The sequence below is a fragment of the Crinia signifera genome, chromosome 8, assembly GCF_055691185.1.
Source record: "Crinia signifera chromosome 8, ASM5569118v1, whole genome shotgun sequence".
NCBI lineage: Eukaryota > Metazoa > Chordata > Amphibia > Anura > Myobatrachidae > Crinia > Crinia signifera.
In genome coordinates, this window is record NC_139224.1 from 154,109,029 (window position 1) to 154,397,386 (window position 288,358).

General features: G+C 47.7%; 2 protein-coding genes across 5 annotated transcripts; one reads left to right on the forward strand and one right to left on the reverse strand.

Moving 5' to 3' along the window:
• The first annotated feature begins 61,996 nt into the window (after positions 1-61,996).
• Positions 61,997-88,778, forward strand: CCDC24 (coiled-coil domain containing 24). 3 transcript variants are annotated; one of them, XM_083157452.1, is made up of 9 exons: positions 61,997-62,178; positions 64,015-64,211; positions 71,093-71,274; positions 77,429-77,560; positions 78,169-78,273; positions 81,427-81,481; positions 84,408-84,477; positions 86,044-86,155; positions 86,298-88,778. In XM_083157452.1, exons 2-9 carry the CDS (start codon positions 64,044-64,046, stop codon positions 86,731-86,733), a joined length of 1,260 nt encoding a protein of 419 aa, XP_083013578.1. In that variant the 5' UTR covers positions 61,997-62,178; positions 64,015-64,043; the 3' UTR covers positions 86,734-88,778. The 3 variants fall into 3 exon arrangements, with proteins under 3 accessions (XP_083013578.1, XP_083013577.1, XP_083013576.1); XM_083157451.1 differs by having other exon boundaries at positions 62,134-62,287; XM_083157450.1 differs by lacking the exon at positions 61,997-62,178 and adding an exon at positions 62,684-63,273.
• A 3,765-nt stretch (positions 88,779-92,543) lies between these two features.
• Positions 92,544-218,523, reverse strand: SLC6A9 (solute carrier family 6 member 9). Of its 2 annotated transcripts, XM_083157453.1 has the most exons (14): positions 218,289-218,523; positions 180,522-180,665; positions 119,999-120,155; positions 117,852-117,983; positions 115,702-115,972; positions 112,481-112,613; positions 110,740-110,874; positions 106,021-106,124; positions 102,105-102,342; positions 101,862-101,996; positions 99,422-99,521; positions 98,874-98,974; positions 97,529-97,699; positions 92,544-96,973 (listed from the first exon to the last, which is right to left on the reverse strand). In XM_083157453.1, the coding sequence occupies exons 2-14, from the start codon at positions 180,549-180,551 to the stop codon at positions 96,782-96,784; spliced, it is 1,899 nt and encodes a 632-aa protein (XP_083013579.1). In that variant the 5' UTR covers positions 180,552-180,665; positions 218,289-218,523; the 3' UTR covers positions 92,544-96,781. The 2 variants fall into 2 exon arrangements, with proteins under 2 accessions (XP_083013579.1, XP_083013580.1); XM_083157454.1 differs by lacking the exons at positions 180,522-180,665; positions 218,289-218,523 and adding an exon at positions 146,850-147,125.
• Positions 218,524-288,358: the final 69,835 nt, after the last annotated feature.

A 288,358-nucleotide genomic window follows, 5' to 3' on the forward strand; every position in this document is an offset into this window, starting at 1 on the left:
TGGGACATCACAACACGGATTGGGTCTGGTGTGTGATGTCATCACGCCGCAGCTATTATGACATCAGCCCACCCTCAGGGCTCATTTTCTCCCTCCCTGCCTGCAGCTGCCGCCAGGTCAGTTAATAGCTGATGACTGCCCAGCGGCAAAAACTAAAGCTTCTTCCAGCCGATGGGTCAATCATCTTCTACTGACTGCCGGCGGCATGAAAGGTTTGCATCAGACCCCTTCCACCTAAAAAAGGCAGGCGCGGTAAAAAATCATTGGGTCAGTCCGATCCTGTTAATTGATCCTTTTTGTTATATATCACTAGAGACAGGATTATATGCCACATAAAAAGCTTGAAATATGCATGCAAATATGCATGAAAAATACTTAAAAAATGCATGAAAAGTGGTAAAATGTGCTACATTAAATAATAAAAAGTAATTTTTAACTTATTTATTTTAAAATCGGCATACAGTTAGTTGCAAATAAACCTCAAAAATAGGCCCACAGCACCTGCAGGTGTCTAGTGCTATACACAGGACTTTTTTTCTCCCTGGCTGCTACAGCAGACTGCAGGGTCCAAAGCTCTTTTTGCATCAACACGAGGGAGTGCACGAACTGTGGTAGGCGTGCATTCCGACAGCACACCGACTGCAAACGAACCAACACGCATGAAATATGCGGTCTTCATAAGCAAGTTTCACTTTGCGGAGACCACTTGTTCATGCGCTAGGCATTCGGTTCGCCCAATTAGTACGCCCGCACCTGAATCACTATCAGCTGAACACAATACAATCCACTCCTCAACTCATTAGTGATTAATTACACTCTTTTCATAGCTTCAATTGGAAGCATTGCTACCTAAATGGACCATTACTAAATCTCTTATATATTTGGCTACATCTGTCACTCAAAGTGTGTCTGGAGCTGTAACGCTGGGTTGTGGACTTCCATCTTAATTTATGATTGTCATCACCTGTTTTAAACAGGGTAATTGATAAGAAAGGTGTTTAAGCACAGGTGATAGTAATCCATAAATTAAGAAGAAAGTTCAGAAACAGAGCAATGTGTCCCTCCTGGAGAGGGTCATGTTGGGAGGTATGCACCTCCCTTCCTCCCCCCCCCCCCCCCCCATTCACGGCATCCCCACGATTAAATGGCACATGCAAAACACTCGACAATGAAAAAGGTTGACAAGATTTATTTTTCACTTTTTCAATGTTTTCATATTCATTCTCATGTGTCGAAATGGACACCAATGAAGTGCCACACTTATGTCAACATTTACATGTGTTGACCTTTCTGTGTTGATTTTTTCTTGTGGCGATTCGCGGCACCCCCCGCGACCCCCCTCCCGCGATTTGCAGCACACTCCCCGCAATTCGCGGCACCCCCGGTGACTCCCGCGATTCGCGGCCCCACCCCGTGACACACCCCCCCTCCTGCGATTCGCGGCACCCCGCGACCCCCCCTCCCACAATTCGCGCCAACCCCCCGGGCCCCCCTCCCGCGGTTCACGGTGCCCCCCACGACCCCCCCTACCGCGATTCCCCACCCCTGACCCCCCCCTCCTGTCATTGCGGCAACTCCCCGCCCCCGCGACCCACCCTCCTGCGATTCACTGCAACCCCCCGCGCCCCCCCCCCTCCCACAATTCGCGGCACCCACACCCCCACCCCGCGACCCCCCCTCCCGCAATTCACGGCATCCACCCATGACCCTTCCTCCCGTGATTCGCGGACACCCCTCACCTCCTCCCTCCCGCCCCCACCCCCGCGCACGATTCACGGCAACCCCAGGATTAAATGGCACATGCAAAACACTGGCACAGCTATGGTCGACAATGAAAAAGGTTGACATGAGTTTTTGAAGATTTATTTTTCTTTTTTTGAATGTTTTCATATTCATTCTCATGTGTCAACATTTACATGTGTTGAACTTTCTGTGTTGATTTTTTCTTGTGGCGATTCGCGGCACCCCCCGCGACCCCCCTCCCACGATTTGCAGCACACCCCCCGCAATTCGCGGCACCCCCGGTGACTCCCGCGATTCGAGGCCCCACCCCGTGACACCCCCACTCCTGCGATTCGCGGCACCCCGCGACCCCCCTCCCACGATTCGTGCCGCCCCCCCCTCCCGCGGTTCACGGTGCCCCCCACGACCCCCCCTACGGCGATTCCTCACCCCTGACCCCCCCTCCTGTCATTGCGGCAACCACCCGCCCCCGCGACCCACCCTCCCGCGATTCACTGCAACCCCCCGCGCCCCCCCTCCCACAATTCGCGGCACCCACACCCCCCCCCCGTGACCCCCCCTCCCGCAATTCACGGCATCCACCCACGACCCCTCCTCCTGTGATTAGCGGACACCCCTGTAGCAATTTTTTTCCAGTGACAACTATGAACTATGTGCACCTCAACCTACACATCATCAACCAATTCTTTGTATAATATATAACACCTGTTTTGTTTTACTGTAGGTGTCAGACCTTTTACTGCTACTATTACTGTTTATGTAAATGCATTCTGAATGACAGCAACATCCTACCATCCTTCTACAAGAATATATAACCAACTAGGTGATTCATCGCGCCCCGTGCCCCCCCCTCCCTCAATTCACGGCCCCCCCGCACACCCCCCTCCCGCGCACCCCCCCCCTTCACGCCCCCTCCCACGCTTTGCGGACCCTCTCCCGCGATTCGCCAACACCTGCGCCCCCCCTCCCTTGATTCACGGCACCCCTCCCGCAATTCACGGCACCCCTAAGCCCCTCTCTAGTCCCTCATATACTCACACACCCCTATCACTACCCAGCTTCCTGCTCTCCTGAACCGTAACTTCCACCACTGGGGAGTCGCTGACGCTGTTTTGCCCACATGCCCCTATCATGCCTCATAGCCCAGCCTCCTGCTCTCATGCACCCGAACTCCCACCCAGTAGGAGGAGACACTGACTAAGGGCCACCATCCTGTACTGCCACGCTGGACCCTCACCCACTGGCAGAAGCTGCACAGTATCTCCCACCCTCCTCTTTAGTCCCCCTTATGCCCACACACCCCTATCACTACCCAGCCTCCTGTTTTCCTGTGTCGTGACCTCCACCAGTGGGGAGCCGCTGACTCAGAAACACCCTACTATACTATTGCACACACACACCTAAACAACATGCACACACAGCTCCCCCCCCCACACCCACAAATGTCACTGTACCATCCACACTATCAATGTACATCTTACTCTGTAACCGCTTTTTAATTAAACAAAACAATACACACCCCCTTCCACATCATATGCTCTCTATTTAACACATTTCACCTATAACTCAAGTTGCAATACAGGCCATCTTTCATACAACCATCTTTCTCATATGCAAATGTTCACAAATTAAGGGGGCGCAGCCCCTTACGACGGTGTGAAGAGCGCCCGTAGGGCGCGATGAATCACCTAGTACTCAAATATATGCTGAAAGCACAACTGCATTCTTGCTATTTTACACACATTTACACTGCAAGCAATGGGCAGAAATTGGTATCACTAATATAAATATACATGTCACTTTTACGGAAATACCCCGCATCGGTGAGTACGGGCAGCTTCCCATCCGTTCTGATGCTGTAAGACCGTGCAGAATCGTTGTGTTGCCACCGCACACGCACGGTTTGGATGTTGTCCGAAAACACCCTCTTCTTAGAGAGTGAGTCCGTCCGAATGCGGAGGACCTGTGGGCGTTTGTTCTTACAATCTCCGCACAGCGTGGCGTTCGGTCAGCTCCAAAAGAATTCGGAAAGGACCGCACCAACCAGAATAACCTCCTTGGTGTAAAGTCCCAGGCCAGGGGCAGCAAAGGTTCAGGAGCTTCGTAATGGCATCCCCCCCTACTGACTTTTATCCACATGGATTGGCAGCCTAGAGCAGTGTCAGACATATTGTACGTCCAAGGTTCCCCACACTGTGCACATATTGCCCCAGCCTGCACACTCTACCACTACCTGGCCAGCAGCAGCAGGGCAAAGCACAGATTTGCTATTTCAAGATGGCGTAATCTGTACTACAGTGTTATTTCCCTATCTGTCAGCCTGCCATCTGCCACAGTAGCGGAACGTACAGTAAAGCTGATATTTCCATTCTTTTATCATTCACTTTCACTATATGTCGATGCAGCCACGGAGCAGTTGCGTAATGAACTTCTCCTGCTCTATGATGGAAACACTTCCTAAAACAAATTGTAGAATATCTCAAAACCACCAACTTACAGGATACAAAACAGCATGGGTTTACGGGGGGAAGATCATGTAAAATCTTATTGACTTTTTTGACTGGGTTCTGGGTACACACCAAAACTATTTGGATTGGACGCAAATCGTATGTAAATCGTGCTATCCAATTTGCATACGATTTGCATACGATTTGCATATGATCCAATCCCAATCCGATCCCATCTGTATTCAGATGAATGGATTTTATACAGATCCTACCTGCAGCAGGTAGGATCGGAATCGGATCCAATTCGGATCCAACCAAACGATTTTGACCCAATCTGCATCCAATCTGCATCCAATCGGTCTGAATTGGATCCAGATTGATGGGATTGTGCCCAAATCTTTTTGGTGTGTACCCAGCATTAGATGTATTAGGTGGGGCTCTAGATGTAGCTTATCTAGACTTTAGTAAGGCTTTTGACACCATCCCACATCACAGACTGTTAAATAAACTTAAAAGCTTGGGATTGAGATAAAGTCTTGGTTGCAGGACAGAAAACAGAGAGTTGTAATAAATGGAGTACAGACAAAGGAGGGAAAGGTTACAAGTGGAGTACCCCAGGGATCTGTACTTGGACCGGTGCTTTTTAATATCTTTATTGGTGATATTGCAAATGGAATTGAGGTTAAAATGGGCTTTTTTGCAGATGACACAAAGGTATGCAACAGGGTAGACACACCAGGAGGGGTAAAACAAATGATTGATGGTCTAGGTAGATTAGAGGAATGGTCAACTCGTTTAATGCTAAAAAAATGCAAAATCGTGCACTTAGGTCTCAAAAATCCAAAGACTAAATCATACCTCCCAACTTTTGATCTGAAGAAATAGGGACACTCGCGCGCCCGAAAAGGGGGCGGGGCGTATGCAAATGAGGGTGCGGCTTATGCTAATTAGCCGCGACCTCATTTTCATATGAGAATAGACGCTGTGCGCATGCGCACAGCATCTATTCTACTAGATTGGGGGGTCTCCCAACTGCCACCCCCCGCAGCGGGACAATGCCTGCCGCGGGTGGGACAGCGGGACAGGACCCGAAAATCGGGACTGTCCCTCTAAAATCGTGACAGTTGGGAGGTATGCTAAATACAGTATAAAAGTCACTATAATGGAAAAAACTACTGAGGAGGAGGTGCATGGCCTACATCGCAAAACTTCCCAAGAAAGACTAAAAGATCTTAATATGTATACTTTAGAGCAGAGAAGGGAAAGGGGGGACATGATAGAAACTTTGAAATCTATCAAGGCTGTTAACAAGGTACAGGTGGGAGACATTCTTCACAGGAAGAGGAGCAGCAGAACAAGAGGACATGCACTGAAACTAGAGGGAGGAAGATTCAGGGGAAATGTGAGGAAGAATTACTTCACAGAAAGGGTAGTAGATAAGTGGAATAGCCTCTCATCAGAGGTGGTAGACGCAAATACAGTAGTACAATTTAAACATGCTTGGGATAGGCATATTTATATCCTTACAAAGAAATAAGGATCAAACATGGTTTGAGGTAACATGTTTAAAAAAGGGGCAGACTAGATGGACCAAGTGGTTCTTATCTGCCGTCACATTCTATGTTTTTATGAATAAAATTTGCAGAGAAAAGCCCTGTTTTCCACTTCAACGCTCCCATGACAGTCTCGCAAGACGAGGCCATATCCATGCGATTGCATTGTCGTTGCCCAGTCCTGTCCCTAAACCGCCCCCCCCCCCCTCTCCCATTCACTGAAAGACAGATCAAAGATCCATTCAACTCAGAATATGACTGATACAGACTGAGAGGGTGAAACTGGTGGGTACCTTTATCTAAAATGGGAGTTCTATTGAAGATTGGATGATGCCCACATTAACCAATCAGATTCTACTTCTTATTTAGCACCTTCTAGAAGATGATACATAAAATCATAGAATCTCATCTTCAATAGAACCCCCATCTTAGTCAATTTACCTCTAAGTGTCCGCACGTAGTGTGGCCGTGTGGATGGAATTACAGGCTACGCAGAGAGAGAAGCACATGTAGAGGTCTATGGATTGGGCTGGTGCAAGTCAACACACTGATATTAATGATGGCAAACTCTACAAGCAAGATGGCGGTGGAGAGGAACCAGTGAGATGGGTAAGAGAGATGAGTTTGGAGATGCTGACGACAAGACACAGGGGACAATAGAGGGACCTGAGAGGTCCACAGCAGGTTGCACTAGGAGAGGACCCCGGTGATGCAGATGAATACCATGTAATATGTTCAAGTCGTTGAGTATTAACAGCGTCTTTGATACAGGAGGTCATTTTGCTTTATGATAACTCTCCCAATAATAATAATCTGTGAGAGTTTGGTTGTGATGAGGACCGGGATGGAGAGAGATAAGGTATCGAGATACATTGGATCAACCAATCACCTTCTGTTATTTTACAGGCTGCACTGTACAATGACAGTTAGAAACTTTTGGTTAGTACTTTCTCTACCCCCACTTTTGCTCTCCACTTTATCTCTCACCAAACTTTGATAAATCTCCCTATGTTCCGAATGAACAGATTCAAACTAAATATAAATGAGTGCCTGCGACATGTACAAAGGTTTGTGCCCCCCCCCCCATCAGTCAACGCCCAGACCGGGGATCGCCAGCTTCCGCCAGTCTCTTGTATCCATGTCTTTGAGTCTCTCTATAGAATCATTTCCATTCTTTACTGCAGAACTCTCCCAGCTCAGATATATTGTCCTTGCATCTGCTGAACGTTACGTCTGAGATCTGTCCACAGAGCGCCACTAGTATTCCAGTCTGGCGACGGCGACGCACATTCCTAAACCTTAATCTTTCCTTCCTGAGTGTACTTAATGGCTGATTCTGAGGTATGTTTTGGATCATTGTCATGATGAAATTCCCGACCTGTTTTCAGCCTCAGTCACTGGCTCTGGAGCATTTGTTTCTAGGATTTGCTAATAGTTTGTTGAATCCACTATTCCTCCAACCGGAACATTTCTTGTGCTGCGGTCGCCACACCCTAAAGCATAACAGACCCATAACCAAGGCCGTAACTAGTTCTGTGCGAGCAGTGCTGCCACTGTGCAGTGGTTGTCATCAATGGCAATAGTGCAACTGGCCATCGATAGTGATAAACTATGCAATGGATGACCATCGACATTTTTCCATATCGATAGTCATCCATTGTGTTTGACTGATTGGCCTGTGGGGCGGGGCTGTGCGGGTGTTGGGGGCGGAACTATGCTCCATGTCCCAGCACTTTGAAAAAAAGAAAAACATTGTTTTGCTGTGCCATCGATGGAGGGAAACCTTCTAGTTCTCCCCATTGATGGCAAAAGTATTCAACATCGGCCATAAACCATCGATGATTTCAAATCATTGATGGTCGATGGCCATCCCTAATAGCAAGCAGGGGCCTGTGACAGGCACTGCTGCTGCTGCCCCACGACCATGCATCTGGCCAATGGTGGAACTCGCTGGTGGTAAGCTCAGATCCAAAAATATAACTTGGGCCCCCCTTCTCTACCCCAACCCAAGTTCACAAAATGCTTCATGGCAGTGGGTGACAGGGAAAAACAGTGGGTGATAGGGGCAGCAGTGGGACCCTTAGTACTCAGCTGCACCAGTAACCTGCACCAGTGCTATTTCTACCTCTGCATCTGGGTGTCTAGAACCACAGCTGTATATATTGCAGGTCTGCATACAGCTGCAAATCGATACGCAAATCAGTCACCATCTTATGATTTTCACAGTGTGTGCAGAGCCCAGGACCCACTCATTGGGTGCGATACAAGCGCTGCCTTCCTGTCAATCAACTTGTGAATGGCTTGCGATCAGAAAAGACACTGGATTTTATCGATGAACGGCCTCACGAGTGCGCACTATGATCCACCATTAATCACATTAATAACCTTGTGATTAATAATTCTTTAGAACCAGTGCCACCATGTCACCTATATAAGGGAATGGGGTCTGAATTCCAGCCTTCTTCTAATGAATCGGGCATCTAGATTCAGGGAGTAGGATCGGGTATGCGGGGTCAGTTGAGGCAATGGGTTTTGTACTGAGGACAGGGAATGCAGTGTAGGCGTACCCCCCCCTAGATCCCTCCGCGCATATCACAGGTGGAACTACATTCAGATCTACAGTATATTAATAGATATACTTCAGATACTGACTTGTGATAGATCTTCCATGGTGTATTCTGTCCACTAGTAACACTATACTGAGTTAATATTAATTAATATTTTATTAATCTAGTTAATATTAATTAATATTATATTAATCTAGTGTCAGCTAGTGTTGGTCTACTTGTGCTGGTCCAGCGCTTTATTATGTAGTTCCCACTTTGTATATGATTCATCAAATATTTTATCAGTTAGATGGATCACATATTGAGAAACCAATAAATCAGACGGCAGAGCATATATAAGATTGTAGAACATAAATCAGATTGCAGAGCATATATAAGATTGCAGAACATAAATCAGATTGCAGAGCATATATCATTCAGAGCTAAAGCTGATGTACTGTACAGACAGTTATTCCGTAAGGGCCCTAGAACAGAGACTTGTGGGGCCCCACAGGTAACATCATTCTAGATGCTTCATGTTGAGGCAAGAGATTTACACAATCGGGGGTTTTACTGGTGAATAAGAGGGAACATCTTTAGTGTTCTAATACCTTGGCACCTAAGTTTATTTACCAATTTAGCCTGATCCCCAGTGCCGAGAGGTTTTGGGAAATCTCCCAACAATGCACAAGACATCTGTTCATGTTTCAGCCAACTTTGACGGTCATTGCGGATTTGTACTGTAAAACCTTTTGGTCAGAAATCAAATTAAATGGAAGAACGTTGTCTTGGGAAAGTTGCCAATCACCGTTGGGGAGGCATGGGCCGTCTGAGTAACCATAATGGGCGCCAGAACGCCACTCCAGTAATTCTCCATCGGTTGAAACTGGACTCTGCTCTCCTGCAAAGCGGGGCCGACATGTGCTCGCCCCTGTCCTTACCCTCCTGAGCCATGTACATTCTGTTAAAAAAAAGTGTTACTGTCAGAGGGTTTGGGCAATGTGGCGTTCACAAATCATACCCCAATAACCTGATTACCACGATCCTGACAATTTTAGGTGAAGTATACTAACCTTCTCCCTTCTATCCCCGTGACCCTCCTTTCCTGCAGCCTAACTCCACCCCCTGCAGCTTATCCCCCCACTGCAGCCTAACCCCTCCCCCTGCAGCTTTACCCTAACTCCACCCCCTGCAGCTTATCCCCCCACTGCAGCCTAACCCCTCCCCCTGCAGCTTTACCCTCCCACCTGCAACCTAACCTTAACCTACCCCAGATACCTATGCCCAGCATGTCACCTGTCAGGATCCCTGCGTCAGTATTCCGACAACTGTCGGGCTTCCACCGGTGGCCTCCGGAGCGACTGGAGGCTGACTACACCCCCTTTTATAGAACTCTCACTTATAAACAAATAACACAGACAAAGAAATGTTTTCCTAACACTGTTCCTTTAGAATCACACAATATCCTCAGTACATCATTTTCATCTGGTCTCAACTTGTTTCTGCAAAGAATGTGAAAAATTGCTTTTTACTGAGTGACATGAACCATCGCCATACACATGCCCAGGTATTTCACAATAATCTGCTGCAATATTATTTATGGCGGAGATAAAAGCCAGGAAGACGTATCTCTCTCATTTCAGGTGCGCTGGCGGACGCTGAGATATGGGGCTGCGACACTTTCTCCAGCGGAGAATGATTTGTATTGTGCTTCGCTGCAGTGTCCAGGAAACTGGAAATACGTTCCCCCTCTGATTTACTTCCCATGCAATATCCAATCCACCTTCACCACTGAAGATAGGGCTGATGCGTCTTATATCATCTGTAACGTGAGCGCTAGTGTAGCAGAAAATACTTCGCACCATCATCTCAAAAGTGGCGGAAATGCCTGAAATAATTTTAGGACTTTGCAAAAATGAAACGCTACGTCGGAAAGTAGATTTTGTATTTCTGTGAAAGTGGCTGCGGAAAATGACTTAATAAATAGGATAATACACACAAGTGCCAGGAGGACTGGCAGCAGGGATTACTTATCCCTATGAGAACAGGATGAATGAATGACAGACCAATCAGGGATCCAGCCTGTGCTACTCAGATCTGTAAAGGAGTGACATGCATCCATGTAGCAGCAGCAGCGATGATGTCATCTTGGTGGGTGTGGCCACATGCTGTACAATTAATCTGCATATGCATATAAATCTAATTGGTCGGCATTAATGTGAGCATATACTTATAGTACACATTTTGATGCGCTTCTGCAGTATAAAGTGTCTATTTTACAGTGAACAGACAGATGAGTGTCAAGTCCAAATCAGTCCCATTGAGACTACAGTATATTGTATATGTGCACTGCCTATTCTGCTAATAGGTAGATAGATGTCTCCAAATGGCTTTGTGCAAGTGGTAGGAAGGACTGGGGTGGGCGTTGGTATAAATAGTTGGTCCCCATAAAAACGCTGGGCGTCCCATGCAAATCAGGGGCGTAACTAAGTTTTTAGCGCCCCCCCGCCGGATGGTTTTTCGGCGCCCCCCTCGAACACCCCCCCCCCCGCCGCCGCCCGCCACCCCCCCACCTAACCTGACCCCCCCTTCTTACACTTACCTGTCCCCGCAGTCTGCATCTCGCCCGGCTCTCTGCCGGGACCTGCCTGACGTCACGGTCCCAGCCGGCTCCTGCTGCAATGAAAACTGACTCTTAGAAAATGGCTGCCCCCATACTGCAGACAGAAAACTGTCTGCAGTATGGGGGCAGCCATTTTATAATAGTCAGTTTTCATTGCAGCAGGAGCCGGCCGGGACCGTGACGTCAGGCAGGTCCCGGCAGAGAGCCGGGCGAGACGAAGACCACAGGTCTTACCTCCGCAGCCCCCCGGCGGCGCCCCCAATTTCTCTGCGCCCCCCGCCACCGCGGGGGCTGCGGAGGTATAGTTACGCCACTGATGCAAATACAACTGGGCACAGTGTGCTGGGGGCAGGTGGCTGATGTCACATGATGTCAGCTGCCCGACCTGTCTTTGTCTCCACTGACTTATATTTGCGAGCCAGGAGAAATCAATTCAATGGCCGGCGACCATCGAATTTTTTCTCGTGCTGCGGGCACATGCGAGGGGATGTGTTTTCATAACACATCCCCTCGCATGGTTTTAAGGGAAAACGGCAGAGGCGAGGGTGGGGGTGTATTTGGTGGAAGCCACCAGGGCCGCCAATAGGGGGTACTGTGTGTATAGCTGTCCTGGGCCCCGGCTCTGGAAGGACCTGTTCAGCTAATTTTGTCCACCGCAACCTCCGACTGCCTCCTCTGTGCTGCGCTCAGTGTGCTGAACCCAGGACACTGGTGGCCAATTAAAATGCTGTTATGGCTTTTGAGCCAATCAGAGCTTGGATACCGGCAGCCAATAAGAGCAGCTGCTGATACGCAAGCTCTGATTGCCTCACCAGCCGGCGCTGCATTTAAATTGGCTGCCAGCATCCTGAAGAAGCCTGCGCTCTGGGATCTCCGGGCTGCAGCTCAGCAGAAGAGGAGATGGGGGAGCAGGAGCCAGTTTACGGCAGGGTTGCCGACCCTCCCGGAATTTGCGGGAGTCTCCCGAAAATTGGGTCCTTCCTCCCGGCCCCCGGAAGGGTGGGCAACCCTCCCGGAATCAGGGGGACCCCCACTGAGCCCCCCGATCGCGGCATTTATATGCCGCAATCCGCGGGTCTCAGGGGAGGGGGCGGAGCTAAAACGGCACAATTGTGACGTTTTAGCCCCGCCCCCTCCATGGATAACAGTTATTTCGGCTATTTGTCTTAATGGGGCGGGGCTTAATGACGTCACAGTTAAGCCCCACCCCCAAAACGCGTAATGCAAGATTCCTCTCCGGGCTTCTCCCGGAGAGGATTTTTTTAAAGTCTGCAACCCTGGTTTACGGTAAGTCAAGTGAGATGGGGGGCCCAGGGCCCGGACTGGAAATGAGTCCCGGGGCCCGAATTTCCTGGCGGCAGCCCTGTGGGCCACCAAAAGGACTCAGTAAGCTGCTATGCCTGCTACTTAGTAACCACAGTGCTGGTCCTATGTGACATATCTGAGCCTTCTCTCTGCTTCTCCGTAACCTGCCCTGGGCCTGGGTGACAAATCTGGGTCTGCTCTTCTGCTACTGTGTAACAACAGTCCTGGGCCTGGATGACAAATCCAGGCCTACTCCCTTGCTACTGATGGGCAGGCGCAGGGTCTCTGGAGAGAAGCGTCTTGTACCGGACGCCAGGAATAGACCATGAAAATGAGCTGTCAGTGGAGATTTCCTGTTGTTGCTGACATAGTTTATTGGTTCTTTTTGTATATCTGAAATGTTCCCACAGAAATTGTGCCACAGAAAGCTGAATACAGTCACCATAAAATGATAGCATATCGCTTTAACGCCATAATCCTGAATACGTAGATGAGATTCCAGCAGCCGGTTTCGTCTGCACATTCCGGAAAGGAGGTGGCTGCACCGTCCGAGGCGGCTCAGACAGACATAACATAATTATCCTGGCTGTACAGATAACATGTGGCTGCTTGGTGTTATGCCCTCCGGCTGGAAAACTCAGGAAGCAGAACTGGAGCACACAGAGATATTTCCCTGCTCCAAGTGTGGTGCAGGGAGGTCCAGTAGCAGCATCAGACTCTGCTTCTCCCTACAGACAAATATTCCCATCACCCCTCCCTGGGTGGATTAGCACTTCATAAAGCTGCAGCTCTGAGAGGGATGTTCAGGGGTCGGAGAGTCTAAAATTAGAGAGATATTGTGGAAATGTCATCTCCCCTGACAACAGGCTACTTGCTGGTCTGTGTCACAGTGCAGGGCACATTGGGGAACATGCAGAGTTAGTAAATTCAGGAGTTCATGACTCAGAAGTTGCATTTTGCACATATGACCAGCTGCAGGCATCTCAGCATGTACCTGCATGGTCCCCATTTGAGCAAATACACCTTTACTGGACTTAGGTCCTCAGGGCCTTATTCTAGTTCACTCTTTCTGACAAAATCCTTCTTAGATGGACAAAACCATGTGCACTGCAGGTGGGGTAGATGTTACTTGTGCAGAGAGAGTTAGATTTGGGTGGGGTTTTTACGTCAAAGTGAGATCTATATTGCAGTTTAAAAATAAAGCAGTCAGTATTTTCCCTGCACAGAAACAAAATAACTCACCCAAATCTAATTCTCTCTGCACATTTTACATCTGCCCCCCCCCCCCCTGCAGTGCACATGGTTTTGTCCATCTAAGAAGGAATTTGTCAGAAAGAGTGAACCAAAATAACCCCCTTAGTATGGTTTGTATTTGCTGAGCATACGCGATCCTCAGCAATGCAAATGCAGGAGGTGCACCTGCAATCCGATCGCAGTTCTAGATGCTCATCTGTGACTGCAACCTGAGTAAGGGGGTTTTATATGTCATCCTTTTGCTGTCCTCTCATTGGGCCAAATGTACTAAGCTTCAAAAAGTTATAAACTACCAGCCAATAAGCCCCTAACTGCCATGTTGCAGGCTAGGATTGGAAAATGACAGGAGCCGACTGGTAGTTTATCACTCTCCATTTTATCACTTTTTGAAGCTTTGTACATCTGGCCCAGTATCTGACTCTTTAATTCCTTCTTTACTTGAATTCTCTCTTCCAGTCTGATCCGTTCTCTTTCCTACTGGAAACCTCCACCGTCTCCGGTTTCTCTTACACAGACCTGCAAAGTTCCCACAGAAGGAACAGAATGACTTTACAGACTGTGCTCTGATAAATCACAGTGTTACCCAGACAGAAACGTTCAGTACAGGGATAAGATCTGGAATATTGCTGTAAGAATTCACATCTACTGAATATTCTAGGAAATCCCTCCATATTCATCCCTAGAAGTGGCACCTGAAAGCGAACACCACCGCTGAACACTGGACTTGATTCAGATGCGGTCCTAATGCCGCTTTATACGTAGCTGAGCGACTATAGGAAGATGGTGCATGTGTCTCACTGCTCGCAATGAGGAATTAATCACAAACGTTAGATATACTAAAGGCCTCCATACATTAGGCCGACTTGTCCTAAGGACTAGTTGGACACAATTCTCCTGTGAGCCACCCGGCAGCTCCCCGGGAGGCTCACATATGATTTGGCACTTTTTTCACATGCAAATTATCACATGTAACTGGGGAGCTGCAGAGGGCGATGTGGAGCAGTGGGGTGGGCGGCAGGTGAAAGCTGCAGCTGGTGGGGAGGAGCAGTGGGGTGGGTGGTGATAAGCAGGCCAGGCACACCGGGCAGGGCATTCAAATTTTTTTTTTTTAAAACGTGTCAAATGACTGTCTGGCCTCTGACTGGCTGAGAGAGAGCACTCTCAGCCAATCAGAGGGCGGCTAGTCATTTGACAATTTTTTTTAAAATCCTAATACTCACCGCTGCCCACCCCACTGGTTCTCATCGGCCGCTGCCGCTCAGCAACCGCCGCCCGGAGGTAGGACACGCAGATAGGTGTGTGCCAGCGGTGCGGTACCGCTGGCACACAACTCCTTATCGGACTGGATACACCACGGGTGCTAAAAAGCATCCGCGATGTGCCGCTGATGGGTCCGATCTGACAGATTGAAATTACAGCAGGGTCGGATAAGGTGTCAAACACAACCGATTTGGGCCGATTTCTTGTGTATGGGGGACTTAATAAGTAAGTAAGATTTAATAAGTAAAAATGGGGAGTGATAAAGTACCAACCAAATCAGCTCATAACTGTAATTTTTTTTAAACCAGCCAGTAACATGACAGTTATGAGCTGATTGGCTAGTAATATCACTCTATCACTTTTCAAGGTTTAGTCCATCTCGCCTTAAAGTGATTGACAGCTTGGCACTGTTTGATGGAGGTAATGGGAAGTGCAGACTCAGATAGATTCCCTCTCTCACCTCCTGCCTGCAGATCGAGGTCCTCCTGGAGCTGTGGCAAGAGATCAGGTCCATGAGCCCATCCTGCTACCACAGACCCCACAGCAACGGTAGATCTGTCCTGGCTGATCCACCTGTAATGGGGACTTTTCAGCATGGATTGAAAATTAGAGAAGTCGCAAATTGAGTGATTATCGAACATCTGTGCAAACGCATCTGCATTTCAACTGTCGGTATTATGTACCTGTTGCAGGTCCGGTGCTCCACAGGGGGGTGTGGGGGCTCCAAGAGGGCGTCCAACACTGACCTGCACCAAAGTGCCACCCTCCAGTGGCCGGCGCCCCCAGGCAAATGCCTAAAGCTGCCTATTGGTGGCACTGGCCCTGACCTGTTGGGATATTGGTACAGTATATTACACCCTGTCAGTATAACAGTGTAAGCCAAGTGATTGTCCATATTTCAATCGTCAGTAAATCGAACTGAACGCGTTTCAGTCGCAGATTAGTGGAAGCCTCATGGTGTGTACACACGTTATGCTGTGTATACACGGTCCGATTTCCTTTCCGATGTTGACGATATAGTCAACATCGGATCGGCATCGGATCGACATCGGATGCAGATCGCAAGGGTTTTAACCCTTGCGATCCCGATCCGATCCCGATGCGCGTTCACGTATCGGAAGCCAGAAAGTCTTGGCTGCCTTGTCTATATAGTGCAGATCTGCACTATATAGTCAAGATAGGATGCAAATCGGATGTGCCTTAAGATCCTATCCACGATCCTATCTGATCAGATCGTGGATAGGATCTTAAGGCACATCTAGACCTACTCACATTTGTACAGACGTCAAAGGCTCTCCGATGTTCCGCAATTCTGCAAATGGATTAGCAAATTTGCACAGGGGTTTTTTTCTTTTAGTCCTGGCTGCGGCTTTCTGTTTGCATTAAACAGCAATTTTTTAGATGAACAAACCATCCTGAATTATCCCCTTGGGGAGAAAGGTGATCCAGATGAGTGTGAGAAGGAAAGCTCGGCACCAAGGACTGTGCGTGTGTCCTGTCTGCTGCCTGTAGACCTGTCAGAGGTCATACTTAGCACCCCAGTGATGTCTGTCACCTGTGTGCCGCACTCTCTGTGTGCTATGACAGTCCTGTCTGATATTGTATTTCTTTCCACAGTCTTTGGTTTCTCAGGACAGATGTATCATTGCCGTTTCATAGCAATAGTCATACAGGGTCGTAATGGGGCCTAGGCAGGGGAATGTCTCTGAGCCCCTACTTTGATCTCAAGCTGATCTCAAGTCTGTCCCTTCTTCAGCCAGAGATATGTGTAATTATTAGTGCTGAGCAAAGATGAATCGCTTACCTACAATCTCTTTGCCAGCGGGATTACATGCGTGCTGCCAGGGGGATTACATGCGTGCTGCCAGGGGGATTACATGTTTATAGCCAGGGGGGATTACATGCTCATTGCCAGGAGGGATTACAAGCTTGCTGCCAGGGGGATTACATGCTTGTAACCATAGGGGGTTAAATGCTCGTTGCTCAGGGGGGGTTAAATCTTTTAATTTGGGGGGGGGGGGGGGAATAGGTGCCACGGAGGCGCAAAGTCTCTGACAGCATAAGAGACCCTGCGCCCCTCCAGGATGGAGACTGATGCAAAGGAGACAGCCACTAGAGGTGCAGGGGTACTTCTAGCGTGTCTTTTCTGTGGCGGTGGACATACAGCGTGTCTCTGTAATGCTGTCAGAGACTCTACGCCTTCATGGTGCCACTCCCCCCATCGTTACTAGCATTAAAAAAAATTGCCGTTATAGTGCTTGTGCGTTTTACACATTAACATGCCCAGCACTAGTATTTATATACCAGTACTCCATCCAGGAGAGCGCACGTTTAGCATACCTCCCAACTTTGGACCAGTCGGAAGCGGGACGCAGCTCCTGCGTGCCGAAAATTTCGGGGGGCGTGGCCTAATTCGGGGCGTGGCCTATAGATTTTGCCGCTATAGGGGCATGACCCAGAGGCTCTGTGAGCCTCTAGCCATGCCCCCAGCCCCCTGGCTACGGGAATAGATGCTGTCCGCATGCGCACAGCGTTTATTCCCCGCTGCTTAGCAGCCTACAGGGGGGACTCCCAACAGCCCCCCTCACCGCGGGACACTGCCGGCCGTGGCAGGGACAGCGGGACAGGCCCTGATAATCGGGACTGTCCCGCTGAAATTGGGACTGTTGGGAGGTATGCATTTAGTCATAAATCAGTCCTCTGCTTCTCACCTACCCTGCTCCTAGGTCCCACCGACTTATATCTGAGCACATTGTGGAAGGCTGCAGATTATACATAAAGTTGGCATCTGTGCCGGGTCACCCCCATACCTGCCAGGACCCAGGCTCTCGCCTAGATTGAATAAAGCAGGGAACCTGCGGCACATGAGAAACATACGAAGCATCAGCTGGCAGTAGGAACGCAGAGCTGACAGCAGACAATGGCCGATATGTAATAGGGTGCGATTTTTAGACTTTTGCGATTTTTTGTCAAAATTGACCAAAATCACATTTTTTCTAAAAATCGCACATGTAATAGGATGCGAGTCGCGGTAAAAATAGCATTTTTTGCAGCGAAATCGCACATTTTAAAGATGCGATTTTCAGGCACACTGAAAATCGCATCCAGATGTTTTCCCATAGTAAACTATAGAACTCGCATATGTAATAGGATGCGAGTTCTAAAGTCGCATATGGGAGCTTAAAAAAAAATCGCAAAAAAAATAGACCAGCTTCTGACTGGCGATTTAGGCAGAAACATGCACAGATCATTGAGATCTGTGCATGCTTCTGCTGTAAAAAAATAGTTAAAAAAGAAATTTAAATAAAAAACTGGCGTGCGGTCCCCCTCCTAAGCATTACCAGCCCCGGGCTCAAAAAGCCGGTGCTGGTATCATAAAATCAGAGGGACAAACAAATAGGGGTCCCCTTGATTTAATGAAACCAGCACCAGGCTCAAGGTCCGGCGCTGGTTCCCAAAATACGGGGGACAAAATGACTAGGGGTCCCCCGTATTTAAAGAACCAGCACCGGACCCAAACAGCCAGCAGGGTAATGCCACAGCCGGGGGGAGACTTTTTATACAAGTCCCCCCGGCCAAAGCATTCAGCCCTGGGCCAAGTCCCCCCGGCCAAAGCATTCAGGGGTCCTGGGGAAGTGGGGACCCCCCCAAAGAAGGGTTCCCCCCCCTCCAGAACTTACCTGCCCATGCTGAAGCCCGGGGCTGTCCTCCATGCCCCTGGGCTGTGGGCATGGAGCTGATTTTGTGTAAAATCAAGTTAAATCTATTGTTTTTAACAGTGGTACTACAAGTGCCAGCAAGCCTCCCCTGCAAGCTGGGACTTGGAGAACCACAAGTCCCAGCCTGCAGGGCATTAAAGGGCCCGCTGTAACTTGTAGTTCTACTGTTAGTTAAAAAAATAGTACACAAAACACACACTGACACACATTTTAAATAAAAGTTTAATACACACATCACACACACACTCATACTTACCTATCTTTATCCCGTCGGTAGGTCGCTGGCTCCGGTGTCGGCGGCTCCGTGTCGGCGTCTCCGGGGTCGGCGTCCTGTCCGACGATAATCCATGTTGGACCTGTGGAAGTAAATCCTACTTACCAGGTCCACCATGGATGGTCTTCTGTCTTCTCTTCTCTCTTCTTATTTATCTTCAAGCTCTTGCGGCTCCGGCAGCTCCATTCGGCAATATGATGAAAGGCGCTGGAGATGTTTGATCTTCAGCGCCTAACATCAGAATGATTCTATTGGCTGCTCAGCAGCCAATGAGAAGCGCCGCTGGGAGCAGCCAATAGAATCATTCTAAGCACCGGCGTTGAAGAGGCAACATCTCTGCGGAGCCGCAAGAGCTTGAAGATAAAGAAGAAGAGAGAAGAGAGAAGAGAAGACAGAAGACCATCCATGGTGGACCTGGTGAGTAGGATTTACTTCCACAGGTCCAACATGGATTATCGTCGGACAGGACGCCGACCCCGGAGCCGCCGACACGGAGCCGCCGACACCGGAGCCAGCGACACCGGAGCCAGCGACCTACCGACGGGATAAAGATAGGTAAGTATGAGTGTGTGTGTGATGTGTGTATTAAACTTTTATTTAAAATGTGTGTCAGTGTGTGTTTTGTGTACTATTTTTTTAACAGTAGAACTACAAGTTACAGCGGGCCCTTTAATGCCCTGCAGGCTGGGACTTGTGGTTCTCCAAGTCCCAGCTTGCAGGGGAGGCTTGCTGGCACTTGTAGTACCACTGTTAAAAACAATAGATTTAACTTGATTTTACACAAAATCAGCTCCATGCCCACAGCCCAGGGGCATGGAGGACAGCCCCGGGCTTCAGCATGGGCAGGTAAGTTCTGGAGGGGGGAAACCCTTCTTTGGGGGGGTCCCCACTTCCCCAGGACCCCTGCCCATGCTGACCAGACACAGGGCTGAATGCTTTGGCCGGGGGGACTTGTATAAAAAGTCTCCCCCCGGCTGTGGCATTACCCTGCTGGCTGTTTGGGTCCGGTGCTGGTTCTTTAAATACGGGGGACCCCTAGTCATTTTGTCCCCCGTATTTGGGGAACCAGAACCGGCCCTTGAGCCTGGTGCTGGTTTCATAAAATCGGGGGAACCCCAACTTGTTGGTTCCCTTGATTTTATTCTTTGAGCCCGGGGCTGGTTATGATCGGGAGGGGGACCCCACGCCGTTTTTTTTTTTTTTATATCGCACATTTGAAAATGCGCACATTTTCATTACTAAAACTCGCCCGAAATCGCACCACATCGCACTTTTTTCCCGTGAATTCGCATCTCATTACATATGCGAATTTGCGGCAAAAAATGCGATTTGGAAAGGTGCGATTTTGTGCGATATGGTGCGATTTTTGGACTAGTCCAAAAATCGCACCCTATTACATATCGCCCAATATGGCCGCTGGCCACAACTTGTACAGGAAACGTCAGAATCACAAGTAATGTCTGTGGTGCTGCTGTGAGCCAGGCCTGGATTCAGGAAAGATGGCCTGCAGCTGGTTATCATACACACCGTAGTACCTTCATTATGCCCATTGTCACCAACATTACCTCATTCATTTACACTACGGACATGATACAGAATATTCCCTCCACATCCAACATTGCTGCATTGTACAGCCATGTGATTTTATGGGGCTATTTGGGAGTGGGCCCTAGTGCTCCATCAGTCTCCGTGTAATCTCATCTGCAGGACACAATGAGATGTAAGCTGCATTTTCTCCTGCGTTGTATCATCGCTGGTCGCCTAGTAATACCTAGAGTGGTGCAGGAGATGGACAATGCACTGCTGGCCTTTCTCTGGTGACCTGGGCTATTGGGATCTCCAGAACAACTTGGCCTTTCAGGAGAAAATGTTCATGTAACCTCTTCCCAACATCTGGACCCCTCTCTGCGTTATCCAGCCTGTAAATGCTGCCCTTTGCCAATACAATGGGCATCTAATTGGTGCTTTCATAGCAACTGGGTTGTGCTGCGAGGCATGTAGAAAGGGTGGGGGGACCAGAACAATGCTCCCAGCTCCTGTCTGTGCCCATGAGTTCTCAGAGACAGGGACTATTCTTCCCCTAGAGCGGCTCGGTTGCTGGAGTCTGCTATAACTTCTCCTTTGTTTCCATCACTCTCACTGGCTGATGTTATTAGTCTGATCTATGATGCATTTACCCCCCCACACACACACACACACACACACACACACACGCACACACACACACACGCATAGTGTATATTGTACAGTGGGATTCTGTTGTGTGATATATTCCTATATATTCTAATGATAGCTGCTGGGTATTAGTTGGATGGAATCGCCTTTATTGTGTTGAAAGGTCGTGACCACCCACCACCAGAATAACTAATCCAGGTCCTGTCTGTGTTCTCAGCATGGGATCCTGAACATCTAACTTTGGCACATGAGGCCATTCAGACACAACTCTATAGCGCACAATCAGGCTGGGAATTGGCTGATAAACTCTTTGGGCTTATTAGGAACAAATACTACAGTATATACTCCTGCCGGCTGCAGACACACACTGGCTGGCTGTAGTGTTAATGTGCATACACATGACATACCTCCCAACTGTCCCGATTTTTGCGGGAATGTCCCATTTTTGGGGGTTCCCGCGTCCCACCTAGGGCCAGCAGTGTCCCGCAGCAGGGGGGAGCAGTTGGCAGTCCCCCCTGGCACCTTTGAATAGATGCTGTGCGCATGGTCTATTCAGTGCCGGTGAGGAGGACACACACACGCCCTGGTGCTCACCCGCCCCCCCCACAGCATTCCGGGGGGTGGGATTAGCAGTGTGTGTAGGGTGATGCCCGCCGTGTCATTTCCTGGAGTGGGGGGGGGGGGGTGTCGGAGGCCGCCGGTGCCACTCACCTCTCTGCTCACTGCTGCACACTGGTGCAAATGCCTAGAGCTGCCTAGTGGTGGCGCCAGCCCTGGGTCTATTCCTGCAGGGAATAGGGGCTGGGGACTTAGGGGCCTATTTAGCATGAATTGCATTTACAATTCGGTCTGGCCGGAATATTACCACCCAGGAAAGCATTGTAAAATGCAATCCTAATGGCGGGATGTATCATCTCTACCGCACAGGGACATTTCGGAGCCCCTCCCTGCAATGTGCTGAGCCGGGTGCGGCAGCAGTGTGATCTGTAGCCCATAGGCTACAATGGGCTACCACCACCTCAGAATGGCAGTAGCCCAGAGATGTGATGCGCTGCTGCCTAATGTTGATAGACGGGCAGCTTTGCATCCCCCATAGAAACCTATTGGGGATGAGGCTGGCGTGGGTGCAGGAGGGATCCCCGAAAATTCCGGCTGCGCAAAGTGTCCCTCCTCCTAAAATTGGAAGAAAAGTTTTCACAAATCGCACAGTGTGTAGATTTTGGGACCGAATCCCGGGATGATTGCCCACCCTAAAGGGGTGTATACATGGCTGGATGCTGGGCAATTCTGACTAAGCGACATTGCTTAGTCAAAATCGATGTCAGTGGCGGAGATAAGCCGGTGGCCATCCCCAGCAGTAGCACGCAGTCAATATAATCTTGCCTGCAGTGTCCATCACTATCGACCGCTGTGCGCACACAGGGCGTTTCAGGCAAACCTTCTAATCGATTTTGACGATGTAGTCAATACCGCTTAGAAGAATTGCACTGTGTGTACACGGCTTTAGTGTAGTGTTCTAGTATAGTCAATATTGTACATAGCCAAAATCTCTCAGACATGAGGTTATATTTACCATAGCAACCAATCAGATTCTGGTCTGAATTGATCAAACAATATTTATGGCTAAATCCCCGAAAACAGTTTTTGGGGGGTTAGCTGCAAATATGAAGTACTAGGTGATTCATCGCGCCCTACGGGTGCTCTTCACTTCATCGTAAGGGGCTGCGCCCCCTTAACTTGGGAACGGTGTTATTGCGTGGAAGATGTTTTGTATAATATGGAAGATTCCCTGCTGTGGGTGTATGAGCAGGGGTACAGTGGGTGGGGGATGGGGGGTGTGGTGGAGTGTGTGCGGTGGAGCTGTGGGAGGGCGCAGAGAAGTGGGTACAGGACAGCTACATACATAACCGCGTGGGTCTACTACATGCAGAGAGAAGGGAATATCAGCTGACAAAAAACTGCATGAACAGCAAGAGATGTCAGCAGTGGCTATGGTAAACTTGTGACTCTGCACGTTACGCCATAACCCCTCCCACTGAGCCTGCGCTGCCGAGCCCTGGCGGCTATGTGGAAAATCTCTGTCTGGAGCCTCTGCTTTGTATTACTAATGATGATAGGTCAGCGGTCACAGAGTTTTCACATAGCTGACGGGTCTCGGGGGAAATGCTGGCCTTGGGGAGCTTGGGGAGGGTGCGTGATGCTGGCTGGAGGAGATGTGGGTGGAGATGCTGGCACACTCAGCGCTTGGCCTACCCCATGTCCCGGCCGAGAGGGGGGTTCCTAGCGTTGACTGTCCGGGCAGCAGCTGTGGTGGCAGAGGACTCCACCATCTTCCCCCTTGCACTCGGCTCAGGCAGCTGCTGCTGCAGAGACCGAAAGTGATGCCATAATTCCGTTGCCGCAGCAGCTTATCTGTCTTCCTCCGGTAGATGCTAAATTGTAGTGGGCTAAAGGATCTCCCATGCCCAGGGGGAGGAGCAAGGCCAGGGGCTTTGTTCGTCGGGAGGCTTGCCACCTAGCAACAGCTGGTGGGTTGTAGTGCAAGCCTCCCGACGATCGCTGGAGAAGGAGAAGTGAAAAGAAATTTCACTTACCTTCTCCACAGCCGGGGGAGCGGGCTGATGCCGCCGGAGCCTGAAGGCGCGCGAGCACGTAATACAGAGCTCCGGAGCTACTGCGCATGCGCGCATATTAATAGGGCGCATGCTAATGAGCTCTGTGACGCGCTCACGCTGGCCACGTGAGCGCACAGAGTATAGCAGCTCCCAGCCCGCCCCCTGCTCAGATTTTACCTCAGCGCTGAACATGGAGGACACTGTGTCTGTCTCTGCTACAGACACTCTCCCTGTGTCCCCTTCAGCCAGCGCTAGGAGCCTCAAACACAGAAAGAGGCTGCCTAGTGACACTTCCTCATCTGAGGACATTATTTTTAAGAGAAGAAAGCTGTTTAACCCTGTCAGGTCTGCAGACACCAGGGACAGCTCTGAGGCAGACAGTACACCTCAGGATAGCGACTCCCCCTCCAGTTCAGCATCGCTACAGGGGAGGAAAAGCACAAGTAAGAGGAGACATGTGAGCAAAAGCTCCAAGAGAGACGCCTGTTCAGGACTAATCGTCTCATTCCCAGGTATTGCCCGAAGTAGGAATACCTCAGCGGTACGCAATAAACCGCAGTCTCCTGCCCACGGGCACACTCCCCGAGCCTCAGAAAAGTATAAGAGGTCTCAGGGCTTACGTAAGGGGGCAAGTAAGCATCGCCCCTTAAGTCCAACTGATTTACAAGATGTACGCAGCCAGGCCTCAGTAGACTGGGAGTCTGAGGAGGTGACTAGAACCTCTGCGTCCTCTAAGAGAGGCGAATATAGTGACCTGCAGATGGCCAGGGTGGCACTAGCAGGAGTCTCACCCCCAAATAAAATGTATTCCTCCCACTGGGCCTTACAGGAAAAGTCCGAAGTCCATAACTTTGCACAGTTAGCCTTCAGGACATCCCTCGTTAAAGAGGATGAGATGGTTCTACGTAACCATACAGGGATCCCAGATATCCCCGCCCTGTTCGCCCCCGATATTGACCCAGCATTATCTTCACTTATTGGTGATAAGACCCAGAGCGACTCAATTGACAAGCTGCTTAGGAAAATTCAATTGAAGGTTTCCGACGCTGCGGGCCCCCTGCTGTTCGTACTGAACAAGGCGGAGAAAGAGGGTACCGCTAGCAGCTCCTTAGATTCGCTAGTGGCATCAAAGGCAGCACTCCTGAAGGCAATAAGCAGAGCCACCCTTATGGTTGGGCAGACCTTTGAGTTCATATCCAACACCCGCAGGTCCCGTTGGCTGTCCAGAGCAGGGCTAGCCGACTTAGCGCCCAAACCAGCGGAGGTCCCTAACCTGACTGACTCCGATTTATTCGGCCCTGACTTCATAGATGAAGTCAAGATCCGGTATAAGGCACGCAAGTCGTTTGCGGATCTAAAAAGCCACCAGTCTTCCAAACGGCCCTTTCGTCAGGAGGGTCGTTCTGCCACTGCCAGCAGTGCGACCCGAGACTACCGAGACTATAGAGGCTCCACCCGAGGCCACAGAGGAGGCTACTCCAGGTCCCGGAATTCCAGAAGTGAGGCTCCTTCATCCTCCTTCCCCAGGAGAGACAGAGGAAACGGTGAGTGTACCAGAAGCACAGCCGCACCTTGGCCTCTCACAGGCCATACACCAGTGGAAAGAAATTACAACAGACAGGTGGTTGTTAAAAATTATAAAACAAGGTTTATGCCTTCCGCTGCTGAGATTTCCTCGCCAGAGAATCCCATGCACAACAAACGCCAGTCCTCTTTTAGACAAGGTTTTAGTCACAGCCTTGTCTCAGGGAAGGATAGAATTGGCGGACACGTCCAAAACAGGTTGGACAAGTCACCTCTTTCCCGTAAGGAAACAGGACGGCTCCTACAGACCGGTTCTGAACGTCAGATCTCTGAACCAGTACATAAGACATCGTACGTTCAGAATGGAGGGTCTAACAGAGGTACCCTTCCTTTTGACACAGAACGACTATTGCATAAAAATAGACCTCAAGGAGGCCTTTCACACTGTACACGTACATCCCAATCACAGAAGGTTCCTGAGGTTCCTCTGGAACGGCTCCCTTTACCAGTGGACTGTCATGGTTTTTGGTTTGTCCAATGCCCCTTACACCTTCACGCGACTCATGAAGGCGGTGGTAACACACCTTCGCCAGAAACAAGTCTGATGCATAATTTATCTGGACGACCTCCTAGTCGTACACTCAGAGCAGGAGACACTACTCTCCCAGAGAGACACAATAATATCACTCCTGCTCGGCCTAGGCTTCTCAATAAATTATCCCAAGTCAGTTTTAACACCATGCCAATCAATTACATTCCTGGGATTCGTAATAGATTCCCGTTCTTTCTCTATCGCAGTACCGGCAGAGAAATGGACAGACATCCAAGCCTTTGTGTCCCACATTATAAAGCGTCGGCTCAGCCTGAGAGACCTCGCAAAGATCATAGGCAAAATGAGAGCTCTAGACCCCGGGTTCCTTCATGCACCCCTTATTTGCAGACACGCTCAGAACCGTCTAGGATTCCTTATCAGGATAGGCCTTACCTGGTCACACAGGATCAGGCTCACACCGGTAGTTCGCGAAGAAATACAGAGGTGGACAGCACTACCCATTCCTCCCCCCAGACCCCTGCAGGACCCTACACCGGTTATCATCATAACCTCAGACGCGTCACTCACGGGGTGGGGAGCCTTTACTCGCGACAAGGCCGTGAGGGGCAGGTGGTCCAGGCAGGACTCACAGGCCTATATCAACCTCCTGGAGCTAAGAGCAGCCAGACTAGCCTTAGCGGCCCTAGTTCCCCCGCAGGCTCATCATATTCCCATTCAAGTCCGTCTGGACAACAAGACCGCAGTATCTTATATAAACAAGATGGGCGGCACAAGGTCCTTACCTCTCTGCCAGGAGGTGATAGACATCTGGGAGTGGGCGGTTCAGAGATCCATCCAGTTATCCGCAATATACGTTCCCGGAGAGTTAAACGAGTTGGCAGACTCTCTCTCCAGAACTCGTCTCACTCTAGACAGAGCAACTCTGAGGCCAGAGATCTTTCGCAAGATCGTGACAGCCTTTGGGCAGCCAGGAATAGACCTATTCGCGACACCATACAACAATCAGGTTCCGACTTTTGTGTCCAGGATATGGTCCCAGGCGGCATTCCAGACAGATGCCATGTCTTTCCCCTGGACGGACCTAGTCCTCCCATACGCCTTCCCACCGCCAGCCTTGCTGTTGAGGGTACTACACAAGATCAGGTCGGACAGGGTACCTCAGATAATACTAGTATACCCGATCTGGCCATCCAGAATCTGGTTCCCCCTAATCAGCCAACTACGGAAGGGCCCCAAGATCCCCTTAGAGATCTCAGGAGAATGTTTTCAGGGTACCCAGGACTTACTACAGAAACTGCCACAATGCATGTGGATGGCGACATTGCTAGGTTGTTAGCACACTCAGACCTCTCAGCATCATCAACCGCACTAATTAATGCTTCACTGAGACCCAGAACCAAAGCTAGATACAGCGCCATAATTAAAGAGTTTATTTCCTGGCAAAACACCAGACCCAATGCTCGTCCCTCAGCACCAGTGAATTCAGCAATTGATTTCCTATCACATAAATATGATACAGGCTCAGCCTCGGCCACCATACGTTCGTATGGTTCCGCGCTCACCCTTCTAATCCCAGGGTTTTCAGAGAATAGATTATACTTACGCCTACTCAAGGGTATCTTCCTATCTAGACCATCACGACCACGTTACTCATCCACCTGGGACATTGAACCTTTTCTCAATCATTTAGCCACCATTCCCTCTACATCCGAAGCCCTTAGCCTATCAAGAAAACTGGCTTCCCTGATGGCTTTAGCTTTCGCGGCAAGAGGTGCCGAGTTATCGTTAATAGACATTTCCGACCCATGGATGACCGCAACCCCAGCGAGTTTTCACATTATCCTCAAAGGGCACACAAAGACAAGTTCTATCCTCAGGCCCTTAGTAGAGTTTGACCTAGTTAGAGATCAGTCTGATCCCGCTCTATGTCTGGTAGATTGTTTGTCGGCATATTTATCCCTGACAGCACCAATAAGAGGTGAACTCTCCCAACTGTTCATTACGTGTCGTAGACCCTTTCGCCCAGCCAGACCGGGAACAATCCGGGGTTGGATTGTGTCGGTCATGCGGGATGCGGGTATAGACACATCACAATTTAAAGGGCACTCCCTCCGCGGAGCAGCAGTTACCTCTGCAGCAGCCAAGGGTTTGCCATTGCAGTGTATTATGCAGGCGGCTAGATGGTCCTCTACGCGTACCTTTGTAAGGCACTATTGGAGACCATCTGATCACCAAAAGGTGGAGTTCCTTAGAGCAACCACCAGGTATGTGGTAGTCTACCCACCAGCTGTTGCTAGGTGGCAAGCCTCCCGACGAACAAACAGTAGTTTGCAGAAATCTATGACCTGCAAACTTTCTTTGTTCTAGGGAATAGGATTGCCACCTAGCAACAGCGACCCACCCTTCCCGCCCGTTGCCTTGCTAGGTCTGGTGGTTTCTCTTGCTGCGATGCTGTTTCCTTTCTCCTTTGGTTACAGGCGCTCCAAAGAATCAGAGCAAACAGCAGGCGCAGCCAGCTAAGCAACAGAAATGAACCCAAGAAATCCGTTTTGCTTCGTCGAAGCACCGCTTGAAGTTTCCGTTACTGATCGTCGTACCTTACAGTATTCCCGTTGGTTGCCCAGTTACCCTATGGGCTAAATAACTCATTGCGCTCTTGTTGTCGAGCAGCAGTTATTAAACACGTTTATTCAGCATCATTCAGTCTCTTGTCTCTGATTGGGTACAAGTACTATGGGGTGTTATATTCTATTTCATGTTCTAAGGATTGCCATCCGTAAGCTTCTGTAAAATCTGAGCAGGGGGCGGGCTGGGAGCTGCTATACTCTGTGCGCTCACGTGGCCAGCGTGAGCGCGTCACAGAGCTCATTAGCATGCGCCCTATTAATATGCGCGCATGCGCAGTAGCTCCGGAGCTCTGTATTACGTGCGCGCGCGTGTCACGTGCGCGCGCGCGCCTTCAGGCTCCGGCGGCATCAGCCCGCTCCCCCGGCTGTGGAGAAGGTAAGTGAAATTTCTTTTCACTTCTCCTTCTCCAGCAATCGTCGGGAGGCTTGCACTACAACCCACCAGCTGTTGCTAGGTGGCAATCCTATTCCCTAGAACAAAGAAAGTTTGCAGGTCATAGATTCCTGCAAACTACTGTTGCTCCTTCAATTTCCACGGCACAATTGGTTGCCTTTAGTCACCAGCTGGTAATCAAAGCCAGCCACCGTGCCCGAAGCGTGGCGAGGGTCCGTTTGGGACCCTTCTTCCGACCTTGCTCCTCCTCTCTCCACCCCTTCTCCTCCCCTGTGACATCAGGAGGTCCCTTAGCCCACTACAATTTAGACCTAACCGTCTTCCTCCTCCTGCAGTCACTGACGTACGTGTGTGTATGGGTAGGTGAGTGGGTGGCTAGGTGTGTGGGTAGGTGGGTGGGTGGGGCGGGCAGCGGACAGGGAGATATGCCATTTGTCTCCTATGTGTAAACTTGTGACTCTGCCCTCCGCACATTACGACATAACCCCTCCAACTTAGCATGCGCTGCCGAGCCAGGGGGATATGCACCTTGTCTCCTATGTATTTAGCCAGATTTGTGTGTATAACACTCGGTGGGGGGGGGGGGGGCGGGGACTTACTGTGTAACTCTGCCCAGCGTTATACACACACATGATTGCATACCTCCCAACTTCCGTCCGGAGGAAATAGGGGGCGGGGCGTATGCAAATGAGGGCGCGGCTTATGCTAATTAGCCGCGACCTCATTTTCATACGAGAATAGACGCTGTGCGCATGCGCACAGCGTCTATTCTACTAGATTGGGGGGTCTCCCAACTGTCACCCCCCCCGCAGCGGGACAATGCCTGCCGCGGGTGGGACAGCGGGACAGGACCCGAAAATCGGGACTGTCCCGACGGAATCGTGACAGTTGGGAGGTATGTGATTGACAGATGTAGCTAAATATATAAGAGATCACCGTAATGTACCGAAGGGGGACCACAGCAGGAATCTCCAATCCCTGCTGCGATCCCCCTGCATCGCTGCCGACCGCCTCCCCCCCATAGGTTTCAATGGGGGATGCAAAGCTGCCCGATGTATTAACATCAGGCAGTCCGGCTTCACATCCCTGAGCTATCGCCATTCTGAGATGTCGATAGCCCATTGTAGCCTATGGGCTACTGATCGCACTGCCGCCGGGGCAGCGGGATCAGCAGGGTGTCAGCGCTAAACTCGCATGCGCAGACCCCCCGACCTCCAGCTGAGTGCATCGTAGGGACAGGTTCACCCTGGCAGGTGATATATTTAGGTAATGTTCCGCCCAGATTGCATTGTAAATGAGATCAATTATAAATGGGCACCTATGTCTCTCATTGTCTATGATGCAATAGAGAAATGATGAACAGAACCTGAAGGGTTGCTATGGGCAACATCACTTCTTTTTATTTGTAGAAACGTAAGTAAATGGACCCCTTTGAGTTGTTGTACACTACATCCCCCTGTGCACTGTACATAACGGGTTTCGGTGTCAGACTTGTCCACCGTTAGCTGCTATAGACGTTCTCCTCACTGTCCGTCAGCCTCTGTTGTGTCTGCTCTGGGGGCCTTATTTTGGTTCATTCTTTCTGACAAAATCCTTCTTAGATGGGCAAAACCATGTGCACTGCAGGTGGGGCAGATGTAACATGTGCAGAGAGAATTAGATTTGGGTGGGGTTTTACTTCAAAGTGAGATCTATATTGCAGTGTAAAAATAAAGCAGTCAGTATTTTCCCTGCACAGAAACAAAATTACTTACCCAAATCTAATTCTCTCTGCACATGTTACATCTGCCACCCCCCCTGCAGTGCACATGGTTTTGCCCATCTAAGAAGGATTTTGTCAGAAAGAATGAACCAAAATAAGGCCCTGAGTATTGCCCATTTACCATTAGGCCTATAATAGTAGCCTGCGGTGCCTGACTGGTGCTGTAGCTAACAGTGGGGGTAATTCTCTAGCGTGTGCCCCTGCTGTATGCCTGATGTATAGCACGAGTACAGGGTGCCCATCGTTACATAGTTACTGTATACTGTAACAGATTCCTGTGGCCCTTTGCTATAGACAGGGAATGCACCACTCCCACATAATTCCTTCCTTCCTCTGTCGCTCTAACCTCTCGCTCTCCTCCTCAGTGCTGCGTTCTGCTTCCCCTGCGCACAGAGATTCCTTTCAGTCCATCTCCACATTCCATGTCATTACTGTATTACATCATGGGCCCATTCAGACCTGCTTGCAAGGCTTTATGTTTTCGGAGCCTAGCGAGCTGCTTAACACTCTGGCGATAGCACACCAAACCCGTAGCAAGGCCCCGCGCTCGAAGCAGGCCTTTGTCGACCTTCAGTGTGTCGGCACTTTGACCCATACCCGTATTATTGACTGTAGTAATCATCAATAAGCTGACAGTCCGGCAGGGCCGGTTTAGGGGCCTGGAGCTGGACATGACCAAGGGCCTGTTATGGAAAGTGGAGGAGGTGAGGCCAATGCAAGAAGGCCCCATACACTATACACCCCCGTGTGAGGGGAACCAGATGCCAGGAGTACTCGCCCTGGTAAGTGCTGGGGCAATTCCAGTACCCAGATGGGAAGAATGATGACCGCAGGGATGCGAACACGCTGCGCTGCTAGACCGGCCAGTATCGTCTAGCGGCACACCAGCGCAGCACCATGACAGGCAGATAAGAGCCAATGTCGGGTTCCTAACTAATCAGAACACAGCTAAAGTGAGTTCCTCATTCAGACCTAGGGGTGCCAAAGATTGTAATGTATAAGTCCAATAACTTTCTCTTTGCAGTAATAGGTTGTGGCGATCACCACCCCTCCGTAAGGGCGGAATATATTCAAAGGGGAAATCACTTAGACCAGTGGTCTCCAACCTTTTTTGGGGCGGGAGCTACTCGCGACAAAATAAACCGCCCGAAGAGCTACTAAAATAAAAAAAAATATATATATATATATCTGCATAATAACCAAAAAAATTGTGAATTTTTTGGGGGGTGACTAGTCGCACAGAAAATATCTGTGGTAAATTTTATGGTGGACCCCTCCTAAATAGATCTGATTCAGCTTGACATATATCTGATAAGGGGTGTGCTACCACAGGACACAGGGTTACTGGCACACAAGAAAGAAAAGAATGTCTCTGTGTGGTGCACCACACAGAGACATTCTTAACCACAAAAATGCCCTTTACACGTTATGAAACACACTTTAATGCCCCTGGCACATTATGCCACACACCATAATGCCCCAGACACAATATGTGAAACACTGCAATGTCCAATATGTCACATACATCCCTCCCAACACTGGAGGCAGAGGATAAGGGACATCTGAAACACAAAATTAGAGGGATAACCTACTAACGTGTTACTCCTGCGAGGTTGCATCATCCATTTTTTCCGCTATGGGGGCATGGTCAGTGCTCTAAGAGCTGTAGCCACATGGGGTGCGGTCAATGAAAATTGGGGTATGATACACATATGCCTCCAATAGTGCCAGATACACATATGCCCCCAATAGTGCCAGATACACATATGCCACCAATAGTGCCAGATACACATATGCCCCCATAGTGCCAGATACACATATGCCCCCATAGTGCCAGATACACATATGCTCCCAATAGTGCCAGATACACATATGCCACCAATAGTGCCAGATACACATATGCTCCCAATAGTGCCAGATACACATATGCTCCCAATAGTGCCAGATACACGTATGCCACCAATAGTGCCAGATACACATATGCCACCAATAGTGCCAGATACACATATGCCACCAATAGTGCCAGATACACATATGCCACCAATAGTGCCAGTTACACATATGCCACCAATAGTGCCAGATACACATATGCCCCCAATAGTACCAGATACACATATGCCCCCATAGTGCCAGATACACATATGCTCCCACGGGGCCAGGTATGCCGCCACAGTGCCAGGTACACACACACACACACACACACACACCCTCTGCCCTCAAATATCCAGCATATTTTACCAGGAATAAAAAAACTGTGAGCCAGCAGATTTTAATTAACAGACCTGGCAGGGTACATGCCCAGTGGGGATACTACATGCCCACACACACCCTGTGCCCTGAAATAGCCAGCATTAAAAATAAATAAAAAAACATTGGGAGCAAGTAGATTTCACCTGGCAGGGTACGTGGCCAGCGGGCATCACACACACACACACAGAGCAAATGTGGCCAGCGGGCATCACACACACAGACAGAGCAAATGTGGCCAGCGGGCATCTCACACACAGACAGAGCAAATGTGGCCAGCGAGGATCACTCACACACACAGAGGAAATGTACCAGATCCGTGGAGGCTTTCACAGCTGGGTATAGATGTCGGAGGCCCAGGGAGATGATCGCGGCATCGACGGAGTTCAGGAGTCCGGACGACTGTAGCAGAAGGCGCGAAATCTCCACATCTGCGCCGTAGCAGCAGGAGGTCACTTTCTTACGCAGTTGACTTTTCTGAGGCAATTGACCTCCTGCCGCATAATTATGGCAGCCGAGCAGCCAGTTACTACCCGGCACTAGTGAGCGACGGGTTGGCGATCCCGGTCTTAGACGATGTCCATTTTGGGCAAAGTGTCCTGCCACAGGAGATGTGTTACCATCCATTTTAATCAGGGCTTTATTGATTGTTGAGCGGTGCATATTATATATATATATATATCCGTTGGGATCATCATATATGGGTTGGGATCATTGGGTTGACCTAATGATGATTGGCAGTCATTATGTCGACACGCCAACATACTGCAAGGTCAACAGGGGTCTAGGTCGACAGGTGTCTAATGCTGGGTACACACCAGGACGACAGGGGTCCGATCTCATCAATCTAGATCCAATTCCGACCGATTGTATGTAGATTGTGTGGTGATTGGGCCCTTTTCTGTCCTGGTGTGGACCAATACCGATCCGATGCGCAGTCCCGCGGGTCGGTCGTTATTCAGATCCTACCTGCTGCAGGTAGGATCTGGAAACGACCATACTCCCGGGTGCGGGTTGCCATCGGATCGGACCCGCTCACGGTGCACATCGTATCGGTCGTGCCCCCCTGCGTCATCATGAGCAGGTCAGAAAAAACACTGATGACCCGGGTCGTCCTGGTGTATACCCCACATTAGTCAACATGGGACAAGGTCGACAGGCATCTAGGTTGACACATGCGTTAGGTCTACATGGGTTAGGTTGACAGTCAAAAGGTCGACATGGGGTTTTTCACTGTTTTAAGCATGCGGTAGCAGTGACTTGTGTCAACATTTTGTCGACCAATTTTGGGATCGAAGGTGAGACTGAAGTGACTGGACCGTAGCACACCTCCATAAGTGTTCCTACAGGTGATGTCATTGGGCACAGTGACATCTTACAGCACTGAGACTCCTGGTGTTCCTGCTCTTATTCTCCATTCAGGTATTTAAGGCTCCCCAGTTGTTCCAGTAGAGTTGTCTTCAGTCACCTAAGGAATAGCGGGAGGTAATGGAGGAGCTTTAGTATAATGCACAGACTCAGTGCATACAAGTTGCATGAAGGTCAGACGCAGGAGGTCATAGGACGCAGTAGGTTATTCTGGTTGACTCGCAAGGCTGCGAATTTCGCAGCCTTGGGAGTCCCCCAGACGCCACCTGTCTGCTGACATCCGCTGCCCGCACCCCGTCATTTGGGAATTACCATGAGAACGCCCAGCATTTTCATAGGAACGCCCATGAAATGCAGGGAGTTCCCATGGGCACAGCCCTCGGCCGTGCTGTTGTGAGTGCCCGGCCTCCAGGGCCAGCGCCACCACTAGGCAAATCTAGGCATTTGCCTAGGGCGCCGGCCACTGGAGGGCGGTATTTCGCCCCCCCTTGCCGCCCGGGTACCTGTCCTGCGGCGTATATGTGCGGCGGCAGCGGGGGGGGGGTCCCTGCAGTCAATAAGAAATAACAAGCGCTATCCGCCGGGCTATGCGGAAGCGCTTCTGTTTTGGAAACACTGGCCGCACGCTGATTGCGCCGTGCGGCCAGTGTTTCCAAAACAGAAGCGCTTCCGCATAGCCCGGCGTATAGCGCTCGTTATTTCTTATTGACTGCAGGGACCCCCCGCTGCCGCCGCCGCCAGCTTTACAGCGCCGCAGGACAGGTACCCGGGTGGCAGACACTGGGGCGCCCCCACCCTGACTTGCCTGGGGCGCCGGCCTCTCACACACAACGGCTGCACATGCGCAAACATGACTATGCGCAGTCGCTAAAAATCACTCCCCTGCGAGTAAATGTAGGGGAGCGAGTAAACTAGAATAGGGTCCTCGGAGAGCTCTTGTGCTTGTCCGGCAGCTGCTGGAACGTGGAGGTACTGCAGCTTCTAAAAACAAAACTCCAGCTCCAGACAAGCGTTTGCAGCCGCCAAGACCTGCAATTCATTACTGCGTGTGTGGATTACAGACACTCTAGTACATGCACCCCCACATGTTGCTGACTGGCTTCTGAACAGCTCAGGGCAGACTGTCTTGTTGTCTTAGCTGCTCAGCTACAGATTCCGGGACTGGAGATGTATTACATACACAGCCCCGGGTTCTACAAATGAGAGGACAACTCTTACAGGCTGGGTCGGTGTGAGGTGACTGATCAGTATAATACTCCATTTACATAATATCAGTGCTTAAAGTGGTCCTGGTGAGGTGGTGGAACTCTCTTCCCCGCCATCTCCCCCCCCCCCCCCCATATGTCACAACCAGGGCGGGTGCTAGGGTATTCGGCGCCCCCCTGCGAGCTCAAAATGTATGACCTATCTCACATAGACATGGAAACAATAATGCGGGCCACATAACGCCACCCTTTTTTTTTTTTTCTTCAAATCTTTATTACTTTTATACATATAGAAACAAATAGAAAAAGACTTACAACATACAATCTCATACGTATAGTTACAATTCAGTACCTTTTTGTTACATAAACAGGATAAAATACGTTTTTTAACTCATTGCGCCGTCTTCTTGCTACCCAGGCTCATGTTGCAACAAGCTTGACCTATATGGCAAGAGATATCAATTCTCTCCTCCCTTGGGTATAATTATTAACCTTTATACTACCCTAGTTCCTTCTTGGAAGGTTTGGGACAGTCATACGGTATATTTAATGCTACCTAGGTAGTTGTTTTAGGTATTGACCCAGTTGAGGGCTAGATGACATGGGGACCCACCTATATTGCTAGTTATTATTAGATCTTTCAAAAATTATTATTATCCCCAGGTTAAGGTCAGGATAGTGACCCCTGGATGTATGATCTGAATATACTTAAATATGGGTGTTTTAGTTCAGACAGGATAGTATTACCTTACCAACCAGTAATTTCTACAATTTAATGAGGATAAGTGCATGTGTGTAGAATGAATTTATAAAGTTTACACTAATGAAAAAAAAAAAAAAAAAGGCGTGGAAAGGAATAGTTTATAATGAGTCGCCTCTACAGTTCCTATCGTGTAGTGATGCCCTTTATGCTTCCCGCTATGAGTTTTTAATACGACAAACAAAAGAAGTTTGACCTTGTGCAATATCTTTCTAATTCTAATTATTACCACGTGGTACCCCTAACAATATCTGCTATATAATACTTATCGTGGTTGTTTCTATCCCATCCCGTCCCCCCTCCCCCTCCCCCATTACTGTCATTTATGACTATCATTGTGACATAACTATATATGTTACATTCGGTAATATGTGGAATTGATCCACTTGTGCCATATTAATTTGTGTTTTATCACTGAATTACGGTTTGTATATATAGATTGTTCCTGTCTGATAATGTAATTTACTAATACTACCCAGTTATTCAGCTCGGGTGGTGCTTTCGCCATCCAGTTTCTCCCGACTACGACTTTCGCCAACGAGACTAAGTTGTTAATATAGGTTTTCTCATTACCACTCATATTATCGCCCATAATGCCTAATAGGCAGCACTTAATGGTTAATATCTCGATATTAAACCCAGTGTCTACTATTACCTTTTTGATTTCTTCCCAGAATTTGGCGACCCCCGGGCACTCCCACAGCGAATGCAGGAAGGTGCCAGAGGTGTCTCCACACCTGGGGCATGCTACGGCGGTTCTGCCTGGGAATTTACTTAGTGTTTTAACTGAGAGGTACGATCTATGGAATATATATAATTGCGTCAACTGAACCCGGAGAGAACTAGTGGCCTTGTTTATGGATTTCATTGCCGATAGCCATTCCTCATCACTCAATTCACCGATGTCTTGTACCCATTTTTCCCGAAGGTATTTCAGTCCATCTCTAGACACTTCTTTCCCCAAGGTCTTATATACCCTGGAGACTATTTTTTTTTTATTACTAGATTTTAATATTGTTTTTGTCAGTGATTCCCCAAATATCGGGGGGTCATTGGCAAAGTATGACTGTATAACGCTTCTCAGCTGCAAATAGCGATAGAAGTACGTTTAAGGCAGCTTAAATTCTGTTTTTAATTGGGTGAATGATTTTAGGCCAGATACCGTATAGATCTGTTGGAGTTTGGTCACTTCATAGGGGTGCCAGGCTTCTATGATCTGTAGATTGGACACTTCATGGTCAGTGAGTTGATCTACAATTTGGTGATCTATATCCATGAAGTCTACACCCAGTATTTGATCTGCCTCTCGCCAAATTTTTATTGCCTGTTTCGTTAATGGAAGGTCTACACTAGTAAGTTTCCCCTGTAAAATTTTTTGTAATGGGTTGACTCTAGGAATAGAGGAGGGGATTAATTTATTGGCGTATTCCCAGCCATACTCCCCCTGCCGTATCCAAGGTCTTAGCTGTGCCAGCTGAGCTGCCAGATAATATCGCCTCATGTCCGGCAAACTCAGTCCCCCTTCTCCATTATCCCTCATCAGATTTTTTAGGCTTATTTTATGCCGGGCTCCGTTCCAGATAAATGCAGCTATCATGCTGTTCATTTTACGGAATAGGGGTTTCGGGAGATATACAGGTGAATGGGTAAATACATATAAAAATTTGGGGAGGACCACCATTTTTACGAGATTTATTCTACCCGTAACTATCAATGGGAGTTTGGTCCAGGCTTTAATTTTATCCCTTAGCCATACCAATAGAGGTTGAATATTTAATTGAACATAGTCTCCAGGATCCGAGGATATATTTATGCCGAGATACTTAAAGATTGTAACCCATTTCAGTGGCTGAGCAGATATTGGGGGCGGTTTTAGGGATGGGTTAACTGGGAAGATGATCGATTTTGTCTTATTTATTCTAAATCCCAAAAAATCACCGAAGTCGTCAATCAATCTCAGGACCACCGGAAGGGACTTATTGTAGTCCAATAGATAAATTAGAAGGTCATCGGCATAGAGAGAGACGACGTCATTACTGCCGCCCAACGGAAGGCCCACAATTGCCGGATGTTGCCTTAGCAAACAGGCCAATGGTTCTATTGCCAGGGCGAACAAGACAGGGGAGAGCGGACACCCCTGCCTCGTCCCCCGGGCAAGCGCAAAAGCCGGCGAGGTCCATCCGTTAACTGAGACCCGAGCCCTCGGACTGGTATACAAGAGCTGTACCCATTTGATAAAATTAGGACCCAGCCCGAACGCTCGGAGCACCGCCCAAAGGTACGGCCACTCAACCGCGTCGAATGCTTTTATAGCATCGAGTGAAACAACAATTGAGCTGCCGCACTCCCTGCCAGTGGTCTGCAAATGGGTATAGAGATGACGGATGTTTACAGAGGTATCCTTACCCGGCATGAATCCCGATTGGTTTTGATGAACTAACATATGAATGTGTTGATTTAATCTTTGAGCTAGTATTTTTGCCAATATCTTGGCCTCAACAGAGATCAGAGATATTGGCCTATAGGAATCGAGATCACAGGCTGGTTTACCCGTCTTTAGGATCACAACAATTTTGGCCTCGGAGAATGATGCCGGGACAGTACCCTCCACAAAACAATTATTGAATGTTTCCAAAAGTAACGGTGCCAGGGAGTTAATATATTTCTTATATATCTCAATCGGGATCCCATCTAGGCCCGAGGCCTTCCCACTCGGTGAGTCCCTAATTGCATTGACAACCTCAGTGATCTTTAAAGGGGATTCCAATTCTATTTTAGCATCTTTATGTAGTGCTGGGAGGGCGATGTTTTCCAGGAACTCCTCGATCTCAACAGAGTTGTGTTGTAGCTGGGAGGCATAGATCTTGGAGAAATATAATCTTAATGCTTCCCCGATTTGTACGGTGGAGCTTACCATTTCCCCCTTTTCATTTCTAATTGAACTGATTGTTTTAGAGGGAAGTTCTGCCCGAGCCAGGAAAGCGAGATATTTACCTGACCTATCCGAGTGGCGATACTTCGCCTGCGTTTTTTGGCACATGATTTTAGCATTTTCTGCTTTCACTACCTCGAGCCAGGTGTTCTGGGCTATTTGCCAGGACTGGTAGGCGCTATCGGTGTTACTGGTCAGGTATTCTGCTTCCCTGACTAGACAGAGTTCCTCCATCTCCTGGATTTTCTCCCTGCTTTTTCTTTTCAGTTCCGCTATACATTTCCGTAGTGTACCCCTCAGGTATGCCTTAAAGGCATCCCACTGTATTGCTGCTGATGCGGAGCCTTGGTTGAATTCCCAATATTCCCTCCATTGACCTTCCAAGTTGGTGCTATTATTCATACTGCTTAGCCAGTTCGAGTTAAAGCTCCAAAAGCCGCACCCCCGGTCAGTGTCTAGGGAAAGTTCCATATACACCGGCGAGTGATCTGAGATACCTCTCGCTCTGTATTCAATCCTATGGACTTGGGGGGTGAGACTTCTGGATACCAGTATATAATCAATTCTGGAAAAAGTGGCGTATGATGTTGAAAAACAAGAGAACTGGCGAGTGGAGGGGTTTTGTATCCGCCATGGATCTGCCCATCCAACACTTTGGATGAAATTAGCCAGTCCCCTGTTGCTCCCCACTACTCCACTGTTTCCACTTCTCCACCGATCTAATTGGGGATCCATGATATTGTTTAGATCACCCATGCATATGACTGGGGAGTTGGGGGTATGGGCTGTAAACTCGGTGGCTTTTGACAGGATTTTATAGGCGAAGGGGGGTGGGATATAAATGGCCAGAATAATAAATGGGGAGTCATGGATTAAGCAGTCCAAAAATACATAGCAACCCCCTGGGTCCGCCCATATCCTCTTACAGGTAAATGGCAACGTTTTCCTTATCAGCAACGATACACCCCTAGCAGAGGAGGTAAAAGAGGCATGGCAGGAATAACCAACCCATGGCTTTTTCAGGGCCATCAGTTTCCCTCCCACCAAGTGGGTTTCAGTTAAGGCGACTATATCTGGTCCCATGTTCCTCTATTGATTCATAACAAGGGAGCGTTTGATTTTACAGTTTAACCCTCGAACGTTCCAGGTCACTACTTTGATCTTTGTCATTTGGTTATGTACCCCTGCCATACCTCTTTCTCAACATTTTTAAGGCAGGGCAGCAAGTCGACGCGCGCAATGTACCACTGAATATACATGTTAACCATACGTACTGTACACAATCCCACAGAAAAACCCTCCCCCCGCCCTGTATACCTCCCAGTGCTAGGCATACCTAATCCCCTCTCCCCCCCCCCCCCCCCCCCCAACCAAGAGGAAAAAAAAAAAAAAAGAAGAAAAAGAGAAAAAAAAAAAAAAAAAGAAAAGAAAAAAGGAAAATAGAAAATAGCTCAACCCGGTTGCCTGGGGGCTAGTTAAAAGAAATAAGCCACCAATTTGCGGGGAGCTCCTTGATAATGTAATTACAGTCAAGCTAATGCCTAGCCGTCTGCCAGCTGCCGTGGCCCGGGGGCATGATTATCAAGCCACTCAGCGGCTTCGTGCGGGGTCTGGAAAAATATAGTCTCGCTATTATATATCACCCGAAGTTTAGACGGGAATACCATCGAGTACTTCAGATTTTTGTCCCGTAGACGTTTTTTAATTTCCATAAACTTCGCTCTTTCTTTCTGCACCTCCAGTGCAAAATCTGGGAATACGGATATATGGACCCCATTGTGTTCCAGTTGCCCATTGGCACGTATTAACCGCAAGATTGTATCTCTGTCCTGGTAGTTTAGGATTTTGACTATTAAAGTCCTTGGGGGAGCCCCTGGTGGGGGCGGCCTGGCTGGCACCCTGTGTGCTCGCTCAATTGCAAATTGCTTAGAAAAAGCGTCCTGCCCGAACGTTACATACATCCATTCCTGAATGAACTTAATAGCATCTAATCCTTCCACTTTTTCCGGTATGCCCACGAATCGCAAGTTATTTCTTCTTAAACGACCTTCCACGTCGAGCATTTTAGCCTTTATTTCAGTTACTTGCTGAGACAGTTTGATCACCTTAGTAGACCATTGATTACTCGCATCTTCAAGCGCAGAGATCCGAGTCTCAGCTTTATTGATTCTTTCTGTTGTAATTTTAAGGTCTGACTTAATAGAAGAAATTTCTGCTTGTACCCCCTTTATTTGCTCCGACAACCGATGTTCGGAGGTGTTTATTGCCTCTAGCACTTGCTGGAGTGTAAACCTCTGAGCGTCTGATGCTCCCGCCATTCCTTTAACCTTAAACAGACCAAGCACCCCCACCTATAAAGCGCCACCACCCCCTCCCCTTTCCCCTTCACCTGGAATAACCAAACTGAGTCATTTATTTATGGCGAATTAAAGGTCACATTTATTAATCAGATTACCAATATAATCCTACTCTCTTAGGTGGCAAAGATAGCACTGCGGTCCACCAGCCCTCCAACGTAACTGAATCAAGCCGCCCGGGGGTGGGGACCCCTTCTCGCACCTGAAACATGTAACCGCCCGGGGTCCCCAATTGCCCCCTCCGACGCCAGGCCTTGGATCTTGCACCCCCTCTTCTGGGGTGCCTCCGTTTCCTGGCGCCAAACTTTGGCTGGCCCGCAGTACTTCCGCCTCTGTTAGGACCATCTCTGCTGTAACCTAGATGCTGTTTATTTAGTCAGATTTACATATGTAGCACTGCGGTCCACCAGCCCTCCAACATAACTGAATCAAGCCGCCCGGGGGTGGGGCCCCTTCTCACACCTGAAACATGTAACCGCCCGGGGTCCCCAATTGCCCCCTCCGACGCCAGGCCTTAGATCTTGCACCCCCTCTTCTGGGGTGCCTCCGTTTCCTGGCGCCAAACTTTGGCTGGCCCGCAGTACTTCCGCCTCTGTTAAGACAATCTCTCCTGTAACTAGAACCGCCCAGAGTCCCCCAATTGCAACCCCCGCTTTGACGCCAGGCCTTGGATCTTGCACCCCCTCTTCTGGGGTGCCTCCGTTTCCTGGCGCCAAACTTTGGCTGGCCCGCAGTATTTCCGCCTCTGTTAAGACAATCTCTGCTGTAACCTAGATGCTGTTTGGATGTTGCTCCTTCTTCGTCCAAGGGTGGGTGGGTGGGTGGGACAATCCTTACGGTGTGCCCTCTTGCTCTCTCTGATCCTCCCCCTACCTGTCCTGTCCTTAAGTATAAGTCTACTCCCATGGGGAGGCGCCTACTACCTGCTTCTCTCTTACCTTCCCCCCTTTTATCACCCCCTATCCTTTCACTGCTATCTCCCTGCCCCTATCCTAATACCAGCAAGACAATGGTAGCATCTCATGGCATTGGTAGCGCAGACTAATAGTTTACGGTCTCTCCCGGCTAGTCGCCGCTCGCTCCTATTAAACCTCTGAGCGTCTGATGCTCCCGCCATTCCTTTAACCTTAAACAGACCAAGCACCCCCACCTATAAAGCGCCACCACCCCCTCCCCTTTCCCCTTCACCTGGAATAACCAAACTGAGTCATTTATTTATGGCGAATTAAAGGTCACATTTATTAATCAGATTACCAATATAATCCTACTCTCTTAGGTGGCAAAGATAGCACTGCGGTCCACCAGCCCTCCAACGTAACTGAATCAAGCCGCCCGGGGGTGGGGACCCCTTCTCGCACCTGAAACATGTAACCGCCCGGGGTCCCCAATTGCCCCCTCCGACGCCAGGCCTTGGATCTTGCACCCCCTCTTCTGGGGTGCCTCCGTTTCCTGGCGCCAAACTTTGGCTGGCCCGCAGTACTTCCGCCAATGCTAGGTTCCTAGAACCATAGCCCGCCACCTCACCGTGACCTTCCCTCGCCCTATTAAACTAAAACCTACATAGTAACCATCTGCACGCTCTTCTCTGCTCCTGAACTGAAATGCTTCCCCACCGTATCTCACCCTTGGACCCCGTTCCGGGAGTCCTCATTTTTCTCCTGCAAAGAAAACAGACCGCTGGAGACCCCTGTTCCTGAAGGGTGTTGCGAATGCCTCCCTGAGCATCGCTGCTTTAAAGACATCTTTGCATACGCCCTTTGCTGCTGCCATGAGCTGTAGCTTCTCCCTGCCGCAGGCACTAATGAGTCTTTCACCAGCTTGTTCACGCCATATTGACAACCTTGCATAAATGAGGAGGACAGGTTAACCTTTGCAGCTGTGTTTGCGGTGCTGCCTCCCTAAAGGCTTCCCATTTTCCCCTTGAGAGGGCATCAGTTATGTTATCTACCCCTGGGATGTGCTTGGCGCAAAAGTTAATGTAGTGCCGCAGGCAAACCAATATCAAATGCCTGATCAGATTGATCGCTGGTGGGGAGGAGGCACTTTGCTTATAGACCGCCTGGACCACCCCCAGGCTGTCATACCAGAAGGTTATTTCCTTGTTGGCTAACCTGTTACCCCACAACTCCACCGCTACTAAGATCGGGAACAGCTCTAGCAGCAGCATGTTCCTGGTCAGTCCTGCTTCGTCCCAGCTCTGCGGCCACTGCGATGCGCCCCATTCTCCCTCGAGGTACCCCAAAACCACAAGAACCATCAGCGTCCGTCCAGGTCATCAGCCTGCCCGCCCCCTCCGATCCTTAGGCATCTGCAGGTGGAAGAGGAAGTGTTGCACTGCGAGGTGACATAAAACATGTTAGTTTGTACTGTGTGTAAATACGTTGCACCATGCAGTCTCCCAAACCTGAGCAATAATCCTATAATGCCACCTTCCCTGCATTCTCCTTTTTCCATTTCTGACCTTGCCTCTATCCGTATACAAGTGACTGAATAGCTACCCCCATGGAAATTTGTAATGTCCCATTAAGCCCCGTTGGCATTGGACATTGTTGGACTAAGCTTGTTCAGTAAATAGTGCATTACCTTTGTTCTAAATGACCGTGAAAGAGAACTTGTACTAAGCTTCAAAAGAAGGGGCTGTTATCCCTTGTATTAGCATAAAGGTTATAAGATATAGCCACCACATTGCTGGCAGGTGCACTGCGCATAGGTCTTCCCTGCTAAGGCCAAGCATGTACCCCTTTCAACAAAAAACTAATAAAAAAATAAAATAAAAATTAACTTACAAACTTAGTTGCTGTGAGAACTATGGTTCCACCCCTGTGCCCTAATTATATACATTACTTCTTATACAATTGCATGAATTGACTTAACAGAATTCTAACAGCAAAGGATTTTTTATAAAGCAGCAGATTAACCCCGCGCTTTTCAGGAAGCAACAGTAAGTTTGGATCTGCCAAAGATATAACAGTCTAATATGAAGTAAAATGCTTATCATGCACAGATGTAATGAATTCACTTATTGATATCCTGTACTATTATTATTATTGTACATACATGCACGTAACAATGAACTTACTCATTTGTATGTGACACCATATTATATTACTGACTGCAGCTTAATCTAACCTGTTACCATTTATCATTCCCCCATTCAGCAACATATTTATAATACTGTCTATTATACCCCTATGATGCCTTGCACGCTGAAAATTGCACTGCATAATTAATTTTCCTGCCTTATTTTGCATTATATTTAACATTAAACAACATTATTTTTTAACATTAAAATCAAAACAATGCGTTCCCATATTTGGATTCTGCCTATCTAAGCATATGCTTTGCCGTATCCTAATAACACTCTTAAGCAATATTATATTATGTTCTGAAAACTATGTCATTCCCCTAGTACATATGAAATGACACAACTCGGCGCTCATCTGTAATCATACATTTCATGTTTGTACGGCGCTGCGAAACACTTGTGGCGCCTTATAAATAAAACTATAATAATAATAACCATATTAATGTGTTATTGCACAAATTATACATTTGTTTATCATTGCTAGGCAGCCTGCTGACTCCATTGTATGCTCTGCCTAGTGGGAGGAGTAGATGATTGGATTGTATTGAAAGGATACCTCTATCATGATCTCTACATGCTATGCCATGTAAACAAGTCCTCAGTAATTTAATTAGGGGGAGGGGGGATTGGACATTTTTTGCAACTTGCCTGAACATTGGGCCTAATTCTTTGCTGTTTTGCTAAAGGCTGCAGCAAGTATAATAATAAATCCCTAAGTACTCATTTTTTGGCCTTAAACTGCTAGAAAACTTCAGCACTGAATCCCAACTGTACTGTTAGGTAATAGGTGTAAAACTCTATTAGGTGCTGTTATTCCTTAGAGGAAAGTTACCCAGCATAATATAAAACATGTGGTAAAATTCTATCTGCATTAAAGATTGAATTCATAAGATTACAGAGAAATTGGGAGTTTGTGACATCAGATGGTAGCAGGGTGCCGAATATGGAATTAAGTAAAAGAATAAGAAGGGATACAAATGCCAATAAATAAAGATACTTATAATATTTCTGGATCATTCCTCTTTCTGGATGTTCTTGCTGGTGCCCGCTGCTGCTGGGAGTCGGGTAAGGAGGGGACGGGCTGCGCTCTGGCTGCGAGTGCGGCCCTGGGGATGCTCCTACCCGACTCTGTGTGTATGTCCCGGCTGCTGCTGCTTCTCTTCGGCGCTGCTGCCCGCTGCTAGAGTCCTGTCTTCTGCCTCTTTCTTCCTCACGGCCGGCCCGTTCCACAGCTGCCCTCCTGGTGCCGATCTCAGATCTCCTGCTGCTGGAGCCCTCCTTGCTTTCTTCTGCTGCTGCTCCGGTCCCTTAAATCTCGCTGGCACTTCTCTGGATCTCTTAGGACAGTCCATTGCTTCTTTTTAACTTTAAAGCTGCTGGTGAGTCTCCACAATCCTTACGGTGTGCCCTCTTGCTCTCTCTGATCCTCCCCCTACCTGTCCTGTCCTTAAGTATAAAGGCCCCCATACACTATACGATTTTGGGACGATTTCATCCGATTTCGGCACTTTGGGCCGATAACCAGATGAAATCGCCCCAAAATCGCAGGTGTGTGATGTATGATCCGATCCGATGCGCGGTCCCGTGCGCATCGGACCGGATCAGGGAGGTCGGACGGTCAGCACATAAGATCATCCGACCTCCCTGTATGCTATGCATATGCCTGCCCACCTGTCAGGCATATGCATGCAGACACCGGGGGGCGGGGGAGCACGGCGGGCAGACACACTGACCTGGCCGGCTGTGATCACAGATAGCAGCGGCAGTAGTGGGGGCGGGCGGCAGCTCACAAATAAGTTCCCGGCGGGTGATGCTTACCTGGCCGGCATGCTGTGGTCTCAAATACAGTAGTAGCGCTGCCGCTGCGGGACGCACAGCGGCGGCTATTAGATTTTCAAAATAGCTGTCAAATGACCGGCCGTTCTGTGATTGGCTGAGAGCTCTCTCAGCCAATCACAGAACGGCCGGTCATTTGACAGCTATTTTGAAAATCTAATAGCCGCCGCTGTGCGTCCCGCAGCGGCAGCGCTACTACTGTATTTGAGACCACAGCATGCCGGCCAGGTAAGCATCACCCGCCGGGAACTTTTGTGAGCTGCCGCCCGCCCCCACTACTGCCGCCGCCCGTCCCCACTACTGCCGACGCCCGCCCCCACTACTGCCGCTGCCCGCCCCACTGCTCCTCACCGCCCTGCAGCTCCCCATTTGTTTTACATGTGATAAATCGCATGCGATTTATCACATGTAAAATCTGGCTCATCAAGTGCCAAATTTTATGTGAGCCTCCCGGGGAGCTGCCGGGCGGCTCACAGGAGAATTGGGTCCGACTTGTCCTAAGGACAAGTCGGCCTAATGTATGGGGGCCTTAAGTCTACTCCCATGGGGAGGCGCCTACTACCTGCTTCTCTCTTACCTTCCCCCCTTTTATCACCCCCTATCCTTTCACTGCTATCTCCCTGCCCCTATCCTAATACCAGCAAGACAATGGTAGCATCTCATGGCATTGGTAGCGCAGACTAATAGTTTACGGTCTCTCCCGGCTAGTCGCCGCTCGCTCCTATTTATCTCAGGTGCAGGCGGCGGGCTTTTGCTTTTCGATGGAGTCGAATGTGGGGTTGTGGTGGGGGTTTGCAGGGTGTTCCCACCTTGTGCTCGTGCATACCTCTCTAGGCGGGCCGCAGCCGAGGTGGTGCCAGTTTTGCCCATATTTCACGAAAGGGTAAAGGTACAATAAGTAGATCCTAGATGCTATTACAGAAAGTTTTACGCGGTAGACAGTAAAAGTTCTTGCAGTTAAATTTTAACTCTATACAGTTCACAGTTAGCAATGTACTATATTCACAGGGCACACAATGGGAGGTATGAATAGTAAGTAAATTGTACTTCACCGGATTTTCTGTTTAGATTCGATATGGGCTCCCAATTTGCTGGCAATGTCCGGACCGTTCAGCGACTGCGTTGGGGCTTCCCTATCCTTGCGGTCGATCCCGCGGGGATAAATGTCCTGCCAAATCGGGTGCGCAAGAGGGGGGGGGGGCGCAGGACAAGGGGTATCCAAACTTCACTCCCTGTAAGCGCGGCGTCAGTGGGTACCCCCAGAGTATCTTGTCGCCGTGTCAATATCCAAGATGTAAAGTGGGGTTGCTGAGGCGTTTTCTGACCCTTATAATGGGGGGTCGGCAGCTGCTGGTGGCTGGGAAGTGGTTGACACAGGCAGACCCTCTCACTGTCTGCTGTGTAATTTACTATATTTATTGCCCCCACTGGATAACGGCTTGGGATGTCTCCAGACACCCCGTACTCCCCACAGAGTGCGGGATAGTTTTACAGTCGGGGGAGAGGCGAAGGGAGATGGCGTACGTTCCCACAGCTCCTTATTCAGCTCCTTATTCAGCGTTAACACACTGTACTGCTGTCCAGGTCACTCTCCGCAAGGAAGGAGTGGAGGCAGCAACAGCGGGGTTTCTATGGCTGCACAGCCACGCTGTGCGCCGGAGTATTGACCGGGTCTCCCTTAACCAGGGGGGGAGGAAGGAGGCAGCACCAGCCGGAGAGCGCTCCTGCAACCAGTGTCTCCCTTCGCAGAAAAGGAATATAGGCGGCTACAGCGGGACTTCTCGATCTGCACAGCCACGCTGTGCTCCGAAGCGGTGTCGCGTCTCCCTCGGAGGGGGGGGGGGAGGCAGCAGCAGCAGCCGGGGAGCACTCCTGCAGTCGGTATCTCATTTGGTAGGGAAGGAGTGGGGGCGGCAGCAGCAGGGCTTCTGTGTCTGCACAGCCACGCTGTGCTCCGAGGAGATGCCGCGTCTCCCTTAACCAGGGAGGGGAGGATGCGGCAATAGCCGGAGAGCGCTCCTGTATCGCTACCCAGAGCAGGTACACTGTGTTCCCGGCGGCGTCTCTCTCAGCCGAGGGGAGAGAAGAGGACAGAACACACCAGTCCACGCGGCACTTCCCCGTGGCGTCACCAACACGTAAAGCAGGTACTTCGGGCAACAGAGTGAGGGGGATTTTCCACCGCTAAGGCAGGTTAAATTGCCGGGCCAGGGCTAGCTAGGCGGGCGGCTATTATCACGGATATCCATATACCAGGGAGCTCAGTCCACCAACACCCTCACTCTCGCAACGCCGTGGCCACACCCCCACATAACGCCACCCTTAATGCAAATTATGCCCCAAAGTGCAAAAGAATCTAACAGGCCAAACAATGTGAAAGTGGCCGCCGTAGGCGTGCCACAAAATTTTAGGGCATGGCTTTGTGGGACAGGGGATTATGCACACCGTAATGCCCATTATACATTATGTCACACAACATATTCCCCCACAATATGCCACACACGGTAATGACCCTTCCATATTATGCCACATACAGTAAGTGCTGCTTACCTACATGCTCATTGCTAGGGTTTTCTTGCTCAGTGCCAGTGGTAACATGCTAGTGTACTCATAGATAGTGCACACAGCATGCCAGCAGCAGCCCCCTTTATCATGCTTGCTGCCTGTCAGAGCCTGACACACACTGTGCAGCAGACACCATGAAGGTGACAGGCTGCGGTGGCCCTACTTATGAAGTATTGTAGTGGCCTGGTGGGCAGATGGCACCCTGCCCCTGGCCCAGCCCGCCATTGCTGCTGTGTCTGTCTGTCAATGGTCCCTAAATAACGCCGCACGTCCCTGCACCTACATCACGCCGCACTCCCCTGCCCCTAAATCAAGATGCACGTCCCTGTCACCACATCACGCTGCACGTCTACAGACTCTATATCATGCCAACTACATAACGCCACACATCTCCAACCACATACATCATACCACACATACCCATCCCCTAAATCACACCGCATAACCCCACATCACACTGCAAGGTTCCGTTCCCTACATTATGCCACAAGTTATGTACCCTACATCACACCCCAATATGACATAATTTGCAGAATGAGGACACAGTACACAACATTGGCACATGTGAAAAAGTGACACAATCATAAAACCAATAATATAATGGCTGGCACAGGGCCCCTCACCTTCATCCTCTTCAGGTAGGAGGTCTGCACATAGCTTGTTTCCCTGCTGCAGCTGCAGCTGCTGGACATCCACCAGTGCAGGTTACACTGCTCATGGTCATTCTAGAACAGATGCCGCTGCTTCCCTAGCTCCCACAGAAGCTCCGCACTGCTCTCCACTCAGCTGTTGGCAAGTAAGGATCTCAGCCCGGGCAGCTACTTCTGCAGTCCCAGAAAGTGCTCTTTCTCTGCTGATGTGGTCTGCAGTGACCGGACACTGGGAGTGGAGCTTTGAGCCGGCTGTGCATTACTAGGCGTCATGGTCCAGGTGACTGCTTTGCAGAAAGGTCAGCCCATGCATACCTGCCAATCCTCGACACCCCTGCCAGCAACACAAGGTAAACAAGACAGCCGGGTAGAGTGCTGGAAAACCCGGCTGTCTCAGAGCACGTCGTCCATCCCTCCGTGTGCGTTGCAGCTATTTGAAATGACGCGCAGCCCGGCTGCCAATCAGGCAGTCGCAAGCTGGCACGTCATTTCAAATAGCCGCCCGCGGACGGATGGACGACGTGCTCTGAGACAGCCGGGTTTTCCAGCACTCTACCCGGCTGTCTTGTTTAGCAATGCAGGCAGGGAGAAGCAGAGGGGGCAAGGTGAGCGGATGGAGGCGGAACCGTTCCGCCTCCAAAATGGAACTGACGGAACGCAGTTCCGCCCCGTTCCGCCTCACTTTAACCCCTGCATAATATACAGCATTCATCGTTCCCTTCGGTCACCAGCAAATAAGCAAAACACTGAAGAGGAGAATTATTAGTACATGTTTGGTTATACTGCTGTTATACACGGCATCCAGAATATCTGCCAGCTGTATACTCACTCACTCGGGCTGCCGCAGCTATGGTCCTGTAATATACAATGCTATGTAGAAACAGTTTGGATTGTGGACCATCACTATAATGCCCTAGAGATCATTGCACCAAACCTGCAGCCTGACTATAATTTAGCCCAGTTAATGGAATGGCATGGTTACTGTATGCACACAGGCCAAGACCACTCCTGGCAAGAAAACGGGACTTCAACAACTAGCAACTGATTAAGGCAGTGGTTCCCAAACTGTGTGCCGTGGCTCCCTGGGGTGCCTCGGGACACTTGCAGGGGTGCCACGGGTTGGTGGACCAGGACCAATTCAAATTATTTATGGTCAATTATTTATGGACAAAACCAGTGCTGGTGGCTGCCAATCATAAAATATGTGTATAATCAGAAGCAAATCCTGCCCTTTACCACATAACTGAACCTAAAAAACACATATAAACACAGGCTACTTAATTTTATATCTTTTTTGGGGGGCCTAGGGGTGTCGCGGAAAAATTACTATAGGGTGCCGCGATCCAAAAAAGATTGGGAACCTCTGGATTAAGGTTTTACAATTACAGCCGCTCATCCTTCAGTTCCTCCAAATCTCAAGCTCGTATATTCTTACCGTTACCTTGTAATTCATAATTCCCCAATCCCCTCTTTCCCTCTACAAATCTGTCCACCAACACATGGGGTGAGATTTAATATGATGAGAGATTCAGAAAGTGAGAGATTTGGTAAGAAATCTCCAGTTTTTTTAAAGCGGCAATCATCTACACTGCAAACATCAAACTGGTTTTGCAGCGTAAATGATTGCTGCTTTAAAAATTTCTCCCCAAATCTCTCACTTTCTGAATCTCTCATCCTATTAAATCTCACCCATCATCTCAAAAGCCATTTTAACATATGGGCTTACTGGTCAATAACCCAATGGCCCCTCAATTCTAGGGACCCACCAAGCAGTGTCCCCCAGGCTAGTGTCTCCAGAGCTTCTTGCAGACAGGTAGAGATTGCTGTCCAGCCACTCTCATTGTATATTCCATTCAATCAGAATGGCCACCCAGTATGTAGCAGGACACTGAGGGGGAAATTTACTAAGAATACGAATCCAAAAAATGGAATCCCAAAAATCGTATTCGTATTCTTAATACGAATGAATACGACTGCATACAGCCGTAACCAGAACCAGGCTGAAAGAGCCGGGGCTGGTATTAAAAAATCAGGAAACCCGGCAAATAGGGGTTCCCTGATTTTTTTTAAAACCAGCCCCAAGTCCGGGGCTGGTTTATTATATAAGGTCCTGCGGTCAAAACATCACCCTACCGACCGGTCAGCCTGACCAGGGGACCTGGGGACTCCCCAATAAAGGGGTCCCCCCCCTCCAGGACTTACCTGACCAGACTGAAGCCTGGTGCTGTCCCCGGTGACCCTGTGCGGTGGTCACCGGGCTGATCTTGGTGTAAAAGAAAGAATAAACGGTACTTGTTTCCTAGCACGGCCACAATCTTATGGATCGTGTACCTTTAAGTTAAGGTACACGATCCATAAGATGGACCCGATTTCCTTTGAAATCAGGTCCATTTTGCCGGCTAGGACACAATATCGGGAGCATCGCGTCGGTCGGGACCATTAACATTGGTCCCGACGCGACCGACGCGATGCCCCCGATATTTCCATAGGCTTCAATGTTAAAAAATATTTTAACATTGAAATCGTGTCGGGAAAGGTAAAATATCGGGGGCATCGCGTCGGTCGGGACCATTAACAATGGTCCCGACGCGATGCCCCCGATTTTTCCATAGGCTTCAATGTTAAAATATTTTTTAACATTGAAATCTTGAAAAAATGTGAAAAATGTGAAATGGGCCAATATGACCCATTTCACATTATAGATGTCCCCGTCGTCACCCCACGATAGACGCCAACCCGAAGCGTGGCGAGCGCAGCGGTGCGCGTCCTCCGACCTTTTCATTCCCCTACTATCAACGTCGGCGTGGAGTTGAGAATAGAATAGTGTGGCGAGCGCAGCGAGCCACCGAGCCCGAAGCGTGGCGAGCGCAGCGAGCCCCGCGAGAGGACGCGTATAACTTCAAAGGTATACGCGTCCCCTCGCGGGGCTCGCTGCGCTCGCCACGCTGCGCTCGCCACACTATTCTATTCTCAACTCCACGCCGACGTGGATAGTAGGGGAATGAAAAGGTCGGAGGACGCGCACCGCCGCCCCTCACAGGCTCGCTGCGCTCGCCACGCTTCGGGTTGGCGTCTATCGTGGGGTGGGGTGTACGCCGTCAAATTTGGGGGGGTTGGGAATATTTTACATTGAATCCAATGTAAAATCGGGTCCCAGGGACCCGATTTACATTTCATTCAATGAAAAAATCGGGTCGAAAATCGGTCGGTCGCGTCGATCGCATCGCATGCGACCAAATCGCATGCGATGCGATCGACCCGATTTTTCCGACACGACCACCCCGATGTAAATCGGTGTGGCCGTGCTAGGAAACAAGTACCGAATAAACTATTGTTTAATACTGTGGAACTATGAGTCCCAGCAAGCCTCCCCCGCAAGCTGGGACTTGGAGAACCACAAGTCCCAGCATGCGGGCATTAAAGGGCCCGCTGGCACTTGTAGTTCTACAGTAGTAAAAATAGTCAAATAAACACACACTGACACACAAGAAAAATAAAGCTTTATTACATCCAAAGCCAACACATACTGATACTTACCTATCTTCAGCCCGTAGGTAGGTCCCTGGGTCCGGTGTCCTGGTCCGTGTCCGCGGCATCCATGTCGGTGTTTGGGTCCGCCTAGCGGCCAATCAGGAGCTGAATTTTGCGGCTCCTGATTGGCCGCTAGGCGGCCAATAGAATCATTTGGAGGAGAGGCGCGGAACATGAAACATCTCTGTGTCTCTCCTCAGTCCGTGACAGGTGACCGCCGGGACACTCACGTTTTTTTATTTTGCAAAGACCTGGACAACTTCAGGAGAGAAGAGGACAGATCTTCGCCATAGGATACTTGTAAGTATAATTTCCTTCCACAGGTGGATTCCCTATGGATTACTTCGGACCCCAGACCCGGACTCCGCCGACACGGACCAGGACACCAGACCAAGACCTAGGGACCTACCTACGGGCTCAAGATAGGTAAGTATCAGTATGTGTGGGCTTTGGATGTAATAAAGCTTTATTTTTCTTGTGTGTCAGTGTGTGTTTATTTGACTATTTTTACTACTGTGGAACTACAAGTGCCAGCGGGCCCTTTAATGCCCCGCATGCTGGGACTTGTGGTTCTCCAAGTCCCAGCTTGCGGGAGAGGCTTGCTGGGACTCATAGTTCCACAGTATTAAACAATAGTTTATTCTTTCTTTTACACAAAGATCAGCCCGGTGACCACCGCACAGGGCCACCGGGGACAGCACCAGGCTTCAGCCTGGTCAGGTAAGTCCTGGAGGGGGGGGACCCCTTTATTGGGGGGGGTCCCCACCCCCCCAGGGCCCCTGGCCAGGCTGACCGGTCGGTAGGGTGATGTTTTGGCCGCGGGACCTTATATAATAAGTGTCTCCCGGCTGTGACATTACCCTGCTGGCTGGTTTGGCCTGGGGCTGGTTCTTAAAATACGGGGGACCCCTAGTCATTTTGTCCCCCGTATTTTGGAGACCAGCCCCGGACCTGGAGCTGGTTTTAAAAAAATCGGGGGACCCCTATTTGCCAGGTTTCCTGATTTTTTAATACCAGCCCCGGCTCTTTCAGCCTGGTGCTGGTTACGGCTGTGCCCCCCCCACAGCCGTAACCAGCACCAGGCTGAAAGAGCCGGTGCTGGTTAAAATTGGTAAAATAAATAAATAAATGTAAAAAACGGCGTGGGGTCCCCCCACCCCACGCCGTTTTTTACATTTATTTATTTATTTTACCAATTTTTTTACACTGAAGCCTGGACGGATCTGACTGATCCGTGCAGGCTAAAGCCAAATACGACAGGAAAATAAAGTGTATTTTCCTGCCGTACTTGGCACGCCATTCGCGGGCATTTTACGCTAATTAGCGGCCGTATTTTCAATAGAAATTCAAAAGAATGGTGATTTCTGTCGTATTCTATCGATGTTGTAACCATTCGTATTTGTAAATACAAATACGATTGTCCCATCAATACGAATGCGAAAATTCGTATTTTTGGCATAGTAAATGCCAAAAATACATATACCCCCCAAAAATAGTATTTTCGTACGAAAATACGATTTTATTTCACAAATTTTTCTTAGTAAATTTCCCCCTGAATATCAGTCAGCATTCTGATTGGTGGATGACTGGAGGCTATGCACCAATCAGAGTGCTGACAGCCATTCACTGCATGGAAGAAATGGTGCAGGACTGCATGAGGGGTAAATTCAGATCCCCCCCCTCCATAAATGGTTGGGGGCTCCAGTGCATTGCTTTGCCTAGGGCCTACAATCTGATTAGGATGATCCTGCTCATCCTCACTTTCCCAGACTGGGAATTTACCTAAACTGGAGAGTTACTTACTTAGAGCAGAGACTGCAGTACATTAGCATCCCTTACCTATAAGAGAGAATCACTGGTCTAGAGCAGAGAGTCACTTATCTAGACTGGTGAGTGCCTTACCTAGACAAGAGAATGAATACCCTTAGACATATATAGGGGGGTATTCAATCCCCATCGCTAGGGGAAATATCGGCGGGCGCCTATTCAATGCAGTCGTTTCCAACAGCATTGAAGGAGGAACTTGACATAACAAAACCGACTTTAAAACAGGTTGTCGAATCCAAGGCCGTTTTTGTTGGCACGCACCCTTTTCGACACTCGGCAGGCAGAACATTGAATTCTGCCTGTCGATAAACGCTCAAGCCCGAGTTAAAACGGGGCAGGATTTCGAAGAAACATCTGACAGTCGAAATCCAGGATTGAATACCCCCCATAGTCTCCTAATCTGGAGAGTCACTGACCTACACCAGTGAGTCATTTACTTAGATTGCCAAATCACTGGCCTAGACTGCCAAGTCACCGGGCTAGATCTGAGAGTCCAGTCACATGCCTAAAGTGGACACGTACCTCGACTAATTTCCTAAAACCAGAGTCAAACATACCTCAACTGTTTAATCAGTGACACTTACCTAAATTAGGGGTCCACCTACCTAAACCTCACCGACCTAGGCTGGTGACTTGCTTACTTAGACCAGAGAATCAATGACTTATGCTGGGTACACACCAAAACGATTTGGGCACAATCCCATCAATCTGGATCCAATTCAGACCGATTGGATGCAGATTGGGTCAAAATCGTTCGGTTGGATCCGAATTGTATCCGATTCCGATCCTACCTGCTGCAGGTAGGATCTGTATAAGATCCATTCATCTGAATACAGTTGGGATCGGATCGTATGCAAATTGGATCGCACGATTTGCATCCAATCCAAATCGTTTTGGTGTGTACCCAGCATAAGACTGGAAGGTCACTTACTATACCATTGAATCAAATCAATGGCTTGGAGGGAGGGAAGGGGACAATGGACTGATGTCTGACGTTACTGTACACGGACCAGATAACCACTGATTCCGAATGGAAAGTGACTTGTACATGAATGGATGAACAATTAAGAGTTGCAGTCCTCATAGAAGGACAGCAGGAGAGTGAAAACTGCGGCCACTACAAGATGCTCTGTCTGGTGCTGTTCTCTGTGCCTGGCAGAACTCTAGCGAAAGGCACAATTATTTCCTTTATAACACTAGAACATGCTGGTTACATAGGCAGAGAATGATGTCCATTTCTAGACATCTGGATACGTTTTCATGTTCTTTTCCATAGCAAGGTCCAAACCCTGAGTCTCTGGGGCCCTATTGCTGCTATGTGTTAGAATAAATGATTGCTCAGGTTCCATGAAGGATCCGCAGGCTGCGCATTGTCTGTCATATGTTTGGGAAAAGTGCTGATGCAGGAAAACGTTCCTCAGCCCGGGCCTGCTGGGAGTTGCTCCCTGCCGCATCTGTTTCTGCTGAAGCCGCACTGCTTTGTCCAACCAGTAAATTAGCCAAGGAGCTGCGCCGTCCAGCTTTCCAAGAATATGTGGAGTGAGAAGCCCAGGAAAATCTGGCAGGTCCAACAGTGTTTAATGGTCCTTTCTTGCTGCACACTGGAGGAACTGAACTAATTTACCTGCATGTATTACTTTATTTACTACCAGTCACTAACCAGAGAAATCTATACATTTACCCTCTATACTGTACTTCCTTCTGCAGGCTGTTGTATGGCGGAGAGTGATTCATACCTACTGTGTAGCTGCCAATACCTCTCCTACCTCCTGCGTGACTGACAATGGCTCTCCTACCTCCTCGGTAACTGACAATGGATCTGCTACCTTCTGCGTGACTGACAATGGCTCTCCTACCTCCTGCGTGACTGACAATGGCTCTCCTACCCCCTGCATAACTGACAATGGCTCTCCTACCTCCTGCGTGACCAACAATGGCTCTCCTACCTCCTGCGTGACTGACAATGGTTCTCCTACCTCCTGCGTGACTGACAATGGCTCTCCTACCTCCTCGGTAACTGACAATGGCTCTGCTACCTTCTGCGTGACTGACAATGGCTCTCCTACCTCCTGCGTGACTGACAATGGCTCTCCTACCCCCTGCGTGACTGACAATGGCTCTCCTACCTCCTGCATGACTGACAATGGCTCTCCTACCCCCTGCATAACTGACAATGGCTCTCCTACCTCCTGCTTGACTGACAATGGCTCTCCTACCTCCTGCGTGACTGACAATGGCTCTCCTACCCCCTGCGTGACTGACAATGGCTCTCCTACCTCCTGCGTGACTGACAATGGCTCTCCTACCTCCTGCGTGACTCACAATGGCTCTCCTACCTCCTGCGTGACTGACAATGGCTCTCCTACCTCCTGCGTGACTGATAATGGCTCTCCTACCTCCTGCGTGACCGACAATGGCTCTCCTCCCCATGAGTGACCGACAATGGCTCTCCTACCTCCTGCGTGATTGACAATGGCTCTCCTCCCCCTTGAGTGACCGACAATGGCTCTCTTACCTCCTGCGTGACCGACAATGGCTCACCTACTGTACCTCCTGTGTGACCGACAATGGCTCTATGGCTCTCCTACCTCCTGCGTGACTGAAAATGGCTCTCCTACCTCCTGCATGACCGACAATGGCTCTCCTACCTCCTGCATGATCGACAATGGCTCTACTCCCCCCTGAGTGACTGACAATTGCTCTCCTCCCCCCTGAGTGACCGACAATGGCTCTCCTACCTCCTGCGTGACTGACGATGGCTCTCTTACCTCCTGCGTGACTGACAATTTCTCTCCTACCTCATGCGTGACTGAAAATTTCTCTCCTACCTCCTGCGTGACCGACAATGGCTCTCCTACCTCCTGCGTGACCGACAATGGCTCTCCTACCTCCTGCGTGACCGACAATGGCTCTCCTACTGTAACTCCTGCATGACCGACAATGGCTCTCCTACCACCTGCATGACTGACAATGGCTCTTCTACCCCCTGCGTGACCAACAATGGCTCTCCTACCTCCTGACTGACAATGGCTCTCCTACCTCCTGCCTGACTGGCAATGGCTCTCCTACCTCCTGCCTGACAATGGCTCTCCTACCTCCTGCCTGACAATGGCTCTCCTACCTCCTGACTGACAATGGCTCTCCTACCCCCTGCGTGACCAACAATGGCTCTCCTACCTCCTGACTGACAATGGCTCTCCTACCTCCTGCCTGACTGACAATGGCTCTCCTACCTCCTGCCTGACAATGGCTCTCCTACCTCCTGACTGACAATGGCTCTCCTACCTCCTGCATGGCCTACAATGGCTCTCCTACCTCCTGCGTGACTGACAATGGCTCTCCTACCTCCTGCGTGACTGACAATGGCTCTCCTACCTCCTGCCTGACAATGGTTCTCCTACCTCCTGACTGACAATGGCTCTCCTACCTCCTGACTGACAATGGCTCTCCTACCTCCTGACTGACAATGGCTCTCCTACCTCCTGCCTGACAATGGCTCTCCTACCTCCTGCCTGACAATGGCTCTCCTACCTCCTGCCTGACAATGGCTCTCCTACCTCCTGCCTGACAATGGCTCTCCTACCTCCTGCCTGACATTGGCTCTCCTACCTCCTGCATGGCCTATAATGGTTCTCCTACGTCCTGCGTGACTGACAATGGCTCTCCTACCTCCTGTATGACTGACAATGGCTCTCCTACCTCCTGTATGACTGAAAATGGCTCTCCTACCTCCTGCGTGACTGACAATGATTCTCCTACCTCCTGCGTGACCGACAATGGCTCTCCTACCTCCTGCCTGACTATGGCTTTCCTACCTCCTGCGTGACTGACAATGGCTCTCCTACCCCCTGCATGGCCTATAATGGTTCTCCTACCCCCTGTGTGACTGACAATGGCTCTCCTACCCCCTGCGTGACTGACAATGGCTCTCCTACCTCCTGCTTGACTGACAATGGCTCTCCTACCTCCTGCGTGACTGACAATGGTTCTCCTACCTCCTTCGTGATATGGAATGTATCCATGTAAATGTGATTTCAGTACAGTGGGGATGTACAGGCACAAGTGTAGCATGCCTGTTGGGAATACAATGTAAGGAGACTCAGGAACATACCCAAATTTTATCTCTTAGGGGGCATATATATGCAAGTACTAGAAACCTAATACAGTATGGTGATGATGTAGACACCAGTAGAACTGCCCAGTCATTTCTGATTGGCTGTTTGCCTGTTGAATGCTCCATATTTGTCCCGATTCAGACTTGCTCGCTAGGCTGCAAGTGTTTGGATCCCAGTGAGAAGTAACCGCCATCCCCTGCTTTGCAAATATTGCTTTATGAAGAGGTTTGCAAGGCTGCGACTGGATGTACAAATCTGTTTGCATGCGGTCGCTCAGTTGCCATAGAATGATTTCTCCTCTTCTCACTGGTTCCCGCAGCCATCAAGTAGCCCAGGACTAATTCATCGGCTAGGAGCAAAAAGAGTTTCCTTAGCAGGCAAAAACATGCCTACGCTTGGCCGGGCACTCCCAGCGTTTCCTTTGGCATGCCCAGTTTTTGCAGGCATGCCCAAAAAACGGTGGGGATCCACCCCAACACGACTACCCCGTCAATCAGGCTGCGGGCACCTTGCAAGTAGAACATTTTGCCGAAGGCACTTGCAACCTGTTTCTGCACAGTTTTGCCTTGCAAGTGACTGCACCTTTAAAAAAAGTTCATCCGGCATCCCGCACTTCCGCCGAATTTGGGGGCTGTTACATTTGGCCACATGGTTTGTTTTCTGCTAACATCAGCATCTGCCATCAAGTTGTGTCCATGAAAGATTGACTATCTAAACCAGGGTCTTAAACATCTGCATAGGCAGAAAGTACATCTGTTTCCAGCCTTGCTGTACAAAGGGACTGAACACGAGAGGGGGGGCTGAATTTAGAAGGGGGGGGGGGTGAATTTATTCGATGGCCCTTCACACAAAGGGCAAGCCTTCACCCAAGCAGCAATCAACTGCCCCTGTGTGAAGTCATGGGAGCAGGAGGTGCAATATGACAGGAACAGCACCAGCATGGATGCCCAGGTACACACTGATCTGACTAGCTAGATATGTGGAAAGTACAGGGGTCCAATATGCTCAAGAACAGCACCAGCAGCCAGGTTACAGAAGAACCATAAGGGATGTTTAATTTACCCCTGCTGGGAGCAATATTGAGGCAGGCTACACAAGGCATGAATGTATGGACTTAACGGGGCGGGTGTTGGGTGACAGGGGGAGCAATTCACATGAAGCAACAGAACAGTATACAACAATATGCTGCTGGTACCACCACCGCCTCCACCACTGTTCTCCGGCGTCTCCATCCTATGCGGCCAGCACAGCTGTCACTGGTCTCCACCCGCGTCAGACTCGGGAATTTGTCCTATGTAAGCGGCCAGCAGTACACCCACAGAGACCCGCGGTGGAAGGCACTAAAATAAACATGTCACGATGATGCACTTGTAGGAACGGTAGATGCTAAATAAAATGGGCTATAATCAAGTGGCCAAAAGGACCTGTTTTTTTAAGTGAGTCTTTTAGACCACTAGGAAATAGCCTAATTTTATTGAATTGGCTAAATCAAAGTGGATAGAGGGACCGGTCCTTTATCCCACTAGAAAATAGTCTAGAATGGGCTAAATCAAAGTGGATAGAGGGACCAGGTCCTTTAACCCACTAAGAAATAGCCTAGTTTTATTGAATAGGCTAAATCAGTGTGAATAGAAGGACCTGTCCTTTTAGTCCACTAGGATATAGCTTATTTGTATTGAGAGTCAGAATGCCTGGAGTGACAGGTCCTTTAGCCCACTAAAATGGGACTATGTAAAAACCGGACCGGGCTACACTCCGGACCGCCGGACAGGACATCAAAATCTGCAGTCCGGAGCTTGTAGGGTCCGGTCCGGGGGGTGTCTTGTCGGGGGTCCCAGTGATAGCTATCACCAGGGACATGGGGAGGGGAAATTACAGCCTCCCCGTGTGGTCCGGACCATCCGGCTTTTGCTACATGCCCGGACCATACAGGGAGGCTTTATTCTCCCCCTCCTCCACTACCTGGTGACAGCAGGGCCGTCTTAAGAATATAATGGGCCCCTGGGCAAAATAATTTGAGGGCCCCCCTCCCCTCCCCTCACAACCCCCCTCCTTTCACAACCCCCCTCCCCTCACAAACCCCCTCCCCTCACCTATGTGCAGCAGCGGGGATCCGGGCAGCGGTGGGTGGAAAGGTCCGCCCAGGAAGCGGCAACTCAGACCTTGATGTAGTGCTTTTTGCCGCCGTGCGGGAAGCGCTGCAGATTTTGGAAAGAATGGCTGGGCGCTGATTGGCTGAGCGTCCGGCCAATCAGCATATGGCCAGTCTTTTCAAAATCAGCACAGCAGCGCTTCCTGCCCGGCGGCAGACAGCACTACATCAAGGTCTCCGCTTCCTGGACGGACCCTGCCACACGCTGCTGCCCGAGTCCCCTGCACACGCTGCCTGGGTCCCCTGCACACGCCGCCTGCTGCCTGGGTCCTCTGCACACGCCTCCCGCTGCCCGGGTCCTCTGCACACGCCGCCCGCTGCCCAGGTCCCCTGCACACGCCGCCCGCTGCCCGGGTCCCCTCCACCCGCCGCTGCCAGGATCCCCTCTACACACCGCCTGCCGCCTTTTCCTAGGACAGTGCCATCTTCTCCATTGTGGTGGGCCCCTACTATCCTTGGGCCCCTGGGCAACTGCCCATTAAGCCCAATGGGAAAGACGGCCCTGGGTGACAGGTAGCCCCCCGGACAGGACACCCCCCGAACCGGAGGCTACAAGCTCCAAAATGCAGTTTGATGTCCGATCCGGTGGTCCGGGGTTTTGTCCTGGTCCGTTTTTCACCCATACCCCACTAAAATAGACTCGTAGGAACCGCGCCCGGCCGTCACTTCGGACTCTCGCGCATGCGCAGCTCGATCTTTCTGCCGGACCGGTGTCTGCGCTCCTCCGATCTTTCTGCCAGTGTCTGCGCTGCTCCTTTCCAGCACCCGGTACAGCTGTACATGGTGCTCTGTGCCCTCCGCCCCTCGCCCTGAGAGCAGCCGCTGTCCGTCAGTCCGGGAGCAGCAGCGACAGCAGTCGGGACTCGGGGATGAGTGTGTGATCCATCTCTCCCTCATCTCAGCTGCCGCTGCCCCGGGCAATCACTCAGACAATACAGAGTGACCAGGGCCCGTTACTACTTACAGCAGCGACGTCACTGGATAACATTTTAGGGCGGCGATGTGCAAACACTGAGGGACCTGCAGCGACCTCTGCTGCCGCTGGCCGTGAGGTGGCGTCTCTGCAGGGAGCCGGTCCGGCTCTCTCATAATCCCGGGGATGTAGTGAACGCTGGCAGGTCCCTCAGTGTTTGCACATCGCCGCCTTAAAATGTCATCCAGTGACGTCGCTGCTGTAAGTAGTAACGGGCCCTGGTCACTCTGTATCGCGATGGGAGGTGCGGCCAAAACTTCTCCCAAGCAACGCGCAGTGTTTGCCTAGATACGGGACCCGGAAGCGGGAGGTATGTGAGCAGGGCGCAGACATTGGGTCATGTCATGTGACCGTGTAACGGGGACTCTCTCACCCCCAGTAACCTCATCATATACACCTGGGTTGCCTACCGGACCCTCTCCATGAGGGAGAAGATGCTCTGCTCCTGGACTTCCCTGGTAATGTAGGATTGCCAGCACCTGTGGGGAGCTAGGTAATTGATAAGAAAGGTGTTTCACCACAGGTGATGGCAATCCTACATTACCAGGGAAGTCCAGGAACAGAGTATTGTCTTCCTCATGGAGAGGGTCAGGTAGGCAACCCTGATATATACTAGTGCAATGGTAGCCAGCCCTAGCCCTCGAGAGCTACCAACAGTGCACATTTCCCAGACAACCTAGCTGCTGCACAGCTGCACTCATTAATCACTAACACATTTTAAAAGATCCACAGATGGAGCTAATTAGCTCACTTGTGATTCTGTGAGGAGACCTGCAAAACATGCACTGTTGGTAGCTCTCGAGGACTAGGGTAGTGTATACCCACTGTATGTGGGACTGTAGTTAAATAGTGGTGTCCTGGTCAGACAGAAGTGAGGGGGCTGACAAAGGATGGAAACTCCTACTTGTGTGTGACGGGTGTAATAGGTAGTGCCAAACGTGTGTGACGAGCAGGGCAGCCGAGAGGGGGGAAGGTACAGTTTACCGGGGCCTGGGGATGTCAGTGGGGCCCGGGTCTGGACACACACAGTTTTTTCTGGTGGCTGGTGCACTGGGTGTGAGAGCGCGGGAGTCAGCTCTTTAGCGGGGCAGGGGCAGCAGCATCACAGAGGTCCTTCTGAGATCCAAATCTGGAAGTCAGCATGTAACTCCATGGAAATGAGTATTTTAACCCCTGGCAGAGCATTTAACTCCATGGTAACAAGCAATGTTAACCCCATGGCTGAGCATGTTAGCCCCTGGCATAGCATATTAACCCCTGGCATCAAGCATGAAACCTATAGCAATGAGCATGTAGGTAAGCGGAACTTATGTGGTATAATATGTGTGGTATTATATGTAATAGGCATTACACTATGTGATATAATATGAAATGAGCATTACGGTGTGTGGAATAACATGTAATGGGCATTGCGGCATGTGGTAAAATATGTAATAGATATTATGGTGTGTGGCATAACATGTAACGGGCATTATGGCATGTGTAATAGGCATAAAGGTATACATATTTGGTGCATGCCTTCGGCGCACACTGTCCCTGTATGCACCTTGGAAGCAGTGGTGGAACAACGGATCCTCAGACCTAGCAATGACTTGGGGGGGAGCTAGAGGTGGCAGAATGTGCGGGGAGCTCTGTCCATGGGGCCCTCGGGAAGTTGTTGTACAGGGGCCCAGGATTTCTCTTGTGGCCTTGGTGACGGGGTGTAATGTGGAGTGCCCAGCATGTGTGTGACGGGGTGAAATGTGGAGTGCCCAGCATTTGTGTGACGGGGTGTAATGTGGAGTGTCCAGATCTACTTGTCTGCGGTCCCGGATCTCCTCCTGGCTGGTTCCTGCTATTGGAAATAACCCTCACAAAATGGCTGCCCCTAACAGCAGACCGTTTTTGAGGATGCTAGAGGAGGCTGCCGCCACCTCCTGGTATACCTATAAGTCCTTGGTGCAAGGACTTATACGCCTCTTACTATTGCTCTACACCCAGTTGTACCAGTCTTCTTGTCGATATACCAGTAATTCAGCCTTCCTTCTTTCACTCAAGGTTTCTTTGAGGTGAAGGCCGAGACTGGGATGTTGCAGCCTCTCAGTGACCAGGACAGTGGCTATGGAGAACTTTTTGATCCTCCACCCTCACTCTGGAGAATGGTGGAGGATCTGGTGCCAAATAGTGAGAGGGCTGAGATCAAGAGGATTCTGGGAGAGGCCACTGTTGACCTGAGTCTGGACCTTTATGCAGAGGTAAGTGTGGCTGCTGTGGACATATGCGGCAAGTGCATACAGCAGACTTCTGTAATCTTTGTTATCTTCTCATGGTACAGATGCCACCTGTTAGGGCAGGGGCGGATTGGGAATTAAAACCAGCCCGGGAAATATCTTGAAGCAGCCCTAATGGGGGGGGGGGGGGGGTGTTGTTGCGCGCCTCAGGCGCGCACCATTTTTTGGGGGCGTGACCTATCAATATGGGGGTGTGGCCTATTTCAACGAGGGCACGCCCAATTTTTGCCACTGTGAGGGCATGGCTAGTGGCTCTCTGAGCTGCTGGCTATGTCCCCAGCCCCTCAGGCTGCAGAATAGGCGCATGCACACAGCGTTTATTCTGCGGCCTGTGGGGCTAGGGAGATAGAGACGGGGGGGGGGGGGGTGACAGGGGGTCTCCCAACACAGTAGAGTGGCAGGGTGGAGAGGATGCAGGGAATGATTTTCACCGTTTCCAAAAAAACTGCTGCCTCTGCGGTGGGGTGGTGGTGGGAGAGACGGTGCTGAGAGACAGTCCGACATTGGAAGCAGCAGCAGCAGCAGCAGCGCAGGGTGTGCTGATGAGAGGGACGGAGAGCAGCCAGCGGTGCAGCTGATGGAGAGCGGGCAGGGGGGCGTATGGTGAGGTGATGCCCCCCATCACCTCACCATGCGCCCCCCTGCCCGCTCTCCATCAGCTGCACCGCTGGCTGCCTGCTCTCTGTCCCCCTCATCATCAGCACACCCTGCGCTGCTGCTGCCTGTGTCTCAGCGCCGTCTCTCCGAGCATAGTAGGTAGGGGGGGGGGGCTTTACCCTTTACCGCTTTTCACTATAGCTTTCACAACGCAAACCTGCTTTAGACCAGGTATTTACATGCGGTGTGAAAGGGGTTAAACTTGTTCTGACCCGTTTTAAATACCTGGTCTGAGCAGGTTTTGCGGTGTGAAAGCAAGCAGCATTAGTTATTAATACTTCTGATCCCAGGTGTAGATGGGGACGTCGTCAGAGACACACATGGTAATGAGGGCAGAGGCACAGATGTAGGAGTGTTCAGGTAGACATGGGGAGCATGGGCAGAGGCACAGATGGAGATAAGGGAAGAGGCACACAGATGATGATGGACAGAGAGATGCATATCAGGGAGGGGACAGAGGCACATGTGACAAGTGGGTTAGAGGCATAGATTGCCAAGGGCTCAGACAGCCATCTGGTGAAGGGCTCAGGAGCTGCTGAGGAACGTCTAATGGGCCTTGATTACTCTGCACTGCAGTTGAGGTCACTGAGATACTGTGCTCCCATGTTAATCACGTTGCCTCCTTCAGGGACTAAGCAAAGCTCATTGAAGATCCAACCAAGGGAAACAGCGGAGTTAGGTGAGCTGTGGGCAGGGACATTGCAGGTAGCAGAGCTGGTCTGGAGCCCCACCTGAGAAACCCAAACCTGCTCTGCACCAATGACAGGCTCTGATGATCCTGGCCGTCAGAAACAGCTAGCGGCTGGTATTGGTGCTGGTGGGCAACCCTGTTACTCCCCATACATCAGTGCTCATTGCGCCCCCTGCTGGAGGCACAGTGAATGCAGAATCTCTAGGTATGCATTTGTCCATGTACATGGTCTGCCCAGATGACTTTGGAGATAAATCAGACCCTGATCACACGGCCACAAATTTACACGGAGGCCGATTATCGATACTCTGCGCATGCATGTGGCCAGTAGTAGGCATGTGCGAGGCCATTCTGCAATGAGAGACTGCTACTTTTGTGAGTCACAAAGTGATTGGCAGGAAATGGGCATGTGGGGGTGGGAACAGGGCATTTGCTGTGAGTGCCTAGAAAATGACGGGAGCATCAGGGAGAATGCAGGCGTGTCCAGGAAGTGCTGGGGGTGTCCGGGAAACCACTAGGCTTGGTTGTGCGGTAAAGGGGAAGGTGTGTGACGTCAGCTTCAGCCCGCATATGCCTGTATTAGGGGAGGGTGTGTGACGTCAGCTCCAGCCCGGATATGCCTGTATTAGGGGAGGGTGTGTGACGTCAGCTCCAGCCCGGATATGCCTGTATTAGGGGAGGGTGTGTGACGTCAGCTCCAGCCCAGATATGCCTGTAATAGGGGAGGGTGTGTGACGTCCGCTCCAGCCCGGATATGCCTGTATTAGGGGAGGGTGTGTGACGTCAGCTCCAGCCCGGATATGCCTGTATTAGGGGAGGGTGTGTGACGACCGCTCCAGCCGGATATGCCTGTATTAGGGGAGGGTGTGTGACGTCAGCTCCAGGCCGGATATGTCTGTATTAGGGGAGGGTGTGTGACGTCCGATCCAGGCCGGATATGCCTTTTTGTTATTGCAGTGCAGAGTAAGTCCCTGGCTATTCTTGTGTAATAATCATTAGACGTTGAGCCTGTTACTATGGGTTTTGGACATATTAGAAACATAGAATGTGACGGCAGATAAGAACCATTTGGCCCATCTAGTCTGCCCCTTTTTTACCCTTCAGGTAAACTCAACCCTTTTTAATCCTTATTTCTTTGTAAGGATATTCATATGCCTATCCCACTATATTCACTCGGTTGTGAATACATTTGTAGCCGTACACATCCATTTGCACAGCGAGCACATTCATTCACAAGGTAGGATTTCGCTCTAGCTGCGAGGCGGCTTAGCTGAACGCTGGTCGTTCCAATTCGCAGCAGTGCGATCAGGTCTGAATTAGCCCGATTGTTGTGCTGAGCCGTGACAAGACTTTTTGGTGTCAAAAGGAGACCTGGGGCGAAATGTAATAGGTTGCGATTTTTGGACGAGTTCCAAACTCGCCAGAAATCGCACCTTTAAAAATCGCGTTTTTTTGCCGCGAATTCGCTTATGTAATGAGATGCGAATTAGCATCAAAAAATGCGATTTGCCGCGATTTCGGGCGATTTTCAGTCATGAAAATGTGCGCATTTTCATATATGCGATTTTGGGTAAAAAAAATCAAATTAAAAAAAAAACGGCGTGGGGTCCCCCCTCCTGAGCATAACCAGCCCCGGGCTCAAAGAGCTGGTCCTGGTATCACAAAATCAAAGAAACAATCAAGTTGGGGTTCTCTGGATTTTATAAAACCAGCACCAGGCTCAAGGGCCGGTCCTGGTTCCCAAAATACGGGGGACAAAATGACTGGGGGTCCCCCGTATTACAAGAACCAGCACCGGACCAGCCAGCAGGGTAATGCCACAGCTGGGGGGAGACTTTTTATACCCGAGCGGGACTTAGGCCCACCCATCAGCCAATCATGACCCGGCATGCTGGTTTTCAAGGACCATGATTGGCTGATGGGCGGGCCTAAGTCCCGGTCGGGGGGCAGAGCCCCAGATGTAAACAGAAGACCGGAGGACGGCGATCGTGGGGAAAAATGCTGCAGGGCTCCCGGGGAAGCGCTGAAGACGTCTGTGGTGAGTATGATTTCTCTCCACAGCCTCCCCTCTGGATTCTACTGGACAAGGGGACCGAAGCTTTGTGTCAACATAGGTGAGTATTGGATGAATGGGCTTGGTGTGTATTAAAGTTGTACTGTCTGTGTGTGTGTGTGTTTTTATTTAACTATTTGTAGTACTGTGGGACTACTAGTCCCAGCGGGCCCTTTATTGCCCCACATGCTGGGACTTGTGGTTCTCCAAGTCCCTGCATGTGGTGCAGGCTTGCTGGGACTCATAGTTCCACAGCAATACACAATAGGATTTTATCTATTTTTTTACACCATTAATCAGCTCGATGCCCACCGCCCAGGGGCATCGAGGACAGCCCCGGGCTTCAGCATGGGCAGGTAAGTTCTGGAGGGGGGGGGGACCCCTTCTTTGGGGGGGTCCCCACTCCCCCAGGGCCCCTGCCCATGCTGACCGGTCAGAGGGCTGAATGCTTTGGCCGAGGGGACTTGTATAAAAAGTCTCCCCCTGGCTGTGGCATTACCCTGCTGGCTGGTTGGGCCCGGTGCTGGTTCTTGTAATACGGGGGACCCCCAGTCATTTTGTCCCCCGTATTTTGGGAACCAGGACCGGCCCTTGAGCCTGGTGCTGGTCTTATAAAATCCAGGGAACCCCAACTTGATTGTTCCTTTGATTTTATGATACCAGGACCAGCTCTTTGAGCCCGGGGCTGGTTATGCTCAGGAGGGGGGACCCCACGCCGTTTTTTTTTTTTTTACTTTAACTTTTAGCCTTTTTTTTGGACAGAACCATGCACAGATCACAAAGATTTGTGCATGGTTCTGTAAAAATCGCCAGCAAGAAGCTGGTCTATTTTTTTTGCGGTTTTTGGTAAGGTCCCATATGCGACTTTAGAACTTGCATCCTATTACATATGCGAGTTCTATAGTTTACAATGGGAAAACATCTGGATGCGATTTTCAGTGTGACTGAAAATCGCATCTTTAAAATGTTCGCATTCGCGGGAAAAAATTGCGATTTTTCCCGCGACTCGCACCCTATTACATGTGCGATTTTTAGAAAAAATGCGATTTTGGCCGATTTTGACCAAAAATCGCAAAAGTCTAAAAATCTCAACCTATTACATTTCGCCCCATGGTGTTTTTTCCAATAGGGAATTGTCCTTGCTGGAATGGGGATGACAAAACTGATCGCAGAGAAATCCCGTCCCACATAAAACATCCTCACACATTATAGAACACTGCAAGAAAATGGATTTGGAAACACTCCTTTATTTTTTTTCTTCTTCTTATGCAGTTACAATACCCTTTAGTAAATCACACATTCCGATACACTGCTGTACCCAGGATTCAAACCCGTTGAGCTATTTGATACTGCATAAGAATGAAGATTACCCTAAAAAATATAAACAGAATCAATTCTTGTGCCGATGGGCTTGATTCCCTATTATGTCAGCATTTTGAAATGACTGAATAACGCAGAGCTTTCTATTCATGGATGTTGTATAGATATCAGCGACAGCAAACAGCTGGTCAGGAGATGCCGGGCCTGAAAGAGGAGGGAGGCTTCAAGTGACAGTTATTAAAACCGATAATTGACAAGTGCCACCACCATACCTCCCGACACCTGACGTTTGCTCCGCAGGAATCTCATGCACAAAAAGGGGCGTGGCATTCGGGAAATGGGACATGGCTTTATGGCAATACTGTGATCTCTAGACACGCCCCTTTTGTGTCACTGGGGGGGCATGTGAGTGTGTGGGGACCTTAACAGTTTATGTCAATAGCAATTTCTCCCTATATGAGATGTATTCAGGGCCACCATTATGGGGGTACTGCAGAAACGGTACTCTTTACCTAGAAGGGCGCCAGCGATTGAAATCGCGGGCGTCGGGGGTAAAAATCGCGGGCATCGCGGGTAAATCGCGGGTACATAAAAATCTGCTACCCGCGATGACCGCGATTTTCCCATAGGGAACAATGTTAAAAAGGCTGATTGAGCGCGATTTTCATGTAAAATGCCTCAATGGCCGCGATTTGGCCATAGGAATCAATGTTAAATGGGCTACAGAGCCCAAATAGGCACAATTAACCCTTACATTTTTAACGCCACCCCACGATCCACGCCAACCCGAAGCGTGGCGAGCGCAGCGAGCCCGCGAGGGGCGGCGGTACGCGTCCTCTGACCTTTTCATGCCCTACTATCCACTAGGGCGTGGAGTGAGAATAGAATAGTGTGGCGAGCCACCGAGCCCGAAGCGTGGCGAGCGGACGCGGATACCTTCACAGGTAAACGCGTCCCCTCGCGGGCTTCACAGGTGTCCGCGTCGCCACGGACACCTGTGAAGCCCGCGAGGGGACGCGTATAACTGTGAAGGTATCCGCGTCCCCTCGCGGGGCTCGCTGCGCTCGCCACGCTTCGGGCTCGGTGGCTCGCTGCGCTCGCCACACTATTCTATTCTCACTCCACGCCCTAGTGGATAGTAGGGCATGAAAAGGTCGGAGGACGCGTACCGCCGCCCCTCGCGGGCTCGCTGCGCTCGCCACGCTTCGGGTTGGCGTGGATCGTGGGGTGGCGTTAAAAATTTGGGGGGACATTTAAGGGTTAATTGTGCTTATTTGGGCTCTGTGGCCCATTTAACTTTGTTTCCTATGGCCAAATCGGGTCCATTGAGGCATTTAACAGTAAAATCGTGTCCATCGGGCCTTTTAACATTGATTCCTATGGCAAATCGGGAGCATCGCGTCGCGGGCATCGCGGGTACATTTATGGCCGGCCGCGACGCGACCAACGCGATTTCCATGTTTAACATGGGTTTCAATGGGAAATCGCGGGCATCGCGTCGGTCGCGTCGCGGCCACACATAAATGTACCCGCGATCACCACGACGGGCGCCCTTCTAGGTAAAGAGTACCATAACTTTAGTCCTGGGCCTCACCAGACAGGTGCCGGGCCACCTCCAGCAGCTATGGATGAGTGTATCTCTATAATGTCCTCAACAAAATGGCCCCTGCCATGGAGGAGACAAAACAACTGACAAAGCTCCTGCACATTGTTAACAACAACCCCCCCTCGTCTGTGCAGCATGCCCAATGTTGGCTATATCACCAACAAGGCACGCTGTCTGCAGGGGTCGGTGATGTCACTGAAGAATATCGTTAATGAATAATTCTGTGTTTCCATTCGATATCACTTTCCTGGGAGTTCAGACGAGAACACTGCTGCTATCACTCCGTACACATCGGCTCGTGTGTGTGCGGAGCTTATATTCCACATATTCCCTTATTGCTCATTGTCAATGCTTCGATTTTACAGATACCTCCACTTGCAATGTTTTTACAATCCATGCATCCACCCCTATGGTAAAACCCCAGAAATGTAATGATGAATGTTTGTATTGTCACCGTGTCATTGCTTCTCCCTCTGTGTTACCACCCTTTCATTCCCTCTCCCACCTCCTGTCTACAGATCGAGGTCCTCCTGGAGCTGTGGCGAGAGATCAGGTCCATGAGCCCATCCTGCCACCACAGACCCCTCAGCAGCAGCAGCAGGTCCGTCCTGGCCGATCCACCTGTAATAAAGGACATGGTGAGACAGGAGATCCGGATGTTACTGCTCAGCGTGAGGAGGAAAGCTCGGCACCAAGGACTGTGAGTGTGTCCTGCCTGTTGCTTGTGGACCAATCAGAGACTCAGACTCATACTCATGCGCGCACTCTGTATGTGGATTTCCCATGTGCAGACTTGTCCCCCATTAGCTGCTATAGACGTTCTCCTCACTGTCAGCCTCTGTTGTGTCTGCTCTGAGTAATGGACAGTCACCATTAGGCCTATAATAGTAGCCTGCGGTGCCTGACTGATGCTGTAGCTAACAGTGGGGGTAATTCTCTAGCATGTGCCCCTGCTGTATGTCTCATGTATAGCGCGAGTACAGGGTGCCCATCGTTACATAGTTACTGTATACTGTAACAGATTCCTGTGGCCCTTTGCTATAGACAGGGAATGCACCACTCCCACATAATTCCTTCCTGCTTCCTCCCTCTGTCGCTCTAACCTCTCGCTCTCCTCCTCAGTGCTGCGTTCTGCTTCACAGAGATTCCTTTCAGTCCATGTCATTATAGCATTACATCATGTGTCACACAGATGTCATTACACTGGGTCGCCTTCACGGATCAGCTACACCAGTGGTTCCCTACCCTGGTCCTCAAGTACCCCCAACAGTGCATGTTTTGCAGGTCTCCACACAGAATCAGAAGTGCTATAATTAGCTCCACCTGTGGATCTTTTCAAATGTGCCTGAATAATGAGTGCACCTGCCGGGTGACCTGGAAAACGTGCACTGTTGGGGGTACTTGAGGACCAGGGTTGGGAACCACTGAGCTACACCATGAAGGCGGCCCAGCATCTGACAATCCTCCTGACTGCAGCGACTGAGATGTATGAATCTCTATGGGCTTATTACCACATAGTATACATTATACTGCACCGTGGTTATCTCTGCTGTTCCATCTTTACCTCTGTAGCCAGGACTACACACTGCCAGGACACAGTCACCTCGAGCACCAGGATGGGAGACCCAGAACAGGTTCAGGGCATCACCATGCCAAGGAACCGCGGAGATAACCGTGATGCTGTATAATATATGCCATGCGGTATTAAGCCCACAGTGTGGATCCTTCTCACTTCTAACATAGGAATCTCCTCAATACTAACTTAGGAACCACCTCACTTACTTCTAAATTAGGAACCTCCTCAATTCTAATGTACAGGAGGAATCTCCTCACATCTGACCTAGGAAACTCCTCACCTAGCTTAGGGACCTCCTCACTTCTAACATAGGAATCTCCTCACATCTAACCTACTGTAGGAACCTCCACACCTAGCTTAGGAACCTCCTAACTTCTAATGTACAGGAGGAATCTCCTCACATCTAACCTAGGAACCTCCACACCTAGCCTAGGAACCTCCTCACTTCTAACATAGGAATATCCTCACATCCAACCTAGGAACCTCCTCACTTCTAACATGGGAATCTCCTCACATCTATCCTAGGAACCTCCACACCTAGCTTGGGAACCTCCTCACTTCTAATGTACAGGAGGAATCTCCTCACTTCTAACCTAGGAACCTCCACAGCTAGCTTAGGAACCTCCTCACTTCTAACATGGGAATCTCCTCACATCTAACCTAGGAACCTCCTCACTTCTAATATACAGGAGGAATCTCCTAACATCTAACCTAGGAACCTCCACACCTAGCTTAGGAACCTCCTCACTTCTAATATACAGAAGGCATCTCCTCACATCTAACCTAGGAACCTCCACACCTAGCTTAGGAACCTCATCACTTCTAACATGGGAATCTCCTCACATCTAGCCTAGGAACCTCCACACCTAGCCTAGGAACCTCCTCACTTCTAACATAGGAACCTCCTCACTTCTAACATAGGAACCTCCTCACTTCTAACATAGGAACCTCCTCACTTCTAACATAGGAACCTCCTCACTTCTAAAATAGGAACCTCCTCACTTCTAAAATAGGAACCTCCTCACTTCTAAAATAGGAACCTCCTCACTTCTAAAATAGGAACCTCCTCACTTCTAAAATAGGAACCTCCTCACTTCTAAAATAGGAACCGCCTCACTTCTAAAATAGGAACCTCCTCACTTCTAACATAGGAACCTCCTCACTTCTAACATAGGAACCTCCTCACTTCTAACATAGGAACCTCCTCACTTCTAACATAGGAACCTCCTCACTTCTAACATAGGAACCTCCTCACTTCTAACATGGGAACCTCCTCACTTCTAACATGGGAATCTCCTCACTTCTAACATGGGATTCTCCTCACATCTAACCTAAGAACCTCCACACCTAGCTTAAGAACCTCCTCACTTCTAATGTACAGGAGGAATCTTCTCACATCTAACATAGGAACATTCACACCTAGCTTAGGAATCTCCTCACTTCTAATTCAGGAATCTCCTTAATACTAACTTAGGAACCTCCTCACTTCTTCTAACATAGGAATCTCCTTAATACTAACTTCCTCACAACCTTGAAAATTAAAATGTTGGGAGTTCTTGCAAGAAAGCCTCTAAAGGAGGAGAGGGTCATAATTCCTCTAGCTGGGCGCAACTAATCAGCAATAGCTGTAAATGTTTTGCGGAAGCCTCTCGTGCTGAAAGATACAACACCAGTTACAGATCCTGAGGTGGTCACATGGTTTGTAATGGGTGCAATATTGGAAATGGAAATGGAAACGTAATTAGTACATAAGCCTGATGGTTTTCTTACTGTTACAATGTTTGTGGGTCTACGCATGTGCAGAATGATTCCTGCTTGAACGCTTGCAGCTCCCCCCTTAGCTGCAACCAGGGGCAGATCTAAACTTTTCTTCTATGGGGGCAGTTTTACTGTTTAATCTTGACCCTGCCCCTTGTCCCGACTCCCCACGCAGTTTTAGTGTTATGCAAAGTATTGTTACTGTGCTGGCAAACTTCCTGAGTTCCTCTTATCAGCACTGTGGACTGGAGATGCTGAGAAGATGAAAGCAGTCTTAAGGCCCCCATACATTAGTCCGACTTGTCCTAAGGACAAGTCGGACCTGATTTCCCCCTGCAGCTCCCCGGGAGGGGGACACACGATTAGGCACTGATGTGCCAAGTTTTGCAAATGATACATCGCATGCGATGTATCATTTGCAACTCCCGGGGAGCTACAAGGTGGAGGGAGCAGGGGGGCAAGGGACATCCAGGTGGCGGGTGGAGGACGCTGCGAGGTGGCTGGGGGGCGCTGCTAGTAGCCCAGAGGCAGCGGACGCTGCGGGGGACACAGGCAGCAGTAACGTAGAGGCAGGCAGGGGGAGCCGGGAGCTGTCAGCGCTGGAGAAAAAAAAAAGCCCATACAATGAATGGGCGGCCTGTGATTGGCTGAGTGCTCTCTCAGCCAATTGCTGACTGGCTGAGAGAGCGCTCAGCCAATCACAGTCTGCCCATTCATTGTATGGGCTTTTTTTTTCTTCAGCGCTGACAGCTCTCGGCTCCCCCTCCCGCCTCTACGTTACTGCCGCCTGTGTCCCCTGCAGCGTCCGCTGCCTCTGCGCTACTAGAAGCGTCCCCCCCCCCTGCTCCCTCTACCGGATGGAGCATTGACAGCTCCCTGCTCCGGTTCACCTTGTCCATCTCCCTCACCAGCATCCGCCGCCTGTGTTCCCTGCCCGGCTGCACATAAGATTTAGCAAATCTTATGTGCAGCCGGTCCGACCTCCCGACTCTGACCCGATGCGCACGGGACCGCGCATTGGGTCGGACCGGGTGTCTATACCTGCGATTTGGCCCGATTTCACTGCCCGATCCATCTGAATCGGTTGAAATCGGGACCAAATCGCATAGTGTATGGGGGCCTTAACTCAACAAATGATGTTGATTAATTGCAGTAGAGGCATCTAATGTTACCTGCGTCTGGGAGCTCACTCCACTGACAAACCTAGAAGCTGGCCAGGGACAGGCAGGGAGGAGGTAGCGTAGCAGGACTTCAGAGAGTGTTTGTTTGTCCTGGCTGACAGTAGGCGTTTTATAGCCTGGGGGGGGGGGCTGGGAGCAATCGCCCCTTTCGCCCCCCTCTGTATCCGAGCCTGGCCGCAACATGGTTGATATGCTGTCGCTGTGATGATGATTCGATGCCGCACTCAGATTGCAGATGCTGGCAGGAGCCGCCAGCCGCTCAGGGAACTGAAGTCATGGGTTTAATTCCCGCCGTGGCCTTTGCTGTGTGGAGTTTGTATATTCTCTCTGTGCATGTGGGAATTTTCGGTACTTGTGAGTTATCCGGGCGTCCGATTTGTAAATCGGGTCGGATCGGGCACATCGCATCGCATCGCATGCGACCATCGGATGCGATGCGATGCGATGCGATGACCCGATTTTTCCATAGGAATCAATGTTAAAATGGACTGAGTCCATTTTAACATGGAATTCAATGGGAAAAAGGGGTTCTTTTCATACCCCTACTATCCAAGTGGGCATGGAGTTGGATATAAACCTGTGGCGAGCGTAGCGAGCCACCGAGCCCGAAGCGTGGCGAGCGGACACAGAATACCGTCCCCTCGCGGGGCTCGCTACGCTCGCCACGCTTCGGGCTCGGTGGCTCGCTACGCTCGCCACAGGTTTATATCCAACTCCATGCCCACTTGGATAGTAGGGGTATGAAAAGGACCCCTTTTTCCATAGGAATCATTTTAACATTGATTCCTATGGAAAAATCGGGTCATCGCATCCGATGGTCGCATGCGATGCGATGCGATATCGCATCGCATCGCATCTGATTGTATGCCTTAACTTAAGGCATACAATCAAAAAATCGGACGCCCGGATAACTCACAAGTACCGAATTTTCTTCTGGGTGCTCTGGTTTCCTCCCACAATTCAAAAATATACTGGTATGGTTAATTGGCTCCCACAAAATTTACCCTAGAATGTCTGTGTGTGCATGTACATGTGGTAGGGAATATAGATTGTAAGCTCCACTGGGGCAGGGACTACTGTGTATGGGCAAATATTCTCTATAAAGTGCTGCGTAATATGTGTGTGCTATATAAATAACTGGTACTAAATAAATAATTTGGGGGATGTGTGTGGCCCTATTGGACAAATCCAACTGTGCTTTGGCCAAACAACCAAGTCGCTTGGGGCCAGTTAGTGCTGTCAATAGCCAGAGATATCCACCAATCAGGAATGTTGGTTGTTTTAGAAATGCACATGGTGTTATTAGGATGGTTCCTGATGTGCGGCATGTGTATAGCGGTATATGGCATCCTTTTACCACCAGCGGGCATACAGCTACTGTACATCCCTCCTAGGATTCATTTCAGTGGTTTTTTTAAATGCTTTTTTTTTTTTTTTTTTTTTAGAAGAATTTCAGTGATTTTCTTTTCTTTTTGTTACACCAAGAAGTTTTATACCTGCCATTTGACCCGAATAGCCAATAGCTGGAGTAGGATCTAAATAATTAGTTTGTAGTTGCAGGATATCAATTAAGTAATCATGTGACGGATTTAACGACTTTACCAACGTCTAATCTCTTTATCCTCTTGCTGGTTGTAATTAAACCAGGTAGATTTAATTCACTGACTGAGACGCCCAGGATAATTTATTTATTTATTTATTTATTTATTTACAGTTGCTTATATAGCGCAGCAGTTTCTGTTGCGCTTTACGATAGTAGACAGTGATAAAACAAACTGGGTAACAACAGACAGACTTGGAGGTAGGAGGGCCCTGCTGCAAGCTTACAATCTATAGGGACATAGGAGGGAAACACAAGGACAGGCACCAGTAATGGCATAGCAGTCCCACCAAGTTACAAGTCCAGAAGGGAAGCTAAATAATACATAAGTGCCTCAGAGGGTTATGCATGTAGAACTTAAATATGATATGCTTGCCTGAAGAGGTGTGTTTTCAGGGAACGCTTGAAAGTTAAGGATAAGGATAAGATGTGTTCTGTCTTTGGTATGATTGTAATTATCTTGTAGAAGGATAAAGCAATTGTCCTGTTGCTACAAGAAACAGTAATGTGTTTCCTTTGTATCAATTCTCACACCTATCCCCATTGTTGATCTATCTGTGTGGAGTTTGTATGTTCGTTGTCCTGGGTTTTCTGCAGGTGCTCTGGTTGGGGTTTATTACCTACTCTCTGTAAAGCAGTGTGTAATGTGGTGGCATTGATCATTATTATAGTTGTATTGCCAACAAGCAGTCACATTGTGGAACAGTATATATCACCAGATCAATCATCATTGTCACAGGGATGAGGACAAGGCCCTGCTGAAATATAACCCGAAGGTGGTGAATTTTGTGATGGGGATGGAACGGCCGGAGAGCCGAGCGCGGTCCCGGGGAAGCGGATGGAGCCGACCACCGTCGGCAAGTGATGAGCGGTAAGAATGGGCGAGATTTACACAGACTACAATTCATGACTAAAAATGTTACTGACACGTGCATGTATGTTTTTCACATGTTTATTTCTTGTCATGTGCAGGAATGGTTAGCTTTACCTATATATACACACACATGATGGTTACAATTATATTCAGTGGCGTAAGTTCGCCCCAGTTGCCCGGAGGCAAGATAAATATTGGTGCCCCCCATATAGCTCAATCAGTAAGGTGTCTGTCTCCAGTAAGACAGGTCATGGGTTCTAATACAGGAATACAGGTTTTGACACTTGCAAAAATGATGTTATGAGGGGGAGTCAGCCACAGAAGCAAAATGGATGGCTTTCAATGAACTGATTCAAACTGGCAGGAGAGGAGAGGTGCCCCCTTGGGAGCAGGAGCCCGGCGGCAGATGACTCCATTGCCTCCCAGAGTTACGCCTCTGATTATATTATATTACTAAAATATACACACACGGTGGCACAGCGGCTAGCATTACACACATAGTGGAACAGTGTCAGAATTTTTGCCATGTGTTCTTGTGATGCTAAAATACTGTTGTGAGGGTGTGATGTGCTGTTTAATGCTGACTCTCAGATGTCTATCTGCAGACCGCTCTCCTCCCTCTCAATGGACTCCAGCATCGGAGAAGAGCTTGAGGAACTGAAGGACAAGCTTAAAGTTTCTGACATTGACGAGGTCGTACTACACCTCCAGTAAGTACTCCAACCCCCATTACTTCCAGTAGCTTTGCTGTTAAGTCTCAAAAAGTATTTTATATTTCATTGTTATAATAACTTGTCGTATCAGTGCATAGTTAAACCCTTGAGTGGTGGGATTTGCTGGGGAAGGACAGACCTACCAGGGCAGGTTTTTCCTTCCCCAGCAAAACCCACCACAGAGCGTAGCCGACCTCCCACCCACCTGTCCGGCCTCCGTTTGTACGCCAGAGCTCCTCTGCCGTTGCCCCAGCCGCCAGTCACAGCAGTGACCACAGGCGGCAGGCTCGGTAATGTTCGGGGCGGCTCGGGAGGACTGAGACGCCTGAACTCCTGAGAGCTCCCGATCAGCCCCGAACTTCCCAGAGCCTGCTCCCTGCAAATAATGGCGGCGGTGGCAGCGGCAGGGTTGCTCCAGTGTACCAGCGCCGGAGCAGAGAGATGAGGGGGAGTGATGAGAGGGGAGGTGGGGGGTGCCCGGGCTGGTGATGTGCCAGTGGTGCACAGCTGCAGGCACCACTGGCGCACACCTTGATATTAGTACCTAATACCTTGCGGCAGCGCAGCTGAGCTCGGGCATACCACTAAAGTGGTTAATGTTTCTATTGTTAATGTTACCCACTGTATCTTTATGTAGAGCATCCTGCATTCTAGAGTTACTGGCTCTAAGATGCTTGGTCTACTTCCGTACCTGAAGTCATTATAATACACAATGACATCAGAATGTGGAGCTAGAACTGAAATCCAACATAGGCAACATAGGTACAGGCAATATTTGAGTGACCGCATCAGTTTCAGACACGCTATTGGCTCTTATCACTACAGATAAGCTGTTTTAAAAAACCGAACCCACCTGAACTTGCCGTTTCTGAGTGTATCCAAGCTAGGACTCAGATCACCCTGCATTTTCAGATTCCAAAATGACTATCTTCCCAGCGTCAGATCTTGTGTGTTTTGGATACGATACAAGTCCCTCCTGCAGTGATTTGGGCACCATCTTATCAGCAAAAAAATTTATTATACATTTATAGTGCAGGAATGTGGTGGCGTGATAGCAACAAAATAGCATTTTGTGGTAAGGCCTAATTCAGGATGGATCGCTAATTGGAGAATTTGCAGTTGACTGTGGGGAGGTTGACAGAAAGTTAAAACTTTGAGAAAATTGCGAATGGATCCCCAGCTGCAATCCACTCGCAGATCCATGCACAGTTCCCTAGACATCTGCCTGCGCAGGTCTGAGTAGCTTTGATGCTCTCCGTAATCTGCGACTGAGTCGGGCTGAACGAGGCCGGCGCTGATGTCACAGACACTCTCCAAAATTGCTGTTCATACCTACTATTTTTGGACACACCCAGCAAACTGCAGGTCTCCACCCCCTCCCCCCCCAAACGCCGGCTTCCTGTCAGTCAAACTGCAAGGGGATTGTGTTTACAAATCATATGCATTTTCTGTTGCGATTTCCCCTGGTTCATGCTTAGATGTTCGATAATCGTTCGGTTTGTATTTTTTCAAATTGGCGATCCATGATAAATTAGATCCTTAGTATGTTACATCATAGGCACATGCACGCTGCCCCCAGAGCTACTCCTAATATCAGTTTCAGGATCGTCGCACGATCGTGGTTGTTCTGGTGTGTACCCTACATTAGAGATGTATTCAATGCCACAGCGATGGGGGAGGGTTGTGTGTTTATACAGTGAGTATGGCTTATCTTCAGCGAGGAAAAGAAATCCTCGCCGTCCAACCCCCTCGCCATATTCAATGTTTTCCTGGAATCCTCACCCTCAGTGGACAGCAAGGATCCCCTTAAACGGCGAGGTTTGCTGCATTTTGTGGCGGGCACTGCCGTTATAAAAGGGGAGGCAGTGCAGTACTCTGATGGCGAGCTATCGGCACTGCTTGCCATCAGAGCCCTAAACCTTCATTTGTGTATGTAAATGTGATAGAATGAGAGGTTCAGTTCAAATAACTTTCTTCAGGACAGGACAGAATTGAGTGTATTCTGGTTACTTCTTGTAACTGCCACCTTGTGTACAGCTCAAGTAACGTCTTCCGAGTATCACTGCAGATCCCTTATTATAGGATATAGCACTTGCATATTCATTAGTTTTATCTGGAAGAATAGGTGGTAATTGAGCAGAATAGTATAGAAGGATAGCAGTCCGATAGAATAGAGGAGATTGAACTATATAGAATATAAAAAAGGGGAGGGAGTGTGATAGAAAACAGAATAGAGTTTGGTATATGTATGCAGTACAATAGAAAGATCGAATAGAATTGAGAGTTGTTAGGATACAATAGAATAAAGAGGGGTGTAATTTTTTTTAAATAGAATAGAGGAGTGTTGTGTGGCCCTGATTTTGGTTCACTCGCAAAAGCAAATTCTCTAATGGACAAAAAAAACATGTGCACTGCAGGTGGGGCAGATGTAACATGTGCAGAGAGAGTTAGATTTGGGTGTTATTTTGTTTCTGTGCAGGGTAAATACTGTCATCTATATTGCAGTGTCAAAATAAAGCAATCAGTTTGAAGTACAAACCCCACCTCAATGTTACTCTCTCTGCACATGTTACATCTACCATGTTGCATGGTTTTGTCCATTAAAGAGAGAGAATCTTCGGTACTTCCTCAACTTTGGACCACCGCTTATGCTATGGAACTTACATACTGTATGGCTGCACCACCACCCTGGGTCCACGCCACCATCTATTACCTTTAGTAAAGTTGTGGCAAGCGAAGCGAGCCACCGAGCCCGAAGCGTGGCGAGTGAAGTAAGCCCGTGAGGGGACGATGGCGCTGCTAATATAGTAAACATCTTTTACCTCAAAAAATGCCTCTAGAACAGATTTGTAACGGTTCCCTCGCCAAAAATCCTTACTTAGCAGAGCGGTGAACGTAACTGGCGTAGCGGTGGCCACAAAGATGAGGAAGTTGCAAATGAACCAGAATCAGGGCCCATGTGTACAATAGAATAGGGAGGATTAATCGGGTAGAATAGTAAAAGTGGGATAATCACATAGAATAGAACAGAGGGAGGTAATTGGTTAGAATAGAATACAAGAGGATTGTAAACAGGTAGAATAAAATAAAGGGGTGGAAATTGGGTAGAATACATATATTTTCACTGACCCTGAAACATATATTTTGCAGATCCCTATTCCATGACGAGTGTCGGACTCTGGAGAAACACATTGCGGTTCTGCAGGTAGGTGGCCATATGTTATTATTTGGGAGGAAGTACATGTCTCTCATATCTGTCCCATCTAGAGCAGTAGTTCTTAGTTCCAACCCTCAACTAACTCTAACCAGTGGTGTCACTTGGAAGGTGCGGGATGCACCCGGGTGTCACCCTTCGACACCAAAATGCTGACTCCTTCTCAGTTCCAACCCTCAACTAACTCTAACCAGTGGTGTCACTTGGAAGGTGCGGGCTGAACCCGGGTGTCACCCTTCGACACCAAAATGCTGACTCCTTCTCAGTTCCAACCCTCAACTAACTCTAACCAGTGGTGTCACTTGGAAGGTGCGGGATGCACCCGGGTGTCACCCTTCGATGCGCGACACCAAAATGCTGACTACTCAGTGAAAGGTGCCTGGTGCTGCACTGTGACATTATGTGCAGCACTCTGCTCCTGTCACAGCATAGGGGCCGGCAGATTCTGCTGTCAGAGGACTGTGGCTGGAGACCCAGCATCAAATCACCAGCCGTGTTGGTCTCAACACTTGATCACTCTATGCGAGCTATAGCTGACTCAGAATAGTCTTTGAATCTGTTCAGCCTGGTCAAGGAAATCTGCATAACCTGAGCACGGCTCACAGGAGGAGACTGTGAGTGGTCACGCATGATCTGGTCTGCATATGTAAATATGCCACTGGCCACACAACATAACAGGAGAGATCAGGGCTGGAGAGGTAGTCTCCGGGAGACTTTCCTACCTTTTTAAGGGGGCTGAGAGCGCCACCTGATTTTTGGAGGACTTCTGTCCAATCTGGGAGATTAGGCAACTGTGGCTCATTGAGGTGCAAAGCATCAATAACATCAATTGTAATAACATATTATTTACCCCTTCTCCAGGGAGGAGTCAGGAGAATCAGGGTGTTCCCTACTGACTGAAGCTTAGACATGTGAAAATCTCTCACTGTTGCACTGGCCCATAGGGGTTCATGGGAAATCCCAGCAGAGTCGCACTACTTTCTTTAATGTCAAGTACTCTGTTATTGGGTCAATGGTCTCTAAAGGCTGGCCACACCTCCTGTGCTGGCTGGCCACACCTCTTAACCGTGCCCCAGTATAACACTGGTCACACAGAATCAGGATGCCACAGCACGTAGAAGGCGATACAGTCCCTACGAATTTGCAGCACTGGCGATTAGTTGAGGACCATGCATGCACGAGCACAGCAAGCGATGGCCTGTGATCACCGCAGACCATACGATGACTGACTGATTGACAGCCAGACACCGTCTGTGGACGGCCCCCCAGCATTTTCTGGGAGTGCGCCACAAAATTTCAACCCCTGTACAGTTTCCAAGTTACTGGGGGCCATTGTAGCTGTCAGTCACTCCCAGAGTCAGGATGTCACAGCACACAGCCCCTACTGGAGTGATTATTAGTTTCCCTGTACTGTATCCCAGCTACTGGGGATCATTGTAGCTGTCAGTCACACCCAGAGTCAGGATGTCACAGCACACAGCCCCTACTGGAGTGATTATTAGTTTCCCTGTACTGTATCCCAGTTACTGGGGATCATTGTAGCTGTCAGTCACCACACAGAGTCAGGATGTTCCAGCACACAGCCCCTACTGGAGTGATTATTAGTTTCCCTGTACTGTATCCCAGTTACTGGGGATCATTGTAGCTGTCAGTCATACCCAGAGTCAGGATGTCACAGCACACAGCCCCTACTGGAGTGATTATTAGTTTCCCTGTACTGTATCCCAGCTACTGGGGATCATTGTAGCTGTCAGTCACAGCCAGAGTCAGGATGTCACAGCACACAGCCCCTACTGGAGGGATTATTAGTTTCCCTGTACAGTATCCCAGTTACTGGGGATCATTGTAGCTGTCAGTCACACCCAGAGTCAGGAGTTACAGTACACAGCCCCTACTGGAGTGATTATTAGTTTCCCTGTACTGTATCCCAGCTACTGGGGGTCATTGTAGCTGTCAGTCACACCCAGAGTCAGGATGTCACAGCACACAGCCCCTACTGGAATGATTATTAGTTTCCCTGTACAGTATCCCAGTTACTGCGGGTAATTGTAGCTGTCAGTCACACCCAGAGTCAGGATGTCACAGCACACAGCCCCTACTGGAATAATTATTAGTTTCCCTGTACAGTATCCCAACTACTGGGGATCATTGTAGCTGTCAGTCACTCCCAGAGTCAGGATGAGACAGCACACAGCCCCTATTGGAGTGATTATTAGTTTCTTTGTACTGTATCCCAGTTACTGGGGATCATTGTAGCTGTCAGTCACACCCAGAGTCAGGATGTCACAGCACACAGCCCCTACTGGAGGGATTATTAGTTTCCCTGTACTGTATCCCAGCTACTGGGGGTCATTGTAGCTGTCAGTCACACCCAGAGTCAGGATGTCACAGCACACAGCCCCTACTGGAGTGATTATTAGTTTCCCTGCACTGTATCCCAGTTACTGGGGATCATTGTAGCTGTCAGTCACTCCCAGAGTCAGGATAACACAGCACACAGCCCCTACTGCAGGGATTATTAGTTTCCCTGTACAGTGTCCCAGTTACTGGGGAGCATTGTATCTGTCAGTCACACCCAGAGTCAGGATGTCACAGCACACAGCCCCTACTGGAGTGATTATTAGTTTCCCTGCACTGTATCCCAGTTACTGGGAATCATTGTAGCTGTCAGTCACACCCAGAGTCAGGATGTCACAGCACACAGCCCCTACTGGAGTGATTGTTAGTTTCCTGTACTGTATCCCAGTTACTGGGGATCATTGTAGCTGTCAGTCACACTCCGGATGCTATAACACACAGATTCCCCGACAGCCCGCACTTTGCACATACATGTTGCCTGACAGCTGTAGATTCTCCTCTCTATACTCAGTGTAGATAGTTGGACTTATTTAGTAGACTCCTCCTCTTCCCATTACAGCATTGCCTAGAGGAAGACTATCTGGATGCAGAGGACGCACAGACACCGCTGCCTGAGCCCTCGCTGACAGGTAATGAGAACAATCTCGGACATACTGGGTAACATTACTACTGATAAGTGATTAGCTGGTCAGTGTCCTTGTGGTAGAATGTGGGCTCCCCATGTACACAGCCCAACTCTCCTGTCCGGTTATGAGGAGCAGACAATCCCGGCTCTCCCTCCTGCTGTGGGGTCTGCACGGAGGATATCTGCGGCCCATGCAGAGCTGAACCAATGGGGCTATTGCCTGTGGGTGCCATCTGCCGCTACGTCTCCTCAGATCCCACGCTTTGTGCAGGTCTCTTATGTCACCCCCCAGTGACCGCTGCAGCCAGGTGCGACCTGTGAGTCTCTGCACACGTCAGGGATATACAGTACAGGCGAGTGCACACGTCAGGGATATACAGTACAGGCGAGTAGAATTATATAACAGTCACCATCTATAAGTGAAAGTCTCTACAAGCAGCGTGATCTGAATAACGTAGTGCAACGCTAAGCTATTGCTATTGGCCGGAGCAGTAGATCTTCAGTCAGCCAATCAGCAGTGGCAGCATAGTTCTCATCATCACTGGGTTTATATACAGCATCCACAAGGCACACGCTTCCTGACAGGCGAGTCCACCATACCGTGGCGTGATGAGTTGGCAGTTATAGATTCTCACCAATCCTGATCCCGCAATAGGCCAATCTCGTGCAGTAGCCGCACCGCCTCCTTCCCCTTCTCCACAGGAATTATGGTACTTGTATTTTGGCGGTGCCCGATTTGTGCATCGTACGATGATCATATCGCATCGCATGCCATGTACCCGATGGCATGCGACGCGATTTTGACCCCCTATACGATGAAAAATCGTATAAGCACCCTGAAGGGTGCTTTTGAGCACCCTAATGGGTGCTTACAGTGTTAAATGCACCCCCACGCCACCCCCCTACAATAAACGTGAACCCGAAGCGTGGCGAGCGCAGCGGTACGCGTCCTACGACCTTTTCATACCCCCACTATCCACGTCGGCGTGGAGTTGAGAATAGATTAGTGTGGCGAGCGCAGCGAGCCACCGAGCCCGAAGCGTGGCGAGCGGACGCGGATACCTTCACAGGTAAACGCGTCCCTTCGCGGGCTTCACAGGTATCCGCGGCCCCTCGCGGGGCTCGCCACGCTTCGGGCTCGGTGGCTCGCTGCGTTCGCCGCACTATTCTACTCTCATCTCCACACCGACGTGGATAGTGGGGGTATGAAAAGGTCGTAGGACGCGTACTGCCGCCCCTCGCGGGCTCGCTGCGCTCGCCACGCTTCGGGTTCACGTTTATAGTGGGGGGGTGGCGTGGGGGTGCATTTAACATTGTAAGCACCCATTAGGGTGCTTAACATTGTATAAGCACCCATTAGGGTGCTTATACAATGTTTAATTGCATCGTATGGCATTGTATGCCATGTACAATGGCATACAATTTGAAAATTGTATGCCATCATACACTAACCACCGAAATCGCGTTGCATCGCATACCATCGCATGCGTTATGGTATGCGATGCGATGGGCGCCGCCAAAATACACAAGTACCGGAATTATCAGCCACTTATTCTGGGTTCTTCTCCAGAGCTGAAGGAAGAGCGGAGAACCATAGAGAGGGACCTGCAACTAGACCAGCTGCCAGCCACTCCTGCACAGTCCTCCAAGATGGTGTCTACCAGGGGCACAAAGCCCACAAGGTAATAGTGAGCGTGTTCTGCCTGTGTACTGCTGTGTGTTCTGGTGATCCTGTTTATTTGTCTGACTTGTACGCCGTACGACCATCACATAGAACCATGGCCCATAGACATCAGACTGAGTGTTCTTACCTCTCTGCTCCAGGTTACCGGACAATGGAAGGAGATGCTCTACGGGGGATCAGGGCTGTAGGTTGTCCCAAAAGATACCACTCTCTTCCGGATTACCTCAATACGAAGCCTACTTGGCTCCATGTCCTCCAGATTCCAAGGGGAAAATGAACAAGATCTCTACAGTGCTGGGGCCCCCAAGTTCTACCTTGCCCCGATCTCTGATGAAGCTCCCAGGCCCTGAGGCTGCCCATGAACTTATGAACCTGTCTGGCCTAGAACGGACATCCCATAACTCTGGCCTGGGCCCAGCTGGAGCTCTGGCTGACATATATGGTAAACCATCCACCCTGAACGTTCAGTCCAGATCAGATACTGTGTACCTCCCTATACCTCCTCGCCTGCAGAGGCCGACCAGCAGGAGCTCTGGGCCTTCCTTCCGCAGAGTGAGGACACAGCTGCCTTCCTGAGCACAGAAACGGGTCACCCGCAGGGGCAGCACTCGTGTACCAGTGACATTCAGGGTACAAGTCACGCAGCCACCAGCCACAGCGGGAACATACTATGTCATATTGTTTCATGTTAAATGAGATCTTCACAGGTGAATAGAAAGTTATTTGTCCGAGTATTATTACAGACAGGGCGTTACGCCTTATGGGACATGGATAGTGTTCATTCTAGCACCCTGCATCTATCAAACCTGTTCCTCTTCCCTGCCTGAACTGCCGCTCTCTTCTGTGCTGTTTCTAGCACAGTCTGGTCTGTATCTCAATACAGACCAGACTGTACTAGAAGCACCAAAGCAGACAGTGACACTCCAGGTAGGAAAGTGGAACTGCACAGGTTTGGAAGGGGGCAGGGTGCTACAATGATCACTATACTGATAATGACAGATGTGTGGAGATATGCTGTGTACACTAAGATGGTCTCTGGTGTAGTTTCTGTGAGTATCGCTCCGTGGTTCCTGTGCCAGGTTCCAACAGGTGACACTCTGGGTGCAGTGTGTGTGAGACGTTTTTTATAGATAGAATTGGAGCAAATACTCATTTTGTCATCACAGTTGGCATTTTCTTATTGGTTGTTTTCTGGTGTGTTGTAATCTGTGAATCTCGGGATATGAAGTGCAGGACTCTGGTGTTGCGTCCCCTTCTGTCTGCGTCGCATCCTCCCAGTTACCTGTTCTGTTCGCCAGCAAGGACACAACATCAATACAGAATACATCCCTAAGCTGTACAGGCAGTGAGCAGGGGCAAAAACCAAGCCCTGTCCCCCCCACTCCTGCCACCCTGCACATTAATTTACATACATAGGCGGGAGGCCGGGAGCAGGGCAGACATCAGTGGTGCCTCCAGGAGTGGGCGGGTGACGTCCAGTGGGCGGGCAGGCGAAGCTGCAGACAGGACTCAGAGGTGAGGAGTCACTCTGGAGCATTTATGGATAATGCGGCCTGCGCATCGTGACGGTCAGAGGTCGCACTGCCCATACCCGCTCCAGACTGCAGGCCGGGAATCGGGAACTCCTGCGCAGCGTTTGAGTACGCGCTCAGACGCTGCCCGTTAACTCATTAGACATGCGCATGTGCAGCTAATCCCGGAATCGGAAAGGTCCAGTCCCAGGATTCAAATCCCGGCATTTTTTTTAGGCCAAATCCCGGGATCCCACCGATCCTGGGATTGGCCACGCTAATACCCCTTTCACACCACCTTAAATTCCCGGGTTGGGTCCGGGAACAACCCGGGACTAGTGCTGGTGTAAAAGGTTCCAGGGACACATTCCCGGGTTAATTCGCCGGCAATTCAACCCTGCCTGGTAGCAGGGTTGCTCCCGGGTCCTTCCCGGACTACTGGCTGGTGTGAAAGATGCAGGGACATGTCCCGCCTTCCTGTGTTGCCTCTGCTGATGTCAGCTAATGCTGATTTACTAACAGGGCAACTTCCTGTTGTGGTGGACGCTCACAGACACGCCCAGGGGCAGCATATTTCGTGCAGGGAGACAGTGTGCATGTCCTGTGGCACCACAGACCCCAGAAGTGCATTTTAACCCCTGAAAGCCTGCAATGTCTTGGACATTACCCCCTCCCTCTCTCCAGTGACCTCATCTTTGTGAGCCTAAAAAGTCCATTTGTAATGACATTCTGATAGAAATGCAGGGTAAACCCGGGTTCAGTGTGAAAGGTGCCGACCCGGGTTGTCCCTGCTTCAAAAGCATGTGTGAATAGGTCCAAATCCGGGAATGTCCCTGCTTTTCCCAGGAATTTAATTCCCGGGTTTGTCTCTGCATTTGTGGTGTGAATGGGGTATAATCCTGCACATATATGTTGGGGTCACTGCTACTGATTTCTAAATGCAGTCTAAAATGTCACCACTAGAGGGCACCATCTGATTGAGATACAGTATACATATAGTACATACATGAAGATGTCTCACTGAAACAAGATCATTGTATAACATGCAAAGGGCAGAGAAAAATATTTATTTTCATGTACTGTATGTTTGGAGTTTTTATTCAATTAAACTTTAATTGAAGTTGAGTGTTTGTCTTTATGTTAAATTATTCTTCACCCATAGCCCAGTGGTTCTCAAACTTTTTTGAATCACGGCACCATAGAGCATCAAGGCACCCCTAGGTCAAACATTTCTTTTTGAAAAATTCTCAAACAAATATTAAATGAAGTAACGTGTTTAAATGTCATCATTATGCTCAGTGATATGGTGGGGGACAGGATTTGCTTCTGTTTGTCCACATATATTATAATTGGCAGCCACAAGCACTGGTTTTGCCTCTTACATTGACCATAAATAATTTGAATTGTTTCTGGACCACCTACCTGAGGCACCCCTGCCAGTGTCCTGAGGCACCCCTGCCAGTGTCCTGAGGCACCCCTGCCAGTGTCCTGAGGCACCCCTGCCAGTGTCCTGAGGCACCCCGGCCAGTGTCCTGAGGCACCCCGGCAAGTGTCCTGAGGCACCCCTGCCAGTGTCCTGAGGCACCCCTGCCAGTGTCCTGAGGCACCCCTGCCAGTGTCCTGAGGCACCCCTGCCAGTGTCCTGAGGCACCCCGGCCAGTGTCCTGAGGCACCCCGGCCAGTGTCCTGAGGCACCCCGGCCAGTGTCCTGAGGCACCCCGGCCAGTGTCCTGAGGCACCCCGGCCAGTGTCCTGAGGCACCCCGGCCAGTGTCCTGAGGCACCCCTGCAAGTGTCCTGAGGCACCCCAGAGTGCCACTGCAAACAGTTTGGGAACCACTGCCATAGCCTGTCACTAGGTTGACCATAGGAATGCCGACATACATTGGGTTGACCACTGAAGGTTGACAGGCCTTAGGTTGACACAAACACTAGGTCGACATGGTTTTTCCATGTTTTTTTTTATTTTTTTGAGACGTGCCAACAGGTGGTATTTCATGCCCTACCAACCACTAGGGCGTGGTGGGAGAATAAAATAGCGTCCATGGTGACTGTCGACATTCAGGACAAATGTTGGCCTTTTGACCTAATCCTTGTGTCGACCTAATGACCCTGTCGACCATCTGAAGCACACCCCACCTCATACTACTACCTGCACATACTACCAGGTACAGCTCCATCTTAGCACCACCTCCCCAGGGGTACACGGTGACTAGGTCGACAGTCAAAAGGTCAACATGAATTAGGGGCGTGAAAAACCATGTTTACCTTTTGACTGTCGACCAATGTCGTCCTAATGCTTCTGGGCGCTGCGGTTTCTGGGCGCCTCATGAGTTACAGATGATGATGATCATTTCAGTTCACAGACTCCAGCTGCCATCGGTGTCTAGTACTAGATCTAACCAGTAACACCTCAATGTCTCACTAGAGTTCTGTTCTTCTGGACTATCTCATGTTCTAGGTCCCTGGGAGGGAAGCTATTGTTCTGGGCTATGGCACATCAGACAATTATCTATCTAGTCCTTAACGAGTCGGGTGACAAATAGGCCGGAACAGATTCTTATTATCCACAAAGAAGCAGATTTAAGGCAGGTGCGGCTAAGCGGCCTATTATCAGGGAGCGCTGCCACTGTTATATAACCGCTCTGCCTTTGGCAGCACAGTCCTAGGGGTTCGAGGTACCCCATGCTGGAGAGAAGAGATATCTAGTTCTAGGATTTAATGTCAACTATATCAGCGGTTCCCAACATTTCTCTCTACCGTACCACTTGATTAGGCTTACCATTTATGAGTACCCCCTCCTCTCAATTTAAAATATCCACAATACTACAAGTGGAGTGGAGGTGAGCGGTATGTTTATCCTTATGTGTGTCCTTATATTAAGGCGTAGCGGAGGAGTAGTGTGCGGTCAGTAATCAGGTCCTTCTGTATCTGGCCGCTGGTTGTGTATTGTCTCCCGGGTTCCCGCTAATGCCTGTAGGATTAATGCTGCTGCTTCCTCCACCTGTCCATGATTGCTGATGTCTGGGGGCAGTGCGGGTAGCGCCCAGTGGATTGCTGGTCAGGTAAAAAGCACGAGGAGACGCTGTAGACGGAACCGGAAAAGACACAACGTGGTTCATCTCCACAGCAACAGGAGACTTCTCCCTGTTCTTCCGCCATTACCAATATTAATTTGAAGTAGCCCCAACCGGACTGCTGCGTACCCCCAGGGGTACACGTACACCAAGTTGGGAAACCTTGAACTATATAATAAGAGACTAAAGATGCTCCTCACCTCTGTGGGGGGAATGCAACTGCTTTGTGCATCGGTGACCACTAGATGGTGCCCCAAGAAGTCATTCAAGTGTTGCTGTAATTGGGCGCATACAGCCATCGGTGCTAACATCACTGTTATGTTGTTCCATCATTTTGACAGGCTGGTAATTAGTTCCCATATATAAACAGTGGCGTGGAGAGGAGGGGGGGTACTTTTTGCGCGGGTCTGCTCGAGCGGCCCAGGTCCCGCTCCCCCATGGGAGCCGGGCAATGGAGAAAGGGAGGTGAGCAAAACCTCTCTACCCAGCTCAGCACTCTGCTCAGTGCCCTGTGCTGAGCTGAGGAGAGACAGCTGCTGCGGCACCCTGTCCTCTCCCTATAAACACTGGGAACATTTGACAGTGGGGAAACATGCTTTTTGTATGCCTAGCTATCTGGTGATAGAATTATGAGAGAAATTTAGAGGTATATTTACTAAGATTGGATTTCTACTGAAGATGGGATGTTGCCCGTAGCAACCAATCAGATTCTTTCATCTTCTAGAAGTTGAATCTGGTTGCTATGGGCAAAATCCTACCGTCAATAGAACTGCCATCTCAGTAAATGTACCCTTAGTTTCCTGTATATTAACTGGAAAACACCTGGGGATATTGTGGGGCAGATTTTTTTTTTCCAACCATGTATTTCTTTTTGCCCCGTCATAAAATGCATTGTCCCATGATGGACGGTAATTAGCATAAATACTATTGGAGATGTTTTTCTAAAAGTTTATTTTTTAATAGATTTTTGTCTATTTCAATGAAAATCGATCGTTCTGTTTCAGGGGATAAAACACACATTTACTTATAGATGATTTTTTAAATAATTTTTTTTAAAATGTATTTTAGCCCTGGAACCACTTCAATTTTGGAATTAAATTGTCTAGACAAGTACATAGGTGCCACGTTCTCATTTCTTTATGATGGACATGACTGTATGGGTGATATTACATCTTTGAAATCTTCTATCCGCCTGATTAGATATTTTTCCATAACCTTCTGCCTGCATTTTCCTTACAAAAATTGTGATCTTCATGATGAAGCTTTTGTTTAGAAATGCACAAAACAACTGCAAGATCTCCTAAACACATTTTTTGAAATACAGATACTTATTGCCCATTAGTGATTCCTAATCAATACATTTGTTGAAGGGTTCAGTCACAATGGTTATTTGATCAATTATCACCTATTTTGTTTTTCATTTAAAAATAAAAGATTCTATTTGTTGCTCTGTGAGGCACATTTCATAGATAGAATTTGGAAACTTTCTTCTAATTTTTTTTACATCATCATACTGTAAATGTAACAAACTTAAGTTGTGCTAACATTCCGTTATCTGGTCTTTTGCTGGCAGCCCAGTCCTATTGACCTGTGACACTTACTCAGTACGGAAGAGACCAAGCATATACTGTAGGGGTGTACACATAAAGATGGCTCCTGCAACTATAACACTGGACAGTGTAGCGGCTGTATCCACTTTAATGTGAGCCCCTTTCTTCCTGCTCGTATCATTCTCCCAATTTATAAAACAAGAGGCTAAACTGTCCCGACGCCCCCACCCCAAGAACAAACACATCACAGAGAGGTCAGAAAACAACTTTATTTCTGTCACACTGTCAGGACCAATAAAATGACATGACCTTTTCTACAGTGACTTTATTCATAATTATCACACTAAGGGAACGTTGGCTGGACACACCCTTTGTACATACACAGACCTCGACAAGCATTGTGCATCGGCCTCGAAATAGGTGTACAATTTCCTTCACCGTGGCTGCGGCTACAATTCATATGGAACCGATGAAATGCAGCACCAGACCTTAACGTATGACGCTCGGTACTAAGACACTTGACTTTGTGCCGCTTTAAAAGTCACCTTACGGTTATGGTGATGCTGTTGGTGAGCGCAGCAGCCCCACATACACCTATGCTCGCTTGTGCTTGGTAATGCTATTGTGCTGCAGTGTATACAGTGTATAGTTTGGCTGATGGTCCAGATTACGCAGGACAATGAGGTCAAACTGGGTCACTTGATGCGAATATTGTGCTTTCCTTATTTGGCTGTGTGACTTTATACACTTTGGGTTTATCGGGCATTTAAAAGGTTAAACAAAAAGTTTCAGAAAACACATTTTTTTAAAAAAATAACGATGCAATTCACTAACGACAAAATATTATTACTGATTAGTTCATAACGCTATCAGAGGAAAGTAATTAGACAATGTCTGCTACAACCTCTGTTAAATTGTAATACTTGGAGGTGCAGCGATGCAACATCAGCAAAAGTTTACAAACAAAATGTTTACTAAAAACAAGAATATTACATACGACTCTCCATCATACATTCTCCTCTAAACACCACAGACGTGCCGGTACATTCACAAATATATTAAACTATGGAGGGAAAGGGAACCAGGGGTACACTGAGAATATAATCTGGGGTGCACTCGCCATGATTTATTTACAGCATGGAGTTTTTATATATAACTAGCGCACAGAAGAGACATGGGGTGAAAGCACAGGCTAATATTATTTGCACTATTTCGTTACAGCTAAATCACATCTCGCCTAAGAGTCAGTACCTAACTACACGCTGTACATAACCTTACTCCATGACGGCGCCGCTCTCGTGTAACTAGTTAGGAGGAGGAACGTCTGCGGAATATGTGAAAACAAAAATTGTAAAAAAGAAAAAAAAGTAGTTTCCTGGTATTAAAAAAAAAAAAAAATCCAAAAAAACACCCCACAAAAAAAAATAGCAGATTTACAAAAAAAATAATTAATTGTATTTAGTGCAACTATCAACATCCTAAAAATCGCAACGTGGCTTGTCCATCCGTGGCCAGAGCAGCGGAAAATCCACTACTTTGCATTGTTAATAAATAAATCTGCACAGTGTAGCTTGGTATCCGGTCCTAAGGTCGCCAGTCAATAAGATGACCACTGTTGGTCGAGGTGTACGATAGGTTGATATGACAATGGTCGACGTGAGTTTTTCACAATTATTTTCATTTTGACAACTTTTTTCATATTTTGCCATCCACGTGGATTTTGATCGGGAATGCTAACCTTTGCCGAGCGCAGCAACAGTGGAGCGAGGCAGCCTGGCCGAAGCATGGTGAGCGAAGCGAGCTATGCAAGGGGACGCGGTGCACTAATCGGGGGTCCGTGTCCTAAAAGAGAAAACATTGACACCCCAAAACCTTAAAAAAGTCATGGCAACCTTTTTAATGGGTCGACCATTTTCATTCCGTCTTTATGCATGTTGATCTTTTAGACACCGTTGACCAAATGCACCATACCCGTGTAGCTTATATAGATTTGTAGTACACAGCTTGGACATGGGGACCCGAGCCGCTACGTAACAGCACCAGAGATAATGTATAATACAGATAATGTGTCCCCTCACATAATTCACCTGCTCTTCTGCATTTTTATAGTCGCTGCCATTTATAATCAGGTTGTGCCCACTGTAATAGTGGACTTATGATACGTGTACCAGGAAACAATGGTGTAACTGTGTCTGTACAGGACAATGAGGTATATCTAATGTATATCTCCATATGATGAGGAGGGGCGCTTTCCTCCTTAGTGTCTAAGTGTCTTGTGCTGCTGGTGTGTTATTTATTTTTATATATATATATATATATATATATATATAGATATATATATATATAACTATATCATATAGCTATTACTGAATAACCTTGTCAGTTTTTACGTTGTTACTTCCTAGGGGAAGCCGATGGTGTATTCTGGCATCAGGCAACGTCATAGGCAACCTGTCACTCAGACTTTCATGACAGGAATGTGCTCATGTGGAGGAAGCCATTTTGTCACCGGTTCCTTGCAGTGCTGGTTCAGAACACTAAATGGCGGCCTCCATTTTGTGTGGCATCAACACATTCATGAAATCCCTGCAGGCAGTTATTGCTGGTAATACGTATGGCACGTTAACTTTTTGTCTGCAAAATGTGTCTACCTGGCCTTCTTACGCTATGGTGGTGCCTTGTAGCTAACATTGATGGAGATGAGGGACATCCCTTATAGAAACGAGGGTCATATACTGAGGCAGAGAGCGAAACGCGACAACACTGTTTTCTCCATTCCTGATATAATAGAGGACAGACCTGTCTACCAAGGTCCGATCCTGGTGGAGGTTTATGCAGGATAGTAGGCGGCCATTACCATGATGGTACAGAATTATATGGCACCCAGGAGCCGTGCTGACCTATTTCGTCAGCAGGAAAAAGTTCCTGTACTGGTCTATGATATATCCCAGACCATATCCAACTTTACCATCAACAACCCTCCATAATGCAGCAGAGGGATCCTGAAGATCCCAGCTCTGGGCGCAAAGCTGGCATTTCATGTATGCCAATGAAATATCTACCCCACCCCATAACCACATTAGGTTATATAACCATACATCACACTGCGCAGCTTCAGGTCACAGTATTAGGAAGAAGCCCCAATCCCCTTGATAGGCGCCGTTTATGTTGTATTGCCACAAGAACATACAAACGCCTAGTTGGCACTGCTGACACTTCATCTCCGATTTTGGCAGTGATAAAACAACAACATATTATTGGCCGTATACAGAGTGCAGCAAGAAGGACACAATGCATTATGGTACCACCTTACGGTATCTCCACCAGGCACACACAGTACTGTTGGCATGTGGAATGTGGATACTATGGCAGTAACGAGCTGGCGTACAGCCATTCCGGTCCCTGCCAGGAATACAGAGCACCGCTTGAGGGTAGGTTCCGGTAATAGGTCACATCTTTCTACACATCCTTAATTAGTTGCAATTCTACAGCTGAGTATAATCCAAAAACACTGTCCTGTTACCAAACTTTAACGCGTGAGTGTAAACATTAGGAAGACGATCTGACTACTTCAAATACTGGATGTAGAGAACACAGACGATACATTTGCTGGGGGGACGGGACAGGAGCTGGACGTGACCTAGGGGCAGCAGAGGTAACGGTGTAATACAGAGAAGTACAGAGACCACGTGAGCCACAGGAGGTTGCTGTTGGGCCACGAAGGATACACGGAGGGGTATGAAGATTAAAAGGAATGCCGTTTCCATCCGGTGACACGCGGGTTCTCTAGAGATTCTCCAGGTAGCAGCTTCCACTTTACGTGTAATCGGTCCATCACCCAGGGGGCAGATGTGTAGATACAGCAGGTAGACAAGTGGACCCTTCCTCCAATTTCACAGAATGCCCCCCTCACCCCCACTTCCTGCTGTTTGTCTCAAGTAACAGGAAATATGAATCTTGCATTTCATGTCCTTTCCCCAGCACAGTAAAATGTTCTACAGTGTCGGGTACGAGGGCACCAGACCCACCACTGGCGGAGGGCTCCCAACCCCTGACCTCCCCGGAGTTAAAAATTAAGGTTTCTAGAACCCTAAAATATAAAATTTCAGCTACGATTAGAAACGTGAGTTACAGCTACTTGTTTGAGATGAATTCATCTCTCCTCTCTCCCCCATTTCCTCCCACCTATGGCGATATGAAATAATGATCCCACTCCATAACAGTGTCCAATTAGAGTCTTCTCTTACTAATCCAAATGTAAGGAGTGGGAACGGGGCGACCCCGGGCCCCAAGTCTCCATGTGAACAGGAGATTCTTACAGTTCGGTAGTAATTCTGTTGGATTCTCTGACGTGATGGGTCGGAAATAGGACAACGGAGGGTACAACTGGTCTGGATGTGTACAAGAGGGAGAATGGGATTGAGGGTAAGACGCTCATCCATCCTACCAGTGCCTCTGCCTTTCTCCAACCCCCCTTCAGAAGCTGGTTACACTTTAGAGTCTTGGCTGTGGGCCTGCCCATTGCTGCCCTGTATTGTCAGCCCGATCTCTTCCTTCTGCTTCTCTGGATTCAGTGGTTGGGCCTCTGGACTGCCGTCGCTCTGTGCATAGCGGCCTGTCCGGTGCTCCAGGAGAGCGGGGCCCCAGTCTTTGCTGGGTTTCACTGCGTTCTTTAACCGCTGGAAGGAGAGAGAAGGGAGAGGTTAAAGCGTGCAATCATTGCGGTTTATAGTCTTCACACCATTTGCCACGCGTTTCCCGCTCAGTGTGAGTCACTGAAGGTTAGTGCAAAGTTGTTGATCCAATGCACTGAGCACAGCATGCCAGCTCACCCCCCAAATGCCCAAGCACCACACCGAAATACATTGGCTCTCTCTATAGGGCACAGCAAGAGTGGTTAATGGGCATTGCAGTACTCCTTTTACATTGACCTTCACTCTAGCGGAACCCCATGCTCGGGGGTCTCCATTGAGATGGCTGAGGATTGGAGACTCCTTTTCCCTCTGATTATTCATGCACAGTATGTAGTCCATGTTCTGTACATACATACAGATTACGTCACATGCTGTACAGGTCACTAGTACAACCCTATCACAGTTCTAGCTCTAGGTAATTCCCAGAAGCCTATATAGAACAAAGCACCTGTCAGACATGGGGATTGCCCTGTTTACTGCAGCCGGACAAGCTCTCCAAAACACGAGTATTGTACAAAGCAACTCTCGTTAACGATTTACCTGGAGGAACGTGTCCCCCTCAGACTGAAAGATCTTGATAGCAGCATATCCCGGGATACAGATGACCGAAGAGAGAGCCATCAGGAAGCCCAACGTAATGGCCCAGTCCGGATAGACGTAGTCATTGTATGATATTGGGCGATACTGAACAACGGTGAAAATGAGGATAAACTAGAAGAAAAGAGAGAGGAATACCATAAACACACTGAGATTATTAACGCATCAGCCCCTACCAGAGATGAGACGGTAAACAGCAACGCTAAGGGAGGGGTCTGTGGCTCCGCCTCTTGTGGGATCAGCAGCGGTAACAACATGTACAGCAGGGCTGCCCAAACTGGTTCTCCACGTTTACCATTAGCTCAAGTTTTCCATATCACCTAGCACAGGTTTAGTCACATTCTACAGATCCACAGGTGGCCTGGAAAACATGGACTGTTGGTAGATGTCGAGGACCGGTTTGGCCACCCCTGCTTTACAGTATCATAGTAAGATTGTATCCATATATAACCTAATTACAATGAATATAACTGAATGGGTAAAGTACCTGGTGCAGTCTAAAAGTAATACCACCGTCACTCTTGTCAGGTGGAGAATGAATGACTATTTAGAGCAGGGATGGGGAACCTTTGGCCCTCCAGCTGTTGTTGAACTACACATCCCAGCATGCCCTGCTACAGTTTGGCTATTTGGCCAAGTGCAGTGCATGCTGGGAGGCGTAGTTCAACAACAGCTGGAGGGCCAAAGGTTCCTCATCCCTGATTTAGAGAGTATCATTTATATTCAGATATGAGAAGGTTTCACTATTCTTTTACAATCATGGGGCCAGAATTAATAGTCACGGATTTTGGCCGCCATGGGGGATGCTTGCCAAATTCTGACTTTTTTTTTTTTAAAGCGACAATCATTCACAAGGCATGATATTTCCTTATAAATGATTGCCCCTTTAAAAAAAAAGTCCACGTTCGTCTGGCAACCCATTCGACCGCCACCTTGGACCGTATAGTTTTATACCGCACCAGGTAACGGATTTATGTATGTGCTTAATACGCAGCTAGCGCAATCTTTCCATGTAGATCTGGTGGGTACATCTACTGGCGCAAAATGTTTTGGAAACACCTTACAATAATACACTATTGGGTCTTGGACCTTTTCCACTTTTTTCATTATAGATTTTGTTGTGTGGACTCGACACCTGGTGCTAAGGACAAGGTGACACTTATCAGTATAGGAAGGGTGTAAATATATATTTATGTTGTGTTCCTTTTTCATTTATGCAACATTCCATTGTGTAGAATTATCTCTACAGTTAATAGACACCACCAGAACACTGGCTAACAAGACTTACAAATATAATGGCTGGGGAGACGAAACGCCAGCAGATCTGGAAGAAGAGCGGAGGGGGGAAGCCCAACATCATCTCAATGTCCTTGAAGTAGTTCCGGTGTCCTGGATGAGGTGAGAGGGAAACAGAACATGGTGAGGCTGAGTCTACAGGACACAACCTCTGCAGAGAACATCTTTCAGCCTCTGGGGCAGTGATGCTGGAGTCTTTCTATACAATTCCATCTAGACCTCTTTGGTCGGATGTCCCTCTGTTGGGTCATGTCAGAATTATAGGGTGAACCCATAAACCACATTTCACTCCCTCTCTCACTTCAGTAAAAGTTTTAAAAAGACATTCAGTGGGATAGTGATAGATCCTGCTACAGGCCTCAGTTACATTAATATGTGTGACGTTGTATATGATACAGAAGAACCCCTGGACAGAACCACAATGTAGGGTGTGTGAGCCATCTAGGAACTGGTATACAGTAACATGTATGTAACCCACCATAGACTGCTTAGAAGGAGCATTAAATGTACATAAGGTAGGTTACAGCGAGAGCTACTTACCATAAATGTACATGATGGCCACACACATGATGCAGGAGATGATGACCAGCGAGAAGCTGGCAGCGTAGTTATCCATCAGCAGAAGCCAGTAAATCCCAGCCTGCAGGTAGGTAGAAGAAAGCACAGGTAAGTACGCCTCAATCACCTAACGCCCCGTCTCGGACATCTCTGTTGATCTGTGATTGCGCTGGTGCATTAGGATCATGTAATAATTGTTTTTTATAGAAACATAGAATATGACGGCACATAAGAACCTCGGCCCATCCGGTCTGCTCATGTACATGCGGAATACATACGGATGACCAGCGGATGCCGGCAGTCAGTATATGACGGCACATAAGAACCTCGGCCCATCCGGTCTGCTCATGTACATGCGGAATACATACGGATGACCAGCGGATGCCGGCAGTCAGTATATGACGGCACATAAGAACCTCGGCCCATCTGGTCTGCTCATGTACATGCGGATGACCAGCGGATGGGATGCCGGCAGTCAGTATATGACGGCACATAAGAACCTCGGCCCATCCGGTCTGCTCATGTACATGTGGAGTACATACGGATGACCAGAGGATGGGATGCCGGCAGTCAGTATATGACGGCACATAAGAACCTCGGCCCATCTGGTCTGCTCATGTACATGCGGAATACATACGGATGACCAGCGGATGCCGGCAGTCAGTATATGACGGCACATAAGAACCTCGGCCCATCCGGTCTGCTCATGTACATGCGGAATACATACGGATGACCAGCGGATGCCGGCAGTCAGTATATGACGGCACATAAGAACCTCGGCCCATCTGGTCTGCTCATGTACATGCGGAATACATACGGATGACCAGCGGATGCCGGCAGTCAGTATATGACGGCACATAAGAACCTCGGCCCATCCGGTCTGCTCATGTACATGCGGAATACATACGGATGACCAGCGGATGGGCTTCCGGCAGTCAGTATATGACGGCACATAAGAACCTCGGCCCATCCGGTCTGCTCATGTACATGCGGAATACATACGGATGACCAGCGGATGGGATGCCGGCAGTCAGTATATGACGGCACATAAGAACCGCGGCCCATCCGGTCTGCTCATGTACATGCGGAATACATACGGATGACCAGCGGATGCCGGCAGTCAGTATATGACGGCACATAAGAACCTCGGCCCATCCGGTCTGCTCATGTACATGCGGAATACATACGGATGACCAGCGGATTGGATGCCGGCAGTCAGTATATGACGGCACATAAGAACCTTGGCCCATCCGGTCTGCTCATGTACATGCGGCATACATACCGATGACCAGGGGATGGGATGCCGGCAGTCAGTATATGACGTCACATAAGAACCTCAGCCCATCCGGTCTGCTCATGTACATGCGGAATACCTATGGATGACCAGCGGATAGGATGCCTGCAGTCGGAATACAGATGCTCCCGATAGAGGCAATCACTACAGAGGTCCAGTAGGTATACTTACCTTCTCCAGGTCTCCACTAACCCTAACCAGCTCTCTGTAGCCTAACCCAACCCCCTAGACTTAACCCCAAGCGTGAGTGCCTAACCCTAACCTTTATACCTTGTAGCCTAAACATAATGCTCCTTCCAAGCAAACTAACACCCCCCCCTCTAAGTGCCTTCCTCCTCGCAGCCTAACCCTAACCTTTCCGTTCCCTCCCATATCCTAATCCCAAATTCCCCACTAGTGCCTAGACTTAATACACCCCCTCCCCCCCCCACCCTTCCCCAGTCTAATACTAACCTACTTACGTTCGGGATGCCAGCAGCCAGGATTCCGGACCCTGGGCTTGTGGATGCTGGCATCGGTACTCTGACTGTGAGCATCCCATTCCCCGGGATGTTACCCGCATACTTACACACTAGGGTTACTCTTTGTTGGAAGCCAATTAACCTACCAGTATATTTTTGGATTGTGGGAAGAAACTGGAAGAAACCCCACAAAATATAAATTCTGAGCGATATCGTTCACATTATCGTCTAGTGTGTACGCTCAATATTGTTAACGATGCACGCTGCTGCACGTTGTTACCGATGATTGATGTCTGTTGAACATTTGGCTATATAGTCAAACAACCTTCATGTTCAGCGGCTCCCAGTGACGTCACTGAACGATATTGTTTATCAATATCTTTCAGTGTCTATGCACAATATCGGACACGGATGATATTGTTATTTATTTTGGCCACAGCCCCTATTGTTTAGTTTATATAGGGGCTTATCACTCCCAGAAATAAAGCCAAGTTTTCTCAGTTCTTGGACATAAACCCAGAATCTTGCTTGCTCTGACCTCATGCCGCCCCCCCCCCCCCCCCCCCCCCCCCCCCACGTCCAGACCATGTGTAGCTGGCCTTAGTCATCGCGGGTCTTATAATGATATCAGCAAGAATATAACAATTCTACAGTATGTGAGAGGTACCTGTGTAGTTAGCGGGATTCCCAGCAGGAAACCAACCACCGCCACCCCGAGTGTGACAAGGGTTTTCCAGCGGATGATCCAGTTATTACCGATCTCATCCACGATGGCGGTGACCAGAGTCTCCAGAAGACAAAACTGCAAACAACCAAAGTCAGGAGGTGGTTATGGTGAACGGGAAGTTACAGCTAATGTTGGAGTCATAACTTCTACTTGTGTTGAAGTCTGAGGTTACGGTGTGATTACCTGCGTCCCAAGTCCAAGAAGAATGAGCATGAAGAAAAACAGTAAGGACCACAAGGGAGATATTGGCAGCAGAGTCAGGGCTTCCGGATATGCCACAAAGGCCAGCCCGGGGCCGTGGTCGGCCACTTTGGACACGTCTACTCCCATGTGGTTTGCCATGAAGCCCAGAATGGAGAAGATGACGAAGCCGGCATAGACGCTGGTGGCACAGTTGGTTATGCTGATGATGATACTGTCCCTGGTGGAAGAATGAGTTGACTCATTATCGGCATGACAAAAAAAATCTCATGTGGTTCCTTCATACAGAGGTCTCTATAACAGTTAACATGCTGCTAAATAGCAAGGGTGATGGGGATTGGACAGCAACTATTCTCCCATGTTTTTATGTGCTTTTAATTATCTATACTATAGAGAAGCTACAATGATGTTCTTATCTGTGAACAGGTGTTTTACTTTCTTGTGCTACTTATTTCCCATTTCCGCCTGTTTCTTTTTGTGTATCTGTTTTAGGTGCTTTGGAAAATTCTAGAAGATTATAGATAGAATCTGATTGGTTGGCCATAGCAACATCCCATCATCAGTAAATAAACCCCTGAGAGGTTATTTTGCTCAGTATAAGGACTGGGGATTGTCCCCACTTTAATGTATATTTGGCTCACTTAAGGGTGTGCCCTTTTGATTAATGTGATCGGTGTTGGTTGATTACCGCCTGTATGGGACAGACTTTTTATTCTATAAATTGCTAAAAATAATCCTTGTTCTGTCTGGGGCCACCACATATAATATACTAGGTGATTCATCGCGCCCTACGGGTGCTCTTCACACCGTCGTAAGGGGCTGCGCCCAGTGTCGGACTGGGGCATGAAGGGCCCACCGGGGAATGTTGTTATAGGGGCCCATTTTAGGGGTGTGGCAAGTCTCCAGAGGAGTGTGGCCAGTCTCCAGAAGAGTGTGGTCAGCTGTCACAGAAGTTTGACAAACCTTTAAGGTAAATAGTATAGTAAATTCTGCTTGTGCATGCATGATAATGTACCACATTAGTAACAACAGTGCTCAGTAGAAGATATACCATAGTCCTTTGCAGTATAATGTAGCATTTGTATAATGTATAATTCATGTGCACAGTCTGGACCCTGATTCCTATAATTGGAGGTGGGGCCCCCAGGCAGTGGGGCCCACCGGGGGTTTCCCCTGTACCCCTGTTGGCCAGTCCGACACTGGCTGCGCCCCCTTAATTTGTGAACATTTGTATATGAAAAAGATGGTTAGAATTGTATGAAAGATGGCCTGTATTGCAACTTGAGTTATAGGTGAAATGTGTTAAATAGAGAGCATATGATGTGGAAGGGGGTGTGTATTGTTTTGTTTAAAAAGCGGTTACAGAGTAAGATGTACATTAAAAGTGTGGATGGTACAGTGACATTTGTGGGTGTGGGGGGGGGGGCTGTGTGTGCATGTTGTTTAGGTGTGTGTGTGTGCAGTAGTATAGTAGGGTGTTTTTGAGTCAGCGGCTCCCCACTGGCGGAGGTCACGACACAGGAAAACAGGAGGCTTGGTAGTGATAGGGGTGTGTGGGAATAAGGGGGACTAAAGAGGAGGGTGGCAGATACTGTGCAGCTTCTGCCAGTGGGTGAGGGTCCAGCGTGGCAGTACAGTAGTACAGGATGGTGGCCCTTAGTCAGTGTCTCCTCCTACTGGTGGGAGTTCGGGTGCATGAGAGCAGGAGGCTGGGCTATGAGGCATGATAGGGGCATGTGGGCAAAACAGCATCAGCGACTCCCCAGTGGTGGAAGTTACGGTTCAGGAGAGCAGGAAGCTGGGTAGTGATAGGGGTGTGTGAGTATACGGGGGACTAAAGAGGGGCTTAGGGGTGCTGTGAATTGCGGGAGGGGCGCGGGGGTGCCGTGAATCAAGGGAGGGAGGGGGCGCAGGTGTCGGCGAATCGCGGGCGGGGGTCCGCAAAGCGTGGGAGGGGGTGTGAATTGCGCGAGGGGGGGTTGCAAATCGCGGGAGGGGGGGTGCGTGGGGGGTCCGTGAATTGCGGGGGGGGGGCACGGGGCGCGATGAATCACCTAGTTGGTTATATATTCTTGTAGAAGGATGGTAGGATGTTGCTGTCATTCAGAATGCATTTACATAAACAGTAATAGTAGCAGTAAAAGGTCTGACTTAAAACACCTACAGTAAAACAGAACAGGTGTTATATATTATACAAAGAATTGGTTGATGATGTGTAGGTTGACGTGCACATAGTTCATAGTTGTCACTGGAAAAAAATTGCTACAAGAAAAAACCAACACAGAAAGTTGAACACATGTAAATGTTGACATAAGTGTGGCACTTCATCGGTGTCCATGTCGACACATGAGAATGAATATGAAAACATTCAAAAAAAGAAAAATAAATCTTCAAAAACTCATGTCAACCTTTTTCATTGTCGACCATAGCCGTGCCAGTGTTTTGCATGTGCCATTTAATCCTGGGGTTGCCGTGAATCACGCGCGGGGGTGGGGGGGAGATAGGAGGTGAGGGGTGTCCGCGAATCACGGAAGGAGGGGTCGTGGGTGGATGCCGTGAATTACGGGAGGGGGGGTCGCGGGGGTGGGTGGGTGCCGCGAACCGTGGGATGGGGGGGGCGCGGGGGGTTGCAGTGAATCGCGGGAGGGTGGGTTGCGGGGGCGGGGGTTGCCGCAATGACAGGAGGGGGGGTCAGGGGTGGGGAATCACGGTAGGGGGGGTCGTGGGGGGCACCGTGAACCGCGGGAGGGGGGGCCCGGGGGGTTGGCGCGAATCGGGGGATGGGGGTCACGGGGTGCCGCGAATTGCAGGAGGGGGGGTGTCACAGGGTGGGGCCGTGAATTGCGGGGGGTGTGCTGCAAATGGCGGGAGGGGGGTCGCGGGGGGTGCCGCGAATCGCCACAAGAAAAAATCAACACAGAAAGGTCAAACACATGTAAATGTTGACATAAGTGTGGCACTTCATTGGTGTCCATGTCGACACATGAGAATGAATATGAAAACATTGAAAAAGTGAAAAATAAATCTTGTCAACCTTTTTCATTGTCGACCATAGCCATGTCAGTGTTTTGCATGTGCCATTTAATCGTGGGGATGCCGTGAATGGGGGGGGGAGGGAGGGAGGTGCATACCTCCCAACATGACCCTCTTCAGGAGGGACACATTGCTCTGTTTCTGGACTTTCTTCTTAATTTATGGATTACCATCACCTGTGCTTAAACACCTTTCTTATCAATTACCCTGTTTAAAATGACAGGTGATGACAATCATAAATTAAGATGGAAGTCCACAAACAGAGCATTCTGTCCCTCCTGGAGAGAGTCATGTTGGAAGGTATGGCGGTGTGGGGCGCTCACCTGGTGTGTCTGGTGAGTAGCTGTGTCTTTGCTGTGTAACATGGAGAGGCAGAGGGTGTCTGGCACTGTCTGTGGGCTCACTGGGCTGGTTCTCTGTCATGTGAGTCAGAGGCTCCACCCAGCGTTACAGCTCCAGACACACTTTGAGTGACAGATGTAGCCAAATATATAAGAGATAGGCGCAGATTTATTAAGCTCGGTGAAGTGATAAAGTATCTTGTTTTTATCACCGTCCAATCAACTACTAACTGTAAAGTTACAGGCTTGGTTTGAAAAATTACAGGTAGGAGCTGATTGGCCGGTGATAAAAACCAGACACTTTATCACTTCACCGAGCTTAATAAATCTACCCCATAGTAACTATACATTCATTTCAGTTCTGGTAATGAAAATGCAAAACAAAAAGACAAGACACAACACACACACACACACATATATACAATGACTAATATGACATTAGCCCGGGAGAAGGCTCATACCAAATGCCACAGTGTACCAATAGCGAGCCAACACTGGCGTATCCGGAGTTACTGGGTACGTACCTGTAACAGTTGTTGTGAAACTTGTTATATGAAGCCATTGTAATGAGTCCACCCCATGCGCAGCCCAGTGAGTAGAATATCTGGGAAGCCGCGTCCCCCCAAACCTGCAGCAGGGAACACAGATGAAAGGATCCGGTTGAGATAGGAAATTTTACAGCTTTTGGATATAGCACAAATTTTGTGTCCGGATACAGTTACAGCCTGTGTCCATTGTCGTATTGAAAATAAACTACTAGATACAGCATAAAGAAATGTATGGAAAAGTACAGAATGAAGTAAGAGAAGTCAATGTATATATTTAGTTAAAGTTGTAGGAGGAAGAGTGTCATACTGTACAATGAATTAAAGTTGGGTGGAAAAAAAAAACGGTACTTATGTAGTAACTGGGCTGCCGATTTTTTGATTGTATGCCTTAAGTTAAGGCATACAATCAGATGCGATGCGATGCGATATCGCATCGCATCGCATCCGATATCGCATCCGATATCGGATGCGATGACCCGATTTTTCCATAGGAATCAATGTTAAAATGATTCCTATGGAAAAATGGGTCCTTTTCATACCCCTACTATCCAAGTGGGCATGGAGTTGGATATAAACCTGTGGCGAGCGTAGCGAGCCACCGAGCCCGAAGCGTGGCGAGCGAAGCGAGCCCCGCGAGGGGACGGTATTCGTCCCCTCGCGGGGCTCGCTTCGCTCGCCACGCTTCGGGCTCGGTGGCTCGCTACGCTCGCCACAGGTTTATATCCAACTCCATGCCCACTTGGATAGTAGGGGTATGAAAAGGACCCATTTTTCCCATTGAATTCCATGTTAAAATGGACTCAGTCCATTTTAACATTGATTCCTATGGAAAAATCGGGTCATCGCATCGCATCGAATCGCATGGTCGCATGCGATGCGATGCGATCTCCCGATCCGACCCGATTTAGAAATCGGCAGCCCAGTTACTACATAAGTACCAAAAAAACTATACTGAAAAAACGGTGTCCTGGAATGTGAGCACGACAAGCAGTGATTCAAATCAGATCAAACTTTATGTAAAACGTACGTTATGTATTTAATTTTTGAGAAAATTGCATAGAATTACACAAAAAGATTAATTACTGTACGAAACTACTAGAACGTGATTTTGTGACATCATGAAATAATTTTTGCACATCTGTGCCTGCTTGTATGGGTAACACAGCAATACTGGGAGTGCTGTATCCTTATGATGGTCAAAGTTTTCTGTCCCTAAATTATAATTTATTTGATTGTGCTGCACAATGGGGCATTAGCAGATCTGGGAGGGGGTAGCAATCAGTGAGATGATTTCCATCTCCACACATCATCCAGTTAGGGAAATATAGGAGATTGGGGAGAGAGGCTACTTCTGGTGTGAATGGGTTATGAGTCATCTCATGCACCGGCTGTAGGCACGCCCCCGAGCTCAATGGCAGCCAATCAGCGTCTATCCCGGTCCCCGCCCCCCTGCTGCATATTAGAACTGCATCAACGGAAGACGGAGTGGTCGGGACACACACACTGCCCAGCCTCTGCCTATGCACACCGGGGACACCGCGCCGCAGAGGCATCATCAATGGGTATTCCCGCTGTCACCTGCGCCGTTCGAGCGGACATACATCTCCCGGGAGGCAGAGACCAGCGGCTTCCCCAGTGGCGGAGAGTGACAGCACTAGTCCCGGGGTGTTGCCGGGGCCAACCAAGGAATTTAGGCTGGTGTGAAAGGGGTATAAGAAGTTGGGGGGTGTGTCAGCTGAGGGCCCACCAGGCCCCTCCAAGAAGCACGGGTCCAGGAAACAGAACATCATGAACCCTCGAATGATGTGTAAATGTGAGTATGTGTGGCCCTATCAGTCATCTGCGACAGAGACAGGCTGATCGGAGCTGGTGTCACACACCCTCACTATAAATGCATGGGCGTGTCTGCATTTTTTCTGACACTCCCAGAAAATGTCTGATTTCCACCCCCAAAATGCCAGCTTCCTGTCCATCAAATTGCAAAGGGATTGCGATGACAAACCATAAGCTTTTTCTGTCGCTGTTTGAGCTCACGCAGGCATGCTAAAATCCATACGTATGCACAGTCAACCGATAATAGCTCGATCTGCGAATTTGCACATCAGTGATCAACTCTGAATCAGGCCCATTGTCAGAAATTCACTGCTGATGTTTTAACGCAATTCATCCACTAGATGGTGCTGTATTATAATAATTACACAGACTAATAAATGCACCTCTGTCAAATAGTCCACATCAACTTGGAGACAGTCTAAAGGCCCATACACACTGGGTGATATTAAGCTGAAAGCAGCTCAGTTTTGCCATTTAAGCTGCTTTCAGCTCAACAGCCACCCATTGGTCCTTATTCTGGTTCACTTGGAAAGGCACATTCCTTCTCAGATGGACAAAACCTTGTGCCTTATTCTAGTTCACTCTTAGAGGCAAATTTCTTTTCAGATGGACAAAACCATGTGCACTGCAGGTGGGGCAGATGTAACGTGCAGAGAGAATTAGATTTGGGTGAGATATTTTGTTTCTGTGCAGGGTAAATACTGACTGCTTTATTTTTACACTGCAATATAGATCTCACTTTGCAGTAAAACCCCACCCAAATCTATTTATCTCTGCACAAGTTACATCTGCCTCACCTGCAGTGCAGCATGGTTTTGTCCATTTGAGAAGGAATTTTCCTTTGCAAGTGAACCAGAATAAGGGACAATGGGGCAGATGTATCATAGCAGCGCTTATCGCGCCGCTATGATACTTCCTGCTTCGCCTCAATAGCGAGGCGAAGCAGGAAGGGACATCGACAAGATGTATTAACATCTTGTCTGCCGAAGCGGGGGAGCGTTAACTCCCCCCTTCGGCGATGTCCCTTTCTGGAGATAGCGCATCAGTTAATACTGATGCGCTATCTCCTGTCCCCCGGCCGGCCGCACTGGGCATGCGCGGGATCTCGCTGTTCACGCGAGATCCCCAGCGCAGCCCAGACCTAACAGCAGGGACAGCGCTGTCCCTGCTGTTTAGATAGGGCTTCGTCAGCCTCATGCTGGCGAAGCCAAACCCGGCTTCGTGCGGAACGGTCAGCGACGCTGACTGTTCATACATTCGGCCTGCTATCATTTTGATAGCAGCGCCGATATGGATAGGGGCGCATAGCGCCCCTGTCCATTACCGCATCCCGGCCGCTTCATACATGGGGGAGAAGTGGTATCAGTGCACATAACGTGTGCTGATACCCCTTCTCCCCCATAACGACCCTTCATACATCTGCCCCACTATGTACAGGTCGGCAATGAGCGGTGATTGGAAAACCGTCTACTGGTATTACAAGCAGATGAGTGACGGCGTGAACGGCTTTCCATATCTTCCGGCTATGGAAAGCCGCCCAGCCCTGGGATAATCGCTTAGAAGGGCGAAAATCGTTGTGTGTATGCACTGAGCGATTTTCAGCCCATCGATTTTTCCCCACCATCGCTATGTATACACACTGGGTAAAAACAAGGGCGTAACTACCATAGGTGCAAGGGGTGCAGCTGCTATGGGGCCCAGAGCTGAAGAGGGCCCATCTTTGCTGTCTAAGTATATGTTTTACGTACATTTATCACAATCAGTTGCTAAATAGGGGGCCCTTACAAACTTTTGCTATGGGGCCCACGATTATCTAGGTATGCCTCTGGGTAAAAACGCCCAATGTGTGCATTGGAAGATGTACTGAGCCGGGGGGGGGGGGGGGGGGTTACTCTGCACATGTGCGGTTAGAACTGACCTCCCACCTACGCCTTTATCAAATATGGCTTTAAATTCCACACAAATATAATTCTTTTTCATTTTTGTTTATATATATGGCGCCACGAGGGTTGTGCAGTACCTAACAATACATAATCAGCTAAAATAAACAAACAAACAAATAACTAATCGCAGTACAATGCCAATTAAGACCACGTAGATAAAGACCGTTGCATCTGGGGACAGGACACTGAAGCAATATTATAAAGCTATTTCCCATATTCCACAGCAATCTCTGTCAGCTGTTCTGTAATAGCCCGTGTCGGCACTGTGCAGTAATGTAAAATCAATACAGATAACAGGGCCCAGCGGACAATCGATCAGATACTGTTACACGATTGTTTGTGAATGAATTACCGTTTACTGATATAGCGCCAGCGCGTTCCGTCAGAATGGAACACATCAGAAATGTGAGGTTTTACTGACACAGAATAAATGTTGTAGTTGTGAATTTAAGTCTTTATGGCCTTTCTGCTACCAATCAAAGCCTACTAATTATTAATAATAATACACAGGGCTATGCAAAATGTGTCTCTTCAGCTGTTGTGGAACTACATATCCCAGCCACAGTATTAACATGCGCTAATAGCAAAACTGTAGCAGGCATGCTGGAATGTGTAGTTCCACACATGCTTTCGGCATCTCTGTGGGGGCTTTGGTCTCTGCATCACACCTGACCCAGTGCTGGACACTGCTACATCCAGTATCACCTCACACATGTTACAAGGTGGCAGACCCTGCTGTCAGTTCTCCCGCCTTACACACTGCAGAGTCAGGGACCGGCTTTCTTATCAGACCACAGGAATACCTGTTACATCGGTCTCCTTCCTGTATTATCATACTGCCGTCCCTGACCTTATGCAGGGGATGGACACCACAGCGAGGGTGATCAGCAGGGATGATGTAACGTTACAGAACGCTTACCTTGGCTTCCAGGATCTTGTCCCACTGTGGGGTCAGGTAGTACATGATACCATCCACAGCTCCCTCCAGGGTGATCCCACGAATGAAGAGGATAGTGAGGACCACATAGGGGAATGTGGCTGTGAAATAAACCACCTGAGGGGAAAGAAGGGGGAGGGGCATGGATTAAAGGGAAGCAGGAGATATTGGGGGCAGAATTGGAAAGAAATGGGAGAAGGATTGACCGGGTGGGGGAGATATTGAGGAAAAGGGGGAGTGAAAAGGGAGATATTGAGGAAAGGAGAAAGGTGGTGGTGAAGGAATACAATACAAGAGAGTGGAATGTCATCAAGTAGACATTATAGAGAAGATGTATATATATAGAACGATTTGTCAATTTTATAATAACACCTAATATAACTATATTCTCATTTAAAAAATAATTGTATTTTATAATCTAAAAAGAAAAATAAGGAAAATAAATTGACCTCTGCGGGTTCCCCCAGAACAGGGAAGGTGCGGGTGGGGTAATGTTACTGGTACAGGACACTAGTATAGAGGCATCCGCTAGGGATGGCCATCGACCATTGATCATTCAAATCATAGATGGTTTATGGCCGATGCCAAATACTTTTGCCATCGATGGGGAGAACCAGATTGATTCCCTACATCGATGCACAGTAGAAACAATATTTTTTTTTTCTCAAGGTGCCGGGATACAGAGCATAGCTCCGCCCCCCCCCCCGGTAACCCTGAATCCCCGCCCTCATGTTCTGATTGGCCTAAGGGCCAGTCAGTCAAAGAAAATGGATGACCATCGATAGCTAAAACTATGGATGGTTATCACATAGTTTGTAACTATCGATGGCTGGTTGCAGAATTACCATTGAAGGCAACCATTGATGGCGAATGCACCAATGGCCATCCCTAGCATCCGCCTGTTACACCTCATCATAGTGAGGTAGGGGAGTTCTCTTATTATTGCAGGAACCATACATATTGGCTGCCCTTGTAGGTTTCCTCCTTCCATACAATGGGGGTTTATTCTAGTCCATTCTTTCTGACAAAATCCTTCTTAGATGGACAAAACCATGTGCACTGCAGGGGGGCAGATGTAACATGTGCAGAGAGAATTAGATTTGGGTGAGTTATTTTGTTTCTGTGCAGGGAAAATACTGACTGCATGATTTTACACTTCAATATAGATCTCACTTTGAAGAAAAACCCCACCCAAATCTAATTCTCTCTGCACAAGTTACATCTGCCCCACCCGCAGTGCACATGGTTTTGTCCATCTAAGAAGGATTTTGTCAGAAAGAATGGACTAGAATAACCCCCAATGTCTTGTTATATTATTATAATAATAATAATAATTATTATTATTATTATTATTATTATTATTATCACTAATGCTCTGGGAGACTGACTGCAATTCCACACAGTATATAAATCTGACTGATAAAAGAAAACCCTATTACTCTGACGGCTTTTATTTTTAAAGGGGCAATCGGTACTTATATGTTAGTTGGGCGCCCACTGTAGTTAGTACGCTAACATATAAGTACCGGGCAATCATGTACAAGGTATGGTTTTGCATTGCAAATGACAGTCCCCTTAAAAAAACGCCCAATTTCAGCCAGCATCCTGCACGGTCGCAGAATTCGGAGTCTGTTACATCTGGCCCCCTGCGTCTCTCTAGATGTAGCGTGAGTCTTTGACGCGGTACATGAGATTGGTGTCCGTGGCTCTATGCGGATCTCACCTTTCCGGAGGATTTCACACCTCTAATGAGGCAGAGGAAGACCACAAACCAGGACAAACCCAGGCATCCTAAGATGGGTAACCGGATGTCACCAAAATCTCCGATGTCCCCCGACAGCTGGAGCACGTAACGCCTGTAATACAGTGTATGGGTCAGTCACACTGTGTGTAACCTGCTAGATCACTACGCTAGAGACGGCACTCGTTACACACATATATACAGAGATTGTTTAATTATTTACACCAGTCCCTGCCCCAGTGAGATTACAGTCTATGTCCCTCATTCTGATTACCGAAGGTCCCCCATGCGACCGATGATGAAGTTATGCACATGTGCAGGGCTTCTGTGCGAGTGCCCTCGCTGACCTGCACTGTCGGCTTAGCGCTCGCACAAGGTGGGAGGGGCTGTACAGGGGCGGTGGTGGCGATGGGCCATGGACCATGGACGCTTTTCATGGACGTTCTCATGTAAATGCCAGCGTGACGCAGGTGGCGGGTGACGTTAGTCTCCACTGACTTATATTTGCGAGCCCTGGAGAAATGATTCCATAGTCACCGACCATTAGATGATTACTCCAGCAGCGGGACATGCGAGGGGGCGTGTCTTCATAACAACAAACCAGAGCAAAGCCATGCAAGCATGGTAGGCGTGTACAAACTCTACACATAGCATGCTTTGATCAGGTATTGAACTGGCTGTGAAGAAGTAAAACTAACCACTACGCCAACCATGCTGCCTATACAAAATAGATGCTATTTGTAGATGTCTCCTAGTGCTGGGATTACAGTATATTGGTTACATTTATCTTTGTGCTCTGTTGTTACTCAGCTGATTTTGTTCCTCGGACATGTGATAAGCTGCACGTGGAGAATGTTTCATGTGATGGGTGGGGGTCTAGAGAAAATGATTTGGGCTGTTTTGTGGACAATGAAAGCCATTAGGTGTGAGGGGTGCACATTCAGACAATGCTTGGAGCTGGCCATTTAAAGAGCTATTTCCTGTGCGCCTCTATGGCTGGCAGTCTGGACCCTCTGTGGGTCTCGTCATTACCTAATATCACCCCCCCCCCCCCCCCTCCTCTCTGTCTCTAGTGTGCAGCGCCCTCCAGGAAACATTGGGCATTGTCATCTCTTCCTCTGCAAGAGAATGGCACAGGGGCTGAGCGCCATGTCACAGGCTGTCAGCAACGATGGGCACGAGTCAGTACGGGGGCATCTTCTGTACCCCTGCCACCTCTCACAGCTGCCTGACTCCGCCCAGAAGTCTCTGTGGCTGGAAATGTACTACAACTCCCATGAAGCCCTGCTTATCCTCTGCCCGCTGGAGATAAGAGTGACTGTGTATAAGGATCCTGGCTGATTCTTGGCTATTAGCAGCGGGGGAAGTTGCAGCGTTAGACGCCAGAGTGTTAGAACAATGACACAATGGCCATTTGTAGAGAGATCAGCACATAGAACTGTTCTGGGGGGGGGGGCTCAGAGTACAATACAAGGAAGCTTAATGTGGTTATAATGCACATTAATTATAATGGCCCAGGGTCACTTAATGGTGTCACACGCGTGCTTGCTGCCACATTTCAGCTAACAGTGTTCTCTGTACAGCTGCCTTACATTGTGGCCCTTATTCTGGTTCACTCACAAAGGCAAATTCCTTCTCAAATGGACAAAACCATGCTGCACTGCAGGTGGGGCAGATGTAACGTGCAGAGAGAGTTAGTTTTGGGTGAGTTATTTTGATATCTGTGCACCAAATCTAACTCTCTCTGCACATGTTACATCTGCCTCACCTGCTGTACATATGGATGTGTCCATTTGAGAAGGAATTTGCCTTTGCGAGTGAATCAGAATAACCCCCAGTATCTGATAACTGCACCGAGATTTCTAGATGCAAGATGGAGACAAAACCTTGTGGCTTCTCAATATTTCTAACCAGTTCTGCAATAGTGCTGCCCTGTGCCCGCCGCTCTCCATGTCCGATGACATCACAATGTTATGCCGCACGGAGAACACTCTGGGGGGTGACGGTAAGGACACTCTACTTGGCGCTGCCAAATAGATACTGAAAGGTGATGTTCTGCGCAGGGTACAAGGGCAAAAGAAGACGTCTCTTCTGGGGCACACTTACATTTATGTATTGCAATAATGTAATGTATATAATATTCAAAATAAACTTTTATTTAGCTTAAAATGAAGAATAGATTGTTTTGTGTTCACATCTATTGAAGATCTTTACAAAGAGCTGGAAATGCTATTGCTGATACTTATCCTCAATAAGCCAAATCTATGACATTGCCTTGTGCCGCCATATAAAGCATAATAATAAGTCATATTTATTGGAAACTTCTATATAAATAAGGCCAAGACTATTACCTGCCACAGGTATACTTCTAATGCTCCTGTCCATTCCCATAGTGATGACCCAGTGACGCGGTGCCGGGGGCGGGCATCTAACATTACCGGATGTTCCCCTCCAGAACACATGCAAAGCTCAGACACCTGAGAGCGTACCTTCCACATCATTCGATGGTCGGCGACCATCAACTGATGTGGATTTGGCCCCTTAGGCTGCGAATGGATGTTTATGTAAACATCCATTCGCAGCAGTGTGGGCAAAGGGGTGCAGCAGCCTGTGCAAGCAGTGGGCGGGCTTAAAAAAGACACGCAGTGTTGCGCTGCGCACTTCGTAGCGCTGCGCACTTCGCATCGCTGCGTGTCAACCAGAATAACCTCCCTAGTTGTCCTTTTATGTGACAGGAATAACATTTTGCAGGGACAAAGCCTGTTATGTTTGACACAAGCATTCGGCCGACATTGGGAAGGGCAACAGTCAAAAAGGGCAACAGTCAAAAGGTTGACATGAGGTTTTCAAATTTTTTGACCCAAATGTCAACATGGACACCATATCAGTGCACCGCGTCCCCTCACTATTCTCCCTCCATGCCCTAGTGAATGGTAGGGCATGAAATACCTCCAGTTGGCACACGTCAGCTCAAAAAAACATGAAAAACTCACGTTGACCTTCCCAATGAAGAACTAATGCTTGTTGCGTGTTCAGTGGGGCTACAGACTGGGTACATGGCAATATACATCATTAATACAGATCTTTCTATTACTTTTTCCAATTTTTCTATATTTTTATTTTTGACTTTTTTTCATACACTCCCATCCACATGGACCGGGACAGGAAATAGTAACCTGCCCGGAGCGTAGCGCAGCACCCACCTCCAATACTCCTCGCTTGGGCTCGTCCTCTTTACCGTCTGGTTGACAATGGCTGAAAGGTTCAATGCGGCCTGATGGGTGATGTTGAGGCTGGAGTTGGTTGTGGGGCTTAGAACGCCAATGCAGTTACCCGTGTTCCAGATATTATTGCAGTAAGTCCACGGCAGGACACGGTTCATAGACATGAAGAAGTAGTAAAAGGCGATACAGATAACCACATTGTAATAAATACCAATATAGGTGGAAACGACCATCATTCCGTAACCTATACCTGATGGGGGGAAGACCAGATGGTTCATTGCAAATAGCCGGTACAGTATATAAGGTCACTAATCACTATAATGTATTCTAATATTATCTCATATTATCAATGTTGCTAAATATTACAATATAGCCATATATCAGTGAGATAGTCTGCCATGGCGGGGTCATGTGATAATCTGCAGCACCGGGGGCAATTAGAAGGGGGAATAATCATCTGGTTGGGCCCATTTTACTGGTATATTGAAGCTTCTACCATTGTGACCATATTGTACCAACCAATCAGCTCCTGTCATCTTTTAAAACACAGCCAGTAACATGGCAGCTAGTAGCTGATTGGTTGGTACCATATCTCTCTCTGAGGTTTGAGTCTCATTCTAATGCACCTACCAGTTATAATGCCCCTACCATTTATAATGCCCCTAGCATTAACACTGCCCCTACCAGTTATAATGCCCCTATCATTAACACTGCCCCTACCAGTTATAATGCCCCTACCAGTTATAATGCCCCTATCATTAACACTGCCCCTACCAGTTATAATGCCCCTACCAGTTATAATGCCCCTATCATTAACACTGCCCCTACCAGTTATAATGCCCCTATCATTAACACTGCCCCTACCAGTTATAATGCCCCTATCATTTATAACGCTCTTATCATTTAAAATGTTTCTACAATTTATACTACACCAAGTACTAAGCGCTGCGGAATATGTGTGCGCTATATAAGAAACTGCTAATAAATAAATAAATAATACTGAAATTCATATATCCTGTAATAAAGATCCAATGCTGCTCCTCACCTCTTAGGGGAAATACTAGTAAGCACAATAATAACTTTTTAGTATATGAATGTGATGTTGCAGAACACGTCTCACTCATTGCCCCTTGACTTACAGTATACAGTACAGTATGCAGACAAGCAGCAGACCAATGGCATGACACCTCCCCCTTATATACTTGATCACAGAACATTACATTTTGTTTAGCTTTTCCCTATTTTTTTTTTTCGGTGAACATGCCTTTTTTTGGGGGGGGGGGGGGGGGGGGGCAAAACGGCAAATTTTTTCTATGAAAATTATATTCGCCATATTCAATGATTACTGTTCGCCGAAAGCGAACAACGAATGCCGGGCAATTCACCGTTTCATAGTCGCTGTTATTCACTGTTGCATTTCTATGCGTTTTTTTGGCATAGTTCACCGAAAGTGTATTCAATGCCGAAATGGAGAACTGTGTTCATTGGTTTTTTTTTTTGTTGAAGTTCTCCGTTCTGCTTTCGACATCTTTTTTAGGTGAAATTAAATTGGTACTTATAAAATAAATGTTTTTTATTCATTTTTTTGGTGTCTACAAGTCAGGTTTTTTTATTATTAGAAGGATCTTGCTAATTTTATTTCTTTACAACCACACTTAACCACATTAATATATTTAGATTTTTTAGTTTTATTTATTTTTTTCCCATTTTTTTTTTACTTTTTTACTTATGCAGGGCACGGGGGACCCGCTCATTAAATATGCACTGACCTGGGTCCCGCTCAGCGCACACTACTGCCTGGGTCATGCGGCCCTCCCTTCTGTCGATAAATGTGTGCTGCAGCCCTCCGTCCCTCTCCGCAGTGGCCGCCCTGTCACCCTCCTGCCTGTGCAGCGTCTGGAGTCCACCATCCTGCCTGCCGCCGCTGTGTCACCGTATTGGGCTATTTTCGCCATCAGGGGCAGCGAGCCGGTGTGCTGGCAGCAAGTCCAGTTGACGGGAGAAGCCCGGCGAGCGCAGGCGAAACCATGACAGCGTACGCTGCCCCTACGCTCACCTCAGCATTGAATACATGCCAATATATTTTTACACCATATTAAGATTGGGAGTCTAGCATCTGACCAACCTACCTTTAAATATGGGGCTTATTCTCCACACCCCAAGGCATCCCTGACTGGCGAACTGTCCAAATGAGAGTTCCAGAAAAAACAGTGGAATTCCACAGAAAATCAACATGATAAAATACGGGAACATAAACGCTCCTGAAAGAAAAACAAAAACAGCACAGCACGTGTCAGTAAGATAATGGAAGAGTCCTCTACAATAAGAACATTGACATGAGCAACAAAACACGTCGCTGACGGGTGTGGATCCTTTTATTGACCACAGATAGGTCTACACCGTTGGGTCGACAGGGTTCTAGGTCGACATGGGTCAAGGTTGACAGGTGTCTAGGTCGACATGGGAAAAAGTTGACACGAGGTTAGGTCGACAGATGCATTAGGTCGACATGGGTTAGGTCGACAGGTCGTTAGGTCGACATGGTTTTTTTTCACAATATGACCGTATCCCTCGCTGACACAGAAATATCTTATAGGAATGGCAGACGGCTTCTGGCCCAAGGTACATCAAGGTTTCACAGGTTAGTGCTGCTCAAAGTGACACTGTTAGCAGGGCCATAAAGATCTTCATACTGCATGGGGTGTGTGCATACTTGCCTACTTTTGAAAATTAGTTTCAGGGAGATTATAGTAGGTAATAGAATTTTGCACAGCACCCCATTGAGGGGGCGTGTCATGCTCCAATTCAAGGGCGTGTCTAGTTCCATTTATGGAGAGATTGTGAATGTGGCACCTAGAAGCGTGGGTGTGTACTTCTACATCTGAGAGGAATCTTTTAAAATGACATATCCAAATGTAGTTGAGCCCCAAAGCAGTTAGGCCGGGATGTATTAATATACATGGCCGCCCTTCGCCGCCTGTCCACCGCGATGCCAGTGCAGATGTACTAACATGTGCGGCTGGAATCGCGATGCGGTGACGGAGGCCCCCCGCGATACCTGGAATGTGGTGTGCGGGGGGTCTCCGTCACCTCTCTGCCCCCTCCTGCATCCCTCATGCCGGGGACAGCTAACCAGGCTGTCCCCGGCACCTCCTCCTCCCTGCAGCCGGAAGGACCTCCGGCTGCATCACTAGGGGGAGGAAGGGCTTACCTTCCGGGGTCCAGGAGGACCTGGACTAGGTAAGCCAGAGGGAGGGGGAGAGGGGGTTGGCGGGTTTTTCGGCGGAGGGGGCGGGCGGCGAAAAGAAGCCCATAGGCTTCTATAGGGTATCGCCACCCAAAGGTGGCAATACCCTACAATGCGGTGACATGGCGGCGGGGTTTTGATACATAGGAAAATGCCGTAAAACAGTGGTTTTACCGCATTTTCCCGTTAGTACATACCACCCTTAGTAAGAGCTACTAAACTTGGTAAAGTGCTGGGAAATGGTGCTGATGATTCAATGTAACTGTATCTATCTCTCATTCCTTTTTTCCTCAAAAATGTAACAGTGTAATGTGGGCTAGGTGACATGAGGGAGATTGCTAGACTAATGAAGGAGAGAGGGAGATTGCTGCTATGTCAGGGAGTCTCCTGCAGAATGCAGGAGGGGAGGTAACTATGATGTAACAGTGTAATGTGGGCTAGGTGACATGAGGGAGATTGCTAGACTAATGAGGGAGAGAGGGAGATTGCTGCTATTTCAGGGAGAAAAAAACAAAAACAAAAAAACACAAGGGGGCGCCATCCAAATCAGGAAGGAGTAGTGGATGCTTCCTATATAGCTTCATGAAGAAAGCAGGACACTCCCCCTCAGCTGGTGCCATCTTCCCAGTGATATTACGGAAGCTGTCACTAGGAAGATGGAACGGCAGAGCACGAGGGACAGCTTCCTGGATCGAGGTACATATTCCACACCCTGGGTGGCAGACCAGGGCCTATTCAGCAAGCCTGGCCCTGAGTAATTAGTACCTGCTCCCCTCTCAGCACCAGTGATGTGCAAGGCTACATACAGTATGTGTTGAGTACAGATCCTTGCAGGTAGCAACCTTAATAGCCTTGTGTCTCTTGCCAGATAATTAAAAGTAACTGTTATACTGTCAGTTATGGAACCAATTATTAATGCGGGTGAACATCTAGTGGTTTCAAGTAAAACAAAATTGAAGTTAATTTAATTGAGGCAAGATGTTTTCCACCTGCGTAGAACTTTAATGTATTCAAAGTACCATCTCTCACCTCCTCCATTCCGGTAGCAGAGATAGGGAAATCTCCAGACGTTGCCAAGTCCCACCGCATACCCCACGCTGGTCAGGACAAACTCAATCTGGTTGCCCCAGTTTCCTCTCTTCACATTCTCGTCTTTCTTCCTGGACTCGCCCGGCACCGCCCCGTTCTGCAAGAGAGGTGAATGTACAATAAGATTGATGGCTAGAACATTAATATAAACAAGGAATGGATTTATTTTGTTGACTGATCATCGTTTAGGTAAAAGCTTATCGAAATGACGGCTTTTCCAATGTACTTTCACTTTGTAAAATAGGTTTCTATTGGGAGAGAGCGCAAACCAATTCTGATTAGTTATAAAAGTTTTTTTTTCTTAACCCCAAAAAAATTAAAAATCAACAACTAATATTGTAATATAAAAACCATATATACTTTCAATAAGCAAAAATCATCCAGCTTAGCCACATTTATGCATTTATCCACATTTAAGGCAATTTTAAATTGTTCCTTATTTTGTATTCCCTTGAATTCAAGGTAATTGCACTTTATATGGGAATTTATAGTGAGAGTTACCATTCGTTGCTCATATATTTGGACGCCAATCACACTCTTCTGTAGGTCAATAAGTCCGGCCAAATTTTTGGGTGCCCAGAAAGAATCTAAAGTTTTTTTATATTACAATATCAGCTGTTGGTTTTTATTTTTTGGGGTTAATAAAAACCTTTTAGAACTAATCAGAATTGGTTTGCGCTCTCTCCCAATAGAAACCTATTTTAGCAAGTAATCAACTCCAAGTTACTACTGGGAGCTACACTTCCAATTATCTGGCGGTCTTATTACAAAAAGATTGGCATTCAATTTACCACACCGGTATTGCGCCTGATTTTTTTTCTTTCTATATTGATACTTTCACATTGAACTGTGACAGTTTTTAGACCAAAAACTCTCCACCCCACCCCCAGTCTCAATGGGGAGAACAAACCAGAATGACCGCCCATATCCAGCAAGGTTGAAACAGATCAGTGTCCCTGTAAAAATTGCTTTTACTTTCTGTTAAGACATCTTTTAGCACACAAAGGAGTAATATGGTCCATTGCGTGGCCTCTAATGGTCACTGGCAGTACTTTATCTCATAGAGGTGAGGAGTAGTTAGCCTTTTATATATATAGATTTGGCTATAGACAACAGCAGCAGATTATTACTTATTTATTGACAGTTTCTTATATAGCGCACACATATTCCGCAGCGATGTACAGAGAATAGTTGAACAGTCACATCATTCCCTGCCCCAGTGGAGCTTACAATCTATATTCCCTACCACATGTACACACACACAGAGACATTGTAGGGTTAATTTGTTGGGAGACAATTGACCTACTAGTATATTTTTGGATTGTGGGAGGAAACCAGAGTACCCTGAGGAAACCCATGCAAGTATGGGGAGTATATACAAACTCCACACAGTTAGAGCCATGGTGGGAATCAAACCCATGACCTCAGCGCTGTGAGGCAGTAATGCTAACATTACACCGTCTGTACTATTTGGGAGGTGGCAAGACTTTTAGGAGAGAACAAGTGGAGAAGTTGCCAACAGCGACCAATCAGCTTCTACCTGACATTTTGAGACTGCTGGATAAATGATAGGTAGAAGCTATCCTGAGCCTGATTCAGGTGTGCATGCAACTGCACCTGCGGCTCCGCCTATTTCCGCACTGGCTGTGTGGAAATTTGCAAATTTTGCAGCGTCCGGGTTTTGTACGCCGACAATCAGCATCTCAGTTCTGTGGCTTGACACAACATCGGTCGCACATCGGACCTTTGAGCAAGCCTCATGTTTCTTGGAATGTCCACCTGAACTTAAGGCCCTCCTACAAAAAACTGAGGTATCGCACGCCATCATCTGTCAGTCACGTGTTACTTCTGTCCGCATCTGCAGCCACAAGACAATTGTGGTGCATGCACAGTACGACTCAGACGCATGGACAGTCCTAAAACCACTGGCCAACGACAACATTTTGTTACATATACTGTACATCGTGGCAACAACAGTAACGGACACATATGTACAAGGGTCATTTATTAATTATCACAGTCTTCTCATACATCCTAGTCGCAATGTCTTATGACTAAGACACACATCAGCAGAGTTATACATGGCCTTCAAGTAGCGCACGCAGGGGGGTTTCTGAGTACCCAGAAACCCCCCTGATGATGGACAATTATTTTTTTTTTTTGCTGATCCCATGTCCTGAATATAGCCCCACCCACTTATGGGTTTAGACTCCGCCCATTTGCAGCATTTTACCACCGTTAGCAGGGATGAAGGAACTAAGGGGCCCATTTATAAAGGATCCTATCACAGTATCATCCCTGACACGCAGGGACAGAGCTCCAAAAGGCACTGGCAGCATGCCCAGAAAATGTGATATTACGTGGCTAGACAATAACTGAAACCTGTGGTTTTTGTATGCCAGTCTGGCCATGTCCATCAGCATTTAGAGAAAGACATATTGTAATCGATTGAAGTGAATCACTGTTACAGCAGCTGCGTTGTGTTTATGAGTTTGTGAATTTGGAACAATCCGTTTACAATGTATGAAAACTTTTCCTTATGAGGGACATAGGGAAATGTTTGTTTTGAAATGAGAGCAAAGGATTTCAGCTCCCACGTGAAGCAATATGGAGGGTCTGCTCTGTTTGTCTGCCCATCACAGTAGGACACTGACTGTCTGGATTCACACAAAGGCTGTTCTGTGCTGTCGCTGTATGAGAAGTCCCCTCACCTTGTGTATAAGACCTGGGAGGAACTGCCTGAGAACAGACTGTCAGTGTACAGCCTTTCTCATGTCACTTGGTCAAGTGGGCAATTTCCAACCAATTCTAAATACACAAAATTGTCACTTTAAAATAACAACAAATTATATTTGTATTTAAAAAAAAGTGGACTAATCTTGCATAGTAGTAAAGAGCGACAGAGAGAGGTGCAGAGTGTCACATAAGTATAGGGTGGCATAGAGCACTCACATAGTAGTATAATAGAGTGGAACAGAGAGGTACAGAGTGTCACATAGGAGAATAGAGTGGAGTAGAGAGGTACAGAGTGTCACATAGGAGAATAAAGTGGAGTAGAGAGGTACAGAGTGTCACATAGGAGAATAGAATAGTATAGAGAGGTACAGAGTGTCATAGTAGTATAGAGTGGCGTAGAGAGGTACAGGGTGTCACATAGTATAGAGTGGTATAGAGACGTACAGAGTGTCACATAGTAGTATAGAGTGGCACAGAGAGGTACAGAGTGTCACATACAGTAGTAGTAAAGAGTGGCACAGAGAGGTACCGAGTGTCACATAGTAGTATAGAGTGGCATAGAGATGTACAGAGTGTCACATAGTAGTATAGAGTGGCATAGAGAGGTACCGAGTGTCACATAGTAGTATAGAGTGGCATAGAGATGTACAGAGTGTCACATAGTAGTATAGAGTGCCATAGAGAGGTACAGAGTGTCACATAGTACAATACAGTGGCACAGAAAGGTACAGAGTGTCACATAGTAGTATAGAGTGCCATAGAGAGGTACAGAGTGTCACATAGTAGTATAGAGTGGCACAGAGAGGTACAGAGTGTCACATAGTACAATACAGTGGCACAGAGAGGTACAGAGTGTCATATAGTAGTATAGAGTGCCATAGAGAGGTACAGAGTGTCACATAGTAGAACAGAGAGGCATAGAGAGGTACAGAGTGTCACATAGTACAATACAGTGGCACAGAGAGGTACAGAGTGTCATATAGTAGTATAGAGTGCCATAGAGAGGTACAGAGTGTCACATAGTAGAACAGAGAGGCATAGAGAGGTACAGAGTGTCACATAGTACAATACAGTGGCACAGAGAGGTACAGAGTGTCATATAGTAGTATAGAGTGCCATAGAGAGGTACAGAGTGTCACATAGTAGTAGAGTGGCATAGAGAGGTACAGAGTGTCACATAGGAGAATAGAGAGGCATAGAGAGGTACAGAGTGTCACATAGTAGAACAGAGAGGCATAGAGAGGTACAGAGTGTCACATAGTAGAACAGAGAGGCATAGAGAGGTACAGGGTGTCACATAGTAGTATAGAGTGCCATAGAGAGGTACAGAGTGTCACATAGTACAATACAGTGGCACAGAGAGGTACAGAGTGTCATATAGTAGTATAGAGTGCCATAGAGAGGTACAGAGTGTCACATAGTAGAACAGAGAGGCATAGAGAGGTACAGAGTGTCACATAGTAGTATAGAGTGGCATAGAGAGGTACAGAGTGTCACATAGGAGAATAGAGAGGCATAGAGAGGTACAGAGTGTCACATAGTAGAACAGAGAGGCATAGAGAGGTACAGAGTGTCACATAGTAGAACAGAGAGGCATAGAGAGGTATAGGGTGTCACATAGTAGAATAGAGAGGTACAGAGTGTCACATAGGGGAATAGAGAGGTACAGAGTGTCACATAGGAGAATAGAGAGGTACAGGGTGTCACATAGTAGAACAGAGAGGCATAGATGTACAGAGATGTGAGGGACACACAGTAGTATAGAGGACATTAGTAAAATGCTGCAGTGAAGATAGCCCTACAGGAACCATAGACATGACTCATGAGTAAGAGCTGAGGAACAGGTGAAATTGCCTCAGAGAAGAAAAATGTCTATTCCAACTCTGTATGAGGAATGATATAATAAGCTTCAGGGTGAATTTCCAACAAGAACAGACAAAGGTGCAATAGTTCTGCAGGGGTCACACAGACAGTTCTAGCTCTAAGTTATTATTACCGATTCAAAAATGGCACCTGGTCAGATGTCTCCCAACTATTCAGAGAATTTGTGGTTATTTAAGTTACATTAACATCTTAGTATACGTCCCAGAAGCATTCAATACAACCTGTACTGTGTGCTATATATCAGTTATGGGGCCAGATGCACTAAGCTTCAAAAGTGATAAAATGGAGAGTGATAAACAACCAACCAATCAGCTCCTGCCTGACATTTTTCAAACACAGCCTGTAACATGGCAGGTAGGAGCTGATTGGCTGGTGGTTTATCACTCTCCATTTTGTCACTATTAAAGCTTAGTGCATCTGGCCCATGTACAGCCGGGTGCTGCTACTGGGCCACCTCAGGGTCCCTGACGCTATCCCTGTGCTTCTACTCTCGGGAGACCGTACAGGAAAAGGATCAGGATCTGTGGGAAGGAGACGGAGGCCCTGGGCATCAGTTAAACTCGGGTCATGTAGAGAATGGTCACCAATTATAATGAGCCTTGGACTGGATGCCAGCGGCAATGGGAGCTGCCAAGTCCTCGCAGCAGAATGTGCACAATAGTTCGGGGCACATCCGGGGGGAACAGTCAGAAAACACAGACTGAAAGGAAGGTACAAGAAGATTCATTGCTGAAGACAAACACACGACATGTGGACATTGTGCCGAGAGCCAAGATTCCAGCATGGAGGACGCAGGGAGAGAATCATACAAGGCTTAATATTAATAAGGAGGCTTATGATGAACGGCTGCTAATTATACTTTATATGGGACGCGTTCCTCATTGTGGACAGAACACGGACTTTGGTAATCCCCTACAGGGGACGAAAGGTCTGACAGTAGAACATCTACATTCTGATCGGTCCAAGAAAGTCTATAGTCCCATATCCTAAACACTGCCAACCAGGTTGTGAACTATGACTTTGGTGTGGCCAACATGACGTCCCCTATTACAATTGGCAGCCCGTGGGCTAATAGATTTACTAAGCAATCAGATCCTACTAATCACAAACAGCCCAAGCCCATCTACTCATGCCAGGTGCCCCGGTAATGTGGTGACCAAGGAAACCGATGGATTCTGTTTCTGTGCAGGGAAAATACGGACTGCTTTATTTTTACACTGCAATATAGATATAGATTTCATTTTGAAGTAAAACCCCACACAAATCTAATTCTCTCTGCACAAGTTACATCTGCCCCCCGCAATGCACCAATTTGAGAAGGAATTTGCCTTTGCGAGTGAACCAGAATAAGGGCCTATGTCACTCAGTATAGGGTAGTAGGGTAGGTGTAAGTGCAACTGATGATGTCACCTAAATACAGGCCAAGCGTAAACTGAAAGCATACCCCCCAAACTGTCCCTATTTTCACAGGACTATCCCGCTGTCCCACCCATGGGTAGCAGTGTCCCACAGTGTTGGGGGCAGCAGTTGGGAGTCCCCGTCTCACTATTCAATGTAGACCGGGGCACTAGGGAAATGCCAGCAGCTCCCAGGGCGTTGAACATGCCCCCTCAGTGACTGAAAATGGGGCATGGCTCGCAGTTGTGTCATTTCTCAAAGCCACACCCCTTTTGCTGAGACCAGGCCCATTCTTTCTGGAGAAGTCCTAAACCTGTGTAGCAAGATGTTGGGAGGTATACATTAGGGTGACCAACTCATCCCTTTAATCCGGGACACATATTAATTACACAGGTTCTGTGGCAGTTTAAAACCAGGTGAAAAGGAGTCTTGAGGTGTGACAGTTTAAAACCAGGTAAGAGCCAGCCACAGAACCTGTGTAATTAATATGTGTCCCAGATTAAAGGGATGTGTTGGTCACCCTAGTATACATAAAGGGTGGTAGAAAATAATTCACAGATGCGGTTGAAGTTCCTCTACAACTGTAGCCCAGAAAAACTGCAATGTCATGTGAACAAGACCTTGAACACATTGAGGTTTGTGTAGTGTCCAAAGCCCCAACAAAGTAGCACAAATATCGCACCACAATGCACCACTTACAAACATCAACAGTTGCACACATTATAATTAAGACTAAACCAATCAGGATGCAAGTAAATGCCCACAGTTACCTGCAGCTCTCTTTCAACTCTCAACTGTGCCTGAGGCAGGTTTGATGTAGCTTGCCTCCAGGCAGTAATGTCATATGGTCTGCACCCTGCTGACTGATTTTGACGGTGACTTGTGGTGCAAATTGAGACGATAGTTGATCTGTGCTGGCATACGAATTCTGAGGCATTCTAGGGTGACCTATAGCTTATCCAAGTGCATCTTTTATAGCGACTTCACATAGAAAAATCGCACCAAATTGCACAAGCCATAATTTGACTAAATACACCGTAGGAAGACAAAGTCGCAAGGGGAAACATTTGTGCGATTTTTGTTCCGGTGATAAGAACGATTTGCAATCCACCTAATTATATTGATTCTTAATAGTTTAATAGTTTAATAGCGCCATTTAGCCCCACCCCTCCCGAGGCCCCGCAAATCGATTTGCCATGGTGGGGGCAGGGCTTAATGACGTCTACATTAGGCCCCACCCCCAGAAGTGATGCTGCCAGTCTCCTCTCCGGGCTTCTCCCGGAGAAAAGAGTTTGAAAGTAGGCAAGTATGGTACATATCCGCCGGCATTCTAGTGCGGATTGTAGCGAATATACGCTGCCTAGCTGGCAAGTCTGAATCATGCCCAAAATACAGTAATTAAAGTTTAATGAAATACAAACTCTTGTTAACGCTTTCAACTTTTTTTTATTATTTGCTCTTGGAAGTTTGAGAAGATCTTTTTATTTTTACCAGACAAATATACTAAAAACGCTGACTTTTTTCATTACAATTTATGACTTTTTTATTAAGAAACCAGCACAATCTGTGCGTAACATGAGCATAGACGGAATGTATAATGAGTAATAATAATGAAGTTGAATGTTAGGGGTCTTGTTCCGTGTAGACAAGGCGTTAAACTCATTACTGTCCGCTCTTACTCTGCAAAGACGGCTATTGTGCACAAGACAATCACAACTCTTTATCCGTGACAATTGGAAAATAGGAGCAAAGCAACTCCGGGGTGACAGCACCACAACATTCTTCGCTCCTTATCCGAACACAATGGCTGGAATCAGTGCAGAGCCCTGGGAGGGGGATCTGCACAGTTCTAGGGTCTTGTTTTTCTAGGCTGACCTTCTACATAAACAAGGCAGAGCCTCGCAGCTATGCCATCTGTGCCCGCTGCCTCCTGTAAGTCCAGAGAGACGCAAGTGTGCTGTTCTATATTACATTATACATTGGTAGGCACATTTCCTGCCATAGATTACTGCTGTAGCACAATATGCAGGACATAGGCCCTTATTCTGGTTGGTGCGGTAATATCCGCGTGCGTTCGTGCCGCCGATGTTTTGTGTCTGCGCATGTGCAGAGGCGTCTCTGCGCATGTGCGAGCGGGGCGTACGGCCAAATCTGCGACCATCGAATGATGGGGGAGGTTCCCTGAGATGGAGGAGGCGTATTCCATGAAAAATACACGTGCGGTCCGTTCGGCCAGCTTCTTACCGCGTACGGACGGAGTTGGCGATCCGTATGGAAGGCGGGGTTTCGCACGCACAGTCCTGGCCGCATATTCGGATCCGGCCGCACCGATCAGAATAAGGGCCATAGTGTGTATATAAGGAATACACGCATGGACCTTAGCATGTTAGTATGTTGACAAAGTCCTGAAACCAGTTCCAATGTTGGCAGTCTTAACAAAATGACTGTGGTACTCTAAGAGCGCCAGGCAGGAGAATAGGGGTGGGTTAGTCAAATAGTTGAATGGCTTATGCAAAGTGGGCATAGCTGCCAGTCTACCATACTCAGCAATACTGGTGGATGTGTACTATACACAATATAACATAACCTGATAATATAAAACCAGGTGTCAATATGAAAAACACAAATATAAACAGCGTGTATAGCATACATCATGTTATCCCACTCTCCCAGAATGTCAGGGAGAGCCCCGAAATGATGTGGTCTCTCTGAGACTCCTGAAAGAATGGTCCAGTCTCACATGCCCCCTCAGTCACGCATGGTCCAGTCTTACATGCCCCCAGTCACGCATGATCCAGTCTCAAATGCCCCCCCCCCCCCACTCACGCATGGTCCAGTCTCATATGCCCCCCCACTCATGGATGGTCCAGTCTTATATGCCCCCCAGTCACGCATGGTCCAGTCTCACATGCTCCCCAGTCACGCATGGTCCCAGTCATGCATGGTCCAGTCTCATATGCTCCCCAGTCACGCATGGTCCAGTCTCAAATGCCCCCCCCCCCCCACTCATGCATGGTCCAGGCTCATATGCCCCCCCCCCACTCATGCATGGTCCAGTCTCATATGCCCCCCAGTCACACATGGTCCAGTCTCACATGCCCCCCAGTCACGCATGGTCCAGTCTCACATGCTCCCCAGTCACGCATGGTCCAGTCTCATATGCCCCCAGTCACGCATGGTCCAGTCTCATATGCCCCCAGTCACGCATGGTCCAGTCTCATATTCCCCCAGTCACGCATGGTCCAGTCTCACATGCCCCCCCAGTCACGCATGGTCCAGTCTCATATGCCTCCCAGTCACGCATGGTCCAGTCTCATATGCCCCCAGTCACGCATGGTCCAGTCTCACATGCCCCCCCAGTCACGCATGGTCCAGTCTCATATGCCCCCCAGTCACGCATGGTCCAGTCTCATATGCCCCCCAGTCACGCATGGTCGCAGTCACGCATGGTCCAGTCTCACATGCTCCCAGTCACGCATGGTCCAGTCTCATATTCCCCCAGTCACGCATGGTCCAGTCTCATATTCCCCCAGTCACGCATGGTCCAGTCTCACGTGCCCCCAGTCACGCATGGTCCAGTCTCATATGCCCCCAGTCACGCATGGTCCAGTCTCATATGCCCCCAGTCACGCATGGTCCAGTCTCATATGTCCCCAGTCACGCATGGTCCAGTCTCATATGCCCCCAGTCACGCATGGTCCAGTCTCACATGCTTCCAGTCACACATGGTCCAGTATCATATGTCCCCCCCCAGTCACTCATGGTCCTGTCTCACATTCCCACCAATCATGCATGGTCCAGTCTCAAGTGCCCCCCTGTCATGTATAATATAGTCTTGCATGTATCCACTTCCAGGATTAAATTGCCCAGCCAAGCCCCCCCCCACACACTTTAAAATGGCACATACTGTGACTTCAAACAGCGATGGTGGAGCCACAATAACGCAACTGAGGCACAAAGTCCCCTTACACACACGCACACTGAGCACAGTTGCTCTATCCTAGCCTTGCCTGGGCTGTGAGTCAGCACGTACAGCAGAGGTTCCCAATCTTTTTTGATTCACGGCACCCTAGAGAATCAGATTTTTTTTCACGGCACCCCTAGGTCCAAAAAAATTAATTAGATTGGGTTTATATGCGATTCTTAGCGGCAGTTATGTGGTAAAGGGCAGGATTTGCTTCTGTTTGTACACATTCTATGATTGGCAGCCACCAGCACTGGTTTTGCTCCTAAATAATTAACCATTAATAATTTGAGTTGGTCCTGGACCACCAAGCCGCGGCACCCCTGCATGTGTCCCAAGGCACCCCAGGGAGCCACGGCACACAGTTTGGGAACCACTGACGTACAGTATACTTATAAAATATTTTGAGACATTTACATTAAACAGCTACAATGAAGTGTACACAAAAACTGTATACAATTTGTAAGGCCCTGAGCCCGCAAAGCTGAGTCTGTCTTTTGGCCAGTATACAAGCATTGGCGAAACTTGGGGGTGGTCCAAGGGTGCAACAGACCACCCATTCGCCCAAAACATAGTCAACGGAACCCGGTCATTCTGCATGTGCAGCCCCACTGGCAGTCTGCATTAGCTTCCTTGTTCTCTCCCCCTCCCCCTAGACACACTGGCAACGAAAGTGCGCACGCATGCGTGACAGGATGACATCACGCCGCATTGTAGAGCGACTAGTGTCACATGTGCATCCATCAAAGCCTGCCTTCCTGCTCATACATATGGACACTACATCGCCCGCCACTCCAGGGTGTGTCCAGTATGACCCCATAGTCCAGGGCGTGTCTCTGATATTGGTGTGTTAATGTCAGGGGATTAAACATTTACAATTTGAAAGAAATCAAATAAATAGACCTTTCCTGCAGCAAGGCCTCGCCCCATAAAGTGAGACCACACCCCTTTCTCTGCAATTTATTTCTTTATCTGAAATTTGGAACTGGGACCACCCATTACCAACTCTCTACTTTCGTCTATGTATACATGATAGACCCCTCTCCCGTATACTAAGCAGGCTTTACATATTATACACAGGGCCAGATTAACAATGGGGCCGATGGAGTTTCAGGCTTCCACATACTGCAGTGGTTCCCAACCCTGGTCCTCAAGTACCCCCAACAGTGCACGTTTTCCAGGTCACCCAGCAGGTGCACAGATTATTCAGGCACATTTTAAAAGATCACAGGTGGAACTAATTATGTCACTGATTCTGTGTAGAGATCTGGAAAACGTGCACTGTTGGGGGTACTTGAGGACCAGGGTTGGGAACCACTGACATACTGTAAACATAGGCCCCATCATCATGACAGCATGATGATCACCAGCTGGCCACCATTGGCCGATGGACAAAATAAAGACAAGGTCAAAATACCTACACGGACAAAATACAGACAATTAAAGTGCTGACACAGTCAACAGGCTGAAATTTAGAATGTCGACAGATCAAATAGTAGACATGATTAAAATGTTGGTGTCTATGTCAACATAGATCAACATAGACACAGTATAAGTGTACCGTGTCCCCCCTGTTTGGCTCGCTGCGCTCAGGACACTATTATATTCCCATCCGCGTCCACTGGGATGGAAAGGTATGAACAAGTAGGGTGCAAAGACAAAAAAATAATGAAAAATCATGTCGACTTTAGGACCTGTCGACATTTTAAATGGAGGTCTAATGTTTTCAATTAGACGGAAGTAATGCTTCCACAGAATAAAAGGTTTTGGATGGTTCTCGACCATCGGAACTGATTCCGATGCCCATTCAATGGACGACTGAACTCTGTTTATTTGAGCATGTGCAAAGCCCTGATTGCTTCCAGGGGGAGAGGACTGCCACCACAGAGGCTTGGCCAACAGAGGAGGAGAACCAAGCACATAAATAATTAGGTGAATGTTTAAAAAAAATGAGCCAGCACATCCAATTGAAAAAAATATGTTTCCTAGCGGATATAAATTATTATTTCTATTGCATTTTAATTGGATGTGCTGGCTCCTTTAAAAAATAATTGCTGATGGACCTGCAGCCCGTTGACCTTGCTGACCCTCTGGCTGCTGGATCAGTGCTGGAGCCGCCATCTTGGATTCTGGAGGCCTGAAGCAAAGCCAGGAGGTGGAGCCATAAGAGATTCTCTGGAGGGACAGCAAACTGGGGACCAGAGGCTGAGGTGCAACAGACTGCCTGGAGGGAAGCTGGCAGGGTCCTCCAGTGCCAGATTAACAATGAGTCATATTGAGCTGCAGCCTCCTTGCCTCCACATAAAAGTATGCCAATCATCATGACTGCATGATGACCGCCAACTGGTCACATAAAGGGGCAGAACTGCTGGAGACAATGGGCAGATGGAGCTGGCATGCTTTTGAAAGGAGGTGTAGTTTTGCCAATTCTAAACCTGTATAAAAAACTTGCGGCGCCGGCGTCCTTGCAGTGCTGGAGCGGGCAGGGGTGTCCGTGCCGCGGGGGAACCTCCATGCTGGGGGTGAGGGGCGAACTGCCGCCCTCCAGGTGCCGGCGCCCTAGGCAAATGCCTAGAGCTGCCTAGTGGTGGCGGCGGCCCTGGCCGCAACAATTCCAGAGGAGGGAGCTGGTGCATTGTCGTGATGGAGGAAAAAACTAACCTATGATTCAATCTGTAATTTGGTATGGCGTTGTTTGAAAGATGCTAGTACACGATAGTAATACCAACTTTCCTCAGCAACGCCACCTGTCTTCAAACACAGGTACTTATTGATCCAGCCTCATATGTACCAACTACAGCTGGTGGCATCTCCCCATCCAATCTCACATCTCCCCATTAAGCAGATGTATAAATGATTACAGTCAGTTCTCCTAATAACATACAACAGTCTGAACCTCAGCAGTTTCCGCTTGCCCCATGTTCTGGACACAGGTGAAACCCAAACAGTGATTTAATGAAGCTCCTCTGCGTGCATGACGTCTTCTTCGCTGCCCGCCCAGCCGTCAGACCTCATGTGCGCAGAAAGCTGACGACCGACAACTGTTTCAGTGTCGTTACTGATTTTGCTCAGGTCTGTAGGGTGCTGGCATCAGGAGTCTGTGTGCGCCTAACCATGTCATTTAATTACTGATGCGAGCGGCTGGGACGTGACGGCCAGTTATCTCTGTGCATATCTGCCAGAAAAAGCAATCTGCTGATATCTAATCCTTGGGAAAGATCACTTCCCTTTAACCCTTTAGCCTTCGCACTACTACACAGATCCCTGGGGCTCATCCTCAGGGCAGGCAAAGCAAAGAAACTGCGCTGTGTCCGGCAGGATCTACGCGGGACACTGTTATAATGCCAGGTGCCTGCTGTCCCCAGGAACATGCCTGTTATGTAACATATTAGCATTCACTGAGTATCCCGTGTGCCGGACAGAGGAAAATATGAAATGGTTCCAGAACAAACAGAATCAAGGGCCTGATTCGGAGCTGTTTGCTAGGCTGCGTATATTCGCTAAGAGAACACATCCCCTCTTGGCGGAAGGGGAGACCGCCAAGAGATTTTTCACCCCCTCGGAAATAAAAGTCAGTCTAAAATTACTTTTATTTCAAAAACATTGACGACATGTGACATCAGTCGCTCACCCCAAGCACGCCTGCTTTCCCCTAAAGCCATCCCCTGATCACCCCCTCCCCAACCTGTATGAACGCCTCTGCCCATCTAATGCCCCTATGTTGCCATGCTAATGAGCTGGAACTTTACCTCTCTCCATGTCTTAGTACATCTACCCATGAGAGAGCGAAAGAGACATAGGGGTATATTATAGGGCTCTGACAGGTTGCTATAGGCAACCTTTTCACTTCTGAAAAACTGCATTTTAGTTATTATGACCCATAGATGTACATTTACTAAAACACACCTGTGATGTCATTACCCATAGCAACCAATCCGCACCACTTTACATTTGTAGAAACGTCAGTAAATATTTCCCATTGAAAAAGTGAGAGACAACAAGAACAATATATCATAGACTGGGTCAGACTGAAACTTAAGAGACAGAGAGAATGGGGGAAATTTACTAAGATAGTACACACCCTAGGTCTTAATGATACAGCCCTTTCCTGGTTCACATCTCACCTATCTGATCGCTCTTTCAGTGTTCGCTTCTCTGACTCTACTTCCTCTTCACTACCTCTGTTAGTCGGAGTTCCGCAAGGCTCAGTCTTAGGTCCTCTGCTTTTCTCAATCTATACCTCCTCGCTTGGCAAACTAATCAGCTCTTTCGGATTTCAGTATCACTTATATGCGGATGATACTCAAATCTATCTATCAACCCCAGAGTTGTCAGTGGTTTTGGGCCGAGTCTCTGAATGTCTCTCTGCCATCTCATCTTGTACGTCTTCTCGCCAACTCAAACTCAATATTTCCAAAACAGAATTACTTATATTCCCGCCAACTAAGAACAGTTACCATGCTGATATCTCCAGAACTGTTGACAACTCGACAATCCACCATACCCCACAAGCTCGTTGCCTAGAGGTCATCCTTTACTCTGACCTGTCCTTTCTTCGCCACATTCAATCTGTCTCCAAATCATGTTACATGCATCTAAAAAACATATCCAAAATACGACCGTATCTCACACAAGACACTACTAAATCTCTTATCCATGCACTCATTATATCCCGCATTGATTATTGCAATAGTCTCCTAACTGGTCTTCCCAAGAACAGACTCTCACCACTGCAATCCATTTTAAATGCTGCTGCTAGGCTGATCTTCCTTGCAAGACGCTCATCGCCTGCTGATCAGCTCTGCCAGTTTGGTTGCCTGTATCTCACCGTATTCAATATAAAACACTTCTCGCATATAAAGCTATTAACCATACTGCACCAGCATACTGTATATCTCCTTACTTAAATATCCCCCATCTCGACCACTCCGCTCTGCACAAGATCTGTGTCTCTCTTCTGCACGGATCACTAGCTCGCATTCACTATTACAGGACTTTCATCGGGCTGCTCCCATCCTATGGAATGCCCTTCCACGCACAATAAGACTCTCCGCTAGCCTCCAAACTTTCAAGCGTTCCCTGAAAACTCACCTCTTCAGGCAAGCCTATCATATTTAAGTACCACAAGCATAACCCTCTGAGGCACTTATGCATTATATAGCTTCCCTTCTGGACTTGCAACTTGGTGGGATTGCTATGCTATTACTGGTGCCTGTCCTTGTGTTTCCCCCTATATCCCTATAGATTGTAAGCTTGCAGCAGGGCCCTCCTACCTCCATGTCTGTCCGTTGTTACCCAGTTTGTTTTATCACTGTCTACTATTGTAAAGCGCAACGGTATCTGCTGCGCTATATAAGACACTGTAACGGAATCTGCTGCGCTATACAAGACACTGTAACGCACGGGTGTCAAACACAAGGCCCGCGGGCCAAATCCGGCCTGCCAGACCTCGTCATGTGGCCCGCGCAGCCGCCGCCATCCACCCCCGCCTGGCGCCGATTACATTACTGCGGGAAGCCATCACAGTGTGAGTGTCACATCACATTCAGTGACACTCACATGACGACTCGAGACTGAGAGACATACCTAACAACGTGAGGAAGCCGGGTGACACAGTCACTCCGCCGCGGCGCTCGCTGGGAGGAGGAGGGAGGCAGGACAGTGGACACAGACTTGTTAGTGTCACTGTGTGACGTGCACGACTCCTCCCCGGCTCCTCCTGCGGGCAGCGGCTACGGCGCTGCCATGTTTGACACACGCCCGCCTGACAGCAGTGCCAGTGACACCGTGACGTGCATGCTGCTGCGGCTGCCTGTCGGACTTGGACGCCGGCCCGGCGGTGAGCTGCCTCCTGCCTGTGGTGCCGCGCTGCGCAGCAGTGGCATCAGTTGGTTCAGTATATTTGCTGTAAGTTCGGCAGTGGGGTGGGCACAGTTGTGTTGTCTCTTGTTGTCCAGACCAGTCAGTCCAGAGTCCGTGGCCGGGCAGGCAGAGAGCCAGGCCAGCAGCACACAGCCGCAGCCTGAGCCCACAAATCTGCAGTGCGGCTGCCTGTGTCCAGGGTCATAATCATTATCTGTCCCACTGTCACCACCAGTCCAGAACTCTAGCGAGAGTCCTGCGAACCCAGAGGCCCAGGTCACCTGCTGGGCGATCTGATGTCACGTCACTGTGCCCTGTCCCAGGCCCCAGCCAATCTCCCTGCTAGTTATTACTTACATTATTACAAAAAACAGTAATAATTGAATGCAGTGACAATAATTTATGATAATAAAGAGTGGACACATAGTCCTACAGATACAACCGGCCCTCTGAGGGTGACACCCCTGCTGTAACGGAATCTGCTGCACTATATAAGACACTGTAAATAAATAAATAAGATAGGAGTTCTATTTCAGGCGGGATGTTGCTTTGGACAACCAATCAGATACTATCTATTATCTTCTAGAAGGTGCTCAATAAATAAGAAGTAGATTCTGATTGGTTGCCCATACCAACATCCCATGTGAAATAGAACTCCCATCTTAGTATATTTCCCCCTATTAGAGAGATGGATAGAGATAGAGGGTGAGATGTATTAAAATTAAAATGCGGTAAAACCCCTGTTTTTCCGCATTTTCATATTTACTAAAACCCGGCCGCACCGATATCGCCAGGCAGAGTATCGCCACCCAAAAGTATATATCCAGTGGTCGAAGTGGGGCGGTATACGGGGGTATGCCATACCGCCACTTTAATCTGAAGATAAAAAAAAAAACTTTTTTTCCCCCCTCAGGATGTTCTCTGATCACTCAGCAGCGCATATTGTGCTTTTGTAATACCCCTGTACAACGGGGCAGTCTGGCAGGGGACGTTGATGGACAGGGGGGTGTCCGAAGGTGCGCACTATATTCACTCTTTACTTTTCCATACCCCCACTTCAAAATTTCCACTTCGACCACTGTGTATATCCGATAGAAGCCTATGGGCTTTTCTCCGCAACACTGGAAGAAGGGTCCGACACACCATGCCCAGCGGCCTCCGCTCACACTATGCGCCAGTGATGGGCGAGCATCACTAAGGACAGCTCTTATTGGAAGAGCTGTCCATTGTGGTACTGATCACTTATGTTAGTACATATGTGACTACTCCCAAGCAGTTCTGTTGTAGATTCGCTCTCAGGACATGGGTTATATATACAATCCCAATATCCCCTCACTCTGAGGACACAAGTTATACAGACAGTCCCAGTGTCCCCTCACTCTCAGGACACGTGTAATACAGACAGTCCCAATATCCCGTCACTCTGAGGACATGTGTAATACAGACAGTCCCGGTGTCCCCTCACTCTGAGGACACATATAATACAGACAGTCCCAATATCCCGTCACTCTGAGGACACGTGTAATACAGACAGTCCCAATATCCCGTCACTCTGAGGACACGTGTAATACAGACAGTCCCTGTGTAACCTCACTCTCAAGACACGTGTAATACAGACAGTCCCAGTGTCCCCTCACTCTCAGGACACGTGTAATACAGACAGTCCCGGTGTCCCCTCACTCTCAGGACACGTGTAATACAGACAGTCCCGGTGTCCCCTCACTCTCAGGACACGTGTAATACAGACAGTCACGGTGTCCCCTCACTCTCTGGACACGTGTAATACAGACAGTCCCAATATCCCGTCACTCTGAGGACACGTGTAATACGGACAGTCCCGGTGTCCCCTCACTCTCAGGACACGTGTAATACAGACAGTCCCGGTGTCCCCTCACTCTCAGGACACGTGTAATACAGACAGTCCCGGTGTCCCCTCACTCTCAGGACACGTGTAATACAGACAGTCCCAATATCCCGTCACTCTGAGGACACATGTAATACAGACAGTCCCGGTGTCCCCTCACTCTCAGGACACGTGTAATACAGACAGTCCCGGTGTCCCCTCACTCTCAGGTCACGTGTAATACAGACAGTCCCGGTGTCCCCTCACTCTCAGGACACGTGTAATACAGACAGTCCCGGTGTCCCCTCACTCTCAGGACACGTGTAATACAGACAGTCCCGGTGTCCCCTCACTCTCAGGACACGTGTAATACAGACAGTCCCGGTGTCCCCGCACTCTGAGGACACGTGTAATACAGACAGTCCCAATATCCCGTCACTCTGAGGACACGTGTAATACAGACAGTCCCGGTGTCCCCTCACTCTCAGGACACGTGTAATACAGACAGTCCCGGTGTCCCCTCACTCTCAGGACACGTGTAATACAGACAGTCCCGGTGTCCCCTCACTCTGAGGACACATGTAATACAGACAGTCCCGGTGTCCCCTCACTCTGAGGACACGTGTAATACAGACAGTCCCAATATCCCGTCACTCTGAGGACACGTGTAATACAGACAGTCCCAATATCCCGTCACTCTGAGGACACGTGTAATACAGACAGTCCCGGTGTCCCCTCACTCTCAGGACACATGTAATACAGACAGTCCCGGTGTCCCCTCACTCTGAGGACACGTGTAATACAGACAGTCCCAATATCCCGTCACTCTCAGGACACGTGTAATACAGACAGTCCCGGTGTCCCCTCACTCTCAGGACACATGTAATACAGACAGTCCCGGTGTCCCCGCACTCTGAGGACACGTGTAATACAGACAGTCCCAATATCCCGTCACTCTGAGGACACGTGTAATACAGACAGTCCCGGTGTCCCCTCACTCTCAGGACACATGTAATACGGACAGTCCCGGTGTCCCCTCACTCTCAGGACACGTGTAATACAGACAGTCCCGGTGTCCCCTCACTCTCAGGACACATGTAATACAGACAGTCCAGGTGTCCCCTCACTCTCAGGACACAGGTAATGCGGACAGTCCCAGTGTCCCCTCACTTTCAGCACACAGGTAATGCGGACAGTCCCAGTGTCCCCTCACTTTCAGCACACCTGCAATACAGACAGTCCCGGAGTCACCTCACTCTCAGGACACATGTAATACAGACAGTCCCTGTGACCCCTCACACTCAGGACACATGTAATACAGACAGTCCCTGTGTCCCCTGACTCTCAGAACATATGTCATAAAGACAGCCCTGAACAGTGTTTTAGGAGAATGACAAAAACTAGTGATAAAGTAACTGTAGATGGGGTATGTCAGTGACAATTCATACTTTTTACCATTGTAATCTTTGAATATGTTTATAAAAATGCTAAACTAAATCCCAGATATCATATGTAAGTTCCGCCGACGAGCAAATAATGAAGTGTATGTGTGGCCTGTAAATGTCTCTAACGGACCGCATGCACGGGCTGATATTGGCGGCAACAGGGACCCGGCGGGCAACCAACAACGGCAGATCATTAATGATCTGCTCCATTGTCCGTACATGCACAGATGTCAGAGCGGGTTGTTAACTATGCACAGGAAAGTTGGCAGGTGCGTACACACTAGCTGATACAATGATAGATATTGCTCACAGGGGTAACATGGGCAATAGCGCTCATTTTATTGCCCAGTGTGTTTGGGGCTTTTCTGTCACAGACTGGGGAGGTGAGAAGCTCAGATTAATGTTTAAAAATACTATTGTATGGTCAGTAGTGGATGCAGTGACCAGCAGGGCGGCAGCACCTCTCTAGTTTCTCCACACACAGACTGCAAAGAACACAGGGGCAGATGTATTAAGCTTTAACAAGAGATAAATCCAAGGGTGATCAGGAGAGATAAACGTCCAGCCAATCACCTGCTAACTGCCATGTTACAGGCTGTGTTTGAAAAAAGTCAGTAAGGAGCTGATTGGCTGGACGTTTATATCTCCTTATCACCCTTGCATTTATCTCTTGTTGAGACCTAATGAATCTGCCCCACATAGTTTAACGCAACAGACAACTCTACAATATATGTTAGAAGCTGTTGGCCAATGACCAAAATGACCCAATATATGTTAAACTATATGGAAGATTATTTTCCTAATAATAATAATTAAAGAAATGTAAACAGCAACATTGGTTACAGCAAAGTTACTGTATTTTTCATGACACCACACAAATACAGGGACGGAAGCGTCCCCTAGCGTCCCCATGTTGTATGGTTGTGTTTGGGAGGATGGGACACTTGGATGTTTTATGATATATTTGGGGAGAGTCTCACGCTGTCGGAAGAAGCTTCGATGTTTTTTCAAATGCTAATTTGAGGTCTCTATTCACAAAGCCTCCATTCCGCCAGTGGTCCCCGCATGCCTTTTGGCTGGTTTGTTTGAAATGTAATGAAATGCATCGCCGACGTGGGCAGTCTGAAGATCATTGGACAAATTCTCCTAACGCCAATGATTTACGGTTGAGAAGCTCATCTCCCAACTCTGACAGTTAGTGTGCGTGGGGGTGGGGGTTCCTTCCGCCAGCGCCATTCACTCCGGCGCAACAAAGGCGGAAGTTTCCTCGACTCACAGGTCCCACGGCAACCTGAATTGCCCTCTGGCACAAAAGGAGAAGAGTTATCTCTGACACACACATGTTCCTACACAGACAATGGGCGGGAAGGGGGAGAGGAATTCTGGAGAGGAAAATGAAATGTATTATAAGACGTTAAGGTCATTTTCCCCATTTTCAAATAACGGTTTTCCGTTGAAACCTTTACCAAGATCTTCATTAAAATAAGTGGAAACATCTTAAAGTTTTGAACTCTCTGACAATTCTGATATTTAAGAAATGATTAATATTACTAACATTTATGTTAATAGCGCTAAAACATTCCGTCACACTGTGAACAAAAAGTTTGGGGTACTCACAAGTTTCATATTAGAATACTTTCCCTCTCCTGGCGCGTTATTCTACAAGTTTGGATTTATAAACCAGTTTATCTAGTAATGGGGGGGGGGGGGGGACAGAAGATTATAATATATTGTTCTTATTCTCCCCTGCTGAATGACAAGAAGACAAAGAGGTACGAAGGCCCTGATTGCAAGCTCACACTCTATAAGAATGGACAAGGCCAGATCAGCTTATTCCAAGACGTTGGGCGAGAAGAAAAGCAGAACGGCTTCTTCTCGATGCCGAAGATTTACTGTCTAGCTCCACAGATCCCCAACTTGTATAGTGATTATTCCACTTTGTATGCATTATGCATATTTATGAAGCATAATAGACTGTGGGAAAGCTGCAATCTGTTGGCAAGCAGCACATTCCTATGGCACAGGTGAAATGCACGCTGGTCTGCAACGAGAGAGCACTGGAGAGCACCTGATTTCTGTATTGGGTTCTTTGATTGGCAGATGCCAGTCAGATCACAGTGGCAGGTCCTGATGGTTGTTATACAGTGATTCCGGACCACAGAGGTGGAACTACCATTGGTGCAGCAGGTGCATTGCACAGGGGCCTCTGAGGACCACTGCTGCCTCTGCCTCTCCCTGTCACCCACTGTTGTGTGGAATATTGGGAACTAGGTTGGGGTGGAGGAGGGGGGCCCAAATTATATGTTTGCACCTGGGCCATCCATTCACAATTTCTGCCACTGTCCTGTTTAGGAATGCAGTACAGGGCAACCCTCCAAGAAGCATAATAAACCACCCAGCATCAGTGTGAAACCCCCAGCCAAGAACTATCTGACTTCCTGGGTAAGTGCAGTGCCAGTGGGGGCAACCTCGCAGGACAGGAGTACTACATCCTGCGATCTACACCGAGCCTTCAGCACTTGGAGGTCAGTGAAGAGTTTGCATATAAACCCTCTGGTCACTTTTACTACGTGCGCCTTTCAGCCATGTGTTTATGTAGTCAGAGAGTGTTGTTTGGACTTGTTGTCCATGAGAAGGACACAGCTTGGATGTTCTTTCCACAGTATCTAATGAACAGCTCGGAGTCACATCCAAGAGCAAAGAAAGTACATATCTCGGCCTAATGATATTAAGACATGACTAAAAAGCCAAGTGAGAAGTCAGTAAATCAATGTCGCCCGAGGACGGAAACCCTCTTTGTGGTGCTGTCATTGTTTTGTACTTCCAAATTCAATTACAAGGTATATTTCCTAAATCTGATGCAACAGAAGAGTTGAGGCAATGGAACACATCAGACCCTGGTCTCTGTAATCCAAACTGCGATACAAAATGGTCCTCATACTCTATGTGGTTGCCATAGGCAACACCACCTGTTCTATGCACCAAGCATTTCAATTCCATGTCTAACTTGCAGGAGACACATGCAAGCCAATTTCTCATTGCCCTGGAAACTTTTATGTGGTTTCCATTGGTTACACCACCTGTTCTGTGCACCAGGCACTTCAATTCTATGTCTAACTTGCGTGAAACACATGCAAGACAATTTTTCCATTACACTGGAAACTTTCACTATTTGCTAGCAAATTCCCCCAATCTGCTATCACTGTGAATATCCCAGAGGAACAAGAAGCCAACCCATAGAGGCTTCTGGGAACTAGAGGAAAGGTCTCTAGACACCAATGGAATAATGCGTGCCCCAATGGCCAAATAATCACAAAAAATATATTTATGAACTACAAAAAGTGTCTTCTTTATTAATGTATTTTTAAGATATATAGACAGATAGACAGGCAGTACGGATGGTGTAATGGTTAGCATTACTGCCTCACAGTGCTGAGGTCATGGGTTCGATTCCCACCATGGCCCTAACTACGTAGAGTTTGTATATTCTCCCCATGCTTGTGTGGGTTTCCTCTGGGTACTCCGGCTTCCTCCAACAATCCAAAAATATACTTCCAACAAAATTAACCCTAGAATGAATGTGTATGTGTGTATACAGTATGTTGTAGGCAATATAGATTGTAAGCTCTACTGGGGCAGGGACCGATGTGAATGCTGAAATATTCTCTCTGTAAAGCGCTGCGGAATATGTGTGCGCTATATAAGTAACTGGTTGTTGTAATAATACTATTATGCTACTAAATAAATGCGTTTTCCTGCATTTCCACAGATGCGTTTCGGGTCACTGCACTGTTTTTTTCTGTACAGGTTAGTAGATTCTGTGCGGAGGGCACAGTGTTTGGTATAATGTTTGGCCCCACTAGCAGACCTGGAGTATTTATAGTATGGACAGTCACCACAACCATTGGAAGGGATATATTTACAGAGAGAGAGAGAGAGAGAGAGAGAGAGAGAGGAAGGGGAGAGCTGCGCAGCGCACACAGATGTCCCTCTCATTCAGGAGCACTCAGCCTGAAGTAAGTACATAACAAGCTTCCATCGCAACCCAAGCAGCAAGGAACAAGTCCAAATGTTCCCTTCTCCAATGCAAGACCGATATTGCCGCCTCGCTGTCGACTGCACTGCGCCAAGTCTCAGCTTACACATTCTATAACTGCACAGCACCTGTGCTGAAAATTTATATGGGTTTGCTTAAATACCCAAAGTTTTAACATTGTAAAACCAAGAGTTACAATAACAATCAAGTTAACGCCAAGCTTCATCACACTAGATTAGTGATAGGCCACATGCGTCCCTCCGAGCGTCCACCTGCGGCCCAATACGCATTTCTCCTGCCATGTCTGATGTATGTGTTATAGCGTGTAACACTTGCTTGCCTGCTGTACTGTTACAGATAGATAGATCTTTGATTATATGTATTCATTTTTAAATTTTATTGTACCATGACAGACACTGTAAAGTCAACGAACCAGCGTACAGCCAGTGGGCCAGATGTATCATGCTTCAAAAGTGATAAAATGGAGAGTGATAAACAACCAGCTCCCACCTGACATTTTTAAACACAGCCTTTAACATGACAGGTAGGAGCTGATTGGTTGGCTGTTTATCACTCTCCATTTTATCACTTTTGGAAGCTTCATACATCTGGCCCCATATGAGGATACACAAACTCCTAGTCTCTGTAAGCAGAAACCTTTAAACAAGGCATCTCTCAGATATGGGAGTACCCTTGTTTTTGAGATGTACCTATGGGGGAGATTCTGTATAGCAGAAATGCGGTAAAAACTTCGTTTTCGGGGTTTTTACCGCATTTCTATATGCTATATGCCCCCTCCGCAGTGCCAGCGCTGCGGAGGGAATCGTCAGCAAAAGCTGACGATTCCCTGCAGAAGCCTATGGGCTTCTTACCGCAGCGCTGTTTGAGGGATCCGTCACGGATCCCTCCCAGCGTGCCCTGCGGCCGGCGCCGGGGTCTGCGCATGCGCAGATGGACTCCCGGGTCACAGACCCGGAAGTCCAGTGCCGGCACCGCATCGCAAGGGACAGCTCTTATCGCAAGAGCTGTCCCTTGCGTTAATAGCGGCATATGATACAGCATATGCCGTTATTAATAATGCGGTAGCCGGCGATAATGGGCGCGGATGTTACAACATCCCGCCCTATGTCTTTTAGCCTAGTCTGTAACACCTGGTACTGGGCCAGATGTATCAAGCTTCAAAATGTGATAAAATGGAGAGTGATAAACAGCCAACCAATCATCTCCTACCTGTCATGTTACAGGCTGGTTTTAAAAAATGACAGGTAGGAGCTGATTGGCTGGTTGTTTATCACTCTCCATTTTATAATTTTTGAAGCTTGATACATCTGGCCCATGGTGAGCTGTCAAAATGTAGGGGCAGATATAACAATGAGTGATATTCTGGTTATCACTCATTATATATGACAAATGGTGCTCCAGCCAATTATCTCCTAACTGCCATGTGTGCCATGAAAAATACCGTGTGATAACAAGAATATCACTCGTTGTTAAATGTGCCCCTTGGGATATTCCAGACAGGATGGTGGAAGGATTCTTCTACTGAGCGTTATAGGAAATTTACCATATTGCCTCATTGTCAGTGTCCTATGTGGTGTTTCTTTACATCACGTGTCGATTCTATACATAGGGTTTCAGTCGGCCACTACAAAGTTTCACTGCAGATCCAGAAGTCTATAACCAAAAATATTTATTATTAGGCCCTAACACTCCCCATATTGCTACTTGTCCCAAGGAGAGAGTGCACAGTACACTGTTTCGGAGCGTATTCGCAACTGTGCATATTAATAAATCAACTGCTTTCCAAGGGGATTGAGAAAGACAAAACTCCCGGTAACAATCCTAGGAATCGTTCCTGCTACCCGCAGGCCTAGGTGAACCCTGACGTCTCTTTGACGTCTGTTTTTCAATAAAAATCCAATCTGCTGACTTGAAGGGCTAATTAACCCTTAATTATTTAAATATTAGATAATGTGACTAACAAGAGGCACATGGGCAGTTGCATAATAAGGGTCATACATCAGTGGCTACGGTATTTCATTTCTGATACAATAACATTGCCCAATTACTGTAATTGACTTCAGCATTAGGGATGTAACTGGCGCTTCGCGAAGAGCAGCGGATTCCGCTATCACATCATTACAGCATTTAATGCAAGCTGCGGAAAACGGTATTTGCACAAAACAAATTAACTTCCTGTATCAAATAAAACTGATCTATGGAACTTGTGTTTCTATGACGTCAGCTTCACGATGATATCAGAAGAAATTAATATAAAAACAAATAGAGAAATTGTAGTAGTAAAATAAAAAAAAATATTACTTTAAAAATGTAATTCATTAAATTTTTTACTATTGCTAACATAAACAAAAATCAATTTAGAATCCATTTAAACAAACAGCAATTTATGGTAGGGTAACATTTTTTAAATAATGTAATTAGCAAATTCCTATGTGATAATATTGGAGCCAGATCCAATAGGGAGATTTACCGCGCGCTAAAAGTCCTGCTTTACAAGCGATACATGTTTATACATTTCTTAGTACTTATTAGGTACCAACGTACAGTGCTCCCACCAAAATGTTTCATTCCATGAAACACAGGGCACCCACAAAGAATAAGGCAATGTTCTAAGCAAAGTTTCTATAGTAGAAATCTCCAATGTCTGGATAAGATGCTGACCCCTGTTTGTACCTAGACAGGTGAAAAAAAAAAAAAAAGTCCTTTCTTCTTCCGCTGTTTGTACCTAACAGACGGCAGATTTGCAAAAATGAGGCTCAGCCTCAAGACATGACAGGGTAACGGGGTCAGACGAACAGAGAAATGGGATAATTTCTTACGGGATTATAAAACTATCACCACAGGTAACCGTTCTATGTGGGTCAGGTTCAGGTTTTCAACAAATCATTTTGTAAACAACATTTAAAACAGTCCCTGATTCTATAAGGGGTCTTCCTTGTATTTCGTGACACAACGGCTGACGTGGGATAGAAAAGGTGACAAAATAGCTGAGGTGGAATAGGAAAGGTAACAATATAATTGATGTACAATAGAATATGCGACAAAATCGCTGATGGTGAAAGATAAATTGTGACAAAAAAAAAATATTCGAAATTGAAAATTCAATTAAATGGCTGAAGTAAAATAGAAAAATAGATGAAAATAACTAGTGTGAGGTTAAAAGTATGACAATATAACTTTTATGACAGAAAATGACAAAATAGCTCACGTGATATCGAAAATGTGACAAAATAACTTACGTGAAATTGAAAAGGCAATAAAATAGTTAAGTAAAATAGACAAAGAGACAAAAATAAATAGTGTGAGGTAAAAAGTATAAGAAAATAACTGGTGTGACAGAAAATGACATATTAGTTCACATGACATCGAAAATGTGACAGAACAAATGGTGTCATACAGAACATAATAACTTATGTCAAATAAAAAAAACGCCTATGAAACTGAAAAAGGAAAATGAGAGGAAAGAGCTGATGGGAAACAGAACAAACACCATAATAAAAGACTTTGTAAAGAACTGAGAAACGTACGTCGACAGATCTGTTAGCGCCTATTTAAGTGTGAGTAGCATTAAGGGCAAGACTTCCAGAGACAGGGTTACCTACCACACACAGCCCCATCGCCGCTTTCTCAGGATCAGTGGAACCTAGGAGAGCGATTCCTCTCGGCCAGCTAATCCGAGGAGGACTGAATAGGGGGGGAGCCCCTCAGGTGCGTTTTGTGCTAATCTCCTTGCTCAGCTGGCCCCTAGGATTGGAGATGAAGACATTCAGCATTTCAGGGGCGGATAAAGGAAGAATGAGAAGAGGGAGAAAGTTACTGGTTCCTGATATAAATCCGCACAGGACAATGCCACTCTGCGGAAGTGTATGTTATGTGAAAGACGCGCACATCGTTTATCTGCCAGCCTGACAAGCTTTCAAACGGCTTGAAACTTATTAAGTCTCTGGCACAGATGTAAAATATGCAGAGGAGGGGAGCGGAGACTCATTCAGGGGCTTGTTTCCCCATCCACATGCTCACCAAAGCTCTCCCCCTACTTTCTATTCAGTCCTTGTTGCCGTGAAAGGCACAGAAACTCCGAGCCCCCAACTTTCATACCCTGACAAAGGAAGGGAACTTATGACCTCTCCTTTTTGGTATCTCAACTAACTTGGAAGACGACAAAACATTTAAAGCCAGGAGAGGGGGGAGAGAAGAGGAAATGATTATTGTGCGCATGAAACCTTTGTAAAATAGAAGAATCCCCCCCATTTCTCTTTTGTCTGTCCCTTGGCCTTTATTTTTTTATCTGTCCTGCCACCCATATCTTGCTATGTGCCACGTCCCGACATTTACATGTTGAGGAGGGCAGGACGCCCCTTCGCAGGCTCCCTCAGAATGCTTTAATAAGTCAGGGGAGATTGAAATAATTCCACAGTGAATCCATACTGTCTCCCCGGGAGCCTGGCACAATGAGGCATTGACACAAAGGCAAATCTCTCTATGTGTCCTTGTACGGATCACTCTAATTCTCTGTCTGCGGCCTGCCCATCTCCGCCACAGCCGTGCACAAATGTTATTATGTACATAAAAGTGTCAAAATAAACTTTCAGTGATGACACTGCCACTAGAGGCCGTTTTCTCAACAAGAGCGCAGTGTGGCAGCCTCTACTATAGGTAATGAATGGAGACTCTGGTTGCAATTTAAGTTTATACTAGATGTTGTCCCCAATGCTGTCTGGATTTTCTTTCTGTCTCTCTCTCTTCGGCACACTCTCCTTTATCCTTCTTACTCCATCTCTCTCTTCCCCCTCATTTACATATTTCTCTTATCAGCCCTTGATTTTATGATATAGGTTATCCTTAACATTAGCTTTTTTTTTCTATTCATCTTTATTGTTGAACTTTTTTACATACATTGGGCGTAATTCAGCATGGATAGCGAATAAGAGAAATTGCAAGTGGCGCGTTCGGAATGCACATGAGTGCACGGAAATTGGGACTGAAAATGCGTACACATAGGAGTCGCAGTTTCCCCAACAGGAAGTCAGCATTTCTGGGTGTTTTTGGTGAAGGTCTGTGACGTCAGTGCATTTCTGTCACAGAATAACAGACGTTTCAGACTTAGGGGTTATTCTGATTTCTTTGCTCCCCCGTGCGTTGGCATGAGGCGCAATATTTAGCATCTGCGCAATTATGCCCATGTGCAGAATAAGGTCCTTAGTTAGACTTGTTCAGTTGGAAATAATTGTAGATGTTCCAGAATTTGTGAATGAATCTGCGAATGTATTCGCAACGGGCGTTTTCCCTCTTTCTTTCTGGGCAACCAGCTTTGTGTGCTTTTTCATTTATTTTGTATTTTTAAATAGTTTTAGCTGTGGATAATGTTGTAATTGGTTGATTTTCTGTATTTTATTTGTTTTCATCATGAGGTGGTATCTGGTATGAGTAAGTGGAGTATTCAATTAAATGCAATCATTGATCACAGGTAATTTGATCAACAGGGCTATCCTATTAGCCCCGGTGTAAACCGTAGATTATCTGGGATTTTGTTTCACTTGCCGGGTTTTGAGGCCGTTGCATTGAAAACACACGTTGTTAAATTTACTAAAGCTTCTTAAAATGAAAAAGTGATATTGCCCATAGCAACCAATCTGTCTATCATTTTGCAATAGAGAAATGTCCTATTTTAATTTTTAGAAGCTTTAGTCAATTTACTGAACCTGTTTGTTTTCGCTCAATAAATTTATTTATTTATTTATTTTTTACGAGCATTCATATTGGATATCTTGTAAAATAATATCGGTGAAACATCTGGAAAAAAAAAATCAAGAAAAACTCCAGTTTTTTACTCTTAATGTTGTAATGCCCCTAATTGGATAAGTACATAGGAACCAATCATATTGGATAAGTATTTGGTAGTCCAATGTGGTGGAATTGTAACATGTATGTAGAAATGGATCCAGACCATTGTGACATTCATATTACTGGTGCTTGGTTGTGCTGTTAATTTAATTCTGTACCATTTGTAGTATACCCCTGTGTACGGGAGTAGCTGGGAAACGCATATAAACCGTGACCTGTGACATCACATCCTTCTCCACCAGGCTGACAACAGCAACTGAAGCCCATTATTATCACCGATCATCTGTCTAATTACTGCAAGATTCCAAAGGGACAATAAAACCATCATTCCAGATCCACAGAGAGGTCACCGGATTCCAAAATATTGACAGGCTTCTGTATTCTCATATATAATGGTTCAGTTTCCATTAGATGGACATATTTTATATCTATCTGTATATATTATATATAATTACAGGCGCACACATACAGATGTGTCCTCATGCATGATTACTGCAGCCATGCCAAACAGCCCCTCTTGGTGCGAATTGTCCTGTGAGTATCTTCTTGTGTCTGGAGTCTTTCTGTGCCGATAATGGGACAGATGTATAATGGTGGACATAACATTTTAAAATAACGAGTCTTGCTTCTCCTGCATAACTTGGAGAAGTGGGCACCCATTATGGGCAAATGTATTAACCCCCCCCCCAGCCGATCAGGTGAGCCGTTATGTCAAGCGTTAACTGCTCTCCTTATCGGCTCCCCAGGCAGCTGTAACGGGCATGCGCGAGATCTCGCATTTATAGCGAGATCTCCAGCACAGCCCGGAGCCAGCAGCAGGGGGATAGGACGCTAGCCCTGAGCTGGCAAAAGCAGCCGCTAATCTTGCAGGGGACAGCCCCGCCGAGCATAACTCACGTTAGGTGCGCTATGAATACATTATGGAAAACGTAATCCCCCCCAGTTATCATTTCTGCACTTAACGCTGGTTAATACATGTACCCCAATGTATCTAAGTTGCAACATTACCGGGACGCAGCAGGAGACTTTGCTGATTCATTTGATGATAATGACCACTTTATATTTTTGTGCGACTGAGTCTCTGGGGTAAGTTTCCATTCTGCTCCATACACAGACTCAAGAAACGCTCGGCGTTCCCATGTCCTATCGCCGCTACCGCCCCTCCTTCCCCACTGAGTGTCCTTGTGCGCTGCAACTAAAACTCGCTTTGGGCATAAAGATGCCTGACGTTAGCAGAGTTGTACAGGACCTGGCGGCTCAGGCATCTCGTGCTGTGCGGCGTATTGAGGCTACATGTATGAGGACACATCTGTATACTTGCACACAGTTGCATTGAAGCATTATAACTATGTAAGATATTCCCTATGGATACTTGCCTTTTATATCCAGCGTAGCTTTTTCTGGCCGTATGACTAATAAAAACAGAACAACATCTCTAATGTGACCCAAACCACCCGAAACGCAATGCCCCGCTCCCAATTCCGGCTTATTTCCCCACTGGAGTATATAAACACTAGGGGGCACATTTACTAAAGCTTCTAAAAATAAAGAGAGGATGTTGCCCATAGCAACCAATCCAATTCTGTATCATTTTCTAGGATGCAATAGTGAAATGATAGACAGAATGATCCGATTGGTTGCTAGGGGCAACATCACCTTTTTTCATTCTTAGAAGTTTTAGTAGATTTAGGGGATTATTCTGGTTCACTTGCAAAGGCAAATTCCTTCTCAAATGAACAAAACCATGTGCACTGCAGGGGGGGGGGGGGGGGGGCAGATGTAACAGAGAGAGAGTTAGATTTGTGTGAATTATTTTGTTTCTGTGCAGTGAAAATACCGACTGCTTAATTTTTACCCCCCCCCTGCAGTGCACATGGTTTTGTCCATTTGAGAAGGAATTTGCATTTGCGAGTGAACCAGAATACTCCCCTTATAGTCCTAGGAGAAGACTGCTTTGCCTGCCCGGGGAAGGAGACTGGTATGTGTCCTGGACTATATATATATATATATTATACTATATGGCATTTAGGGACATAGGCCAAATAATATTTAGGTGCAGGAAAAGTATACATAGAAATGTATAGGACATATACCAAACCACTGGCACCAGAACTCCGGAACAAGCACCTTTCCCCAGTCGCAACATCTGCCGGATAATACTGCAGTAAGGAGTTAACCGGCATTACCGGGGAGGGCTGACAAACTCTTCTCTGTGTGTCCTTTAATGAAGTCTCATTAGAGGAATCCAGCTGCTTCTCCCCCCCCCCTCCCGAATCTATTACACACCCGATTACACAACTGACCCCCGCCTCAGCAACAAGATCTGCCTTCACTAAGGAAACCACTGGCACCCAGCAAAAGATTTAACTTCTTGTGGGTGATGCTTTCTCTAACATCCTGAGGAACCCACTAGTGTTCTTGTGAGTGGACAGAATGCCACTAAGGAGAGATCAGGTGGATTCACCAAGCAGTGACTTTATTACCACATTTATAAGAATGGAATTAAATGGGTGGCTGGTAGTGGATATACCCATAGTTGGCGGAGAACACCTCCGGGTAGCGGGCATGGCTTCTCAGGATACATAGGGCCTGATTCAGACCTGATCGCTGCTGTGCGAATTAAGTTGGCGGGGTCCCTGCAGTGACCTGGAAATAACTGACTCTATCCGCCGGGCGGCGGGGGGGGGGGGGGGGGGGGGGGGGGGAGCGCTGCTGGGTTTGAAAACACTGGCTGCATGCTGAGATTTAGTCAATCAACGTGCGGCCAGTGCTTTCAAAATCAGAAGCGCTTCCTTCCGCCGCTGCCCGGCAGATAGCGCTAGTTATTTCCAGGTCACTGCAGGGACCCTGCCAACTTAATACTCAGCGCCGCAGGGATCTCTATGACCGCAGATACCCCGCGCTGCTCCTGCCAGCTCCCTGCTGCACTTACAAGGAGGGGGGAGCAACAATAGCGCCCGCAGACCCCCCGGTGCCTCCCCGCCATCGCGGGGGGGCTGCGGCGCTATAGTTACGCCACTGAGTAGGCGCCTGGCGGTGGTGACCGGCTGTTTAGTGGGAGTGCTATCAAAAACACAGACGTGCCCAAGCGTTTTAGGGGAGGGTGTGTGACATCAGCTCCTGCCTCGATTCGGCATCGCAGCCTGTGATGAGTTGTGACCAGAAGAAAAATCATTTGATTGGGTGTCTTACGAATGGATTTTGCTCGGCATCGAAGTCTTTGCGAGCTGTACGCATCTTTTCGACTAGTCCTCCAGTAAAATATTTTATATTCTAGATCTTTTTTTATTTTTTTACACCGCTGGGGGGGGGGGGTAAAATGTAGCAGTGCACGAATATGACGTTCTGTATGATATGTTTACAGAATGCGAGCGGATAAATGCCAAACACATCCCCTTGCATGCAGCCGAAGTGGAGAGAAATCATTCGGTACTTGTTTCCTAGCACGGCCACACCGATTTACATCGGGGTGGTCGTGTCAGAAAAATCGGGTCGATTGCATCGCATGCGATTTGGTCGCATGCGATGCGATCGCCGCGACCGACCGATTTTGGACCCGATTTTTTTTTTTTAATGAAATGTAAATCGGGTCCCTGGGACCCGATTTTACATTGGATTCAATGTAAAATATTCCCAACCCCCCCAAATGTCACGGCGTACACCCCACCCCACGATAGACGCCAACCCGAAGCGTGGCGAGCGCAGCGAGCCCGCGAGGGGCGGCGGTGCGCGTCCTCCGACCTTTTCATTCCCCTACTATCCACGTCGGCGTGGAGTTGAGAATAGAATAGTGTGGCGAGCGCAGCGAGCCACCGCGCCCGAAGCGTGGCGAGCGCAGCGAGCCCCGCGAGGGGACGCGTATACCTGTGAAGTTATACGCGTTCGCTCGCTGCGCTCGCCACACTATTCTATTCTCAACTCCACGCCGACGTGGATAGTAGGGGAATGAAAAGGTCGGAGGACGCGCACCGCCGCCCCTCGCGGGCTCGCTGCGCTCGCCACGCTTCGGGTTGGCGTCTATCGTGGGGTGACGACGGGGACATCTATAATGTGAAATGGGTCATATTGGCCCATTTCACATTTTTCACATTTTTTCAGGATTTCAATGTTAAAAAATCTTTTAACATTGAAGCCTATGGAAAAATCGGGGGCATCGCGTCGGGACCTATGTTAATGGTCCCGACCGACGCGATGCCCCCGATATTTTACCTTTCCTGACACGATTTCAATGTTAAAATATTTTTTAACATTGAAGCCTATGGGGAAATCGCGGGCATTGCGTCGGTCGCGTCGGGACCATTGTTAACGGTCCCGACCGACGCGATGCCCCCGATATTTTGTCCTAGCCGGCCAAATGGACCTGATTTCAAAGGAAATTGGGTCCATCGTATGGATCGTGTACCTTAACTTAAAGGTACACGATCCATACGATTGTGGCCGTGCTAGGAAACAAGTACCAATCATTCAATGGTCACCGACCAGCAAATCATTTCTTTCCCCATCGGAAATCAAAGTGAAAATGTACTTTTATTTCCGCCACGGTTTGCCGCCTTCACTCCCAGGGGAACGCCCCAGCGTTTTCATCAAAATCTGAATCAGTCCCTAATTTTACACCTACTGTATATGGAACCTTATTCAGGTCAGTTCGCGGATTGCCTGTGTTCGCACGGGGTCCGATGTTTGCGCTGTGCACATGCGTATTTCTGCATGTGCATACGCAAGGTGTGTGCACCCACGGCGAACAGACGACACAGTGGGTGAGGGGCGGAGAAGGGCATAGGGCACCGGGCAGCCCCATTACCACATGGGAACGTCCAGCGTTTCATGGGCGTTCCCATGAGAAAACTGAGCATTCTCATGTTAATGTAACATCCAGTCTCCCTTGCGAATGGGTGGCGGCAGCCAACCATTCATAACTCGGGGTTTGGTTGATTCACAAGGGTGCGAATTCACATCCGAACGAATGAACCCCATGCAGACAAAATAAGCAGACTCTATAACATCAAAATAGCATTAGAGATAGGGAAAATATCTAGTTGCAACACCCTCGCAATTTGACTGACAGGAATTCGGCATTTGGGAATGAACACCGTCCATTTTCTGGGAGTGTCTGAAAAAATGCAGGCGTACTCAGATGTCTTATGGGAGGGCCTGCAACGTCAGCGCCGGCTGCGATAAGCCTGTCTCTGTCACAGAGTTGTGGAAGGGTCAGACTTACTCACATTTGCACAGACTGGGGAAATCATTTGATGAATAATGTATGGATAAGCGACTGGATAACGGACAGCGATATTTTCACAATTAATTAGCAGATGTGCATGGGGGGGGGGGGGGGTCCCAATGTTGGATATTCCATAAAAAAATAAAATGAAAATAAAATCTGTTAATCAAGCAAATAAGTAAGATCTAGAACAAAATAAAGATATTCCAGATAGACAAATACTTTCTTTTTTTACCCTGTGGTCACCCTCATGCTTTGTGTTACATGTGAGGGCAGGTTTCGACATAGGCGACACCGCATTATGCAGGCTGGATGTCATCTCCGGAATGGTCCTGAATGGGAGATGTGCAGCAATGATGTGACTATTTATGTGTTCTAGATGTGTAAAGTTGGTACAGTATATACCCTGTATATATTCCCTATCACATATAAATGCACACACAGACATTCTAGGGTTCATTGTGTTGGGAGCCCATGAACCTACCTGTATATTTTCAGAGTGTGGAAGGAAACTGGAGTACCCGGAGGAAACCCACACAAGCACTGAGAGAATATACAAACTCTGCACAGTTAGGGCCATAGTGGGAACCCAACCCATGGCCTCAGCTGTTCGGGAGGGGGGTGGGGGAGTTTGAGAGGCTGTGCCAAAGTGATAATGGGAACACAATGATGACCGAAATGACAGGTGAGTAGAAATCCATGTTGGTTGTATAATAAACCCCAAATCAGTAAATACAATTGCAACTTTGCTCCCACTAAGGGCCTGATTCAGACCTGATCATACGACAACGTACGATCACTGGGAAAATAGTTAGCCACCACCTCGCCACAGTGTAATCCCGCCCTACGCAAGCCTGCAAATGGGTAGTGAATATGTCACACCCCAGTGAAAAGCTGCATATCCATTTGCAGCTCACTCACCATGGCATGATTTCCCCACTGTGTGCAGTCTCTGTTCAGCCCTGGACTTACTCAGCGGCTGCGATGGAATCAGCCTGATGGAGCTAATGTCACATGATCTCCCGGAACATGCTTGGGCCCGCCTGCTTTTACTCTGACACTCCCAGAAAACGCCAGACTGCTGCTAGAAACGGCTGCTTCCTGTCAGTGAACTTGCGAAGGACCAGTGCTGAATAGAAGTATCAGGATTTCATCGCATAGTGGCCTCTGATGATTTTTAGTTTGGGACAAAACAGTTTGGCCTGCTAGCACACCCGATCCACTCCTGTCATTCATTTCTCCAGCTGCTGGTGGGATACGTAGTAAGGTCTAAAATAACTGGTGACAGTAAGAGGACACGGCGGCTGTCTTTCCTACCTTCCCCATGCCAACATCAGACTGCTGCACCAATGAATGTGCTTGTCCAGAAAGACAGATGCTGGTTATATTCCATGGCCTATGTGGGACAGCTGTGCACGCCTGTATTGCTTTCAATACAGCAGGGACAGGGAACCTTTGGCCCTCTATCTGTTGTTGAACTACGTATCCCAGCATGCCCTGCCACAGGTTTAGTATGACCAAATAACAAAACTGTAGCATGGCATGCTGGGATGTGTAGTCCAACAACAGCTGAAGGGCCAAAGGTTCACATTCCCTGCACTACAGGACGACCCCCAATATTTCTATTCCAGCAGATCGTGATTCTATGACTACACAGGACATCTATACGCTGACACACCGTTATTTATATATTGTTTGGTCCAGGGAGTCGCACTGTCTGTTGTTTGAGAAAATAAGTGATGTTGCTCATAACAACCAATCAGATTCTAGCTATCATTTCTCAATTGCCTCCTAGTAAATTACAGAACCTGATTGGTTGCTATGGACAACATTCCTACTTTTCGCTTTTCGAAGCTCTCATAAATTTACCTCCTATTGGCCCAGATGCACTAGGATTCAAAAGTGATAAAATGGAGAGTACTAAACAGCCGACCAATCAGCTCCTACCTGCCATGTCACAGACTGTGTTTGAAAGATGTCAGACAGGAGCTGATTGGTTGGTTGTTTATCACTCTCCATTTTATCGTTTTTGAAGCTTAGTGCATCTGGTCAATTGTGCTATGCCAACTTGAAAATGGGAGGACACCTTTGCATGTTAGCGTCCCTCCAGCTACTGTAGAACTCAGTGGCGTAGCTTGTGTAAGGCAGCCCCCGCCACTGCTTGGAGGAGCAGGGGCTGCGTGGGCGCCGGAAGCCTCTCACTCTAACCTGCAGAGCTAAGGTGAGGTCCGACCGTCCGTTCTGTCTCACTCCGTCTCTCTCCCTCCCTTCCTCCCAGCAGCAGCAGCATTACAGGCAGGAAGTTCGGAACTGTTTCTGTCTACACAGTACACACAACCTCCGTACCTCCGCGCAGGCTGGGCAGCTGCAGCATCGTCCCTCTCCCTGCTTTCTGTTCTTGACCATCCTGCTCCAGCGGCTGCCTTCTATTCCCCTGCACTCTGCACTCCGGTTACAGAGCCCTCCCCTTCTACAGGCTTCAGCACAGTAGCTGAACACAACAATAAGGTTAACCCTTTCAAACCCTGGTTTTCTACAGTGGGATGCAAAGCATTCAGTGTCTGTGTCATCAGGTCAGCATATTTGTGTCAGTGTCTGGGTGTCTGTGTTATGTCTCTAGATGTCAGCATCTGTCAGCATTAGTGTCTCTATGTGCAGTCCGTGTGTCAGCGTATCCCTGTGTGTAGGCGTCTTTCAGTGTCCATGTGTCAACATATGTGTCTGTGTCGGCGTCCATGTATCAACTTGTCAGCGCCCGTGTTTAGGATCTGTCCATTTGTCAGTATCTGTCTGTTTGTCGGCGTCTGCGTGTCCATGCGTTAGCACCTGTCTGAGGGGCTGGGGGCATGCCAGAAGCTCACAGAGCGCTTAACATGCCTCCATAGTGATGAAAACGGGAGGCATGGCTTGTGGGAGCATTATTCCCAATAAGCCTTTCCCCCTCTCAGTGAGGTCACACCCTTTTTCTGGCGGCAGTGCGACTTCGTCGACCGCGGACATCTCGCCCGAGTTCAGTGTAGTGCGAGATGTCCGCTGAATTCTGACGTTTTTTTAAAGGGGAATTAACTTACAAGGCAAAACCATGCCAAACCATGCCTAGTAAGTTAATTCCCCTTTAAAAAACATCAGAATTCAGCGGACATCTCACACTGCACTGAACTCGGGCGGCATGAAATTCCGTAGTGTAAGGTGCATTTAGATTAGATTTGTGGAGTATAAGTTTAATGACGGCATGTGGCATATGGGGCATTATGATGTGTGACGTAATGTTTAAGGGGCATGGGGGGGGGGCGCCACAAACTTTTTTGGCTGGGGGGAGCAAAATTTATAGTTACGCCACTGGTAGAACTACACATGCCAGCATGGCCTTCACAGTTTTCACTATAGCAATAAATAGGTCTTATAAAAAGCACAGTGAGAAACAAGAGGTTTATATCTGAGGTGCAGTCAGCTGCATAACTCAACCGTACGGCATAGCAGCCTACCCTCCTGCATTCTGCAGGAGACTCCCTGACATAGCAGCAATCTCCCTCTCTCCCTCATTAGTCTACCAATCTCCCTCATGTCACCTAGCCCACATTACACTGTCACATTTTGGGGAATAAAAGGAATGAGAGATAGATACATTTACAATGAATCATCAGCACCATTTCCCAGCACTTTACCAAGTATAGTATCTCTTACTAACTGCTTTGGGGCTCATCTACATTTGGATATAAGTCATTATAAAAGATTCCTCTCAGATGTATCAGTGCACACCCCACGCTTCTAGGTGCAATGTTCACAATCTCTTTTCACAATCTCTCCATATATGGAACTAGACACGCCCTTTGGGTGGAGCATGACACGCCCCCTCAATGGGGTGCTGTGCAAAATTCTATTACCAACTATAATCTCCCTGAAACTAGTTTTAAAAAGTAGGCAAGTACGATCTGAGGTGCAGTCAGCTGCATCACTCGGCCCTACGGTAAAGGCTTCCTTCATACTCATTAGAGATTGGCACATAGCTCAGATAGTACACGCTGCGCTTCTGTTGCGTCCTGCTCTATATTGAGTATAAAGAGGACAGTTACCATAATGAGCATCACTGATCCCTACACAGGCAGAGCATTGAATTGGGTTATTTCTGTTTACACTCCTATAACGTGTAATGCAAAGCAGGGAAAGGGTCAGAAGCGCTCTGTGGGGAAGGAAAGGTCACATGACTTCTGCCTGTCTGTGCAGGCCCGCCAACTTTCTATCCACTCACGGAAATTTCCTTGAAAGAGTAAATATAGAACATGGACGCTGCTGTGTGAAACGTGACCCTGGGAAACTATTTAAAAACCCAAGGGCACCCCCTGCTCTCTCCCAGCAGACCCGTGGCTAGTGTACCTGCTGCTGGCATATGGAACACACAATAACTTGGTAACCCTTTGCGATAACACCTGACTAGGAGTTTATGCTGTATAGGCCACAGGTTCTCAAACTCGGTCCTCGGGGCCCCCACACAGGGCAGGTTTTGCAGGTCTCCTCACAGAATCACAAGTGAAATAATTAGCTCCACCTGTGGATCTTTTAAAATGTGTCAATGAGTAATGAGTGCACCTGCCGTGTGACCTGGAAAACGTGAGCTGTGTGGTGCCCTGAGGACCGAGTTTGAGAACCCCTGGTATAGGCATTTATATCAGGAGGTGAGGACAGATTTACTGCTCTTCCGTCCCCTGATTTCACCTGTCCATACCTTCTAGACCAGGCATGGCCAAACTGTGGCCCTCCAGCTGTTGATGAACTACACATCCCTTGCATCAGTTTTAGCATGACCAAATAGCAAAACCAAGGCAAGGCATGCTGGGATGTATAGTTCATCAACAGCTGCTGGGATGTATAGTTCATCAACAGCTGGAGGGCCGCTTATTGCCCACCTCTGTTCTAGACTGTGTGAGCAAGACACCATTTCTGGGGATATGTAAACCTTTGAGAGTGATAAAGTGGAGAGAGATATGTGTGCGGTATGTTGTGCGCATGCACAAGGTCCCCCTGCAAATTAAGCCAGTGGTTGCTAGCCATCACTAGTTGTTCGCAAGTAGATTGACAGCCAGCAGCGGTTTGGGGGCAGTAACTGTGTGTTTCCTGGGAGTGCCCTGGAAAATGCAGCCATTGCCCGGCCTGACGTCAGCAGTGCACAGGGGCGGGGGTACAGTCTGGTGGGGCGGCTTTACCTGATCGCTGGGTTGCAAAGATTCAGGTCTGAATCAGACCCAAAGTACCAGCCAATCCGCTCCTAACAGCCATGTTAACAGGTGTTTGAAAAATGATAGTTAGGGGCTGATTGGTTGCTACATATTCCCCTTAGAAAGCATTCCAGAATACACGGTCCCCATGTAATAAATCCTAGCATACAATATAAAGAACCATGGAGGGTAAAGCCGGTTATTACAAGGTAGTAGGTGGGACTCGTCGCGTAACTATTATAAACATTCGATCATTTCAATGTTGGCTGAATCCATGCGTTCTATGGTGCAGTGTAAGTTGGAATCATAGATCACTGTGGCTGCAGGGGGCGCAGCAGGACAGAACGTAGGGCCTGGCTACATTTCTGGGTGTCTGTGATTGTCAAGGTGTGTACCAGACATAACATTCTACCATTCCAGAAGGGACACAATGCTCTGCTCCTGGAATTTCCTGTATGATTGCCATCACCTGTGTTAAACCGCTTCATTGATAAGAAAGGTGTTTCGCCACGGGTAATTCTAAATTAAGGGGAAGTCCAGGAATAGTGCATTGTGTCCCTCCTGGAGAGGGTCATGTTGGGATTTATTTCAAATGGGTGGCAGACATAAATAGCACCTTGCTTAAAGCTCACAAAGAGGGATTGATATAACTGATAGTTACACAGATCTGGGGGATATTAACGTGAAATCATTTGCACATAAGGCACTTAGTAGAGTAGCATAGTAGCTATAAAGCACAGTGATCCAAATAGGTCCAGAAGGGAAGGGGTTTTTTTTGTACAAGGGGTGGATGTACTTGCAAAAGGGGATGTGATGTACTTACTTATAAAAGCGATGGTTTTATTTCTACAAGGGGTGGGTGTACTTGCAATGGGGCAGATATACTCGTAAAAGAGGTAGATGTACTTTCAAAAGAAGCAGGCGCACCTGTAGAAGGGACGGGAGTACTTGTAAGAGGACCGGTGTACTTGTAAAAGGGACGGGAGTACTTGTAAGAGGACCGGTGTACTTGTAAAAGGGACGGGAGTACTTGTAAGAGGACCGGTGTACTTGTAAAAGGGACGGGAGTACTTGTAAAAGTGTCTGATTTATATGTAAGAGGGAGGGGAATATGTGTAAAAGGGGTGGATGTATATGGAAAAGGGGAGGGTGCACATGGAAAAGGGGAGGGTACACATGGAAAACTGGAGTTTATCAGCAGGACCGCAGTGCAATATTTTGGAAAGGTGAGGTACCAGTAATTCACCTGACTAGGAACAAGCACAAAGTGATACTAAAGGAGAAATCTACTAAGATGGAAGTTCTGTTTCATATGGGCAACCAATGAGAATCTACTTCTTATTTAGCACCTTCTGGAAGATAATAGATAGTATCTGATTGGTTTCCCATAGCAACATCCCATGTGCGATACAACTCCCATCTTAGAAAATGTCCCACTAATGGGCATATACATGTAGGGTATTTCTACCAATATTTACTTATACTTTTATCTGTGCAATCTTCTTATAATGTCCCTCGGCCAAGTCATCATTGAATCTGGGTCCGATCAGGAGTTACCAGAATAGTACATTAGGAAATAGGCTGGGGGCAGGTGGATGCCATCTTGTACCCTCACAAACAAGGTAGAGGTGGCCAGGAAAATGCTCGTTAGAACACGGCAATGACAGGACAGGTATACAGATAATGAATAGGGGAGGGGCGGACGCCCCGCTCCTAGTGGCACATCTGTATCTCATGGAGGATTTACATGTCTATGGCCCCAGGAGACACAATAGTGTAGGTTTTGCATGATCTGCTGCAGAGAGATAATATTTCAGTAAATTCTGAGATGGAAATGCCAGGGATCAGGCGAGGTCTGTGATAAATAGTAAATATAGAATACAAGAAAGTTTCAACCAAACGGTGCGCAATAAAGTACCTTGTGCAGCTATATATAAATTCACACAGTAGAATAACACCTGTAACTACTGACAAAAGGACAATATAGATAGAAAAGATTGTGAATTTAAAAGAACAGCGCTCAAGGTGACAATATGTAAATAATGAACGATACTTAAGCTCATATAGGTACTGGTTTAACTGGTTTCACAGGGTATAGTACCAAGTTGTAGAATTGGCTGGTTCTCCCCTAGTGATGAAACAGGGGAGACACAATACAACAAAAAATAGTGCAGATCAATTGGATAAAAAGAATTTAATACAATAGTTGCACTTACAATAAAGTGACTTTGATAAAAGCACAAGACAAGTGATCCTTGGGGCAATACAGCAGACAGATGGATTAGAGTCCTCAGGTCCTGGGTTCCCCGTTTCCGGAAACAGACAGCCACAGTCCTTTGGGTCCACGTAGCACAGCCCTTCACGATACACTGGTCCAGAAATAAAACTTGGTAGCACGCTAGACGCGTTTCGGAACAAAGTCCTTCATCAGCAGCGTGCTTGACGCTGCTGATGAAGGACTTTGTTCCGAAACGCGTCTAGCGTGCTACCAAGTTTTATTTCTGGACCAGTGTATCGTGAAGGGCTGTGCTACGTGGACCTAAAGGACTGTGGCTGTCTGTTTCCGGAAACGGGGAACCCAGGACCTGAGGACTCTAATCCATCTGTCTGCTGTATTGCCCCAAGGATCACTTGTCTTGTGCTTTTATCAAAGTCACTTTATTGTAAGTGCAACTATTGTATTAAATTCTTTTTATCCAATTGATCTGCACTATTTTTTGTTGTATTGTGTCTCCCCTGTTTCATCACTAGGGGAGAACCAGCCAATTCTACAACTTGGTACTATACCCTGTGAAACCAGTTAAACCAGTACCTATATGAGCTTAAGTATCGTTCATTATTTACATATTGTCACCTTGAGCGCTGTTCTTTTAAATTCACAATCTTTTCTATCTAAATAGTAAATATAGAAATACAACAGACGTGGACCAAATGGCCCTTCTCCGCTGTCACTGACGATCTATGCATATGTGTGTCAGGCTGAATGCACCATTCGCTTTATTGTCCGTATCTCAGGATGTCGCTGCCCCCCAAAAAGGTTTCTCCCAACTCGTATACAGCGGGTGAGTCATGCCGGCCCCATACCCTACACTGAGCCCCCCCCCCCTGAGTCATCCCACCTCCCTGTTCTATGTCAGCTCTGGATGCCCATCTCGCTCTCTCTTTCCAGTTCTGTTTCTCTCTCCGCATTTGGAGGATTTGGCTTGGAGGGACCCAGCTGTTGCCACGTGCGTAACTACAAAGTGCCCTCATGGGAGAACACGTCCAAAAGGCTAGTGAAGCACAAACAAGCCGTCCGGAGAGCGCAGAGAGAGGGAGTCGTGAGCAGGGAGAACATATGGGTTCCTGACAAAATAGTCAACAACCACACAGGCAGGTCAGCTGGCCACGTGTCTATCCACATGTCCGGCCTCGGTGCTCCGCTCCACGGATACCACCGCCGGTGCCAAACCAAATCTTACACCCACTATACACAACCGATTTGTTCTATAGAACAGAAAAAGGAGCGTATTTCAGCAATGATTCCGTATATACATTGCATTTACTATACATCGTATGGGTATGCCAGCACAATGTCGACGTTCAGCATGATGACAATCTCCACAATAGATGATGTCTACATGGCTAACATTGCCGTCGACACTGGCAGAATGTCAACAACAGAACTGTTACCATAATGTTGACATTCCTAGAGGCGTAGGCTTGCTATGAAGGGTTGGTTTACTTCTCGGGACACAATCGAAAGAAAGCCGCCATGTCAACATATTAACAATGTCGACATAACACCCCATCTGTGATTATCAGCCCAGAGATTTTCCCCATCATCGCTTTGCATAACGCTAGGCAAAAACACCCAGTGAGTATGCACATTTAGGGGGTTATTCTGGTTTGCTTGGTTCCCCGCGCGTTCGCACGAGGGACCTACTGCGATGGGACGTGCCCATGGCAATGCCCAGTGTTTCAGGGTATTGGCATGAAAACGTTGGGCATTCCCATGGACGTTAGGCAGTGACGTGGCTGTCGGGGGTGGGCAGCTGACATCACCGGATGACAGCTGCACGCCCTGTTCCCGTATACAGGGAACATTAAAAGCTAAGTCACCTGAGAGTGTCTTAGGTTTGCCTGTACGTCGGCGACCATCGAATGATTTGGTCCCTGCACCCAAGGCTGCGTATGGATGTTATGCAAAACATCCATGCGGGGAACTCGGCAAGGGAGGGGGCGGATGGCTGTACGAGCGGCGGGCAGAGTGAAAACCCCAATCGCAGCACTGCATGTGAACTTGAATAAGGTCCTTAGTCCCCAGGAGTCCGAGAGGTTTCCTAAAGTTTTTTGAATCTCAGAGGGAACCCCACTAACATTAGATGGAGTCCTCCAACCTCAGTTAGTCCTATGTACACTAGTGTAACATACTTACGTGTCAGGCCACTGATTCCACTAATTATATATAAATTGCCTTTATTAATTATTTTTACTTCCTAATTATATTTTTAACAGTAACATCAGTACTTACTGGCATTTAATAGGATCTGATTAATAGCTGACTTACGATAACTCATAAACATCCGCTCTTGGATCCACAATGGAAAGACGGATGGTGATTGAATTGATGCAAGCACTATAATATACAATAGGACTTTCAGCAGTTGGATTACACCATTCTGACCCATTGTACATAGTGGGAACAATCTCTCCCTGGCCCCACAATACGTGGATTACTCATTGCATACTTTATATTGCACGGATAATCTGCTGACCTGAAATACAGTTAGAACGGGTGATTCCGGATGCGGACGAGCCAGACAAACAACGAATATTTTCCAGTCGCTTAGAATTCATTATTCTGTGGGGTATGCAAAGCTAAAGACACATTGGGGCTAATTCAGACACGTTCCAATTTGACCCAATCCCCGATTTCCGGGATCTGCGCATGCGTAAATCTTGGGAGCAAACGGCTTCGGCAAGTTTCACACACGCCGAGCCGTCCGCTCGAGGGGAGGGAACGGGGCGTTAGCAGGGGAATGGGTAGTGTTTTATGAACATCCCCATAAAAACACTGGGCGTCCCCTGAGAACGCATGAGTAAGAATAAGCAATGGCTAGATCTATGTGTGGTAGAGCATCCGCCATTTTGTTGTAGCACAAATTTTTATTCCACTACATTAATGAGTTGCTGAATAACACCTTTATACTGTGTATTCTACATGAACAACAAACGGGGATGAATTCATTTGAATTTCAGTTTAAATTAATTGGAGATTCACACCTGGGCACGCATGCATTTTCTCTGACACTCCCAGAAAACGCCCAGTTACCACCCACACGCAGGCTTCCTGCCAATCAACTTGCATACGGCCAGCGGAAAAAAAATTCTTAATTGCAGGATGGCCTCACACATGCCTACTATGATCCATAGGCATGCACAGTTATCATGTGATCAGGCCTGAATATCCCCCGTTACATACTTGCTTACTTTTGAAAACAAGTTTCAGGAAGATTATAGTTGGTAGTAGAATTGTGCACAGCGCCCCATTGAAGGGACGTGTCATGTTCCACCAAAAGGGCGTGTTGAGTTCCATATATGGAGAGATTGTGAAAAGAGATTGTGAACGTGGCACCTGGAAGCGTGGGTGTGTACTGCTACATCTGAGAGGAATCTTTTTAAATGACTTCTATACAGATGTAGATGATCCCCAGAGCAGTAAGTCAGAGATACTACAATTGGTAAAGTGCTGGGAAATGGTGCTGATGATTCATTGTAAATGTATCTATCTGTGATTCCTTTTCCCCAAAAAAATGTAACAGTGTAATGTGGGCTAGGTGAGATGAGGAGATTGCTAGACTAATGAGGGAGAGAGGGAGATTGCTGTTATTTCAGGGAGTCTCTTGCAGAATGCAGGAGGGTAGGCAGCGATGCCCCGTTACTTCACATTGGTCTAAGGCTTCTGGGTCTTTGTGATGTTGGGTAATTGGGAAACATGCGTGTATTATGAATGGGACCGTTGGCTGGACAGGTAGGTGAGGAGAGAAGGGGATCTCACCAGGTGTCTGAGCAACCGGTAAGGGTGGATCTGTCACACCATGTGACCGCAGTAGAGGAAGGTGACACTGTGGTGGGAAAATCTCATACAGTTAATGTAGTGCAGCGTCAGCGCCCCCCTGAGGCAGAGTTTCCAGGTCATAGGCCTATTGTACATGTTCGGATGATTGCCTGCAATTGTGCCCATCTGTGGCTTCTCCTCACCCTAGGCTAATGATCTCGCAGCACTACGCTGTGCGCTGATCTCCGCCTGTATCAGGGACAGAAATGAGTGAATTAACCGCTTCACTACAGGAGAACCCTTTTTATATCTACAAAACCTATAGAGCAGGCCTGTCCAACCTGTGTGGCCCTCCAGCTGTTGTGAAACTACACATCCCAGCATGCCCTGCCACACTATTGCTGTTAGAAAATGCTAAAACTGTGGCAGGGCATGCTGGGATGTGTAGTTTCACAAACAACTGGAGGGCCGCTGGTTGGACAGGCCTGCTATGGAGGAATGTACAGGTGAGATGACAACACTATTGTATATGGATTATATTACTAGTATTATAATAGAGGTTAGTTTTCTGTATAGTCTCATCCTCTTCATTTTGGATGGATTTGGGTCACAATTTCAAATTCCGACGCATCCTTTCTCTCAGGTAACGTGTCCTCACTCCATCCCACCTTGGTTATTGCCATCACCTGATTTACCCATTAACCAGCAATGGGATAGAGTCTATACAGGTCCAGCTTCTCCTTCATACTGACTGATCCCCCTCAGTCACAAATCACTTTGTGTTTCACCTTCAAAGACTCATCTCATCCAATTCACACTCCAACCCTGACCATACCATATGCTGCAATATTACCCATCTGCCACGTCTGACGCGCGCTGCCACCGTAACTTCCTTCCGGCGACCATAAACGCAGATAAAAATAGATATGAGTCGGAGACAGATCCCAGAGACCCTATAATGTAACTAATAATAGGAGAAAACTTAGCTAGGTACAAGTTCACAGCTGGACCACCCATGCTGTGACGCAAGTGCGCACATGTTATATTTATTTTGTATTATGGAACTATACGGTCTGTTATTCCATTCCAAAGGCAAATATTGGACAGCTTCAGTTTGACATTGCAGTTTATGATGAAGTATGTGGAGGTGCATTATGAGAGGCATTCAAGGTCGGGCGCTATTTCCGTCTATTAAATGCTGCTGTTTCTGACAGCGTTGAAGGCGGAGTTCGACAAAACAGATCCGAATTTAAAACAAGTTGGATCTGTGTTGTCTGAAACGGCCGTGGATTGTCGAATTTACGGTTCTCAACAACCCGCGTCCGTTTTTTTATGACACGCCCACTTTTCAAAACTCTACAAGCCATAGTTACCTCCCCTCCTGCATTCTGCAGGAGACTCCCTGACATAGCAGCAATATCCCTCTCTCCCTCATTAATCTAGCAACCGCCCTCATGTCACCTAGCCCACATTACACTGTTACATTTTTGGGGAAAAAAGGAATGAGATATAGATAAATTTACATTGAATCATCAGCACCATTTCCCAGCACTTTACCAAGTATAGTATCTCCTACTAACTGCTTTGGGGCTCATCTACATTTGGATAGAAGTCATTTTTAAATATTCCTCTCAGATATAACAGTACACCCCCACGCTTCTAGGTGCCTCATTGACCAGCTCTTTTCACAATTTCTCCATATATGGAATTAGACACGCCCTTTGGGTGGAGAATGACACGCCCCCTCAATGGGGCACTGGGAAAAATTCTATTACCAACTATAATCTCCCTGAAACTCATTTTCAAAAGTAGGCACGTATGCTACAGGCAGAACACCGAATTCCTCCTGTCGAGTCTCTTTTGAGCAGAGCAAAAATATTGAATACCCCTCTATACTTCTATATCTGCACTCACAATTTGAATCTGCCCCTCCTGGAATGCAACTTTCTATGGAGATTATGCCAAACAAAGCATAATCCGCTTTCTTGTCAGTGCTTTTCATTGAAAAATTTAATTATAAAGGTCTAATGACAATATAAGTTACAATTCAAAACAAATGTTCATTTCGATGTTATATGGCATTCAGCTATAAAAATAAATATCAAATGCCATCTAATGTAGCACAATTCTGCACTCTTTCCTAATCCTTGGATGGAGATAAAACGGACAGAGATAAAAAAAAAAACAGCCAGCCGTCTCTTAACGGTTGTGTTGGGTACACAGAGCCTGCAGGGGCGTAGAGCGAATGTATGACCTGAGATGAAAGTAAGAACGCTGTACCTGCTGTGCTCACAGAAACATAAACACACCGGGTACAACACAGACACGCAAACACGTCCCATGTGGACTCAGAGGTCCTGACATAAGTTACATATTTACATTTTACATTCCATGTGCAAAACATTTTATGTTTGCTCCGCAGGTACAATGACACGAAATTATCCATAAACAACAAAAAAGAAATGCTATAGAAAAAACACTATTACTATATTAATTACAAAGGAAAACTAGCTAGCAAAAGGATAGACGCATCTCTACTTAGTATAAAATAATCTTCCCCGGTAGGCGTCTGTCGGTTCGGGCTAATCTCGAGAACCAATGTTGTTTTATATATATATATATATATATATATATATATATATATATATATATATATATAATTTGTCAAGGAATATTTATGAAACATTAATCTATCTATGACAAAAGGGAGCCGAGCAGTAACAATTTTAGTGAAGCATATAAAATGAGAAAACTGCTTCCAAGCTTTTCATGCTACAAGGGTCGTTTGGTATGTCTATGTCTATGAGTTGTCTCCACAATCATTTGGTGAAATGACACCCGGAAAACCAAGTTACAGTAGATGAAGTGTATGTGAACTCTTAACACACAGGGGATACCTGCATGTGAACTCTGCTCCTGGATAAACTGGATAAACACATTTAAACGTGGCCAAACCTGCACTAAAGACAATGCTTGCTCTGCGTGTCCAGTTGAGATCACCACGTCGGATATGGTGTAAAAAACATCCATAGTCAATTTATGGGAGATAGACGAGTGAAGGCGCGCGATATGGCTGAGGCCGACATCTCAACGGAATGAGGGGCAGATTTATTAAGCTTGGAGAAGAGATAAACTGGAGATAATGCGGAGAAAAGGTAAAAGGAGATAAAGCACCAGCCAATCAACTCCCAACTGTCTTTTCCAAACACAGCTGATTGGCTGGTGCTTTATCTCCTTTTACCTTTTCTCCGCTTTATCTCCAGTTTATCTCTTCTCCAAGCTTAATAAATCTGCCCCTGAGGGCGAGATTCTCTAATATTCACCGCTCAGCTCCGCCCCCCTTCGCCTCTCTTTGCATACATAATTATCGCATATGCACCAACATATTGTTGCAGCGACCTGTGGCGCCGCTGATGGCTGCCTAGGCGCTGTGCAGCTTGGCCAAATATGTTCCATGTGTGATAACTGTACTGTCTCTCTGCTTGTATTGTTACCTACCTGGCTGTTTCTGTGACCAGTGGCGCCGCTGATGGCTGCCTAGGCGCTGTTCAGCTCGGTGGGTATGTGCTCCCTATGTGATAACTGTACTTAATGTTACCTTCCTGGCTGTTGCAGCGACCAGTGGCGCCGCTGATGGCTGCCTAGGCGCTGTGCAGCTCGGCGGGTATGTGTTCCCCACATGTAATGTCTTAATGTAATATATGTAATGCCTTCAACCCCCCACCTTCATCCCTGCTTGATGCTGCACTGTAAATCCACAAAAAATTCCTAGTGTGCGCAAGCATACATGGCCAATAAAGTTGATTCTGATTCTGATTCTGATTCTGATATGCGATAATTATGGCAAAGGACAGCTCTTGAGTTAAGAGCTGTCCTTTGCGGTGAGAGTCGCCGGGTCCCAGCAGGTCCCGGCGGCTCCCCCCTCCCTTCCTTACCCGGCGCTGCTGCGCCGGGCTCTCCTCCTCCCTGCACCCGGAAGAGAATCATAGTGCAGGGAGGAGGAGGTCACAGGTCCGGGTAGCACAGCCCTGTGCTGCCGGACACAGGTGAGGGGGGGGGCGATGCGGGGCGGCGGGGGTCCGTGCGAGGCGGCGGTGGGTTGTTGCTGGGCGGCGGTGTGATGCGGTAGAAGCCCATAGGCTTCTATAGGGCATCGCCAGATTTTTCTGGCGATGCCCCCCGCCGCGGTAACCCGGCGGGGGATGCTTAGTGCATCCCAAGATGCGGTAAAAACCCCGATAACGGGGTTTTTACCGCATTTTTAGCTTAGAGAATCTCCCCCTTTGAGACACCCTTCTTCTCTGATGGTATTACTTACTTTTTTTTTTACCACAGCCCTTGAATGAAGAGACTGTCATGTCATGTCATGTCACAATTTCAGTTTTTCCCTTTTATTTTCAAATCTTACATCATTAATCTATTTCAGTTATGTAAAAAACGATTATTTTTTAGAAAACATTAATTTTGAAGGTTTGTTTATCTATACGTTTCAGCTAAAGTCAATAGAAATAGAAGTCAATGGTGAAGGCTAAACCGGCAGAGGCCTGGGGAAGGGACAATCAATATTATCCCTGACAAGTTAGGAACTTAATGGCTTAGCGCTCCTAAATCCAATGCGTCGACACAGTAGTGACTAGCAGGCCCATCATCGGGAAGGGGGGGGGGGGCGGTACTTGGGTGCCTAGAATTCTGGGCCCTAACACAGAGGGGGCCCGGATGTCAGCAGTGCTGATCAGTGCTTCCAGCTGATTGCAGTACGAGCCCAGGGTGACAGCCAAGCAAGATACAGCAACAGTGGCATTTAGGACACAGAGACAGCTGTGAGACAATCAGAGCTCCTAATTGGCTGTTGGATTGTGAATTCCAATTGGCTTGTGACCTGCTCCATATGTGAAATGCTGCTAGCGTTGTCTCTGCCTAGATGGTGGTGGCAATCCATCACAGACAGGGTTCCCTGCCTAAATTATCGGTCCCTGGCCCCCTAATTTCTAGAGGCAGCCCTGGTAGATAGTGAATACACCATTCCCTAACCAGCAACATTTCCAAAATCTTGAAAATTTACCAGGAGGTCAATGCACAAAATGATTTTTAAAGTGATGGTCCCTATTATATTATTACAAAATCTAAGCCCCCCAAAGTTGTGAAATGGGACGCAATTGCAAATGAAAACGTTGAAAAACTTTTTCAGAGAAGCGACTATTTTAACTGGCTGCTGCGCTGGAGAAACCGTTTAAATACCGAGAATCGTACTGATTTAATCAGATCTGTTGTTTGATTTCAAACGAGTCCAATTCCCGTTAGAACTCAGCTTTGCACATGGACAGATGCTTAACGTGGCTGGAGCGGACCTAAGTGGATAATGTTTTTCTCATGGTCAACTTTACGTGGTCCTTTTCCACATCACGTCTAAACTAAATCTTTTTCGTGTTGAGGTCAGCAAGACAATCAACTAATGTCATCTACAAGGAAATTTTATTAGACCTTAGTTAAAAAGCTGGTCTCGCTTGTAACATATAAGTTACTCTGAGACGATAAAACACATGGAATGACACAGTTAAATAGTTCTAGAAATTTTTGATGAACATACGCAACATACAGCGGGGAATAGAAAATCTATCATTATTCTTATTATGAATTTCTCTAGTATAAATCAGAAGTAAATAAATGTACTTAATGGACCATATTTGGTAACTAATAGTAAATGATAACTTTACAGACTTTTGATAAAACAATCAAACCTTATCCATGGGAGAGTCACCTCAGTGACCCATTACCCATAAGTCTTTCTGTTTCATTATTGGCCAAATGGACACTAGAATTGGGCGACCACAATATCCGTGTCAGAGGTCACGTGGGAAAGTTCAGCCCGCTGTTCCATGGCTAAATGAGCTTTAGTGCAAAATGACAGGAAAATGTGTCACAGGGTGATGTGTACCGCAAAATGCTGTTTCATTGTTCACCAGAGGCAATGCATTCCACGTACGCAGTGAATGGGGACTAATTACTTATAATTACCCCCCACTGCAAACGCCCTCATAGGTCTGTATTTCTGAGAAATTAAAACGGTCATGTCGTGTTGCCGAGAAATAAGGGAATCATATTATTTTGGGCATGGAACACGAGTTGGGCACGCGGAGCAGAAGACGTATCAGGCTTGGGACTTTATTCTGGACAGCAGGCAAAGGTGCGAATGTTGCAGCTTTGCGTGTGGATTAAACGCCGCCCGCACTACCGGCCACCCCCCTCGCACGTCGAATATCCCCGCACGTGTTTTGCATATACATCCGTCTGCAGGCCTGCATGCGGGGACAAAATCATTCGATGGTCACTGACCATCGAATCATTTAGCAAGCGTTGGCAGACTTAAGACACCTCTGTGGTCTCTTAGGTCTTAGCCGCCCTGTACGGGAAGAGGGTGGGCAGCTAACAACCACTGACGGCAGCTGCCCGTCCCCCGCACCCGCATCACGGGCGCATTTACATGGGAAGGCCCAGCGTTTTCATGGGAATGCCATGGGCATGACCCCTCGCAGCCGCCCTATGCCCCCCCCCGGCCACATTGCTAGGTGATAACGGGATTGCAAACAAGTAATTCACCGCACCCGCTCGCACAAAGGGTGAAATCTACTAAAATGTGAAATACACTTCACAAGTCATGTTGTTATGGGCAACCAATAACATCCTGTCTACTATCTTCTATAGGGTGGTAAATATATAAGATGCCCACTGGATGTGAATTCATATTTTTTGTGGGAATTCATACCGGATCGGCAGTGCCAGCGGGTCAGGGGATTGCCAACGGAGAAGCTGCTCCTAGCAGCCAATCAGCTTTGAGGTAACATTTATCAAGTGCATTCTATAAAATTATACATAGCAGCTGATTGGTTGCCAGGGCTCCACTTTTATCGCTGCCTCATGACCCCTTTGTTTATATAAACTGTATGATGGCAGCATGAAGACAACAGTTATATGGCAAAAGGTATCATGTGCAGATGTCCCAATATGGAAACACCTTTAGGCCCCCATACACTTGTGCGACTTCGGAATCTGGTGAAATTGGGCAAAATCACAGTGGTGTATGGCCATCGTAAGTGCAATATAGTTCCTGGAGCAAGGTTCTAACTTATGAGAAAAAAGGTTCAACACATGCACTTAACATACCAGAAAACACAAAGGGGTCTATTCAGGAAGCAGTGGAGAGCGGAGAATTGAGCCAGTGACGAAGTTGTCCCTGGCAACCAGTCAGCTGCTACGCATAATGTTATAGACTGCACTTGATAAATGTTGCGTCAAAGCTGCTTGGTTGCCCTGGGTAACTTCTCCACTGGTTCAATTCTCCACTCATTTCACTGCTTTGTGAATGCACCCTAAAGATAGAAACATATTTTCTGGTCTGGATGCTATAGACGTGTAGTAAAGTATTCTTGGAATGAAGGCAGATTAATAGTCGGAAACAAATTCCATTACTTTTCCGTCATTTTATATTCTCAGAATTTTTTTTTTTTTTTATAGAATACAGACTTCATTATACATTATAAAGAAGTTTTCCAGCTTTTAGTTGCTTCAAATTGTATAGAATAGCGCAGGGGGAGGGGAAGCGCAGTCATTTTTGACAACCTTCCATAGATAACAGCCAGTGATAAACAGTCTCATTTTTGATTGTCATTAACACAATATGGATCAGTACAAATATGACCCAGTGCAACACTCCCCACCATTGGCATAAGGCTGAAGGTGCCCATACATGGTCCAATTATTGTATACAATTTGGACTAGATCGCATCGCATTGCATAGGTTTTGTTATGCAATGAGATGAGAGGAGATTAGATCTAGTACAAAAAGAATGTGCAGCACGTAATTTCTGAGCTGTGCAATGAGATGTGTGCGCATCTCATTGCACCCAGCAATTGTACCGTGTATGGGCACCTTGAGTACAGATATGGGACCCATTTAAGAATTTTCTGGGCCTCATTGTTATCATTTCATTTACAAAAAAAAGAAAAAGCATTTTTGAAATGGCAGATACATGACACGTCGCAGAAACTCCATGGACATGCTCAGTGGTGGCTCCTACCCTCATTGTAGGAGGGGGCTGCCGCAACCCGCCCCCCTGCGCCTGTACCATGTCAGTGACAGGCACTGGCATGCGTAGTATTGTCCTCGGTACTGCGCATGAGCATAGCCCCAGCTTCTATGGTCTGCTGAGGCTGCAGCCCATAGAAGCCAAAGAGGCAGACCCGGAGGGAGGGGACACCTCCCATTGGGACTGCCTTGGGTGACTGGCAGGTCAGACTTCCAATAGTTATTTTATTTTTTTATTAACAGTTTCTCACATAGGGCCAGATGTATCAAGCTTCAAAAAGTGATAAGATGGAGAGTGATAAACAGCCAGCCAATGAGCTCCTACCTGCCATGTCACAGGCTTGGTTTGAAAAATAACAGGTAGGAGATGATTGGCTGGCTGTTTATCACTCTCCATCTTATCACTTTTGAAGCTTGATACATCTCGCTAATAGCGCACACATATTCCGCAGCGCTTTACAGAGAATATTTGAACATTCACATCAGTCCCTGCCCCAGTGGAGCTTACACTCTATATTCCCTACCACATATACATGCACACGCATTGATTCTAGGGTTAATTTTGTTGGGAGCCAACTAGCCTACCAGTATATTTTTGTGGGCTTGTGGGAGGAAACCAGAGCACCCGGAGGACACCCACGCAAGTACGGGGAGAATATACAAACTCCGCACAGTTATGGCCATGGTGGGAATAGAACCCATGACCTCAGTGCTCTGAGGCGGTAACGCTAACCATTACACCATCTGAGTGGCCAAACTATATATCGCTACCCAATTCTTAGTATGAACCAGCCATGGCCCTCATTGACATGGTGACTCATATCCAGAGTTCAGCAAACAAGACACAGTGTATTCTGGCTGCAGATGTTCTGTGAATTGTTTGTTCCTGCTTCAGGGAATGCAACTATTCTTTCAGTCATATAATAGTGTGCAAGACTGACCCCCATTGCCATTCCTGGGATGTGCTGCAAGTGCCCTGTACAGCAGTACCTTATCTGCCTCACCTTTGTTTTCTGGGCCTGATTCAGAGATGTTGTACGCAGTGGTGAGATTTTTCTTGTCAATACGCTGATAAATTGCCGGATTACCCATTTGAGAGATGTTGGTGCATTATCTATTCCTGTCCTTTGGGCCTAATTCAGACCTGTGGAGTCCAGAAACAAAGGGCCTAATTCAGACTTGATAACAAGGCTGCAATTTTTGCAGATGGACAAAACCATGCTGCACTGCATGTGGGGCAGATGTAATGTGCGCAGAGAGAGTCAGATTTGGGTGGGGTGTGTTACATTTGCCGCCCCCCCCCTGCAGTGCAGCATGCTAACAGGTGTGAATCAGGCCCTTTGTCTCTGGACCCCACTACAGTTACTGTGCGCCTGTGAATGTGAGATAGGAGCTGCGTAATCTCTGCTGACCTAAGTAGAATTTAGGAATCATCTGGAAACACACGTGATGCGAAGAGTCTCCATGAATTACACGTAGACGTCACAGTTGTAGTGTGTCTGCAGGATACGTGTATGGATGCCGGGTGGGGCAACTTCTTAGTTATCTCATCGGTTTCCCACGAACAGTGACGGGGGGGGCATCTGCTGCGATTGATAAGGGAGAACCATTCAGATCCCTCCCAGGAGCACAGATCAATGTTCTGGGTGTGTGATCTATTGTAGACCTAAGGATATATTTACTTAGCAATGTTTTCTTTTTAAAATATAACGATTTTTGCAGATTGTGCCATATTTAAAAGGCAATGACAGTAAATGCAAGGCTTGTTTTGCATGAAATATTATTGCCCTTTTAAATCTGTCAGCAAAAATCTGCAAGAATTGGGGGTCTTGAAAATCCATTACTTAGTAAATATACCCCCATATCTCTGTTTTACAGGTCGTCGCCACGCATTACTGTATGGCAGGATTACGTATTACTCACTCAGCTTGGTATGGTCAGTCCATGGGACAGCAATTTTCCCATTACACATAATGGGGGAAATTTAGTAAGATGGGAGTTCTATTTCATTGGTTATGGGCAACCAATCATAATCTACTTCTTGTTTATTAAGCACCTTCTAGAACAGGCATGTCTAAACTATGGCCCTCCAGCTGTTGTGAAACTACAAGTCCCATCATGCCTTGCTATTCAGTTTAGCTATTAGGGAATGCTAGAACTATGGCAAGGCATCCTGGGATGTGTAGTTTCACAAAAGTTGGAGGGCCACAGTTTGGACATGCCTGTTCTAGAACATAATAGATTGGTTGCCCATAGCAACAGCCCACCTGAAAAATAACTCCTACCTTAGTAAATTTTCCCAAATGTCCTGTGAGTGATCCTATCACTGTATCTACAATTACCAGAGGAATGGGTAGGTACAATAATCTACCCATAGAACCCTCCTACGTAACCTAAGATGATTTACGAAGATTTATCATCATTATAATGACATGACACCAAGCGCATAGGAGGTACATGGGATGTGCAAAGGGTCTATGACACAACCTCAGGTGGTCAGCCAAGAGGAGACCGCTTTACTAGTTAAGATGTCTATGTACTAAGCCTTGGAAAGAGTCAAATTGGTCAGAGCTCCTAACTGTCACTTTTCAAACAGAGGGGCAGATGTGTTAAGCCTGGTGAAGAGATAAAGTGGAGATACAGTAGAAAGTGAAAACGTTCCAGCCAATCAATTCATTTGCAGCCGTAAACGGTGGGCGGGTATACACTCTGGCGGGGTGGAGCCATCAGGTCTGAATCAGGCCCAATTTGTGATACTATTTTATACACAAAGCTAGGAAGGCCCAAACACGGAGCGGAGAACCCATTAATGAGAGGCTACAAAAACGTTGGTAACGAAGGGTTAAATCGAACAAATCTTCATCTAAAATCCCTCTGCCCGGCCCACGCTGCGCTGTGCACATCTGATAAAGCTTCCTGCTTAGAGAACCGGAGTTCTACCGGAGTTGTAATGAAATAAACCTTAAACTGAATCCCAATCAGACAAACCGGACTCAAAAGAACGGCGCAGCGTCATTTCCAGCATCACATAAGCACAATATTTATAGAAAAATCCCGGACATTCAGCAACACATTCCCTAGTATGAGGCATCGATATAGGACCCATCCCTGCCCTGTAACCTGCAGTCATAAACCTGAGTGACTGGCTGTGTGGACACCATCCTCCCATACCGGAGATTATATTTCTATGTGGGGCTGGGTCCGGTTACTGCAACCTGCAGGCCAGGGATTCCCACATTATTGTTCTTGTCTAGGGATTACATTACACGACATCACTGCATGCTGCATGTCGGTGTAGGGGAGTATTATACCAGCCAGTGTGTTCTACTTATTGGACATTATATAACTACGCCCTGTAGCAGAAATATTCAGCATGTGGCCCTCCAGCTGCTCTGAGGCTTCACATCATCAAATGCCATCATTTTAAGCATGTCCTAAGAGCAAAGCTGTGAGAGGGAATGCTGGGATGTGTAGTTCCACAGCAACTGGAGGGCCACATTTTGAATACCCCGGCTCTATAGGTGTTAGATTAAGAAACTGTGGACATAATGATTTTGGAACCAGTAATAGCTCCCAGAGTCATCCCGTACTGAGGATGGGGACTACTATCCCACTATGCAGGTGGCTGGCTGAGGACCCCAAATGTTGTTGTTGTTGTTATGTTATTTCTCCTAAATCCATTGTTTCCTATTAACAAGTAAAATAAGGCTACATTAATACGGGTGCCGGAAGACTGGACAATGATAGGGATCACGACAGTCAGCATACCAACTTTAAAATCCCGACTGTTCAACCGGCGGCCAGAATTTCAATGTTGGTATACTGACTGTTGGGATCCCAACAGTCGGCCAGTCATACCACACCTATGTCCAGTATACTACCCCCACCATAGGTCATTATAGTGATAACATTACAGTGGTCAATGGGAGATGAGTGGTCAGTGTTGGCTGTGAGATGAGAGGTCAGTGTTGGAGGTGAGATGAGAGGTCAGTGTTGGAGGTGAGACAAGCTGTCAGTGTAGGAGGTGAGATGAGAGGTCAGTGTTGGAGGTGAGATGAGCGGTCAATGTTAGAGGTAAGATGAGCGATCAGTGTTGGCTGTGAGATGAGCAGTCAGTGTTGGAGGTGAGATGAGCGGTCAGTGTTGGAGGTGAGATGAGCGGTCAATGTTGGAGGTAAGATGAGCGGTCAATGTTGGAGGTAAGATGAGCGGCCAGTGTTGGCTGTGAGATGAGCGGTCAGTGTTGGAGGTGAGCTGAGAGGTCAGTGTCAGAGGTGAGATGAGCAATCAGTGTAGGAGGTGAGATGAGCAATCAGTGTAGGAGGTGATATGAGAGGTCAGTGTCAGAGGTGAGATGAGAGGTCAGTGTTGGATGTGAGATGAGCGGTCAGTGTCGGAGGCGAGCTGAGTGGCCAGTATTGGAGGTGAGATGAGAGGTCAGTATAGGAGGCAAGATGGGTGCTCAGGGTTGGAGGCGAGATGAGAGGCCAGTGTTGAAGGTGAGATGAGAGGTCAGTATCAGAGGTGAAATGAGAGGTCAGTGATGGAGGTGAAATGAGCGGTCAGTGTTGGAGGTGTGCAAAACTGTCTCAGGACTACACTACCCTCCTCAACGCCCAGTTCTGAAGGAAAATCAAGAACAAAGAGATGTAACTTAGCTTAGTCGCCCTTCTCTGTACCTGTTCCAATTCACTTATGTCCTTTTAAAGGTGCGGTGACCAGAACTGAACACAGTATTCCAAGTATGGTCTCACCAATACCTTGTAAAGAGGCACTGTAACATTGGCATCCCTCGAATCCATTCCCCTTTTAATGCATGCCAGTGCCTGGTTTGCTTTTCCTGGTACACTTGAGCAGTGTGCATTGTTACCGAATTTTTCATCTATGATGACCCCCAAGTCTTTCTCTACAGCAGAATTCCCTATAATAACTCCATTTAGCCTATAAGTAGCTTGTTCGTTTTTGTTCTCATAATGAATAACTTTACAGTTATCAACATTAAACTGCATTTTCCACCTTTCCTCCCACATTTCCAGTTTAATTAAGTCAATTTGTAGTGTATCCACATGCTCTCCTGAGTTAATTTCCTTACTAATTTTCATGTAGTCCACAAATATTGCAATTTTATTCACTATGTCACTTCCAATATCACTTATGAATATATTAAACGAATATATTAAACAAGCTAGGTCCCAATATTAAACCTTGCCCTTCCACTTTGGACCTTACCCCAGCTGGAATGTATGCCATTTACCATCACTCTTTTTCCCAATTGTGCAACCAGTTTTTAATCCAATTACAAATTTTATCACCTAACCCTAACTTACCTAGTGTTATTAATAACCTTTTATGAGGCAAAAGCTTTACTGAAATCAAGAAGTATTACATCAACAGATTTCCCTAAGTCCAGCACCCTACTGACTTCTTCAGATTTCCCTAAGTCCAGCACCCTACTGACTTCTTCAGATTTCCCTAAGTCCAGCACCCTACTGACTTCTTCATAGGAGCTAATTAAATTAGTCTGACATGATCTTTTTTTGCCCATGCTGAGCCTTACTTATCACCTTCTCCTGAAATTTTGGATACTATCTCTTATTATTCCTTCGAATATTTCCCCCAATGGATGGGATGGAAAGCTATAATTTATAATTTTCAGTGTTGTTTGCTATCTTTCTTCCATATTAGTACTACATTAGCTATGTGCCAGTCCCTTGGTACCGTCCCTGAATTTATTGATTCCTCGAATATCAGATATAATGGTAGTGCACACGGTTTCTTTAAAGGTTTTGGGAAGGAGGGTGCAAAATTCTAGTTTGCAAGGGGGCTGATATCCTCAGCACTGGCCATGCCTCTCCAGTCTCCTGCCTTTCACTCTGTCATACCCCTTCCCATCTGCTATGTTGACCTCAAACCTTCCCCCCCCCCCCCTCATTGTGGCAGACTGCTGGGTGGCCCTTTAAACATTTTGCTATGGGGCCCACAAAGGTCTAGTTATGCCCCTGCTAGATATAAAGACCATTATTTTGCTACAATAAATTAACATTTGCTAACCAAGAACTACTGCAAACACAGAAATGTAATGTCTACATAAAAAAAAAAAAAATCATTTGGGGCCTTATTCTGGTTCACTACTTCTGGCAAATTCCTTCTTAGATGGAAAAAAACATGTGCACTGCAGGTGGGGTAGATGTTACTTGTGCAGAGAGAGTTATATTTGGTTTTACTTCAAAGTGAGATCTATATTGCAGTGTACAAATAAAGCAGGGTTACCGACCCTCCCGGAATGGCCGGGAGGATCCCGAAAATCGGGTCTTCCTCCCGGCCCCCCGGAAAGGTGGGCAACCCTACCGGATTCCGGGGGACTGCCACCCCCCGATTGCGGCGTCTTCCCCCATACCTTTGGATTTAAAAGCGTCAATCCGCGGGTCTCAGAGGAGAGGGCAGAGCTAAAATGTACACAATTGCGTCATTTTAGCCCCGCCCCCTCCACGGAGATCCATGAATTGGGGTTCCTTAACATCCTGGGGGTGGGGCTTAATGATGTAAAGCTCAAGCCCCACCCCCGAACTGCAGCTGGAAGTCTCCTCTCCGGGCTTCTCCCGGAGAGGAGACAGAAAAAGTCGGCAACCCTGAAATAAAGCCGCCAGTATTTTCCCTGCACAGAAACACAATAACTCACCCAAATTTAATTATCTCTGCCCCACCTGCAGTGCACATGGTTTTGTCCATCTAAGCAGGAATTTGCCAGAAGGAGTAAACCAGAATAAGGCCCTTGGTTCCTTATTAATAAAATGTAGCAGTTTGGAATAAACACCAAACGGATCTAATTTCTGGTCATCCCCATTAGCCCTCTGACCACGAGGTCGCACTTACCAGCATGCTGTCCCCACATTTCTCAGCCATTTTCCTAGAGGTAGGGAGACGCCTGCGAAGTGACTACTGAGAAAAGTCACTTTTGTGTAACGGAGTTTGCAGAGGGTGCTGCGGTTATTTTGTCTGATCCCGTAATTCTCTGGGCTGGAAAGAGAGAAAAGAAAGAAAAAAAAGGATTAATACAGGAAAGTACAACCTGTCCCACTGCGTCATCATGATCGTAACAAGTCAATAGTGAAATGTCAATAAATAGGTCCACACTGATGCCGCTGTTTTGAAACTCTGAATAGTAACCTATTACATAATGGATACAACAGTCAATCCCATTAGTAACATGTGAGAGAGGTATTAATGATCTGTCTGTACAAAGAGCCTGATTCAGATCCGTTCGGTACTGCGTGCATTCGGAGAGGGGCGGGGGGCGCCGGCCTGCCCCATTACCATATGGGAACGCCCAGCGTTCCATGGGCGTTCTCATGGTAATGAGGCAGTGACGCGGGTGTGGGGGGCGGGTAGCTGACATCACTGGATGTCAGCTGCCCGGCCATATCCACACCAGCGTGCACGCATATATACGCAACTGAAAAGTCAGTTATATATGCGTGCACGCTAAACATCATTCGATGGTTGGTGACCATCGAAAGATGTGGGTGGTTACCCGAGCCATGCGAATGGATGTTTATGCAAAACATCCATTCACAGCTGTTCGGGCGAAGCCGCACTTTGAAGGGGCGGCGGGGGGGGGGGGGGGGGGGGTCGTTCGCCGGGCGGGGTTTGGTGGACTCGCAAGGCTGCGAATTCGCACCTGAATAACCCCCAAAGTGAGCAGGTGACGTAATCACTGACAGAGAGAAGATCCAAAACGGTAAATATTACCTCACGTAAGGTCACAAAAGATTATTATTTCAAAATGGTTGTACGCATATTTTAGACCTTTACTTCTGCATTATAGATTTAAATTATTTCTTAATAATTCACATACATCTAAATACAGGCGATTCCAAGAAAGACGGTACTCTGAGATGGAACCTTAAGCTTGATACACACTTCACAATGGGCCTCATTCAGAACGGTTCACTGGGCTCTCGGTATAGCGAACAGGTCAGGACGAGAACACACACCCTCACTTGCGACCAAAAGGGAGAGATATTCGATGGTTGATGACCATCGAATGATTTATTTCCCCTTCGGAAATAATAGTCAGTCCAAACTGACTTTTATTACCGACGCTGGTCGCCAAATACAGGGTGGGCGCTGACTTCATGTCAGGTAAGCAGCCCCCCTGTTCAGGCATTGACCTGCCTGCATTCCCCTTATGCCGGCACCCCTTCCCTCCTGTAGGTCACCGGTCCCCACCGACGCGTTTCGATCTCTGGTGGAGCTCTTTTTCAAGGACCTTGAAAAAATATCTTGAGAGATCGAATCGTGTCGGTGGGGACCAGTGACCTACAGGCGGGAATTCAACTTACAAACAAGGAGGATCACATTCTAATAATGGTGCCACATTATTCCAAACACCATCTGGTTACTGCCATTGTTTTCAACCATTATCTGTGTGTCTTTGGAATAAAGAAACATATCACTGTTTCATCACAGTGTCATCTATCATCTATAAGCAATTTTCTGGACCTCCAAGAAAGATTTCACAGATGTGCCCATTAACCACAGTGAAATAGTGAGTCATTTGAGGAGGAGTTTTACTAGGGATGGCCATCGACCATTGATGATTCAAAATCATCGGTGGTTTATGGCCAGGGTCGCATACTTTTGCCATCGATAGGGGAGATCCAGATGGTTTACCTCCATCGATGGCACAGCAAAACCAATGTTTTGCTTTTTGTTTGTTTTTCAAAGTTCTGGGATATGGAGCATAGCTCCACCCCCCCTTGATTTGATTGGCCCATAGGCGATTAAGTCAAACAAAATAAATGACCATCGATAGGTAAAAATATCGATGGTCATCCATTGCATAGTTTAACACTATCATGGTCAATTGCACTATTACCATCGATGGCAACCATCGATGGTAAAGGCAATGATCGCCATCCCTAGTTTTTAGCCTGGAAACTTGAGACTATATTCTTCACATCTATGTATATAAATTTATTTTGATTCAGGATTGTGAGTGGATAATTACAGGAACATTTCCGGCTTTGTAATATAAACCATCTCTTGATGCGTTCGTATTAATATATTATTCATTGAAAGGATAAACCAGTTTTAACAGTATTATACAAAGATCTATATTTTTATGTATATGAATTGATCAGAGACTAGTGACGGACTGAATTAAATTCTACAGCTACTAGAGAAGTAAATCCACCTTTGCTACTCTTTTATTCACCTAGTGCCCAGGGGGGTAGATTTACCTTTTTCTCTTGTATTGTGTTGATTTTGAAGTCTGGTGTTTTACTTCATTGGATGAATCACAGCCACAGGCTCCTTTTTCCTGAGCAGACTTTACCACACTATTTTTGTTTCTCAGATTACTGATTAAGGCGCCTATTGAATATAATGATTGACCCTTAACCTTTAACTTAACTCTATATTACCTAGAAATACCTCACACGGACACATCTTATCCTAAAATAACCACACAGACAACTGCATAATTTAAAAGGTTATGTATATTTATTTAAGTGGTATGACCCCATTTGTAAAAAGATGGCAAAGAAAAATGCTTGAGACCAGCACCAGTCAAGGGTGCTACTCCTGGCGGCGACTGAAACGCCCCATTCCATAACATCCGACATTGTAAGGTACAGCCCGCGCTGCGACGGACTCACCGCCCCTTCTATGGCATGGGGAGGACACTTCCATGAAGTGGCCAACAGGCAGGACTCACCAGCCATCCTGGCAAAGGGGGCAATCAATACCGCACAGCGACCACCTGACACCTCACCTGACCACTGGTCTAGAGCGTCTTCTCGCCGATTTCAATTAAATTTAGGTTAAACCGATTTAGGTGACAGCCGCAAAGGCCAGGAAGCACAAGAAGAGAGAAAGGGAACAGGGAGGGTGGGGTTCCAGACTCCAAGAGGAAGTAGGATCACTAGACTTCTAATATACCCCTCTCTAAACTAATGCCCCTTAGTTACCTCATTGGCTAACACACCTGTCACACACCACATCAGCCTCTTCTTGGGTAATCTGCTTTCTTCAATAACTGAATTCACAGGCTATTAAATGCACTTTTTGCCTATGCAGCCCTCGTTCTATCAAAGCAGTGTATAACTTTTTGATAGATATTATATATCCAGTACAGGCTTCTATGGAAACGGCTTATTATATTCATATATACTGTATATGAATTTAAATGAAAAGGAATAAAAACATGTATGATTACTAGTATATAGTAGTAATATATATAAAACACGTGTCACAAAATGCTATCATCTGTGATACTATCATGTCTGTATAAGAAGAAGGGTAGATACATCCAATGTAGGGAAACGAATACCTGTAAATGGCACTAAGCACACACTCACACCCGAAACCCTGCAGCCATGTGGTATTGCTCAAGGAGACAGAACAGCCATCCTACAGGATTATGGGAAGGATGCAACAGTTATCTGAGGGTGCAATACGGACAATTCTTATCTACCTATTCTTATCTACCAGGACAGGTTCCATTGCCAGGACCATTCCCAGCAGAGGTGTTGCTGATCCTGGAAATGCTGGTGGGTATACAGTATAAAGTCCAACAGCAGGGTACACAAACCCAGGGCCACCGAGAATGGGGGGGGGGGGGGGAGTGGGTACTAATTACCCGAGCATGGGCTTGCTGGAGGGACCCGACGGGAGCCCTGTTCCGACCCCCCTCCTTCCCTCCCGGGCAGCAGCAGCACACGCCTCTACAGCATGTGCTGTGCTGACAGCAGGCTCAGCATGAGCGTCTCACTGACAGCGTGAGAACTCATGCTGAGCCTGCTGTAGGTGTGCTGCTGCTGAGGGGGGGGGGGGGAATAACACCCCCCCCCCCCTCGACCTTAGAGTGTTTTTTCACCGCTCTCTAAACATTTTGGGGTTGTGGCCTAATCGCGGAACCCGGCTTACCTCTCCAAAATTTGACCGGGGCCCGGCTTACCTCTCAGCGCCCTTGCACAAACCCCAATGGCAAACGCAGGATTTTCAGAAGGGGGTTTCCAGAGGGGCGGAGCAAAGCACGGAGATGGACACTTAGGTGACCCAGTATATGCCGGGTCAGTTAAAGTATTATAGATAGACCAAATGTATATAACTAATAATAATAATAATAATATATAAAAAAAATATATATATATATACCTGTATGTATGTATATATATATATATATATATATATATACCTGTATGTATATATATATATATATATACACGCACACATATATATATATATATATATATATATATATATATGGGCGTCAACAGCAGTGTAGACCCCTGGGCATAGGTGGTAGGGGGTATTATATCAACCGCTCAGCATGTAGGGCCTGGATCAGTAATTACCACTAATTACCCCTTTACTGCACAGATGGTGGGAGATGGGGTGGGAGAAGGGGGCATTGGGCTGAATAAAGGGGCCCTGATACATAACTTCCAGGGTGGTAGAGGATGTTTAATATGCAGAGGAGGGGTGTATAGTGGAGTGGGCTTATTATTCATAATTTTCTGGTGGGAGGACAGCTTGCTTGACTGCAGATATCTCCAGTTCCCGGAAATAGATTTCTTAGATTTTAATGGAATAAAAAACTAGAGAATCCCACCTACCAAATGGTACTGTGGACTAGGGGATCAGAGTTCAGGAGGCAGAGCAATCTGCCAACGAGTATATAAAACTACATACCAGGTGCGTGGAGCTGGAGCTGCTGGAAGGCTGCTATCTCTGGTTCTGGGAAAAGTAGAGACAAGCTCCTAGTGTCCATCAAATGGGGAGAGTCCCAGCTTTTGGAATATATCCTCAGAAAAACTCTAAGTCAGAGAGAACCTGAAATATCTGACTGGGAAGAGCAATTAACAGGCTTGGATGGGGACCACTGCTTTGAAGTCAGATATCTCTGGTTTCCAAGGGCCGATTTTTAAAATTATTGTACCCATGGAAAGAGGAGACCCTCAGCTTTCAGCCTAGGGCCCTTAGACTCCTGGGGGGGGTTCTGGGTACTCAGAACCCCCCCCCCTGCGTGCGCTACTGAACCCTCCCAATCCTCACACTAATCTCTGAGAATAACAGACACTTTGGCTGGTGTGTTATCACTCTCCACTTTATCACTTTATCAGGTGTAATATGATCTGCGCCATATCATCTGCGCCATTGTGCTGTATAATCAATGCAGAGAAAAGGCACTGGTGATCCCATTTGAATGTATATACAGATGGGGCAGGCTTCTTCTTTGCTGGCGAATCGCCAGAACGTCAGCACTGGCGATCCGCCAGCAGCCTCGCTAACCATCTGACTGAGACGCGCGTCTCAATCTCCATTGGCGGGGCCCTGTCCGTGTCCGCTTCAGGGAGGCGGACAGGGTTAGGGAAGGGTGCAGGCAGGCGGCGGGGACCCCGGGTGACTGCCGACAAGCCGGCGGTGACCCGGGGGAAGGGGACGTGTGCGCTTCTCATGCGTACGCGTCCCCTTCTCTTCTCGCTATAGATATGGCGCTGGCGGGGGATGGCGGCTGCCATCGCCACCGCCTGCAAAGATGGGACCTGCCCCATCTGTATCTCTGATTTCTTTAGTTCCCCAATAAATGTAGCGGCTGCATAATGTGGGTAAGGTGAAATCAGGGAGATTGCTAGACTCTTCAGGGACATAGGGAGATGGCTACTATATCAGGGAGTCTCCCGCAGAATGCAGGAGAGTAGGAAACTATGTAAAAGGGAGAAAGTAGAATTAGGACTGACCGTGTCTAGATCGGTAAAATAAATGAAGCAAATGTTCTGGGAAAAATAACACTTGCTGTGAAATACCAGAGCCTGGCAATCAATCATTGTTATCATCCTACATGCAGAAAACACAGAAACAGGCCGTGCTGGTTACATCAGCAACTCGCTTACCGAGATAACCTGTACCCGGCAATCCGAATAAGTAATATTATCAATAATATTTATTTATGTAGTACCAGCCCTGGGGAATATTAAGTGAGGAGAGGGGCCCTGTGCAGTCTCCCCCTGGGCCCCGTTCTCTCTAGCAGACAGCGCAGTTACAGTATGCGGACTCTGAGTACTAGGTGATACGCAGGTCTCTGGGAAAATGGCCGCTGTGACATTTTATTGGCGATTTGTGCAGTGCAGCTGTCACTAACGCTCGACTGTGGGCCCTCCCAGACACAGGGGCCCTTGTGCACACTGCATGCATTATATCAGCCTACTTTACAAACACTGTAATAAGACTGTGCTAAAAGTAATAGGACTCCAGCCTGCAGACCCCAAGAGGTTCATTTACTAAGATGGGAGATCTATTATCTTCTAGATAGGTGCTAAATAAATGAGAAATAGATTCTGATTGGTTGCTATGGGCAACATCCCATATTCAATAGAAATTCCATCTTAGTAAATAAACCCCTAACTTGTAAAGGGATTAGTCTTCCCTGCTACAATGTTTCAGTGCTGCCACACCCTGCCTGATTGTAAAACTAGAAAATGTGCCCTTTCTTTATGCTGGTGTACCACTGGAACAGCCTGCCCTCTGCTGTCCCCTTCTTACCCTACCCTACTGAGTCTGCCTGCCTGCCCTCTGCTGTCCCCTTCTTACCATACTCTACTGAGTCTGCCTGCCTGCCCTCTGCTGTCCCCTTTTTACCATACCCTACTGAGTCTGCCTGCCTGCCCTCTGCTGTCCCCTTCTTACCATACCCTACTGAGTCTGCCTGCCTGCCCTCTGCTGTCCCCTTCTTACCCTACCCTACTGAGTCTGCCTGCCTGCCCTCTGCTGTCCCCTTCTTACCATACCCTACTGAGTCTGCCTGCCCTCTGTTGTCCCCTTCTTACCATACCCTACTGAGTCTGCCTGCCTGCCCTCTGCTGTCCCCTTCTTACTCTACCCTACTGAGTCTGCCTGCCTGCCCTCAGCTCTTAATATCCTGCACTACTGAGTCCGCCTGCCTGCCCTCAGCTCTTAATATCCTGCACTACTGAGTCTGCCTGCCCTCAGCTATTAGTACCCCGCCCTACTGCGTCTGCTTGCCTGCCCTCAGCTCTTAATACCCCGCCCTACTGAGTCTGCCTGCCTGCCCTCAGCTCTTAATATCCTGCCCTACGGAGTCTGCCCTCAGCTGTTAATACTCCGCCCTACTGAGTCTGTCTGCCTGCTCTCAGCTATTAGGACCACACCCTACTGCGTCTGCCTGCCCTCAGCTAATAGTACCCTGCCCTACTGAGTCTGCCTGCGTACCCTGCCCTGCGGAGTCTGCCTGCCTGTCCTCAGCTATTAGTACCCCTCCCTACTGAGTCTGCCTGCCTTCCCTCAGCTATTAGTACCCCGCCCTACTGGGTCTGCCTGCCTGCCCTCAGCTCTTAGTACCTCTCCCTATTGAGTCTCCCTGCCTGCCCTCAGGTATTAGTACCCCGCCCTACTGATTCTGCCTACCCTCAGCTATTAGTACCCTGCCCTACTGAGCCTGCCTGCCCTCAGCTATTAGTACCCCGCCCTACTGAGTCTGCCTGCCCTCAGCTGTTAGTACCCCGCTCTACTGAGTCTGCCTGCCTGCCCTCAGCTATTAGTACCCCGCCCTACTGCGTCTGCCTGCCCTCAGCTGTTAGTACCCCGCTCTACTGAGTCTGCCTGCCTGCCCTCAGCTATGAGTACCTCGCCACACTAAGTCTACCTGCCCTCAGCTATTAGTACCCTGCCCTACTGCGTCTGCCTGCCCTCAGCTATTAGTACCCCACAGTACTGAGTCTGCCTGCCTGCCCTCAGCTATTAGTACTCTGCCCTACTGTGCCTGCCTGCCCTCAGCTATTAGTACCCCACCCTACTCATTCTGCCTTCCTGCCCTCAGCTCTTAGCTTTGATAATCCGACATTTATCACAGATAATGTTTCAGTGCCTCAGGCACCAATAGCATAAACTTTGATAATCAGCCCTTGGATCACATGGGTAGGGGAATCTATCCCAGATCTCATATGTTATCGACCAAAAAAATGACTTCTTGTGGCCAAAAAAGTGGATAGCCCAATAATTACCATCGGCAATAATAATAATAATGTTATTTATAAAGCACTTTTCTCCAGCAGGACTCAGTCGCTGTAAATGTTTGCACTTTCATAATCGACATTAATACGAATGGTACCAGCTAATAATCTCCTGTACCCTTCTTACCACTTCATAAAAGACAATAAGCTTCATTCCAATAATGCTTAGGATTATCGGAGAAGGTTGGGTTGAATTTTATCTCTAGGGAGTTTATCTCTTTGTTGTGCCGAGCTAAAGTGTTGATTTATCACATGGGACGGCGGAATGGTCACATGACTACTGTTGGAGCATTGCCTGTGCAATTCTGTCTGTAAGCGAGTGATACATTTGTACACATTACCTCACAGACAATAGACACACTGCTATCAGCAGTGGCTCTCAGACCAGAAACACCTGTAGGGTCCAGGCACATGTCTATGTCACAGTCTGCAGTAAAGCAAAAGTAACACAGTTCTGCAGTTTTTGGAACAAAATGAGCATTTGCAGAGTGCTGCGTTCCCATGGCAGCCAGTATATTTCCTGCTGCAGACACAAAATCTCCGGCTTTGACAGCAATCTGAGTGTTCCAATCACTGTGGACAGATCTGTATGTCCCGGCCATGGTGGTACGGAGGCGGCCTGTAGTTTGTGCGGGTGAGACTGGGGGGGGGTTACATTGCCAAGAAAGCACTTCATAGCAAAACTGCAGAAAGAAGCTGGAACTCACACGCTGGGGCCTCGCACACCTACGCCTGGGGCCTAAAAATGGAAACACTTATTTCACAGCAAACAGGTAATTTACAGTAAACTGGGAGCTGAGGGCTGAGAGCACAGTAACTGGCAGGATCAGGAACGCTACAATAGGACTTTAAGTGAGACATAACAAAGGCACCTGATCTGTCTAAGCTGCCTATTTATCAATAGTTACGAATTTCCATTATTAATTAACAATCTTTATTGTGACTCAAATAAAATCATTTTAGTATTTTATAACTGATAAGAGAGGTAGAATAGATCTTCCGAAAACCAGCTGTCCCGGCCCAGGTGTGTCCTGCCATCCGATGTGGCGCACGTGTCACAGCAAAGCGAGTAGCTACAGTATGTGCACTGGAAAAAGCTTTGGCCCAATGCACCAGCCCAGAGCTCCAGCCCAATATACAAGCCCAGAGCTCCAGCCCAATGCTCAAGCCCAATGCACCAGCCCAGAGCACAAGCCCAGAGCTCCAACCCAACGCTCCAGCCCAGAGCTCCAGCCCAATGCACAAGCCCAGAGCTCCAGCCCAATGCACAAGCCCAGAGCTCCAGCCCAATGCTCCTGCCCAATGCTCAAGCTAAACGCACCAGCCCAGAGCTCCAACTCAACGCTCCAGCCCAATGCTCAAGGCCAATGCACCAGCCCAATGTTCAAGGCCAATGCACCAGCCCAATGCTCAAGGCCAATGCACCAGCCTAGAGCTGCAACCCAACGCTCCAGACCAGAACTCCAGCCCAATGCACCAGCCCAGAACTCCAGCCCAATGCACCAGCCCAGAACTCCAGCCAAATGCACCAGCCCAGAGCTCCAACCCAATGCACAAGCCCAGAGCTCCAACTTAACGCTCCATCCCAGAGCTCCAGCCCAACGCTCCAGCCCAACATAGAAGAAACAGAAGATCACTCTATAGAGAAAAGTTAGCTTAGGTCTCCTGTAGGGGGATGTGGATCATAGGGTTGACAGTAATTAGGGTCACCCCAAAAGGTCGACATGCTCAAGGTCGACACTTCATCACATGGACCCCCAATAACTGCACCATTTTGCTCGCCATGCTTCAGATTTGGTGCCTGGCTGCGCTCTGCACTTTATGATCCCCAACTGTAGTCCATGTAAATGGCACCACGTCCTAGTGGATGGTAGGGCATGAAGTACCGCCTGTCAGCTCAAACAAAATTTAAAAAACCCATGTCGACCTTTTGACTGACCTAATGCTTGTGTCGACCTAATGACACGTCAACCTAAGCCCATGTTGACCTTCCCAGGTGTCGACCATGGCTCATGTCGATCAGATGGATACCCCACAGGGATATCCCCATCATCTCCTGCATTTAAATTTTGTTAAATAAGTTTTATTTTCCCTATTCAATCATGTCCAAAAATACAAATGATCCAAGTAACATTTACCAGTACAATGGGACGTAATACAACCACTTAATATCTCAGGGTTTTATCAGCCTGAGTGACCAGACTGATATAGAACATTGTGTAATATATCTGCTGATATAGCAACAGTCACATATAAGTATTCACATTGTATGTAAATAAATACACACACACAGACACACAGACACACACACACACAGACACAGACACACACACACACATATCAGGTATAATGGGGCAGATGTATTAAGCCTGGTGAAGAGATAAACTGGAGATAAAGTGGAAGGAGATAACGCACCAGCCAATCAGCTTCCAACTGTCATATTTCAAACACTGCTGATTGGCTGGTGTGTTATCTCCTTCCACTTTTTCTCCAGTTTATCTCTTCGCCAGGCTTAATACATCTGCCCCAATGTAACTATTGTGAAACAGGCCCGGATTCCTTCCTCCACACTCACAAATCTCCATCAGTAAATGTATAAAACACAATCATTAACTATTAACCAATCACAACAACAAGACACCAGACAGCAAATAAACAATTCTGACATGTCGCGCTAAATAATACCATTATCAAAACGACATTCTGTTACAGTCACCAATTAGCAATTTATAAAAGAAAAGGTCAGCTCTGTGCATAATGAATCACCTGCTGTTTAAATTGACAACGCAATAAAATAAAGTAAGTGGTATTGTGTGTAATTACAGACAGACGTTCTATAGACCGTGGTTATATACAGTACTAGCTGACACTAACCTTACAGCCTGTGACACTCTCACACTGACCTGGAATACCTGTGTGCTACCATATATACAGTACCACTAGCTAAAGCTTCGAAAGCTAGTCTGCTACCTTGTGATTGCCGCTGTGTCCATGTGTGTGTGTGTGGGTGTGTGTGTGTGTGTATGTATGTATATATATGATACGGAACAACATAACAGTAATATCAGCACATAATCCTTGCAACACTTGGGGGTATATTCAATTGATGCCGGATCCATTCCGACATTCTTTTGCTGGAATGGATCCAGCATCCATTATTCAATCAGCAGGCAAATCCTGATGTTGGATTAGGCCGCTGATTGATGCTTACCCGGCCGGCGCGGGGACTGGGTGAGCGCGGCAGCGGGAGGCAGCGGAAGCTGGGACGGAGCCAGGATGGGGCCAGGTGAGCTGCTCTCACCCAGCCCAGCGGCGGGTGGGTATGGGAGTCAGCGGGAGGGTGCGGGCTGCGGCGGTAGATAGGAGGATGGTGCCTTGTAAGCTGCTGCTCACTCGGCGCCATCCTCCCTACATCAATCCGGCATCTTTTTATGTCGGATTGAAATTGCCGGAAACATGGCCAAAACCTTTCGGTTTTGGCTGTGTTTCTGTCAAAAGCAGGTTGATTAGCGGCTATTCCATCAATCCACCTGGTTTTCGGCATTGCCAAAAAACATTGGCAATAAAAACAGCCAGCACTGAATAGGTTGGAACCCCTTCCGACCTATTTTTGTCAAAAACTGCTGTCTTTTCAGTTATTGAATATACCCCTTGGATTTGGAAGACACAAGAAAAGGAATTCCCGCACCAGTATTTGTAGTTTTTAGACTCTCCTCCCCCAGTTATTTTCAAAAATTAGGTGAGAACAATTCTTTACCTAAAATGATCTGGGGGTGCTACCCACTACTTAAAGTTTGACCTATACACCCACAAAGAAAAAGAAGTATTTTGTAGGGTGCACTGAGAGTCAGATATTCATTAATCATTTACCATAAAAAGTAACTTTTATTTATTCACTTTAAAAAAGTCTCTCAATTCAGAGGAGACCACATGACCTTGTCTCAGAGTGAAATATTTAAAAAATAGAAAGAGTGACAAAGAATGAAAAGAAATGTGTACAAATTTTAAAATCAAAGGAAAAGGATGAACATGTGTATGTCAGGTTATTATTCGGTTCTTGGCTACAATTGCCTTTTTCTTGCAACTGTTACCTGCTATTTATTATTATGTTGCGATATGTTGCAATTGTACAGGCAGATATGTTATCTATGTAGTTACTAGGATTTTATTAGTGGTACAGAGGCATTGTGCTATTGTCAATATTCCTCTTGTGTACCCTGCTATTCTGTCCAGGGATATGGTAGTGTTCACTAGTAGATAATGATTTTACACCTCTGCACTGAATCAGTATGGGGAGGACCTTTAAGGCTTCATTTTGAGTGAGGGGTATCCTTAGTGTATATATTCTCAAGTCTGCATATCTCTGTATCTGTGTTTAAGCGGATTAACCGCCAGAACAGGTGCAATTGATTACTGAGAATTTATTATTGCTACCTCTCCTTATATATAGGGAATTAATTCCTCTCTGGCAGCCCGTGTGTACGTAGTCTCTGTCACCCAGAAATAAGCGAAACTCTCGCTGGGATCAGAGTGGCTGCGTCATTATGTGCAAAAATGATGAAACTGGGGTAGTTTGTACTAGCGCCCCATTTGGTGCTCCCCACCTCTTCTAAATGCCCGATAATAAGCGGTTTTACCGCCGGGAAGTGCAGTGATAAATATATATGGGTGTGTTATTTATCTAATGTGAACATCCAATTTATGAAGATTTTAGACGTGCCACAGATCAGCGCGCTTTTTAGAGTTTTAATTCTCAGACACACATCATTGCTACTGAACAGAAAAAATTCTTCATAGGTACATAACCAATAAAAATCCCATTTATTGTCGTGTCTGTATGTCTTTTGTCATTATTTCAGTACTTATTTATATTATAAAACGTACACATAACACACTTTTTTACTGTACTGTTAATACAAGTCCCGTTGGGGTCTCAGGATCTGTGTGTGCATACACACTATTCCTTCTCCCAATCCTGGACTACAGGGATTATTATAGTCTTGTTGCCTATTATAGGATCGCGGTGTGCGCGACTCCTAAAGCAGTGTTTTCTCACGATTAAATATATGTACGATATTTTCAAATTTAATGCCCTCAGTATTATCTGGGGGTACCCGTGTTGGACAACCAAAGACTGCCCTGTTCACAAGGGCTGTGAGATCAATCACTTAGCGGTCGCATATACTTTAGCGTTACCGCTTAATCAAACACCCGCCCTGGGTAGCACAGTGTGTGTGCTCCCAGCGCTGTCAGTCAGGGTTAGTCTCGGGCAGCGTTTTAGCTGTACTCCCGACACAGACTGCGGTCGCATAAAGTTTAGCGCCGCTTGTGAGATAGGCAGGTCCCGGGTAGCGCTATGTCAGTGCTCCCGGCGTTTGCTGCCCGCTCGTGCCACTGTCAGTAACTTGGCACAGAAAATGTTTGATTCTAGTATAATCTGAGCACTGCTTTAGCCTAACATAGTACACATCCTACATTCTACATACAACAGTTACAATAGCTGATTACACATGTTCACCCTATCCTAACTACCAACGACCGTTTCACTAAAGCTTCCTCAAGGTATCCTTGAGGAAGCTTTAGTGAAACGGTCGTTGGTAGTTAGGATAGGGTGAACATGTGTAATCAGCTATTGTAACTGTTGTATGTAGAATGTAGGATGTGTACTATGTTAGGCTAAAGCAGTGCTCAGATTATACTAGAATCAAACATTTTCTGTGCCAAGTTACTGACAGTGGCACGAGCGGGCAGCAAACGCCGGGAGCACTGACATAGCGCTACCCGGGACCTGCCTATCTCACAAGCGGCGCTAAACTTTATGCGACCGCAGTCTGTGTCGGGAGTACAGCTAAAACGCTGCCCGAGACTAACCCTGACTGACAGCGCTGGGAGCACACACACTGTGCTACCCAGGGCGGGTGTTTGATTAAGCGGTAACGCTAAAGTATATGCGACCGCTAAGTGATTGATCTCACAGCCCTTGTGAACAGGGCAGTCTTTGGTTGTCCAACACGGGTACCCCCAGATAATACTGAGGGCATTAAATTTGAAAATATCGTACATATATTTAATCGTGAGAAAACACTGCTTTAGGAGTCGCGCACACCGCGATCCTATAATAGGCAACAAGACTATAATAATCCCTGTAGTCCAGGATTGGGAGAAGGAATAGTGTGTATGCACACACAGATCCTGAGACCCCAACGGGACTTGTATTAACAGTACAGTAAAAAAATGTGTTATGTGTACGTTTTATAATATAAATAAGTACTGAAATAATGACAAAAGACATACAGACACGACAATAAATGGGATTTTTATTGGTTATGTACCTATGAAGAATTTTTTCTGTTCAGTAGCAATGATGTGTGTCTGAGAATTAAAACTCTAAAAAGCGCGCTGATCTGTGGCACGTCTAAAATCTTCATAAATTGGATGTTCACATTAGATAAATAACACACCCATATATATTTATCACTGCACTTCCCGGCGGTAAAACCGCTTATTATCGGGCATTTAGAAGAGGTGGGGAGCACCAAATGGGGCGCTAGTACAAACTACCCCAGTTTCATCATTTTTGCACATAATGACGCAGCCACTCTGATCCCAGCGAGAGTTTCGCTTATTTCTGGGTGACAGAGACTACGTACACACGGGCTGCCAGAGAGGAATTAATTCCCTATATATAAGGAGAGGTAGCAATAATAAATTCTCAGTAATCAATTGCACCTGTTCTGGCGGTTAATCCGCTTAAACACAGATACAGAGATATGCAGACTTGAGAATATATACACTAAGGATACCCCTCACTCAAAATGAAACCTTAAAGGTCCTCCCCATACTGATTCAGTGCAGAGGTGTAAAATCATTATCTACTAGTGAACACTACCATATCCCTGGACAGAATAGCAGGGTACACAAGAGGAATATTGACAATAGCACAATGCCTCTGTACCACTAATAAAATCCTAGTAACTACATAGATAACATATCTGCCTGTACAATTGCAACATATCGCAACATAATAATAAATAGCAGGTAACAGTTGCAAGAAAAAGGCAATTGTAGCCAAGAACCGAATAATAACCTGACATACACATGTTCATCCTTTTCCTTTGATTTTAAAATTTGTACACATTTCTTTTCATTCTTTGTCACTCTTTCTATTTTTTAAATATTTCACTCTGAGACAAGGTCATGTGCTCTCCTCTGAATTGAGAGACTTTTTTAAAGTGAATAAATAAAAGTTACTTTTTATGGTAAATGATTAATGAATATCTGACTCTCAGTGCACCCTACAAAATACTTCTTTTTCTTTGTGGGTGTATACCCCTTGGATTGTTCCATTGGTCACCATCTATTGGCCACCTGTGCGCACAACACTTGAATTCCCCATATAGAGGTGAGGAGCAGTGTTAGCAGTATTATATACTATATAGAGAGTCTCAGAAAAGGTGGCAATATGGCTTGTCACTGTATCTCTCAATATACAGTAAGCTATGGAAGGAGCTGTGAGACATAGGCACAGGTTGATGATTTACAAGTCAACTACAAATCAATAGAACTACACAAAGGGCCTCATTCTGATTGACTCGCTGCTTTGCGAGTCAAGTAACGCCGCCCAGCGGGCAGCGAACGCCCACCCACCGCTGTACGCCGAATGTCCCTGCAGACCTGCGAATCGATGTTTTGCATAAAGATACATTCCAGGGCTTGCGTACTGGCCCAAAATCATCCGATGGTCACTGACCGAATGATTTCTGAAGCGCTCGCTAATCTAAGTCACTCTCTGGTGCCTTAGATTAGCGGGGCGCTGCTCCAAGAACAGGGCGGGCAGCTGACATCCGTTGATTCAGCTGCCATCCCCAGAAGACAGGTGGCCTTTGCCGTTCACATTGGGACGCCCAGCTTTTTCCTGTGCACACCCAGCATTTTTGTGGGTACAGCCAGCAAACGGCCCCCTGCCCCACACACACACACACACACTATCTGCGCCTCGGAGACTATGCAAGTCTCAGGAGCCACCCGCAGTGAAGACCTGCACATAAGCACATCTTCAACATCGGTCCCCACTGCAAATTCACAATGGTGCGGGTGAACCAGAATCACCCCCTCAATGCAATGGAAACATATGTACAGTATAGCCTATAGCTATACATGCACACGTGTAGCTGTATACACCTACATATTATTTATATTTTTTATTAAACTCTGCGCTAATGTAATATAAATCTCATTCCTGTAAAAATACATTTGCGAATGCAATTGTGGGTATCCCAATGCAGGTGAGTACATACATTCATTCATTCATGTACCTGGGTACTCACCTCCCCATGAGCAGTTGGGCTGGGGGTGGCCTATTAGTTTGACAGTAACTAGATCAACAGTCAAGAGGTCGACCCCCTATTGGTCGACAGACAATTTGTTCACACGTGAAAAAGGTCGTCATTGCCAAAAGATCAACATTAAAATGGTCGACGCAGGGAAATGTGAACATTAGTTTTTCACCTTTTTTTTCTATGTCGACATCTGTCAACACGAACACCATATAAGTGTACCGCGTCCCCTCGAATGAGCACCGTGCGCAAGGCACACTATTATATTACCCCTATGTGCCCACTCGGATCATGAAGTGAGAACAAGTCAATGAATGAACAATCATGACAAACACGTCAACCTTTTACTTTTGCCATTGTCAAACAACCAATTTAATCCAGTGGCAGCCAACTCCAGTCCTCGTGAGCTACCAACAGTTCACATTTTCCAGACAACCTAGCTGCTGCACAGCTGCACTCATTACTCACTGACACATTTTAAAAGATCCCTAGGTGGAGCTAATTACTTCACTTGCGATTCTGTGAGGAGATCTGGAAAACATTAACTGTTGGTAGCTCTCGAGGACTGGAGTTGGCTACCCCAGACTTAATCACTGTCAAGCCATCGACCGGATACAGTAGGGCTATAGGGGACCGGCGCATTGCTGCTGAGACTGACCACATAATGGTCCTTATTCTGGTTCACTCGCAAAGGCAAATTACTTCTCAAATGGACACAACCATGTGCACTGCAGGTGGGGCAGATGTAACTTGTAACATGTGCAGAGAGAATTAGATTTGAGTCTGCACAAGATACATCTGCCCCACCTGCAGTGCATCATTGTTGTGTCCATTTGACAAGGAATTTGCCTTTGCGAGTGAACCAGAATAAGGGCCAATATACAGCCAGATAAACGCTATTGTGCCGGAAACAGCAAGTTAGCAAGATGAACAGTTAGTATACAGATCACGTTCCAGTTTTCCATGGAAATATACCGTATGTTACTAAGTAGTGTGCAATTAAATTACAAAATGATTCAATTATTAGAGATTATATGTAATTGTTTTATTTATGTTTTTGTTCCTCTTCAGTATATATTATAACTACAGAGACAGCGACTGAAACCTCCACAGCCTGCAATTTCTATAACCATACTTGCCTACCTGACCCTCTCCATGCGGGAGAAGAACATGCTCTGTTCCTAGACTTCCCTGGTAATGTCTGATTGCCATCACCTGTGGGAAGCTAGGTCATTGATAAGAAAGGCGTTTCGTCACAGGTGTTGGCAATCATACATTACCCAGGAAGTCCAGTAATGGGCCCCATACATCAGCAATCACAATTTATGGATTTCCAGATATTGGGATTTTTGGGCCAGATAAATGGATTTTACAATCTATCTGATTTTGCCCACACATTACAGATTTATTTCAGTGATCGGCAGATTTTTCCATCTAAAGATTGCATCTTCATATCTGGAAATTGCCCAATCGATTGCTGTTCATAATGTAAATAGATGAAGAAGACGAATTGGGAATGCCCACACATATAAAAAAGATCTGCAGATAATACCAGATTATTAAACATGTTTAAAAACCTGATTAAGCAATCGATTGGCGATTTTGATTGGGATTGCCAAAAGGGGGAGCCCACACATCTAAAATTAATTGTGGCAATCATCTCCATATCTGAAAATTGTCACAATTAATTGCTGATGTATGGGGCCCTTAACAGAGCATTTTCTCCCCCATGGAGAGGGTCAGGTAGGCAAGTATGAGTATAACATGTATTAGAACTAGGTACAGAATGGAAGGAGAACCCAGCAGCTGACATACAGAGCACTGTAACATCCAATTAGCTTTCATTGGAGACAATATTTCATCCTTAATGCTCCGCAGGTTACACAATGGAATCGCCCGCTTGGATGCATGAAAGAGACCAATGTACAAGCTCAAATATAATGGCTGTATATATGTAAAATGACATTGTGAGACGGAATTGCGTGTAATTACTATTTGTGAGTATAGCTGGAATCGCTCAGCCATATTCATTATACAATGTACCGTGAAAAAAATGAATCAAAACCTTTGAAGACAAATAGATATTGTTCCATATAATTAACACCAAGTGATTATAGCAACAGATTTGCCTGCGGTGGATATTGACAGCCATTAATAATGGAATCTGAGACATAACTCATAAAACATTATAACACAAGAACAAAACAAACAAATAACACAACATTAATATATCATTCCATCCAAGTCGCATTTTATGGGGTTGCTGAGAGATTCTGGTTATAAGCGGTACAGGTGCCGTACCCTAACACCACCCAACAAGGCAAGAGGCAGTTGGGGCTCCCAAGAGGGGACACGGTGCTTAGATCAGCTGCATTCCGAAATAATATTCTACAGAGCAGATGCAATGGGCAGCGCACCGGTACCCACTAAAGCACACAGCAGGGGCACTTACCGCACTGAAAGAAGTATTAGGTTTGTCTTGTAGTTTCTATACTAGTAAATTCCTTCTATTTACAGATGGAGCAGTCTTTAGTGCAAGATATCGCTCGGCTTCCTCACCCATCACCACTGATGATATTCATGATATTTTCCAGCAGATAATTAGCCTTGATGCCTGTACACTGGGATATACAGGAGCTCTGAGCCACCTCCCCATTTATTCCAGCGTGGAGAGCCAATGACACAGCCAGTAATTATATATAGTGACTCGGGTCCTTATTCTAGTTCACTCTTTCTGACAAAATCCTTCTTAGATGGACAAAACCATGTGCACTGCAGGTGGAGCAGATGTAACATGTGCAGAGAGAATTAGATTTGGGTGAGTTATTTTGTTTCTGTGCAGGGTAAATACTGACTGCTTTATTTTTACACTGCAATATAGATCTCATTTTGAAGTAAAACCCCACCCAAATGTAATTCTCTCTGCACATGTTACATCTGCCCCACCTGCAGAGCACATGGTTTTGTCCATCTAAGAAGGATTTTGTCAGAAAGAGTGAACTAGAATAAACCCCATGGTTCCTCATTAAAATTAAATAATAATAATACTTATTATTATTATTATTATTATTATATAATAAATAATATATTATATTATACTATATAATAACATGGTACTCTTTACTTAGAAGGGCGCCGACGATTTTGATCGTGGGCATCGTTAGTAAAAAATCTCGGGTGTATAATGGCCACCCGAATTGTTAACGCCACCCCACGATCAACGTCAACCCGAAGCGTGGCGAGCGCAGCGAGCCCGCGAGGGGCGGCGGTACGCGTCCTACGACCTTTTCATACCCCCACTATCCACGTCGGCGTGGAGTTGAGAATATCACAGGTATCCGCGTCCCCTCGCGGGCTTCACAGCTGTCCGCATCCCCTCGCGGGGCTCGCTGCGCTCGCCACACTTTCTATTCTCAACTCCACGCCGACGTGGATAGTGGGGGTATGAAAAGATCGTAGGACGCGTACCGCCGCCCCTCGCGGGCGCGCTGCGCTCGCCACGCTTCGGGTTGACGTTGATCGTGGGGTGGCGTTAACAATTCGGGTGGCCATTATTCACTTCAGGGTGCCTATTTGGCCTCTGTGGCCCATTTAACATTGTTTCCTATGGAAAAATTGGGTCAATTGAGGCATTGAACAGGAAAATCGGGTCAATTGAGACATTTAACATTGTTCCCTATGGGAAATCTCGGGCATCTCGTCTGTCGCATCGCACCTGATTTTTTAGTGCATTCAATGCCCGAGATGGCCGAGATGGGCGCCCTTCTAAGTAAAGAGTACCATTAACATAATATATAATAATAATAATAATAATAATAGGTACTTGTTTCCTAGCAGGGCACCCATCTCGTTGATTGTATGCCTTAAGTTTAAGGCACTTAAGGCATACAATCAATGCGATGGACCCGATTTTGTGTCAATCACCAGCTAATTTGCCTGTGAAAGACAAAATCGGGTTGATCGTGTCCATCATGGCCCCTAATAAGGGGCCGCAATGCGATCAACCCGATTTTACATAGGTTACAATGTGAAATGGGCCAATATGGCCCATTTCACATTGAATATGGTTAAAAATGATGTTTAATGCCTCCCCCCCCCCATTGTTAACGCCACCCCACTATTGATGCCACCCCGAAGTGTGGCTAGCGCAGCGAGCCGGCGAGGGGCGGCGGTACGCATCCTCCGACCTTTTCATACCCCTACTATCCACGTCGGCGTGGAGTTGATTTTATATAGTGTGGCGAGCGCAGCGAGCCACCGAGCCCGAAGCGTGGCGAGCGCAGCGAGCCCTGCAAGGGGACGCAGATACCTGTGAAGCCCGCGAGGGGACGCGGATACCCGTGAAGGTATCCGCGTCCCCTCACGGGGCTCGCTGCGCTCGCCACGCTTCGGGCTCGGTGGCTCGCTGCGCTCGCCACACTATATAGAATCAACTCCACGCCGACGTGGATAGTAGGGGTATGAAAAGGTCAGAGGACGCGTACCGCCGCCGCTCGCCACGCTTCGGATTGGCGTCAATAGTGGGGTTGCGTTAACAATGGTGGGGGGGGGCATTTGAAACATGAGGGGGGGTTTAGTATTAAAATGGGGGTTTTTGGGGCTTTTTACATTGAAATCAATGTAAAATCGGGGTCTCAGGGACCATTTTACATTGATTCCAATGTAAAAATCGGGTCGATCGCATCGCATGCGATTTGGTTGGCATGCGATGCGATCGACCCGATTTTTCCGACCCGATGGATGCAATCAAAATCGGTGGCGCCGTGCTAGGAAACAAGTACCTAATAATATATTATTATATATAAATATTTATATTGTATGAATTTTGCACCTCCCTAATTTAATGGTGGGTGGCTGCTTTATATGATAAGGCCAATTGATAGTTAAACTAGAAATGTTAGCGGACAGCATAATGCCATGGACTTAAGTGCAGAAAATAAAATGGTGATAAATCTGTATACCACCATTGTGTATATCGGTGTTTAGCGGTGAACTGGGTAGGTCACATACTCTCCAACACAGTTTAGTTCCCGGATCAAACGTGAGTAATCAGCCGTGAGTAATGCAATATAATCTAAACGTGAGTGGTGAAACTATATTGGGAAATGTCACATGAGTGTTTCCTACCAAAAAGTTAGAAAATATGGAGATTTAACTTTACACAATCTAAACAAATTGTATTAAGTGGAAACTGTTTTATTGCAAGACTTCCACATACCAAAAACAAGCTCTGAGGGAAGAATTCAATTGCCTCCCCACCAATGTTCCCTCTAATTTTACGAAGGCTGTGTGCGGCAAAAGATTTTGGCTGGGCAACTTTGGAAGAAAATTTTAAATTTTTGTGCGTCACATATATATAACTGGAAAATGACGTTCAGCATTTGTGTTAACTTTACTTCAAAATTATATTGAACATTTAAACATTCAAAACACAGCACACAATGTAGTTAATGGGTGAAACACACAATAATTGAGTCCACAGCTGCAAAAAGGGACCACTGCTGCTTTGTGCGCTCTGTTGTAATGTCTGTGCGCACGCTCGTCAAGTTGTGTGCGGGCGCACGTGCGCACAGCTTAGAGGGAACACTGCTCCCCACCCCAAATCAATTGTTGCTCTACTTTGGCACGTGAGAAACTGAAATATGCTAAAATCCAATCATTTGAGTGTTCTAACCAAGAACTTAGATGGATTTAGCTGCTTTGCGTGGCATGGTACTTTTGCTGATGGGAAAGCCCACCCAAGAGAGGGTGAGCAATTGAATTACTCAATAGGTCTCCCATTATGTTTGGGCCCCCACAAAACATAAGTGAGTTCCCAACTTAGAGGCTTAGCAGCTCAGGCAAATGTCAGAGGTACTTCTTCCCTTCTTCCTTCTTCCTTGTTCCTTGTTCCTTATTGCTTCATTGGCATGTACAATTCATATAGTAAAAATGTGCTCACGTGGTGCACACGACAAAAACGCTTCTGAGCTTATCTGTAGCAGTCAGTACTGGTGATTCTGTCCAATCACATTCCAGGCCAGGCCTTTAGCAGCTTGGTATGCTCCAGGACACGGCAAGTACCAACAGGGGCGGTTATAGTTACAGCGCAATGACCCAATGACACTCTGGAACACTTGCAATAAACTAAGTTAGTTGATTGCGCAAAATAAGTAGTTGCATATTTATTTGTGTGTGTAAAGGCTCCCATACACTACCGAGATTTTAGCCAATTTCACCTGTTCCCATCAGAACGGCCCGAGAAAACAGCCCAAATAGGGTGAGTGTAAAGTCCCCTCAGGTCCGATGTGCGGTCCCTGGCGGCGGGGAACAGGGGTCGCATGCGATACATCACACGTAAAGTGCCTCATGTGATGTATCCCGGGTGGCTCGCGGGGCATTGGCTGGCCATACACTGCTGCGAGAGATCGCAGTAGTAATCTCTCGCAGCAGTGTATGGCCAGCTGTAGATACAGATTTACTGATAAACCCAGACAAGGAAGACAAAGGAGAGGTGCCTACACTATGGACACAGCCCAGGTGGGAACCAAACCAAGGGGGTTATTCAGACCTGATCGCAACAGGCGATTTTGCAAAATCCCGCCCTGTGTAAGTGTACGAATCGCTTGCCAAAACCTTGCCAATCAATCCATTCACAACTCTCTCTCCATCTAATTATTGTCCCAGTGTATGCAGTCTGTGCGCAACCCAGAACCTACTCTAAATGTGCGATCGGCACAGGCTAAACGGGGCTGGAGCTGACGTCGCAGACCCTCCTTGGGAACGCCTCCGTTTTTCCTGACACAAGGGCGCTGCAGATCTTAGGTCAGCAAGCGCTTACAAAATCATTTGATGGTCAGAAACCATCGTATGATTTCGCCCTGGCGTGTGAGGTGGGGAGCTTCCGTTCATGTGGGCGGCGTTTAAATGACCCGCAAAGCTGCAAATTTCACAGCTTTGTGAGTTAACCAGAATGACCTCCAAAGTCCAATACATGAGCAGGGCACTCACCGATCCTTAATGAAAAATATTTGGCTTTTATTTACCGTCATCAAACAATCAGAAGAACATGAGGTTCTAGTTCTCCGATCACTGACATCATCAAATTTCTCTAACATCAATGTTTTCAATAGCGGACCATTTTGAAGACCACCCACATAGCCACAGCTGCTCTCCAACATGTAGGTGTATAAATTGTATATCCCCTAACCTCAGAGATATGCTGCTTTCAGACCGCAAAACTGGCTTTGACCAGGTATTTTAAAACGTTTCTAAAAACGGGTCTGCCAGCTGAACCCCTTTCACACCGCATGTTTTTAAACGGTATTTCAATGCAGTTTTTGTTCCTTAACAACACTGAACCCGTTTTAACCCATAGAAAACAGTGAATGAAAAAAAACGGGTCTGAAACGGGTAGGACCCTGCTTTATTACCGTTTAGAAATACAAGTTCAATAGAACCGGTAAATTCACTCTGCACCTTTCAGACTGCACAAATTACCGTTTTAAAACGGTAAAAAAAACTGCAAAATAACGGGTAAGAAGTGCGGTCTGAAAGGGGCAATACAGAATTATGGACATTTTTCTCTAAAACTACTATTATTATAATTTTATTTATAAGGCGCCACAAGTGTTTCACAGTGCCGTACAAAGGAACAATACAGGGAGACAAAACTTGGCATAACATTGAATAAATAACAAAAATAGAGTAAAAATAAAGAGCACCACAGTTCAATACACATTACAGCTTGAATATAAGTAGTGAGGACTCAATCAACATACTATGAGAGGCTTGAGGCCAATGATGGAGAGGAGTATGCGGACGAAGATGGTCACTGAGTGTTTGAGTATAGGAGAGCTGCGAGTGAAATGTGAAGACTATGCTACTATGCATAACAAGCACATCAAGAGACTGCAAAACACCATGAATAACAGTTCAATAAATATTCCGTGTACATTTTGACAACTGACAACTTTACAATACTGACCGTGTACAACATTTGTGAGTGTCACAAGTTACTTGAGAACCCTTTCAGGGCGTATGCTTCGCTTGGAACGTCAGCTGTGCGCACAATTCAGCCGCCTGTGTCATTGGGTTCTCTGGGGCAGGACAGGTGACAGACAAAGATTACAGAACCTTTAATGTGACCGCTCCACAAACCACATTGACTTATTATATACATACAAATTTACATAAGGACTGAAGAAAGCTCAGATGATAGGTGGCACGTGTATAGATCACATGTAACAGAAGGAAAAACCACCCCAAAAAGATAACAACTTCCCCGTATACTAGAAGTAACATTACAGGTCGAGTGAGTGGTGTGTGCAGAAACAAGGAACGATATATACAGTGTAAGGAAAATGTATTTACATGTAATGAGCCAATGAGAGATCACTGGAGAGCGCGATAGGACTGGCAGTGTTGGGAGCGGATAATGTTTCATTCTCACCCTTAAATGACGGCGGGTTTAGGACAACAAAGGAATCTGGAAGTAATAAATGTGTGTGACATTATTATATAACAATGTAAATAGCAGCTATAATCTCTGACAAATTAGTTTATCTCTGACAAATTACAGTGAATCCGAAATGACACAAAAACGGTGGGCGCGCCGATGGAAATGATGGGCGGACGCCCATACTTGTGCACTCTTGTTTCCAGAGCATGCGCTATGCAAAAACAAGCAAGATCTGCTTTGTAAATGTGATTCTGTATCAGCACCTTATAGCAAAAGCAGGGTTCCGGGTCCAACAATGCGCGGACAAGAACCAATACAGCAAGGTTCTGTGAGCGCAAGAATTCATGCAGTGGCGTAACTATGGCAGCTTAGCCCAATGGATGGCAGGGGGAACCAGGGTCTCTTCAGATTTCATGTGGTCTGGACATCTGCATGGGATCTGCCAAAACAGTCCTCCAAAAACATCCTCCATCTTGGAAGAGACAGATGCTAGATGTCCTCTAGGACCTCTATCATCTGTCATGGGAACACAGCGCATACAGCGATACCCAGAAGTGCTTAATTCTGGGAGTGCTGGCGTGCTGAGAACATGTAACCCCCTGGCAACAAGCATGTAGCCCCCTGGAAACAAGCATGTGACTCCTTGGCAACAACCAAGAAACCCCTGGCAACAAGTATGTAACTCCCAAGCAACAAGCAAGAAACCATGGCAACGAGCATGTAGCCTCCTGGCAATGTGCACATAACTCTGGCAACAAGCAAACAACTTCTGGCAATGAGCATGCAGCCTCCTGGCAATGAGCATGTAACCCCTGGCAATGAGCATGTAGCTTCCTGGCAATGAGCATGTAGCCTCCTGGCAATGTGCATGTAACTGTCTGGCAATGAGCATGTAAGTAAACATTTTTATATTTAATGTATAAGGATCACCAAAAACTGCCCATACACATTAAGAATGGGTTTAATGAAGGACCGAATCAGGTGAGGCTGCAGAGGAGGGGCTGAGGTGCAGTTCAAAATTCAAATAGGGGAGGCACAGCAACTTCCACCAACTGCCATTCCAAACAGACTCACTGGCAGTTGGTGTTGCTTCCCGATTAGAATTTTGGACTGTGCTGCAGCCCGGTACTTGACGGAATGATCATGTTCCATCCTTCATTAGCAGGGCCGCTGACAGGGGGGTGCTGTGGGTAGAGCTGTCCCGGGCCCCGGCCTCTGGAGGGGCCCGGGCAGCTGCCCACAGTGACAGCAACACGTGCCACCGCCTTCCCCATCCGACAGCCCCTCAGCCAGGCACGCACAATACACAGTGCAACCTGCAGAGTGCCGAGCCTAGGACACAGAGGCTGTGCAGTGTGCTCTCCCGAGGAGATGCACGCAGATAGTGGAGGCATGCAGGAACAAGGGCGGTGCCGTGCCGCCGCAGCTAGGTAAGGGAAGGGCCGTAACGGTACTCGGGATGGGGGGGGCGGACTGAAGGTCAGTCCCAGGCCCCACGATTCCTAGTGGCGGCCCTGTTCATTAGCATAAACAAAGTCTCTAGCGTTATCGCAAGATTTAATGTGCATCACATTCGACTAAAGGACCATCGCTAGTGACAGGGGGATCATGCGATCATCCATACACACTGAGCGATGTAGGCGATTTGTCCCTACGAACCGGTAAATCGGTGCAACATCGCTCAGATTTGAGGCATTTTCTATGGTTTTGATGCAGGGTGTCGGGAAGCTGGAAGACCTGGGTACACTGGGGTTACTGTGTTTCTGACACAGCCCTTAGCAGCTTTGTACAACCTGCTGTTGTGAGGGGAAAGTCTTATTGAGAGGTCGGAATCATTTATTGGAGTCTCTTCATAGTAAAGTTGGGCACAAGAGATCTCTCCTCACTATCTGAGTGATATCAGAATCTATGCATTACAGGAAGGGTAACGCTGCCCCACAGTGGAGCTTAGAGATTGTCCAGGTCTTACAGCAGAGATCTTTCACTATATCCCAATACTATACTGTTACCACAATGCTCCCATATACCCTTGTGCCCCCCGTGCAGGGAATACTTTTCTAAGTGAACATAAATAATATAACATTCACAACATACTGTACTGAGGGGTAGATGTATAAAGGGGATGCAGTTAAAATCCCGGCGGTCGGGATCCCGGCGTTCAGAATCCCGACGCCGGAATCCCGACCGCCGAAATCCCGCCACTTTCTCCCTCCGTGGGTGTCCACGACACCCCTGGAGGGAGAATAAATTAGCGTGCCGAGCGTAGCGAGGCACCGGGCCCGCTGCGTGGCGAGCGCAGCAAGCCCGCAAGTAGGGGGGGGGGGGGGGGCACGTCCCCCCCTTGTCGAGATTTCGGTGGTCGGGATTCCGGCGTCGGGATTTTGAACGCCGGGATCCCGACCGCCGGGATTTCATACTGATTCGTATAAAGCAGTGATCAGGGGGGAGAAGTGATAAAGTGCCTGGAACTTTATCACCGGCCAATCAGCTCCTGAATGTTCCTTTTTAAACCCAGCCTGTAAGTTAACAGTCAGGAGCTAATTGTCTAGTGATGAAGGCACTTTATCACTTCTCCCTTATCACTGCTTCATACATCTACCCCTTAATATTGTGCAGGAATTCCAGGACTGACAAGAATAGACCAACATAGGACGCATACAGTGGCTGGGTCAGACGGACCTAATTGCACATAATTGTGCACCCGCGTCAGATTCTGAATTGGACGGAACCTGACCGGATCTGTCTTTCTGTGAAATTGTGGAGTTTGAGAGTGGGAACTGGGTGAGGACAATGCGCTCGCATGCAGGTGACCTGACTTGTGGCAGTGTCATGGGAGTGTCATGAGTGGGTATAAAGCTCCGTACGATTGTGAGCTGCATGGAGAGCGGGGGAAGCCCTATTCCATGTGATCTCACACCTAGCAATACGAAGGATGGGAGCTGGGCGGCCCCGGTATTCGCCTGCACGCGCACGCATCCACGCAGTAGAACAAAGTAGTAATTCCGCCTTCTGTGGATCCCAGCAAATATAGCCCCTTTGGTTCTCAGAATCAAGCCCATAATGTGATTCTTTATTAATAGAAGGCGCTCTAGAACCGGGCCTACAATATGATATCACCTACACGTTACATCTGTGTTATCCCCTTACCCGGAGGAAGAACCATGAAGCCGGATTTACCAGACCTCTGCCACATCCAGACTGATCACAGGGCACACTATGGGCCTGATTCAGACCTCGCTGCTAGTGAGCAGGTAAACGCCGCCCCACCGAAGGCACGCCCCCCTGCCGACCGAATCACCGCACTAGCTTGTTGTGGATGTGTACGCAGCCGCAAGGAGAAATCAATCGATGGTCACTTACCATCGAATGATTTCTCTAGACTTCGCTGTGAAATGTAAAGGTGGCCATACACACGCAGATTTATCTTCAGATCTGGCTGGTTGGAACAAAAACCTGGTTATGGATGAGAGCAAATGACAGTTGACCATTTGCTTGGAAATGCTGGAAAACTGACAAACTGTCACTCATCCATAACCATGTTTTTGTTCCAACCAGCCAGATCTGAAGATAAATCTTACTAGTGTATGGGCACCTTATGTCTATAGTTACTTTTCAGATGCCCGCTATCATGTGACATCAGCCCCAAGCAGGTATGGACACGCCTACATTCGCAGGGGTACGTCCAGCGTTTCTATGAGCACGCCCATAAAACGCTCAGCGGCTCCTTGCGTCCGCCCCCTGCCCACCCATCCTGGAGTGTGAAACTCGCCGAAGGCGTTTGTTTCCGGGGTTTGCACGTGTGCATATTCGCTCATGTGCCAAGCTCCACCATCGGGACCAGGGAAGAATTCAGACCTGAGCATCTGAATCGCCCCCTTTGTTAGCAAATGGACAAAACCATACTGCACTGCAGGTGGGGCAGATGTAACATATGCAGAAAGAGTTAGATCTGGGTGAGGTGTAAATTGAAATCTAAATTGTGTAAGGCTAAAAACAGTATTTACCCTGCACAGAAACAAGATAACTCTCTCTGCTCATATCACATCTGCCCCACCTGCAGTGCAGCATAATTTTCCCTATTACGAGAACAGCTTTTTCCTGTGATTAGGTCTGGGTGTGGAAGTAAAATGTTATGTGTGTGCAGAGGCGTACCTAGATATTATTAGGCCCCATAGCAAAAGTTTGTAAGGCCCCCTATTTAGCGACTGATGATAATAAATGTATGTAAAACATATTAGTTACACAGCAAAGATGGGCCCCCTTCAGCTCTGGGCCCCATAGCAGATGCACCCCTTGCAGCTATAGTTACGCCCTTGTGTGTGTGTGATAGCGCAGCATTAAAGTCCCTGCTCCAATATCCATTAGCGTGGGAAGTGCCGACGTCAATATGACGACTTCCATGGAAATGATGGCAAATAGAAAAAAAAATTGGTACTTGTTTCCTAGCACGGCCACAATCGCGGGCATCGTGTGCCTTAACTTTAAGGCACACGATGCCCGCGATGCCCTTTGAAAAAAGCACCACTCGGGTACATCGCGTCGGTCGTGTGCCTTAAGAAGGCACACGACGCGACCGACGCGATGCCCACGGTTTCCCCATAGGCTTCAATGTTAAAATATTTAACATTGAAGCCTATGCGATGGACCCGATTTGTCCATAGGCTTCAATGTTAAATTATTTTAACATTGAAACTGAGTCCATTTAACATAGTAAAAAATGGGAAAAGGGCCAATATGGGCCATTTCTCATTGGGTATGGCCCCGTCATGTGTGGCCGCCACCCCCACGATTGACGCTAACCCGAAGCGTGGCGAGCGCAGCGAGCCCGCGAGGGGTGGCAGTGCGCGTCCTCCGACCTTTTCATTCCCCTACTATCCACGTCGGCGTGGAGTTGAGAATAGATTAGTGTGGCGAGCGCAGCGAGCCCCGCGAGGGGACGCGGATACCTGTCAAGTCGGCGAGTGGCGTCCCTCGCGGCCTTGACAGGTATCCGCGTGCGCTCGCCACGTTTCGGGCTCGGTGGCTCGCTGCGCTCGCCACACTAATCTATTCTCAACTCCACGCCGACGTGGATAGTAGGGGAATGAAAAGGTCGGAGGACGCGCACCGCCACCCCTCGCGGGCTCGCCACGCTTCGGGTTCGCGTCAATCGTGGGGGTGGCGGCCACAATGGGGGGCCATTATTTTTTACACACATGACGGGGCCATACCCAATGAGAAATGGCCCATATTGGCCCTTTTACCATTTTTTACTATGTTAAATGGACTCAGTTTCAATGTTAAAATAATTTAACATTGAAGCCTATGGACACGATGGACCCGATTTCTCCATAGGCTTCAATGTTAAATTATTTTAACATTGAAGCCTATGGAGAAATCGGGTACATCGCGTCGGTCGCGTCGTGTGCGTTTTGGTATGCACCCGACTTGACCGACACGATTTTTTCCGACACGACCACCACGATAGAAATCGTGGTGGCCGTGCTAGGAAACAAGTACCAAAAAATTAGTCCTTATTACAGTTCAAAAAAAAAAAAAAGCTGAGGCTTCGTTATAATACATTTTACCTATAAAACGTCAGCTTGCTGAACACAATTATTATGGTATGTACACAGCGATGATGAACTAACACAGCTCCGGATTTACAGATTTTGCCTGCGAGATAGAGAAACACATTGGGATATAGAAGGCAGCCATACATGAACTGACAGCTGCGCATATACCTACACCGTTAACGGCTGACCTAGCTTATTAATGAAATCCAGTGTTTTTATGGCTAATCAGAAGAGTCAGTGGTTCGCTCTTAGTCAGTGTGACAAAACAGAGTCATTTCAGCGGCGGATAAACATCATCACATACACGCAGAAATACACTACAATTCCCAAAGCAGGCGGCAGGTTAGAAACCTGATTTTAGAATAGATTTGGAGACAGAATGATTGTGTGTTTCGGAGAAATAATAAAACTGTATCTACTGCTAAATATAACATATTGTACTGGGGCTGATGCAGTTCTAAAGCTGGGTACACAATGGCTAGGTCAACAGTCGAAAGGTAAAATTTTGAGCCGACATGTGCCGACAGGTGGCATTTCATGCCCTACCATCCAATAGGGCGTGAAGGGAGAATGGAATAGCGTGCCGAGCCATACGAGCCATGTGCGGGAACGCGGTACACTTTGACGGTGTCCATGTTGAAATTCGGGACAAAAAAGTGAAAAGTTTGTGTCGACCTTTTGACTGCCGAACTAGCCCTTGTTGTTTTAATTCTTGTGTCAACCTGCCAACCCTGTCGACCTTAGCCATGTCGACCGTAGATCAGAGAGATATTGGGCACATTGTCACACAGCACAGTAACTAGAGGTCCGCATGCTCAGGTGTTGACACTAACAAAAAAAAAAAAAAAATAAACTCATGTCGACCGATATTACTGATGACCCTATTATCCACACACATATTACGGACTAGCTGACCCGCCCGGCGTTGAACCTTGTGGGGTTTATCTATTTCCAAAATTGCTGTCAAATTTTGTCTTATGCTGTGCCAAAGGCCTAAGGTTGTAATTTGTTAAAACCTCCCCCATAATGTTATAAAAAAACATATTCAAAATTCGCCCTTACCTTACACAAGACACCGCAAAAACTCTAATCCATGCTCTCATCATCTCACGCATTGATTATTGCAATAGTCTCCTTATTGGACTTCCCCAATACAGACTCTCACCACTACAGTCCATTATGAAGGCAGCTGCAAGGCTAATCTTCCTAGCCAGACGTTCATCGTCTGCAAAGCTACACTGTCACTCACTTCATTGGTTACCTGTTTTCTACCGTATTCAATACAAAATACTTACTCACACACAAAGCCATAAACCAAACTACACCAACATACATATCTTCTATTATCTCAAAATATCATCCAATACGACCTCTACGCTCCTCCCAAGATCTGCGTCTCTCATCCACACTCATTACTTGCTCCCATTCCCGATTGCATGACTTTCTCCGGGCTGCATCCACTCTGTGGAATGCCCTCCCAAGCACAATAAGACTCTCCTCCAGTCTCCAAATCTACAAGCGTTCCCTGAAAACTCACCTCTTCAGGCAGCTTATCAAATTCCAGAACCAGCCACTTAACCTTCACACAGTATACCGTTCCTATCTAATCACATCCCCACTGTACAGTCCACACATATCCACTCTTTTCTTCACATTTTCCATCCTCCTGACCCCTGGCCAAACTGCTGGGTCACCGTATCTTACAGCACACCAGGAACCTTTGCATTCTGGTGGACTTTATGCAATAAAGAATATCTATCCTTGTGTATAAATGCCTATTTCCTATAGATTGTAAGCTCCTTTGTAAAGCGCAACGGAATATGCTGTGCTATATAAGAAACTGTTAAATAAATAAATACAAGTTCAATCCCATTTTCTATTCGATTTCCATTAGATTTGGACTATTCGACCTGTTATGTCATTTTTTCTACTTCTTTTCGGCTTTCACTATTTTTCATTCGATGTGCATTCAATTAGCACTATTCGATGTCAGTTCGATCTCAAAGTGTTCCAGATCCTTCAGGCCAATCTGGGTCAAATGAAATGCAGCAGTGAACACATTTGGGGGGTTATTCTTTTCCATTCGGACCGATAGTGCGCGTCTGCGCATGTGCAGACATAGTGTGGGTGCACCCATGGCGAACTTTCGGTTCGCTGGGTGCACGAACCCATGACGGCGTGCGGAGATGGGCGCGGGCACCAGGCTGCCCCGTTACCACATGGGAACGCCCAGCGTTCCATGGGCATTCCCATGAGAATGCTGGGCGTTCTCATGGTAATGAGGCAGTGACGCGGGTGTGGGGGGCGGGCAGCTGACATCACCGGAAGTCAGCTGCCCGCCCATATCCGCGCCAGCGTGCGCGCATATGTAAGTGACTAAAAATTCACTTTTATATGCGTGCACGCACCACCTCTTTCGATGGTCGGCGACCATTGAAAGATGTGGGTGGTTACCCGAGGCATGCGAATGGATGTTTATGCAAAACATCCATTAGCAGCCTGTGCGGGCGAAGCCGCACTTCTAGGGGGCGGTGGGTGGGCGTTCATTTGCCGGGCGGGACTTGGTGGACTTAGATTTCCACTAGATTGTCTTGCCAGCCAAGACTTTTTTCGGTACTCTTTACCTAGAAGGGCGCCCACGATTTTGATCTTGGGCATCGTAAGGGAAAAAAATCGCGTTGGTCGCATCGCATGCGACCAAAAAATCGCACGCGATTACCGTGATTTCCCATAGGGAATAATGTTAAATGTCCCAATTGACCCGATTTTCCATAGGGAACAATGTTAAATGGCCCACAAAGGCCAAATAGGCACCCTGAAGTATAGACAATGTAAACGAATGATAACTGTACACAACATGAAAGTTTACAGTAACTTGCATTCCACATGGTCAATCATTTTAAATGCCCTTTAACGTGGATCAATGAACTCAAGTTCAGAGCTGTTGTGGGTCACTGACAGCACTGGTCCCACAATGAGACACTAGCACACGGGAACCAACGTTCCCTCTCTACCTAACCCAGAGACTCGGCGATCAGGTTTTCCTCAGAGGAGGGACACCGCGGGTTGCATTCTTACCTATGAAGTATGTGGAAATGGGCTACACCATAGATCAGTGGTTCCCAACCGCGGACCTCAAGTACCGCCAACAGTTCACGTTTCCCAGGTCTCCACACAGAATCGCAAGTGTAATATAATTAGCTCCACCTGAGGATCTATTAAAATGTGTCAGTGAATAATGAGTGCACCTGCTGGGTGACCTGGAAAACGTTAACTGTTGTGGGTACTTGAGGACCGAGGTTGGGAACCACAGATAAATGACATCTTAGATTGTGTTCTCAACAACATATATCCATGTCCGTCGTAAAATGACAGCAATCATTTATTTTGGGGGCTAGGCTAATTGTACAAAAATAGCATGTGGCAAACCGCAGCCAAGTGCACTTGTATTTTTCCTTGTAGTATCCAAATGTAAAAGAACATTAATCCCAACATGATGAAAAACTATAATACTTATCCCCAGTGAAAGCGATCAACAGAGAAAATCGTGATAAATGGCAAACTAGGTCGACATTAGGTGGACACAAGCAATAGGTCGGCATTGGGAAGATCGACCGTCAAAATGTCGACATAGGGTTTTTCACTTTTTTTTTTAACTGACATGTGCCGACAAACAGTATTTCACGACCTTCCATTCACTAGGGCGCGGTGGGAGAATAAAACTTGCGAGCGCAGCGTGCCATATGAGGGGACGTGGTGCACTTTTTTACTGTTCATGTTGACTGTGTCAACATTCGGGTCAAAGTGAAAAAAACCCTGTCAACCTTTTGACTGTCGAACTTCCCCATGTCGATCAAATGCTTTGGTTGACCTAATGACCCTGTCGACCCAACCCCATGTAGACCTTCAGTCATGTTGACCTAATAATTGTCGACCTAGTTGCTATCTATCCAATAATCCATACCCACCTTAGATACATGATATATACAGTATCTGTTGACTTTTACTTATTTGCATAATGGCCCTTATTCTGGTTTACTCGCAGAGGCAAATTCCTTCTCAAATGGACAAAACCATGTGCGCTGCAGGTTGGGCAGATGTAACATGCAGAGAGAGAGTTAAGTGGGGTACACACCAGGATGACCCGCTCACGATGCACATCGTGAGCGGGTTGTCAGTGTTTCTTCCGACCTGCTCACGATGACGCGGGGGGGTATGACCCGCTCACCATGTGCACCGTGAGCGGGTCCGATCCGATGGCGACCCGCACCCGGCAGTATGGTCGTTCTTCAGTTCCTACCTGCAGCAGGTAGGATCTGAAGAACGACCGACCGACCGACCTGCGGGACCGCACATCGGATCGGTATTGGTCCACACCAGGACAGAAAAGGGCCCAATCACCACACAATCTACATCCAATCGATCGGAATTGGATCTAGATTGATGGGATCGGACCCTTGTCGTCCTGGTGTGTACCCAGCATTAGATTTGGGTGAGTTATTTTGTTTCTGTGCAGGGAAAATACTGACTGCTTTATTTTTACACTGCAATATAGATCTCACTTTAAAGTAAAACCCCACCCAAATCTAATTCTCTCTGCACAAGTAACATCTGTTCCACCTGCAGTGCACATGGTTTTGTCCATTTGAGAAGGAATTTGCCTTTGCAAGTGAACCAGAATATGGGCCATAGTACATAAGAGAAAAGCAAAGGCCAGGAAAGAAACATTGATGTGACCTCATATCCCTGCGCTATTCATGCTGTATAGCACCAGATGCCTGGTGCAACTTGCACTATTTGCTACGGGCAGAGATTCCTGGACGTTTATATTCTTTCCTAACTTAAGCATCTCATTTGCATCATAGCGGCATACAAAGTCACTAGTAGCATCTAGGCCAGGCATGTCCAAACGATGTCCCTCCAGCTGTTGTGAAACTACAAGTCCCATCATGCCTTGCCACAGTTTTGCTATTAGGGAATGCTAAAACTATGGCAAGTCATGCTGGGATGTGTAGTTTCACAACAGCTGGAGGGCCACAGTTTAGAAATGCCTGATCTAGGCACTTATGATCAGTGTTTGTCTCACTCACACACACACACACACACACACAAACACCTATGTGCAGCAGCGGGTCCAGGCAGCGGGGATCCAGGAAGCAGCAGACGGGAGCTTGGGACCTTGTAGAGCTAGGCTGGGCGGGAGGCGCTGCTGAATTTTAAGGCATTTTGAAAAGACTGGCTGGACGCTGATTTCTTTTTTGAAAAATCTCTCAGACCCAAAATGGCATCAGACTATTACTCACTGACAGTCTGATGCCGGACCGCTTTGGTCATTGCAAGACCCGTTCGCGCACACACAGAATGGAGCCTGCACATGCGCAAAGGACTGATAATCGGTACTTTGAGGCATTATAAGCAATTACATCCAGACCTGAGTGAGGCCCAATATCTCTGTGAGCAATGACGTTCACAGACATAGCGCATCGGCCCGGCAGATGATGGGTATAGCAGCACTCGTATATCGGCACAACTGTCTGTGTATATGGGCAACTCACCAACTGCCCATACACTTTCTGCAGGGACCACCAGTGACTGAACACCTCAAATAGCTGAGCACACAGAGTGGCCAATCAGTAAGTGTGTATTCCCAAACTCCACCAGTCCAGGATTAATCTATGCTTGAACCCAGATGCTTCAGTCAAATTAACTGAGGTAATAAACCTGTGCTCAAGCACGGATAACCTGCACTGTAATGGCGGAGTTCATGGACCTATGGTGTATGCTCACCTTGATACGAAGCTGGACTGGCGCAACGGTGGGTTAGTAGATAGATCGGACTAGTGTGTACTCAGCCTTAGCCACATCAGTATAAACAGTTACCGGAATGTGTCTAGGAATACCAACAGTAATTATTATAGAGCACACCAGGAGCTGTCAGAACCCTGATGCTACATAAATAGAATTGAAATGCAGACACACATACTGTCTGCACCAGCTCTGTCCCATTCTGTCTGCACCAGCTCTGTCCCATACTGTCTGCACCAGCTCCCTTACTGCCCCCCACCAGCCCTATCTACTCCATTCTGCCCCCACATACCCCCCACCAGCCCTGTCTTGTCCCTTCTGCCCCCACCTACCCTCCACCAGCCCTGTCTTGTCCCTTCTGCCTCCACCAGCCCTGTCTTGTCCCTTCTGCCCCATCTGCCCTGTCTTGTCCCTTCTGCCTCCACCTGCCCTACCCCTTACTGCCCACCACCAGCCCTGTCTTTTCCCTTCTGCACTCACAGACCCTTACTGCCCCCACCAGACCGGCCTATTCCCTTGATTGCCACCACCAGCCCTGTCCTTTATCTTTCCCCACCTACCCTCCTTGTTACTGCTCCCCCTGTCCTGCTGCTCCTTACTACCCACACAGGCCAGCTCTTTTCATTGCCTGCCAGCTTTGCTCCTGGCCCTTACTGCACTGCACCCCCCAGTCCTGCACACTGTAGCTCTGCCCCGCCCCTTTGTTGCCCCCCTGTCTGTGCACCTTCTAGTGTAAATTACATCAGCTGCCACGTGTTGTATCAGCGGCCACGCCCACTTCATGTTGTGGAAAGTTACTGGGGGTGGGTTGGCAGAACCCACATGCTACATATACACCCACAGATGGCAGACAGCACCAGCACTGTCATAATAATAATAATAATAATAATAATATCACATATACCCCCCATACAGCAGCTCATGCATAATACACCCATGAGAAGTCTCCAGCATCCTGTAAAGTAATACACCCCATATATAATGCAACCCCCCATACATAACTAACACCTCATACAATATAATATACACCTCATACATAACATATACCTCATATATAATGTACACCCCATATATAACATGCATGATACATCCAATACATAGCACATATATCATACATAAAATACACCCTATATATACACACACATCCCATATGTCAGTGCAGTGTCCCAAGTTCTCACTGAGTTCTGCCACAGGCATAATACATAAGCTGTGGCTTCCATAGTGCCAGACCCCCAGCACTCGGTGCAGTGCCCGCAGTCCCCCAGCAGCCAGTGCAATGCCCGCAGTCCCCCAGCACCTGGCACTGAGCAGCAGCAGACCCTGCACTGACAGCCCCAGCCCCCCAGTGCAGTACCAGCAGAGACCCCTGCCTGGACCCCGCACTGACAGTCCCCAGTACAGTGCCCGCATAAACCACTGGGCACCGACACTGCACATCCCGGGCAGACAGAGAGCAGGAAGCCCCTTACCATACTGCAGCAGCCCCTGTCTCCTCCCGCAGACCCCGGCTTCAGTCTGTAGCGATCCTGTCACTGTCACAGCGTTTTCTTATTCTTAAAGGCAAAGTTGCATCATCCAGCTGGAGGACGGGCCGCGGCTCAGGAACCCTCCTCCTGTGAGTTTGGGGAAGGAATGGGGAAGGACTGACACTCCCTCCCCTGCTCTGCCGGGCTCAGCTCCTGCACGCTGCACGGGGACCCCTGTATATCTGTCATCAGGTAACCGTTCCTGCACGCAGCACGGGGACCCCTCCTGTCATCATGTAACCGTTCCTGCACGTAGCACTGCCCGGGGGACACCTCCTGTCTGTCATCATGTAACCGTTCCTGCATGCAGCACTGCCCAGTGCCCGGGGACGGTCCCCTCCTGTCATCATGTAACCGTTCCTGCACACAGCACTGCCCGAGGACCCCTCCTGTCACCATGTAACCGTTCCTGCACACAGCACTGCCCAGGACCCCTCCTGTCTGTCATCATGTAACCGTTCCTGCACGTAGCACTGCCCGGGGGACCCCTCCTGTCTGTCATCATGTAACCGTTCCTGCACACAGCACTTTCCAGGGACCCCTCCTGTCACCATGTAACCGTTCCTGCACACAGCACTGCCCAGGACCCCTCCTGTCTGTCATCATGTAACCGTTCCTGCACACAGCACTGCCCAGGACCCCTCCTGTCTGTCATCATGTAACCGTTCCTGCACACAGCACTGCCCGCGGACCCCTCCTGTCTGTCATCATGTAACCGTTCCTGCACACAGCACTGCCCGCGGACCCCTCCTGTCACCATGTAACCGTTCCTGCACACAGCACTGCCCGCGGACCCCTCCTGGGTATCATCATGTAACCGTTCCTGCACACAGCACTGCCCGCGGACCCCTCCTGTCATCATGTAACCGTTCCTGCACACAGCACTGCCCGCGGACCCCTCCTGGGTATCATCATGTAACCGTTCCTGCACACAGCACTGCCCGCGGACCCCTCCTGTCATCATGTAACCGTTCCTGCACACAGTACTGCCCACGGACCCCTCCTGTCTGTCATCATGTAACCGTTCCTGCACACAGCGCTGCCCGCGGTCCCCTCCTGGGTATCATCATGTAACCGTTCCTGCACACAGCGCTGCCCGCGGACCCCTCCTGGGTATCATCATGTAACCGTTCCTGCACACAGCACTGCCCACGGACCCCTCCTGTCACCATGTAACTGTTCCTGCACACAGCACTGCCCACGGACCCCTCCTGTCACCATGTAACTGTTCCTGCACACAGCACTGCCCGCGGACCCCTCCTGTCTGTCACCATGTAACCGTTCCTGCACACAGCACTGCCCGCGGACCCCTCCTGGGTATCATCATGTAACCGTTCCTGCACACAGCACTGCCCGCGGACCCCTCCTGTCGCCATGTAACCGTTCCTGCACACAGCACTGCCCACGGACCCCTCCTGTCACCATGTAACTGTTCCTGCACACAGCACTGCCCGCAGACCCCTCCTGTCACCATGTAACCGTTCCTGCACACAGCACTGCCCGCGGACCCCTCCTGGGTATCATCATGTAACCGTTCCTGCACACAGCGCTGCCCGCGGACCCCTCCTGTCACCATGTAACCGTTCCTGCACACAGCACTGCCCGCGGACCCCTCCTGGGTATCATCATGTAACCGTTCCTGCACACAGCACTGCCCAGGACCCCTCCTGGGTATCATCATGTAACCGTTCCTGCACACAGCACTGCCCGCGGACCCCTCCTGTCTGTCATCATGTAACCGTTCCTGCACACAGCACTGGCCGCGGACCCCTCCTGTCACCATGAACCGTTCCTGCACACAGCACTGCCCGCGGACCCCTTCTGTCTGTCACCATGTAACCGTTCCTGCACACAGCACTGCCCGCGGACCCCTCCTGTCTGTCATCATGTAACCGTTCCTGCACACAGCACTGCCCGCGGACCCCTCCTGTCTGTCATCATGTAACCGTTCCTGCACACAGCACTGGCCGCGGACCCCTCCTGTCACCATGAACCGTTCCTGCACACAGCACTGCCCGCGGACCCCTCCTGTCTGTCACCATGTAACCGTTCCTGCACACAGCACTGCCCGCGGACCCCTCCTGTCTGTCATCATGTAACCGTTCCTGCACACAGCACTGCCCGCGGACCCCTCCTGTCTGTCATCATGTAACCGTTCCTGCACACAGCACTGCCCACGGACCCCTCCTGTCTGTCATCATGTAACCGTTCCTGCACACAGCACTGCCCGCGGACCCCTCCTGTCTGTCATTATGTAACCGTTCCTGCACACAGCACTGCCCGCGGACCCCTCCTGGGTATCATCATGTAACCGTTCCTGCACACAGCACTGCCCGCGGACCCCTCCTGTCTGTCACCATGTAACGGTTCCTGCACACAGCACTGCCCGCGGACCCCTCCTGTCTGTCATCATGTAACCGTTCCTGCACACAGCACTGCCCGCGGACCCCTCCTGTCTGTCATCATGTAACCGTTCCTGCACACAGCACTGCCCGCGGACCCCTCCTGTCTGTCATTATGTAACCGTTCCTGCACACAGCACTGCCCGCGGACCCCTCCTGGGTATCATCATGTAACCGTTCCTGCACACAGCACTGCCCGCGGACCCCTCCTGTCTGTCATCATGTAACCGTTCCTGCACACAGCACTGCCCCCGGACCCCTTCTGTCTGTCATTATGTAACCGTTCCTGCACACAGCACTGCCCGCGGACCCCTCCTGGGTATCATCATGTAACCGTTCCTGCACACAGCACTGCCCGCGGACCCCTCCTGTCACCATGTAACCGTTCCTGCACACAGCGCTGCCCGCGGACCCCTCCTGGGTATCATCATGTAACCGTTCCTGCACACAGCGCTGCCCGCGGACCCCTCCTGGGTATCATCATGTAACCGTTCCTGCACACAGCACTGCCCGCGGACGACTCCTGTCTGTCATCATGTAACCGTTCCTGCACACAGCACTGCCCGCGGACCCCTCCTGTCACCATGTAACCGTTCCTGCACACAGTACTGCCCGCGGACCCCTCCTGTCACCATGTAACCGTTCCTGCACACAGCACTGCCCGCGGACCCCTCCTGTCACCATGTAACCGTTCCTGCACACAGCACTGCCCGCGGACCCCTCATGGGTATCATCGTGTAACTGTTCCTGCACACAGCACTGCCCGCGGACCCCTCCTGTCTGTCATTATGTAACCGTTCCTGCACACAGTACTGCCCACGGACCCCTCCTGGGTATCATCATGTAACCGTTCCTGCACACAGCACTGCCCGCGGACCCCTTCTGTCTGTCATTATGTAACCGTTCCTGCACACGGCACTGCCCGCGGACCCCTTCTGTCTGTCATTATGTAACCGTTCCTGCACACAGCACTGCCCGTGGACCCCTTCTGTCTGTCATTATGTAACCGTTCCTGCACACAGCACTGCCCGCGGACCCCTCCTGGGTATCACCATGTAACCGTTCCTGCACACAGCACTGCCCGCGGACCCCTCCTGGGTATCATCATGTAACCGTTCCTGCACACAGCACTGCCCGCGGACCCCTCCTGTCACCATGTAACCGTTCCTGCACACAGCACTGCCCGCGGACCCCTCCTGTCACCATGTAACCGTTCCTGCACACAGCACTGCCCGCGGACCCCTCCTGTCTGTCATCATGTAACCGTTCCTGCACACAGCACTGCCCGCGGACCCCTCCTGTCACCATGTAACCATTCCTGCACACAGCACTGCCCGCGGACCCCTCCTGGGTATCATCATGTAACCGTTCCTGCACACAGCACTGCCCGCGGACCCCTCCTGTCACCATGTAACCGTTCCTGCACACAGCACTGCCCGCGGACCCCTCCTGGGTATCATCATGTAACCGTTCTTGCACACAGCTGATATTTCTGCATAGACCTGCTCTGTGACACAACTGCTTCCCTACTACATCATCCAGACCAGCACATGCTACTGCACAGACCATACTGCCATGTGTGTTACCTATAACATACTGTTCCTGCCTTGTCTTAGGTGTGCTTCACACTTGTTGATAACCTGATCCCTAGTCCCACTACTAGTGTTCCTCCTCCAGCTACTGTACACATGACTATTCCAACGGTATAGCCATAACGGTATGTAGCCACAATATCACCAGTCACACTGCCAACAGCTTTAGGGGCTCATTTATCAGTGTACAGTATATGGCGACAATATCCCCGAAAACACATTTTTTTGTGATTTAGCCCAGGGTTGCCGACTTTAAAAAAATCCTCTCCGGGAGAAGCCCGGAGAGGAATCTTGCATTACGCGTTTTGGGGGTGGGGCTTAACTGTGACGTCATTAAGCACCGCCCCCATTACATCAAATAGCAGAAATAACTGCTATCCATGGAGGGGGCGGGGCTAAAACGGCACGATTGTGCCGTTTTAGCTCCGCCCCCTCCCCTGAGACCCGCGGATTGCGGCGATCGGGGGGCTCAGTGGGGGTCCCCCTGATTCCAGGAGGGTTGCCCACCCTTCCGGGGGCCGGGAGGAAGGACCCGATTTTCGGGAGACTCCCGCAAAATCCGGGAGGGTCGGCAACCCTGATTTAGCCACAAATATTCATTGCTATTGAGAGGGGGGGAGCAGGTATTTTTTTTCCTGGGACTGGGTCTGCTGGAGGGGCCCGGGGCCCGCTCCCCCTTTGCAGGGAGCCAGGCAGTGGTTAGAGAGATGACACTCGCCCAGCAGCTGGCAGAGCACACGCAGGGAAAGCCCTTATCCCTGAGTGTGCAGATCATACATGCCGCTGATAGGGTCACATTTTGCACTGGGATCCTGGGTGGTATGATCCTGCCCAGATTGCATTGACTATGCAATCCATAATACATGCTGCTTTCACACTACCAAACCTGCTCTGACCCGTTTTTTTTTTTTTTATTTAAACGTTTTTTATTGAATTGTCATAAGAAAATAAACTTTCCATATACATTGCAAAGCTGTTTTACGTTGCATATTTGAGTAAATAAACTGTATTGTAATGAATAAAGCATTGTGATACAATCCATCTCGATTTATGTATCAATTTTCTCTATACAATATTTAGTAATATTTTCTTTCTCTAGTAGTTCTCGACCTTTATTGTCTATAAACCTAACTCACATTCCAGTCCATTCTCCTTTTCAGAGTGGCCGAGGTATGATTTTTCCTCAATTACAACTTTGCAATAAAACATGGTGTCAACATATACAAAACATCCCTTTAACCCACCCCCCCCCCCCCTCCCCTTAAGCTTAATACTACAAGGATCCCCCCTCCCCCACCCTCTCCCACCCACATCAAAGACTCGGTGCATCTTAATTATTAGATAATGATTTAAGCAAGTACCAGGTTGTGCCTTCAAATTGCCCCATGACTTGCTTCTGCGCATCTTCCTCCAACGAGTTTATATACGTTCCCCATTTTGCATATAATTTTTTGACCCCCTCCTCCACCAACGGGAGAGTGGCCCTCCTATCGAAATATAGCAGTTGTATCAAAGCTGCCTTTACATCCTGCAAAAAGGGAGGGTGGCAACAGTCCAATTTCTTAGTATAACTTTTTTCGCTACTGTCACTATTATAGTTAGGATTGGGGACAGCTCTGTCTTTCGGCCATGTATACTCCAGTTGGAGAAATTTGCGCAGAGCATTGCCAGTGGATCCTTCGTAAGGCGCAAGCCACATATCGTGTTTATATAAACCATAACCTTGTCCCAGAATTTTCTGATTTTCCCACAATCCCACATATGGTGAAAAAATTTAGCATTAGATACCTTGCATTTGAGGCAAATACCTAATGCGGGGTACACACCAGGACGACCCGCTCACGATGCACATCGTGAGCGGGTCGTCAGTGTCTCGTCCGACCCGCTCACGGTGACGCGGGGGGGCACGACCCGCTCACGATGTGCACCGTGAGCGGGTCCGATCCGATGGCGACCTGCACCCGGCTGTATGGTCGTCATTGAGATCCTACCTGCAGCAGGTAGGATCTCAATAACGACCGACCGACCCGCGGGACCGCGCATCGGATCGGTATCGGTCCACACCAGGTCAGAAAAGGGCCCAATCAGCACACAATCTACATCCAATTGATCGGAATTGGATCTAGATTGTGGGGATCGGGCCCTAGTCGTCCTGGTGTGTACCCAGCATTACTCTCCGGGCACAAAGTATTTTCTCTGAGCCTGAGAGATGTATGCCCTATGCAATGTTTTTATGTGAACCTCTTGCATCATGGCCGAATGCAGTACCTTCAATGTTGTCTCCATATGTTTACATAACATTTCCTCCGAGGTTATCCCCGGGATATCGACCTGCCATCTGGGTACCATAGCTTTCCAAACCACTTCTGGTGTGGCCGGCAAGATGTCACCATAGATGTATTTAATCTGAAAAGGTCCAGTGGCACTCAACGCAAAGACCCGTTTTATCACATCTTGTTGTTCAGTATCCCACATAGGACCTCCCTTTGATTGAATGAAATGTCTGACCTGGAGGAACATGAAGAAGTCCCTGTTGGGCAATGAGTATTTGGTCGACAGATCACTAAATGAAAGGAGATGCCCCCCAGGATCAAACACATCCTTAACTGCCATTATTCCATTCTTTCTCCACCTGTCATAACCAGTCTCTGTCAAACCAGGAGTAAAACCTGGGTTTCCCCAGAATGTGTCATATCTGGTATTCTGGTGGTTTCGGCCTAGTCGTTTGTTAATATATAGCCATGCGGAGTATGTGTCATTAAATAATATGTTATTTCGGACCCGTTGGGGTAGTTTGGCCCGTGGGACATGCAGCAACCCTGCCAGGGAGAACGGCAATACCATGCTTTCCTCCAGAGCTTTATGTGTATATGCATTTGACTTCATCAGCCAATCCAAAATGTATCGCATAAAAACCACCTGATTAAAAGCCAGGACGTTTGGTACCCCCAGCCCTCCATCTACCTTCCTGAGGTATACTTTATGTCTGGCAATCCGCGCCTTTTTACCCTGCCATAAGAAGTCGAAGAAAACCTTATTTATTCTTTGTATGCTGTTTCTAGATAGTCTTAGCGGCAGCATCTGCATACAATAAGATAGCTTCGGAAATACTATTGCTTGTAATACCGTGGCTCTTCCCAGCAATGAGAGTGGTAATGACTTCCATATTTTTAACAGTCTATTTCTATAATGATGTGACCCGTTTTTTTTAAATGTTTCTTTAACCGAGTCAGAGCAAGATTTTCCCACTGCACTGCATGTTGTAAACGATATACTACTGGTTAATTATCATTTTTGTAGCTTTCACATTGAACCCATTGTGAAAGGTACACGATAATTAACCAGTAATATACCAAAGCAAAGAGACCCCGCTTCCGGGCATTAGAGCTGCAACGCCGGCAGTAGGCAGAGTGGGTTCAGGGGGTGACTCGGGGGCGGCAGCCACAGGTGTCGGTAAAGCAGCAGGGCCCCCCCACACAGCCAGCACCTAGTAACACCCCCTCCCTCCCCTGGTACCTGGCTGCGGATCCGGGCAACGCGGTAGGCAGCGGGGGTGCGCATATGAACGAGCCGCTCATTACATATGCACATATGAATGAGCCGCTCATTACATATGCACATATGTAATTAGCAATTCCCGATCATTAAATATTCACTGCGCTGATAACCAGCTCAGTGCTAACTGCTGCCTGAGTCCTCAGAGGCTCAGAGCCGTTCACACTGCATAAAAAAAATGGCTCTGAACTGTGTAGGACTCTGCTTTTTACCCGTTTGCAAATACCAGTTATTTGTAACCGGTAAATGCAGACTGGCACTTTCACACTGCAGCTCGAACCGTTTTAAAAGGCTAAAAAAAATGTCAATATACCGGTTAAGAGCTGCAGTGTGAAAGGGGTATTAGTGTTTGATTAAGACTAGGATGGCCAAACCTGGGATCGGGATTGGCGGGATCCCGGGATTTGGCCCCTAAAACGCCGGGATTTCAATCCCGGGATTAGACTGTGCAGTCTAATGCTGGGCAGCGCCTGAGCGTGTGCTGAGACGCTGCCCGGCTTCGCCCTTCCCCGGCGTGGCTCTGCTCAGCATGACGAGGCCAGAGGTCACGCTGCGCAGGCCAAGCAGCTGTGCAGACCCGGCGCGCAGCATGACATCATCGCCCGTCCGCCCACCTGCCTGCCCGCCTCCTGGATCCTGCTGCTGCCCGCTCACTCACCCCCCTGCCTCCCGGCATCAGTAATCGGCCGCCCACCCTCCCAGCTTCACCGACCACCCTTCCTGTCGCACCGCACATGTAAGTAAATATGCTGGGCGGCCGGGGCGGGTTTTTTAATTAGGGAAGCTAATCCCGGGATCGGGCATTTTTCAATCCCGAATTCCGGGATTTAAAAAATGCTCCGGGATTGGCAACCCTAATTAAGATTTAGGGCTACAATCAGAACGGCACTGTCAGTCTCAACATTTCACGCATATGTCCACTCATTCAGCTCTTCATATCCAGTGGGTATGGTATAAACTGTCGACATGAGTAAGGGTAAAACTGTCAACATGCAGAATGACGACAAGCTCAATGATCATGTCTACTCAGATGATATGTTGACATGATGAACGGTCAGCAAACCCTCCTTGCTGGTCTAGTGGCTTCTTACTTTCTCCCGGTGCCAGCCTTGGCTAGCGCCTTCCTCCAGGTCCCAGCGGACATGTGACAGTCACCTCGTCACGGACCTCTGATGCTGCAGCATGCTGGCGAGTATTTGTCCCCCTATCCAGAACCCTAATCCCTAGCCTAAACCCTCCCCCTAGTGCCTACCCCTATTGTCCCCTAACACACCCACACTCACAATTGCAGCCTATTCTTCCTAACCACCCGCATCCTCAGAATGTCGACATTTTAGATATCAACATTGTAAACCCGTTGACTGTTCGACATATTCAACCTGGTCTGTACCTTGTTGACGTTCTGAGGACGACATTGTGGTGTTGTCGTTATGACCGTGGACATAGTTTATGTCGACCATTCGTCCAAATACATTTTTCTGGTGATTTGCACAGCGCTGTTGCCTTTGTCACGGGTCTCCAGAGTGGGAAGTATTATAAAAAAAAAAAAGGGGGCAGTGATTAAATAGTTGGCCTCCCTGGTCTTTTTTCCCGCAACAACCCCCCTCCCCCCGGAGCACATATGATTTTTCCTAAAACCGTTATTTATAGGAAACATTTCTAGATTTCCTGAGGCACACATAAGGCACCACCGCATCTCCTCCAAGGACTAATTAAGCAATTGGAAGTTTCCAATTAGCTTAATTAATTAGTCAGTCATTACTCACCTTCTGAAGCAGTGTCTTTTTCATTCACATTCTGGAGTTGGTCTTCTCCAGCAGTGGTGTGTGTAAGTATGAGTATTTGTGTGTGGGTGTGTGCGCCCTGCCAGGAGACCGCAGCAGGCAGAACTACATCTCCCAGCAGCCACTTCCCAGTGCGAAGATGGAGCGGAGATCACCAGGAGCCACAGAGCCTATAACTTTTTTTTCTCTTCGACTAAAGGTCCATACACACTGAGCAATTTTCGCCCTTTTGAGGATTTTGCCGAGGGTAGATGGCTTTCCATAGCAGGACGTTATTGCTGTCGCTGATGCGGGAGCACGCATCAGCGCTCACCACTCATCGCTGCCCCGTACACACTGGGCGGATTTGGAGTTGAAAGCAGCTCAAAGACAAAATTTTGACTTTCAGCTCAATATTGCCTGGTGTGTATGGGCCTTAAGAATTCTCAAAGCTGAATATTTTTGTATTCATTTATTTTGAATTGGATATCACAGGTATTGGGAGCGCGCATACCTGCAATAATCCAAAATTATGCACACTGATTTTTTACGGGCTAAACCTTGTGCCCAATTGAATTCCCCACTCAGTGTCCATTTTTTTTCTCGCGCCCAATTGAATGCCCCACTCGGTGCCCAATTTTTTTTCCTTGCGTCCAATTAAATTCCCCCTAGGTGACCATTTGTTTTTTTCTTTACATAGGTTATCATTTTATTTGGCTTATTTTCCACATTAATTACCTGTTCCAAACCTAGGCTTTCAATCCTGCTGTGTATGATATACAGTATAATGTTTCTTTGTGTGCTTCTGTGGTTGTTTAGTGACACAATGCGTGACTGACATCACTGTGATACTATATACGCATACCTCTGACAGGCTTGTATGCTGCTTTTGGCATGTCAGCTGGGAGATTAATGAGGAGACCGCAAGCATTAACTGGGAAGGGTTCATTGGGCCATTGTAAATGCTCAGCTATTAGTTTCTATTGCAAATGCAAATGATAAAAGTTATTGTCAACAAAGTGAAAGGAATAAGCGTGACTCGTGTTTGTGCTGTATGATAGAAGACGGTAACGTATAGCAACCGGCACTCTGAGAAGAAGATTGGATCGCTTTTACAATGGTGTTTATTTTATGTGTCGGTTACTTAGAGCAAACACCTCACGATCTGCAAGTTACCAATAAATAAGCAAACAATTAACAGCCAAAAATATAATCTTAATTATTAAGCATTGTGGGAATGAAACAAACTTTGTGGTGGATTTAGTTTATAAAGATTCAAAGTGGAGATGATTTTTCCTGTAGCAACCAATTTGTTGCCCATAGCAACCAATCAGAATGTTTTTATTTGTTTCTCATCCAAATCCTGCTATTGTGAGGTAAATCAGGCCATGAGTAATGTCCAATGTGGGATTGAAATGCTGGCTGTATGTATTTGCAGTGTCATGATGAGGAAACAAATTAGCCATTAAATGCTTGAAAATCTGATGTTTCATATATTTAGTTAGCCTGCTCCACGCTAATGCTTCCAAAGCTAGTAGATGTAGTTGTACTTGCTGCCAACAGATGGCAGTGTAAGCCGACTCGAAGCAAATGCTTCCAAAGCTAGTAGATGTAGTTTCATTTCCGGAGTTTTGGAGTCACGCGGACACACCGTCGTAAGGGGCTGCGCCAACTTAATTTGTGAACGTTTGTATTGTGAGAAATATGGTTAGAATTGTATGAAAGATGGCCTGTATTGCAACTTGAGTTATAGGCGAAATGTGATAGATAGAGAGCATATGATTTGGAAAGTTGAGGCGCTGGAGCAGAGGACCGTGGGGACACTTCTGGCAGTGGGGGAACCTGAAGCGCAGCAGCCAGGGACGGATTTCCCACCTAGGGGCAGCACCTGCTTGTGGCGGTACAGGATCCCCCATTCTCACGGGGGTATGTGAAATGCAGGATGGGGGGGGGGGGATTGCCGGAAAGGGGTCAGGGGGTCTGCAAATTGCGGGAGGGGGGACCCGCGAATCGCGGGTGGGGGGTGGCGGGTGTCCGGGGGGGGGGGGGTTGCTGGCAGAGGGGGGGGGGGGGGCGGGAGTAATGGTGGCTGTGGAGTAATGGTGGATGGTGGGTGTGTACTGTAGCCCTGGCTGGGCGGGGGGAGGTGATGTCAAGGGGGTGGGGTGTGTAGAACGTTATACACATAGAACACTTTTCCCTGCGGGTGGGCGGGTTTGTGTATCCCGCTGGGCGGGAACGTTATATACACAGGGGATGAGTGACAGATCTGGCTAAATATATAAGAGATATATATATTTACACACACCACTGATGAAGTCCAATGACGAAACACGCAGGTGCGTGACTTGCTTAACATGTGTTCCAACATGCGGTGGCAGTTCTGAGCCAGCAGTGTGGTGTCAGGTCCGTCCCGTCTGCTTCAGAAAACAACTGGTATTGCCGTATTGTTGGGTATAATCTTTTATACCTACATCATGTGGATTTAAGCACACAGTGGGAATATTGGGTACAAATCTCAATTGTGGCTTTTCAGGTGGATATGAAGCGTTCCTTCTGCCTTTATATGTATATATAGAGAGAGAGAGACAGAATCTCCCCACATGAAAGTAATGTGGAGGATCCAGACCAGGTCTTGGGAGCAGTAGCAGAATTCCAGGTGTGTAATCAGCATTACTTAAGATTTTCTGATAGAAGGATTTCCAGGGCAGAGTCCGCTTGCTCTTGATGGTGGATTAGCCGACCAAGCGATAGGCCAGGGGTGGGCTTTTGTAGGAACCATTAGAGCCTTTGAAGAGTTTTCTGAGATCGACTGTATGCTACTGCCTGTAACTATGATCGCATATGGAATCAACCTGGTATGCTGTGACTTGCTTTTGAAAATAAACATCAAAGTCTTCATTTGAGTCCCCGTGTTTGTGATCCTTGTCACAATATATATACTTTTTTTTCTTACACATGGATGGAAAGAAAGTCAAGAATATGGATCCGGGTTCACAGCAGTTTATTAGTCTACTTTCCTAAGTGAACACCATTATGTACTGTACATGCTGTTCATTTAATCTTATTATATATGGTATAATTGCTCCTGGTGTGTGTTACATTATAGTCACAGTGAATGCACTTATTTTATGTTGTATATGTATTTGTCACGCTTCAATAAAGAAACCTTTGCTAAAAAAAACACACACACACACACCATGAGGCACATGCATTAACGCTAGGAGAGGTAATGTGGGGAAATATAAAGTACCAACCACTCCCCCGTATGTGTCAAGCTAAACAAATCTGTAAGCCATAGGCAAATGAAAACAGCAACTGACCCGAGGGCGGTATCTGCAGGTGGAGTAGGCAGCAGTGCTATACCTGATGCTAACCTTGCTTCTGCACAGTGGCGGCCATATTTACCCATACCTGCCTGCCGCCACAAGGAGAGCTGGTATATTATTTATCATTATTTACTTATAATTAATTTGGTATACATTTTCAGTACTAGTTACCCATCAAAATGACCACTTCTGGAATATAGGGTGAAATTTAATAGAATGAGAGATTCAGAAAGTGAGAGATTTGGTGAGAAATCTCAGATTTTTTTTTAAAGCTGCAATCATTTACACTGCAAAATCAAATTGTTTGCAGAGTAAATGATTGCCGCTTTAAAAAAAACGGGATTTCTTACCAAATCTCTCTGAATCTCTCATCCTATTAAATTTCTCCCAAAGTTTTTCTTTGAGCTGGGACAGTTTTGACTTAGGCCTGGTACACACCAGAACGATCCTGATTGTTAGTAGATCGTTAGCAAATTATGTGATGCTCGCACGATCTGTTGGAGCCACACAATCTGCTAACGATCTGCATCCAATCTGATCCCAATCCGATCTGATGCTGGGTACACACCAGGACGACTAGGGCCCGATCCGCACAATCTAGATCCAATTCCGATCAATTGGATGTAGATTGTGTGCTGATTGGGCCCTTTTCTGACCTGGTGTGGACCGATACCGATCCGATGCGCGGTCCCGCGGGTCGGTCGGTCGTTATTAAGATCCTACCTGCTGCAGGTAGGATCTCAATGACGACCATACAGCCGGGTGCGGGTCGCCATTGGATCGGACCCGCTCACGGTGCACATCGTGAGTGGGTCGTGCCCCCCCGCGTCATCGTGAGCGGGTCGGACGAGACACTGACGACCCGCTTACGATGTGCATCGTGAGCGGGTCGTCCTGGTGTGTACCCCGCATGAGTCTGTATCCAGTTGAATGGATCTTTTACAGATCCTCACTGCAGCAGGTAGGATCTGTAAAACGACCAAACGACAGCGGGGACGCGCATAGGATTGGAATCGGATCGGAATTGGACCTAAACATGCCCAATCTACACACAATCTGCATCCAATCGGTCGGAATTGGATCCAGATTGATGGAATTGTGCCCTAATCGTTCTGGTGTGTACCCCCCCAAACTTTGAGCTGTTTTTAGTCCACAAACACTTCACACACACACCCCCCCCCAGTCCCTATCTGCTCCTACCTCCGATCTCTGTCTTCATAGTTCTCTCTCTCTATATCAAGCGAGTTTGAAACAGATCAGTGTCCCTGTAAACATTGCTTTCACTTTCTATTATGACATATTTTAGCACACAAAGTAGTAATTTGGTCCATTGAGAGGCCTCTAGTGGTCACTGGTGGTACTTCACCTCAGAGGTGAGGAGCAGTTAGCCTTTTATATATTTATCAGTGAATCATTTTAGGGTTAAGCTGCCATCCTAAACTAGTCAGAATGAAGTGTCATAACTGGAACATAACAAGAAAACAATATAAGCCTAATGCCCCGCACACAGGCTTTGATTCAGGGTAATTTTCGATTTGATTTTGCGTATAGACGCAAAATCGAATCGAAAATGACCCTGAATCTAAGAGTGTTAACTGCCTTTGATGCAGATTCTATCCTGATGCGCGGCCCCGGGGCACCGGGAACGAAAGCCTAGTCTATTTCTGTTTCAATCAGAAAGATCGAAGGCAGTTACTGTGCATGCTGCACTATGCAGCATCCCTCTTCCCGTGCGCGGTCCTTCCCTCCCTCCCTTCTGTCCGATGCGGGCACCCGAATCGGTATCGATGGCCGCCGCATCAAAGTGTGTGTACACACCATAAGTTTTCAGTCATAAAGTTAGGCACATGCGACACAGTGTTTTAGAAAATACATACTTACATAGTAACAAAGGGCCACATTTGGCAAACTATATTTGTGGTTAAATCCCCGAAAACACTCATTTTCGGGGGTTAGCCACAAATATTAAGTATCCCCCGAATGTACCAAAGGGGGACTGCAGCAGGAATCTCCTATTCCTGCTGCGATCCCCCCCTGCATCGCCACCGGCCGCATCCCCCATAGGTTTTTATGAGGAATGCGAAGCTGCCAGATGTACCAACATTGGACAGCAGCAGTTCGCATCCCTGGGCTACAGCCATTCTGAGATGGCGATGAGATTGCAGCCGATGGGCTACGGATCGCACTGCCCGGGCGGCTTAGGACATTGCAGGAATGGGCTCTTTTGTAGCCCTGTCCCTGTGCCTCAGGTATCATACATCCCGCCGATGGGATTGCATTTTACAATGCGATCCTGGGCGGTAACATTCCGCCCAGATCGCGTTGTAAATGCGATCCATGATAAATGGTCCCTATAGTAACATAATTAAGGCTGAAAATAGACGTTAGTCTTTTACTTTCCTACTATATGCTGATATTGGCTGATTCGCAGGTTAGGAACTGGAGCAGGTTCAGGACAGGACTGAGAATTGCAGCCAGGAGTCAGTCAGTAAAGAGGATTTCCAGCTGTTAAAGGGCTATTAAAATGGCTTAAATGCAGGTCACAAGGACAGAGCCTTAATAAGGTTGCGGACGTATCTTACTGGGCTACTGCTTCCATTGTGTGTAATTATGTGGAAAGATTTGACTGCACATCCTAATTCATGAAATGTATGGAACAGTGCATCACACTGTGTCTACGTAAACTACAAATATGCAGGCGACCATTAACACATTATAATAACTAAAAACAAATAAGAACAATGGGGGTTATTTTGGTTCACTCTTTCTGACAAATTCCTTCTTAGATGGACAAAACCACGTGCACTGCAGGTGGGGCAGATGTAACATGTGCAGAGAGAATTAGATTTGGGTGGGGTTTTACTTCAAAGTGAGATCTATATTGCAGTGTAAAAATAAAGCAGCCAGTATTTACCCTGCACAGAAACAAAATAACTCACCCAAATCTAATTCTCTCTGCACATGTTACATCTGCCCCCCTGCAGTGCACATGGTTTTGTCCATCTAAGAAGGATTTTGTCAGAAAAAGTGAACTAGAATAAGGCCCAATAGGAGAAGCATAATACACTACAATGTTGCTGCATATTATACCATATACTGAGGACATTTGGATGATACCAATGTGGAGGGTCAAGGTGACCATACTCACAGGGGCAGAGGCGTACCTAGATAATCGTGGGCCCCATAGCAAAATTTTGTAAGGGCCCCCTATTTAGCAACTGATGGTGATAAATGTATGTAAAACATATACTTCGACAGCAAAGATTTGCCCCCTTCAGCTCTGGGCCCCATAGCAGCTGCACCCCTTGCACCTATGGTAGTTACGCCTTTGGGCAGATGTATGAAGCAGTGATAAGGGAGGAGAAGTGATAAAGTTCCTGGTGCTTTATCACCGGCCAATCAGCTCCTAACTGTCCCTAATTCAGACTTTCTCATTAAGCTGCTTATATTCGCTGTCTAGTGAGCCGATAAATTCCGCCGCAACGAACGCACGCCCCCCACCCCCGCCGTCCAAATCCCCACAACACAATTAGAGCAGATGTGTACACTTACACATCCATTCGCACGTGTCTGCTCAGAGCCGAAATAATTTGTGGTTACTCACCTTTCTGAAAGGCTTTTATAAATATATATAAATAAAAAGATCCAGAAAAGAACCCCCATCAAAAAAGTCAATGGCAACAATATGCTAGCCTACAACAGCAATCACCATCGCCAATGGTGGACAGTTTCGTTGCTTGAGGAGAAACTGTACAGAAGACCAAGTAATCGACCAACAAAGTCAAGATTTAAAAAAGCAAGTTCCTTCAAAAGGGCTATGACGAACCAATCCTAGCAGACCATTTGGAAAAAATGTAATCCTTAGACAGACATGAACTCACAACTCCACAAAACAAACAAAAAAGAGATGCCTATCACTTTCATTACTCAATACAATAGAAATCATGAAAAAATAGAAGAAATTTTTAAAAATAGACTGGCATGTCATTATGCTGGATGAGGAATTGAAACAGATACTTCCTTCTAAACCTAAAATAATTTATCTTAAGGCCAAAAACTTGAGACAAACGTTAACTAACAGTTTTCAACCCATACAAGCAATAAAAAAGAGGTTTAAAAACCCATAGCGTTTCAGCTAATTTCGCAGAAAAACACAACCGAAATCCGAAAGGACTTACATTTATGGGTATCCAACACGTTAATCCACTTTCTAAACAAGGAGTTACAGTGTCTAATTAAAAAAAAAATTGAGACAAAGTTGATCTATTTATCACCTTAGAACCAAAAGGTACAAATATCGATATTGAGTTAAAGGTATTCCTTTAACGACCAGTTTCCTACATATTTCACTTTATTATGTTCTCTTTTTATCTGATGTTTTTTATTGTTTTATTTTCATTTTATGTGTTTATTTATTTTTCTTTCTTTTTCTAATATTATTTTTTTTATTTTTACTATTTTTTATAAAAAAAGATAAAAAAAAGATTGATTTTAGATGCATAAAGGTCAATGGACTAAAAAGGACCATGAGGTTACCACCATTTTTAGGACAACTTCTGTTTTTGTCCATTTCCGTTTTTACAATGATTATTCTATTTAAAGAATTTTTTTAAACATTTAAACATTCTTGAAAAAGCATCGCCTAGATGTGAAACGCGTTGGTTGTACTTAGAGAACCCCAGAAGAGGATATCTGATACCCGGAGATTTGTAGAAACTGCTGCCATGGCAACCACGAGACGCCGGCAGCTGATGTCATCGGAGATTGCTGTGGACACCCGCAATCTGCCTCTGTTGGCCCCGAGACTCGTGGATATGGAGGCTTTATATAGTTATTTATTTATTTTTCTCGTTTTTTTTTTCTCTTCATTTATTTATTTTTTAACTTTTTATTTATTTTTATTTCTACTTTTTATCTCAATCTTACTCTGTATGTCCTCTTCCCATCTTACTGACCCACAAGCGCTTAGTTTAAGTTGTCTTTAGCAACCACTCCACTTTATGTCTATATATCATACCGAGAAGCTTTCAACTAGCGCAAACCTAGTTTAGGAAAGTATCTATTTTCTATAGATTATGTGTGGAGTTTGTATGTCCTTCCCACATTTATGTCTATTTTAAACAGCTACTCTGGCTTCCAAACACACACCTAACACATCCTGGTACATTATTTGGATTCTAATCTAATTACATGCACTAATAGCAAAATTATGGCAGAACATGCTGGGAGGTGTAGTTCTCCAGCAACTGGAGGACTGCATGATGAATTCCCCCGGCGATGTTTCTCACCCTCCTTTCTTATTTTTGTCCCCCTTTTCTTTAAATGTCTCCTTTCACCTCTAGCTAGGGTGGATCGGGATTTGGCCCCAAAATTGTCTGGATTTCAATCCCGGGATGGGTCTGAATTCACAGTTTAATGCCGGGTAATGTCTGAGCACCCACTCAGATGCTACCTGCTGCACAAGCCTCACAGCCGCACCACCCGCCTTGCTCCTTGGCGCCGCCCGCATGCCTCAGCCGCACTGCCTGGCTCCTGGCCACACCTGCCCATTTAAGTAAATTTACAGGTGGTCGGGATAGTTTTTTTGGTACTTGTGAGTTATCTGGACGCCCGATTTTTTGATTGTATGCCTTAAGTTAAGGCATACAATCAGATACGATGCGATGCGATATCGCATCGCATCGCATCGCATGCGACCATCGGATGCGATGACCCGATTTTTCCATAGGAATCAATGTTAAAATGATTCCTATGGAAAAAGGGGTCCTTTTCATACCCCTACTATCCAAGTGGGCATGGAGTTGGATATAAACCTGTGGCGAGCGTAGCGAGCCACCGAGCCCGAAGCGTGGCGAGCGAAGCGTGGCGAGCGAAGCGAGCCCCGCGAGGGGACGGTATTCCGTGTCCCCTCGCGGGGCTCGCTACGCTCGCCACGCTTCGGGCTCGGTGGCTCGCTACGCTCGCCACAGGTTTATATCCAACTCCATGCCCACTTGGATAGTAGGGGTATGAAAAGGACCCCTTTTTCCCATTGAATTCCATGTTAAAATGGACTCAGTCCATTTTAACATTGATTCCTATGGAAAAATCGGGTCATCGCATCGCATCGCATCGCATCCGATGGTCGCATGCGATGCGATGCGATGTGCCCGATCCGACCCGATTTTGAAATCGGGCGTCCGGATAACTCACAAGTACCGTTTTTTTTAATTAGGGAAGCCGGTACTTATGTACTAACTGGGCTGCCGATTTTGAAATCAGGTCCATCGCATCGCATCCGACCATATCGCATGCGATGCGATGCGATGGACCCGATTTTGGAGTTGGATATAAACCTGTGGCGAGCGTAGCGAGCCACCGAGCCTGAAGCGTGGCGAGCGTAGCGAATACACAGAACACCGTTCGCTCGCCACGCTTCGGGCTCGGTGGCTCGCTACACTCGCCACAGGTTTATATCCAACTCCATGCACACTTGGATAGTAGGGGTATGAAAAGGACCCCTTTTTCCCATTGAATTCCATGTTAAAATAGACTCAGTCCATTTTAACATTGAATCCTATGGAAAAATCGGGTCATCGCATCGCATGCGATATGGTCGTATGCGATGCGATGCGATGCGATATCGCATCGCATCGCATCTGATTGTATGCCTTAAGTTAAGGCATACAATCAAAAAATCGGCAGCCCAGATAATACATAAGTACCGGGAAGCCAATCCTGGGATCTCAGGAATCCCAGGATTGAGCATTTTTCACTCCTGAATCCTGGGATTTAAACAATGCCCGGGATTGGCTTTCCTAGCGCCGGCGTCTGTGCGTGCCCTATTGGAGCAACAATTAGATTGCTCTGATGGGTGCCATCTAACACAACACTTGAATTCCCCATATACAGGGGAGGAACAGTGTTAGCCTTTTTTTATAAATGATTTGTATTTTATTGCCCTCAATTCACTGTTTCCAGCTGTAATGTTTTGCACAAACAGAGAGGCTTGACGAGAGGCCATTCTTCCATTGCTGATCACGACCTGATATCTTTGTGTTTCTTCCCCAATCTCCCGGTGAGATGACTTGATATTCTCAGCCTACATTATACGCAGTGAAAGGCAACTGAAGAGGCTCTTAGTGCCCACTCCAAGAAGAACTGTGAAATGTAAGTTTGGAAATAAAAGACTCCAGAGACCAAACCATCAGGTTCATACAGAGGACTGACACATCCATCTAGGTGAAAGTATCTTTCCTGGATAATAAAACTGTTTATTTTATGTACACTATAACCAGCACTCAGTCTGCAAAGGATATTATTATTTTAGATGTAATTCTTTTTTACAGTTCATTTGCATCTCTTCATTATAACGATGTCTAGAATTCTGGCTCGTTAATCGTTGGGTCAGGGAAGTTAACTAGAATATACTTTTCTACTTTTAAAATTCTCCTATACAGGAGAAAACTCCTGAATTAGAATAATTTTAAATCCCCCAAGTCGCGGCTCCTTGGGGAGGGGGCGGGGCTAAAACAATGTGATTTGCGTAATTTTAGCAACACACCTGCCAAACAGACCACAATTCCTGGCATCATCTCCCTATCCTGCCTATTCACTACAAATGATGAGGATGTGTGTGTGTGTGTGGGGGGGGGGGGGGGGGGGGCACTCTTTCAAGGGCCTGGGGGACTACCTGGAAGAAACCACTACCATTACCTAAAAAATCGTGTGTCACTTCCATTAGAGTAACTTTGTGGGTTCCATAGTTCCAACATTGTGAAAGAGACCCCAGTGTTTCAAAAGATACTTCTCTCTAAACAGTGGTTAATAATATGCCTCATAGGTAACATTATATCACATTGTGGTGTAGTGTCCCAAATTATACTTATGCCACACAGTGCCCCAGTTCACATTATGTCATATTGTAGTATCCCCAGTTCACCTAATTCCATATTGCAGTGCTCCCATCAGTTCACATTATAGTAGGTATTCAATGTGCATTATCATTATGTGCAGCGAATCCTATTTAGGATTCGCTGCACATTCGCAGGGTTCCGGAGGGCTGGAGCATTCGCTGCCAGCCCTCCCTCTCACCCTATTCAACGCCTCAGGGGCTCTCTGCCCCTAACGGCGATTTTTAACCCCAGCCGGGGGATGGCGGCAGGCAGGAAGATGGAAGCCTACCTGCCTGCCCCAGGATGTGTGGGGGAGAAGGAGGCCTCCCAGGTATGCAGGCAGCAGAAGCTGCCCCCCTGGAGAGCTGACAGGAGATGTGGGTAGGGAGCCACTGCACTGGTCCCGCTCGTGCATATGTAATGAGCGGGACCAATGTTCAGTGAATATTTAATGAGCGGCTCCCCGCGCCCCTGCTGGCGAATGTGTAAAATAATTTTTTTTTATATATGAAAGCACTTAAATAAAAATAGCATGCCCCTTCACAAAATGAAATTATTGATTTTTTTACACCAAAAAAAAATAAAAACTTTATTTTAAAAGAACACATTCCAGTTGACCTTAAAAAGATGTCAAATGCAAAACAGTGAATCATGGCGAAAATCATGCTGAAAGCAGTTCTGTATCCTAGCATTAAATACACGACTTGCAGCGAGCATGAAACGGAGAACTGGCCGGCATTCACTGTTCGCTTTCGGCAAACAGTGAACATTGAATAGGGTGAATCAGATTTTCAGTGAAAAAGATTCACCACAGGGAGTGAAAACAGCCCGATTCGCCCCAAAAAAAACAGTGAATCGGGAGCATTAAAGGGTTCCTGTCACCCCCATCAAGGACCCCAAACTAACCCCCATGTCTACTAGTACAGAGTACAGCAACGCAGAATCCGCTTTTCAAACTAAAAAAAACCTTTTCATTACCGTGTATCATCCATTCGCGCTGTTGCCTTCATTAGCATAATCTGGAGATGTCCGTCCCAATGTGGGCTAACGGACACTCCCCTGTGATGCTTTCTCAGCCCCCTTTACTTCCTCCTTCTCCCCCTCCCCTTTGCTGAGATCTCGCAGCTGCGCGCAAGTTTCCCTGAAGCCGTCCTGGCAATCTCCATAGTCCCACCCTCCGATGTCATCAGGCCGCGCACCTGTGTGATTCCAGACAGTACAATCAGTACACGCCGCGGAGAGAAGACAGAAGGAAGACTCGTCGCTGCTGCTGCCTGTTTCCTGTCATCCCTCGCTGATCGGTGAGTGCGGCGTGTACTGATTGTACTGTCTGGAATCACACAGGTGCGCGGCCTGATGACATCGGAGGGTGGGACTATGGAGATTGCCAGGACGGCTTCAGGGAAACTTGCGCGCAGCTGCGAGATCTCAGCAAAGGGGAGGGGGAGAAGGAGGAAGGGGGCTGAGAAAGCATCACAGGGCCGTGATGCTTAGCACACAGGGGGAGGGACGTTTTTGAAGAATTTGACTCGATCCCTAGCAACGGACTCAGCTCCCCTTGGATACAGGGGACGCTGGAAGGATTTCAAGCCGTTCTAGTGAGTAAAATAGCGCTTAAAAAAAAAAAAAAAAAAACACAGCACAGCTTACATAGACCTATACTACATAGCCTAGGGGTTAGTTGGGGGTAGTAAAAGGGGGTGACAGGTATCCTTTAAATGTGTAAATTTAGGGAATTCCCCAAAACGATTTTGCGCTTGATGTTGGAGCAGCCCAAGTGGATTTTTAATACGAGGTATATTTTTGCTATTAAGCAAAAAAAGGGTATTTAGGCGCTTGTTGGAAGGTAGGGAAGGTGGGTAGAATCGGAATAGAAGTTTGGAAATAGGAGGAATGAGTCAAGCAATGAATAAAATAAAAATAAAAATAAATATAAAAATAAAAATAAATATAAATATAAAAATAAAATTAAATAAAGAAATGCAAATGAAAAGAATAAAAAGAATAATGAAACTGAGTAGAAATAAAATAAAAAAAAAATAAAAAAAAAAATAAAAAAAAAAAAATATATGAAAATAAAATAAAAATAAAAATAAATTAATAAAACGTGCATACAATGTTTACACTCTTTTTAGAGTTTATGGGAGCAACAGTCCAGTAATCGAGGTGGTTCTAACTTGCCCTAGCAATCTAACCTGTTATACAGGAGAAGACGGCAGCGTTTCTGCTGTGCAGCGTCTTCCGTGTGCTGTGGGCGGGAGGTGACGTCACCCGATTCTCCGGCTTCTGTTCGTGACTTGCGGCAGAGGTTTGGAGCGGGTGGCAAGTGTCCTCCTTGCTGTCCTGGTGTCCCTTAAACAGGTCCAACGCGTTTCGCATCTGTAAGCATTAAATACTGTCCTACAGTATGTCATATTGTAGTAACTGTACCCCCAGTTCACATTATGTCATATTGTAGTGTCCCCAGTTCACATTATGTCATATTATTGTGCCCCCAGTTAATATTATGTCCTACTGTTGTGCCCCCAGTTACCAATATTCCATATTGTAGTGTCCCCAGTTCACTTTATGTCATATTATTGATCTTGTAGTGTCCCCAATTCACATTATCACATGCCATTGTGACCTCCAGTTCACATCATGATGCCACTGAAATAAATTAATGTTATTTCTATCTATACATCCATAATGTAAGCAGCTACTACTTCTACTATTAACAAATTGTAAATTAAATCATACTGTACACTCAGTTTTTTTTTTAAATAAATTATTTATTTTTGTTTTATAAACATAATATAGTCCACATACATTGTAGTAATGTCACATCAGCGTTTCCATTATGTATTAACAGGAGAAATAATATCAATTGGAAACATAGCATTTTACAAAATTTGGATGTGGAGAAAAATCAAGATGGTGACCCCTAAACTGAGGTCCAAAACAGACACAGGAGCATGGTCAAGTTTTCTGACAGACATTAACTTGAACGGGGAAGACAAGGGTAAAGAGGAAGGGGTGTGTTGGGGGTAATTTTCAGGTACTGAAGCATAGTCACGTGGCGAGAGCGATAGGTTAGTGTGATTCTATCATCGTTTAAGCTAAGAGGGTATAAAAGCGGGTGAGGGACGGTGTGCCGACAGTCGGGATCTCGACAGTCATTTACCCGACGTCGGCATCCCGACTGTCAAAATGCCGGCAGCTGGGTGACCGACGGCCACCCGCTATTTTCCCTCGTGGGGGTCCACGACCCCCATAGAGGGAGAATAGAATAGAGCCACCGTGCCCGCAGCGTGGCGAGCGCAGCGAGCCCGCAAGGGGCTTTTTTGCACTCGCCATGCTGTCTGACTCCGGGCAGTCGGAATCCCAACGTCGGGATAATGACTGTCGGGATCCCGACTGTCGGAGTCCCATACCACACCCATAAAAGCGGTGTATGTCGTGGAGGTCTTAAATTCCAACCAACTAAACCAGGTGGAGGTATAATCTGAGTGTTTCTCCAGAGCTGCAAAGTAGATGTCCTCCATACTCATATAGAAATCTATGCGTTGGAACCACTCCCATATTGGTGGTGGTTCAGTGGAGCGCCAATGTACTGGAATGACCGCTCTCGCAGCGTTGTTTAGATGTTTCAAGAGAGATTTTTTTGTATCTTGCTAGGGGGATGTTGGAATGAGAGAGCAGCCAGAAGTCAGGGCCCTGTGGGACTGGGAATCCTAGTATTTCTGCGGACAGTTCTCTAATTTTATTCCAAAATGTGATAATTAATGGGCAAGCCCACCAGGTATGTATTAGTGTGCCTTTATCTTTACCGCACCTCCAACATAGGGGGGAGACAGAGGGATAGCATTTGTGCAATAGAGACGGGCATCTATACCAGCGTATCAGTAGTTTATACTGTGTTTCTACTACGTCTAGGCTAGTGGAGCAGCGAGCCATCTTTTCACAGTGTTTTTCCCATTTAATTTTTATGCCGCGGTGTATTAGGTCTTTATCCCACGCATCACAAAATCCACACATGGATTCAAAAGGCGTGAGACTCTTATGTGGATCAATCCGTTCCCTCTGAGAGAGAATAAAATGTCTCAGTTGAAGATAAAACCAATAGTCATTTGCGTGTATATACTCATCGTCTTGGATTTCTGAGAAAGTTTTGATTTTATCATCTGCAGTCAAGTGGTTCACTCTAGTCACCCCAGCTTTTTTCCATCTCGAAACCAGCCCGCCCGTGAGGCCCGGTGGAAACAGTGGGTTGTCAAATATGGGTCTAAGTGGTGTTTGTCCCAAGGATATCCCTGGCTTGTGGCAAATTGTCTTCCATAATTTTGGGGGTCCATGGTATTGAGAACAGGCTGAGGTCTGTGGAGGATGTTTCTATGTCGACCCATTGTTGTTTGCAGGGGCCAGGCCGGGACCATTCCAAGACCCTGTGTAGTACTGTGGCTTGGTGTGTACACTCAATTTTTAAACAAAGAAGTGTGTTGATTGGATAAAACCAAACTGCTATTTTTTCGTCTGCAATTGAGTATTTTTTTTTTTATCCTACATTGGATAAACATTAATACTATTTGATTGATTATTAGTTTATCTATGATTGTTGTTATTGGTTTCTTCCATATACGTTGAGGTCCCACATTGATTTGATACCAAGATTCAGTGAATGGCGGTTAACCAAAGTTTGGAAACCAATTTTTTATATTGCAGATCAACAGCAGATTCCAGCGGAAACATACAGTATTTGCACAAGATCATTCCAAACCCTTAGTAACCCGATGGTTTCCAAACAGATGATCTCGCTACCCGCCTGGTATCATGGACCATGTAACTACAGTGTTCCTGCAAAGAGAATTTAATATAAAAAAGAACCTGGGCATCAAACCTGAGATATATAATATGATCCAGGTTTACCAGAGCTGCGGGCTACCGCCCGATCTCCGGATTTTTTTTAAATCACCGATCATTTATAAGGCATGGTCCGAAATCGTCCGTCATCCAGCGTCTCTGTGTTAATAATTTATTTTAAAAAGACACCCAAAGATCTTTTATCCATGTATTACATTATATATAATGTATAATATATAAGGTCCTCTTTGATCCATAAATAATACAATGCACTAAATGGGAAAAATGAAAAATAAAACCTTTTGCATTGCATTGCTTAGAAGGGGCAGGGCTGGCATAACCAGTAAGTGCAGCAATGACCAGAGTACCCTAAGGGTGCTCGGATCGGCTGTACAGGTTGCGGTGTGCCCAGTGGCGCAATGGTTTCTTTCTGTACTGAACATCAGTCACTAAGATACCCTGAAAATATGTCTTTGTGCTGCCCCCTGCATTGTTTATCAGTCAATGAGAGGTCTTTATATTATATGGCAGCGACTAAGGCATGGGCGTAACTACCATAGGTGCTGGGAGTGCAGCTACTATGGGGCCCAGAGGAGAAAGGGCCAAGCTTCCCTGTCATAGTTACATGTGTTATATACATTTTTCTCCATTGGATAGGGGCCCTTAATTCTTTTTGCTTTGGAGCCTACAAATATTTAGTTGCATGACTGGGCTAATATGCTATCTATACTGTTTGTCAGTCACTGGAATGCTATCTGTACTGTACTGTATATGTGGTATTCATGTGTATAACAGTCACTGGAATGCTATCTGTACTGTACTGTATATGTGGTATTCATGTTTATAACAGTCACTGGGATGCTATCTGTACTGAATAGCAGTCACAGTACCATGTGGTATTCATGTGTATGACAGTCACTGGGATGGGCTTTATGTTATATAGCAGTCATGCAGAAGCTATCTGCATCGTATGGTAATCACTGCCATGATCTTTATACTGTGCCGTGCCACAAGGAAGCTCTCTGTATTGCATGGTCGTTACTTGGGAAGCTTTCAGTATTACCTGGTGATCACTAAGATGCTCTTTATATTGTATCGTGGCTAGTGCTGGATAGTAAATGACTACTCAGCATTTGATTTTACAGTATAAGGGATGGTCCACCCCCCCCCCCCCCCCAAAAAAAAAATCACTTTTTTTTTTTAATGGACATGAAGAGACCCATCCTTGAAGCTATAGTATATGTGTGGATTGGATGGGACCCCATGTCTAGCTATGTGGGCTCCTTACAACATCTAAATAATGCTTTAAGCATTTGCCTCAGTTTGCTGAGTTGGTTAGATACACCCTCTAGTACAGGGGCACATTTGTCAAAACATTTGTGACTATGGGGGAGATGCACAAAATTTGGGGTATTTTACCACTACCATTCGCCGGGTATGTGATTATTAACGCAAAGGATAGCTCTTCCGAGCTGTTCTCTGCGATGCAACTCCGGCACTGGACTTCTGGGAGTCCCTCTGTGCATGCACAGTGTGATGGCGCCATTCGCAAGGCATGCTGGGAGGAATCCATGACAGATCCCTCAAACAGCCCCACAAAGAGAAACCCATAGACTTCTATAGGGAAATGCTAGCTTTTGCTGGCGATTCCCTCCGCCGCAGAGGGGCTTCAGTGTATTTTAGCTTTAGTGCATCCTGCCCTATGTCCCCAAAAATAGTATGTATCCCTGCTATACATGATGATGGAGAGACCATATCAGATATCTCCAATACCATAGCCAACCATAACTGCATCCCTCCCAGGTTTTGATGGGTGAGGGCTTCCGATTTACGGGATGTGAAGCATTTCCGATTTTGGCCTCCCAGCTACCGCAGTCTTCTGATTGCGGCATGTTGTTGCCTATAGGATACAGGATGTAGTTCCATAACCATCAGGGTTCCTCAGGCACCCACCGCAGGATATGGGCCCTGTGCACAGTGGTAGGGATGGCCATCGACTAACGATGTTGAATACCTTTGCCATCGATGGGGGAGATCCAGATGGTTTCCCTCCATCAACGGCATAGCAAAATGAGCATAGCTCCGCCCCCAACACCCATGAAGCCCCACCCCCATGTTTTGATTGGCCCACAGGCCAATCAGTCAAACACAATGGATGACCATCAATATGTAAAAATATCGATGGTCATCCATTGGATAGTTTAGCACTATCAATGGCCAGTTGCACAATTGCCATCGATGGCAACCATGCATGTGCAGAAGCTCCGGCCGCACCGTACACATCGCAAAGGACCTGTGCCGGCTGATTCATTCACCCGATATAATCGCATTCTGCAGTGCCATCCGGGGAGCTAATATTACAAATGTGATCATTGGTAAATGGATCCTAAAGTCAGGGGTATATACAGTACTACTAGCCCCTGACATCCCAAATCTGTAAAATGCAGCAAAGGTTGATGTATCCTTTAGCTACATAGAAATTAGACTTTACAGTGACCTTAAGAGGCCATAGACGCACTGAGATAAAGGTGTACGGTGGATGAGAGCATTACACAGAGGCATGTGAATTGGTTAGCATTATTTCGGTAATGTTGCTCTTTCTGCCCTGATTCCCCGCACGTCTGTAATTTCCATTGTGACTGCACACTGGTCAGGGGGGAGGCAGGGGGGTTATCTGCAGCTTCCAGGGGATTAGCATATGGCTCAGGGGAACCTGGAATTACAATGGAGCAGAAAGCTGTTTGTTAGAAAGGTGTGTGCGGTGTGGGGAATGGTCTGTGCTGCGTTCCGAGCGTATTCTGTACATCTCTTATGTCGGTGTGAGGTTTCCCAGTAATATCTCATGTAGGCACATGGCACTGTTACAGAACATCATTGTACACAAGCTACAGCACCAGCCCCAACATGTCAAAACTATTTATAAGCCATTTGGGTCAATACATTGAGATTCAGGGCACCAGGAGCTCCCACACATAGGGCCTTATTTTGGTTCATTCTTTCTGACAAAATCCTTCTTAGATGGGCAAAACCATGTGCACTGCAGGGGGGGCAGATGTAACATGTGCAGAGAGAATTAGATTTGGGTGGGGTTTTACTTCAAAGTGAGATCTATATTGCAGTGTAAAAATAAAGCAGTCAGTATTTTCCCTGCACAGAAACAAAATTACTCACCCAAATCTAATTCTCTCTGCACATGTTACATCTGCCCCCCCTGCAGTGCACATGGTTTTGTCCATCTAAGAAGGATTTTGTCAGAAAGAATGAACCAAAATAAGGCCCATAGTGACATCGCCAGAATAGGGGGGAGCACTGTGGCATGTGAACTTGGGTTTGTGTGTGGCATCGTTTCCAGTGGCTGCAGTGTGAGTAACACATTTGTGATGCTAGACAGTGGCGTAACTAGGCCTTCGCAGCCCTAGCAGTGGCGGGGGGGGGGGGGGGGGGGGAGCCAATGCTACCGGGGTGCAGGGTCACAGCATTCTCACATAGCAGGAGCCCTGCGTGAGCTCCAGCAGCCTGCCCGCCCCCTAGGGGAGTGGCCTAGCGTCGTCACCTGAAGGAAGGAGTGAGTGTAACCGGCTCCTACATTTTAGGTGTTTTATCACCATCTCTATGCTGTTTTAATTGCGGTATCCCTTACCGCCCTCTGTGGTACGTGATCCTATCCTGTATGTCTGTATTGTGCCATATTAAAAACCTTTTAAACGGATACATGCGCTATGAAGCCCTGTTTTCATTAACTTTCTAGAAATCACCTGCAGGACACAGGAATACCCTATTGGGTGGAAAACAGAGCAGCCGGGTTACAGGTGTGTGAGCTGAACAAAGGGGCGCTCCATGGTGCATGTAAAAGATATTTAATAAGGAGATAGCAGCTCCTATTAATCAAGTAAAAGCAGACGCTCGTACCGTTAAAAACAACACTGTGGGCTGGCTACCACATGATACAAAGATAAATACTCGGGGCACACTGCTCCACTGTACACTCCTTCGTCACCAGATCCAAGGAAACCACACAGGCTGGATTGCGTAAGCAGGTCTCAGAAGCCAAGAGCTGGAGAGGACGCGGACCAGGGAGAGTACCGGGTCACAGGCAGGCACGGGTATTACAGGCCACGCCCTAACGTGTTTTGTCAGAGACCTCGTCAATCCCCGCCGGCGCTGCTCCGACCTGGTGCCTTGAAGAACGCTGCAGGGGGAGGGACCGAGACACCAGACAGTCGGAGGCAGGTGCCCGGGCGGTCGCTCATGTTCTGCAAAGGACCACGGGAGGAGCTGCGTGCAGTCGCACATGCGCGTAGCCCTCCCATGGCCATCATTATGGTGGCAATAATGGACAAAACGGGGGGGCGGCGGCGGGCATTCAAATTGAATTAAAGTTAAAAGTGCATTAATGAAACGACCGGGCAGTCTAATGGGTGGTCCGGTGCACCCCCGGACCACCCCTTAGATTTGCCTATGCTAGGAGGAGGGGGGATGCTGATGGACCGCCCATCCTGGGGGACTCCCCAAAACTTTATGAGTTAAATATGAATTAATGTTGTGAGCGGGAATCCCGGGGAGAGGTAATTTCAGACAAGATGTTCAGCTTTAATACGCCAGGAGCTATGTCCATATCTGTCATTGTACCGGTTTCTCTTTAATCTTTTAATCCGCTTCCGGTCTGTGCTGCAGCCTAACCAGCTACCCACACTCCTAGCCGGCGATACTAGTTCTGCTTCCATTTTTTGAGTTCCGGGGAATGAGCGGTGACGCTGGGGGGAGATGCGGCGTGGGGAAGGCAGTAACATAGCCGGAGCGGCGGCATGGTATGTTCTATTGCTGTTTAATGGTCATTTGTATCTATGCACATTGGTTACCCGTTGAGAAAGGCGCATGTGCGCCGAAACGGCCCGTCAGGGTACAGCATGGCTTGATGGATTTGATGATGCTGCTACCACATGGTGTTCGTTTTGTGGATGTATAGCTGCTGCTGCTGCCATGTGATGAGTATCATGACCTTTTGCCTACTTTATTAAATTTGCATTTATGACGATTACTGGATGTGCTGGTTCCATCACTTGCATTGCCTTAGGGTTGCTGCATTTGGTTTAAAGATTGTATCACTACATGACCATAGTGTTTCCATTATTTTCCCTACTACTGATGTAAGGCTCACTGGTCTGTAGTTACTTGCTTCTTCTTTGCTTCCGCTTTTGTGCAGTGGAACTACGTTTGCTCTTCTCCAGTCCTCTGGAACTGCACCTGTATCTAGTGACTGGTTGAATAAATCTGTTAATGGTGCTAACAACACATCTTTTAGTTCTTTAGTATCCTTGGATGCACTCCGTCTGGCCTTATTGATTTATCCACTTTCAGTCTTGAAAGTTCTATTAGGACTTTCTCCCTAGTAAATGTACCTCCATCTACCTTATTTTTATGAATGTCCTTGCAACTTGACTGTGGTCCCTTCCCTTCTCCTTCTATAGTGAATACGGAGCAAAAGTAATTATTTAGATGATCTGCAATTGCCTTGTCTCCCTCCACCAAATTCTCAGTGTCTGTCCGCAGTCTTATTATTCCTCCATTTGATTTTCTTCTTTCACTTATATACTTAAAAAAAGTTTTGTTTCCTTTATCTACTGACTGAGCCATTTTCTCCTCAGCTTGTGCCTTGGCACGCCTGATCACTTTCTTAGCCTCTTTGCGTCTGGCAAGATACACTTCTTTGTCGTTATTATTTTGAGTCTGCTTGTATGTCCTAAAGGCCATCGTTTTTGCTTTTACACTAGTTGATACCTCTTTAGTAAACCACACTGGCTTCCTTTTCCTGGTACTTTTCTTAGCCCTTTTGATACAAACGTCCGTTGCCTTTAGTATTGCACTTTTTAATTTTTCCACCTCTCCTGCACTCCTTTCAAGTTCCTCCAATCTGCTAATGAGTCGCTTAAACATCGCCCCATTTTTGCAAAGTCAACCTTCCTAAAATCCAACACCTTAGTTTTTTTGTGACTGGAGTTGGACCCTGCCTTGATACTAAACCATACTGCTTGATGATCACTGGATCCCAGGTTCTCACCCACATATATGTCTGATATCCTGTCACCATTTGTGAGTATTAAATCTAATATTGAGTCTTTGCGAGTAGGCACCCTCACCAATTGCTTGAGAGATGCTCCCTTTAGGGAATTTAGAAATTTGCCACTTGTAGATGAGCTTGCAAAAGACTCCTCCCAATTCACATCAGGTAGATTAAAGTCTCCCATGATTATGACTTCTCTCTTTAAAGCCATTTTAGTGAAGCCATCAAGCAATAGGCTCCTGTCCAAATACTGCCCCTAGCCTGGTGGCCTATAGATGACCCCAGTAGGAATAATGTCCTTCTCCCCCAATTCTATTGTCACCCAAAGGGCCTCAGTTTTTTCTTCAATGTTTTGTATTAAAGTAGCATTTATGCTTTTCTTTACATACATTGCTACCCCTCCTCCTATTCTTCCCATTCTGTCTTTCCTAAATAAATTGTATCCTGGTATAGCTATGTCCCAGCCATGGTTCTCATTACACCATGTCTCTGTGATAGACACAATGTCTAGGTCATCCCTTGTCCTTATTGCAATTTGCAATTAGATCAGGAATTTTGTCTCCTAGGCTTCTAGCGTTTGCACACATAGTTTTAAAAATGTTGCCTGTGCATCTGTTATTCCTAGCCATGTTCAGACAGTACAAAATCAAAGTCTAAAGTTGAAATGACCTGTTTCATGATGTTGTTCAATGTCTATTTTTTTCTTTTTTACTGTTTAGAAAAGCTGCAGGTCACTAATTCTAAGGATATAGTGAGCCTGTTCAGGTCAGGCTCAGTGCTTAAAGTGGTCCTGGTGAGGTGGTGGAACTCTCTTCCCCGCCATCTCTTCCCCCCCCCCCCCCCCCGGCGCCCCCCTGCGAGCTCAAAATGTATGACCTATCTCACATAGACATGGAAACAATAATGCGGGCCACATAACGCTACCCTTAATGCAAATTATGCCCCAAAGTGCAAAAGAATCTAACAGGCCAAACAATGTGAAAGTGCGCGCCGTAGGCGCGCCACAAAATTTTAGGGCATGGCTTTGTGGGACAGGGGATGATGCACACCGTAATGCCCATTATACATTATGTCACACAACATATTCCCCCACAATATGCCACACACGGTAATGACCCTTCTATATTATGCCACATACAGTAAGTGCTGCTTACCTACATGCTCATTGCTAGGGTTTTCTTGCTCAGTGCCAGTGGTAACATGCTACTGTACTCATAGATAGCGCACACAGCATGCCAGCAGCAGCCCCCTTTATCATGCTTGCTGCCTGTCAGAGCCTGACACACACTGTGCAGCAGACACCATGAAGGTGACAGGCTGCGGTGGCCCTACTTATGAAGTATTGTAGTGGCCTGGTGGGCAGATGGCACCCTGCCCCTGGCCCAGCCCGCCATTGCTGCTGTGTCTATCTGTCAATGGTCCCTAAATAACGCCGCACGTCCCTGCACCTACATCACGCCGCACTCCCCTGCCCCTAAATCAAGATGCACGTCCCTGTCACCACATCACGCTGCACGTCTACAGACTCTATATCATGCCAACTACATAACGCCACACATCTCCAACCACATACATCATACCACACATACCCATCCCCTAAATCACATCGCATAACCCCACATCACACTGCAAGGTTCCGTTCCCTACATTATGCCACAAGTTATGTACCCTACATCACACCCCAATATGACATAATTTGCAGAATGAGGACACAGTACACAACATTGGCACATGTGAAAAAGTGACACAATCATAAAACCAATAATATAATGGCTGGCACAGGGCCCCTCACCTTCATCCTCTTCAGGTAGGAGGTCTGCACATAGCTTGTTTCCCTGCTGCAGCTGCAGCTGCTGGACATCCACCAGTGCAGGTTACACTGCTCATGGTCATTCTAGAACAGATGCCGCTGCTTCCCTAGCTCCCACAGAAGCTCCGCACTGCTCTCCACTCAGCTGTTGGCAAGTAAGGATCTCAGCCCGGGCAGCTACTTCTGCAGTCCCAGAAAGTGCTCTTTCTCTGCTGATGTGGTCTGCAGTGACCGGACACTGGGAGTGGAGCTTTGAGCCGGCTGTGCATTACTAGGCGTCATGGTCCAGGTGACTGCTCTGCAGAAAGGTCAGCCCATGCATACCTGCCAATCCTCGACACCCCTGCCAGCAACACAAGGTAAACAAGACAGCCGGGTAGAGTGCTGGAAAACCCGGCTGTCTCAGAGCACGTCGTCCATCCCTCCGTGTGCGTTGCAGCTATTTGAAATGACGCGCAGCCCGGCTGCCAATCAGGCAGTCGCAAGCTGGCACGTCATTTCAAATAGCCGCCCGCGGACGGATGGACGACGTGCTCTGAGACAGCCAGGTTTTCCAGCACTCTACCCGGCTGTCTTGTTTAGCAATGCAGGCAGGGAGAAGCAGAGGGGGCAAGGTGAGCGGATGGAGGCGGAACCGTTCCGCCTCCAAAATGGAACTGACGGAACGCAGTTCCGCCCCGTTCCGCCTCACTTTAACCCCTGGTCAGGCTACACCTGAACACTAATGGCCAAATGGTCAAAGGAGATAATTTGCACTGTGTTTGAGTAGACATCAGGCAGAATGCAACACTAAACTATGCTTCACTGAACAACTTCCCCAAACAAGTAATAACAATTACAATCAATTCATTACATCAGAACTTCTCAAATCAAGAGTTTGCATAACACAGAAATGAAGAGAGCATATTGGAGATGAATTACATACTCTTGAGGTATCAATGCAGTCCATGTGTGTTTTTTGTTGATTTGTCCACAATGCCCACTGTAGTAGTGCCCCTTACACATAATGCTCACAGCATTCGTACCTTGTGATGGCATGACATCACATACACTGTGCCAGAAAAGGAACCTGCTGGGACAGGCTTTCTGTTGGAATTGCTGTGCATGGCTGTGGTGGAGGAGGACCTAGTTCCCCCTAGTATAAGAGGTGGCGGAACTCAGTCCCCCCCACCCCCACACTTCAACCGAACCCCTGTGTATATATATATATATATATATATATATATATATATATAATGTGTGTGTAGCAAAAAAACCCTGATAATTGCCCCATTTTCATGGTCACAATTGTGAATATTTAAAGTGTTTATAATAGAAGAAGCACAAATACTCTAAATGGAATTTGTGACACTGTGTGATATATGACACTGCTGCATAATGGCCCTTAATCAGACCTGATCGCAGTACAAATTTGTTCTCAAAATAGACAAAACCATGCGGCACTGCAGGTGGGACAGATGTAATATGTGCAGAGAGAGTTAGATTTGGGTGAATTATTTTTTTTCTGAGCATGGTAAATAATGGCTGCATTATTTTTACACTGCAATTTAGATTTCAGTTTCAACACACCCCACCCAAATGTAACTCTCTCTGCACATGTTACATCTGCCCCACCTGCATGGTTTTGCCCATTTTGAACAAATTTGTACTGCGATCAGGTCTGAATAAGGGCCAAAAGGCAGTGATAAACAACAATTCACAGGAAAGCCTCATTACCTTTTCACTAGTAATTCACTAAAAATATTCGAGGCGGTGATACAGATAAACAAAAACTCTATTACTCTATAGAGCAAAAACTGTATTCTAACGCAATTAGCACTTGGATACACAAGTTGAATACAGTCAGCCCCAATAGTCTTAATGAGCATTAAACTTGGGATGTTTTTTTTTGTAGTAATATCCAGATATTAAGGCTCCCAGCATTGATTGTTATCAGGGACACCATTAATTCTAATTAATATAAAATATTAGTATAAAATATTATATAGTAAAGATACTTTTCTCAAAATACTTCCCATCCAGCGCATGCAATAAATAATATGTACTATATATTTTTTTCATATAAAAGTTTTTTTTCTTCTGTTTTTCGTTTCTCTAATATATTTATTTAATATAAGTACATTTTTTAAAACATATTTTTCTTCGGTATTAGAATAATTGACATTAACACCTTTTTAAGTAAGGCATTTAAGTAACATAATGAAAATAATAATAATAAGTTGATATGGTTGCTACGCTACCATCACTACACCTTTATAGGACTGTCATTCATAAAATGCTTGCGGTTAATTAGATAGATTAGCGGTAGTGCACCATCTAGTGGGCTTAGTATGGTAACACAGGTTAGTGAATTTAAATAAAACACATTTATGCCCCTTTCAGACCGCACACATTACCCGATATGTTGCCGTTTTTTTACCGTTTCAAAATGGTAATATGTGCTGTCTGAAAGGTCCAGAGTGATTTTACCCTTTCCAAAAAAGCGGTATTTGGAAACGGTAAAAAAGCAGGGTCCTACCCGTTTCAGACCCGTTTTGTTTGCAGTCTGAATGGGTCTGAAACGGTACCCAGGCAGCAGTGAGCACTATTGGTCCCGCTCCATGCATATCTAATGAGCGGGAGCCAGCGGGGTGCATATTTAATAAGCAGGTCCCTGCCCCTGCATATGTAATGAGCGGGACCCGGCATAGACAATAAAAAACAATGGAGCTCCAGTTCCCTAACCCACACTTGGATTATTGCTGTGACTACTGCTACATTGAATGCTGCCTTGATAAAGGTCTTTGGTGACCGAAACGTCGGCAGGCTATTTACATTAAACTGGATGTTGATCCTGATGAACATATTGCCAGAAGTCTGGTGAGTGCCGTTTTCCCTTTTGAGAGTACGTCTGTGTATATATATATATATATATATCTCATATATTTGGCTACATCTGTCACTCAAAGTGTGTCTGGAGCTGTAACGCTGGGTGGAGCCTCTGACTCACATGACTGAGAACCAGCCCAGTGAGCCCACAGACAGTGCCAGACACCCTCTGCCTCTCCATGTTACACAGCAAAGACACAGCTACTCACCAGACACACCAGGTGAGCGCCCCACACCGCCATACCTCCCAACATGACCCTCTCCAGGAGGGACAGAATGCTCTGTTTGTGGACTTCCATCTTAATTTATGATTGTCATCACCTGTCATTTTAAACAGGGTAATTGATAAGAAAGGTGTTTAAGCACAGGTGATGGTAATCCATAAATTAAGAAGAAAGTCCAGAAACAGAGCAATGTGTTCCTCCTGGAGAGGGTCATGTTGGGAGGTATGCACCTCCCCCCCCCCCCCCCCATTCATGGCATCCCCACGATTAAATGGCACATGCAAAACACTGACATGGCTATGGTCGACAATGAAAAAGGTTGACAAGATTTATTTTTCACTTTTTCAATGTTTTCATATTCATTCTCATGTGTCGACATGGACACCAATGAAGTGCCACACTTATGTCAACATTTACATGTGTTGACCTTTCTGTGTTGATTTTTTTCTTGTGGCGATTCGCGGCACCCCCCGCGACCCCCCTCCCGCGATTTGCAGCACACACCCCCCTCCTGCAATTCGCGGCACCCCGCGACCCCCCCTCCCACGATTCGCGCCAACCCCCCGGGCCCCCCCTCCCGCGGTTCACAGTGCCCCCCACGACCCCTCCTACCGCGATTCCCCACCCCTGACCCCCCCTCCTGTCATTGCGGCAACCCCCCGCCCCCACGACCCACCCTCCCGCGATTCACTGCAACCCCCCGCGCCCCCCCATCCCACGATTCGCGGCACCCCCCCCCCCCCGCGACCCCCCCTCCCATAATTCACGGCATCCACCCATGACCCCTCCTTCTGTGATTCGCGGACACCCCTCACCTCCTCCCTCCCCCCCCACCCCCGTGCGTGATTCACGGCAACCCCAGGATTAAATGGCACATGCAAAACACTGGCACGGCTATGGTCGACAATGAAAAAGGTTGACATGAGTTTTTGAAGATTTATTTTTCTTTTTTTTAATGTTTTCATATTCATTCTCATGTGTCGACATGGACACCGATGAAGTGCCACACTTATGTCAACATTTACATGTGTTGAACTTTCTGTGTTGATTTTTTCTTGTAGCAATTTTTTTCCAGTGACAACTATGAACTATGTGCACGTCAACCTACACATCATCAACCAATTCTTTGTATAATATATATCACCTGTTCTGTTATACTGTAGGTGTTTTAAGTCAGACCTTTTACTGCTACTATTAATGTTTATGTAAATGCATTCTGAACGACAGCAACATCCTACCATCCTTCTACAAGAATATATAACCAACTAGGTGATTCATCGCGCCCTGTGCCCCCCCTCCCGCAATTCACGGACCCCCCGCGCACCCCCATCCCACGATTCGCAACTCCCCCTCGCGCAATTCACGCCCCCTCCCACGCTTTGCGGACCCCCGTCCGCCATTCGCTGACACCTGTGCCCCCTCCCTCCCTTGATTCACGGCACCCCCCGCGCCCCTTCCGCAATTCACGGCACCCCTAAGCCCCTCTTTAGTCCCCCGTATACTCACACACCCCTATCACTACCAAGCTTCCTGCTCTCCTGAACCGTAACTTCCACCACTGGGGAGTCGCTGACGCTGTTTTGCCCACATGCCCCTATCATGCCTCATAGCCCAGCCTCCTGCTCTCATGCACCCCAAACTCCCACCCAGTAGGAGGAGACACTGACTAAGGGACACCATTCTGTACTCCTGTACTGCCACGCTGGACCCTCACCCACTGGCAGAAGCTGCACAGTATCTCCCACCCTCCTCTTTAGTCCCCCTTATTCCCACACACCCCTATCACTACCCAGCCTCTTGTTTTCCTGTGTCGTGACCTCCGCCAGTGGGGAGCCGCTGACTCAGAAACACCCTACTATACTATTGCACACACACACCTAAACAACATGCACACACAGCCCCCCCCCCCACACCCACCAAATGTCACTGTACCATCCACACTATCAATGTACATCTTACTCTGTACCGCTTTTTAAAACAAACAAATACACACCCCCTTCCACATCATATGCTCTCTATTTAACACATTTCACCTATAACTCAAGTTGCAATACAGCCATCTTTCATTATACAAATGTTCACAAATTAAGGGGGCGCAGCCAGTGTCGGACTGGCCCACAGGGTACAGGGGAAACCCCTGGTGGGCCCCTACTGCCTGGGGGCCCCACCTCCAATTATAGGGAATCAGGGTCCAGACTGTGCACATGAATTATACAAATGCTTACATTATACTGCAAAGGACAGGGCCAGCGCCACCACTAGGCAGCTCTAGGCATTTGCCTAGGGCGCCGGCACCTGGAGGGCGGCAGTTCGCCCCTCACCCCCAGCGAACTGTGGAAGAAACTTGCGGCCCCGGCATCCCTGCAGTGCTGGGGCGGTCAGGGGTGTCCGTGCCGTAGGGGTACCTGCGGCGCCGTCATGTGTGTAAAGCTGGCTGCGGCTGGCTGGGTCCCTGTAGTGAATAGAAAATAACTAGCGCTATGCGCGCGGCAGTGCGGGAAGTGCTAGTTATTTTCTATTCACTACAGGGACCCCGCCAGCCGCAGCCAGCTTTATACACATGACGGCGCCGCAGGTACCCCTACGGCACGGACACCCCTGACCGCCCCAGCACTGCAGGGACGCCGGGGCTGCAAGTTTTTTCCACAGGTACCACCCCCCTTCCCCCCAGCACCGGGGTGCCCCCACCCCGACTCGCCTGGGGCGCTCCGGTGCCTTGCACCGGCCCTGGCAAAGGACTATGGTATATCTTCTACTGAGCACTGTTGTTACTAATGTGGTACATTATCATGCATGCACAAGCAGAATTTACTATACTATTTACTTTAAAGGTTTGTCAAACTTCTGTGACAGCTGACCACACTCTTCTGGAGACTGGCCACACTCCTCTGGAGACTTGCCACACCCCTAAAATGGGCCCCTATAACAACATTCCCCGGTGGGCCCTTCATGCCCCAGTCCGACACCGGGCGCAGCCCCTTACGACGGTGTGAAGAGCGCCCGTAGGGCGTGATGAATCACCTAGTATATATATATATATATATAACCCCGATGGTGTGTACAGCTCAGGTGTCTTGCTACATAAAGAGCATAGCAGTCTCTTCTGTGCGGTTATGAATGGGCTGCAGAGTAATCTCTCTGCATGTGTGGTGAAGGTCTGTCAGTCCCAGAACAGTGGAGCCTGTAAATTCAGTCCCAGGACATATGTGGCAGAACAGTTGAATCTGTATTTAAGACCCTCCTCCCCCAATACATGAAGGGGTGTGACAGCGGTTCAGGATTAGAATGACATGTTCAGGCAGCAAAATAATAGTGATTGCTAAGTACAGGTCAAGTCTGTGAGGTCTCTTTATCAATAATCAAAACTGCAATGGGCACAATATTAGCAAACAAAATCACATTGCAATATATGATTATACTGCCTGCATGTATGAAGCAGCACCCACAGCATAGTTGCCTACCCTCCTGCATTCTGCAGGAGACTCCCTGAAATAGCAACAATCTCCCTCTCTCCCTCATTAGTCTAGCAATCTCCCTCATCTTACCTAGCCCATACTACACTGTTACATCATAGTTACCTCCCCATCTGCATTCTGCAGGAGACTCCCTGAAATAGCAGCAATCTCCCTATCTCCCTCATTAGTCTAGCAATCTCCCTCATCTCACCTAGCCCACATTACACTGTTACATTTTTGAGGAAAAAAGGAATAAGAGAGAGATACATTTACAATGAATCATCAGCACCATTTCCCAGCACTTTACCAAGTATACTGTAGTATCTCTTACTAACTGCTTTGGGGCTCATCTACATTTGGACATAAGTTATTTTACAAGATACCTCTCAGATGTATCAGTATACACCCACGCTTCTAGCTGCCATGTGCACAATCTCTTTTCACAACCTCTCCATATATGGAACTAGACACGCCCTTTAAGTGGAGCATGACACGCCCCCTCAATAGGGTGCTGTGCAAAATTCTACTACCAACTGTAATCTCCCTGAAACTAGTTTTCAACAGTAGGCAAGTTTGACCCACAGGCACATGAGCGTCCTTGCGATGTATTATCAGTGCCAGGATTCCTGCACATCCTTGGTTTACTGACCTCACATGCGTGGCAGAGATCCGGGAATTCCGTAATCTACTTCTAAGTTCAGTACACTAGAATACCATCCAGAGACATATATAGGGTTGGGGAAAGGAAAATGCCATCAGCTCTTGGGCTGCCTAAGTTATTGGATTTGTTAAAATATGTTTCTTCAGTATGGAACAGGCCTAGAACCATTCATGGGGAACTGGTCACTTATAAGTGAATTTATATTACGCCTTTTAAAAGACTAATAAACCATGATGTCACACAGGGGAACATTTTGGGCGAGATCGACTAAGCCTTGAGAGTGATAAACCACCAACCAATCAGCTCCTACCTGTCATTTTTCAAACAGCCTCTGACATGACAGTTAGGAGCTGATTGGCTGGTGGTTTGTCACTCTCCATTGTATCACTTTTCGAGCTCTGTACATCTGCGCCTTTGTCTCCATTGGATTTAAAGCTGGTACCCAATGCAGAAACATGTGGCTTTGGGATCTGTTGTAAAGAAATGTGGAACTGAACTATTTGACTAATCTCAGGAAATTGTCCTACTTAGCCCTTCTTATACAATGAGAAAGAACAAAGATGGCTTCCTCTGCATGTCAAGAGCTATTTCCTTACATAAGTAGACGTTTCCATGTTTGTCTGCTTGTCCAGTGAGCCATCTGCCTCTCTGATTCTAGTATAGCTAACCCAGTTCTGTCTATTTAATACTACCCATACACTTATGCGATTGGATTTGATGAGACATCGAAGTGCGATGTCCATCGAATCAAGTCGACACAAACACTGGGCAGCCCTCTGATTGGCTGAGCTCTCTGTTCTAGCACGACGCTACTCCACCGCCCTCTGCCCGCCCTCTCACACGCCACCAGCGGTCCCTCTGGCCCCCCTCCCCACACCCCGGACCGCCGAAGGTGTTACCTCCGCTCCCCACCCGCGGATTGCATTAGACCGATCACATGTGGTCAAAAACCACATGCGAACGCTCCTGCAATTCAATAGATTTTATGTGCAGAACATAAGTCCATTCCACGGCTTGCCCACACATCACTTCGAATGGTCCCTTAAAAATACATACAATCATTCGATTTATCGGCCAGATGTGGTCGAAATTGAATGATTGCATGCAATATCTCACAAGTGTATGGGCAGCATAACGCTCCCCAGGAATGATCTAACCCAGGGATCCTCAAGCTATTTTGCTCCGGGACCCCATCAGACAATACAAATAATTACAGGGCCCCAGCAAGTTACTGCAGAAGGTCATCACATCACATGTGTATAGGGATGCCAATCCCAGGGCATTTTTTTAATCCCGGGAATCGGGATTGAAAAATGCCCAATCCCGGGATTCCGGGATTGGCATGCCTAAAAGAAAATTTCCCCTGTGCCCCACACTGACTGAGTTTTGGGGAGGGGGGCAGGTGGCAGCGGTGCGGAGACAGGCGGCGGGTATTGCATGTGGGTGGCCTGGCAGGGTTACACACTTACTTTTGGGGAGCGGTGGAAGCAGGCAGCATCGGCGAGGATTCAGACGGCTGGGGGAGGCGCAACGTGACCTGTGACCTAATCACGCTGCGCAGGCCACACGCCGGGTCGGGAACAGCCGGGCAGCATCTGAGCGAGTGCTCAGACTCTGCCTGGCATTAGACTGAGCATGCGCAGTCTAATCCCAAAATCCCGGGATTGGATACTCCAATCTCGGGATTGAAAACCCAGACATTTTGTGGCCAAATCCCAGGATCCCGCCGATCCCGGGATTGGCGACCCTATATGTGTAGTCAGCAGACAGCACATACATGGCAACACAAAATGATGGGAGGAGTCTAAAATAACTTCAACAGATGTATCAGAGTCTTTGGATAAATGACTGAGATTAGAAAAGTCATTAGCCTGATGGTCAGCACCATTGAGTCGTGACTCGTGACCCCATGTTGAGAAGGTCAGGGCCCACAGTTTAAACTAACGCTGATCTAACCATACATTTCAATATAAACTGGTATGCAATATACCAGTAATTAAATATTCTTTAAATATAATGCCTGCACAAGCCGCATATTTAAAAAATTGCAAGTTCCAAAAAAGTTTTACCCTATTACATCTCACGCTAAATAACCATCCGCTTTCACCTGCAGCCTGCTGAAGGCATTTTGGTTCATCAGCACAGAGAATCAGAATCATCTCTTGAGTTTACAGCTTCTGAGAGAGATTGGCCAAGGGGTGCTTGGGACCATCTTTCCTGGCTCGGCACTAGTGGTAACAGCTGTAGTGGCAAAAGTTCCCCATCCATACCCTAGCCCAGGGCTGGGCAATTGCGGCCCTCCAGATGTTGATGAACTACACATCCCAGCATGCCTTGCATCAGTTTCAGCATGGCCACATAGCAAAACTAATGCAAAGCATCCTGGGATGTGTAGTTCATCAACATCAGGAGGGCCGCAATTGCCCTGCCCTAGCCTATCTAATAACTCCTCTGCTTAAAACCATGGAATACGCTTCCATGTCATTAGTTCGATTCCCACCATGGCCCTAACTGTGTGGAGTTTGTATATTCTCCCCGTACGTGCGCGGGTTAATTAGCTCCCAATAAAATGAACCCTAGAATTAATGTGTGTGCGTGTACATGTGGTAGGGAATATAGATTGTAATCTTTACTGGGGCAGGGACTGATGTGAATAGGTGTGCGCAATATAAATAACTGGTAATAAATAAATAATGACCATCACCTAATTCAACATTGTTTTTCAAAATAATTTATTGAATTTTGACAAATATGATCCATAGACTGAGTCATACAGTCCATGAAAATAGACAATGACATTATATATAATCAGATATAAAGCACCAGAGTCAGGTTGTAGTATGAATTGTTTAAAATAAGGTTGAATTGTACAAAAAATAAAACAAAAATGAAAAGGGGACTGGTGTTTCGGTTTCTTAATTTCAGTGATCTAAATATAATTACAAAAGTATATTGGTGAATGAAGACTCAAATAACTTTATCTATTTAAGACATCATGATAGAAAACAAATAGAAATGTAACTGTAGACGTATCAGCAGCGCAAATTTAAAAAAAAAAGGAACAAAAAGAGGGGGGGGGGGGGGCACACGAAATGCAGAAACGATACAGCCTCAGTCTAATAAAGTAAACACAATATACAAATGTCATGACATTACTTAATAGAGGATTGCTATCTGTGAGTGTTTAGGCAAGGAAAAGATGATTATTTATTTATTTATTTATTTATTTACAGTTTCTTATATAGCGCAGCAGATTCCGTTGCGCTTTACAATAGTAGACAGTGATAAGACAAACTGGGTAACAACAGACAGACTTGGAGGTAGGAGGGCCCTGCTGCAAGCTTACAATCTGTAGGGATATAGGGGGGAAACATAAGGACAGGCACCAGTAATAGCAGTTACAAGTCCAGAAGGGAAGCTATATAATACATAAGTGCCTTGGAGGGTTATGCATGTAGAACTTAAATATGATAGGCTTGCCTGAAGAGGTGAGTTTTCAGGGAACGCTTGAAAGTTTGGAGACTGGTGGAGAGTCTTAATGTGCGTGGAAGGGCATTCCATAGGATGGGAGCAGCCCGATAAAAGTCCTGTAATAATGAATGGGAGCTAGTGATCCGTGCAGAAGAGAGACGCAGATCTTGTGTAGAGCGTAGTGGTCGAGATGGGAGATATTTTGTGATAAGTGCAGAGATATATGCTGGTGCAGTATGGTTAATAGCTTTATAAGTAATTAGAAGTGTTTTATATTGAATACGGTAATATACAGGCAACCAATGGAGGGACTGGCAGAGCGGATCAGCAGACGATGAGCGTCTTGCAAGGAAGATCAACCATTACAATCTAATTGGTTGGAGCAGAAACCACAAAAGTAGTTTCAAAGATCTTTTGAATTCAGGTCTTTATAAATGCCATCCAGACCATAAATAAAGAGTTCCCACTTTTTGTAGAATCTAGAAGCGCCTTTTCTACAGTTGGCAAAGTGGCTTGTCTTTCATAAAACAGGATTTTCAGTAATGAATGCCCCATTTCAATTAGACGATTGCTTTTATATTCAGTGGGTTAATATACGTTTTTTTGCAATTGTAAGTATAAAAGTTAAAACTGGGATAATCATTTTTTTCTTAGGACCAAGACACATTGAAATATATGCAATAGGGGGGGTAGGGGAAGGGGAATTAGGAGTCCGCACACACTTAAATTTGAGAATATCCCCTGAATCTTATTTAGGGGCTGGCCTTTAAATGTTGTTTATTAGGCAGCGGGTGCTATCCGGGCAATAGGTTTGGAGTACAGGTTCAAAAAGAGAAAGAATTGCACTGTGGATGCACACCTTAAGAGAAGAATATTTCAAAAAGGAATAGAAATATTCTAATTTTTAAAACTTTAAACTTTATTAATTTTGTTCAGGGTAAAAAAGGGAGATGAGCAACCTGTCAGCATAGGCGTGCGCACGGGGGGTGCCGGGGGTGCACAGGCACCTCCTAATGACTGCCCCACCCCACCCCCCGCGCGCGCTTGCACGCAGTGCTGTTTCTACCGGCGCACTGATCGCATGGGGCACCCGCCTGTAAAGGCCTTTGATCAATGAGGAGTGGACACATCGGCGGCTCTGCTCATACTGAGCCAAGCTGCCTGCAGCGCGAGTTTGCGCGGCGCTGCCTCCCACACCTCGGCCCGCCCACACACTTTCTTCCTGTGCGGCGCACAGTTGAGTTTTGGACCCTACCACGCTGGTACCATTAATAAGTAGCTGCTGCAGTGCCAGTGCAGCTTCACCACACAGACGGCCCCTACAACGATCAGCAACAGACCGAGGCAGAGCCCAGGCAAGAACTTGCATGCTAAATGTATATATATATATATACACGTATGAACTACAGAACTTCTAGTTTCCAGCAGCACTCCAACGGACTTGCACAATATATCACTCGGACACAGAACTTAACGCTGGTGCAAGTCCGTGGGAGTGCTGCTGGAAACTAGAAGGCTACATTGCTAATTACTGAGCACCCCGGCAGTTACTTTCCTGATCCAGTGAGTGCTGCCCTGTCAAGTATCTCTCTCTCTCTGCCTCTCTCTCTGGCCCTTATTCTGATCGGCACGGTACGGCCCGCGTGCGGCCGTACCGCCGATGTTTTTTGTCTGCACATGCGCAGAGGTCATTCTGCGCATGTGCAGCCCCCTTCGCCGCAGACGGATTTCGTCCGCCGCAAAGGGGGCGGATAGGGGCGTGAGGGGCTTCAGCCCCTCATTTCCCTATGTGTACGCCCCGCGTTTCATGGGCGTTCCCATGCAAACGCGGGGCGTATGCATGGTAATGAGGGCATGACGCCCTCATTACCATGACATGGGGGCGGAAAGCTGACGTCGCCGGATGTCAGCTTTCAGCCCCCATACAAGCTAACACACGGACGATTGTCCGTGTGGTCTTAGCTTGCGGGAGCTGCCGCGGCGTGCGGGCCTGCCTTCGATGGTCGTCGACCATCGAAGGCAGGGGGCAGCTCCCACCATGGTGGAGGCGTAGCCTCCACCATTTTTGTGCGGATCGCCAGCCGTCCGTGTACGGACGGCCGTGGCGATCCGTCTGGTGGGCGGCCCTTGGTTTGTGCGGTCGGAGCCCCGTGTGCGGCTCTGACCGCACCAACCAGAATAAGGGCCTCTGTCTTCCTCTGTCTGTCTGTCTCTCTCTCTGTCTGTCTGTCTCTCTGTCTGTCTCTCTCTCTCACTCTGTCTCTCTCTCACTCTGTCTCTCTCTCACTCTGTCTCTCTCTCTGCCTCTCTCTCTCTTCCTCTGTCTGCCTCTCTCTCTCTGTCTGTCTGTCTGTCTGTCTGTCTCTCTCTCTCTCACTCTGTCTCTCTCTGTCTCTCTCTCACTCTGTCTCTCTCTCACTCTGTCTCTCTCTCTGACTCTCTCTCTCTCTAGATATCTGTCGTGTTTTTTTGGGTTTTTTATTATTATGTTTTTTTTTTGAGGGGGGCGGGATTTTCATCCACCCATTTTAAGACAGGAGAGGCCTCAACTACTGCAGTAAAGAAAAACAATATTAGTAATGTGTATCATATATATATATATATATATATATATATATATATATATATATATATATAACCCCAAATGGCAGCACTCCAGTGCAAATAACAAGACCAAGCACAGTGCTGTACCAGCAACATTTCAGTGCTGTAATGTGCTTTTGTCAAGCATCTGTACTGTATATTGTGGGACTTTTGTGTATGTTTTATAACAGATTTGCTGGACACTCTACCTTTTCGGGCGCATATAAATCATACTGGCATGTACTTAGTATATTTTTTTATTTTATTGGTGTATTTTATGGTCGTTTTTGTTGGTTTGGTTGATTTTTTTTTTAAATCATGCTGGCCACACATTCTAATCCTACAATAGTGTATATATATACTGGCCGTCAGAATACAATGCTGGTATCCCAATAGAGGGAATCCTGACAGCTGTCAGGTAGGTATACTGTACTTATCCTCCCCCCTTACCCTCCCTCACTTCCTGCTGCCTAGCCCTGCCCTAGTAGCCTAATCCTATCTGTCCCCACTACTCTAATCCCCGTGCCCCAGCACCTAAACATATCCACACTGCAGACTAACCCTAACCCCACCTTCTAAGTAACTAACCCGAAACCACTGTTCCCGCGGTCTTACCCTAACCTTCCCCCTCCCCACAGCCTACCTCTAAGTTCCCCCATTGAGCCTAACCTCCCCACCCCCCTTCCCCGACCTAATGCTAGCAGTCCCTGTGTGGTGTAATGTGCATTATGGTGTGTGGTGTAATGGGAAATACAGTGTGTGGCATAATGTGTAATGGGCATTACTGTATGTGGCATTATGTGTAATGGGCTTTTACAGTGAACATTTTTTGCAGCGCTTTCACCGCGCACTGTTGCTGTTTCTAGTATGTGCGTGGAGGGGAAGTATTCATTCTGAAGCCCAAATACATAAATAAGTCACCTTCTATTTAGTTTGCATTGACGCCCAGTAGGCGGTGATGGACATGCCCCTCCAATGGTGCACCCCCTAAGAAAATGGGCTGCGCACGCCTATGCCTGTCAGGATTTTTTAACATATAGAATCCGTGTGGTGGTCTCCCCTAGTTGCTTGTGAAATTTTCAAAAAGAGTTTAAAATGCACATACAAACATACAACATATAGTGTAATGTGCTATTGCACGAAAAAGTAGGGATGGTGAATATAGGGATTTAAAAGAGTTCCCCTTTTGCTGGCTTACAAAAAGACGTTGTGTCTGAGTTAGGTTCTTTTTTCTGATATATCACCCTTTTTCCATAGGGTTTATACCTCCTAGGTTTACTAGCCCCCTCTCACAGGGTTTTGTAAATCCTTTATCATGAGGTTTTGGCCTCCTAGATTCACTAACCCCCTCTCACAGGGTTTTGTGAATACTGGGAGTGATTTTTTAAGGATTTAATATCGTCTTAATCGGAGTGTTATTTCCCAGACAGTTTTATTGCTGTATTCCTGGTCTCCTTTTTATTTTTGTTATTCAGGTGATTAACTACCATCTGATTATGTATCGTTTAGTATACTTATATATGTTAATATTCTTATTGGTACTCTTTACCTAGCACGGCGCCCATCGCAACCATCGCGACCATCGCATGCACTAAAAAACGGGTGCGATGCGATGCCCGCGATGGCCGCGATTTCCCATAGGGACCAATGTTAAAAATCAGATTGGTCGCGATTTTAGTGTTAAAAGTCAGATTGGTCGCGATTTTTACATAGGAAACAATGTTAAATGGGCCACAGAGCCCTAATAGTCCCCCTGAAGTGTTAAATGGCCCCCACAATTTTTAACGCCACCCCACGATCAACGTGAACCCGAAGCGTGGCGAGCGCAGCGAGCCCGCGAGGGGCGGCGGTACGCGTCCTCCGACCTTTTCATACCCCCACTATCCACGTCGGCGTGGAGTTGAGAATAGAATAGTGTGGCGAGCGCAGCGAGCCACCGAGCCCGAAGCGTGGCGAGCGCAGCGAGCCCCGCGAGGGGACGCGGATACCTTCACAGGTAAACGCGTCCCCTCGCGGGCTTCACAGGTGTCCGCGTCGCCACGGACACCTGTGAAGCCCGCGAGGGGACGCGTATAACTGTGAAGGTATCCGCGTCCCCTCGCGGGGCTCGCTGCGCTCGCCACGCTTCGGGCTCGGTGGCTCGCTGCGCTCGCCACACTATTCTATGCTCAACTCCACGCCGACGTGGATAGTGGGGGTATGAAAAGGTCGGAGGACGCGTACCGCCGCCCCTCGCGGGCTCGCTGCGCTCGCCACGCTTCGGGTTCACGTTGATCGTGGGGTGGCGTTAAAAATTGTGGGGGCCATTTAACACTTCAGGGGGACTATTAGGGCTCTGTGGCCCATTTAACATTGATCCCTATGGGAAAATCGCGGGCATCGCGGGCATCGCGTCGCACCCGTTTTTTATTTACCCGCGATGCCCGCGATGCCCGCGATTTTTTACCCCCGACGCCCGCGATTGTAATCGCGGGCGCCGTGCTAGGTAAAGAGTACCTTCTTATTTAACAGTGGCTCACCATTGAATCTGCTACTAGCGCTAGGGCTGTTGAGCCTGACTAGACGTTGGACCTGAAAGGGTTAAGACCAGTATCTTCAGGTGCAAAATGATAACGTTGGTTATAATACATATAAACCCTATTAATAAATTTAAGGTGGGTTCCATTGTAAAAGATACATTTGTCAATATTTTGGGCAACATAGGAAGGTCAGGGATATATTGCAACCATTTTGATGATAGATCTTGTGCCAGAAAATCACTTCCTAAATTAATGAGGTATGAGTAAAGATAATTAATATGGTAACCAAGGACATTATCAGACAATAGTCATACAATCGGGTCTGTGATGTCAGAGCTGGACATTGTTAATGGCTGTGGTTACGCATAATGATGCGTTTACAGTATACTGTAAGTACATAAAGAACTGTTGGTTAGGTAAGTGGCACGTGTCCGCCAATTTGGAGAAGGAATATACGGTGCCACCCAGATAAAAATCTGAATTCAACTTTTTAGAGTTCACGCCAAGTCTTGGGACCTAACACAACATTAGCTGCCCATGGGCTACTGGATGGTCCAATAACTCTTAGTTATGGTACCATCTCTTTTCATACTATTCCCCACTGGACACACCCTGTGTGAGGGTTGTGTAATGAGCTGGCCCCAGTAGCATAACTTTAGAGGGTGCAGGGGGTGCCATTGCTATGGGGCCCGGACGCTTGAGGGGGCCCCAACGCACTGCAGGCATTCACCTGCACCCAATTTTTTTTTTAAAACTCTTTATTTAAACATGTAGAGCTATGTGAACATTTTACATGTTAGGACAGTGATAGCTATACGCAGATAGCTCAAACGTTTTAATACAACAGTTGTACGAACAAAGAATACAGGGGGGGGGGGAAAGGGGGGAGGATTTCAAATGAGAAGGAGGTAGGGTGGTTTGCTAGTAACCAGGGATTCCAGATTAGGGCAAATTTATGGGGGCAGTCGTGGAGGTAATAGCTGATCTTCTCCATGTTTGCTATATAACCAATATAGTTATTTAGTGCCTGTAGGGTAGGGGGAGAGGGTGATTTCCAGTTTTTTGCTACAAGTGATTTTGCAGCGGCTAACACATGAGAGAACAATTTATGGTACTCTTTACCTAGAACGGCGCCCATCGCGGTGATCGCGACATCGCGGGCAGCACATAAACGGCCGCGACGCGATGCCCGCGATCACCGCGATTTTCCCATAGGGAACAATGTTAAAAAGCCTAATTGACCGCGATTTTGCATTCAATGCCTCAATGCCCGCGATTTTCCCATAGGAATCAATGTTAAATGGGCTACAGAGCCCAAATAGCCCCAATTAACCCTTAAATGTCCCCCCAATTTTTGTACGCCACCCCACGATCCACGCCAACCCGAAGCGTGGCGAGCGCAGCGAGCCCGCGAGGGGCGGCGGTACGCGTCCTCCGACCTTTTCATGCCCTACTATCCACGTCGGCGTGGAGTTGAGAATAGAATAGTGTGGCGAGCGCAGCGAGCCCCTGAGCCCGAAGCGTGGCGAGCGCAGCGAGCCCCGCGAGGGGACGCGGATACCTTCACAGTTATACGTGTCCCCTCGCGGGCTTCACAGGTGTCCGTGGCGACGCGGACACCTGTGAAGCCCGCGAAGGGACGCGTTTACCTGTGAAGGTATCCGCGTCCCCTCGCGGGGCTCGCTGCGCTCGCCACGCTTCGGGCTCGGTGGCTCGCTGCGCTCGCCACACTATTCTATTCTCAACTCCACGCCGACGTGGATAGTAGGGCATGAAAAGGTCGGAGGACGCGTACCGCCGCCCCTCGCGGGCTCGCTGCGCTCGCCACGCTTCGGGTTGGCGTGGATCGTGGGGTGGCGTACAAAAATTGGGGGGACATTTAAGGGTTAATTGGGGCTATTTGGGCTCTGTAGCCCATTTAACATTGATTCCTATGGGAAAATCGCGGGCATTGAGGCATTTTACAGTAAAATCGCGGTCAATCAGGCTTTTTAACATTGTTCCCTATGGGAAAATCGCGGTAATCGCGGGTACCCGATTTTGATGTACCCGCGATTTACCCGCGATGCCCGCGATTACCGCGATTTTTTACCCCCGACGCCCGCGATTCTGATCGCGGGCGCCGTTCTAGGTAAAGAGTACCCAATTTATTCATGTGAGGGTCTAGGTCCTGAAAGGGGCGGGCTAGTAAAAAGGACCATGGGTCCAGGGTAATTGTAATGCCAGAAAGAGATCTCAACAGGTCTAGAACCTGGGACCAAAAGGTGGCTATGATAGGGCAAGTCCACCAGATATGGTAGAGAGTTCCTCTCCTCCCGCAGCCCCGCCAGCAGACTGGAGTAGCCGAGGGAAACATTTTGGACAACCTATCAGGGGTATAATACCACCTATAGTTTGTAGGAGGTTTCTTTTATGCGTGTGGAAATTGAGCTTTTGGCAATTCCCTCTCTCACCTCGCCCCAGCACAGATCGTCTGGGGGGACCAAGATCCCTTTCCCACTCCAACTCATGGTGGGTCTGCTTGGGAGCTGTAGCTTCTATCACTTGCCGCACGCTGATTGGCTGAGATTCAGCCAATCAGCGCGCGGCAAATATTTTCAAAATCAGAAGCGCTTCCCGCGCTGTCGCGCGCAGAGTGCTAGTTATTCTCTATTCACTGCAGGGACCCCGCTGCCGCTAGCAGCGTTATACAGTGACAGCGCCGCAGATACCCCCACGGCACGGACACCCCTGCCCCCTCCAGCACTGCAGGGACGCCGACAGCGTCCACCACAGGTACCACCCCCCCCCCCCCGGGCACCGGGGTGCCCCCACCCCGACTCGCCTGGGGCACTCCGGTGCCTTGCACCGGCCCTGGGGCCAGGAATGTGTCGCTGGTGCTCTGGAGAGCTGGATGAGAGCTGCTCCATCTGTAGGTCCCTCCCTTCCCAGCTTTTCGAAATTGAGTTGAGCTCCAACCTTAAATGGGGCCACACATTCTATTTTATCCTTGCAGTGAGATTCAACCGCTGCCAGGGGTGCCAATTTATGTTTTTGCTCTGGAGGGTGCTCAAGGAGGTGTGGCCTCATGGAAAGGGGCATGTCATTTGGGAAGGGGGTGTGGCCCTGCAAAATGCTGACCTGAACGGTCCTGAATCACAATGTACAATAAGCAATAGCGAATACTGCACACTATATATACAACACATACTAGTGACTAAAACTGCTCACTGTAAGCACACATACTACACAAAAAGGGCAGTGTGTATACAAAAACAACACACATTAGGCAGCACACACACTGCACTCTGCCCAGCAGTCATTACTCACCAGAGCAGCAAATTTTATGATGATGCCAGGCAGACGCTGCTAATGGTGCCAGGCATCATCTTGTATGTGCGAGTGTGCATGCGCCAGTTGCTGGGTCACGGTTAAGGAAAGGGGCTTACGCAAGCTTACAATACACTCCTCCTGGCCTCGCGTATCCCAGGCAGCAGGTTTGGTGGAGCGGGTACTGCGGACACCAATCAGCAAGTAAATGCGTCATGGCAGTGGGACTTAGAAGGTTACGGGCCCGTGGGTGCTCATTATTTTTTGTGGGTGCTCGGGCACTTGAGCACCCACAGAATCGTCACCTATGACCGCTGCCCTACATTGGAAGAGGTGCATCGCTGTCCGGTTACTGCTACCTTATATCCAGCTGTGAGTGATACACAGCAATCACTGACTGCTAATATAATCCTGACATGTTCTTGTCCTCAAGTGGTCCTGCCGAGGGTCATCATTCAAGGTCAACACATAGGAGTACATTTACTAAGATGGGAGTTCTATTGAAGATGTGGTGTTGCCCATAGCAACCAATCAGATTCTACTTATTTATTTAGCACCTTGTAGAAGATAATAGATTGAATCTATTGGTTGCTATGGACATCCCATCTTAGTAAATATACCCTAGAATGTCTGTGTGTGCGTGTACATGTGGTAGGGAATATAGACTGGAAGCTCCACTGGGGCAGGGACTGAGGTGAATGTTCAAATATTCTCTGTACAGCTCTGCGGAATATGTATGCGCTATATAAGAAACTGTTAATATATATAAATACTAGGTGATTCATCGCGCCGTACGGGCGCTCTTCACACCGTCGTAAGGGGCTGCGCCCCCTTAATTTGTGAACGTTTGTATATGAGAAAGATGGTTAGAATTGTATGAAAGATGCCTGTATTGCAACTTGAGTTATAGGTGAAATGTGTTAAATAGAGAGCATATGATGTGGAAGGGGGTGTGTATTGTTTTGTTTAATTAAAAAGCGGTTACAGAGTAAGATGTACATTGATAGTGTGGATGCATACCTCCCAACAGTCCCTATTTTAGCGGGACAGTCCCGATTATTAGGGCCTGTCCCGCTGTCCCACCCGCGGGCGGCAGTGTCCTGTGGTGAGGGGGGCTGTTGGGAGCCCCCCCTGTCGGCTGCTAAGCAGCGGGGAATAAACGCTGTGCGCATGCGCACAGCGTCTATTCCCGCAGCCAGGGGGCTGGGGGCATGGCTGGAGGCTCACTGGGTCATGCCCCCATAGCGGCAAAATGGGGGCGTGGCCTCGCGGGAGAGCCGTGAGTATAGGCCACGCCCTAAATTAGGCCACGCCTCCCAACGAAGGCGCACATCTGCAGTGTCCCGTGTCCGGCGACAAGAAAGTTGGGAGGACGGTACAGTGACATTTGTGGGTGTGGGGGCTGTGTGTGTTTGTTGTTTAGGTGTGTGTGTGTGCAATAGTATAGTAGGGTGTTTTTGAGTCAGCGGCTCTGGAGGTCACGACACAGTAAAACAGGACGCTGGGTAGTGATAGGGGTGTGTGGGCATAAGGGGGACTAAAGACGAGGGAGGGGGACACTGTGTAGCTTCTGCCAGTGGGTGAGGGTCCAGCATGGCAGCACAGGAGTAAAGGACGGTGGCCCTGAGTCAGTGTCTCCTCCTACTGGGTGGGAGTTAGGGTGCACGAGAGCAGGAGGCTGGGCTATGAGGCATGATAGGGGTATGTGGGCAACACAGCGTCAGCGACTCCCCAGTGGTGGAAGTTACGGTTCAGGAGAGCAGGAAGCTGGGTAGTGATAGGGGTGTGTGGGCATACGGGGGACTAAAGAGGAGGGTGGGGGACACTGTGCAGCTTCTGCCAGTGGGTGAGGGTCCAGCGTGGCAGCACAGGAGTAAAGGACGGTGGCCCTGAGTCAGTGTCTCCTCCTACTGGCTGGGAGTTAGGGTGCATGAGAGCAGGAGGCTGGGCTATGAGGCATGATAGGGGTTTGTGGGCAACACAGCGTCAGCGACTCCCCAGTGGTGGAAGTTATGGTTCAGGAGAGAAGGAAGCTGGGTAGTGATAGGGGTGTGTGGGCATACGGGGGACTAAAGAGGAGGGTGGGGGACACTGTGTAGCTTCTGCCAGTGGGTGAGGGTCCAGCGTGGCAGCACAGGAGTACAGGACGGTGCCCCTGAGTCAGTGTCTTCTCCTACTGGGTGGAAGTTAGGGTGCATGAGAGCAGGAGGCTGGGTGGTAAAGTATTATAGGGGTATGTGGGCAACACAGGGTGAGCGGGTCCCCGATGCCGGAAGTTACGGGGCAGGAGAACAGGAGGCAGGGCAGTGATAGAGGTATGTGGGCATGAGGGGTAGTAAAGATTTTTGGCTGTTGCATAGTAAGGATGGGCATTGGTGCAGACGCCATCGATGGTTGGCATTGATGGCAATTTTGCGCCCTGCCATCGATAGTAGTAACATATTGTTGTAGCTATCGATGGTCATCCATTATATCTGACTGAATAGGCCGTGGGTCAATCAGAACTCGGTAGTGGGACTTCCGGGTGTGGGGGGTGGAGCTATGCTCCGTGTCCCGGCACCTTAAAAAAATTTGAAACTTGATCGGTTCTCCTTTGCCATTAATGTAGGGAAACCATCTGGTCCTCCCTCATCGATGGCAAAAGTATTCAACATCGGCGATAAACCATCGATGATTTGAAATCATTGATGGTTGATGGGCATCGGGAGGGGGGGTATGGGGGTGCGGGAGGGGGGGTGTGAATCGTGGGTCACTGGGGGGCGCGAATTGCGGGAGGGGGCGCGGGAGATGCCATGGGGGTCTGTCAATCACGGGAGGGGATCCGCAAACCGCGGGAGGGGGGCGTGGGGGGTGCCGTGAATCGCGGGAGGGGGGATCACGGGGGGCCGCAAATCGCAGGAGGGGGGTGCCGCGAATCGCGGGAGGGGGGGTCGCGGGGGGCTGCAAATCGCAGGAGGGAGGTGCCGCGAATCGCGGGAGAGGGGGTCGCGGGGGGAGCACAAATCGCAGGAGGGGGGTGCCGCGAATCGCGGGAGGGGGTGGTCGCGGGGGGGCCGCAAATTGCGGGAGGGGGTCCACGGGGGGTGCCGCGAATCGCGGGAAGGGGGGTCACGGGGGTCCCACGAATTGCGGGAGGGGGGTCGCGGGGGGGCAGAGAATCGAGGGGGGCGGGGGGTCGCGGGGGTCCGCAAATCGCAGGAGGGGGGTTGCCGTGAATGGCGGGAGGGGGCGGGGGTTTGCAAATTGCGGGAGGGGCGCAGCGAATCACGGGAGGGGGTTGCGGTGAATTGCGGGAGGGGGCGCGGGGGTGCCGTGAATTGCGGGGGTGCCGCAAATCATGGCTGGGGGGGGGGGGCGCGGGGGGGCACAAATCGTGGGAGGGGGTCCGCGGGGAGGGCGGGAATGTTATATACACAGGGGATGAGTGACAGATCTGGCGAAATATATAAGAGATATCCATGAGTCCCCCTTATGACTAACCACAGTTCTGATTCACACAGGTGTTCTTGGAATGGGGAAAACAGTGCAATATCCCCCTCTACTGGTTATATGTGGGATTGACTACAAAATATCCCAATGACTGCTTCCTGACCACTCTGGCAGATCATTTTCTTTACTTTGTTTCAAATGCAGCAGCAGTCTAAGGCCGGTTTCACACACTCCGGCTCCTGCCGGATGGCGAAATCCCGCACGGCCAGGGAGCCGTGCCGCACATATTAGTTGTGAATGGACACTATTGTGTCCATTCACACGGGACGGCCACGGCCCGGCCGCACGGCTGCAGCCGGTTCCCGCCACTGGAAGGGACGGCTGCCGGGCTGTGGCCATCCCCTCCATGATAAAGTACTGTGTGCGGCACGGCTCCCTGGCAGTGCGGGATTTCACCGTCCGGCAGGAGCCGGAGTGTGTGAAACCGGCCTAAGGGCCGGTGGGGGTGGCGACACAGTCTTGCAGGGGGGAAAGGTGTGGACATGTAAGAACTTCACTATATAGCAAAGAATTTGGTACTTGTGTATTATCACGGCACCCACTAAGCAAATAAATTGCTTAGTGGGTGCCGTGATAATACACAATTCTGTGTAGGAAAATCGCATCGCATGTGTTTTTTTGCGTGCAATGCGACTTTCCTATGTAATTTATTCACTGCTCTCTACCCCGCGGGTGCTATGCGATTGCACCGCCCGCAAATTCGCATGCAATTTTATAGCTTGAAATGCCACTTACTTTACTATACACTTCTATGTGATGGAATGGGATTTAGCCCCTCCCAACACTAAGAGTGGCGAGCGCAGCGAGCCCTGTGAGGGGACGCAGAACGCGTCCTGCCGATTTTTTCATACCCCCACTATCCACATCGGCGTGGAGTTGACTTTATATAGTGTGGTGAGCGCAGCAAGCCACCGAGCCCAAAGCTTGGCGAGCGCAGTGAGCCCCACGAGGGGGCGCGGATTACGTTACATATATTCCGCGTCCCCTCGCGGGGCTCACCACACTATAGAAAATCAATTCCATGCCAACGTGGATAGTGGGGGGATGAAAAGGTCGGGAGGACGCGTTCCACGTCCCCTCACGGGGCTCGCTGCACTCGCCACACTTCAGGGTGGCGTGGATAGTGTGTGGGGGGGGGGGGGCTAAATCCCATTGCATCGCATAGAAGTGTATAGTAAAGTAAATGGCATTTCAAGCATGTGGGGAAGAGAGCAGTGAATAAATTACATAGGAAAATCGCATCGCACGCCAAAAAACAAGTTATGCAATGCGATTTTCCTACGGTGCCGTACGTAAGCAAATTGGGCGCCGTGCTACTACACAAGTACCAATAATTCACATGATAGGATGGGAGGGAACCGGCATGTGCGGCGGCCATGCCCTGTGCTGCCCCCCCCCCGCATACCCCACGCTAGAGTTGTATATTTGTGAATCTTCACTAAACTACAACTCTTACTGAATTAAGCCCAACATTTTTTTTTCATTATCGCACATGAATGAACAGTAATATTGCACCGCGCACACTGCACCCATTATAAATATTCCAGTGGCGCTGTTGATGAAGGTGGCAAAGGCTGATCCATAAGTATTCCCCAAGCTACTGCAAATGATGAGCTGTAACTATTGCAATGACCTCTACTGTTTCCTTCCATAGGCTGAAGCAGCAATGACAGGAAAATAAGGGAACACAAACTTTACGTACCTCTCCGATGTTTGTAGGGTGTGCAGAACGAGTCCTGAGAGAACGCTCGTGGTGACTCTAAGCCGCAGCAAGGTTGGCATGTTGGGCGGAGACGGAATTAGACCTTATGAGGCCCTAGGCAAGATACCAGTTTGGGGACCCCCTCAAAAAATTCATAGCACTATATTTTCATTCCTGGTTCGTGCCCCTTACATTACAGTACTGCTCTTACACATTATACCACACACCGTAATGCCCATCACACTATGCCACATACCATAATGCCAATAATGTGCGGTGAAGTCAGTAGCGAGAAGGGACTGATTAGTATCTGAGTCCAATCCCACTGCAAGCATAACAGTAAAGGGCAGTAGTCCATACCAGCCTACGGGACAAGGCTACATGTCTGGGGGCAGGACAAGGCTGACATCACCAAGCAGCACTCTCCGCGGACCCACAAAATTCGGAATTTTATGCAGCGGAGAAGATGGATGCAGGGGCTGTGTTGGCGATGCGGGAGACTTGCCCACCTTCCCGGGGGGCAGAGGGGGGGGGGTGGTCCAGGGCCGGCGCCACCACTAGGCAGCTTTAGGCATTTTCCTAGGGCACCAGCTACTGGAGGGAGAGCAGGAAGAAGAAAGCAGCTGCCTGCCCAAGTACTATCCATCCTCCCAGCAGGGAGCAGCAGGTAAGCCGAACCCCTGCCCCCACTGGAGCCCGCCCATGGATCAGTGCTGCTAATCTGCGGTTGGCACCTGCTGCCCGCCCCCATCCCCCCGATGATCGTTAGCGGCAATCTGACGCATCACCTCACACACACATACCCCGTGGAGCGTGAGCGCCGGGGCGTCCTGGGGGGGGGGGGCGCTATGCGTCGGGCACACTATTTTGTTCTCCCACCACGCCCGAGTGGATGGTAGGGCATGAAATACCGCCTGTCGGCTCAAAAGACAGTGAAAAACCCCATGTGGACGTTTTGACTGTCGAACTAATGACCTGTCGACCTAGAACCATGACGACCTTTTCCTATGTTGACCTAGACCCATGTCGACCTTTTACCATGTCAACCTTTTCCCATGTTGACCTAATGACTGTCTACCATCATGCTGTAGACCAAATTACCGCATCCCACCCCCACAGTGCTAGGTATGCCCCCAGTGCCAGATATGTCCCCACAGTGCCACACATATATACCTGCACAGTGCCAGATATGCCCCCACAGTGCCACACATATATGCCCCCAAAGTGCCAGAATATGCCAGCATCAGCACAACTCACCGTTGTTGCTGCTGCCGGGGAGAGCAGAGTCCGTGTCCCATACCTCCCAACTGTCACGATTACAGCGGGACAGTCCCGATTTTCGGGTCCTGTCCCGCTGTCCCACCCGCGACAGACATTGTCCCGCTGCGGGGGGTGGCAGTTGGGAGACCCCCCAATCTAATAGAATAGACGCTGTGCGCATGCGCACAGCGTCTATTCTCGTATGAAAATGAGGTTGCGGTTAATTAGCATAAGCCGCACCCTCATTTGCATACGCCCCCCCCCTATTTCCCCAACACAGAAGTTGGGAGGTATGGTGTCCTGCAGAGCTGGCTGTCTCCGGGTCTCCCGCTCCAGTCCCCCCCGCACTGCTGCTTCCCTTCGGAGGGGAGGGGAGCGCATCGCATGTCTCTCCTTCCCCTTCACTGTGTGCCTGACTGTGACTGGACTGTCAGCCAATCATACCTCGCTGGCTGGCTCCTGATTGGCTGCTGGCCTGCGAGCTCTGATTGCCCAGCCCCAGTCACAGTGACACAGTGAGGCGAAGGAGAGATGCACAATGCCCTCTCCTCCCCTCCGAAGGGAATCAGCTGTGGCAGGGGCGGCGGACTTGGGGGATGGGAAGATGGGAGGAAGGAGGGCGGCGGCGTGGGGGGGGCTGCCGGGCGCCCCAGCTTTTTAACAGAGGCGGACAAGCCGAGCGGCTCCCCGGGCTTGTCCACCTCTAGAAACGACCCTGCCTGGGTGGGAGGAAGGGGTGAGGCAGTAGTGCATCAGATATCAGTGTGCCAGGCCCCAAGATTTCTGTTGCCGACCCTGCCTGGGAGAGAGGGGACCAGACTGTTCTCCTGAACGAGTGTTAACCTGAATTAAACCTGACTAGGTATTTTTGCATATCTGGATGTGTCATGTTTTCATGTTCCACAGTGTTGTCTAAACAGGTGACATAATGTTTATCAGTAATACAGACACGTGCCAGTGATCTGGATATCTGGTTATAGGGTCGTTCAGACACCTGCAGAGAAACGTGACCTGTCATTACACGTGTCACCTCCTTTTGATGGCCTACAGCTGAAAGGTCCTGAGAGGCCCTGCAATCTGGTTCTGTAGGGCCTTCTGACATAGGCAATGTGCTGCATCAATTGTTCACATGTTAGAATCGTATATGTTAGCAGGCAGACAGAGGGGCTGGGGGCATGGCCAGGAGCTGACAGAGCGGTGGCCCTGCACCCACCCCACAGCAGTGGAAAACAGGGAGACCTTGCCCCTAAATTGCCCGTCCCTTCTTGTTTCTGGCCAAAGTTGGGAGGTATGTGTTCAGAAGAGTTCAGTTTTCATTTCACCAAATGTTAAAAAACAAGGTGGATGGGGGGTTGTGTGAGTACCCCTTTTTGTCACAGTGGCTATCAGACCCTCTAGGGCTTCCCTGACCTGTCTGTGCTGTAGAATTATGCAGTAATTAACCATGTACGTCTAGAAATTTGGGAACCCATCACATTTTCCCCAGCTGGTACAGGCTAGTCGGCTATTTTCTTGCCTATATGGTCAGTGGCGTAGCTACGTTTTGGGCGCCCCCCCGCCATTAGGGGGGGGGCGCCCATTCCCACCCCCCGCCGCCGCCCCGTCAAGCACCTCCCCCGGCCGCCCCGCCGCCTATGCTAACCGTCTCCCCCTCCCCCGCAGTCTTACCTATCGCGCTGCGCTGGTCCCGGCGGCTCCATTCTTCTGCTGAGGACCACCACAAAATGGCCGCCCCCATACAGCAGACAGTTTCAGAGAACAGTGTGCTATATGGGGGCGGCCATTTTGTGGTGGTCCTCATCAGAAGAACGGAGCCGCCGGGACCAGCGAGATACGTAAGTCTGCGGGGGATTGGGGGGGGGGGGGTAACTATAGCACCGCAGCCCCCGGCGCCCCCACATGCACAGCGCCCCCCGCGGTGGCGGGGGCTGCGGTGCTATAGTTACGCCCCTGTATATGGTAGTTTCTCTGCAACAGGAAACCTCTGAAGAATTTGAGTCTCTCTGGGCACCCATTTATCATTAATCGTATTTGCAAAGCAATCTGGGCATGACATTAACCCGCTGTGGATGCACACAGAGGTGTGCATCCACAGCGCAATTTCTTTCCTTCTTCTTCATATACTGTACCCAGTTTGCCTGGATAGCACCCCCGCCATGATAAATTCATAAATAGGCGGTCCTCTTAGACCCTTAAAATCAGAAGGGCCAAAATAATCAGTGTGCGGATTATTACCTCCTCTCCCCCCTTATCCCCTTTTTGAAGTCATGACATTAACCCCCAAGATCGCATTGGCACCATGTATCATCAGGTGTGGTATGGCGGTCAGACACTCGGGATTCCGATGGTCATTAGTCCGACATCGGTATCCCGACTGCCGGGACTCCGACAGGGAAGCGAACGATATTATACATGTGCCACATACTGTGATGGCCATTACACATTATTCCGCACACCGTGATGCCCATTACACATTATGCCTCACACCGTGATGCCCATTACACATTATGCCTCACACCGTGATTCCCATTACACATATGCCATTCAGCAGTGCAGCTGATATTGCATGCGGCGCAGCAAAAAAAACAAAAACAAACATTATTGCACTTGCTGCCCAGGATTACACAGAAGGGCTCCCCAACCCCAATCATGTCTGCACCTGTTACAGGTGGTACAGGTGGGAGACATTCTTCACAGGAAGAGGAGCAACAGAACACGAGGACATGCACTGACACTAGAGGGAGGAAGATTCAGGGGAAATTTGCTGAAGAATTACTTCACAGAAAGAGTAGTAGATAAGTGGAATAGCCTCCCATCAGAGGTGGTAGAGGCAAATACAGTGGTACAATGTAAACATGCTTGGGATAGGCATAGATATTTTTACAAAAAAAAAAGGATCAAATATGGTTTGAGTTAATATGTTTAAAAAAGAGGCAGACTAGATGGGCCAAGTGGTTCTTATCTGCCGTCAAATTCTATGTTTCTATGTTAAACACAGCAGCAGAGATAGCGGTCCGAACAAAATTGTCCAGGGGTAATTAGGCAGTAGAGTCATCTTTGGCCCCCTGAGTTCTTATGGCACATCAGAATCACAGGGCTCAGTCCAAGTGTGTCCAGGGCCAGTGTAAGGCTTCTCGGCACCCCAGGCAAATTTAGGATTTCAAAAAAGGAGCTTACACAAATTTATAGCAAATTATTATGGTCGTTTTTATAAGCAGATGTTTTTGTGACTGTGATGGGACTGAGCTGGGGTGGAATAGAGATGTTTCTGGGAGAAAGAATGGAGGTAGTATACTACAAGGGTGTAAAGGCCCCCATACATTAGGCCGACTTGTCCTAGGGACAAGTCGGACCCAATTTACCTGCGAGCCGCCCGGCAGCTCCCCGGGAGGCTCACATACAATTTGGCACTTGATGTGCCATTTTTTACATGGGATAAATCGCATGTGATTTATCCCATGTAAAAAAAAACCCCGGGGAGCTGCAGGGCGGTGAGGAGTAGTGGGGGCGGGCAGCGGCGGCCAGCGGTGGTGGGGGCGGGCGGCAGGTGCGGTGAGCGCTGCTGACCTGGCCGGGCAGTGTACTTACACATAGCAGCAGCGGGGACGGGACGCGTAGTGGCGGCTATTAGATTTTTAAAATATTTGTCAAATGACCGGCCGCTCTCTGATTGGCCGGAGAGCTCTCAGCCAATCAGAGAGCGGCCGGTCATTTGACAAGTATTTTAAAAATATAATAGCCGCCACTGCGCTGCCCGTCCCCGCTGCTGCTATGTATGAATGGGCAGCCTGTGATTGGCTGAGCGCTCTCTCAGCCAATTGCTGACTGGCTGAGAGAGCGCTCAGCCAATCACAGGCCGCCCATTCATTGTATGGGCTTTTTTTTTTTATTCCGTACTGACAGCTCCCGCCGGCTCCCCCTGCCCGGCTCTATGCCGCCTGTGTCCCCCGCAGCGTCCCCAGCCCCCCCTGCTCCCTCTACCGCCGCGCCGCCCCACTAGGTCCCAAGTCGGGTGGTCGGACGTGCAGCAGGTCCGACCACCCGACGCAGATCCGATGCGCACGGGACCGCGCATCGGATCTGAGGGGACATCAAAACTAGCCGATTTTGGTCCGATTTCGGCCAGATCCGACTGATCTGGCTGAAATCTGACCAAAATCGGCTAGTGTATGGGGGCCTTAAGACGACCTGCCATTGCTAGAATTTAATCCTAACTGAATTCGCCCCTTAGTGTATAATCCGTTCTGAAATTGTTAGTCTCTCCACAAGGGGGCGCTGCAGCTCTGTAAACGATTCAACCACAATCTACTTGAATACGCAGACTGTCATTCTGAGACATGCGAACCTTTTGACTTGAGACAGTTGAAATGTGGAGTGTTAGGGAAAATGCTGGCTTGCCCAGGTTTTTGGCGGGAAGGCTTGTGACTTCAGCTCCGGACCCAATCCGACTACTTCTATCACAGCCGCCGAATAAGTCCTGGGCTACGCACAGAGTGCACACACTGGAAAAATCATTAGATGGCGTGTGGCTTGCGAATAGATTTGCAGCAAATCCCCCTGCTAAGCAATTCACAGGCTTGCATTGAGTGGGATTTCTCTCTGCCTGGGTAGCATATACCTGATCGCAGGACTCGATTCAGCAGAGCAGCGGTCAGGTCTGAATGACCCCCTATATCACTGGATCTTCTTTTATTAGCAGATACAGGGTTGTAAATGGCAAAAGCTACTGAAGATATTTACATACCCTCCAACATGACCCATTCCATTAGGTCACAGGTTCTCAAACTCGGTTCTCAGGACCCCACACATGTTTTGTAGGTCTCCTCACAGAGGGCGGGATGTACTAAAGGGAAAATGCAGTAAAACGGGAGTTTTACCGCATTTTCCTATGTACCATTACCCGTCCGCTCCCGTCTCCGCCGGGCAGGGTATCGCCACCTCTGGGTGGCATACCTCCCAACTGTCCTGCTAAATCTGACTGAATAGACGCTGTGTGCATGTGCACAGCGTCTATTTGCGGGCGAAAATGGGGCACGACCTAATTTACATAAGCCACACCCTCGTTTACATACGCCATGCCCCCTTTCCGGGCTTCGCCGCGCGAGTGTCCCTATTCTAACATTCATAAAGTTGGGAGGTATGGGGTGGCGATAAAGCCGCCTTCGCGACCCCCCTCCCGTCCTCCATCGATCTCCTCCGGGGACGCCGGGGACACTGACAGCCGCCCCGATGTGGCTGAGACCCACACACACAACATTACAGGTATTGCGGGGGTCTCCGTCACCGCACTCCGATGCTAGCCGCATATGTTAGTACATATGCGCATCGCGGCGGCTGGGCGGTGAGGGGCGGCGATGTATATTAATACATCCCGCCCCTAATCACAAGTGAAATAATTAGCTCCACTTGTGGATACCTCCCAACATGACCCACTCCAGGAGAGACACCATGCTCTGCTCATGGACTTCCCTCTTATTTTATGATTGCCATCACCCATACCTCCCAACATGACCCTCTCCAGGAGGGACACTTTGCTCTGTTTCTGGACTTCCCTCTTAATGTATGATTGCCATCACCTGTTTTAAACAGGTAAATGGGTAAGCAAGGTGTTTCACCACAGGTGATGGTAATCGTACATTACGAGGGAAGTCCAGAAACAGAGCATTGCATCCCTCCTGGAGAGGGTCATGTTGGGAGGTATGATCACCTGTGGTGAAACACCTTTCTTATTAGACAACCTGTTCAAAACAGGTGACAGCAGCCATAAAATAAGAGGAAAGCCCAGGAGTAGAGTAGTTTGCCCCTCCTGGCATGGGTCATGTTGGGTGGTATGCCTGTGGATCTTTTCAAACATGGAACATGAACTGTGTGTGGTCCTGAGGCCTGAGAGTGAGAAATGGCCAATGTCTGATTGCCCTCACTTATGTTGGATTAGATAATTGACATACCTCCCAACATGGCCCTCTCCAGGAGGGACACAATGCTCTGTTCCTGGACTTCCTTCGGGTTTCCTGATTTTTTATTACCGGACCCGGCTCTTTCAGCCTGGTGCTGGTTACGGCTGTGGGGGGGGGGGGTGGCATTTTATTATTATTTTAAACATTTTATTATTATTATTTTTACACTGAAGGCTGCAAATACGACAGGAAAATAAAGTGTATTTTCCTGTCGTATTTGGCCGGCCATTCGCGGGCGTTTTACGCTAATTAGCGGCCATATTTTCAATACGGCCGCTTAGTAAATCAGGAACCACCATTCTTTTGAATGGTGATTTCTGTCGTATTCTATCGATGGTGTAATCATTCGTATTTGTAAATACAAATGCGAATGTCCCATCAATATGAATACGAAAATTCTATGAAAAATCGTAGAAAATCGTATGAAAATACGATTTTTTGCCACAAATTTTTCTTAGTAAATTTTCCCCAAAATCTCCAGAGATGTACGCATTTGAAGATTATCTGTGAAATCTGGTATACTGTATGAGGTTTATTTACTAATGGAATGTTGCTCTAGGCAACCAATCAGATTCTTTCTATTATCTTCTAGAAGGTGCTATAGAAATAAGATGTAGAAAAGGATTGGTTGCTAAGGGCAACATCCCATCTTCAATAGAATTCCCATCTTAGTTAATAAACTCCATAAGAGAGCAAAGGACAATTACTCCTAAAAACACTGGAACACAGAAAAAATGGTAATTCAGACAAATTGTCTGAATCCAATTGACAATCAATTTATCTGAATCCAAATGTCCTTTTTTCATTATTTGGGAACAAATGGTCAATTGGTCAACCTCCAGCGGTTATGGGAAATATCCATATCATACTTGCCTACCCGACCCTCTAGATAAGTGGTTCTCATTACCAGCACCTGTGGTGACACCTTTCTTATCAATTACCTAGCTCCCCACAGGTGATGGCAATCCTACATTACCAGGGACAGAGCAATGTGTCTCTCATGGAGGGGGTCAGGTAGGCAAGTATGAGCCCAAACCTCCCAACATGACCCTCTCCACGAGGGACACATTGCTCTGTTTCTGGACTTCTCCCTTAATATATAATTGCCATCACCTGTGTTGAAGCATATTTCTTATCAATTAACCTGTGTGAAACAGGAGATGGCAATCATACATTCAAAGTGCCCATACATGTTGCGATTTTAACATGCGTTTAGAATTTTTAAAGTTCAAAACGCATCACATCGGTTAAAATCGCCCGTGTTCCTGCGGGGATGCGATGCGTGTCCCCGCGGGTACAATATTGAATAGCACAAAAAGTATCTGCAGGCAGTACATCGCATCCCCCTACAAGTTCCAAAATCGCACGGCACAAATGAAGTTCAAAACGCACAGCACACATATCACAACGTGTATGGGCACCTTAAGAGGGATGCATTCTGTCCCTCCTGGAGGGGGTCATGCTGGGAGGTATGTGTTGATATAATAATTTGCCTACTAAGAATTATTTACACCAGGGTTGCCTACCTTCCCGGATTTGCCAGGAGGCTCCCGAAAATCGTATCCCCACCTCCCGGCCCCCGGAAAAGCGGGCAACCCTCCCAGATAACGCCCCCCCCCCAATCTCCCCGGCGGCAGCGTTACAATTACAGCGATCCACAGCTTTTCAGGGGCGGGGCGGGGCTAAATATACAGACTATGCCATTTTAGCCCCAAATTGCAATCGTGTATGTGGGGCACACAGGGTCTGATTCAGGTCCGCTCGCTAGGCACCGTACACTTGCTGCCTAGCGAGCAGGTGAGCGCCACCTGCCGCCCTGACAAAAGCCCCCCCCCCCCGCCTCCTGCATCCCCTCGGTAAAATGCAGCGGGATGTGTCCGTCAACACATCCCATCGTGTGTGGCCAAAGTGAAGAGAAATCATTTGACCATCGTAGGATTTCTCTCCCCTTTTTGAAATAAGTAGATGAAAACCGACTTTTATTTCAGCCGGAGATGGTCGACAAGGGGGTGGGCGCTGACGTGATGTCAACTGCCCACCCTGAGCAGGCATCGGCCTGCCTGTGTTCCCAGGGGAATGCCCAGCATTTTAATGGGGACGCACATAAAACACTGGCGTACCCCTGCTCCGGCCCGGTGTCTGCCCCCACCTGCCCCCTCTGGAGCGAATAGCTCGGTGAGTGAAACGCGTCAAATTCCCACACCAATGTCCATTCAGCATCACTGTGGCTCCCTCAGTGCCCTGGGGCACAGCCCCCAATTCCCAATAGAGGTTGTGGGTGGGGTGGTAGTGGTTGGGATCGGGGTGGTAGGACCGAGAGGCAAGGGTGGTGTTGCAGTGGGCATACTAAGGTCACCTGGCACATGCCAGCTCTGTGTATGTATAACAGGTGAAGAATGCAGAAGAGCCGCATTCCCGGATGCTATAGAGTAGGTCAGATATGAAATTATTGTCGGAAAACATGAACAGAATGCAGTGTTCTCATTAATGTTATGTCAGCCAATCAGAGGAATGCAGGTTCCACATATAGTGCTATATATTATTTCTGGACATTGATGTTTTTCACGCAACATTCCATATTTGACATCATCCCCTGACTTGTGCGGGTGCAGTAATTGTGCCAGAACAATACACATTTCTTGTGTGGACTTGTGCAGATATATTCTTATCGCTATTCTAGTATTCAGAAGTCATTGCACATTTATGTTGTCCTGTTGCCTCATCTGCCCCCTGCTGATTGGCTGCGAGCACTGCGGTTATCAGTCACTTGGCGCAGCTTCAGACTTAGGAATATGATACTCGGAGTGAGTTGGGTTTCTTTGATCTCTGGTTGCAGGGAGATAAAATGTAACCGCAGAAAATTTCCCATGCTGTGCACCTTACTCATCACCCTGAGGAAACAGTGGCAGTGCCACCTCACCGCTCAGCAATGTGCCACCTGTGCACCTGCCGAGCAACAGCGCCCCCTCTGCTGCTCTGCCAGCCTGTCATCACAGAGGAAGAACAGGTTGAACGTGATACACTGGGCTAATACTGGGCAGTGTCCTAGGCAAATCATGCTCTGGCAATGAGGCAGGTAGGGTGAGGATAATGGGGTCGCTATGGGGCTCTGTATTATTCCAAGCGTTTTATAAGACAATACTAGTGAGGGATTTCTTCTGCCCCTCCATGGAGACCACCGGCCCCCTACCCTCAACAGCGTTACCTTAATCGCCCTAGCTCTGCCCTCTCCACAGATCCTTCCAGCCATTTACCCTCAGTACTCTTCATCTTGCTACCACTTCACCTTAATCACCCTTGCTCTCCACCCTCCACAGTACGGTTACTACCACCCGTCCGGACAGTCCGGCAATTAAGACCAGCGTCCGGAGGGGTGGTGTGGGCAACTGATATTCCCGGACATTGTATAGTCCTGGAAAGCCACCTCTCTGGACTCCGGCCTCTAGAGTAATCGTGGACGGGTGGTGGTAACCCTACTCAACAGAGACCTCCAGCCAATCACCCTCAGCACTCCATTCCACTGCTATCTGACCCTATTCCCATCAGCTTTGAACCCTCCAGAGATATGCCTATTGAGGGCCTTTCTCTACCAATCGTTCAGTTTAGATGGCGTCCATCTGTAGGAAGGGTCCTGGTGGTTTCGAACTTCATCCATTTACGGATGATGGAGGCCACTGGACTTATTGAGACCTTCAAAGCAGCAGATATTTCTCTGTACCCTTCCCCAGATCTGTGCCATGAGACAACCCTGTCTCGGAGGTCTACAGACCATTCCTTTGGCTTCATGCTTGGTTTGTGCTCTGACATGCACTGTCAGGTGTGGGACCTTATATAGACAGGTGTGCGCCTTTCCAAATCATGTCCAATGGACTGAACTTACCACAGGTGGACTCCAATTAAGCTGTAGGAACATCTCTGGAATGATCAGTGGAAAAAGGATTCACCTGAGCTTCATGGCAAAGGCTGTGAATATTTATGGCAATTCTTTTTTTTTTTCTTTCTTCTTTTTTTTTTAAATAAATTTGCAAAAAATCTCCCAAAAACTCTTTTCGCATTGTCATTATGGGGTATTGTGTGTAGAATTTTGAGTGGAAAAAAAAACATATTTATTCCATTTTAGAATAAGGGGGTAACATAACAAAATGTGGAAAAATTGAAAAGCTGTGAATACTTTCAGAATGCTTTCCATTGTAGCCTATGGGCTACTGACCACACTGCTGCCGGGACAGTGCGGTCAGCTGGGTTTGGTGGGGGATCAGGGCTTACCGTGCATGGGCAGGCCCCCCAGCTTCCAGCTGAGTGCATCGCAGGGACGGGCGCCTTCCGGAAGCCCTGTCCCTGCATCATACTTACCTACCTGACCCTCTCCATGCGGGAGAAAATGCTCTGCTCCTGGACTTCCCTGGCAATGTATGATTGCCATCACCTGTGGTGACACCTTTACCTAGCTCCCCACAGGTGCTGGCAATCATACATTACCAGGAAGTCCAGAAACAGAGCATTTTCTCCCGCATGGAGAGGGTCAGGTAGGCAAGTATGGCCTGCATTTGTGGGATGATACATCCCAGCACTAGGATCACATTTTACAATGCGATCCTGGGTGGTAAGTTTCTGCCCAGATTGCATTATAAATGGGATACATGATAAATGGGCCTTAAAGGTGCTTTGCAGTCACCTGAACATCAAACCTAAATCTGTTTTGTTGAACATTTTGGGTCCGATTCAGGATTGCACGTTGTGATCCGTAATTGGTCCCAGCCCCGTTGGTCGGCGTTTGCGGATGCGCATTTCTGCTCATGTGCAAACCCTGGCATCGAACGGCTTACACACTCGCCGGGCTGTTCGCTGCGGAAGGAGGAGGGCCGGGTGTATGCAGGGGACGGCAGCCGGATGAACGCTCAGTGATTTATGGGCATCCCCATTAAAACGCTGGCTATTCCCCTGGGAACGCAGGCATTAAGCCAATCGCTAAGCAGCGAACGACCCGCTGCTTAGGGAGCGCTCCTGAATCAGTGCCTTTATTCCAAAGCCATGGGCATCTAGCTAAATCTTGCAGAAATCCTGGGGAATACCGAACCATTGGATTGCAGGTAGGCTGGAGGAGCTGGTGCTTCAAAATGTAATTGTAGCTTTAAATATCCCCCCTGCAACCCCATAATATAGGGGTTTATTCTAGTTCATTCTTTCTGACAAAATCCTTCTTAGATAAACAAAACCATGTGCACTGCAGGGGGGCAGATGTAACATGTGCAGATAGAATTAGATTTGGGTGAGTTATTTTGTTTCTGTG

Excerpts from the sequence above, each read along its gene's own strand:
- SLC6A9 (XM_083157453.1), bottom strand. The coding sequence starts at position 180,551 with ATGGCTGAGAAATGTGGGGACAGCATGCTG. Across the intron at positions 115,973-117,851 it reads AATAAGCCCCATATTTAAAG|GTATAGGTTACGGAATGATG; the intron begins GTAGGTTGGTCA and ends TCCCCCCATCAG. Across the intron at positions 110,875-112,480 it reads GTGTGAAATCCTCCGGAAAG|GTGGTTTATTTCACAGCCAC; the intron begins GTGAGATCCGCA and ends CTTTCCCCTCAG.
- CCDC24 (XM_083157450.1), top strand. The coding sequence starts at position 63,129 with ATGGAAATGAGTATTTTAACCCCTGGCAGAGCATTTAACTCCATGGTA. Across the intron at positions 63,274-64,014 it reads CTATAGCAATGAGCATGTAG|GTTTCTTTGAGGTGAAGGCC; the intron begins GTAAGCGGAACT and ends CTTTCACTCAAG. Across the intron at positions 64,212-71,092 it reads GTCTGGACCTTTATGCAGAG|ATCGAGGTCCTCCTGGAGCT; the intron begins GTAAGTGTGGCT and ends TCCTGTCTACAG.